Source organism: Scyliorhinus canicula, chromosome 15 (assembly GCF_902713615.1).
Source record: "Scyliorhinus canicula chromosome 15, sScyCan1.1, whole genome shotgun sequence".
Lineage (NCBI taxonomy): Eukaryota > Metazoa > Chordata > Chondrichthyes > Carcharhiniformes > Scyliorhinidae > Scyliorhinus > Scyliorhinus canicula.
This window is the reverse complement of record NC_052160.1, coordinates 83,045,544-83,307,999: the sequence shown is the minus strand read 5'-3', so window position 1 is coordinate 83,307,999 and position 262,456 is coordinate 83,045,544. Positions and strand designations below refer to the sequence as shown.

Genomic DNA, 262,456 nt, shown 5'->3' with positions numbered 1-262,456 from the left:
GGGTTGGAGCTGTCAGCCGTCGTGACGTCAGCCAGAGGCCCAAACATCCTGGACCACTACTACACAAATATTAAACATGTGCCTGCCCACACTTTGGCAAATCTGACCACAAGGCTGTGCTCCTGCTCCCGGATTATAAGCAAAAACTGAAGCGGGAGAATCCGTCATAGAAAGTTGTGCATTGTTGGTCTGAGGAATCGGATGATCTCCTACTTAGAGTCAGCGGACTGGTCAGTTTTAAAAACTCTGCGACCAGCCTGAACAAGTACGCCACTACAGTAACTGACTTCATTAGTAAGTGTGTAGAAGACTGTGTGCCAAAGAATCAAATCCGTGTGTTTCCCAACCGGAAACCCTGGATGAACAGGGATATCCACTGCTTGCTGAAGTCTAGGTCTGAGACGTTCAAGTCAGCTGACCCTGACCGATAGAAGAAAGCCAGATATGATCGAAGGAAATCCATCAAAGATGCCAATAGACAGTACCGGATCAAGCTCGAGTCCCAGGCTAGCCACACAGACCCCCGCTGACTATTGCAAGGTCTGCAAGATATAACGTGCTACAAGATGAAAGCATGTAAAATCACCGGCTCCAATGCACCCCTCCCTGATTAGCTCAACGCATTCTATGCCCGCTTTGAACAAGAGGTCAGCGAGAGCAAGCCCTCCATCCCAGAAGCCTCGGATGAACTATATGAGATCACCACTGCAGCCGTCAGAGCAGCCTTCTCAAAGGTCAACCCACGGAAAGCCACTGGCCCGGATGGGGTACCCAGATGGGCACTTAGGTCTTGCGCAGATCAGCTGGCGGGGGTATTCGCAGACATCTTTAACCTCTCTTTACAACAATCTGAGCTCCCTGTCTGCTTCAAGAAGACGGCCATCATCCCCGAACCAAAGAAAAGCCAGGCAGCGCCTTAATGACTATCGCCCAGTGGGTCTGACATCCGTCATTATCAAGTGCTTCAAAGGTTAGTCATGGCACGAATCAACTCCAGCCTCCCGGATTGCCTTGATCCACTACAGTTCGCCTACCGCTGCAACAGGTCCACAGCAGACGCCATCTCCGTGGCCCTGCACTCTACCCTGGAACACCTGGATAATAAAGAGAGCCATGTCAGACTCCTATTTATCGACTACAGCTCAGTCTTCAACACTATTATTCCGACAAATCTCATCTCCAAACTCCGTGGTCTTGGCCTCGGCTCCTCCCTCTGCGACTGGATCCTGAACTTTCTAACCCACAGGCCACAATCAGTAAAGATAGGCAACAACACCTCCTCCACGATCATCCTCAACACTGGTGCCCCACAAGGCTGTGACTTCAGCCCCCTACTATACTCCTTATACACCTGTGACTGTGTGGCTAAATTCCCCTCCAACTCGATTCTCAAATTTGCTGATGACACCACCGTAGTGGGTCGGATTTCAAACAATGATGACACAGAGTACAGGAATGAGATAGAGAATCTGGTGAACTGCTGTAACGACAATAATCTCTCCCTCAATGTCAACAAAATGAAGGAGATTGTCATCGACTTCAGGAAACATAGTGGAGTACATGCCCCTGTCTACATCAATGGGAACGAAGTCAAAAGGGTCGGTTGCTTCAAGTTTTTACAGCATGTCCTGGTCCCCCCATGCTGGCAATATAGTTAAGAAAGCCTACCAACAATTCTACTTTCTCAGAAGGAAATTTGGCATGTCAGCTACAACTCTCACCAACTTGTACCGATGCACCATAGAAAGCTTTCTTTCTGGTTGTATCACAGCTTGGTATGGAGCCTCTGCCCAAGACTGCAGGAAACTACAAAAGGTCGTGAATGTAGCCCAGTCCATCATGCAAACCAGCCTCCCATCCGTTGACTCTGTCTATAATTCCCGCCGCCTCAGAAAGGCAGCCAGCATAATTAAGGACCCCACGCACCCCAGACATACTTTCTTCCACCTTCTGTCACGAAAAGGATACAAAAGTTTGAGGTCACGTACCAACCGACTCAGGAACAGCTTCTTCCCTGCTGCCATCAGACTTTTGAATGGACCTACCTCGTATTAAGTTGATCTACATCTCAGTTATGAGTGCAACATTATATTCTGCAGTCTCTCGTTCTTTCCCTATGTACGGTATGCATTGTTTGTACAGCATGCAAGGAACAACACTTTTCACTGTATACTGATACATGTGACAATAATAAATCAAATCAAATCAAAGGAGCAGGTCATCCGCATAAAGCGAAACCTGATGCTCCACCCCTGGCCCCCCCCCCCCCCCCCTCCCCCCCCCCCCCCCCCCCCCGCCGCCCGGACCAGACCTTTCCAGTAGCACATGGTTTAGCACAGGACTAAATCGCTGGCCTTGAAAGCAGACCAAGGCAGGCCAGCAGCAAGGTTCAATTCCCGTACCAACCTCCCGAGCAGGCGCCGGAATGTGGCGACTAGGGGCTTTTCGCAGTAACTTCATTTGAAGCCTACTTGTGGCAATAAGCAATTTTCATTTCATTTTCATTTTCAGTTCCTGGAAGTTCTGAATGCCATAGCCAATGGCTCTATGGCCAGAGCAAACAACAGCGAGGAGCAGGGACACCCTTGCCTTGTCCCTCGGTGTAGTTTAAAATAGCCCGACATCCGCCGATTCGTGCGCACGCTTGCTACTGGTGCCTGCTACAGCAATTGATGTGTTATCTGTGCTGGTCTAACATCGACAGCAACTGGATGCAGTAAAACGAGAAACAGGCTTCCGACACAGGAGATGGTCCAACACTGTTTTATTGAACCTGTTGATTGCTGTACATAATCTGCTGTGGGTTGACACTCTATTAACCTAACTGATAACCTCCTACTGGCTTGACCAGACTAGCTCTCTATCACATGGTGATGATGTTCATTGGCCTGTGCACTGTGACTATCTCCCTAGCCATGTCCTGTGAGAGAGGGAAAGCCTTAATGCCCTGTGGGCTTTATAGTGGTGGTGTCCTATCTGGTGATTGATTGTTCTGTGTTGTGTGTGTTCATTGGTTATCCTGTGTGTCAATCACTGCCTGTCTGCATCTCATGATATACATGAGTGGATATTATGACATCTCCCCCTTTTAAAATAAATTTTGGAACGCGGCTGTATAAGCATGCATAACTATGTACAAGTGGGGAATGAATGAACATATGTACATGGGAAGGTGTCTATCGTGCAGATACAGAGCAAACTGAACAAAATTTACAAGATTTAAGTCTATAGATTCAGTCTTTGTGATGGACGACGAATTCTTGTCGATTGCCACAGAGGTGGAGGGGGAGACGCCGGCACCTGGACAGGCGGGATGGCTGCCATCTCGGTGGCCTTGGGGACAGGTGGGATCGCTGCCAGATCGGTTGCCTCATGGTGCAAGATGTCCGGAGGAGGCATGATGACATGCGGAGAAGTGCGGTCGGGTGATGGGCAGGGAACTTTACGCAGCGCCCTCCTGTTGCGTTGTAAAATGGAGCCATCAGCCATTTGGACAACGAAAGACCTGGGAGCAGCCTGTCTGACAACAACAGCTGGGGCTGACCAACCTCCCTCAGGCAGCTGAACGCAAACAACATCGTCTGGAGCCAGCGCAGGTAGATCCGTGGCATGAGCATCATACGTGATCTTTTGCTGATCCCTGGATCGCTGCACCTTCTGCAGCACCATGAAGGGGTCAAGGTCTGGAACATGGATGGCTGGAACAGTCGCCCTCAGGTTGCGGTTCATGAGCAACTGCGCCGGAGACAAACCAGTCGACAGAGGGGTTGCCCTGTATGCCAATAGCGCCAAGTTGAAATCCGAGGCTGAGTCTGCAGCCTTGCACAGCAACCGCTTGACAACATGGACCCCTTTCTCGGCCATCCCGTTTGATTGCGGGTAATGGGGACTGGATGTGATATGACTAAAGTGGTAGGATCGTGCAAAGTCGGATCACTCTTGGCTGTAGAAACATGGACCGTTGTCACTCATTACCGTGAGTGGTATCCCATGCCTGGCAAACGTCTCTTTGCAGGCTTTGATGACGGACTTGGATGTGAGGTCCGACAGTTTCACCACTTCCGGGTAGCTGGAGAAGTAGTTGACCAGGAGAACGTAATCACGCCCATTGGCGCGAAAGAGGTCTATCCCCACCTTGGACCATGGAGAGGTCATGATCCCGTGCTGTTGCAGCGTTTCCTTGGGCTGAGCTGGTTGAAACTTCTGCCATGTTGTGCAGTTGAGGACTGTGCTGGCAATGTCCAGTAAACTGCCTGCCGAGCTCTGCGTCGACATTTCTCGACCCCCAGATGACCCTCATGGATCTGTCTGAGCACCATGTTTTGCATGCTTTGGAGAATGGCGATTCTATCTAGTTTAAGAAGGAATTTCTCAACAACCATCAGCTTGTCCTTAACATTGAAGAACTGGGGGCGCTGCCCCTTTTGCCAGCCATGGGCAAGGTGCTTCATCACGCGCTGCAGTAGGTGATCTTTGGCAGTTTCTTCGCGTATTTGTATAGCTCGTTCATCAGTGGCTGGGAGGTTTCCGGCACGCAGCTGCACCTGTGCTTCAATGTGGCGAATGAAGTCGCCCTGTTCACACGGCGTGGTGACGGATCGGGATAGAGCATCCGCGACGATCAGCTCCTTACCCGGTGTGTAGACAAGTCCGAAGTCATATCGGCGGAGACGAAGAAGAATTCGCTGCAGCTGAGCTATCATGTCATTTAAATCCTTTTGGATTATGTGGACTAAAGGCCTGTGATCTGTTTCCACCGTGAACTTTGGCAGACCCTATACGTAGTCATGAAACTTGACTGTTCCTGTTAGGAGACCCAAGAACTCCTTTTCGATCTGGGCATACCGTTGTTCGGTCGGAGTCATGGCCCTGGAGGCGTATGCCACTGGAGCCCAGGACGAGGAGTCATCTCGCTGGAGGAGCACCGCCCCAATGCCATCCTGGCTTGCGTCTGTGGATGTCTTGGTATCCTTGGTTGGGTCAAAGAATGCCAGTACTGGGGCTGTGGTGAGCTTTGCCTTCAGCTCAAGCCACTCCACTTGATGTGCGGAAAGCCACTGGAACACTGTCGACTTTTTTACGAGATGCCGGAGGGCTTTGGTGTGGGATGCAATGTTGGGAATGAATTTCCCGAGAAAATGCACCATCCCGAGGAAACGGGGGATCGCCTTTTTGTCCTCTGGGGTCTTCATGGCATTGATTGCCAGCACCTTGTCAGCGTCAGGTTGCACACCCTGCTGTGAAATATGGTCACCCAGAAACTTGATAGCGGACCTACCAAATGAGCATTTGGGCCTGTTGAGCTGGAGGCCGTTTTCATGAATCCTCTGGAAAACTTGTTTGAGGAGAGCGATGTGATCCTCGGGCATCGTGGACCAGATGATCCCGTCATCCACATAGACTCACTCCCGTGCCGGAAACCTCCCAGCCACTGATGAACGAGCTATACAAATACGCGAAGAAACTGCCAAAGATCACCTACTGCAGTGCGTGATGAAGCACCTTGCCCATGGCTGGCAAAAGGGGCAGCGCCCCCAGTTCTTCAATGTTAAGGACAAGCTGATGGTTGTTGAGAAATTCCTTCTTAAACTAGATAGAATCGCCATTCTCCAAAGCATGCAAAACATGGTGCTCAGACAGATCCATGAGGGTCATCTGGGGGTCGAGAAATGTCGACGCAGAGCTCGGCAGGCAGTTTACTGGACATTGCCAGCACAGTCCTCGATGCCCTCCATCATTTGCTCCATTATGCGATGAAATACTTCGGAAGCTGATATGATTCCAAAACGCATGCGGTTGTAGCAATAACTGCCGAACGGAGTGTTAAACGTGCACAGCTTCCGACTGGACTCGTCCAGCTGTGTCTGCCAGAACCCACGGGAGGCGTCCAGCTTGGTAAAGAATTTGGCATGAGCCACCTCACAGGTTAACTCTTCACGCTTTGGGATCGGGTAGTGCTCGCGCATGATGTTGCGATTCAGGAGTTTGGGATCAATGCAAATGCAGAGTTCACCAGAGGGCTTCTTGACGCAGACTTTGGAGCTGACCCAGTCTGTTGGTTTTGTGACCCTTGAGATGATACCCTGGTCTCGGAGCTCTCATAGCTGGTGGAATTCTACATAAGTTCTTGGAGATATTGAGCCCAGTGCTGGTGAGGACATTTAATGAGGCAAGGAAGAGGAGAGTCCTCACCACAACAATGTCGCAGACCTCGATCTCATTGATTCTGACGCGGGAGAAGAGCCCTGAGCAATGCGGGTCATGCAGGCCGATCTCCCAATTGAATGTGGATGCCAAACTGCTGACTAAGGTATTGGCCACAAGGATAGGGGGCTGTGTCCCGGGAGTGATAGGGGAAGATCAGACGGGGTTTGTAAAGGGAAGGCAATTCACTGCCAATGTTAGAAGGCTCTTAAACATCATCATGATGCCCTCAGAGTGGGGGGGGGGCGGTGGGGGGGGGGGGGGGGGGGGGATGGAGGTGATGGTTGCGATGGATGCGGAGAAGGCCTTTGATCGGGTGAAGTGGAATTATTTGTGGAAGGTGTTCGGAATGTTCGGGTTTGGTCAGGGCTTCATTGATTGGGTGTGAATGCTGTCATAATATCCACTCATGTATATCATGAGATGCAGACAGGCAGTGATTGACACACAGGATAACCAATGAACACATACGACACAGAACAACCAATCACCAGACAGGACACCACCACTAAAAAGCCCACAGGGCATTAAGGCTCTCCCTCTCTCACAGGACATGGCTAGGGAAATAGGCGCAGTGCACAGGCCAATGAACATCATCACCATGTGATAGAGAGCTAGTCTGGTCACGCCAGTAGGAGGTTATCAGTTAGGTTAATAGAGTGTCAACTCACAGCAGATTATGTACAGCAATCAACAGGTTCAATAAAACAGTGTTGGACCATCTCCTGTGTCGGAAGCCTGTTTCTCGTTTTACTGCATCCAGTTGCAGTCGATGTTAGACCAGCACAGATAACACATCATGGTACCAGAGAGCTATTAACTCCAACGAACCCACCTAGAGTGAATCTGCAAAGACCAGCACGCAGCCATCCAGCAGCATGGAAAAGATCCAACCTCCTCCGCAACTCCAGATCTCCGTCAACCTCGGCGCCAACTGGAAAGTCTTCAAACAGAAGTTCCCCCTGTGTACCGAGGCTTCGGAACACGAGGCAGTACTGGATGCCCGAAAGATCGCTCTGTTCCTGTCGACTGCGGGGGACCACGCCATCTACATCTATAACTCGATCATGTTTGCCGATGGCGAAGACAAGACGAAGTTCAAGACAGTTCTGCTGAAATTCGACAACCAGTGCGACATTGAGGTGAATGAGAGCTTTGAACGGTACATCTTCCAAAAGAGGCTTCAGGGTAAGGATGAACCTTTTCGGTCCTTCTTGACCCATCTCCGCATCCTAGCGCAGCCATGTCATTATGACTCGACGGCTGATTCCATGATCTGGGATCAGATCGTTTTCGGGGTCCAGTCCGACTCCCTGTGGGAGCAGCTCCTCAAAATCAAACAGTTGACCCTCTCCGTCGCTATCGAAACGTGCGTTGTCCATGAGCATGCCAGGAGTCGTTACTCCCGCATCAGGGCAGCAGAAAATGCAAAACTAGTCTCCCATGAGGAAGAAAGGGTGCAGGCCATCGCAAAAATGCAAGGTCTGAGCATCGAGTAGAGTGGCCGTTCCGCGCGCTTTTCCCGGGTCCCTACGCATGCACGCCACGACCGGGTGGACGACGAGGCCAAAGACCCCGATGCGCATGTGCGAACGTCGGCCGACCACACTGCGCATGCGCGATGGCGCACGGAACGCGCTGACATCAGCGTAATTACATGCCCAAATTGTGGCTCCGCCCATTTAAAGCTGCAATGTCCAGCCAAAGGAAGGCGACGTCTACAGTGTGGAAAGCCTGGGCACTACGTGGCCTTATGCAGGTCCGCACCTCCGACCAACAGCCAGCGATCCCAGCTGCACCGCAGACGTTCTGGATGGACTTGCTCACCCGCCCACGTACCCCCTCTTTTGCTAATAGTCCCACGTCCAACCTCAATAACGGGCGTTGCCCTCTCTCCATATTAGCTGGTAGATCCATCCAATGTGGGACATGATTCGACACCGCGATTGCTGTTTACTGGGTATCAACCACTCCCGGCAGTAGAGCCCTGCTCAGGATAAAAAAGTCGATCTGAGAATATACTTTATGGACATGGGGGAAAAAAGAAAACTCGTTCACTCTTGGCCATCCGAACCTCCATGGGTCTACTCCCCCCACCCGCTCCATAAACCCCTTTACTTCAGTCGCTATGGCTGGCACACTCCCTGTCCTAGATTTTGACCGGTCCAATCCTGGATCAATACACACACAGTCACATGCACACAGGCACACACACACCCACATGCAAACTCACACACAGACACACCCACACAGACAACTCACACACAGACACATGCAGTCACGCACACAGACACACCTACACTCACACACGCACACACAGGTATATACAAAGATCACTGACACAGATACACACATCACTATACAGACACACACACACTCACACAGGTACACACACACTCGCACAGGCACACAGACACATTCACACAGACACACTCTCACACAGAAACAGACACACTCCCCAAGATAGAATCACTCTTAGAAACACACACACCCACTCACCTAGACACGCACACATTCACACACAGACACACCCAAAGCACACTCAAACAGACATGCTCACGCACACACACTCACACAAGCACATGTAGACTCATACAGCCACACACAATCACAAATACAGACACACACAGAGAACCAATGCACACACACAGACACACTCACATAGACACACACACAGACATTGACACCCAACGCACACTCACACACACAGAAACCCAATGCACACTTACACAGGCACACTCACATAGACACACACACAGACACCCAGTGCACACTCACACACAGAAACCCAACACACTCACACAGACACACACATTCTCTTTTTTATATGTTTTTATTGAGTTTTTGGTATAGAAAACAAATATAAATATGAACAAACAATAGATGATGAGAAGAAGCAAAAAAAGAGAACAAAAAAAATGTAAAACTGAAACTATTTACACATAGATCAGCTTCAACTATTTACAGACATACATCGCAGTTTCCTTTCTTTTTTCTCTGTGCAGTATTTGTAGTAGCGATTGTGGTTCCCTGCGTTTTGCTTCTCACCGGTTTTCTCTTTGTTTTTTCCCTCTTTGGCTCAGGTTGTTGCACTTGCCCACTCCCCCCCCCCCTCCCAACACACACACACCCACACCCCATGTGTCTCACGTTTCTCTTGTTGGGCTTGGTTGAGTCCCATGTTTCCATTCCTTCTCCTGCCCCTTTCCTTGTTGTGTTGTGGCTACCCCCTCCTGTTCTTTGGCTTCCTTGATGTTGGCTACAAACAGGCCTTGGAACAGCCGAGTGAATAGCTCCCGCATTTTGTGGAAACCTTCCTCCAAGCCTTGGATGGCAAATTGAATTTTCTCCATTTGGAGAAATTACAATAGGTCGGACAGCCAGTCTGCAGCTTTGGGTGATGCTGCTGATCGCCAGCTGAGCAGGATTCTACGGCGGGCGATTAGGGAGGCAAGGGCAAGGGCGTCAGTGCTCCTCCCCATGAAGAGATCTGGCTGGTCTAATACCCCGAAGACTACCACTCTCGGGCAAAGCTCCACCCTCATCCTCACCACCTTGGACATTGCTTCGAAGAAGGCTGTCCAAAAACACAGCAAGTCTGGGGAAAAACCAGAACATGTGGGCATGGTTGGCCGGGCCTCCTTGGCATCTTTCACATCTGTTCTCCACCTCTGGGAAGAACATATTCATTCGGGTTCTGAATAAGTGGGCTCTGTGTCCCACATTTAACTGCATTAGGCTTAGCCTTGCGCAACAGGAGGTGGAGTTGACCGTGTGCATTGCTTTGGCCCAGAGTCCCCACCCTATTTCAAACCCCAAGTCCTCCTCCGACTTCTCTCTTGTCTCGTCCAGTTGGCTGTTGGCCCCCCTTAGCAGTTGCCTGTACATGTCACCACAATTCCCTTTCACTGGGATGTCCGCGTCCAGTAGGTCCTCTAGCATTGATTGTTGTGGTGGTCACGGGTACGTTCTCGTTTCCCTTCATGGGAAATTTTTGATCTGTAGGCACCTTAGTTTGTTGCCCCCCCCCCCCCCCCCCCCCCCCCCCGGTCAGCTGGAATCTTTCGAGCATTGTTACCCTGTTGTTGGTGTACAGGTCCCTAACTGTCAGCGTCCCCCCACCCTGTCTCCACCTTTTGAAGGTGGCGACCCTCGTCATCTGCATGAACCTGTGCTTGTCGCAGATGGGGGCCTTGTCGGACATTTCAGTTAGTCTGAAATGCTGTCGCAGTTGGCTCCACGATTGGACTGTTCCTACCACCACTGGGCTTGTTGAATATTTAATGGTGGGAATGGGAGCGCTGCCATGGCTAGGGCCCGGAGGGAGGTCCCCCTGCAGGAGCCCTCCTCCACAGACACCCACTCGGCTTCCGGTTCCTTTATCCACCCCTTTACTCTCTCTGCGGTCGCTGCCCAATGGTAACCGTGCAGGTTTGGGCGGGCTAGGCAACCCATGGTTCTTATTCTCTGCAGTACTCTCTTTGGGATCCTTGCATTCTTTCCGCCCGACACAAAGGGCGATCAGTTTGTCCAGTGAATTGGAAAAAGGCCTTGGGGTTGTAGATCGGGATTGATCTAAACAGGAAGAGATACATGGACACTATGTTCATTTTAATTATTTGCACCCTCCCCGCCCCGGAGAGTGAGAGTTTGTTCCATCTCTGCAGATCCTTTTTTACTTCCTCTGTCAGACTGGTCAGATTCCACTTGTGGATCCCTGTCCAGTCGTGAGCGATTTGGATTGGCAGGCAGCAGAATTTGTGTTGGGCCTGTTAGTAGCCCGAGAAGGCTCTAAACTCTTTCCAGAGTGCCTTGATTCCTTCCAAGCTGCTTCACAGGCCCAGGATGTAGAGGGGCAGGTCATCTGCACAGAGCGAGACTCTGTTCTCTGCCTCCTCTCCGGATCCCCTTCCAATTCATTGCCACTCCAGTGCGATTGCTAATGGTTCGATCTCTAGAGTGGACAGCAGTGGGGATAACGGCCATCTCTGCTTGTGCCTCTGTGCAGCTGGAAGTAGCTCAAGCTGGTGGTGGTGGTGGAACACACATTCTCACACACAGTCTCAGAGACACTCACACACACACACAGACACACTCAACACACACTCAGAGACACTCACACACCCAACACACACTCAGAGACACTCACACACCCAACACACAATCACAGAGACACATACACAGACACACACACACTCAGATACACTCACACACCCAACACACTCACAGAGACACATACACAGACACACACACACTCAGATACACTCACACACCCAACACACTCACAGAGACACACACACAGACACACACACACTCTCAGAGACACACACAGACACTCTCAGAGACACACACAGACACACACACACACTCTCAGAGACACACACAGACACACACACACACTCACAGAGACACACACACAGACACACACACACTCTCAGAGACACACACAGACACACACACACACTCTCAGAGACACACACAGACACACACACACACTCTCAGAGACACACACAGACACACACACACACTCTCAGAGACACTCACAGACACACACACACAGACACACCCAACACACAATCACACAGACACTCACACACCCAAAACACACTCAGACACTCACACACCCAACACACACTCACACAGACACACACAATACACACTCACAGAGACACTCACACAGACACACACACTCACAGAGACACACACAGACACACACACACACTCTCAGAGACACACACAGACACACACACACACTCTCAGAGACACTCTCAGAGACACTCACAGACACACCCAACACACAATCACACAGACACTCACACACCCAAAACACACTCAGACACTCACACACCCAACACACACTCACACAGACACACACAATACACACTCACAGAGACACTCACACAGACACACACACTCACAAAGACACACACAGACACTCACACAGACACACCCAACACACACTCACACAGACACTCACACAGCCACACACACAGACAAACCCAACACACACTCACAGAGACACTAACACAGACACTCACACAGACACACCCAACACAAACTCACAGAGACACTAACACAGACACACACACAGACACACCCAACACACACTCACAGAGACACTAACACAGACACACACACAGACACACCCAACACACACTCACAGAGACACTAACACAGACACACACACAGACACACCCAACACACACTCACAAAGATACTCACACAGACACACACACTCACACAGACACACACACACACTCAGAGACACACACACAGACACACACACAGACACACACACAGACACACACACTCAGAGACACACACACAGACACACACAGACACACACGCAGACACACACTCACAGCGACACTAACACAGACACACACACAGACACACCCAACACAAACTCACAGAGACACTAACACAGACACACACACAGACACACCCAACACACACTCACAGAGACACTAACACAGACACACACACAGACACACCCAACACACACTCACAAAGATACTCACACAGACACACACACTCAGACAGACACACACACAGACACACACACTCAGAGACACACACACAGACACACACACAGACACACACACAGACACACACACTCAGAGACACTAACACAGCCACACACACAGACACACCCAACACACACTTACAAAGACACTCACACAGACACACACACAGACACACCCAACACACACTCACACAGACGCACACACAGACACACACATAGACCCACCCAACACACACTCACAAAGACACTCACACAGACGCACACACACTCACACAGACACACACAAAGACACATCCAACACACACTCAGAGACACTAACACAGACACACACACAGACCCACCCAACACACACTCACAGAGACACTCGCACAGACACACATAGACCCACCCAACACACACTCACAAAGACACTCGCACAGACACACACATAGACCCACCCAACACACACTCACAAAGACACTCACAAAGACACTCACACAGACACACACACAGACACACCCAACACACACTTACAGAGACACTCACACAGACACACACATAGACCCACACAACACACACTCACAAAGACACTCACACAGACACACACACAGACACACCCAACACACACTCACAGAGACACTCACACAGACACACACATAGACCCACCCAACACACACTCACACAGACACACACAAAGACACACCCAGCACACACTCACACAGACACACACAGACACACCCAACACACACTCACACAGACACTCACACAGACACACACACAGACACACCCAACACACACTCACACAGACACTCACACATACACACACACAGACACACCCAACACACACTCACACAGACACACACAAAGACACACCCAACACACACTCACAGAGACACTCACACAGACACACCCAACATTGATGTACCATCAATAACCACGAGACGAGAATGGTGAAACTATTGAGCTTTATTGCACAAGATGTTGTGCCTCCTGCAGCTGGAACCAGAATGGGAGCAGCGCAGGAGAGCATACACTTTTATACAGCGCCTGCTGGGAGGAGACAACAGGCTGGGATTTACTGTGGTACCTGTAATACAGTGGTTGTACCGTAATATGCGTAGTGTGTTACAGTGGTATTTACCACAAACATACACTCACAGAGACACAGACACACACAAAGGCACACTCACAGAGACACTCACACAGACACACCAACACACACTCACAGAGACACTCACACAGACACACCAACACACACTCACAGAGACACTCACACAGACACACCAACACACACTCACAGAGACACACCAACACACACTCACATAGACACTGACACAGACACACACAAAGGCACACCCAACACACACTCACAGAGACACTCACACAGACACACCAACACACACTCACAGAGACACTCACACAGACACACCAACACACACTCACAGAGACACTCACACAGACACACCCAACTCACACTCATTTTTTTTAAATTTTCTTTTTTTTTAAATTTTTTTTTAGAATAGCCAATTAAGGGGCAATTTAGCGTGGCCAATCCACCTCGCCTGCACATCTTTGGGTTGTGGGGGCGAAACCCACGCAAACACGGGGAGAATGTGCAAACTCCACACGGACAGTGACCCAGAGCCGGGATCGAACCTGGGACCTCGGCGCCGTGAGGCAGCAGGGCTAACCCACTGCGCCACCGTGCTGCCCTCCCAACACACACTCACAGAGACACTCACACAGACACACCCAACACACTCACACAGACACACCCACAAGCACACTCTCACAGACACACACACACTCTCACACATACACAAGCACTCTCACAGACACACATACACAATCTCACACTGACACACATACACAATCTCACACAGACAATCACAGACATACACACTCTCACACAGACACACCCAATGCACACTCAGACATACACACGCACAGACACACCCAAAGCACACTCACGCAGACACATACACAGACATACTCAAACAGACATACATAGACACACACACACACACACAAACCCACAACACACAGGCACACTCTCACACAGACATGCACACAAATACATAAACACTCTCAAAACCACACACAGACACACCCACACGCACATTCACAGAGACATGCACATTTTCACACAGACACACCTGCATGCACATTCACACAGATGCACACTCAAACACACCCTCACACACACCCACACACACTCAAACACACAATTACACAGGCACACCCAACGCACACTCACGCAGACGCACACTCACACATTCTCACACCCACTCACTCACCCACACAGACACACACACACATGCTCTCACACACACACCCAACACACACTCACAGAGACACTCACACAGACACACAAACTTGCAGACACTTGCTGATGCTCACACAGACACACAAAGAGACATACACGCTCATACACACAGACACACTCTCCCAGACACTCACACTGACAGACACACGCACACAAACACATTCATACATGCACATACACACAGACACACTCTCCCAGACACTCACACTGACAGACACACGCCCACAAACACATTCATACATGCACATACACACAGACACACACTCACAGTCACACACCCGAAGACAGAAACACTTTCAAAACCAAACACAGACACGGGCCTCCATTTTCTCATTAACACATAACACATTTGGGGCGATTCTCCGAGCCCGGCGCCGGGCAGGAGAATCGCCGCAACCACACCACGATGCCAGCACACGATTCTCCGAGGTGCGGAGAATCGGCGCCATTTGCACCGGCGCATTTGGAGCGGCGTTGGCCGCAGGCCGCTGGAATCGGCGGGACCACCGATTCTCCGGCACAAATGGGCTGAGCGGCCACGCCGATACGAATGAGACCCGCCGTCGCCATTCACCCCTGGTCGCTGCCGGCGGGAACTCTGCGGGAACGGTCGGGGGGGCGGCCTGTGGGAGGAGGGCGAGGGGCTCCTTCACCGGGGGAGGGGAGGGGGGCCTCTGATGGGTTCTGGCCCGCGATCGTGGCCCACCGATCAGCGGGCCGGCCTCCCCCCCCCCCCCCCACCCCGGGCCTATTTCCTGGGCTGGCCGGCCCCTGAACACCGACCCCATGTTGGCCGGCATGAACCGCTCCAGCGCCACGCTGGCCCCCTGTGGGGGCCAGAATCGGTCATACCCGGGACTGGATCGGGCCGTTGTGAAACGCGACGGCGTTCATGACGGTGCAAACAGTTGGGCTCCATATTGGAGAATCGCCCCCATTATTTCTAATGTAATAACATTCTGCTATACACAAAAATTCGACTTATGTATATGCTTTCAGATACAACTGACTTATCTCTGAATCTTTTTGCTGTAGTTCTACCACTTACTTGAGAAAGATGGCATCAAACTTTAAACAGCCTGTTGAAGGCCTATAGTCAGGACTATCCAGAAGATTGGGATAAAGGAATTCCATTAGTATTTAGAGGTTCAAAGGGTTTCCTGGAAAAATTTGGGAAGCTCTGTTAGATGTTTGATATATGACCTAACTCCATGTACCTCCATTTTCCACATGAGTTTGCCCTCCTTACATTCAAAATGACTAAGGGGAATCTAATAGCCATGTTTAAGGCCATTACGGTAGCACAGTGGTTAGCACAGTGTTATTGAAAATATGGAAAGATGTGTCATTTGAAACATGGGAGTCTGGCAATATCCGGTCTGAGAGAAACATGAGAGGATACAGGGAAAGATCCCATGAAAGGTTAATAGCAGCTGCAAAGAGCAGGATTGTAAAATGCAGATTCTTTCTCTCAAGCAGGCTTAGTAAACACACAGGATTTTTGTATGAAGCTAAAAACAAAGGCTCACACCTTCATTGAAAGTAACTATCTTAGTAAGCATCTGGAAAAGCATGGATGAAGGTTTCAGTTGAATGAAGTGATGAATGTTTAAAACAGGCAGGTCTTTCAAGTTATAACCAAGTGGATTTTCAGCATTACGCTAAAAGCAATGTTTCACACCTTCATTGAAATTAACTATTTTAGTAAGCAGCTGGAAAGGAAAGGATGAGGTTCAGTTGAATTTGGTGAAAATTCAAGGTGTGAAATTCTACTAACACCAAGTAAATTAAAGGAAACTGAAGACTATCAGTCTACGAGAAACATAATTTAGAGCCAAAATCAAAGTCAAAGTTATGAGCTGGGGACACAATTGGAAAATAAAACTATAGAAATGACAGGAACCAAACCAAAATTCACACCTCTATTGAAACCAAAGCATTTATGAATATCACAAAGGAACTTTGAACATCACAAAGGACAACGTAATCAGATCTGAGGGTGGAGGCTATGTCCAAAATGAATACTGAGATGTATTAGAATGTTTTGATCAAAGATACTTTTTACAATCAAAGTGAAATAAGTTATTTTACAATAAGGTCATAAAAACGGAATAACTGTTAGAAAGAGAATATAAACCCAGAGACCAGAGCAGGAACTAGCAGAAGCAGAGCAGAACCAGAACTCAGGGATAAGGATGGAAGGAACAAGAGAAGCAAGCATATTCAGCTTAGTCAGCTCGGTCATGGGAAAGATAAGACAAGCAGCCGAGCTCAAACAGCTAATACATCTCAAGAAGACCAGACTTTAAAGAAGATTGATTGTCAAGGTGGGCCTGAAGGTCCCTTCAACCAACCAGCAGGATCCAGAAGCAAGATCTTTTTACCTTTCTGTAAATAAAGTGATTGCAGCTTTTAAAAGAAAAAATATAATAACAAAATAACTTAATTTAACCTGAAACAGTGGTTTATTCCTCAGTATACTTTACTTACTTAGCAATGCGGGACCCAGGATCGATGCTACTAAGTGGTAAGTAGATGAAATCTTCGGTGAAGGTCTGGGTTATACCGGGGGATAACTTGAAAATATAGTTTGACCTGAATAGCACCCACCGAAGCCTGCATCGGAGTCAGGGAGTGAGAATCCCTGTTCACCATTTAAACTCCAATGAGTACAGACCCAGAGTCCTCAACCGTTCCTCATACAACATTCCTCATAATCATCTTGAAAAGAACAAGTTGATTAGCGATAGTCAACACGGTTTTGTGAAGGGTAGGTCATGCCTCACAAACCTTATTGAGTTTTTTGAGAAGGTGACCAAACAGGTGGATCAGGGTAAAGCGGTTGATGTGGTGTATATGGATTTCAGTAAGGCGTTTGCTAAGGTTCCCCACGGTAGGCTATTGCAGAAAATAAGGAAGTATGGGATTGAAGGTGATTTCGCGGTTTGGATCAGTAATTGGCTAGCTGAAAGAAGACAGAGAGTGGTGGTTGATGGCAAATGTTCATCCTGGAGTTCAGTTACTAGTGGTGTACCGCAAGGATCTGTTTTGGGGCCACTGTTGTTTGTCATTTTTATAAATGACCTGGAAGAGGGTGTAGAAGGATGGGTTAGTAAATTTGCAGATGACACGAAGGTCAGTGGAGTTGTGGATAGTGCTGAAGGATGTTATAGGATACAGAGGGGCATAGATAAGCTGCAGAGCTGGGCTGAGAGGTGGCAGATGGAGTTTAATGCGGAAAAGTGTGAGGTGGTTCACTTTGGAAGGAGTCACAGGAATGCAGAATACTGGGCTAATGGCAAGATTCTTGGTAGTGTAGATGAACAGAGAGATCTCGGCATCCAGGTACATAAATCCCTGAAAGTTGCCACCCAGGTTAATAGGACTGTTAAGAAGGCATATGGTGTGCTAGCCTTTATCAGCAGGGGGATTGAGTTTCGGAGCCACAAGGTCATGCTGCAGCTGTACATAACTCTGGTGCAGCCGCACCTGGAGTACTGCGTGCAGTTCTGGTCACCACATTATAGGAAGGATGTGGAAGCTTTGGAAAGGGTTCAGAGGAGATTTACTAGGATGTTGCCTGGTATGGAGGGAAGGTCTTACGAGGAAAGGCTCAGGGACCTGAGGTTGTTTTCGTTAGAGAGGAGAAGGCTGAGAGGCGACTTAATAGAGACATATAAGATAGTCAGAGGGTTAGATAAGGTGGACAGTGAGAGTCTTTTTCCTCGGATGGTGATGACCAACATGAGGGGACATAGCTTTAAATTGAGGGGTGATAGATATAGGACAGATGTCAGAGGCAGTTTCTTTACTCAGAGAGTAGTAGGGGTGTGGAACACCCTGCCTGCAACAGTAGTAGACTCGCCAACTTTAAGGGCATTTAAGTGGTCACTGGATAGACATATGGATGAAAATGGAATAGTGTAGGTCAGATAGGCTTCAGATGGTTTCACAGGTCGGCGCAACACCGAGGGCTGAAGGGCCCGTACTGCGCTGTAGTGTTCTATGTTCTATGTTCTAACACGTTCTTCATTCCAGGGATCATTCTTGTGAACCTCCTCTGGACCTTTTCCAAGGACAGCACATCCTTCCTTAGATATGGGGCCCAAAACAACTCACAATACTCCAAATGTGGTCTGACCAGAGCCTTATACAGCCTCAGAAGTACATCCCTGGTCTTGTATTTTAGCCCTCTTGACATGAATGCTAACATTGCATTTGCCTTCCTAACTGCCGACTGAACCTGCATATTAACCTTAAGAGAATCATGAACAAGGACTCCCAAGTCCCTTTGTATTTCTGATTTCCTAAGCATTTCCCCATTTAGATAATAGTCTATGCCTAAATTCCTCCTTCCAAAGTGCATTCCCTCACACTTTTCCACATTGTATTCCATTTGCCACTTCTTTGCCCACTCTCCTAGCTTGTCCAAATCCTTCTGCAGCCCTCTTGCTTCCTCAATACTAACTGTCCCTCTACAGATCTTTGTATCATCTGCAAACTTAGCAACAGTGCCTTCAGTACCTTCTTCCAGATCATTAATGCATATTGTGAAATGTTGTGGTCCCAGAACAGACCCCTGAGGCACGCCACTAGTCACCGACTGCCATCCTGAAAAAGACCCCTTTATCCCCACTCTCTGCCTTCTGCCAGTCAGCCAATCCTCTATCCAAGTCAGGATCTTACCCTTAACACCATGGGCTCTTAACTTACAGTTTCCCATGCGGCACCTTGTCAAAGGCCTTCTGGAAATCTAAATAAATCACATCCACTGGTTCTCCTTTGTCTAACTTCCTTGTTATCTCCTCAAAGAACTCGAAAAGATTTTTCAGACATGACCTCCCTTTGATAAAGCCGTGCTGACCCAGTCCTATTTTCCCATGCACTTCCAAGTAGGGGCTGTTTAGCACACTGGGCTAAATCGCTGGCTTTGAAAGCAGACCAAGCAGGCCAGCAGCACGGTTCGATTCCCGTAACAGCCTCCCCGAACAGGCGGCGGAATGTGGCGACTAGGGGCTTTTCACAGTAACTTCATTGAAGTCTACTCATGACAAATAAGCGATTTTCATTTCATTTTCAAGTACTTCACGATCTCATCTTTAATAACCGACTCTAAAATCTTACCAATGACCGAAGTCAGGCTAATCAGCCTATAATTTCCCATCTTCTGCCTCCCTCCCTTCTTAAACAGGGATGCTACATTAGCCACTTTCCAGTCCTCTGGGACCTTTCTTGCCTCTAGTGATTCCTGAAAGATCATTACCAATGCCTCCACAATTTCCTCAGCTATCTATTTTAGGACCCTGGGGTGTAGTCCATCCGGTCCAGGTGACTTATCCACCTTCAGACCTTTCAGTTTCCCCAGAACCTTCTCCTTCGTGATGGCCACTGCACTCACCTTTGCTCCCTGGTTCTCCTGGAGTTCTGGCATCCCACTGGTGTCTTCCACCGTGAAGACTGATGCAAATTAACTGTTCAGTTCATCTGCCATTTCTTTGTTTCCTATTATTACTTCTCCAGCCATGTTTTCCAGTGGTCCAATGTCTATTTTTGCTTCACTCTTACCTTTTAAATATTGAAAGAAACTCTTCCTATCTTCTTTTATATTACCAGCTAACTTGGACTCATATTTCATCTTCTCTCCCCTTATTGCTTTTTTAGTTGTCCTCTGCTTGCTTTTAAATGATTCCCATTGCTCTGGCTTCCCACTAATCCTTGCCACTTTGTTCGCTTTTTCTTTAGCCTTTATGGTGTCCTTTACTTCCCTCGTCAACCATGGATGCCTTGTCCTCCCCTTAGCATGTTTCATCCTTGGGATGAATTTCTGCTGCGCCCTCCGAATAACCTGCAAAAACTCCTGCCATTGCTGTTCCACTGTCTTCCCTGCTAGTCTCCTTTTCCAATCAACTCTGGCCAGCTCTTCCCTCATGTCTTTGCAGTTACCCTTCATTAATTGTAATCCCATTACATCTGATTGCACCTTCTCCCTCTCGAACTGCAGGGTAAATTCTATCATATTGTGGTCACTGCTCCCAAAGGTTTCCTTCACCTTAAGTTCCCTAATCAAATCTGCCTCACTACACATCACCAAATCCAGAATTGCATGTTCCCCAGAATGCTCAATGCACAAGATGCTCCAAAAAAAAAATCTCTTAAACATTCCGCAAATTCCTTTTCTTGAGATCCACTACCAACCTGATTTTCCCAGTCCACGTGCATATTGAAATCCCCCATGATTATTGTAATATTGCCTCTTTTTACATGCCTTTTCTATCTCCTGATTTATTTTCTGCCCCACATCCTGACTACTGCTGTACATAACTCCCATCAGGGTCTTTTTACCTTTGCGATTCCTCAACTCTACCCACAGAGATTCTATGCCTTCTGATTCTATATCACTCCTTGCTATCGATTTAACTTCATTCCTTACTAACAATGCAACACCGTCCCCTTTCCCCATCTGCCTGTCCTTTCGATAGGACCTATATCCTTGGATATTTAGATTCCAGTCCTGATCCCCTTGCAGCCACGTCTCTGTGATGCCCACAACATCGTACCGGCCCATTTCAATGTGTGCAACAAGCTCATTTACCTTGTTCCGTATACTGCACACATTAAGGTGTAATACCCTCAGTCCTCTCACCCTCCATTGACCATCTCCCTTCTCATACTTGTCACCTATTTTGCTCTGCCTGAGGGTGATGTATTATTTTTGTTTTCTATTTCCCCTTCAGTTATGACACCTTCTAGGCTAATGCTCAGTTCCCACCCCCCTGCCACATGAGTTTAAATCCTCCCGAGTCACTCTAGCAAACCTCCCAGCCAGGATACTGGTGCCCCTCGAGTTTTGATGCAACCTGTGCTTCTTGTGCAGGTCGCACCTGCCCCTGAAGAGATCCCAATGTTCCAGAAATCTGAAACCCTCCCTCCTACACCACCAGTTTAGCCATGTGTTCAGCTGCACTATCCTCCTATTTCTAGCCTCACTGGCACATGGCACATGAAGTAATCCTGAGATTACAACCCTAGACGCCCTGCTTTTTAGCTTACTGCCTAACTTCCTGAACTCCTTCTGCAGGATCTCATCACTCATCCTGCTTATGCCATTAGTAACTATGTCTACTGCAACCTCTGGCTGTTCACCCGCCCCCTTCAGCTTGGGTCGCTGTCTGTGTGGAGTTTGCACATTCTCCCTGTGTCTGCGTGGGTTTTCTCCAGTTTCCTCCCACAGGCCAAAGATGTGCAGGTTAGGTGGATTGGTCACTCTAAATTGCCCTGAGTGCCCAAAAAGGTGGGGTGGGGTTACAGGAATAGGGTGGAGGTGTGGGCTTGGGCAGGGTGCTCTTTCCAAGGACTGGTGCAGACTTTGGGTGCCGAATGGCCTCCTTATGCACTGTAAATTCTATGATTCTATGAAAATGATGAAGCATTTTGACAGAATTAAAGAAGAGGAATCATTTGCTGTGGTTGGAGGATTGGTCAGCAAATTACCGATATAATTGACCAAAAAACCAGAGGGGAGGTGAGGTGAATTCATTTTTCACAGCGAGATGCTGCAACTGAAACGTGCCACCTGAAAATCCCTGGAGGGAGTTTCAAAAATAAATTTTAAAAGAGAGTTAGATAAAACCTTAGAAAGGCAAAATGTGCAGGGTTGTGGGGAAAGAGAAGATGGGGGAACGAATTGAGGAGATTTTTCAAAGAGCTAGCAGTGGTACAGTGAGCTGCAAGGCCGCCTTCAGTGTTGTAAGTTTCTATGAGAGTGAGGCCCCAGTGCAAACGCAATCCGTAACTTAAAGAAGAGGAAATGCCCAATATAAAGAGAGAAAAAATACCCGATGCACCAAAATAAATCTGATTTCAGTTCCTGAAAAAGGAAGAATGAACAAAGTGTTTTGGACCTCAATGCCAACATGTTTCTGAAGCTAATATTAGACTGGGAATCTGGGTGGACGACCTGTAGCTGTTTTTTGAGATTTGTGTTCCCTCACCTGGTCCTAGGTCAGCACATCTGGGTCCCAGACGTCAGCACGGATTGAAGATACTGCCCCTCGACATCATGTGGTGAGGTGTTAGTGGACTAATGACACTCTCTGCCGCTACCAGTTCAGCTTCTAGACATTGCTAAGCACAGGTTTCCATTACAACCACCTGTCCCCACCACATGGGCTCACTGTTCACTAATTAAACACAAATAGATCAGACAAATGGCTGCTTTGTGTCAAATTGGAACACATGGGCAAAAGAGGAAACTGCAGGGGAGAAGTGATTATCATGGGACTGAAATAGGAATTAACGATGGTTTATTTCTGAATTTGTGGGAACTTTCTCATGCACAGTTTCTTTGTACATACAGAACCCTCCTGAGCTGTGGTTCCCTGTGACATGTGTGGCAACCCTCCCCCAACACCACTCCCACCCCCACACCACTCTCACCCTCACCCCCACACCACCCTCACCCCAACTCTCACCCTCCAGTCCACCCTCACTCCACCCACCCCCAACGCAACACCACCCCCACACCACCCTCACCCTGCGCCACCCCCACACACACCACCCCACACCCCCACCCACACGTCCACCCCCCCCCCCCCCCACCCCCAGCCCACAATCTAATCATACATCTTGTCTCGTGCCTTGCAGGACCTGCTGATGATGAGGCGCGTCCATCTGACAACCCCCACCCCCAGCCAGTGCCTCAGCTGACACCCCCCCCCCCCCCCCCCCCCCCCCCCAGCAATGAGCCAAGCAGCAATGACAGCAGCTCGGACACCAGCACTCCTCCCGAGACTCAGGAGGCCCCTGGGGTCGGGTCGGAGGATGACACTGATTTTCCGTCGCAGCTGTCTCCTACACCCTCCACCATCCCAGAGACAGTCCCATGACTTGTGGAGATACAGTCACAGAGCCAGGGACTATATGAGGGGTTGTCGGTGGGCATCCAGCACCTGCAGGTGTAGTTGGAGGAGTCCAACCACATGCCGACCATGCGTGCCACCCAGGCCAACACCGCACGGGTGACGTTTGTGGTGGACGCATTGGGGCGACAGTTTTGGCTATGGATCAGCATGTCCAAGGCCTGGGGCATTCTGTGCAGGCCCTGGCCCAGGGCGGGTTGCCATCTCACAGGCAAACATATGCCAGAGCCACATGGGCATTGCAGCCGTGCTCCTGAGCGAGGCCCAGTCACAGCAGGCCATGGCTGGGAACATAAGTGGTATTTCCCAGGCACTGGCCAACGTGGCACACACACAGAGGGAGGTGGCACAGACACAGAGGGAGGTGGCACAGTCACAGATGGAGGTGGCACAGTCAATGGCTGATGTGACACAAACCCAGAAAGTGGTGGCACATTCTATGGGAAGTGGTGGCATAGTGGGATTGTCACTGGACTAGCAATCCAGAAACCCAGGATAATGTCTGCGGACCTGGGTTCAAATCCCACCATGGCAGGTGATGGATTTTAAACTCAATAAAAGATCTGGAATTAAAAAGTCTAATGATGACCATGAAACCATTGTGAATTGTCGTAAGAAAACATCTGGTTTAATAATGTCCTTTAGCGACAGAAATCTGACATCCTTACTTGTGACTCCAGACCCACAGCAAAGTGTTGACCGCAACTGCCTCCTCAAGGGTAATTAGGGATGGGTAATAAATGCTGCACAGCCTGCGATGCACACGTCCCATGAACGAATAGAAAAAAAAATGGGTGATGTGGCACAGTTCCAGACAGAGATGGTCCACTCCCTGTACTCAATGGCCGTGAGTGTGTGGAACCTAGTTGAGATCAGAGCAGTCCTCCAGGACTGGCAATGCCAGGTTGCAGGGGAGACTTAGGGGATAGCTCCACTCGCACCCCCCTCCCATGGAGTAGACTGGGGGCCACAGGGCACCCCGAGGGAGGAGGACGTGATGGGGCCCAGGCCGGTGACTGACCCCAGAAGACGCCCGGCAACGGGGACCCAGGTCTTAGTGTGGCAATCACAACAGGCCGCCTCCACTCCTGCTGTACCATCTGTGGAACCACCTACACATAGCGTTAGGGCCCGTAAGGACAGAAAGTTAGACACAGTTAAGTTGGCATGGGTGCAGGGCACGTATCTGTAAATAATTGTTCACATTAAACATCTGTAACCTTGTTTCAACCTGTCTCACCGTCTCAGTGCTCTATCAGATGGGTGTCAGGGATGGGGTGGTTTGGGCTGGCCAGAGGAGCGGCGGAGGGTAGGAATGGGCGGACATTGTGGTTGACCGAGGCACCTCCCCTCCCACCCCACCCCCCCCCCCCCAAACTCCCCTCCCCCCCCCCCCCATCCCCCACCCCTTTGTCCCCAGCACTGCCCAAGGAATCGGCGGAACTGTCTGATGGAATGGCCAGCTTGCATTTAGGGTTCTCCCAGGTGCATGGTGGAAAGTGCTACCGTGGGCAGGATACAAACATTGGCATATATTGCAGAGCACCAGGGCTCAACGCAGAGTGGGTTGTCATCATCCTCCATTCCATAGTTAAAACCCTGTGTCACTGCCAACCCAGGGCCCCCACCTCGTAGTGCTGCAGGTATGTATCACAGAGGTGGTTGCAGGTGGGGGGGATAGTGGCCAGGGAGGGGTGAATGAGGGGGGAGTGAGGGTGGCATGCAGTGCCCATGCCCCTGGCCAGTCCCCCCACCTAGTCCTGGAGACGATCAGAGCGTCCCATGCATGCAGGCCCTGACGCACATGTTGTGCGGCGTCCCCTGCTTGTCTGGGCCCCATGTCCTGGCAATCCTCGCCCTCCCCCGTATCCTTCTCATCGGACAAGGACTGGTGTTCCTGTTCCTCCTCCAGCAAGTCTCCCCTCTGCTGCAAGCTGTTGTGGAGGACACAGCAGGCCGCCAAGATGCAGGCGACCGACTCGACATCTTACTGGAGGGCCCCTCCAGAGCAGTGCAGGTACCTGAATCGCTTCTTCAGGAGGCCGAAGCACCGATCGATCACACTCCTGGTCGCTGTATGGGCATTGTTGTAGCGGGTCTCTGCATGGGTCTGTGGCCTCCGGATTGGTGAAACCAGCCACAATTGTAGTGGATAACTCCTGTCGCCCAGGAGCCAGCCTCCCAGCCGGGGCGGCAGGATGAAGGCGTCGTGCACACTACTTGGGTATCGGGCATAGAGGTGAATGATGCACAGCTGATGGTCACATATCACTTGCACGTTCATTGAGTGGAACCCTTTTCGGTTTGTGTAGAGCAGTCTGTTATCCGCAGGTGCTCGTAGAAGGACATACATCCCGTCAATCACCCCCTGAACCAAGGGCATCCTGTCGATGGTGGCGAACCCCGCTGCCCGGGAACCTGGTGGGCTCAGTCCACATTGAAATAGATGTATTGACATGCCTGGGCAGATAGGGCCTCTGTGACGGCACCTGTGCACCGAGGTCTGTGAGATCCGGGCAAGGTCCCCACTTGGCGCCAGGAAGGACACCGTGTCGGAAAAGTTTAGGGTGACTGTCACCTTGACGGCCATCGGGAGGTGGTGTCCTCTCCCAAAGGCTCGCGGTGCCAGGTGTGCCATCATTTGGCAGATATGTCGCACTGTCCCCCTGCTCAGCCGGAATCCACGAATGACAGGCGGTGCCGGTACACACAAGGCCTCATACGGCGCCTGCTTGTCACCTCCTCCTCCTCAGCCTGTTGGGCGCCTGACTCTCCATCCTCAGTGGCTGCCTCCTGTTCCTCTGGGGCAGGCTCCGCTGCTGCCCACTCCACTGCTGCAGCTGCCTCCTCGAGCAGCTCCAGCTCGTTCAGCCGCAGTGCATCTCCCGGGGCTGCAGCAATTAGGAGGTAGGCCACCATTGCTGGCTGAATCCCAATATCCATTGTCTGCAGAGGGTGAAAGGCCCACATGTTAGCATGGTGCGTACCCCCCGTACCCAACCAGGTTCAATGGGCTATATAGTGGTCCCTGTTGGCACTGTGGGCTCTGCCCCCCGCATGTCGCATCCCCACCCCCATCCTCACAACTCGGGCGCTGTTGGTGGCCGGCACTGTGGAGGCCTCTGGCCCTGGCACCTGTCCTTAATGCAAGGGGCACCATAGGCTGGCACTGCCCTTGCCAATATGCTCCATGGCCCCCGCCTGATGAAGGAGCTAGTGATTCCATTTAAATCTGCTGGACTTTAACCTGCTGTTGTAAGACTTCTTACTGCAGATATATCGCCATTCCCTCACTGTCGCTAGGTCAAAATTCTGGAAGTCCCTCCCTAACGGCACTGTGGGCGTTCCTACACCACATGGACTGCAGCGGTTCAAGAAGGCAGCTCACCATCACCTTCTCAAGGAAAATTAGGGATCAGTAATAAATACCGGTCTGGCCCACAGCACTCACGTCATGGCAGTGCCAAGAAGGAGTGCCAGGATGCCACCCTGCCCTGCCCACAACCACCTGGGAGCCTCAACTCTCCAGTGAGACCCCCCGAGGTGCCACCATGACTGGTTTATGACTTTGTGAACCAGTAGCAAACAGTTAAGGCCTCGCTGATGAGGCAGGTGAATCCCGGTAACCAGGTGAATGCTGCAAACACATATTTAAATGAGCCTAATCGCTCATTTAATATGCGCACCTGAATCTCACCCAGCAGGAGCGAGGTCCAGATCGCAGCGCCCCGTGAAATTCCATTGATTCTCACAGGATGTTTTCAGCGTCACATATCTCAGGAGAGGCCTCTCGTGGGATTCAACAGCCTCGACCTGACACCAATTCTGGCATGTACCTGGCACCGACCACGGCCGATTCTCCGCCCAATCGCATTTCCCGATTTTGGCATCGGTCAAAAGAGAATCCCACCCATTATGAAGAATGATGACACCAGTGTTGTATTAACACCAATCTGCTCAATTATGCCTGATTGTTGTGGAAGGTCAGGGGCCAAGTCTCATGGGGCGAGATTGGCTACAACAGATAAAGCTAAATCGGCTAGAAATTTTTAATATATCGGATGGTACTTTTCAAGAGATTCTGTGCAAGTACAAAGACGTTTTTCAAATGCACCTTGGCCGAATACAAAGAGTATTGGATAACATTTACATGAACCCTGAAACCACACTGAAATTTGTCAGTGCTTGGCCCGTCCCTTATGATCTAAACTGGAGAGCCAAGGCCGAATTGACACCCATAGAAAAATCAGAGATCATAAGGCCAGTGCAGTTCTCCAAATGCACAGCCCCTATTGTTCCTGTCTTAAAATCTGACCGCACCATTAGGATCTGCGTTGATTACAAACTCACCATAAACCGAATGGCTCAACTCGACGAGTATCTGATCCATCAGATAGAATATCTCTCTGCAAAGCTGGTGGTGGGCCTCACATATGCAAAGTTGACTTGAGGGAGGCATGCTAGCACAGTGGTTAGCACTGTTCCTTCACAGCGTCAGGGACCTGGGTTTGATTTCCGGCTTGGGTCACTGTGCGGAGTCTGCACATTCTCCCCGTGTCTGCGTGTGCTTTCTCCAGGTGCCCCGGTTTCCTCCCACAGTCCAAAGAAATAAAGTGATAATCTTAACAAGCGATTCTTCACCCTATGGGATAGGAGCAGTCCTATCCCACAAGATGGAGGATGACATTGACTGACCCATCGCTTTCACCTCCTGAACATTGACTGACATAGAGCTAAAGAATTCACAAATTGAAAAAGAGGGCCTGGCTGTGGTATACAGTGTTAAAAGTTCCATCAGTACATGTACTGATGTTTCACCATCATAACCGACCACAATCCATTATTGGGTTTACCCTTTGAGGACAAACCAATTCTACCCATTGTTTTGGCCAGGATGCACTGGGATCCTGGAGCTGTGAGGCAACTGTGCTAACCACTGCGCTACCGTGCTGCCCAACCCTAAGTGGTCACTACTAATGTTCCTTCAGCAGAGTCATAAACCAGGTTGCCGGTTGGTTCAGGACAGCCCCCTGATGCCACTCCAGAAGGAACTGGAGTGGGGGACTGCCCTGACACACCTGCTGACATTTTGAGGCAACCTCCTGCTGCTGACAACATTATCTCGCTGGTAGAAGAACCTGTCAGAAAACGGAGTCCTTCCACCAGACCTCAGAAATCACCTGATAGACCGAGCTTATGAGAGACTGTACATTACCACCAACCTTTTGTGGTCTGCCCTCGTTGTAAATAGTTACTTGTTTTACCATGATTTATATAATGTTGAGAGACTTGAGGGAGGAGGGATATGGTAGTGTGGCCAGTTTGAGGGGGTGATCGTTCGTGGGCCATGTGACCCGATCAGGGGCTATCATATGGGAAAGTGCAAACCATGACTAACAGAGAGAAAGCACGAGACCCTGAGAGTAGGGGCCTGGGGCAGTGTAGACCCAGGAGCCAAAGCATGTCTGTAGTTATATTTCATTACTGCCTCCAATAAAACTCTTGGGCGCGATTCTCCGCTGCCCACGACGGGTCGGAGAATAGTGGGAGGGCCTTCCCGACATTTTTCCTGCCCTCCCGCTATTCTCCCCCCCGCCCCCCCCCCCCCACGGCGGCCCCACGACACGAATCGCTGCTCGCCGTTTTTTACGGCGAACAGCGATTCTCCCCAGGCCGATGGGCCGAGTTCCCAGGCCTTCACGGCCGTTTTCACGAACGCAAACACACCTGCTCTCACCGTTCGTGAAAACGGCCGCAAAGTGCCATCCCGAACAACCATGGCACGTATTGGCACGGCCGCACCACGGCCGTGCCAAGGGTTGCATGGGCCTGCGATCGGTGGGCACCGATCGCGGGCAGCGGGTCCGATACCCGCGCACTCTTTGTTCCTCCGCCGCCCGCAAGGTCAGTCCGCGGGGCGGCTGAGGGGAATGACGTCCCGCGCATGCGCGGGTTTGATGCACATGCGTGATGACGTCATCCGCGCATGCGCGGGTTGGAGCCATCCAACCTGCGCATGCGCGGCTGACGTCATTGTGCGCGTCAGCCGCCGTGGCGCTTGGCGCGCGGGCTTAGCGACGTGCTAGCCCCGTCCGAGGGGGAGAATCGGGTCCCGGGAGGGGGCGCGGAGGCTGTCGTGAAACACGGCCAGTTTCACGGCAGCCTTTACGACCCTCCGCATTTGCGGAGAATCGCGCCGCTATTAAAGAAACCTCCTCGGTGATACCTGCACTATTACATTACCCCCCAATTTTCTACACCTATCTCCCTCACACACTCACCTCTCTCTCCCTCACGCACACACTCACTTCTCTCTCCCTCACACACACACTCACCTCTCTCACCCTCACCTCTCTCTTCCTCACACTCACACTCACCTCTCTCTCCCTCTCGCACACACTCACCTCTCTCACCCTCACCTCTCTCTCCCTCAAACACACACTCACCTCTCTCTCCCTCACGCACACACTCACTTCTCTCTCCCTCACACACACACTCACCTCTCTCACCCTCACCTCTCTCTCCCTCACGCACACACTCACTTCTCTCTCCCTCATGCTCACACTCACCTCTCTCACCCTCACCTCTCTCTCCCTCACACACACACTCACCTCTCTCACCCTCACCTCTCTCTCCCTCACACACACTCACTTCTCTCTCCCTCACACACACATTCACCTCTCTCGCTCTCACACACACACTCACTTCTCTCCCTCACGCACACACTCACTTCTCTCTCCCTCACACACACACTCACCTCTCTCATCCTCACCTCTCTCTCCCTCACGCACACACTCACTTCTCTCTCCCTCATGCTCACACTCACCTCTCTCACCCTCACTCTCTCTCACTCACACACACTCACCTCTCTCTCTCCCTCACACACACACCTCTGTCCCCCTCACACACACACTCACCTCTCTCCCTCACACACACTAACCTCTCTCTCCCTCACACACACTCACCTCTCTCCCTCACACACACTAACCTCGCTCTCCCTCACACACACACTCACCTCTCTCCCTCACACACACTAACCTCTCTCTCCCTCACACACACTCACCTCTCCCTCACACACTCACCTCTCTCTCCCTCACACACTCACCTCTCTCTCCCTCACACACTCACCTCTCTCTCCCTCATGCACACACTCACTTCTCTCCCTCACACACTCACATCTCTCTCCCTCACACACACTCACCACTCTCCCTCACACACTCACATCTCTCTCCCTCACACACACTCACCTCTCTCTCCCTCACACGCACTCATCTCTCTCTCCCTCACACACACTCACCTCTCCCTCACACACACACACACCTCTCTCCCTCACACACTCACCTCTCTCTCCCTCACACACACACTCACCTCTCTCCCTCACACACTCACCTCTCTCCCTCACACACCCACCTCTCTCTCCCTCACACGCACTCACCTCTCCCTCACACACACACACACCTCTCTCCCTCACACACTCACCTCTCTCCCTCACACAATCACCTCTCTCTCCCTCACACACCCACCTCTCTCCCCCTCACGCACACACTCACCTCTCTCACCCTCACCTCTCTCTCCCTCACGCACACACTCACCTCTCTCACCCTCACCTCTCTCTCCTTCTCGCACACACTCATCTCTCTCACCCTCACCTCTCTCTCCCTCACACACTCACCTCTCTCTCCCTTACACACACACTCACCTCTCCCTCACACACACACTAACCTCTACCTCACACACACACTCACCTCTCTTCCTCACACACTCACCTTTCTCTCCCTCACACACACTCACCTCTCTCTCCCTCACACACTCACTCACCTCTCTCCCTCACACACTCACCTCTCTCTCCCTCACACACTCCCCTCTCTCCCCCTCACACTCACCCTCACCTCTCTCTCCCTTACACACACTCACCTCACTCTCTCACGCACACACTCACCTCTCTCTCCCTCACACACCTCTCTCCCCCTCATGCTCACACTCACCTCTCTCACCCTCACCTATCTCTCCCTCACGCACACACTCACCTCTCTCACCCTCACCTCTCTCTCCCTCACGCACACACTCACCTCTCTCACCCTCACCTCTCTCTCCCTCACGCACACACTCACCTCTCTCTCTCCCTCACACACACACTCACCTCTCTCACCCTCACCTCTCTCTCCCTCACACACACTCACTTCTCTCTCCCTCACACACACTCAACTCTCCCTCACACACTCACCTCTCTCTCCCTCATGCACACACTCACCTCTCCCTCACACACACTGGCCTCTCTCTGCCTCACACACACACTCACCTCTCTCCCTCACCTCTCTCTCCCTCACACACACTCACCTCTCTCTCACGCACACACTCACCTCTCTCTCCCTCACACACCTCTCTCCCCCTCCTGCTCACACTCACCACTCTCACCCTCATCTATCTCTCCCTCACACACACACTCACCTCTCTCTCCCTCACGCACACACTCACCTTTCTCACCCTCACCTCTCTCTCCCTCACACACACACTCACCTCTCTCACACTCACCTCTCTCTCCCTCACACACACTCACTTCTCTCTCCCTCACACACACACTCTACTCTCCCTCACACACATGCACACCTCTCCCTCACACACTAACTCGCCTCTCTCTGCCTCACACACACACTCACCTCTCTCCCTCACACGCACTCACCTCTCTCTCCCTCACACACACACTCACCTCTCTCTCCCTCACGCACACACTCACCTCTCTCACCCTCACCTCTCTCTCCCTCACACACACTCACCTCTCTCTCTCCCTCAGACACACACTCACCTCGCTCTCCCTCACACACTCACCTCTCTCTCCCTCATGCACACACTCACCTCTCTCTCCCTCATGCACACACTCACCTCTCTCCCTCACAAATACACTCACATCTCACAACTTCACACACAAACACCGCACATATTTACCCAACTCTCTCACCCCTGCCTTATAGCATTGGTATCGCCTCAATTTTCAATTCTTATTGTTGTTTCAAATTCTGATCCTTTTTTTCAAACCGTCCCAATGATCAGGCCCCTCCCTATCTCTGTAATCTGTACAACCCTCTGAGATATAGGCTCTCTAATTCTGACCCCTTGAACATCCGCAATTTTAATTGTGTCATCACTGATGGCATTGCCTTGTTGGTCGTTCTGGGTGAGTGTGCTTAACACCCGCTTTGGCTCTGTTTCACGTTCTAAGCTCTGGAGTCGCCAGGTGCCGTAATTACACCGCCACAGGTTTCAAGGTGAAGTTCAAAGCAATAAAGCTGTACACCAATTAGTAAGTCCAAAACAATTAGAGTTTATTATAACACAATTATAATAACACTCATGCACACGCTAAAGATTAAACTTACTTCTACCACTAAACAACTAATACTTAGCTAGGAAGGAACTGCGAGGTCAGGGAACAAGGCCTTTGTTCTGTTCTGGTCTGCAGGCTTCGGATCACTATCAGTTGGCAAGGGTGTCAGTAATGCCGGTTTCAGGTAGCGGTCGTCGTTTAGGCACTTACTTGTTGGTGGCTGCTGCTCAACGGCTGGTGTAGAAGACAGGCGTCTGGAGGCTGGAGCTGGAGGCCGGAGACAGGAGACTGAACCATGTGTGGGACCTTTATTTTATAGGTCCCAGGGGGTCCGCGCCCCTTTGGGCGGACTCCCTTACTTGCTTGGAATCGATTGGGCCTCTTCCCAATCGATATGTTTTGAACCCCCCCAATCATAGGGCTGTTCCTTGGTTGCTGGGGCGGTTCTTAGGACTTATTGTCCTGGGCTTCTCTGGCGCCACTGGGTCTGGTCTCCTATTGAATGTATCGATTAATACTTAATTTGTGTCCATTGTATCTGGGACTTGCCTGGTATCACCTCATTAGTATGCTAACGGCTTCTCATTCACAGCGCTGCCTGGTCTCTGCAGCAGTCAGAAACCGGTTTCTGCAGTTGTCCCAATACACAATTGCTCTGCAAGCTGTTTGCTCTTTAACATATCCGTTTTCCCTGCATTCTTTGCAGTCTTCCATTTTGTGTTCGTTAGTGGCCCATCTCAGGTGGCTACAGCCTTCACGTCCCTGAGCCCTAATCCCAAAACTTCTCCTCCTTTCCACCTTACTTTCCTTCTTTAAGATGTCACTGACAACCGATCTTGGCCGAGCTTTGGGTCACCTGCCCTACGACCTCCTCATAAGTCTTGGTGTGTAACTCTGTTTTATTACACTCTTTTGATGCACCTTGGTATATTTTCTTGTAATATATTCCAAACATCAAGTTGAATGTAAAAAAATTATTTGAAATTGCTTTAAGATTTTATGGTGACATTTGAGAGGTGAAAATATTCTTTGGAAACTGTTTTCAATTAAAATGCTTGGAATTTTCCGTTGCGAGGTTTTAATGTACGATTAAATACCGTGGAGCTATTAGCGAATGACCCATGTTTCCATTCCAATGTTAGCTTTGTTATTTGTGGATATCATTTCACAGTAAATCTAATGGGCCTAATTTGCTACTTCCCAAAGGTGTAATGTAAATGATAGCCACAGACAGCAAAGTTATTCTTAGCCAGGCTACATGGGTCTCTCACTAATAGATTCATTGTGTATAGGCCCCTATAATTCAGAAGAAGTCCATTCTGCCCATCGAGTCTGCACCAGCACTCCAAAAGAGCACCCCACCTAGGCTCACTCCCCTCCCCTCTCCGGGGAACTCAACATAACCTGCACATCTTTGGACACAAAGGGGCAATTTATCATGGTCAATCCTGCAACAGTAGTAGACTCGCCAACTTTAAGGGCATTTAAGTGGTCACTGGATAGACATATGGATGAAAATGGAATAGTGTAGGTCAGATAGGCTTCAGATGGTTTCACAGGTCGGCGCAACATCGAGAGTCGAAGGGCCCGTACTGTGCTGTAATGTTCTATGTTCTATGTTCTAATCCACCTAACCAGCACACCTTTGGACGGTGGGAAAAAACTGAAGCACCTGGAGGCAACTCACACGGACACAGGGACAACGTGCAAACTCCACACAGTCACCCAAGGCCACAATTGAACCCGGGTCCCCGGCGAATGTGAGACAGCAGTGCTAACTGTTGTTGTTAAGAAAGACGCAAGTTATACTAGGCTAATCGTAATGTTGTCACAAAGAGAGGGAAACAGATCTGGTGTTCATCTGGTGGCACGGTAGCACAGTGGTTAGCACGGTGGTTTTACAGCCCCAGGGTCCCAGGTTCGATTCCTGGCTTGGGTCACTGTCTGTGCAGAGTCTGCAAGTTCTCCCCGTGCCTGCGTGGGTTTCCTCCGGATGCTCCGGTTTCCTCCCAAAAGACGTGTTGTTAGGTGAATTGTACATTCTGAATTCTTCCTCAGTGTACCCGAACATGCGTCGGAGTGTGGCGACTAGGGGTTTTCACAGTATCTTCATTACAGTGTTAATGTAAGCTTACTTGTGACAATAATAAAGATTATTATCTTTCCAAATTCATGTGATCTTTTCACAATTGGCAAGATGCAGGCCATTTAATGATTTCAGTTTTGATTCTGATGGGCAAATTCTGAACTGAAAGTTAATTCTACCCATCAACATGCATAAAATAAATCAAAATATATTGCTATTTAAACCACACTTGCCATTAATATCACCATCATCTACAACTAACTGAGGGGGAAAATCTCATCTGAAAGAGGATTTTACAATTTCCAAAGTTCGGGAATGAATTAATGGAATGTGTGATGGGAACGGGAGTTGGATGGAGGGCACAATGATCGATTTTAAAAAAACTGAGTGAGCAAATTCAGCTCAAATCTAATTTCAATTGTTAATGAAGAGCCACCATGGGCAGAATTTTAGATCAAGGAATACATTAAAACCCTCGCAATGGAAAACCCCAACACCTTCTGACTCTGTCCACATGTTGACTTGTTTCAGTGAAGTTATGTTTAACCAATGTACACAAAACGGATCAAATTGGACTGTGCGATGGGTTACGTTGATTGCAGTATTATGGGAAGTCTTACTCACCCTGCCCTCTCATTTCCTCTAACGGTCCGATGGTTGATGAGCAACAAAATTATCCATGAAACAGGAACCTGCTGTCACTGCCTTGCAAATGCATTGACGTGACTCGAGTGCGTTGTAACTTCCTGCCACCCTTCGTCCCGCTCAGGCAGATAAGAAAGGAAACTAACTACAAAGACCGAAAGCGAGAAGCAGTTGCTGAAAAATAAAGCTTCCTTCAGAGGGGAACAACGAAACGTTCAGCGAGCGGCCTGAGACTTCAGAAATCAGCAGGAGAGATCCGGGTGGAGCAGTCACTGACAAGGTATGGATCAGATTGTGTTTAACTACAGCACAGTGCCACGGCCCAGGCAATGGCTGAGATTCAGTGCAGCTGGCAAAGCAGAAGTCAGAACCTGTAAAGCTTGAAAAATGACTGCTACTGGTCTGTACTGCGAATCCGTTTCACTTTATCCAGGTCCAGTTCACACGAGTACCAGCCATTCCCCCAAATTTAATTCATTTTTCTTTGAATTGTTTGGAAGCGCAGGCACAGCTCAAGGGGCAGCTCTCTCACTCCTGAGTCCCACTCTCTGGGTTTAAGCGTGACTCCAGAGGCGTTCGAGAACAAAGTTAAGGCTGGCTGACCCATGCAGAATTGAGCGAGTGCTGTCTTTTGGCTGGAATTTTAAACCAGGCCCCTACCTCCAATCTACTTGCCACGGCACAATTTTGGAGAAGAGCAGTGGAGTTCCAGCTTTCTAATGTGGCCAATATTTACCCTTCAATTGACATCACTAGCACAGACTATCTGGTCATTCTCAATCTGCCGTGTGTACATTGACGGACCCACATTTGGGCAGCAGGGTAGCATGGTGGTTAGCATAAATGCTTCACAGCTCCAGGGTCCCAGGTTCGATTCCCGGCTGGGTCACTGTCTGTGTGGAGTCTGCACGTCCTCCCCGTGTATGCGTGGGTTTCCTCCGGGTGCTCTGGTTTCCTCCCACAGTCCAAAGATGTGCGGATTAGGTGGATTGGCCGTGATAAATTGCCCGTAGTGTCCTAATAAAAGTAAGGTTAAGGAGGGGGTTGTTGGGTTACGGGTATAGGGTGGATACGTGGGTTTGAGAAGGGTGATCATGGCTCGGCACAACATTGAGGGCCGAAGGGCCTGTTCTGTGCTGTACTGTTCTATGACAACTGGGAAAGTGCTTCATTCTTTCTTTTTAATTGATTTACGGGATGTGGGTGTTGCCGGCTGGGTCAGCATTTGTTGCCCATCCCTTATTGCCCTTCAACTGAGGTGGTTGCCAAGGGCAGTTAATAGTCAACCACATTACTGTGGCTCTGGAGTCACATGTCGGCCAAACCAGGTAAGGGCGGCGGATTTCCAACCCAAAAGGACATAAGTGAACCAGTTGTGTTTTAACAACATTCGATCCGAGCACCAAGACTAGCTTTCAGTTAGAATATTTCATTAATGAATTGAATTTAACTTCCACTAGTTGCCATGACAAGATTTGAACCCCTGATTTGAATCCTAAGCATTAACCTGTCTCTGCGACACACACTCACTCCCCTCCCCCTCCCAGTTATCACCACCAAACACCCCGCTACACTCCTGCACTCCCCGGCACTCCCCGGCACACCCTGCCCCGCCATGCCCTGCTGGACAGCAAGGTGCCCAGGGATGTCCTGGAGCTGAGAAAGGAGGTATATAATTACAAGTCTTTCTATTAAAAAGGACACATTTTGGAATCATACAAATAAAAGCAGAAGGTGGAAGTACACAGGAGATAAAGGTGGACTTTAACCTAAAGCCCCTTTAAACCTCTTGCCCCTGTCCACTCAACTACCACTATCCACTCTACTACCCCTGTCCACTCTACTATCCCTGTCCACTCTACTATCCCTGTCCACTCTACTACCCCTGTCCACTCTACTATCCCTGTCCACTCAAATACCGCTGTCCACTCTACAACCCCTGTCCACTCTACTACCCCTGTCCACCCAACTAACCCTGTCCACTCAACTACCCCGGTCCACCCAACTACCCCTGACCACTCAACTACTCCTGTCCACTCAAATACCCTTGTCCACCCAACTACCCCTATCCACTCAAATACCCCTGTCCACCCAACTACCCCTGTCCACTCAACTACCCCTATCCACTCAAATACCCCTGACCACTCAACTATCCCTGACCACTCAACTACCCCTGACCATTCAACTACCCCTGACCACTTAAATACCCCTGACCACTCAACTATCCCTGTCCACTCAAATACCCCTGTCCACTCAACTGCCCCTGTCCACTCAACTACCCCTGTCCAATCAACTACCCCTGTGCACTCTACGACCCCTGTCCACCCAAATACCCCTGACCACTCAAATACCCCTGACCACTTAAATACCCCTGTCAACTCAACTGACCCTGTCCACCCAACTACCCCTGTCCACTCAACTACCCCTGTCCACTCAACTACCCCGATCCACCCAACTACCCCTGACCACTCAACTACCCCTGACCATTCAACTACCCTTGTCCACTCAAATACCCCGACCACGCAACTACCCCTGTCCACCCAACTACCCCTATCCAGTCAAATACCCCTGTCCACTCAACTGACACTGTCCACCCAACTACCCCTGTCCACTCAAATACCCCTGTCCACTAAACTGACCCTGACCACCCAACTACCCCATCCACCCAACTTCCCCTGTCCACTCTATGACCCCTGACCACTCAACTACCCCTGTCCACTCTACTACCCCATACCACTCAACTACCCCTGACCACTCACTACCCCTGTCCACTAAACTATGCCTGCCCACTCAACTACCCTGACCACTCATTACCCCTGTCAACTCGACTAAGCCTGTCCACTCGACTACCCCATCCACTCAACTGCCCCTGTCTACTTGACTGACCCTGACCACTCAACTAGGTGTCCACCCAACCACCCCTGTCCACTCGACTGACCCTGTCCATTCAACTATCTCTGTCCACTCAACCACCCCTGTCCACTCAACTACCCCTCTTCACTCGACTGACTGTCCACTCAACTACCCCTCTTCACTCGACTGACCATGTCCACTCAACTACCCCTGACCACTCAACTACCCCTGTCCACTCAACTACCCCTGTCCACTCAAATACCCTTCTCCACTCAACTACCCCTGTCCACTCAAATACCCCTGTCCACTCAACTGCCCCTGTCCACTCAATTACCCCAGTCCACTCAACTGCCCCTGTCCACTCAATTACCCCAGTCCACTCAACTGCCCCTGTCCACTTGCCTGACCCTGTCCACCTGACTGACCCTGTCCACTCGACTTCCCCTGTCCACTCGATTGTCCCTGATCACTCGACTGCCCCGTCAACAAAAAAGAAAGCAAAGAGTGGGGATTAATGGGTGTTTCTCTGGTTGGCAATCAGTAGCTAGTGGTGTCCCTCAGGGATCAGTGTTGGCCTACAATTGTTCACAATGTACATAGATTATTTGGAGTTGGGGACCAAGGGCAATGTGTCCAAGTTTGCAGACGACACTAAGATGAGTGGTGAAGCAAAAAGTGCAGAGGATACTGGAAGTCTGCAGAGGGATTTGGATAGGTTAAGTGAATGGGTTAGGGTCTGGCAGATGGAATACAATGTTGACAAATGTGTGGTTATCCAATTTGGTAGGAATAACAGCAAACGGGATTATTATTTAAATGATAAAATATTAAAGCATGCCGCTGTGCAGAGAGACCTGGTAGTGCATGAGTCGCAAAAAGTTGGTTTATAGGTGCAACAGGTGATTAAGAAGACAAATGGTATTTTGTCCTTCATTGCTAGAGGGATGGAGTTTAAGACTAAGGAGGTTATGCTGCAATTGTATAAGGTGTTAGTGAGGCCATACCTGGAGTATTGTGTTCAGTTTTGGTCTCCTTACCTGTGAAAGGACGTACTGGTGCGGGAGGGTGTGCAGAGGAGATTCACTAGGTTAATCCCAGAGCTGAAGGGGTTGGATTATGAGGAGAGGTTGAGTAGACTGGGACTGTACTCGTTGGAATTTAGAAGGATGAGGGGGGATCTTATAGAAACTTATAAAATTATGAAGGGAATAGATAGGATAGATGCGGGCAGGTTGTTTCCACTGGCGGGTGAACGCAGAACTAGGGGGCATCGCCTCAAAATAAGGGGAAGTAGATTTAGGACTGAGTTTAGGAGGAACTTCTTCACCCAAAGTGTTGTGAATCTATGGAATTCATTGCCCAGCGAAGCAGTTGAGGCTCCTTCATTAAATGTTTTTAAGATAGAGATAGAGGGCGGAATTATCCGCTCCCCACGCGGCCTGGGAGAATCGCGGGAGGGCCTCCCGACATTTTTTACGCCCCCCCGGCACCCCGCGATTCTCCCCCCCCCCCCCTCTCAGAAAAATTTCAGCTCGCCGGATGGGCCGAGCGGCCGGCCCTTCACGCCCTTTTCACCACGGCAGCAACCACACCTGGTTGCTGCATTCGTGAAACGGGCGCCAGATGCCCGTTTGGGGCATCTAGGGGCCCGATTTGGACGGGAGCACTGCGACTGTGCTCCAGAGGGGACAGGCCCGCGATCGGTGCCCACCGATCGTCGGGCCAGCGTCCTAAACGGACGTACTCTTTCCTCTCCGCCGCCCGGCAAGATCAAGCCGCCACGTTTTGCCGGGCGGCGGTGGAGAAAGACGGCACCGCGCATGCGCGGATGACATCATGAAAAGCTCGTTCACGCGTCATTTCTGGTGGCCGAGGTCGCCGCCGGGAACGATGGGGGCCCGCTCCTAGCCCCGTGGGGGTGAATTAGGTGCGGGGAGCGGCACGAGGCCGTCATGAACCACGGCCGAGTTCACGACGGCCTCCGCGATTTTTGACCTTAGCGGAGTATACCGCCCAGAGAGTTTTTTGAAGAATTAAGGGATTAAGGGTTATGGTGTTCGGGCCGGAAAGTGGAGCTGAGTCCACAAAAAATCAGCCATGATCTCATTGAATGGCAGAGCAGGCTCGAGGGACAGGTTAGCCTACTCCTGCTCCTAGTTCTTATGTTCTTATGTTCACTCCTGCCCCTGTCCACACAACTTCCCCTGTCCACTGTTGCTCCTGACCACTCGACTGCTCCTGACCACTCGACTGACCCAGGCCACTTGACTGCCTCTGTCCACTCCTGCCCCTGTCCACTTTTACCCCTGTCCAGTCCTACCCCTGTCCACCCCTGCTCCTGTCCATCCCTGCCCCTGTCCACTCTTGCCTCTGTCCACCCCTGCCCCTCTCCACTTGGCCCTCTCCACTTGCCCCTCTCCACTCTTGTCCCTGTCCACTCCTGCCCCTATCCACTCCTACCCCTGTCCACTCCTACCCCTGTCCACTCCTACCCCTGTCCACTCCTGCCCCTGTCCACTCATGCCCCTGTCCACTCCTGTCCCTGTCCACTCTTGTCCCTGTCCACTCCTGTCCCTGTCCACTCCTACTCCTGTCCACTCCTGCCCCTGTCCACTCATGCCCCTGTCCACTCCTGTCCCTGTCCACTCCTGCCCCTATCCACTCCTACAGCTGTCCACTCCTACCCCTGTCCACTCCTGCCCCTGTCCACTCCTACCCCTGTCCACTCCTGTTCCTGTCCACTCCTACACCTGTCCACTCCTACCCCTGTCCACTCCTACCCCTGTCCACTCCTGCCCCTGTCCACTCCTACCCCTGTCCACTCCTGTCCCTGTCCACTCTTGTCCCTGTTCACTCCTGTCCCTGTCCACTCTTGTCCCTGTCCACTCCTGTCCCTGTCCACTCTTGTCCCTGTCCACTCCTGCCCCTTTCCACTCTTGCCCCTGCCCATCCTTGCTCCTGTCCATTCTTGCCCCTGTCTGTTTGTCTCCCTAACTGGTTTAGCTCACTGAGCTCAATCGCTGGCTTTTAAAGCAGACCAAGCAGGACAGCAGCACGGTTCGATTCCCGTACCAGCCTGCCCGGACAGGCGCCGGAATGTGGTGACTAGGGGGTTTTCACAGTAACTTCATTGAAGCCTACTCGTGACAATAAGCGATTTTCATTTCATTTCATAACTGCTTCGCATTAACTTTAGCAGCATGTAAAGTGGACAGAATGTTGAAATGAAAGTCCATCTGACCATATCAGGATTTTACTCAACAGGTTTGGAATCACATGGCAGAGCGTTCAGCCCATCACACTTGTGACAGCTTCGTGAAAATGTCTCCTCCTCTCCGCTCAGTTCCTGCTTTTCTGTCTTTTAACTACCGAGTGACCCACCCTCTATTTCCAGAACCTTGCGTTGATTCGCGTCCAGCCTGTGGCCCAAGCAGACATTTTTCCAACACTTTGAGGACTTGTAGGCATGGCTGCTGGATAGGATGGTGAAACTGAGGGCTTGGGAAGATTGCTGTGCCTGTAAACTTGTGTTTGTTGTGTCAGGAATGAGCCTGTGAAGGAATATTGGTGGTCAATGTTGTAACAACCTGCACAGAACACACGGGGCTGGGTTGATCGGTTTCCCCGTGTGGCATGAGGAGTATGGTGCTATTAACATGTGTATAAGGTTGGCCAGATAGGAACCGGCCAACAGAGAGAGAGGACCCAGTGAAGTCTAACCAGGCCCCTTTGTACGTAGTTACATATTATAAATAACTCGTCTGATTCCCTTTGCCTTTATTAAACTGGCGACAAAGATAGACTGGAACTGTCGACGTGCTACTCTGCCACCTACGCCATCTCTCCTAGACTTTGCTTTGCCTGCGACTAAGGTACAGCGTTGAGCCTTCACTATACCTTTGTTTGGTCGGTTGGATGTTTTTGACCCTAAGCTGAGTCTTGGAATCAGTATGCGGAACGTTTGCGATACTTTTTCCATGCCAACCACATAACCGTAAATGAGTGGCACACTGTAATCCTATTGATGGTCTGCGGTGCGCACCCATTCGGCATAATTAGGGGCCTCATGATTCCGGCAATGCCGGATACGATAGCATTTGACCAGCTCATCAAGTTGGTGTGAACTCATTTCAACCTGACACCGTCCATCATTGTGCAACGGTGCAGATTCAATCTGGCAGAAAGGTCGGAAGGGGAGTCAGTTGCCGAATATGTCTCCCAGTTGTGGAAAATCACTGAGTAATGCAAATTACTGGTTTAGCTCACTGAGCTAAATCGCTGGCTTTTAAAGCAGACCAAGCAGGCCAGCAGCACGGTTCGATTCCCGTACCAGCCTCCCCGGACAGGCGCCGGAATGTGGCGACTAGGGGCTTTTCACAGTAACTTCATTGAAGCCTACTCGTGACAATAAGCGATTTTCATTTCATTTCATTTTCAAATTTGGGTCTGTGTTGGTGGATTTGCTCTGTGACCGCTTGGTTTGTAGTATTAACAATCTCGACGTACAAAAAAGGCTTCTGTGTGAAGCTTCCTGAACATTCCAGCAGGCTTTGTAGATTTCTCTGTCACAGGAAAGTACCGCCCAGGGCGTACAGGAATTTCAGGGAATTGAGGTGAATGTTGTCCGACGCCGACCCCTCTCACTGCCTTTCAGCGACTAAAACAGACTGTCGCAATGTAGTGTGTCCAAGGTCTCCCGGTCCTCGGCTGCGGCAAATACCCTCTCCGGATTTGGGAGGGGTTGACTCCACCCCCTGTGAGAAGTCTGGACGTCGGAGTCACCGATGCAGTCAGCAGGACAATGCTATGACAGCCCGGAATTAGGCAGGCGTCGGCCCCATGCTCAGGCCCTATATTCGGACGACCCTGAAGAAGCGGAAGACAGGTGGGACATGCAGCTGCACTGTGTGGCTATGCTGGCAGGGCCCCTATTCGCATCCCTGTACGGGTCAACGGGCACTTCATTCAAATGGAGTTAGACACAGTGCTGTGGTCTCGGTGATGCTGCATCACATGTTCGACCAGATCCGACACGGGGTGAGTAGACTGTCGTTTGCTGATTCAGCTGTCCGCCTCACTCTATATACTGGGGGGGGGGGGTTAGTCTATTGGGGGCTCCACGCTCACCCCTGTGATCTAAGGACGTCAATCTTTGAGCCTTCCCCTCATTGTGTTGCAGGGAGATGGCTCCCAACCTGCTAGGCTGGGATAGGGTGCACCATTTGCAGCTTGAGTTGCAATGTGTCCTGAAGGTGAAAAAGGTGTATATACGGTGCTACGGAAAGTCCCTGGCGTTTTCGGTCCCGGCCATGGGAAAGGGAGACTGTTGGGAAATTCTAAGTGGATCCGCAGGCCTCGCCTCGTTTTCTTCATGCTCGCCCAGTCGCTTCGGCGGCCGTTGGTAAGGCAGAGGCTGAGCTGCAGCGATTGGACAGCCTCGGTACAATTCAGCTGGTTCATTTCACCGACTGGGCGGTGGTTCCGGTGATGAAACCGGATCAGACTGTCCGCCTTTGCGGCAATTACAAATTAACTGTCAATACGGCTTCAAGTTTGGACCAATGCCCGTTCCCTCGAATTGAAGATCTCTACGCCACGCTGGCAGATGGCTCGACATTCACCCAGTTAGATATGAACAATGCTTATTTACAGCTTAAACTGCACAGAGCCTTGAGAAACTACATTACTCATGAGGGTTTATATGAATACACCCAACTCCCGTTCGGCGTTTCATGGCATCTACTGTGTTTCAGTGCATCATGGAAGATATATTACGAGGTCTCTCCCGTGTTGCCGTCTATCTTGATGTTGTGTTGATTGTGGAGGCTGAGCACCAGAAGAGCTTGAAGCAGCGCTGCAGCGATTTACAGATTCTGCGTCCGCCTGCGTAAAGCGATGTGCACCTTCAATGTGAAGGAGGGGATGTATTTATGGTACCTGGTTGACCAGGATGTTAGCACAGTGGACTAAACAGCTGGCTTGTAATGCAGAACAATGCCAGCAGCGCAGGTTCTATTCCGTTACCGGCCTCCCCGAACAGGCGCAGGAATGTGGCGATTAGGGGCTTTTCACAGTAACTTCATTGAAGCCTACTTGTGACAATAAGCAATTATTATTATTACACCCAGTCACCAACAAAATACAGGCAATCAAGATGACCCTTGCACCGCATTACACAATGGAGCTTCACTCATTCTTGGGCCTGATCAAGTATTAAGACCGTTTATACCAAATTTGGCAACATTCCTGGCCGCCCTTCATTTTCTCTTGCAGAAACGCCAGCCGTGGGTTTGGGACGATGAACAGGAGGCTGCTTTCTGCTTGATGAAGCAGACATTGGTTTCGTACAGAGTACTGACTCATTTCAACGCAGCTAAGTCCCTGTACCTGATGTGCGATGCATCACCGTACGACATCAACGGCGCCCTTTCCCACCGCATGGGTGACAGCCACAACCGCCCGATAACTTTTGCCTCCAGGACATTGACAGCCGCAGAGTGTAACTATGCGCATATCAAGAACGAGGGTCTGACGGTCATGTTTGGAGTCAAACGGTTTCATCATTACATTTATGCCACCATTTTTTCAAAATTTCGGAGCCACTGCTTGGCCTGTTTCACGAAGATACGGCAGTGGCGCCAATTGCATTGGCCCAGATCCAGAGGTGGTTCTGCTTTTGACTACGTACCAGTATTCTTTCAAACATCGGCAAGCACATCGATAGCAAATGCAGACATGTTGAGACATTGCCCCTTGCCCATGGTGCCGGTGGATCTGCCCACGGCCGACAAAATTGTCGCGGTCCGAAGCTTCATGGGCACTCTGCCCTTGATGGCTGCTGGCATCCCAGAATGGATGCAGTGCTGGCTAAGGTGCGACATTTGCTTTGACTGGTGTACCACGGCGACAGTTTCCAAAGCCCTTCTCTACCAAAATGTCAGTGCTGACTGTTGAGGACGGTGTCCTCCTGTGGGGCATGAGACTTGGCGAAAGGCCAACCATTAGTTCTGAAAGACCTCCGTGCTGCACATCTGGAAAATGCTGGCCAGGAGTTATGTCTGGTGGCCAGGCATCAATGCCGACTTTGGGCTGGTGGCCCAGCGCTGCTCTGTTTGTCAAGCCTATCAGAAGCTTCTGGCAGCAGTGCTTCTGCAGCCATGGGTCTGGGCATGGGTTCATGCGGATTTCAATGTCCCGTTTTTAGGCTCCATGTGTCTCAACATGTCGATACATACTTGACGTAGCTTAGCCGCGCACGGATTACCGGAGGTGCACATTACGGAAAATGGGGCCTTGTTTACTGGTGAGGAGTTTGCTGCCTTCTGGAAGGCTCATGGCAGCTGCCATGTTTGTACCGCTTCTTATCATTTGGTGTCAAATGGATTGGTGGAACGCGCCTTACAGATGGTAAAGCAGAATTTGAATAAACAAAACACAGGTTTGACGGATACCAGGCTGGCATGCTTTCTCTTCTCCTCATTCTGGAACGGGGGTAGCCCCGGGCAAAATGTTGATGGGTGGCCAACTCCAGACTCGGTTGGGGTTGTTGCTCCCTAACGTCTGTGCAAAAGTGCGCAGCACACAAGATTTCCAAGGGCATCGCCCAAATAGGTGTTGTCTTCTACTACACTTTGCACCTGATCAGGCGGTCAATTTGGTGAAGGTCCTAGTTGGTTTTCAGAGGTCGCTGTTCATCAAACCGGTCCCTTTTTATACCACGGCCAATTTCGAGGTCAGCTCATGAAGCGTCACCTAGATCACCCTCGGCCTAACAGTCTTCCGCTCCGGCGGCTCCTCGGAGGAACTCCACTCCGGTCCTACTGGTTATTCTAGTTCCACAGACCTATACATTCAACTATGTCATCTTCTTTTTGTGATCCCAAAATGCCTGGGGCGGGATTCTCCGGGCCGGAGAATCCCCGCAACTGACCCACGCCCCGCAGGCAGCACGCGATTCTCCACGGAGCCGTCGTCGCGTTTGGTGCGGCGTGGTTGTGGGCCACTGTAGGCGGCCGGGCCTCCAATTCTCCGGCCCGGAATGGCCGAGCAGCCGCTCTGAAAAGGCAGAGTCCCGCCGGCGCCGTCCATACCTGGTCGCAGCCGGTGGGAACTCTGCGCGCAGGATCGGGGGTCAGCCTGTGGGGAGGGGAGGGAGGCTCCGACCCCGGGGTGTGCCCTCCGATGGGGCCTGGCCCGCGATCGGGGCCCACCGATTGACGGGCCGGCCTCTCACTCCCCGGGCCTATTTTCTTACCCGCCAGCCTCTGAACTCCAACGCCATGTTGCGTCGGGTCCGGCACGTTGAGGGAGGCCACCACAGATGTTCGGGTTGGCGCCAGCACCACTACTCATGTCCTCGTTGATGCCGGCGCCACTGCGCATGCGCAGGTTGGAGCGACGCACAGTTCATGCCGGGATGGGAGGCTGGAGCGGCGTGAACCGCTCCAGCACTGTACTGGCCCCTTGTAGGGGCCAGAATCGGAACTCCCAGTGGCCCGTTCATGCCGTTGTGAAAGGTGACGGCGTTTCCAACAGTGTGGACACTCTGCCGCCGAATGGGAGAATCTCGCCCCCTGTGTCTGATCGCCTGATTCCGATATGGAGACACAGAGTCTCGGGTCTCAGACCCAGACGTTGCCGTTCACCGCATTTGGAGGGTTCTCCACCCAGACGGTCCCGCCGTAAATATTGTTCTCCATCTCACCGCCATAAACAATGTGCTGAAGCCAAAGCGTCTGGGCCATCCACCGCTCGCCGAGGCTGCACGGATTTCCTCTCATCCTTTCCTTGTCATCAGTGTTTTTAACTTCTTCTTTGTTTACTCCTTGTCTTCATCCTCCCCATCATACCCTTTGGGGACTTCAGACTTTGGGGTGGGGCCCACGGGCCATACGTTCCTTGGTTGATTGTTTGGCTTGAGGAGTATGAGCTCCCCTCGAACTACGTGGATGATACCATGTTGTATATAAGATCAGGCAGATAAACACAGAGAGAGGGAACCTGGTGAGGTTCAAATGGGCCCTTGGTAAAAAGTCCATGGGCGGAATTCTCCGCTCCCAGGAAAAATCGGGAGGACCGTTGTGAACTCGGCCGAGTTTCACGATGGCCTCGGAGGCCACTCCTCGCCCCCTATTCTCCCCTCCCTGCAGGGCTAGGAGTGGCGCTCCGTAAATCGCGGCCGCGGGGGCATCGGCCGAGAATGACGCGGCCGGCGCGCCTAATGACGTCAGCCGCGCATACGCAGGTTGGCTGGCTCCAACCCGCGCATGCGCGGCTGACGTCAGGACGCTGACACCTCGAACCCGCGCATGCGCTGTAGACGTCTTTCCCCTCAGCCGCCCCGCAAGACGTGGCGGATTGATCTTGTGGGGCGGCGGTGGGCACCTATCGCGGGCCTGTCCCCTCCCGAGCACAGTCGTGGTGCCCAGAGCCCTGTACTCTCCCCACAAGCCCCAAACGGGCATATCTCGCCGTTTCCACGACGACAGCGACCAGGTGTGGTTGCCGCCGCCGGGAAACGGTCACGAACGGCAGGCCGCTCGGCCCATTCTGGCCGGGGGGGGGGGGGTAGAATCGTGGGGGGCGCCACGCAATTTTGTCGGGGGGCCCTCCTGCAATTCTCCCATGCCGCGTGCGGAGCGGAGAATCGCGCCCACAATACAAACAAACTTCTTCACGTTACTCATCTGACCCCCTTCGCCTTTATTAAAAGGGTAATTCCAATGTTGGGTGAATTTGACAGCTTTGCGAAGCTTAATTTAACAGAAGGCAGATGTGTGAAAAGTAACCAAATACATTTGAACGTTATATACTGGAAAGGGGAAGATAGCGGGTCTGTGGGGGGAGGGCCCATCACTAGTAGTTTCTGAGAGCTGGTACAAACAATGTGGGCTGAAGGGCGTCTTTTGTTTCCAATTTCGATAAATATTGCAGTTCCTCATTCCTTATTACTAACTGGAAGTCTAAATCTGGTTAAACGTGTACATTGATTAGAAATGGTCAGATTTTTCCAGTCAGAGCACTCAGTAAGGTAGGTGGGCACAGCATTGCCCTCACTCACTGTGTTAAATGTTCATCTGATATTAAAGAGTAAGCCTAAAAAAAACAAAAGGAAGAGTTTTTCATTGCATTGAGGTTGTAACAAATGTTTCCAATGTGCTCTGTTGGCAAATCCACAGCAAATCTCATTACTGCCTCCACAATACAGACTACAGCAAATCTCATCACTGCCTCCACAATACAAACTACAGCAAATCTCATCACTGTCTCCACAATACAAACTACAGCAAATCTCATCACTGTCTCCACAATACAGACTACAGCAAATCTCAACACTGATTCCACAATACAAACTACAGCAAATCTCATCACTGCCTCCACAATACAGACTACAGCAAATCTCTTCACTGTCTCCACAATACAGACTACAGCAAATCTCATCACTGTCTGAAAATACAAACTACAGCAAATCTCATCACTGTCTCCACAATACAAACTACAGCAAATCTCATCACTGTCTCCACAATACAAACTACAGCAAATCTCATCACTGCCTCCACAATACAGACTACAGCAAATCTCTTCACTGTTTCCACAATACAGACTACAGCAAATCTCTTCACTGTTTCCACAATACAGACTACAGCAAATCTCATCACTGTCTGAAAATACAAACTACAGCAAATCTCATCACTGTCTCCACAATACAATCTACAGCAAATCTCATCACTGTCTCCACAATACAGACTACAGCAAATCTCATCACTGTCTCCACAATACAGACTACAGCTGATCGCATCACTGTCTGAAAATACATCTACAGCAAATGTCATTCGGTCAGCGTGGGTTTCCTCTGGGTGCTCCAGTTTCCTCACACAGTCCAAAGACGTGCAGGTAAGGTGGATTGGCCATGATAAACTGGCCTTCGTTACCAAAAAGGTTAGAAAGGGTTATTGGGTTATGGGGATAGGGTGGAAGTGAGGGCTTAAGTGGGTCGGTGCAGACTCGATGGGACGAATGGCCACCTTCTGCACTGTATGTTCAATGTTCTATGACAGTGTTCTGCATTCCAATGCAGTAAGACGCTGTGCTACGCTCCAATGCAGTATGACACTGTGCTGCAGTCCAATGCAGGATGACACTGTGCTACACTCCAATGCAGTATGACACTGTGCTGCAGTCCAATGCAGAATGACACTGTGCTGCAGTCCACTGCAGTATGACACTGTGCTGCAGTCCAATGCAGTATGACACGTGCTACACTCCAATGCATTATGACACTGTGGTACACTCCAATGCAGGATGACACTGTGCTACACTCCAATGCAATACGACCTTATGCTACACTCCAATGCAGTATGACACTGTGCTGCAGTCCAATGCAGTGTGACACATGCTACACTCCAATGCAGTATGACACTATGCTACACTCCAATGCAGTAAGACACGTGCTACAATCCAATGCAGGACACACTGTACTGCACTCCATTGCAGTATGACACTGTGCTATACTCCAATGCAGTATGACACTATGCTACACTCCAATGCAGTATGACACTGTTCTACACTCCAATGCAGTATGACACTGTGCTACATTCCAATGCAGGATGACACTGTGCTACACTCCAATGCAGTATGATGATGTGCTACACTCCAATGCAGGATGACACTGTGCTGCACTCCAATGCAGTATGCCACTGTGCTACACTCCAATGCAGTATGACACTATGCTACACTCCAATGCAGTAAGACACGTGCTACAATCCAATGCAGGACACACTGTACTGCACTCCATTGCAGTATGACACTGTGCTACACTCCAATCCAGCATGACACTGTGCTACACTCCAATGCAGTATGACACTGTGCTACATTCCAATGCAGTATGACACTGTGCTACATTCCAATGCAGGATGACACTGTGCTACACTCCAATGCAGGATGACACTGTGATATACTCCAATGCAGTAGAACACTGTGCTGCACTCCAATGCAGTATGCCACTGTGCTACACTCCAATGCAGTATGACACTGTGCTACACTCCAATGCAGTATGACACTGTGCTACACTCCAATGCAGTATGACACTGTGCTGCAGTCCAATGCAGTATGCCACTGTGCTACACTCCAATGCAGTAAGATACTGTGCTACATTTCAAGGCAGTATGACCCTGTGCTACATTCCAATGCAGTATGACACTGTGTTGCACTCCAATGCAGTATGACACTGCTGCACTCCAATGCAGTCTGACATTGTGCTACACTCCAATGCAGTAAGATACTGTGCTACACTCCAATGCAGGGTGACACTGTGCTACATTTCAAGGCAGTATGACACCGTGCTACACTCCAATGCAGTATGACACTGTGCTACACTCCAATGCAGTATGACACTGTGGTACACTCCAATCCAGTAAGACGCTGTGGTACACTCCAATGCAGTAAGACACAATGCTACACCTCAATGCAGTACGACACTGATCTACCCTCCAATGCAGTAAAATACTGTGCTGCACTCCAATATGGTATGTCACTGCACTATATTCCAATGCAGTATGACACTGTGCTACACTCCAATGCTGCATTTCACTGCACTATAGTCCAATGCAGTATGACACTGTGCTACACTCCAATGCAGTGTGACACTGTGCTGCACTCCAATGCAATACGATACTGTGCTACACTCCAATGCAGTATGGCACTGTGCTACATTCCAATGCAGTATGACACTGTGCTACACTCCAATGCAGTATGACACTGTGATACACTCCAATGCAGTAAGACACTGTGCTGCACTCCAATGCAGTAAGACACTGTGCTACATTCCAATGCAGTATGACACTGTGATACACTCCAATGCAGTATGACACTGTGCTACACTCCAATGCAGTATGACACTGTGATACACTCCAATGCAGTAAGACACTGTGCTGCACTCCAATGCAGTAAGACACTGTGCTACATTCCAATGCAGGATGACACTGTGCTACATTCCAATACAGTAAGATACTGTGCTACACTCCAATGCAGTATGACACTGTGCTACACTCCAATGCAGTATGATACGTGCTATACTCCAATGCGGCATGGCACTGCACTATACTCCAATGCAGTATGACACTGTGCGACACTCCAATGCTGCATGGCACTGCACTACAGTCCAATGCAGTATGACACTGTGCTACACCCCAATGCAGTATGACACTGTGCTACACTCCAATGCAGTATGATACGTGCTATACTCCAATGCGGCATGGCACTGCACTATACTCCAATGCAGTATGACACTGTGCGACACTCCAATGCTGCATGGCACTGCACTACAGTCCAATGCAGTATGACACTGTGGTACACCCCAATGCAGGATGACACTGTGCTACACTCCAAAGCTGACCAACACTGTGCTTCACTCCTCTCCAGTATGACACAGCCTATTTCAAATCAGCTGTCATTTCAAACCCCGATTGCTCGCTCTGATTGATGTAAAAGTTTTTCGTGCTCGACCCATGTCCTTGTTTCATTCTCAAAGTATTCACACTTTTATTTACTCTCCACATAGCCGTGCTTCAATCCCAAGTTAATCCCATGGGCAATGCTCTTCCCATATCCCTGTGTCAATCCAAAGTAATGACACTGTGATGCACTCTTTCCTTATCCCTGTGTCAATCCAGAATAATCCCACTGTGCTGTGCTCTTCCCATATCCCTGTCTCAATCCAGAATAACCCCACTGTGCTGTGCTCTTCCAATATCCCTGTCTCAATCCAGAATAATCCCCCTGTGCTGTGCTCTTCCCATATCCCTGTGTCAATCCGGAATGATTCCATGGGCTGTGCGCTCTCCATATTCCAGTGTCAATCCAGAATAATCCCGCTGTGCTGTGCTCTTCCCATATCCCTGTGTCAATCCGGACTAATCCCACTGTGCTATGCTCTTCCCATATCCCTGTGTCAATCCGGAATAATCCCACTGTGCTGTGCTCTTCCCATATCGGTGTGTAAATCCAGAAAATTCCCACTGTGCTGTGCTCTTCCCATACCCATGTGTCAATCTGGACTAATCCCACTGTGCTGTGCTCTTCCCATATCCCTGTGTCAATCCAGAATAATCCCACTGTGCTGTGCTCTTCCCATATCCCTGTCTCAATCCAGAATAATCCCACTGTGCTGTGCTCTTCCAATATCCCTGTCTCAATCCAGAATAATCCCCCTGTGCTGTGCTCTTCCCATATCCCTGTGTCAATCCGGAATAATTCCATGGGCTGTGCGCTCTCCATATCCCAGTGTCAATCCAGAATAATCCCGCTGTGCTGTGCTCTTCCCATATCCCTGTGTCAATCCGGACTAATCCCACTGTGCTATGCTCTTCCCATATCCCTGTGTCAATCCGGAATAATCCCACTGTGCTGTGCTCTTCCCATATCGGTGTGTAAATCCAGAACATTCCCACTGTGCTGTGCTCTTCCCATACCCATGTGTCAATCTGGACTAATCCCACTGTGCTGTGCTCTTCCCATATCCCTGTGTCATTCCAGAATAATCCCGATGTGCTGTGCGCTCCCCATATCCCTGTGTCATTCCAGAATAATCCCACTGTGCTGTGTTCTTCCCTTATCCCTGTGTAAATCCAGAAAATTCCCACTGTGCTGTGCGTTCTCCATATCCCTGTGTCATTCCAGAATAATCCAACTGTGCTGTGCACTTCCCATATCCCCGTGTCAATCCGTAATAATCCCACTGTGCTGTGCTCTTCCCATATAACTGTGCCAATCTGGAATATTCCCACTGTGCTGTGCGACCCCATATCCCAGTTTGAATCCAGAATAATCCCACTGTGCTGTGCTCTTCCCATATCCCTGTGTCAATCCAGAATAATCCCAGTGTGCTGAGCTCTTCCCATATCCCAGTGTCATTCCAGAATAATCCCACGGTGCTGTGCCCGCCCCATATCCCTGTGTCAATCCGGAATAATCCCACTGTGCTGTGCTCTTCCCATATCCCTGTGTCAATCCGGAATAATCCCACTGTGCTGTGCGCTCCCCATATCCCTGTGTCAATCCAGAATAATCCCGCTGTGCTGTGCTCTTCCCATATCCCTGTGTAAATCAGGAATAATCCCACTGTGCTGTGCGCTCCCGGTATCCCTGTGTCAATCCAGAATAATCCCACTGCGCCGTGCTCTTCCCAAATCCCTGTGTCAATCCAGAATAATCCTGCTGTACTGTGCTCTTCCCATATCACTGTGTCAATCCAGAATAATCCCACTGTGCTGTGCTCTTCCCATATCACTGTGTCAATCCGGAATAATCTCACTGTGCTGTGCTCTTCCCCTTTCACTGTATCAACCCGGAATAATCCCACTGTGTTGCGCCCTTCCCATATCCCTGTGTCAATCCAGAATAATCTCACTGAGCCGTGCTCTTCCCATATCCCTGTGTTAATCCGGAATAATCCCACTGTGTTGCGCCCTTCCCATATCCCTGTGTCAATCCAGAATAATCCCACTGCGCCGTGCTCTTCCCATATCCCTGTGTCAATCCAGAATAATCCCAGTGTGCTGTGCTCTTCCCATATCCCAGTGTCAATCCAGAATAATCCCACTGTGCTGTCCTCTTCCCATATCCCTGTGTCAATCCGGAATAATCCCACTGTGCTATGCTCTTCCCATATACCCTGTGTAAATCCAGAAAAATCCCACTGTGCTGTGCTCTTCCCATATCACTGTGTCAATCCGGAATAATCCCACTGTGATGTGCTCTTCCCATATCCCTGTGACATTCCAGAATAATCCCAGTGTGCTGTGCGTTCTCCATGCCCCTGTGTCAATCCGGAATAATCCCACTGTGCTGTGTTCTTCCCATGTACCTGTGTCAATCTGGAATAATCCTACGGTGCTGTGCTCTTCCCATATCCCTGTGTCAATCCAGAATAATCCCAATGTGCTGTGCGCTCGCCATATCCCTGTGTCATTCCAGAATAATCCCACTGTGCGGTGCTCTTCCCATATCCCTATGTTAATCCAGAATAATCCCATTGTGCTGTGCCCTTCCATATCCCTGTGTCATTCCAGAATAATCCCGCTATGCTGTGCGCTACCCATATCCCTGTGTCAATCCAGAATAATCCCAGTGTTCTGAGCTCTTCCCATATCCCAGTGTCATTCCAGAATAATCCCATTGTGCTGTGCCCTTCCCATATCACTGTGTCAATCCGGAATAATCCCACTGTGCTGTGCTCTTCCCATATTCCTGTGACAATCCAGAATAATCCCAATGTGCTGTGCGCTCGCCATATCCCTGTGTCATTCCAGAATAATCCCACTGTGCTGTGTTCTTCCCATGTCCCTGTGTCAATCCGGAATAATCCCACTGTGCCGTGCTCTTCCCATATCCCTGTGTCAATCCGGAATAATCCCACTGTGCTGTGCTCTTCCCAAATCCCTGTGTCAATCTAGAATTATCCCACTGTGCTGTGCTCTTCCCATATCCCTGTGTCTATCCAGAATAATCCCAATGTGCCGTGCGCTCGCCATATCCCTGTGTCATTCCAGAATAATCCCACTGTGCTGTGCTCTTCCCATATCCCTGTGTCAATCCAGAATAATCCCAATGTGCTGTGCGCTCGCCATATCCCTGTTTCATTCCAGAATAATCACACTGTGCGGTGCTCTTCCCATACCCCTGTGTCAATCCAGAATAATCCCATTGTGCTGTGCCCTTCCATATCCCTGTGTCATTCCAGAAAAATCCCACTGTGCTGTGCTCTTCCCATATCCCCGTGTCAATCCGTAATAATCCCACTGTGCTGTGCTCTTCCCATATCACTTTGTCAATCCGGAATAATCCCACTGTGCTGTGCGACCCCATATCCCAGTTTGAATCCAGAAGAATCCCACTGTGCTGTGCTCTTCCCATATCCCTGTGTCAATCCAGAATAATCCCAGTGTGCTGAGCTCTTCCCATATCCCAGTGTCATTCCAGAATAATCCCATTGTGTTGTGCCCTTCCCATATCCCTGTGTCAATCCAGAATAATCCCAGTGTGCTGTTCGTTCTCCATACCCCTGTGTCAATCCGGAATAAACCCACTGTGCTGTGCTCTTCCCATATCCCTGTGTCAATCCGGAATAATCACACTGTGCTGTGCTCTTCCCATATCCCTGTGTTAATCCAGAATAATCCCACTGTGCTGTGCTCTTCCCATATCCCTGCGTAAATCCAGAATAATCCCGCTGTTCTGTGCTCTTCCCATATCCCTGTGTCAATCCAGAATAATCCCACTGTGCTGTGCTCTTCCCATAACTCTGTGTCAATCCAGAATAATCCCACTGTGCTGTGCGCTCGCCATATCCCTGTGTCATTCCAGAATAATCCGACTGTGCGGTGCTCTTCCCATATCCTTCTGTCATTCCAGAATAATCCCACTGTGCTGTGCTCTTCCCAAATCCCTGTGTAAATCCAGAATACTCCCGCTGTGCTGTGCTCTTCCCATATACCTGTGTCAATCCAGAATAATCCCACTGTGCTGTGCTCTTCCCATATCCCTGTGTCTATCCAGAATAATCCCAATGTGCCGTGCGCTCACCATATCCCTGTGTCATTCCGGAATAATCCCACTGTGCTGTCCTCTTCCCATATCCCTGCGTAAATCCAGAATAATCCCGCTGTTCTGTGTTCTTCCCATATCCCTGTGACAATCCAGAATAATCCCACTGTGCTGTGCTCTTCCCAAATCCCTGTGTAAATCCAGAATACTCCCGCTGTGCTGTGCTCTTCCCATATCCCTGTGTCAATCCGGAATGATTCCATGGGCTGTGCGCTCTCCATATCCCAGTGTCAATCCAGAATAATCCCGCTGTGCTGTGCTCTTCCCATATCCCTGTGTCAATCCGGACTAATCCCACTGTGCTATGCTCTTCCCATATCCCTGTGTCAATCCGGAATAATCCCACTGTGCTGTGCTCTTCCCATATCGGTGTGTAAATCCAGAAAATTCCCACTGTGCTGTGCTCTTCCCATACCCATGTGTCAATCTGGACTAATCCCACTGTGCTGTGCTCTTCCCATATCCCTGTGTCAATCCAGAATAATCCCACTGTGCTGTGCTCTTCCCATATCCCTGTCTCAATCCAGAATAATCCCACTGTGCTGTGCTCTTCCAATATCCCTGTCTCAATCCAGAATAATCCCCCTGTGCTGTGCTCTTCCCATATCCCTGTGTCAATCCGGAATAATTCCATGGGCTGTGCGCTCTCCATATCCCAGTGTCAATCCAGAATAATCCCGCTGTGCTGTGCTCTTCCCATATCCCTGTGTCAATCCGGACTAATCCCACTGTGCTATGCTCTTCCCATATCCCTGTGTCAATCCGGAATAATCCCACTGTGCTGTGCTCTTCCCATATCGGTGTGTAAATCCAGAACATTCCCACTGTGCTGTGCTCTTCCCATACCCATGTGTCAATCTGGACTAATCCCACTGTGCTGTGCTCTTCCCATATCCCTGTGTCATTCCAGAATAATCCCGCTGTGCTGTGCGCTCCCCATATCCCTGTGTCATTCCAGAATAATCCCACTGTGCTGTGTTCTTCCCTTATCCCTGTGTAAATCCAGAAAATTCCCACTGTGCTGTGCGTTCTCCATATCCCTGTGTCATTCCAGAATAATCCAACTGTGCTGTGCACTTCCCATATCCCCGTGTCAATCCGTAATAATCCCACTGTGCTGTGCTCTTCCCATATAACTGTGCCAATCTGGAATATTCCCACTGTGCTGTGCGACCCCATATCCCAGTTTGAATCCAGAATAATCCCACTGTGCTGTGCTCTTCCCATATCCCTGTGTCAATCCAGAATAATCCCAGTGTGCTGAGCTCTTCCCATATCCCAGTGTCATTCCAGAATAATCCCACGGTGCTGTGCCCGCCCCATATCCCTGTGTCAATCCGGAATAATCCCACTGTGCTGTGCTCTTCCCATATCCCTGTGTCAATCCGGAATAATCCCACTGTGCTGTGCGCTCCCCATATCCCTGTGTCAATCCAGAATAATCCCGCTGTGCTGTGCTCTTCCCATATCCCTGTGTAAATCAGGAATAATCCCACTGTGCTGTGCGCTCCCGGTATCCCTGTGTCAATCCAGAATAATCCCACTGCGCCGTGCTCTTCCCAAATCCCTGTGTCAATCCAGAATAATCCTGCTGTACTGTGCTCTTCCCATATCACTGTGTCAATCCAGAATAATCCCACTGTGCTGTGCTCTTCCCATATCACTGTGTCAATCCGGAATAATCTCACTGTGCTGTGCTCTTCCCCTTTCACTGTATCAACCCGGAATAATCCCACTGTGTTGCGCCCTTCCCATATCCCTGTGTCAATCCAGAATAATCTCACTGAGCCGTGCTCTTCCCATATCCCTGTGTTAATCCGGAATAATCCCACTGTGTTGCGCCCTTCCCATATCCCTGTGTCAATCCAGAATAATCCCACTGCGCCGTGCTCTTCCCATATCCCTGTGTCAATCCAGAATAATCCCAGTGTGCTGTGCTCTTCCCATATCCCAGTGTCAATCCAGAATAATCCCACTGTGCTGTCCTCTTCCCATATCCCTGTGTCAATCCGGAATAATCCCACTGTGCTATGCTCTTCCCATATACCCTGTGTAAATCCAGAAAAATCCCACTGTGCTGTGCTCTTCCCATATCACTGTGTCAATCCGGAATAATCCCACTGTGATGTGCTCTTCCCATATCCCTGTGACATTCCAGAATAATCCCAGTGTGCTGTGCGTTCTCCATACCCCTGTGTCAATCCGGAATAATCCCACTGTGCTGTGTTCTTCCCATGTACCTGTGTCAATCTGGAATAATCCTACGGTGCTGTGCTCTTCCCATATCCCTGTGTCAATCCAGAATAATCCCAATGTGCTGTGCGCTCGCCATATCCCTGTGTCATTCCAGAATAATCCCACTGTGCGGTGCTCTTCCCATATCCCTGTGTTAATCCAGAATAATCCCATTGTGCTGTGCCCTTCCATATCCCTGTGTCATTCCAGAATAATCCCGCTATGCTGTGCGCTACCCATATCCCTGTGTCAATCCAGAATAATCCCAGTGTTCTGAGCTCTTCCCATATCCCAGTGTCATTCCAGAATAATCCCATTGTGCTGTGCCCTTCCCATATCACTGTGTCAATCCGGAATAATCCCACTGTGCTGTGCTCTTCCCATATTCCTGTGACAATCCAGAATAATCCCAATGTGCTGTGCGCTCGCCATATCCCTGTGTCATTCCAGAATAATCCCACTGTGCTGTGTTCTTCCCATGTCCCTGTGTCAATCCGGAATAATCCCACTGTGCCGTGCTCTTCCCATATCCCTGTGTCAATCCGGAATAATCCCACTGTGCTGTGCTCTTCCCAAATCCCTGTGTAAATCCAGAATACTCCCGCTGTGCTGTGCTCTTCCCATATACCTGTGTCAATCCAGAATAATCCCACTGTGCTGTGCTCTTCCCAAATCCCTGTGTAAATCCAGAATACTCCCGCTGTGCTGTGCTCTTCCCATATACCTGTGTCAATCCAGAATAATCCCACTGTGCTGTGCTCTTCCCATATCCCTGTGTCTATCCAGAATAATCCCAATGTGCCGTGCGCTCGCCATATCCCTGTGTCATTCCAGAATAATCCCACTGTGCTGTGCTCTTCCCATATCCCTGTGTCAATCCAGAATAATCCCAATGTGCTGTGCGCTCGCCATATCCCTGTTTCATTCCAGAATAATCACACTGTGCGGTGCTCTTCCCATATCCCTGTGTCAATCCAGAATAATCCCATTGTGCTGTGCCCTTCCATATCCCTGTGTCATTCCAGAAAAATCCCACTGTGCTGTGCTCTTCCCATATCCCCGTGTCAATCCGTAATAATCCCACTGTGCTGTGCTCTTCCCATATCACTTTGTCAATCCGGAATAATCCCACTGTGCTGTGCGACCCCATATCCCAGTTTGAATCCAGAAGAATCCCACTGTGCTGTGCTCTTCCCATATCCCTGTGTCAATCCAGAATAATCCCAGTGTGCTGAGCTCTTCCCATATCCCAGTGTCATTCCAGAATAATCCCATTGTGTTGTGCCCTTCCCATATCCCTGTGTCAATCCAGAATAATCCCAGTGTGCTGTTCGTTCTCCATAACCCTGTGTCAATCCGGAATAAACCCACTGTGCTGTGCTCTTCCCATATCCCTGTGTCAATCCGGAATAATCACACTGTGCTGTGCTCTTCCCATATCCCTGTGTTAATCCAGAATAATCCCACTGTGCTGTGCTCTTCCCATATCCCTGCGTAAATCCAGAATAATCCCGCTGTTCTGTGCTCTTCCCATATCCCTGTGTCAATCCAGAATAATCCCACTGTGCTGTGCTCTTCCCATAACTCTGTGTCAATCCAGAATAATCCCACTGTGCTGTGCGCTCGCCATATCCCTGTGTCATTCCAGAATAATCCGACTGTGCGGTGCTCTTCCCATATCCTTCTGTCATTCCAGAATAATCCCACTGTGCTGTGCTCTTCCCAAATCCCTGTGTAAATCCAGAATACTCCCGCTGTGCTGTGCTCTTCCCATATACCTGTGTCAATCCAGAATAATCCCACTGTGCTGTGCTCTTCCCATATCCCTGTGTCTATCCAGAATAATCCCAATGTGCCGTGCGCTCGCCATATCCCTGTGTCATTCCGGAATAATCCCACTGTGCTGTCCTCTTCCCATATCCCTGCGTAAATCCAGAATAATCCCGCTGTTCTGTGCTCTTCCCATATCCCTGTGACAATCCAGAATAATCCCACTGTGCTGTGCTCTTCCCAAATCCCTGTGTAAATCCAGAATACTCCCGCTGTGCTGTGCTCTTCCCATATACCTGTGTCAATCCAGAATAATCCCACTGTGCTGTGCTCTTCCCATATCCCTGTGTCTATCCAGAATAATCCCAATGTGCCGTGCGCTCGCCATATCCCTGTGTCATTTCAGAATTATCCCACTGTGCTGTGCTCTTCCCATATCCCTGTGTCAATCCAGAATAATCCCAATGTGCTGTGCGCTCGCCATATCCCTGTGTCATTCCAGAATAATCACACTGTGCGGTGCTCTTCCCATATCCCTGTGTCAATCCAGAATAATCCCATTGTGCTGTGCCCTTCCATATCCCTGTGTCATTCCAGAAAACTCCCACTGTGCTGTGCTCTTCCCATATCCCCGTGTCAATCCGTAATAATCCCACTGTGCTGTGCTCTTCCCATATCACTTTGTCAATCCGGAATAATCCCACTGTCCTGTGCGACCCCATATCCCAGTGTCATTCCAGAATAATCCCATTGTGTTGTGCCCTTCCCATATCCCTGTGTCAATCCAGAATAATCCCAGTGTGCTGTTCGTTCTCCATACCCCTGTGTCAATCCGGAATAAACCCACTGTGCTGTGCTCTTCCCATATCCCTGTGTCAATCCGGAATAATCACACTGTGCTGTGCTCTTCCCATATCCCTGTGTTAATCCAGAATAATCCCACTGTGCTGTGCTCTTCCCATATCCCTGCGTAAATCCAGAATAATCCCGCTGTTCTGTGCTCTTCCCATATCCCTGTGTCAATCCAGAATAATACCACTGTGCTGTGCTCTTCCCATAACTCTGTGTCAATCCAGAATAATCCCACTGTGCTGTGCGCTCGCCATATCCCTGTGTCATTCCAGAATAATCCGACTGTTCGGTGCTCTTCCCATATCCTTCTGTCATTCCAGAATAATCCCATTGTGCTGTGCCCTTCCCATATCCCTGTGTCATTCCAGAATAATCCCACTGTGCTGTGCTTTTCCCATATCCCTGTGTCATTGCAGAATAATCCCACTGTGCTGTGCTCTTCCCATATCCCTGTGTCAATCCAGAATAATCCTACTGTGCTGTGCTCTTCCCATATCCCTGTGTCATTCCAGAATAATCCCACTGTGCTGTGCTCTTCCCATAACCCTGTGTCAATCCGGAATAATACCACTGTGCTGTGCACTTCCCGTATCCCTGTGTCAATCCAGAATAATCCCACTCTGCTGTGCTCTTCCCATATCCCTGTGGCATCCGGAATAATCCCACTGTGCTGTTCTCTTCCCATATCCCTGTGTAAATCAAGAATAATCCCGCTGTGCTGTGCTCTTCCCATATCCCTGTGTCAATCCAGAATAATACCACTGTGCGGTGCTCTTCCCATATCCCTGTATCAATCCGGAATAATCCCACTGTGTTGCGCCCTTCCCATATCCCTGTGTCAATCCGGAATAATCCCAGTGTGCTGTGCTCTTCCCATATCCCTGTGTTAATCCAGAATAATCCCAGTGTGCTGTGCATTCTCCATATCCCTGCGTCAATCTGGAATAATCCCACTGTGCAGTGCTCTTCCCATATCCCTGTGTCAATCCGGAATAATCCCACTGTGCTGTGCGACCCCATATCCCAGTTTGAATCCAGAAGAATCCCACTGTGCTGTGCTCTTCCCATATCCCTGTGTCAATCCAGAATAATCCCAGTGTGCTGAGCTCTTCCCATATCCCAGTGTCATTCCAGAATAATCCCATTGTGTTGTGCCCTTCCCATATCCCTGTGTCAATCCAGAATAATCCCAGTGTGCTGTTCGTTCTCCATAACCCTGTGTCAATCCGGAATAAACCCACTGTGCTGTGCTCTTCCCATATCCCTGTGTCAATCCGGAATAATCACACTGTGCTGTGCTCTTCCCATATCCCTGTGTTAATCCAGAATAATCCCACTGTGCTGTGCTCTTCCCATATCCCTGCGTAAATCCAGAATAATCCCGCTGTTCTGTGCTCTTCCCATATCCCTGTGTCAATCCAGAATAATCCCACTGTGCTGTGCTCTTCCCATAACTCTGTGTCAATCCAGAATAATCCCACTGTGCTGTGCGCTCGCCATATCCCTGTGTCATTCCAGAATAATCCGACTGTGCGGTGCTCTTCCCATATCCTTCTGTCATTCCAGAATAATCCCACTGTGCTGTGCTCTTCCCAAATCCCTGTGTAAATCCAGAATACTCCCGCTGTGCTGTGCTCTTCCCATATACCTGTGTCAATCCAGAATAATCCCACTGTGCTGTGCTCTTCCCATATCCCTGTGTCTATCCAGAATAATCCCAATGTGCCGTGCGCTCGCCATATCCCTGTGTCATTCCGGAATAATCCCACTGTGCTGTCCTCTTCCCATATCCCTGCGTAAATCCAGAATAATCCCGCTGTTCTGTGCTCTTCCCATATCCCTGTGACAATCCAGAATAATCCCACTGTGCTGTGCTCTTCCCAAATCCCTGTGTAAATCCAGAATACTCCCGCTGTGCTGTGCTCTTCCCATATACCTGTGTCAATCCAGAATAATCCCACTGTGCTGTGCTCTTCCCATATCCCTGTGTCTATCCAGAATAATCCCAATGTGCCGTGCGCTCGCCATATCCCTGTGTCATTTCAGAATAATCCCACTGTGCTGTGCTCTTCCCATATCCCTGTGTCAATCCAGAATAATCCCAATGTGCTGTGCGCTCGCCATATCCCTGTGTCATTCCAGAATAATCACACTGTGCGGTGCTCTTCCCATATCCCTGTGTCAATCCAGAATAATCCCATTGTGCTGTGCCCTTCCATATCCCTGTGTCATTCCAGAAAACTCCCACTGTGCTGTGCTCTTCCCATATCCCCGTGTCAATCCGTAATAATCCCACTGTGCTGTGCTCTTCCCATATCACTTTGTCAATCCGGAATAATCCCACTGTCCTGTGCGACCCCATATCCCAGTTTGAATCCAGAAGAATCCCACTGTGCTGTGCTCTTCCCATATCCCTGTGTCAATCCAGAATAATCCCAGTGTGCTGAGCTCTTCCCATATCCCAGTGTCATTCCAGAATAATCCCATTGTGTTGTGCCCTTCCCATATCCCTGTGTCAATCCAGAATAATCCCAGTGTGCTGTTCGTTCTCCATACCCCTGTGTCAATCCGGAATAAACCCACTGTGCTGTGCTCTTCCCATATCCCTGTGTCAATCCGGAATAATCACACTGTGCTGTGCTCTTCCCATATCCCTGTGTTAATCCAGAATAATCCCACTGTGCTGTGCTCTTCCCATATCCCTGCGTAAATCCAGAATAATCCCGCTGTTCTGTGCTCTTCCCATATCCCTGTGTCAATCCAGAATAATACCACTGTGCTGTGCTCTTCCCATAACTCTGTGTCAATCCAGAATAATCCCACTGTGCTGTGCGCTCGCCATATCCCTGTGTCATTCCAGAATAATCCGACTGTTCGGTGCTCTTCCCATATCCTTCTGTCATTCCAGAATAATCCCATTGTGCTGTGCCCTTCCCATATCCCTGTGTCATTCCAGAATAATCCCACTGTGCTGTGCTTTTCCCATATCCCTGTGTCATTGCAGAATAATCCCACTGTGCTGAGCTCTTCCCATATCCCTGTGTCAATCCAGAATAATCCTACTGTGCTGTGCTCTTCCCATATCCCTGTGTCATTCCAGAATAATCCCACTGTGCTGTGCTCTTCCCATAACCCTGTGTCAATCCGGAATAATACCACTGTGCTGTGCACTTCCCGTATCCCTGTGTCAATCCAGAATAATCCCACTCTGCTGTGCTCTTCCCATATCCCTGTGGCATCCGGAATAATCCCACTGTGCTGTTCTCTTCCCATATCCCTGTGTAAATCAAGAATAATCCCGCTGTGCTGTGCTCTTCCCATATCCCTGTGTCAATCCAGAATAATACCACTGTGCGGTGCTCTTCCCATATCCCTGTATCAATCCGGAATAATCCCACTGTGTTGCGCCCTTCCCATATCCCTGTGTCAATCCGGAATAATCCCAGTGTGCTGTGCTCTTCCCATATCCCTGTGTTAATCCAGAATAATCCCAGTGTGCTGTGCATTCTCCATATCCCTGCGTCAATCTGGAATAATCCCACTGTGCAGTGCTCTTCCCATATCCCTGTGTCAATCCAGAATAATCCCGCTGTGCTGTGCTCTTCCCATATCCCTGTGTCATTCCAGGATAATCCCACTGTGCTGTGCTCTTCCCATATCCCTGTGTCAATCCGGAATAATCCCACTGTCTGTGCTCTTCCCATATCCCTGTGTCAATCAAGAATAATCCTGGTGTGCTGTGCTTTTCCCATATCCCTGTGTAAATCCAGAATTATCCTGCTGTGCTGTGCTTTTCCCATATCCCTGTGTAAATCCAGAATAATCCCACTGTGCTGTGCTCTTCCCATATCCCTGTGTCATTCCAGAATAATCCCGCTATGATGTACTCTTCCCATATATCCTGTGTAAATCCAGAACAATCCCACTGTGCTGTGCTCTTTCCATATCCCTGTGTCAATCCGGAATAATCCCACTGTGCTGTGCTCTTCCCACATCCCTGTATCAACCCGGAATAATGCCACTGTGTTGCGCCCTTCCCATATCCCTGTGTCATTCCAGAATAATCCCACTGTGCTGTGCTTTTCCCATATCCCTGTGTCATTCCAGAATAATCCCACTGTGCTGTGCTCTTCCCATATCCCTGTGTCAATCCAGAATAATCCTACTGTGCTGTGCTCTTCCCATATCCCTGTGTCATTCCAGAATAATCCCACTGTGCTGTGCTCTTCCCATATCCCTGTGTCAATCCGGAATAATACCACTGTGCTGTGCACTTCCCATATCCCTGTGTCAATCCAGAATAATCCCACTGTGCTGTGCTCTTCCCATATCCCTGTGTCATCCGGAATAATCCCACTGTGCTGTTTTCTTCCCATATCACTGTGTAAATCCAGAATAATCCCGCTGTGCTGTGCTCTTCCCATATCCTTGTGTCAATCCAGAATAATACCACTGTGCCGTGCTCTTCCCATATCCCTGTATCAATCTGGAATAATCCCACTGTGTTGCGCCCTTCCCATATCCCTGTGTCAATCCGGAATAATCCCACTGTGCTGTCCTCTTCCCATATCCCTGCGTAAATCCAGAATAATCCCGCTGTTCTGTGCTCTTCCCATATCCCTGTGACAATCCAGAATAATCCCACTGTGCTGTGCTCTTCCCATAACTCTGTGTCAATCCAGAATAATCCCACTGTGCTGTGCGCTCGCCATATCCCTGTGTCATTCCAGAATAATCCCACTGTGCGGTGCTCTTCCCATATCCCTGTGTCATTCCAGAATAATCCCATTGTGCTGTGCCCTTCCCATATCCCTGTGTCATTCCAGAATAATCCCACTGTGCTGTGCTTTTCCCATATCCCTGTGTCATTCCAGAATAATCCCACTGTGCTGTGCCCTTCCCATATCCCTGTGTCAATCCAGAATAATCCTAATGTGCTGTGCTCTTCCCATATCCCTGTGTCAATCCAGAATAATACCACTGTGCGGTGCTCTTCCCATATCCCTGTATCAATCCGGAATAATCCCACTGTGTTGCGCCCTTCCCATATCCCTGTTTCAATCCGGAATAACCCCAGTGTGCAGTGCTCTTCCCATATCCCTGTGTCAATTCAGAATAATCCCACTGTGCTGTGCTCTTCCCATATCCCTGTGTAAATCCAGAATAATCCCGCTGTGCTGTGCACTTCACATATCCCTGTGTCAATCCAGAATAATCCCACTGTGCTGTGCTCTTCCCATATCCCTGTGTCAATCCAGAATAATCCCAATGTGCTGTGCGCTCACCATATCCCTGCGTCATTCCAGAATAATCCCACTGTACTGTGCTCTTCCCATATCCCTGTGTCAATCCAGAATAATCCCAATGTGCTGTGCGCTCGCCATATCCCTGTGTCATTCCAGAATAATCCCACTGTGCGGTGCTCTTCCCATATCCCTGTGTCAATCCAGAATAATCCCATTGTGCTGTGCCCTTCCATATCCCTGTGTCATTCCAGAATAATCCCGCTGTGCTGTACGCTACCCATATCCCTGTGTCATTCCAGAATAATCCCACTGTGCTGAGTTCTTCCCATATCCCTGTGTAAATCCAGAACATTCCCACTGTGCTGTGCACTCTCCATATCCCTGTGTCATTCCGGAATAATCCCACTGTGCTGTGCGACCCCATATCCCAGTTTGAATCCAGAATAATCCCACTGTCCTGTGCTCTTCCCATATCCCTGTGTCAATCCAGAATAATCCCAGTGTGCTGAGCTCTTCCCATATCCCAGTGTCATTCCAGAATAATCCCATTGTGCTGTGCCCTTCCCATATCCCTGTGTCAATCCGGAATAATCTCACTGTGCAGTGCTCTTCCCATATCCCTCTGTCAATCCGGAATAATCGGACTCTGCTGTGCGCTCCCCATATCCCTGTGTCAATCCAGAATAATCCCGCTGTGCTGTGCTCTTCCCATATCCCTGTGTAAATCCAGAATAATCCCACTGTGTTGAGCTCTTCCCATATCCCAGTGTCATTCCAGAATAATCCCATTGTGCTGTGCCCTTCCCATATCCCTGTGTCAATCCGGAATAATCCCACTGTGCTGTGCTCTTCCCATATCCCTGTGTCAATCCGGAATAATCCCACTCTGCTGTGCGCTCCTGGTATCACTGTGTCAATCCAGAATAATCCCACTGCGCCAGGCTCTTTCCATATCCCTGTGTCAATCCAGAATAATCCCAGTGGTCTGTTCTCTTCCCATATCCCAGTGTCAATCCAGAATAATCCCACTGTGCTGTCCTCTTCCCATATCCCCATGTCAATCCGGAATAATCCCACTGTGCTGTGCTCTTCCCATATCCCTGTATCAACCCGGAATAATCCCACTGTGTTGCGCCCTTCCCATATCCCTGTGTCAATCCAGAATAATCCCAGTGTGCTGTTCGTTCTCCATACCCATGTGTCAATCCGGAATAATCCCACTGTGCTGTGCTCTTCCCATATCCCTGTGTCAATCCGGAATAATCCCACTGTGCTGTGCTCTTCCCATATCCCTGTGTTAATCCGGAATAATCCCACTGTGCTGTGCTCTTCCCATATCCCTGCGTAAATCCAGAATAATCCCGCTGTTCTGTGCTCTTCCCATATCCCTGTGTCAATCCAGAATAATCCCACTGTGCTGTGCTCTTCCCATAAATCTGTGTCAATCCAGAATAATCCCACTGTGCTGTGCGCTCGCCATATCCCTGTGTCATTCCAGAATAATCCCACTGTGCGGTGCTCTTCCCATATCCCTGTGTCATTCCAGAATAATCCCATTGTGCTGTGCCCTTCCCATATCCCTGTGTCATTCCAGAATAATCCCACTGTGCTGTGCTTTTCCCATATCCCTGTGTCATTCCAGAATAATCCCACTGTGCTGTGCACTTCCCATATCCCTGTGTCAATCCTGAATAATCCCAGTGTGCTGTGCTCTTCAATTATCCCTCTGTCAATCCAGAATAATCCCAGTGTGCTGTGCATTCTCCATATCCCTGCGTCAATCTGGAATAATCCCACTGTGCAGTGCTCTTCCCATATCCCTGTGTCAATCCAGAATAATCCCGCTGTGCTGTGCTCTTCCCATATCCCTGTGTCATTCCAGAATAATCCCACTGTGCTGTGCTCTTCCCATATCCCTGTGTCAATCCGGAATAATCCCACTGTCTGTGCTCTTCCCATATCCCTGTGTAAATCCAGAATAATCCCCCTGTGCTGTGCTTTTCCCATATCCCTGTGTCAATCCAGAATAATCCCACTGTGCTGTGCTCTTCCCATATCCCTGTGTCATTCCAGAATAATCCCACTGTGCTATGCGCTCTCCATATCCCTGTGTCAATCCAGAATAATCCCACTGTGCTGTGCTCTTCCCATATCCATGTGTCAATCCAGAATAATCCCGCTGTGCTGTGCTCTTCCCATATCCCTGTGTCAATCTAGAATTATCCCACTGTGCTGTGCTCTTCCCATATCCCTGTGTCAATCCAGAATAATCCCACTGTGCTGTGCCCTTCCCATATCCCTGTGTCAATCCAGAATAATCCCTCTGTGCTGTGCTCTTCCCATATCCCTGTGTCAATCCAGAATAATCCCACTGTGCTGTGCTCTTCCCATATCCCTATGTCAATCCAGAATAATCCTACTGTGCTGTGTGCCTCCCATATCCCTGTGTCAATCCAGAATAATCCCACTGTGCTGTGCCCTTCCCATATCCCTGTGTCAATCCAGAATAATCCCACTGTGCTGTGCTCTTCCCATATCCCTATGTCAATCCAGAATAATCCTACTGTGCTGTGCTCTTCCCATATCCCTGTGTAAATCCAGAAAAATCCCAGTGTGCTGAGCTCTTCCCATATCCTTGTGTCAATCCTGAATAATCCTACTGTGCTGTATGATCCCCATATCCCTGTGTCAATCCTGAATAATCCTACTGTGCTGTGCTCTTCCCATATCCCTATGTCAATCCAGAATAATCCTACTGTGCTGTGTGCCTCCCAATCTAATCTCACTGTGCTCTCCCTGTGTCAATCCCAAACTAATCTCTATTTGTCTGATTTCTTTCTGTAACTCTGTATTCGCCTCTGATTCTAATATTTAGAAACTGTTTTCACATAAAGGTGCAATTATCTCAACTGTTGTGACAAATCAGCAATGTTCCAACAACACTGCGTTAAATATCCCTCCTAACCTCACTTTGTGATCTTTTTAAATCGATGATGTGTGTTTCTGACTGACCAGTCAGAGGACTTTCTGGTGATTTACTGGTTACTCATGGGGGCACCAAATCTTTAAACTTTGAAATGTTCCGAATACAAAGGGTTGATGTCTTCTCATAATTAACCACTAGATGGAGCTAGATGCAGAACTATATAAAGCACTGGCTCACAGACTTCTAGGAGAAGGCTGGGAAGGAGAGCATTAGGAGCAGTGAGAGAGATCAGAGTACAGTTAGAGATATGTTTCACAAATTTGCATGCCATCCTTGCGCAGGAACCATGCTAATCTTCTCTGTATCATTCCAATTTTAGTGTATGTGCTGCCGAAGCAAGCGCAATACAGTTATAGATAGAGTGTTGAGACTGGTGTTAGTTGAGTGTAGATTGTAGATTACTAGATTATTGTTTGCTATAGTAGTAAGTGGTCGCACTTTAATAAGTAGTGTAAATAAATGTTAGCTTTGTTATTGAACTTAGCTTCTGTGGTCTTTGTGAACACGACAACATCCATCCTGAGAACAGGAATCACAAAGAACACCACAGCTGGCACCTGTGCTGAGAATGAGATCTAAAATGTTTGCACTCTTTTCAGAGTGTCTTGTACAGGATGACATCTCTCTCATTGAGTGTACAGGTATTTTCAATATATCTTCATTGGCAAAGCCTGTACTTGTTGCTCACCCTGAACTGCCTTTGAACTGCGTGGTTGGCCAGGCCACTTCGAGGGTGGTAAAGAGTCAACCTCATTGCTGTGGGTCTGAAGTTTCCTGTAGTCCAGACCAGCTATGCACAGCAGATTTCCTCCCCTCCAGGAGTTGGAGTGAACCGGATTGATTTTTACAAAACGTTTGCTCCTGTTGTCACGGCAAGACTATTTTTTTATTCTAGATATGAATTTAAATTCTACATATTGTCATGGTTGGTTGGATTTATGATGGGATAATTAGCCTGAGGTTGGGATCTAATTACGTTACCACCGCACCACAACCTCTGCCGAGTGATTGTAACCAACATGCAGTGCACTGACATAACAATGATAATCAGCGTGCCATGCTCATTTAAAGCTATCACTGCCATTTTCAACTGTTCACCCCAGCCAATAGCCTGTCTTAAGCTTGAATTAGATTCTAACACCGACATTAAAACATCAGACGGCAGCTGTAAAGCACCACGTGTCATCCTGAGATTATGAACAGTGCTATTGAAATACAGGCCTCTCTTTCAGTCACTGTGCTGTTCTCCTTTCACACAGCTGAACATGACATTGAAACTGAATGGAGGGCGCCAACATCCCAGGAAATGGTGCCTGGGTGATGGGTGCCTGGGGTGTAGGGTGCCTGGGGTGTAGGGTGCCTGGGGTGTAGGGTGCCTGGGGTGATGGGTGCCTGGGGTGATGGGTGCCTGGGGTGATGGGTGCCTGGGGTGATGGGTGCCTGGGGTGATGGGTGCCTGGGGTGATGGGTGCCTGGGGCGATGGGTGCCTGGGGCGATGCGTGCCTGGGGCGATGGGTGCCTGGGGCGATGGGTGCCTTGGGTGATGGGTGCCTGGGGTGATGGGCTGTCTGGGGTGTCGGGTGCCTGGGGTGATGGGTGCCTGGGGCGATGGGTGCCTGGGGCGATGGGTGCCTGGGGCGATGGGTGCCTGGGGTGATGGGTGCCTGGGGTGATGGGTGCCTTGGGCGATGGGTGCCTGGGGTGATGGGCTGTCTGGGGTGTAGGGTGCCTGGGGTGATGGGTGCCTGGGGCGATGGGTGCCTGGGGCGATGGGTGCCTGGGGTGATGGGCTGCCTGGGGTGATGGGCTGTCTGGGGTGTAGGGTGCCTGGGGTGATGGGCTGTCTGGGGTGATGGGCTGTCTGGATGGGGTTTCCTTTCTCATTCTGTGGAATACAAAAATGCCACCCAGAGGGAGGAAGAGAAAGAGATAGATATAGACACAGCCAGAGGTCAGATCCATCTCCACTAATCTCTTTTCATCTTGTTTTTGTGATGTAAGTGTCCATGACAAGGCAGTATTTATTACTTATTCCAAATTACCCAACATCTTTGACAAATAGTTATCCAGACTCGAAACGTTAGCTCCATATTCTCTCTACCGATGCTGTCGAACCTGCTGGGACTGTAGTAATCCACGGGAGGCAGGAGTTCCGTCACCACACCAATATTTATTTACAATAACGATATTACAGGAGCAGCTACAAACAGTGCTGCTAGCAGTCCAGTCAAGATGATGCGCGGCCTTAATGACGGTCGTTAAGGCCGCGACGCCGTGATTCCCGGGGTCCCGCTCCTAGCCCCGATGGGGGGGGGGGGGGGGGCAATCGGGTCCCGGGAACAGGCGTGAAGGCTGCCGTGAAACACGGCCAGTTTCACGGCAGCCTTTACGACTCTCCGCATTTGCAGAGAATCTCGCCCAACTGCGTCTATGGTAGGGTGTCCAAAAAATTTAGAGTCATTACTGTCTCCACTACTTTCGGTATTTGCGACGGAGTGTCCGGGAGGGGAAGTCTGCTCAAAGCATCTGCATTTGCTACTCGCGTTCCCGGTCTGTGCTCCAGAACGTATCTATACGCCGCCAGTAGCAATGCCCAGCGTTGGATTCTTGCTGATGCAATCGGGGGTATTGACTTGTCTTCTTTTACTAACCCTAATAACGGCTTATGGTATGTCACTATGGTGAATTTCCGCCCGTACAGATGCTGGTGAAATTTTTTTACTGCCAATATCACCGCCAGTCCTTCCTTCTCGATTTGAGTGTACTTCCTCTCAGCCATCGCCAAGGTCCTCAAAGCATAGGCTATTGGCAGTTCTTCCCCATTCCTTCCTCTATGGGCTAAGACGGCTCCTACCCCATAGGGGGATGCATCACAAGTGACCACCAACTCCTTCCTTGGGTCATAATGCTCTAGGACAGTTTTGGATGACAGCTGTTCCTTAATGTCCCTAAATGCTCGGTTTTGGCGGGCGGACCATTTCCATTCTTGCCCCTTTTTTAGTAGCTGGTGGAGGGGTTCTAGGATGGACGCCCTATTTTCAATAAATTTTCCATAATAGGTTACCAACCCTCGAAATGATCGTAACTCCTGACCGTAGTGGGAGCTGGGGCTTCTTTTATTGCCCTTACTCTGTCTTCTAATGGGTGTAAGCCTGACTCCTCTACTTTATATCCCAGGTACGTCACTTGTGGGGCCAGAAAAACACATTTTTACCTTTTTAGCCGTACGCCTGCCTTTGCGAAACGCTGGTCTGATAATGTCGTCGCGCCGTAACCTTTCTATTTCGTCATCTACTTTCTTCCTTAATGCAAAAGGTACCGGCCTGGCCTTACAAAATTTTGGAAGGGCTTCTGGGTCCATGTGCAAAGTTGCTTTGGCGCCTATGATTTCCCCCAAACCTTCCTGGAAGACCTCCGGGTATTTTTGGAGTACTCCACTCAACTGCCCGCTTCCACTCTGGAAAATTTTCATCCAATCTAATTTTAGGTCTTTCAGCCAGTTTCGTCCAATTAAGCTCGGTCCGGAGCCCACTACTATTGTCAACGGTAATCTGAGCAATTGTTTCTAATATTCCACGGGTACATGAGTCGTGCCTAGAACTTCCAGGGGTTCCCCCGTGTAGGTTTTAAGTTTCGTCAATGTTTTTGTTAGGGTTAGTGACTGGAGTCCATCTTCGATTTTTCTAAATTCTGCCACTCCCATTACTGATGCGGCCGCACCCGTGTCTATTTCCATTATTGTCGGCCGCCCATTCACCCGTGGGGTAATCTTAATGGGTTCTGCTTTCTTCGTTGCAATATTAACGATATTACAGGAGCAGCTACAAACAGTGTAGGGGCTGGTTTAGCTCACAAGGCTAAATCGCTGGCTTTTAAAGCAGACCAAGCAGGCCAGCAGCACGGTTCGATTCCCGTACCAGCCTCCCCGGACAGGTGCCAGAATGTGGCGACTAGGGGCTTTTCACAGTAACTTCATTGAAGCCTACTCGTGACAATAAGCGATTTTCATTCCATTTCAGTGCTGCTAGCAGTCCAGTCAACTTAAAACTGGCTCACAAAGCCTACACAGGTGCTTATATGGGCCCCCTCAATGAGCTATCATTGAGGGAGCTCATACTCCAATTGGCCAACCAATAAAGCCAATTGGAGTTCATTACAGAGACTATCCAGCATTTTCTGTACTTGTTTCAGGTTCCAGCATCCGCAGGAATTTGCTTTTACCCAACTGTGTGGCTGGTTCAGTCACATGAAGTGGAAATGAAGCATACAAAACATAGATCGGGGACTAGAACCACGTGGAGATTCAGATTGGGTCAGGACATTCCTTAAAGGACATTAGTGAATTAATTTATATAACCTGACACCTTTTCTACCATGACTGGTATTTAGTTCCAATTGTTAAAATGTTTATTTTATTCTGCCACAGGATGTGGTCTTCGCTGGCTAGGCCAGCATTTGTTGCCCATCCCTAATTGCCCAATCAAAGGTTACTGCAGAAAATACAAGCTCAAGGAATAGGGCGCTCTGGTATCTTCCCACAGTCCAAAGATGCGCAGGTGAGGTGGATTGGCCATGCTAAATTGCCCTTAGTGTCCTAAAAAAGGTGAGGTAGGGTTACTGGGCTATGGGGATTGCCGATATATTCCCAAGTTAGGATGGTGAATGGCTTGGAGATATGCCTCCAGGTGGTGGTGTTCCCAGGTATTCCCCTTGTTCTTCTCAATGGTAGTGGGTCATGGGTGTAGAAGGTGCTGCCGAACTAACCTCCGTGAGTCCCTACAGTGCATCTTGTAGATGGTCCACACTGTTGCTACTGTGAATTGGTGGTGGAGCGATTGTATGTTTGTGGAAGGGGTGCCAAACAAGTGGGCTGCTTTGTCCTGGATGGTGCTGAGCTTCTTGAGTGTTGGTTGAGCTGCGCTCATCCAGGCAAATGGAGACTATTCCATCACAATCCTGACCTGTGCCTTTTTGATAGTGCACAGGCTTTGGGGAGTCAGGAGGTGAGTTACTCACTGCAGCACTCCCAGCCTTTGACCTGCTCTTGTAGCCTATGGCTGGTCCAGTCCAGTTTCAGGTCAATGGTAATGCTCAGAATATGGATACTGGAGGATTCAGCAATGGTAATGTCATTGAATGTAAAGGGGAGATAATTAGATTTTCTCTTGTTGGAGATGGACATGGCCTGGCACTTGTGTGGCACATCTGTTTAATTACCATTTATCAGTCCAAGCCTGCATATTGTCCAGGTCTTGCTGCATTTGGACAAGGGACTGCTTCAGTATCTGAGGAGTCACAAATGTTGCTCAACATCAGCAAACATCCCCACTACTGACCTTATGATGGTGGGAAGGTCATCAATGAAGCAGCTGAAGATGGTTGGGCCTAGGACACTACCCTGAGAAACTCCAGCAGTGATGTCCTGTGATTGAGTTAATTGACCTCAAACAACCATTACTTTGTGCTGGCAGTGACTCCAACCAGTATAGAGTTTCCCCCTTCCATCATTTTACAGATGATCGAAGGTGGACTGTTGGGGCGGTAATTGGCCGGCTTGGATTAGTCCTGCGTTTTGTGTACATCGGAACATAGAAAATAAATGCAGGAGGAGGCCACTCGGCCATTTGAGCCAGCTCCGTCATTCATTAAGATCGTGGCTGATCATCAACTTCATATATTTCCCCCCATATCCCTTGATATCTTCAGCCCCAAGAGCCATATCTAATTCCTTTCGGAAATTACACAGCGTTTTGGTCTCAACTACTTTCTGTGATAACAAATTCCACAGATTCACCACTCTCTGGTGAAGAAATTTTTCCACATCTCAGTCCTAAAAGGCTTACCCCTTATCCTCAAACTCTGACCCCTGGTTCTGGACTCCCCACCATTGGGAACATTCTTTCTGAATCTACCTGTCTAATTCTGTTAGAATTTTGTAAGTTTCTATGAGATCCCATCTCACTGTTCTGAACTCCAATGAATAGAATCCTAATTGACTTGGTCTCTCCTTATATGACAGTCCCGCCATCCCAGGAATCAGCCTGGTAAACCTCCGCTGCACTCCCTCCATAGCAAGAACATCCTTCCTCAGATAAGGATACCAAAACTGCACATAATATTCTAAGTGTGGCCTCATCAATACCCATTCAATTGCAGTAAAACATCTCCATTGCTATACTCAAATCCTCTCGCTATGAAGGCCAACACACCATTTGCCTTCTTTACCTGTTGTACCTGCGTGCTTATTTTCAGCGACTGATACAGAATTAGCAAACGTGACACCACTGTTTAAAAAAGGAGGTAGGCAGAGAGCGGGAAATTATAGGCCAGTGAGCTTATCTTCGGTAGTAGGGAAGATGCTGGAATCTATCATCAAGGAAGAAATAGTGAGGCATCTGGATAGAAATTGTCCCATTGGGCAGACCCAGCATGGGTTCATAAAGGGCAGGTCATGCCTAACTAATTTAGTGGAATTTTTTGAGGACATTACCAGTGCAGTAGATAACGGGGAGCCAATGGATGTGGTATATCTGGATTTCCAGAAAGCCTTTGACAAGGTGCCACACAAAAGGTTGCTGCATAAGATAAAGATGCATGGCATTAAGGGTAATGTAGTAGCATGGATCGAGGATTGGTTAATTAATAGAAAGCAAAGAGTGGGGATTAATGGGTGTTTCTCTGGTTGGCAATCAGTAGCTAGTGGTGTCCCTCAGGGATCCGTGTTGGTCCCACAATTGTTCACAATTTACATAGATGATTTGGAGTTGGGGACCTAGGGCAATGTGTCCAAGTTTGCAAATGACACTAAGATGAGTGGTAAAGCGAAAAGTGCAGAGGATACTGGAAGTCTGCAGAGGGATTTGGATAGGTTAAGTGAATGGGCTAGGGTCTGGCAGATGGAATACAATGTTGACAAATGTGTGGTTATCCATTTTGGTAGGAATAACAGCAAACGGGATTATTATTTAAATGATAAAATATTAAAGTAATGGTGCTGTGCAGAGAGACCTGGGTGTGCTAGTGCATGAGTCACAGGAAGTTGGTTTACAGGTGCAACAGGTGATTAATAAGGCAAATGGAATTTTGTCCTTCATTGCTAGAGGGATGGAGTTTAAGACTAGGGAGGTTATGCTGCAATTGTACAAAGTGTGAGTGAGGCCACACCTGGAGTATTGTGTTCAGTTTTGGTCTCCTTACTTGAGAAAGGACTTACTGGCACTGGAGGGTGTGCAGAGGAGATTCACTAGGTTAATCCCAGAGCTGAAGGGGTTGGATTACGAGGAGAGGTTGAGTAGACTGGGACTGTACTCGTTGGAATTTAGAAGGATGAGGGGAGATCTTATAGAAACATATAAAATTATGAAGGGAATAGATAGGATAGATGCGGGCAGGTTATTTCCACTGGCAGGTGAAAGCAGAACTAGGGGGCATAGCCTCAAAATAAGGGGAAGTAGATTTAGGGCTGAGTTTAGGAGGAACTTCTTCACTCAAAGGGTTGTGAATCTATGGAATTCCTTGCCCAGTGAAGCAGTTGAGGCTCCTTCATTAAATGTTTTTAAGGTAAAGATAGATAGTTTTTTGAAGAATAAAGCGATTAAGGGTTATGGTGTTCAGGTGTGAAAGTGGAGCTGAGTCCACAAAAGATCAGCCATGATCTAATTGAATGGTGGAGCAGGCTCGAGGGGCCAGATGGCCTACTCCTGCTCCTAGTTCTTATTTATGTTCTTATGCATGAGGACACCAACGTCTCGCTGAGAATCCACCTCTCTCAATTTACACCTGTAATGACTTAGACCAGGCCTTTGAGATTGGGCAATTAAATACAAGTTCCCTGATTGGTCCACTAATCAAGAAACCTCTTCTTCGCATATATCAGGGAGTGTCAGATCTCATGCACTCCCAGCATAGATAGAAAGCCGAATGGTCAGACTGCTGTTGGTTTTGTTAATAAAAGGGATTCTGGTGAAGGGACTTCTGCCTCTGTGGACTTATTACAACACACATTCAAATAATTATCTGCCTTCCTATTTTTGCTACCGAAGTGGATAGCCTCACATTTCCCTATGTTATACTGCATCTGCCATGCATGTGCCCACTCACTCAGCCTGTCCAAATCCCGCTGAAACAGCTCTGCATCCTCCTCACAGCTCACCCTCCCACCCAACTTTGTATCATCTGCAAATTTGGAGATAATACATTTAGTTTTCTCGTCCAAATCATTAGAGATAGAGAAATACAGCACTGAACAGGCCCTTCGGTCCACGATGCTGTGCCGAACTTTTGTCCTAGGTTAATCATAGAATTTTGGATACTAAGGGCAATTTATCATGGCCAATCCACCCAACCTGCACATCTTTGGTTTAATATATAATGTGAACAGGGTCCCAGCACAGATCCCTGTGGTAACCCACTAGTCACTGCCTGCCAATAGAAAAAGATCCATTTATTCCAACTTCTGCTTGTTTATTGCTAATCAGCTTTCCATCCATCTCACATGACATGCCTGGGTTGGGGAGAGTGAAAGCTGACCTGGCGAGGTGGGATGGTCTCCCTCTGTCACTGGCGGGTCGGTTGCAGGCAGTTAAAATTAATGTGTTGCCGCGATTTCTGTTTATTTTTCAATGCCTACCGATTTTCCTGCCAAAGGCTTTTTTCAGGGAGATTGAGGGGAGGATTACCTTGTTTATATGGGGAGGGAAGTTGGCCAGAGTGAGGAAGGTGCTGCTACAGAGGGGAAGGCAGGCAGGGGGTTTGGGTCTTTAAAGCCTGATGTACTACTACTGGGCAGCGAATGTGGAGAAGGTGCGGGGCTGGGTCAGAGGGGTTGATATTCCCAGTGGGTCAGAATGGAGGAGAGTTTGTGCAGGGGGTCAGGACTGAAAGCACTAGCAACAGCGCCGCTCCTGATAGCTCTGGGGAAATACTCGGGGGGTCCGGTAATAATAGCTTCATTGAAAATCTGGAGGCAGTTTTGCCAACACTTCGGGTTGGGGGCAGGGTCAAGGGAAATACCGATTCAGGGGAACCACAGATTTGAGCCAGGGAGGTGGGATGGAAGTTTTCGGAAATGGGAAGAGAAGGGGATTAAGACGCTAAAACATTTGTTTCTTAGGGGTTGGTTTGCAGGATTGAGGGAGCTGGAAGCAAAGTATGGGCTGGAGCAGGGAGAAATGTTTAGATACATGCAGGTTTGAGATTTTGCCAGGAAAGAGATACAGAGCTTCCCGGAGGAACCGGCCTCCACATTGCTGGAGGAGGTGCTGACGACAAGGGGACTGGAGAAGGGGGTAGTGTCAGCGGTGTACGGAGCTATTTTGGAAGAGGATAAGGCACCACTGGAAGGGATCAAAGCAAAGTGGGAGGAAGAGTTGGGGGAGGTTATAGAGGAGGGGGTCTGGTGTGAGGTGCTCCGGGGAGTAAATGCCTCCACCTGATGTACGAGGTTGGAGCTGATACAGTTGAAGGTGGTATACAAAGCGCACCTCACGAGGGCGAGGATGAGCCGTTTCTTTGAGGGGGTAGAAGATGTGTGCGAGCAATGCTGGTGGGGGGGGGGGGGGGGGGGGGGGGGGGCTAATCACGTTGATATGTTTTGGTCCTGTCCAAAGCTTGGGAGTACTGGAAGGAGGATTTTAGGGTAATCTCCAAGGTGGTGCATGTGAAACTGGACCCGGGCCCCCGGGAGGCCATATTCGGGGTGTCGGACCAGCCGGGGCTGGAAACGGATGTGGAGGCAGATATCATAGCCTTCACCTCGTTGATCGCCCGAAGGCGGATCCTGCTGGGATGGAGAGCGGCCTCCCCACCCTGTGCCCTGGCGTGGCGGAGGGTCCTGTTGGAATTCTTGACTCTTGAGAAGGTTAAGTTTGAACCGAGGGGAAGGACGCAGGGGTTCTACAAGTCATGGGCATTATTCATTATGCACTTTCAAGAACTGGATAACATTGAACAATAGTTGGGGGGGGGGGGGGGATGGGTGGGAGGGTTGGGGGGGAGGGGGGCTGTGTGTATTAAGGGTGACTATGGGTAATTCCTGATTCCTTTTTGTCATTTGTTTATGTAAACATGCGGGCTGATGTTTGTGGGTTGGTGGGAGGATGGGATTGTTGTTATTGTTATGGGGATTGACATATTTGTTGCTGATTATTGTTTATTGTTGGTGGGCGTAAATTCAGGAGAAAATGTGAAAAAGGAGGAGAATAAAAATATTTTTAAAAAAAAAGACATACCTGTGTAATTTTCCACATTGCTGGGTAGATGCCAGCGTTATAGCTGTACTGAAACAGCTTGTCCATGGGTGCTCTTTCATAGTGCTGGTGCATACTTGATGGGCTGAATTACTTCCTTCTGCGCTGTAGGGATTTTATGGAGATGAACATGGCACTTTGGAATGTAGATGATTACAAATACTTCAGCCTTCTGTTTAGCACTGATGTGCTGTTTTGTATATATGGGGTTGTTGTTGTGTTGCTGCATCGTCACTTTAAGAGTCTAGTCACGTATATAGTTCTTGACGTCGTTGGTTGCCTTGCGTGCTTTGCCTTAATCTAGGTCAAGCCTTTGTGCAGTTAACAGCTATTCAATAAAGCTACTTTGTTATTTACATTCAACCCCACGAGCTATAACTTCACGTTCTTTTCATCCAGAACGCAGGATGGAAAGAAAATGTTGGGCTTCCCCCATCATTGAGGGTGAGGATATTTGTGGCGCCTCCTCCTCCAGTGAGTTCTTTAATTGTCCAGCATGATTCATGTACAGGACTGCAGAGCTTAGATCTGATCCACTGGTTGTGGGATCACTTAGCTCTGTCCGTTGCATGCTGCTAATGGTGTTTGTCATGCACGTAGTCCTGTGTGTATCTTCACCACGATGGCAGCTCAATTTTAGGTATGCCTGACGTTGCTCCTGGCATATACTCCTGCACTATTCACTGAACTGAGTTTTGTTAATATTTGCAAACTGTGAGGGCTCGATTCAATTCAAGAATGAGCATCAGGATTAAGGTTAGGATTAGCGTTACAGTTGCAATTAAGATAGAAACATAGAAAATAGGAGCAGGGGTTGGCCATTTGGCCCATCAAGCCTGCTCCATCATTTAATATGATCATGGCTGATCCTCTATCTCAACACCGTACTCCTGTTCTTTCCCCATATCCCTTGACACCATTAGATTCTATAACTATCAATTTCCTTCTTAAATATATTCAGTGTCTTGACCTCCACAGTCTTCGGGATAGAGAATTCCACAGGTTCACCATCCTCTGAGTGAAAAGGTTTCTCCACTTCTCGGTCCTAAATGGCTTACCCAGTATCCTGAAACTGTGACCCCTTGTTCTAGACCCCCAGCCGTAGGATACAATATCTCTACACCCAGTCGGTCCAGCCCTGTCAGAATTTTATGTTTCAATGAAATCCCCTCTCATTCTTCTTAATCCAGTGAACATAGACCCAGTTGAACCAATATCTCCTCATATGCCAATCCTGCCATCCCAGGAATCAGTCTGGTGAACCTTCACTGCACTCCCTCTATTGGCAAGTGTATCCTTTCTGAGATAAAGAGACCAAGACTGTACACAATTTGGTGGTCTCACCAAGGCCCTCTACAGCTGCAGTAAGACATCCTCATTCCTATACTCAATTCCTCTTGAGGCCTTCCTCTTCAAGGCCAATGTACCATTTGCTGTACGTGCAAGCGTGCTTGCAGTGACTGATGCACTAGGACACCCAGATCCCTTTGAACATCAACATTTCTCAATCTATCACCATTTAAATAATACACTGCCGTACTGTTTCGCCATCAGATAACTTCACATTTATCCACGTTATACTGTGTCTGCCACCATTTGCCCACTCACTCAACTTGTCTAAATTGTCTTGGAAGCCTCTTTACATCCTCCTCACCACTCACATTCCCACCTAGTTTTATGTCATCAACAAATTTATAAATATTGCATTTGGTTCCCTCATCCAAATCATTGATGTATATTGTGATTAGCTGGGTCTAAACACTGCGATACCCCACTAGTCACTGCCTGCCACTCTGAAAGAGACCCATTTATTCCTACTCTCTGTTTCCTGTCTGCAAACCAATTCTTAATCCATGCCACTATACTACCCCAAATCCCATGTGCTTTAATTTTGCACACTAACGTCTTATTTGGGACTTTCTGAAAAACAAAATACACCACATCCACTGGTTCTTCCTTATCTATTCTAATAGTTACATCCCCAAAACTCTAGCAGGTTTGTCAAACATGATTTCCCTTTCACAAATCCTTTGTCTAATTCTGTTCATAATCAGGCTCAGGATCCTTAGCGTTCAATTTAGAGATAAGTTTAAGATCAGCGTCTGTTAATGGTCTGGCTTAGGGCAAGGGTTTGGCTTTTATTCAGGGTTTTAATATTTTGATGATGGTTGGATCGAGGAATAGTGATTATGTTTAAGTTTTGGGTTAGGAATGGGGTTTATTTATGTTTTGGATTTGGATTAGGAATAGGGTTCAATTATGGTTTGGGTTTGGAATAACGTTTTTCTACATTTAGGCAGTTTGCAACTACCTTTTTCTCAAACTTGCTGTTGCCCCTTCCTTTCGTTCTCCATGTGTCTCAGCTTCTCACAATTTATTGCTCAAACACAACTGGCATTTTCAGCTCTTTAATAAACTTGGATTATTGCAAAATGACGTTAGATTTGTGAGATTTTAATGGGCAGTTTCCCTAAAATATTGGAATACTCAGGGATGGATTCTCCTACCCTGACCCCCGTAAGAACGCCACTTCGATCAATGAAAAACGCCATTAACCTCGGGCAGGATTCTCCGGTCGCCGGGCGGACGTGGTCGGAGAAACCTGCCCTCAATCTGAGTTCAGATCACACAGCTGTGCTGATGAAATACTTTCTTCAAGGTTACTCTTGCACAACAAAGTTTCTAAACACTTACTTCCAGATTGCCACAGCTTTGATGTTCTATTCTATTTTATCTTCTATATGTTTCTATAGATAGAACCCTTGGGGTTAAAGGGATCAAGGGACATGGGGGGAAGGCGGGATTAGGGTACTGAACTTGATGATCAGACATGATCATAATGAATGGTGGAGCTACCTCGAAGGGCAGAATGGCCTCCTCCTGCTTCTATTTTCTATGTATTTCCATGAAGCCAATTGGTCAGTTTTGTGTCAAATAAAGTGAGGGGGTATAATGTTGAAATTGAATACTTACCCATGTCAAGCACTCCCAGCTATGGGATCGGCTGGTTACAGAGTAATGTGCTTCTTTGTACGACGTGGTTCACTGGGGATTCCCCCCTAAGCCATTCCATGCTAATGTCCCCATTTGGTGAAATCTCCCTCAGAAACTCCTCTACTTCACTCTCAACTGTTTCTTCACTTCTGGGAAATTATAATCGGCTGTTTCAGTGCTAACGGATTCTGAGATAACTTAATCAAAAATCCCCTTTTACATCATCCGACCGTTTGAAATGTCACAGTCATTTCATACTCATTACTCAATGGTAAATTCCATACACCATAAGGGCAAGCCCAGGCAGCATTGTCACCCTAAACCTATTGCTCCAGATGCGAGCCTATCGATAAAAGGCGGCCTTCAAATTCTAACCACAAACTGACAAGCAACACCAATGACTTGTTTGGCAGATGTGACCCGATAGCCAATAGACAATGGCTGTAAACAAAAGTTAAACGCGATGGATAATTTGTAGTAGTACATTTGCAGGATTACAGCAAATGATGCAAGCGAGGCCCCCACCCCCCACTCCGAACCCAGATAATTATACGGAGATCATCTCCCTGTGGATTGACTCATAAACTCATCGTCCACACATCACTGTCCCACTGCCTGTGTTCTGAGCTCAAAAATGAACTCCAAATCTAACAAGTGTCCGTGTCCAAAGATTAAGTGGAGTTACGTGGATGGGGTGGGGAAGTGAGCCGAGGGAGGATGTTCTTTCGGAGATTCGGTACAGACTTGATGAACCGAATGGTTTCCTCCTGTGTTGTAGGAATTCTATGGTTCGAAGCATTACAGCAACCTGCAGTCTCACCCCAAATGTGTTTTCAGGAACTGAGCGTTCTTCTCTGATATCCTCTGGGAGGTATTGTGTGCATGGTGAAGTCTGAACTTGGGGTTAGGGAGGAGGGACACTGCTACTCTGTACAGAGTACTCTCGCTGGATCCTTAACTTTTGCTTGCGTTGAATTCAGTACCTCATTGTATGTTATTTTCAGGCAGGAAGTAGACACAGGATGTGGGTTCATACTTAGAACAGTGGTGACTGTTCGCACAAGTGCACCATTCTGTTGCTGTTGGGTGTGACAATGAGAAATATGGAGGCTGAGACTAATATGGAGGCTGTGGTTAACATTTGCTTGTCCCATCAGTATTAATACACCCAGTTTCCTTTACACCTTTCTTGATTAATGCTGTATGTTTAGTAGGTTTCACAAGAAGTTTCTGAGCATTATTTGGTTGAACATTTTTAAGTGTTTATTGAGAACGCATGACTGTGCATATATATATATATTTATATATAGGCTATATAGCTATAGCTATGAGCTAACGCCATGCTTGCACACAGGTCACTGTCCAGTCCACAACTGACCGTAGTCTCAGGTCACGTGTCTCTTTATTTCACTCTGTGCATGATACTGTTTTCCAGCCCCACGTTAACCTTAGCTACACCAAATATTTTTACACTATAACTCCCCCCAAGTTTTTAACTAAATGTATATACATTGCAATCGTGCAACTTCTTCCCCCCCCCCCCTCCTCCTCAAGTCTCTGACTTTATCAATTCAGACAGTCTGGAGGCTTGGCAATTCTTCCAGTTCTTGTTCTGGTCACATTCGGAAGAGGGGTTGATTTGGGCAATCTTTGTTGATTACGAGTTTGGGTTTTAGTCTGTGTTTCTGGCACTTGGTATCTTCTTCTAATAGGCTGTTCCCGAGACTTGAACTTCCCTTCTTCAACTCCCCATCCACTCCGCTTAGGGATCACTAGCTTGACCCACTCTTTCCAGAGAGTGTTCATTCACAGTACGAACCCGGTTTTCTTTTCCGCAGGGTCCGCTGTGACCTTTGTGGGAGCTGAAGGAGTCTCTCCCTGTCGTTTGGATCTTCCTCTACACTGGGCTCACTGTATAGCTTGGCACCTTGTGACACTGTGTTCTTCCGCACGTCTCCGTGCCTCACTGAGGTGTGCTCATGAGTTCCTTATTCCAGAATTATCCTGGGGCTTGGAGGCGGCAGTATTTGCGCCATGGCGTTTACAGGTAGCGTGACAGAAACTATTTGACCCTGGGGTTAGGGCTCATTCTGCTGGTCATTTTCCTGTGTCTTTTACTCCATGTACAGTGGTGATTATCTGAATGGTTGACTGGTCTGACTAGAGAGGATCTTCCGCCTGCCAAGAAATTGAACAAAACGGCTCCATAAGGAGTGAGGACAATCCAGAACTGAAGTCCCAGTGCAGAATTTTTTCACCGTTGAGCCTCTCTGGAATTTGCAGTTCCGTGTAGTTGATGACAGAGGTTTGCTTGATGTTTTGAGACGGTTAAGGGCAACAAGGGCATCTCTGCTCAAGGGAAGAAAAGATTGGTTTTGGGTTAGGTGCATGACTTTGAATATCTGCTTGTTGCCATACCTTAGTGGTTCTAGGATCATGCCTATGACTAGAAGTTGGGTTTGTCAGGCTGGTGGATGAGTGTGCCTGTCATTCATAGCCAGATGGATCTCAGCCACTGCTCCTTACCTGAGGGGCCTATAACAACGGTTCATGTATCCAATTTGAAGTTGGTGAGGTAATCAATTACTGGGATGTCCACATTCCAAGAAGATAATCCAGGATCCTTGGCCTCACCCTTAGGTTACCAACAGGTCTGGTACCTCAATCTCACAGATTACCTTGGGGATCCTCCACCCATCTGGGTATTTGCATAGCTTTCTGAAGTGTCCCAGGCGATTGCAGTTGAAACAGTGCCCTGAGATAGCTATGATGTGGAGATGCCAGCGTTGGACTGGGGTGAGCACAGTAAGAAGTTTTAAAACACCAGGTTAAAGTCCAACAGGTTTGTTTCAAATCACTAGCTTTCGGAGCACTGCTCCTTCCTCAGGTGAAATTTCACTTCGATTTTCACCTGAGGAAGGAGCAGTGCTCCGAAAGCTAGTGTTTGAAACAAACCTGTTGGATTTAACCTGGTGTTGTAAGACTTCTTACTGAGACAGCTAGAGCAACACGGTAGCATGGTGGTTAGCATAAATGCTTCACAGCTCCAGGGTCCCAGGTTCGATTCCCGGCTGGGTCACTGTCTGTGCGGAGTCCGCACATCCTCCCCGTGTGTGCGTGGGTTTCCTCCGGGTGCTCCGGTTTCCTCCCACAGTCCAAAGATGTGCTGGTTAGGTGGATTTGCCATGCTAAATTGCCCGTAGTGTCCTAAAAAGTAAAGGTTGAGGGGGTTGTTGGGTAACGGGTATAGGGTGGATACGTGGGTTTGAGTAGGGTGATCATTGTTCGGCACAACATTGAGGGCCGAAGGGCCTGTTCTGTGCTGTACTGTTCTATGATTCTATGATATTGCGCTCGCCTGTGAGAGCATACATAATGATAATAGTAATCTTTATTATTGTTACAAGTAGGCTTACATTAAAAATTCAATGAAGTTACTGTGAAAAGCCCCTGGTTGCCACATTCTGGCACCTGTTCGGGTACACAGAGGGAGAATTCAGAATGTCCAAATGACCTAACAGCACATCTTTTGGGACTTGTGGGAGGAAACTGGAGCACCAGGAGGAAACCCACGCAGACGCAGGGAGAACGTGTAGACTCCACACAGACAGTGACCCAGTATTTGAACCTGGGACCCTGGTGCTGTGAAGCAACAGTGCTAACCACTGTGCTACCGTGTTTCTGTTGTGACAATGTTATCAACGTAAAAATAATCTGCATCAACCAGCAAAATAAATTCACTGCTTCTACTGTGTCTGTCACTGTCCATCATAGTGCACCTCCAATAGTAAATGAAAGAGAGATTTTCACTTGCATACCACCTGTCACTAGCAGAGGACTGCTAAAGCATTTTACAGCCACTGAAGTACTTTTGGAGTTTTGTTGTAATGTAGTTAATTTGCACACAGCAACCTTCCACAGATGGCAGTGAGAAGGATTTAAATTTTTTTTGTGATATTGATTGAAGGATAAATATTAGCCAGGGCACAGCTCCACAGTGCTGACATGGTCACCCACCCTCTTGTGGTTGGTTTGGGTATTGTCTTCCTTAACCAGGAGCCTAACTGCACCTTTGTTGTTTTACTATATGGATAGTTGGGATTGCTCTGTATCATGGCTTGCTTTCACCATGTAAAATGGATCAGTGTTGTTGGGGGATTTCAGACTGTCTGATTGGATGGCCTTTTTTAGAGTCACACCTTTCTTGGTGGCTGAAAGGACTTCGTCAGTGTAGAGATCTACCATGCGGATCCAGTGAAGTCTTGCAACACTAAAACGCAGTAGAAATTGGAGTTAAACTTCTCGGATGCAAATAAGAATCTTTTATTGCCTCAACTTGATTACAATTGAGAGAAACTTAAATCTATTCTCAATAAAGTCCGGCTAGCAAAACGACTTAAAGAGAGGTAAATGATAAGCAATTTAACTTTCAAAATAATACAGAAATGGTTTCTTGCTTACGGCAAGAAACTTCAAAAGTTAGAGTGCGAAAGTGAAAATATGAAAATAGAGATAGCGAATAGTTAGATCAAAGTATAGAGTGATCCTGGAATAAAATGGCAGTGCGGACCCTCATGTTTAAGGAGATTGTTATCAGTCATCTGTCTACACCTCTATGTCGTCCTAATTGGTTTGGGTGAGAATCAAATACATTTGATTTGGTGGGTAACTGTCACTCCTTAATGTGCATCATAAGTTCTGAATGTTTCATGTCTGAATATTTGTGTATGCTATGGAATGCGATTTTGAGCTGTTATCAAGACTGGTTTTTACTGGTATTCTGCTGACTTTACTTTATCCATATTCTGAACAATGGTATCTTCATATTGCTATGATGCTTATTTCGACCTTGATTACTGGTACAACTCATTTCTTAATATGAAACTAACTGTGAAATCTGTTCATCAGAACAATAGTTTGTTCATATTGGCAGCAAAAATGTTGTTTTTATCTCCAATTAGTTTGTGGATGTGTCAGGCTTTGTACCTCTGTTAAAGTGTGTTTTGTCATGACCAAAGGTCATGAATACTGAAATCCTTATTTTAAAATGGGTATTAAAAACTGAGCTTTAATATTTACATTAAAATAGCCTTTTACCTATCAGAAAATAGTTGATTTCCTTCCGTCAGCAACATGGACAACAACTCAATCCCCTATGAGCTCTGAGTTATATTACTATAGTGTCAGCCTCCAGACAACCTGTATAATTTGATAATAAACGGGTCAACCAGTTCTCCAGGCTGTTGGACATGCTTATTGAAATTTGTTCTCTCAAAAACGTTATTGCCTTTTAGAGTAAAATGCTTATCGAATGATTTTAGATATTTCTCAAATTTATCTTAGGACTCGCTTATCCCTTGCCTCACAAGAGTATCATTGGCTATCGAACCAACTGAATAAAGTAGTGTATTTGCTTATTCAGCCTCTATAATTTTATCTCATCCTGAAGCTATCTGTATCTTCAGAATCTTTTCCACCAAAGTTGCCAATTTTGCCTTTGGGTCATTCCATAGGGAGATGTGGATTTGGTTTCTATGGTTCTCTTAAAGTTCAGGTGTGTACAGCTTTAAATACTCTGTGGGTTTTAACGATGGTGCCGCAGGTTAGGGTTTTTCAAAGGGACTTCCCGAACCTGTCTCAGTTTGGTGGGCTCTCAATGATGGCGGCCCTGACTGCGTTAGATAGATAGAGAAATACAGCACAGAACAGGCCCTTTGGCCCACGATGATGCGCCGAACTTTTGTCCTAGGTTAATCATAGAATTTTGGACAATTTTTCATGGCCAATCCACCCAACCTGCACATCTTTGGACTGTGGGAGGAAACCGGAGTACCCGGAGGAAACCCACGCACACACGTGGAGGATGTACAGACTCCACACAGACAGTGACCCAAGTCGAAATCGAACTTGGGACCCTGGAGCTGTGAAGCAATTGTGCTATCCACAATGCTACCGTGCTGCCCTTAAGAAGTTAACCTACACTCCATTATTCTACCCTAATCCATGTACCTATCCAATAGCCGCTTGAAGGTCCCTAACGTTTCCGCCTCAACTACTTCCACAGGCAGTGCATTCCATGCCTCCACTACTCTCTGGGTAAAGAACCTACCTCTGACATCCCCTCTATATCTTCCACCATTTATCTTAAATTTATGTCCCCTTGTAATGGTGTGTTCCACCCGGGGAAAAAGTCTCTGGCTGTCTACTCTATCTATTCCCCTAATCATCTTATAAACCTCTATCAAGTCGCCCCTCATCCTTCTCCGTTCTAATGAGAAAAGGCCTAGCACCCTCAACCTTTCCTCGTATGACCTACTCTCCATTCCAGGCAACATCCTGGTAAATCTCCTTTGCGCCTTTTCCAAAGCTTCCACATCCTTCCTAAAATGAGGCGACCAGAACTGCACACAGTACTCCAAATGTGGCTTGACCAAGGTTTTGTACAGCTGCATCATCACCTCACGGCTCTTAAATTCAATCCCTCTGCTAAGGACGCTAGCACACCATAGGCCTTCTTCACAGCTCTATCCACTTGAGTGGCAACTTTCAAAGATCTATGAACATAGACCCCAAGATCTCTCTGCTCCTCCACATTGCCAAGAACCCTACCGTTAACCCTGTATTCCGCATTCATATTTGTCCTTCCAAAATGGACAATCTCACACTTGTCAGGGTTAAACTCCATCTGCCACTTCTCAGCCCAGCTCTGCATTGTCTTTAGTTTTTGAGCAGAGATTTACTCAGTCGACAATTGTGGGCTTTCCTTGCGAAGTCGAAGGATTTCTGAGAATTTTACAACTGATTCCAGCTTTGTCTGGAATTTTAAACCTTCTGCTTCTTTTCTTTCTCCTGACAATAAGCTTGGACGCCAGTTGGAATGGTGCATATTCTGAGCTTTGCCACGGTGATTTTGGAAAGAGACTTTCTAACTTGGATCTGGCTCAGAACGTATTTCTTTTTCTCACCCCTGCTGGGTCCTTTAACCCTGCACCCTGTGGATATTCATAAAAGATCCTCCACAAGATCTTGTGGAGTCCTCAGCTCCTCGGGTGAATTTTTTCTCCTGTCTTTATGCTTCCAATTCTGCAATTGAACTTCTTTCAGGCGATCATTTACTGGCGGCAGGATTATCTGGTCCCACCGCTGCCAATTTTAAAACATTTGTTCATGGTATGTGGGCGTTGCTGTCTGGGCCAGCATTTAATCCATCCCTGAGGGCACTTAATAATCAACCACATTGTTGTGGAACTGGAGTCACAAGTAGGCCAGAACAGGTAAGAATGATAGATTTCCTTACCTAAAGGACATTAGTGAACCACATGGATTTTTACGATCATGGACAATGGTTTCATGATCACCTTTTGGATTTTCAGAAGGCCTTTGACAAGGTGCCGTATAGGAGGCTGCTAATTAAGGTAAGAGTCCATAGTGTTAGGGGTAAGGTACTGGCATGGATAGAGGATCAGAGAGTGGGGATAGAGGGGTCCTTTTCAGGATGACAGCCGGTTACTATTGGTGTGCCTCAGGGGTCAGTGTTGGGACCACAACTATTCACATTATGCAATAATGATCTGGAACAAGGAACTGAGGGCATTGTTGCTGAGTTTGCAGATGACACAATGATATGGGGCGCGATTCTCCGCAAATGCGGAGAGTCGTAAAGGCTGCCGTGAAACTGGCCGTGTTTCACGGCAGCCTCCGCGCCCCCTCCCGGGACCCAATTCACCCCCCCCGGTCGGGGCTAGCATCGCGGCCCTGGGAAGAACGGCAGCACGGGCTTAGCGAACGTTCGCTAAGCCTGGCCGCCAAGACTCACGGCGGCTGATGCGCACGATGACGTCAGCCGCGCATGCGCGGGTTGGACGACTCCAACCCGCGCATGCGCGGATGACGTCATCGCGCATATGCGTCATGCCCCTCAGCCGCCCCGCGGACTGATCCTGCGGGGCAGCGGAGGGACAAAGAGTGCGCGTGAATCGGACCCGCTGCCCGCGATCGGTGCCCACCGATCGCGTGCCCATGCCACCCTTGGCACGGCCGTGGTGCGGCCGTGCCAATCGGTGGCATGGTTGTGCAGAACGGCACTTTGCGGCCATTTTCACGAACTGTGGTAGCAGGTGTGTTTAATTTCGTGAAAACGGCCGTAAAGGCCTGGGAAATCGGCCCATCGGATAGGGAAGAATTGCTGCTCGCCGTAAAAAAACGGTGAGCAGCGATTTGTGTTGTGGGGCGGCCGTGGGGTTGGGGGGGGGGGGGAGAACAGCGGGAGCTCGGGAAAAATGTCGGGAAGGCCCTCCCGCTATTCTCCGACCCGTCGTGGGGGGCGGAGAATTGCGCCCATGTAGAGGGACAGTTAGTGTTGAAGAAGCAGGGATGCTGCAGAAGGACTTGGACAGGCTGGGAGAGTGGACAAAGAAGTGGCAGATCATAGAATTTACAGTGCAGAAGGAGGCCATTCGGCCCATCGAGTCTGCACCAGCTCCTGGAAAGAGCACCCTACCCGAGGTCAACACCTCCACCCTATCCCCATAACCCAGTAACCCCACCCAACACTAAGGGCAATTTTGGACTGAAAGGGCAATTTATCATGTCCAATCCACCTAACTTGCACATCTTTGGACTGTGGGAGGAAACCGGAGCACCCGGAGGAAACCCACGCACACACGGGGAGGATGTGCAGACTCCGCACAGACAGTGACCCAAGCCGGAATCGAACCTGGGACCCTAGAGCTGTGAAGCGATTGTGCTATCCACAATGCAACCGTGCTGCCCTAGATGGAATATAAAGTGGAAAAGTGTGAGGTTATGAAAAAATGAAAATCGCTTATTGTCACAAGTAGGCTTCAAATTAAGTTACTGTGAAAAGCCCCTAGTCGCCACCTTCCGGCACCTGTTCAGGGAGGCTGTTATGGGAATTGAACTGTGCTGCTGGCTTGCCTTGGTCTGCTTTGAAAGCCAACTATTTAACCCAGTGTGCTAAACCAGCCCTGATGCACTTTGGTAGGAAGAATAGAGGCACAGACTTTTAATTAAATGAGGAAAGGCTTCAGAAATCAGAAGCACAAAGGGACTGAAGAGCCCTTGTTCACGATTCTCTTCAGGTTAACGTGCAGGTTCAGTTGGCAGTTAGAATAGCAAATATAATGTCAGCATTCATTTAGATAGAGCGGGCTTGAATACAAGAGCAGGGATGTACATCTGTGCCTGTCGTAAGGCTCTGGTTAGACCAGAGCAGTTTTACCGCCTGTATGTAATGAAGGATGTGCTGGCCTTGGAGGGTCCAGAGGAGGTTCACAAGAATGATCCCGGGAATGAAGGTCTTGTCATTTGAGGAGCTGTTGAGGACTCTGGGTCTGTACTCAATGGAGTTTAGAAGGATGAGAGGAGGTCTTATTGAAACTTCAGAATACTGAGAGGTGTAGATCAAATGGACACAGAGAAGATATTTCCACTAGCAACAGAGACTAGAACCCGAGGACACAGCCTCAGGATGAAGGGATGATCCTTTAAAACTCAGATGAGGACGGTGGTGAGTCTGTGGAACACTTTCCCGCAGAAGGCGGTGGAGGCCAAATCACTGAGTGTCTTTAAGACAGAGATAGATAGGTTCTTGATTAATCTGGGATTACGAGGAGAAGACAAGAGATTGAGGATGAGAAACATATAGAACATAGAACATAGAACAGTACAGCACAGAACAGGCCCTTCGGCCCATTGCCGAGCAATGATCACCCTACTCAAACCCATGTATCCACCCTATACCCGTAACCCAACAACTCCCCCCCCTCAACCTTACTATTAGGACACTACGGGCAATTTAGCATGGCCAATCCACCTAACCCGCACATCTTTGGACTGTGGGAGGAAACCGGAGCACCCGGAGGAAACCCACGCACACACGGGGAGGATGTGCAGACTCCACACAGACAGTGACCCAGCCGAGAATCAAACCTGGGACCCTGGAGCTGTGAAGCATTTATGCTAACCACCATGCTACCGTGCTGCCCCTGATCGGCCATATCAGCCATGATCGGCCAAATTGTCTAATTCTGCTCCTATATCTTATGGTATTATGACCTGGAGTCACATATGGGCCAGAACAAGTAAGGATAACAGCTTTCCTTCAATGAACCAGATGGGTTTTTACGACACTAGTTTCATGGTCATCATGGGACCTTTAATTCCAGATTTATATTGAATTCAAATTTCGCCGTGATGGGATTTGAACCTAGATCCTCAGTTCATTGGATCACTGGATCTTTGGATCACTAGTCTAGCAACAATACCACTACACCACTTTAGGCATAACCCATATTCTGCCAGATATCCTTAAATTGCTTAAAGGATGGTACTTGAATTTCTACTGTGCTTTATAGCCAAAGATCTTCTTATTTTGAGATGTAGGGCTTGATTCTGTGACATTAGAGCCGGGTATTCCCTGGCGACGGAAGGCACGCGGGCCATTCGATAGCAGCGATATTCTCTGTTCCCACCGCTGTCAATGGGAATTCCCATTGAAGCCACGCCATGCTGCCTGGGGGTGGGCTGCTGGCAGGATCAGAGAATGCCTGCCTGTGAACAGTACTTACAGATGGAATGCAGTTCTGCACCAGTGACCCAGGGTGAGGGAGGGGCCAGTGACTGATGATAGACATTTGGGGGGGGGGGGGCGGGTGCAGGGGTGCAATTGGCAAACAAGGACCGGACAGGGTGGAAGTCAGGGTGGATTCTGATTCTCGTGTCCTGACAAATAGAGTCAACAAAGGCAGAGTGAAGGGTCCCCAGGACCCTGGCAATGGCAGTGTGAGGTTTATAGAGGACACAGCTCGAAAAGCAATGAAGATAGAGGTGAGTCAATGAGCAAGTGTTTCAGAGGCAGTGGGCGTGAAGGGGGGTGAAGATGGGAAATGTTACAGAGGTTATCCAATCAGCGATATGTTAGTGTGGGATTGCAAACTCAGATCAGCGGCAAACAAAAGCCTGAATGTATTAACCCTCCTATGGGGGAAGGATAACATTGGAGATTCTAATGTAAACTGAAGAAAACAACCTGCCATCAGTTCCAGCTGATCCACAGATTAATATTGGACAGGCAGTCAAGTTACAAAGGAAGAGTCATGGGGCGAGTTTCTTCAGCCGCGCCCGCCCGGCGATTGGGGATTCCGGTCCGAGGACAACCTTTACATGGGTTCCGTCCCGTCCATGTGGATCTTACCGTGGGTGCAGCCCAAGAATCCAGCCTATGGAACAAAGGGTTGTGTTGAAGGAGCTTTATTTCAATAATTCTCACGATATGGGTATTGTTGGAAAGGTTGGCATTTATTGTCTGCTCCCGTTTACTAGGCAAGGATCTTATACTGATTTTGATACAACTGAGTGATTTTCTGGGCTGTTTCAAGGGGCAGTTAAGACCACACCAGCGTTGGTCAGGAGTCCCATCAAAGGCAAACCAGGTAAGGGTGAGGGATTTCCTTCAGTGCACCGTTTATTATGACAATCGGCAAGTTTCATGGTGACCATCTTCCTGCCCATAAAGGACATCAGTGAACCAAATACATTTCTAACCCGACAGATGCATGGCCACTAATACCAGCTACATGCCAGCTTTGTCGGACAGGATGGTGTTTGATGGACAGGCCTGTGTTTGATGAACTGATCTGTGTTTGGCAAATAGGGCTGTGTTTGTCAGACTGGGTTGTGTTTGTAAGACTGGGTTGTGTTTGGTGGATGGAATTGTGTTTGATGGACTGGGCTTTGTTTGATGAATTGGGCTGTTTTTGATAGACTGGGCTGTGTTTGCCAGACAGGGCTATGTTTGATGGACTGGGTTGTGTTAGTCAGACTGGGTTGTATTTGGCAGAATGGGCTGTGTTTGATGGACTGGGATGTGTTTAGCATACTGGGCTGTGTTTGAAGAGCCAGGCTCTGTTTGATGGATGGGGTTGTGTTTGATGAATTGGGCTGTTTTTGGCAGATAGGGATGTGTTTGATGGACTGGGTTGTGTTTGATGGACTGGGTTGTTTTTAATGGACTGGGTTGTTTTTTATGGACTGGGTTGTGTTTGGTGGACTGGGTTGTGTTTGATGGACTGGGTTGTGTTTGGTGGACTGGGTTGTGTTTGATGGACTGGGTTGTGTTTGGTGGACTGGGTTGTGTTTGGTGGACTGGGTTGTGTTTGGTGGACTGGGTTGTGTTTGGTGGACTGGGTTGTGTTTGATGGACTGGGTTGTGTTTGGTGGACTGGGTTCTGTTTGATGGACTGGGTTGTGTTTGATGGACTGGATTGTGTTTGGTGGAGTGGGTTGTGTTTGATCGACTAGGATGTTTTGATGGGCTGGGCTGTTTTTGATGGACTGGGCTGTGCTTGGCAGAATGGCCTGTGTTTAGCAGACAGGGCTGTATTTGACAGACTGGGCTGTGTTGTTGGATTGGTCTTTGTTCATCGGATGGAGCTGTGCTTATAGGACCAAGCTGTTCTGATAGACCCAGGCTGTGTTTATAAGACTGGGTTGTGTTTGTGTTTATAGGACTGAGCTGTGACTAAAGGACTGGACTGTGCTTACAAGACTTGGCTGTGTTTATAAGACCGAGCTGCGTTTACAGGAATTAGCAGTGTTTATAGACTGTGTTGTATTTTTAGGAGGGTGTTGTGTTATAGGACTGAGTTCAGTTTATAAGACCCAACTTTGTTTATGTGACTGCACTGTGTTTTCAGGACAGAGCTGTATGTATAGGGCCTGACTCTGTTTGCAGGATTGGCTGCTTATAAGACCAGGCTGTGTTCATAGGAACAAACTGTCTTTATAACTCGGGCTTTGTTTTTGGATCTGGGCCGTGTTTACATAATTGAGCTGTCTTTACAGATCCTGGCTCTGTTTATAGGACCAAACTCTGATTATAGGACTGGGCTGTGTTTATAGGAAGAGGCTGTGTTTATAGGACTGAGTTATGTTTATAAGACTGGGCTGTGTTTTGAGAACTGAGCTGTGAATATAGGACCAGGCAGTTCATAGGACTGGGTTGTGTTTTTAGGAGGGAGTTGTTTTTCTAGAACTGGCTGTGTTCATAGGACCGAGCTGTGTTTATAGGACCGAGCTGTGTTTATAGGACCGAGCTGTGTTTATAGGACCGAGCTGTGTTTATAGGTCAAAGCTGTGTTTATAGGACCAGGCTGTTTTACAGGACCTATCTGTGTTTTTAAGACCAGGCTGTATTTATAGGACCAAGCCATGTATATAGGGCGGAGCTGTGCTTATAAGACTAGGCTGTGTTTATACGACTGAATTTTGTTTTGGGACCAGTCTCTGTTTATAGGACTGGGCTAAGTTTATAGGATGGGTTGTGCGTTTAAAAGAGAACTGCGTTTATAGGACTGGGCTGTGTTTATAGGACTGAGCTGTGTTTATAGGACTGGGCTGTGTTTATTGGGCCAGGCTGTGTTTATAGGACCAGACTGTGAGTAAAGGACCAGGCTGTCTCCAAAGGAGTGAGCTTTGTTTATATGACCAGGCTGTGTTCAAAGGACTGGATTGTGTTTCAGAAGGGATCTATGTTTATAGGACCGGGGTGTGTTTTTTGGGGGAGGCTGTGTTTATCGGACTTGGTTGTGTTTAAAGGACCAAGCTGTGTTTACAATACCGGTCTGTGTTTACAGCATCAGGCTTTGTTTACAAGACCGGTCTGTGTTTATAGGACCCAGCTGTGTTTAAAGGGTTGAGCGGTGTCTAAAGGGCAGAGCTGTGTTGATAAGACTGGACTTTGTTTATAGGACTGTGCTGTGTTCATAGGACTTGGCTCTATTTACAGGACCAAGCTGTGTTTATGTGACCAGGTTGTTTTTACAGGACAGAGCTATGATAACAGCATTGGGCTGTTTTATAGGACTAAGCTGTTTTTACACGGTAAAGTTTTGTTTTCAGCACCAAGCTGGGTTTACAGGATTGAGATGTGTTTACAGGACCGGGCTGTGTTTACAGGACCTGCTGTGTTTATCGGACCCGCTGTGTTTATCAGACCCGCTGTGTTTGCAGCACTGAGCTGTGTTTGCAGCACTGAGCTGTGTTTACAGGACTGAGCTGTGTTTACAGGACTGAGCTGTGTTTACAGGACCGAGCTGTGTTTACAGGACCGAGCTGTGTTTACAGGACCGAGCTGTGTTTACAGGACCGAGCTGTGTTTACAGGACCGAGCTGTGTTTACAGGACCGAGCTGTGTTTACAGGACCGAGCTGTGTTTACAGGAAGGAGCTGTGTTTACAGGACCGAGCTATGTTTACAGGACCGAGCTGTGTTTACAGGACTAAGCTCTGTGTACTGGATCAGGCTGTGTTTACAGGATTGGGATGTGTTTACGGGACTGGGCTGTGTTTACGGACTGGGCTGTGTTTACGGGACTGGGCTGTGTTTACAGGACTGGGCTGTGTTTACGGGACTGGGCTGTGTTTACGGGACTGGGCTGTGTTTATAGGACTGGCCTGTGTCTAAATCTATAGACTGTGCAGATATGTAGTAACACTTGTCCTTTCTATTGTAGGTGCGAAGTTTAGAATGGCACAGGAATGTTTGAAGATTCTGAAATGTATGCTGTTTGTGTTCAACTTAATATTTTGGGTAAGTGCAGAATCCTGGGAGAAAAGTCTCCAGAGGAAAGTACAAATGCACTAATGTCATTGTTTAAAAACCTCCTGAAATGGGGGCGGCATTCTCCCAGCCCGAGGCCAGGCCAGAGAATCCCCGCAACCGGGCCACGCCGCCCCGATGCCGGCACATGATTCTCCGCTCCACGGAGAATCGGTGCCATTGGCGTTGGCGTGTTTTGCGCTGCACCGGTTGCGGGCCACTGGACGTGGCCGGGCTTCCGACTCTCGGCCCTGGATGGGCTGAGCAGTCGCTGTCAAAAGGCAGAGTCCTGCCGGCGCCGCCCACACCTGGTCGCAGCCAGCGGGAACTCTGCGCGCAGGGTCGGGGGGGGCTGCCTGTGGGGGGTGAAGGAGGGCTCCGACCCCGGGGGAGGGGGGGGGGCTCCGATGGGGCCTGGCCCGCAATCGGGGCCCCACCGATCGGCGGGCTGGCCTCTCGTCCCCGGGCCTATTTTCTTCCGCGCGAGCCCTTGAACTCCCGCGCCATGTTGCATCGGGACCGGCACGTTGAGCGAGGCCACCGCACATGCGCAGGTCTGGCACCACTGCGCATGCGCGGATCCCGCAGCGTACAGTTCGAGCCGGGATGGGAGGCTGGAGTGGCATTAACCGCTCCAGCGCCATGCTGGCCCCTGTAGGGACCAAAATTGGTACTCCCAGCGGACCGTTCACGCCGTTGTGAAATGCGACGGCATTTCCGATGGCGTGGGCACTCTGCTGCTGAATGGGAGAATCCCGCCCAGGAGCAGTAGTAAACCAAACAGTCCATTGAAGCTGCTCCGCCATTCAATAATCTTCAACCTCAACTCCCTATTCCCACTTGCTCCCAATTTCTTGATTCCAGAATCACAAGCTTTCGGAGCACTGCTCCTTTCTCAGGTGACCTGGACTTTAACCTGGTGTTGTAAGACTTCTTACTGTGCTCACCCCAGTCCAACGCTGGTCTCCACATCATGGCTCCTTGATTCCCACAGAGACTGAAAACCCTTTTCCAACCTGGAATGTATTCGCCCCTCTGCGCTGAGAATTCCGGAGATTGACTCCCTTCTCATCTGAGTCCTTCTATCGAAACTGTCCCTGTGTTCTAGATCCCCCAGTGAGGGAGTAGCAACCCGTCAGTGTCCATCCTCGAAAGCCCCTTCAGAATAATGTACGTTTTGAAGTTTGTCTCCTATGTTGTTTGTGTTTTGCACTGTGTCGCAGTCAGAATCCATCCTATTTACCACACAACTTCATTGCAGTGTTAATGTGAGCCTACTTGTGACAATAAAGATTATTATTACATCCTGCATTGTCGAGTGAGTGAGCACTCTCACTGTTACCAATGTACCGTACTCTATGGTACAGGCCCCATAATATAAGATGATAATTGTTGTCTGACTTTTCTCCGTCAGGCTGATCCCAGTTGTGACTCTGAACTTGAGGTTATCCTTATCCAGTATGTGCTGACAAATGCTCGTCTATTACCACTCAGTATGGCACTCGCCATGTGCTGCATAGGGTGATGCAAACTTGTATATCAGTCATGGCCTTTGCTGAATTAACCTGTGGTTGTTTTTCATTAAGTTAGATGGAGTGCCTGAATAACAAACTGCACATGCTGTATCCACATGCTCAAGTCTCTTTTTCAAGCAATTGAGATTTCTCTGTTTTGGCAACTCAAAACCGGGCATCTTGAGGCACTATGGGCCAACACCAGGAGCAGAATTGTTCTCAACCACTATCTGTAATGTCATGGCCCGGCATATCCCCACTACCCATTACCAACATGTCATGGGTTCAACCCAGGTTTAATGACGAGTGCAGGAGGGCATGCTAGGAGCAGCAGCAGGCATACCGAAACATGAGGTGTCAACCTGGTGCAGTTACAACACAGGACACACTGCAACAAAAGAACCTAAGAGACAGAGCTAAGCAATTCCACATCCAATGGATCAGATCTAAATTCTGCAGTCTGCCACGCCTAATCATGAATGATGATGGACATGAGGTGGTGGCGCCTACCAGGGGAGTGGAAACAGAGACAATCAATGGTTTCAAAGAGGAAATTTGAAAGGCTCCTGAGGGAATTACATATGCAGGCTTACAGACATGGAGCAAGGGCCAGGGATTCTACATGGGCTCGATGGGCAATGATGTGGGCATAAAGATGGAAAATTATAGGCCAATTAGCCTAACCTCGGTTGTTGGTAAAATTCTAGAATCGATCGTTAAGGATGAGATTTCTAAATTCTTGGAAGAGCAGGGTCGGATTAGAACAAGTCAACATGGATTTAGTAAGGGGAGGTCGTGCCTGACGAACCTGTTAGAATTCTTTGAGGAGGTGACAAGTAGGTTAGACCAGGGAAACCCAGTGGATGTGGTCTATCTGGATTTCCAAAAGGCCTTTGATAAGGTGCCACACAGGAGGCTGCTGACTAAGGTGAGGGCCCATGGTGTTCGAGGTGAGCTACTGGCATGGGTTGAGGATTGGCTGTCTGACAGAAGGCAGAGAGTTGGGATAAAAGGTTCTTTTTCGGAATGGCAGCCGGTGACCAGCGGTGTCCCACAGGGTTCAGTGTTGGGGCCGCAGCTGTTCACCATATATATTAATGATCTGGATGAAGGGACTGGGGGCATTCTAGCAAAGTTTGCCGATGATACGAAGTTAGGTGGTCAGGCAGGTAGTGCTGAGGAAGTGGGGAGGCTGCAGAAGGATCTAGACAGTTTGGGAGAGTGGTGCAGGAAATGGCTGATGCAATTCAACATGAGAAAATGTGAGGTCTTGCACTTTGGAAAAAAGAATCCAAGCATAGACTACTTTCTAAACGGTGAGAAAATTCATAATGCCAAAGTACAAAGGGATCTGGGAGTGCTAGTCGAGGATTCCCTAAAGGTAAACATGCAGGTTGAATCTGTGATTAAGAAAGCGAATGCAATGTTGTCATTTATCTCAAGAGGGTTGGAATATAAAAGCAGCAATGTGCTACTGAGCCTTTATAAGGCTCTGGTTAGGCCCCATTTGGAGTACTGTGTCCAGTTTTGGGCCCCACATCTCAGGAAGGACATACTGGCACTGGAGCGTGTCCAGCGGAGATTCACACGGATGATCCCTGGAATGGCGGGTCTAACATATGATGAACGGCTGAGGATCCTGGGATTGTATTCATTGGAGTTTAGAAGGTTAAGGGGAGATCTAATAGAAACTTACAAGATAATACATGGCTTAGAAAGGGTGGACGCAAAGAAACTGTTTCCGTTAGGCGAGGAGACGAGGACCCGTGGGCACAGCCTTAGAATTAGAGGGGGTAAATTCAGAACAGAAATGCGGAGACATTTCTTCAGCCAGAGAGTGGTGGGCCTGTGGAATTCATTGCCGCGGAGTGCAGTGGAGGCCGGGACGCTAAATGGCTTCAAGGCAGAGATAGATAAATTCTTGATGTCGCGAGGAATTAAGGGCTACGGGGAGAATGCTGGTAGGTGGAGTTGAAATGCCCATCAGCCATGATTGAATGGCGGAGTGGGCTCGATGGGCCGAATGGCCTTACTTCCACTCCTATGTCTTATGGTCTTATGGTCTTATGGATTCTATGCCTTTCCTGGTGACTCACCTCTGTTAGGTTAGTCCTGACTCTCCATAGAACCATATTTTTGCTATAGTGCAGAAGGAGGCCATTCAGCCCATTGAATCCGCACTGAGCCTCTGAAAGAGCACCCTACCTAGACCCACTCTCCCTGCTCTGTCCCCATAACCCCATCTAACCTGCACATGTCTGGGAACGAAGGGGCAATTTAGCACCGCCAATCCACCTAACCTGCACATCGTTTGCACTGTGGAGCACCTGGAGGAAACCCACACAGACATGGGGAGAACGTGCAAACTCCAAAGAGTCACCTGAGGCCGGAATCAAACCCGGGTCCCTGGCACTGTGAGGCATCAGTGCTAACCACTGTGCCACCGTGCCGCCCAGAGTACTGCAGCCGCGACAGCAGACTCACATATGCAAATGAGATAACATGTTGCGGTCAGCTCTTCATGCACAGACGTACAGGTTGCTCCAACTGCAAGGCAGAGGAACATTGCCTGGGGTGGTTGGGGTGATGGAATAATAATCTTTATTAGTGTCACAAGACGGCTTATATTAGCACTGCAATGAAGTTACTGTGAAAATCCCCTGGACGCCACATTCTGGCGCCCGTTCGGGTACACAGAGGGAGAATTCAGAATGTCCAAATTACCTAACAGCACCTCTTTCGGGACTTGTGGGAGGAAACTGGAGCACCCGGAGGAAACCCACGCAGACACGGGAGAATGTGCAGACACCACACAGACAGTGACCCAAGCGGGAACCGAACCCGGGTCCCTAACGCTATGAAGCATCAGTGCTACCCACTGTGCTACCGTGCCATCCAAGGAGAACTGCTTCTCAGCCCCTTGGAACAGAAGGTTTATTTGAGGTCATTGATTGTGTATAACTTTGTAACTGTTTGAGGAGGGGCTGTGTGGGGTCTTGCTGTGTCAACATGTCCATTTATTTCAGATCTGTGGATGTGTTATCCTGGGATTGGGGATCTACCTGCTGACGTTAAATAACTATGGAGCTTTGCTCTCCAGCCTGCCGTCTCTCTCCATAGCCAATGTCCTGATTGTCGTGGGAACGGTCACCATGGTGGTGGCCTTTCTGGGCTGCATGGGAGCTATCAAAGAAAACAAGTGCCTGTTGCTGTCGGTAAGTTCCGCCTGTACCTACAGTCTAGATAAATCACTGAACCAGTGTGGGGGTCGGGGGGTGGGGACAGTGGGGGGGAAGGGAACAAATGGTGGTCTCCAACATTGATTTTAAAACTCTCCTCTTTATTTCTTTATTTATTAAACACTAACGACAGTAAAAATACCCACTTGGTCAGATCAGCACTGAGGTAAATATTTTGAAACAGAAAGCTGAGAAGCAATGCATACACCGTTCACAGTCTCCTGGCATCCCAAGTGCTTGACGTTTTGGACTGGAGTTACTGTTACAACATAGGAAACGCAGCTACCAATTTGTGCACAGCAAGATCCCACAACAGCACCATGATAATGAAATGACCCAGTGTTGTGTTTTTCGTGATTTTTCTTTCCTTTTTTTTTTGCTTTTTAAAAATAAATTTAGAGTACCCAATTATTTTTTTTTCCAATTAAGGGGTCAATCCACCTAGCCTGCACATCTTTGGGTTGTGGGGTTAAACCCAGGCAGACACGGGGAGAATATGCAAACTCCACACGGACAGTGACCCAGGACCGGGATTCGAACCCGGGTCCTCAGCGCCGCAGTCCCAGTGCGCCACGTGCTGGCTCTGGTTTTTCTTTCTGAGGGATAATCGAGGCTGATGCACAACTGAGGGAGAAATGCAGGTTCAGAGTATGCTTAAAGCAAGGTTATGTCTGCTCTCACAGCAGGCAGTCCCAGGTCCCAAAGCAGCATGGGAAGAACAGTCAGGGTCTCTCCCCAATCTCCCAGCCCATGCAAATCCTCCAACCAGCATCACTAAACAAGATCATCCGAGCATTTGTCTCATTGCTGTCTGTGGGGTCTTGCTGTGTGGTAATTGGCAGTCTTGTTCCCTTCAGCAGCGCCTTCGCTTTTAGGGCAGCATGGTAGCATGGTGGTTAGCATCAATGCTTCACAGCTCCAGGGTCCCAGGTTCGATTCCCGGCTGGGTCACTGTCTGTGTGGAGTCTGCACGTCCTCCCCGTGTGTGCGTGGGTTTCCTCCGGGTGCTCCGGTTTCCTCTCGCAGTCCAAAGATGTGCGGGTTAGGTGGATTGGCCATGCTAAATTGCCCATAGTGTCCTAATAGCAAGGTTAAGGGGGGGAGTTGTTGGGTTACGGGTAAAAGGGTGGATACGTGGATTTAGGTAGGGTGATCATTGCTCGGCACAACATCGAGGGCCGAAGGGCCTGTTCTGTGCTGTACTGGTCTATGTTCTATGTTCTAAATGCTGCATTGACCATCCTCAAATCCAGAAAGCTGCTGCATGAATGAAGTTATTTTTATTCCTTCTGATTTGAAGGGAATCTCCTTTCTCTCTCTCTCTCTCTCTCTCTCTGGCATTGCCCACTAAGTCTAACGTCGGAGGGCAATATTTCTGCTGGCACCAGCAGACAGCTGGCAACACACCCGAGTGACTATTCTCTGTCTCAGAGCCCAACTAATCAGGACCAGGAACGTGTTGAGAGATGGGGTCTGAGTGATTTGACAATCTCACTGCATGGCTACTCTCAGTTTATGGGCTATCGAAGCATTGCACAGAGGGTGAATAGATATTAGAGCATAAGAAAACATCTCCAAATTCTCACACCTGCTCCTTGCACACTCTACCCGATCATAGACTTGAATCAACATTTAACTTCCTGAACCTATATATAAATATTGCAAAAAATTAGCAACTTCGAAACTCGAGAATGGTTAGCTGTCCTCACATCCCCTTCGCTCAGTTTTGACCTACTATCTGTCAACATTAACTGTCTTTGCCACAACCTCAGATAGATGGTGACCATCCAGGTCAACTTATTCCACAACCCATTCATTGTTTGCTCAATTATTCCACATTGCTCGCACGTCTTCCTCCTAACTTGTTTATTTTTGTTTAATGCCCTCCAAGGTTTCATCTATTGATAATGGGAACAATTTATCTTTGTCAGTATTTGTGTATGCCGTGAGTGTGTATGCCGTGGGTGTGTATGCCGTGGGTGTGTATGCTGTGTATATTGTGTGTGTGGAGGGGAGAGTGGTGACTTTGTGCTTGTACGTGTGAAGGAGAGAATAAGTGGTGTGTGTGTGTGTGTGGGTGAGGGAGAGAGTGGTGTGTTTGGGAGGGTCTGGGAGAGAATGGTGTGTTTGTATGTGTGGGAGAGAGTAGTGTGGGAGAGTGGGGTGTGTGGGAGAGTGGGGTGTGTGGCTGGTGGTTAGCATAAATGCTTCACAGCTCCAGGGTCCCAGGTTCGGTTCCCGGCTGGGTCACTGTCTGTGCGGAGTCTGCACGTCCTCCCCGTGTGTGCATGGGTTTCCTCCGGGCGCTCCGGTTTCCTCCCACAGTCCAAAGATGTACGGGTTAGGTGGATTGGCCATGCTAAATTGCCCGTATTGTCCTAAAAAGTAAGGTTAAGGGGGGGGTTGTTGGGTTATGGGTATAGGGTAGATACGTGGGTTTGAGTAGGGTGATCATTGCTCGGCACAACATCGAGGGCCGAAGGGCCTGTTCTGTGCTGTACTGTTCTATGTTCTATGTTCTATGGTGTGTGTGGGAGAGAGTGGTCTGTGTGTGGGAGAGAATGGTCTGTGTGTGGGTGTGTGGGAGAGAGTGGTGTGGGAGAGAGTGGCGTGGGTATGTGGGAGAGAGTGGTGTGGGTGAGAGTGGTTTGGGTGTGTGGGAGAGAGTGGTGTGGGTGAGAGTGGTGTAGGTGTGTGGGTGAGAGTGGTGGGTGTGTGGGAGACAGTGGTGTAGGTGTGTGGGTGAGAGTGGTGTGTGTGTGGGTGTGTGGGAGAGAGTGGTGTGTGTGTGGGTGTGTGGGAGAGAGTGGTGTGTGTGTGGGTATGTGGGAGAGAGTGGTGGGTGTGTGGGAGTGTGATGTGTGGGTGTGTGGGTGAGAGTGGTGTGGGTGTGTGGGTGAAAGTGGTGTGTGTGTGGGTGTGTGGGAGAGAATGGTGTGGGTGTGTGGGTGTATGGGTGAGAGTGGTGTAGGTGTGTGGGTGAGAGTGGTGTGTGTGTGTGGGTGAGAGTGGTGTGTGTGGGAGAGAGTGGTGTGGGTGTGTGGGAGAGAGTGGTGTGTGTGGGCATGTGGGAGAGAGTGGTGGGTGTGTGGGAGTGTGATGTGTATGTGTGTGGGTGTGTGGGAGAGAATGGTGTGGGAGTGTGGGTGTATGGGTGAGAGTGGTGTAGGTGAGAGTGGTGTGGGTGTATGGGTGAGAGTGGTGGGTGTGGGAGAGTGGGGTGTGTGGCTGGTGGTTAGCATAAATGCTTCACAGCTCCAGGGTCCCAGGTTCGGTTCCCGGCTGGGTCACTGTCTGTGCGGAGTCTGCACGTCCTCCCCGTGTGTGCATGGGTTTCCTCCTGGCGCTCCGGTTTCCTCCCACAGTCCAAAGATGTACGGGTTAGGTGGATTGGCCATGCTAAATTGCCCGTATTGTCCTAAAAAGTAAGGTTAAGGGGGGGGTTGTTGGGTTATGGGTATAGGGTAGATACGTGGGTTTGAGTAGGGTGATCATTGCTCGGCACAACATCGAGGGCCGAAGGGCCTGTTCTGTGCTGTACTGTTCTATGTTCTATGTTCTATGGTGTGTGTGGGAGAGAGTGGTCTGTGTGTGGGAGAGAATGGTCTGTGTGTGGGTGTGTGGGAGAGAGTGGTGTGGGAGAGAGTGGCGTGGGTATGTGGGAGAGAGTGGTGTGGGTGAGAGTGGTTTGGGTGTGTGGGAGAGAGTGGTGTGGGTGAGAGTGGTGTAGGTGTGTGGGTGAGAGTGGTGGGTGTGTGGGAGACAGTGGTGTAGGTGTGTGGGTGAGAGTGGTGTGTGTGTGGGTGTGTGGGAGAGAGTGGTGTGTGTGTGGGTGTGTGGGAGAGAGTGGTGTGTGTGTGGGTATGTGGGAGAGAGTGGTGGGTGTGTGGGAGTGTGATGTGTGGGTGTCTGGGTGAGAGTGGTGTGGGTGTGTGGGTGAAAGTGGTGTGTGTGTGGGTGTGTGGGAGAGAATGGTGTGGGTGTGTGGGTGTATGGGTGAGAGTGGTGTAGGTGTGTGGGTGAGAGTGGTGTGTGTGTGTGGGTGAGAGTGGTGTGTGTGGGAGAGAGTGGTGTGGGTGTGTGGGAGAGAGTGGTGTGTGTGGGCATGTGGGAGAGAGTGGTGGGTGTGTGGGAGTGTGATGTGTATGTGTGTGGGTGTGTGGGAGAGAATGGTGTGGGAGTGTGGGTGTATGGGTGAGAGTGGTGTAGGTGAGAGTGGTGTGGGTGTATGGGTGAGAGTGGTGGGTGTGTGGGAGAGAGTGGTGTAGGTGTGTGGGAGAGAGTGGCGTAGGTGTGTGGGAGAGAGTGGTGTAGGTGTGTGGGTGAGAGTGGTGTGTGTGGGAGAGGGTGGTGTGGGTGTGTGGGAGAGTGGTGTGGGTGAGAGTGGTGTGGGTGTGTGGGAGAGAGTGGTGTGTGTGTGGGTGTGTGGGAGAGAGTGGTGGGTGTGTGGGAGTGTGATGTGTGGATGTGTGGGTGAGAGTGGTGTGGGTGTGTGGGAGAGAGTGGTGTGGGTGAGAGTGGTGTGGGTGTGTGGGAGAGAGTGGTGTGTGTGTGGGTGTGTGGGAGAGAGTGGTGTGTGTGTGGGTGTGTGGGAGAGAGTGGTGGGTGTGTGGGAGAGAGTGGTGTGTGTGGGTGTGTGGGAGAGAGTGGTGGGTGTGTGGGAGTGTGATGTGTATGTGTGTGGGTGTATGGATGAGAGTGGTGTGGGTGTGTGGGAGAGAGTGGTGGGTGTGTGGGAGTGTGATGTGTATGTGTGTGGGTGTGTGGGAGAGAGTGTGGTTTCTGTGTGGGTGTTAAGTGAGAGAGTGATGTGTGTGGGTGTTGTGTGGCTGTGTGGGAGAGAGTGGTGCGTGTGTGTTGTAAAACAAAGAAAAGTACAGCACAGGAACAGGCCCTACGGCCCTCCAACCCTGTGCCGACCATGCTGCCCGACTAAACTACAATCTTCTACACTTCCTGGGTCCGTATCCCTCTATTCCCATCCTATTCATGTATTTATCAAGATGCCCCTTAAATGTCACTATTGTCCCTGCTTCCACCACCTCCTCCGGCAGCGAGTTCCAGGCACCCACTACCTTCTGTGTAAAAAAACTTGCCTCGTACATCTACTCTAAACCTTGACCCTCGCACCTTAAACCTATGCCCCCTAGTAATTGACCCCTTTACCCTGGGGAAAAGCCTCTGACTATCCACTCTATCTATGCCCCTCATAATTTTGTAGACCTCTATCAGGTCGCCCCTCAACCTCCGTCGTTCCAGTGAGAACAAACCGAGTTTATTCAACCGCTCCTCATAGCTAATGCCTACCATACCAGGCAACATCCTGGTAAATCTCTTCTGCGCCCTCTCTAAATCCTCCACATCCTTCTGGTAGTGTGTTCTGTGGGAGGGAGGTGCGCGCACGAGTGTGTGATGAGTCAGAGGTGTTTTGGGAGTTTATTCCTGTTGCTCACGGCTCTATTTATCTTTCCTTTATCTCTAGTTTTTCACCCTGCTCCTCCTGATCCTCTTAATTGAAGTCACAGCCGCCATCATTCTCTTCTTCTATGAAAAACAGGTACGTTTGGTAATATCAAAATTTTTAAAACCCAGATTGAAGTTTGAATCAACATATGGGGATATTTAACTTCAGCAGTGTGCAGTGATCTGACAAATCGAATACTCATCCATTGTAGAAATCCCAGGTGGAGGCTCTGATGGTGTTCAGAACGGGCAGAGGATTGGTCTCTGATCGGTTACACACAGGCATTGATTGTTCAACTTACCAACAATTGAGTCACATCAGTTATCACTTCAGTCATTATTAAGCTCGATTTTCATCCTGTTCTGAGTCAGGGCTCATTGTGCAGTTAGGGTCTTAACCGGTTATGTTTCTGTGACCCGCAAGATGTTGGTGATGGAGGGAACCACGACAGTCATGATATTGAATGTTGAGGGAAAATGTTTAGATGGTTGAAGAAGGTCATTACCTGCCAGGCCCGAATGTTGGGTTCCTCCCAGTACAGTATTTATTATTACTATACCAGACCAGACCCCAACTGCTATCTTTATTTCCACTCAAGCAACAAAAACCCATCTCAGCTCTCAATCCCCTTCTAAATACAGTTAGCAGTCAGAAATACCTGTTTCAGTGATGTTCTTTGAGAATGTTTTAAGAGATGGACCTGAATCCTGTCAAAACAATTCAGGGTCTCTAGCTGATGTCTTCAGAAAGTGTCTTCATTGTTTGACTTCCAGGAACTAACTGAACCGTCTCTGCTTCTCTGCTAAGATGCCTGATACTCTAGCTGCTCCTATTATTTACATCATCTTATTAACCAAACACAAAGGTCTCTAATTAAACACTCCTCTTAATCTAAACAAAACTGCATTATCCCAAGCTTTTATGATGCTTTAATTTCACCTCTGGCTTCGAAAACCTTCATTTAAATTTGATACAGATGGAAAATGGTGAGAGGGAGGTGTTGAAGGAAGTTGTTGTGGCAAACTGTATCAAAGGTCAGAGTCCGGTTGAGAAGGAGAGGGAGAGGTCACACAGGATGTTCTTTGTGACTTTGATAAGAGCCCGTTTGGAGGGAGTCAAATAGGGAGTTCCAGAAAATAGGTGACAACATGTTCCAGAAGATTGGAGAGGAACGGGAGATTGGCGAGGGGATGGTAGTTTGTAGGGACAGACTGATCAGCAATTGGTTTTATTATAAGAAGATGGATGATGCTGTTAGATTTGGAGAACAGAGTGACCAAATCATAAACGTGCCCCCCCCCCCCCCCCCCACCCCACCCGGAGGGGACACTGGCTGCACAATAGTCTAGTGGGGATAGGATTGAGTGAGCAGGAGAGCAGTGGTATGGACAAGATGAACTCAGAGGGTCCATCAGAGGAAATAGTAGAGTCACTAGTGCAATGTAAGCTGTAAGTTCAGGGCTATGGCAGGGAGGAAGCTTCAGAGTAAGATTGGCCACGTGAGTGAGAGGAAGGGAGGGATGTTGCAGAGCCACATGAATGGATGGTTCCAATCTTGGTGACAAAGAAATTCAAGTGCTCCTCATATTTGTCATTGGAAATGAGGAGCAGGGGGTCACAAGAATATGGAGAGAGCGAGGAATGTGGAGGGGTCAGGGGAGTGTGGAGAGTGAGGGGGTTGGGAACCAATGCAAGGAGTTTGAGGAGGGGGAAATACGAACAACAACAAAAGACAGAGAGGGGAATAAGATAGGCAGAGAAACCTACAAGAGCCAGAATCAAACAGAACCACAGTAAAAAATAATGGGAACAGGCCATGTTTGGGGCAGCATGGGGACACAGTGGTTAGCACTGTTGCTTCACAGCTCCAAGGTCCCAATTTCGATTCCCGACTTGGGCCACTGTCTGTGCAGAGTCTGCACATTCTCCCCGTGTCTGCGTGGGTTTCCTCCGGGTGCTCCGGTTTCCTCCCACAGTCCAAAGATGTGCAGGTTAGGTGGATTGGCCATGATAAAATTGCCCTTAGCATCCAAAAAAAGGTTAGGTGGGGTTACAGGGATAGGGTGGAGGTATGGGCTTAGGTAGGGTGCTCTTTCCAAGGACTGATGCAGACTCGGTGGGCTGAATGGCCTCCTTCTGCACTGTAAATTCCATAAAAAAGTAATGTTAAAAAGATATTAAGGCTTTGTGTCTTTAATATGCAGAGCATTCGCAATAAAGTGGATGAATTAATCACACAAATAGATATAAACGGGTATGATATAGTCACGATTACAGAGACATGGCTGTAGGGTGACCACGGATCAAAACTGAACGTCCAGGGATATTTAGTATTTAGGAAGGACAGATTAAAGGAGAAGGTAGTGGAGTTGCATTACTGGTTAAAGAGGAAAGTAACGCAATAGTAAGGAAGGATAATAATAATCTTTATTGTAACAAGTAGGCATACATTAACACAGTAACGATGTTACTGTGCATATTAGCCAAGATGATGTGTAATTTGTATGGATCGAGCTAAGAAACACCAAGGGGCAAAAAATATTAGTGGGGGTTGTGTATAGACCCCCAAACTTGGGAATGGCCAGCGGGATTCTCCGACTTTTCCGATGGGGCGAATTCCGCCCCGCCGCCTCAATGGTGGCTGCCGTATTCTCCAGCGCCGGTTTTTGGGCAGGGGTGGGGTTCACGCCACGCCAGTCGGGGGCTGTTGGTAGTGGCCCCCCCGGCAATTCTCCGGGCCCCAATGGGTCGAGCGGCCGGCTGTTTTTGGCCAGTCCCGCCGGCGTGGATCAGGCATGGTCCCACACGGCGGGACCTGTCAGGTAAGTCGGCTCGGGCGGTCTTCGGGGGAGGGGGTGCGGGGGGGGGGATCCTACCCCGGGAGGGGAGCCCCCCACGGTGGCTTGGCCCACGATTAGGGCCCACCGATCTGCGGGCGGGCCTGTTCCGTGGGGGCACTCCTTCCTTCCGTGCCGGCTCCTGTAGGGCTCCACCTTGGCCGGCGCAGAGAAGAGAATCCCCTGCGCATGCGCCAGAATATGCCGGCCGGTCTGCGCATGCGCAAGATCACTCCAGCCCTTCGGTTCATGCACGAACTCGCGCAGTCCCTCCGGTGCCGGTTGGAGCAGCGCCAACTCCTCCGGTGTCCACCTAGCCTCCGGAAGTGCGGAGTGGTTGGCGCCGGTTCTCCCGCCGGTGTGGGGACCTAGTCTCCAGAAAGAAGAATCCCGCCTGGCATTAAACAGAAAATTAGAGATGCATGCGACAAAGGAACATCTGTAATTCTGGGTGATTTTAATATGTATATAGATTGAGCAAATCAAATTAGCCACAGTACCGTAGAAGAGGAATTCCCGGAGTGTATAGAGGGTGGTTTTCTGAACCAATACAGTGAAGAACCAACTGGAGAACAGGCCATCCGAGACTGGGTACTGCATAATGAGAATAGGATCATTGGCAATCTGGCCGTGCGAGACCCCTTGGGGATGAGCAACCATAATATGATGGAATTTTTCATCAATATGCAGAGTGAAGTAGTAGATTCTGAGACGAGCGTCCTGAATCTATCTAAAGAAAGCTATGATGCTATGAGGCACGAGTTGGCTATGATGCATTGTGGAACATTACTTAAAGGGATGACAGTGGATAGGCAATGGCAAACATTTAAAGAGTGCATGGGTGAACTGCAGCAATTGTTTGTTCCTGTCTGGCGCTAATGTAAACCAGGATAAGTAGATGGGTCAGAAGGGGAAAGAAAAGAGGTGTGAGAGTTGCATTACTGATTAGAGAGCAGATCACAGCCGTGTTGCGGGAGGACACATTGGAGGGATCTTATAGTGAGGCATTATGGAGCTCAGGAATAAGAAGGGTGAAATCACAATGGTGGGACTGTACTACAGACCTCCCAATAGCCCAAAGGAGACAGAGGAGCAGTTGTGCAGTCAGATACTGAAAAGGTGTGAAAAAAACAGGATAGTTGTGATAGGCGACTTTAACTGCCCCCATAATGACTGGAATCCCTTACAGCCAGAGGCTCAGATGGAGAGCAATTTGTCAGATGTGTCCAAGAGGGAAAGCCAACCAGGGAGGGGGCCATGCTAGACTTGGTATTGGGGAATGAGCTAAGCCAGGTGACTGATGTTTCAGTGATGGAGCATATTGGGCTTAGTGACCATAATTCCACAAGATTCCGAGTAGTCATTGATAAAGTCAAGAGTTGGCCTGGGGTGAGGGTACTTAATTGCGCGAGGGCCAATTACATCCAAATTAGACAGGAACTGGGGAATGTGGATTGGGAGCGACTATTTGAGGGCAAATCCACATCTGTCATAGAACATACAGTGCAGAAGGAGGCCATTTGGCCCATCGAGTCTGCACCGACCCACTTAAGCATTCACTTCCACCCTATCCCCGTAACCCAATCACCCCTCCTAACCTTTTTGGTCACTAAGGGCAATTTATCATGGCCAATCCATCTAACCTGCACGTCTTTGGATTGTGGGAGGAAACCGGAGCACCCGGATGAAACCCACGCAGACACGGTGAGAACGTACAGACTCCGCACAGACAGTGACCCAGCAGGGAATCGAACCTGGGAACCTGGTGCTGTGAAGCCACAGTGCCATCCGCTTGTGCTACCGTGCTATCCCGTGGGAGGCTTTTAGAGGCATGTTGATTGTAGTGCAGGACAGGCATGTCCCCACAAAAATGAAGGATAGAAATGGCAGGATTCGGGAACCATGGATGACAAGGGAAATTGTAAGCTTAGTCAAAAGGAAAGTAGGAAGCATACAATAGGTCTAGGTATCTGAAAATTGACAAAGCCTTTGAGGAGTGCAGTGAAAATAGGAAGGAACTTAAAAGTGGAATTAGGAGGGCTAAAAGGGGCCATGAAATGTCTTTAGCAAACATGGTCAAGGAGAATCCCAAAGCTTTTTATGCATATATTAGGAGCAAGAGAGTAGCAAGAGAAAGAGTAGGCCCACTCAGTGACAATGGAGGGAAGTTATGGGTTGAACCACAGGAAGTGGGTGAAATCCTTAATGAGTACTTTGTATCGGTATTCACCAAGGAGAGGGACATGACGGATGTTGAGGTCAGCAATAGGTGTGTGAACGCTCTTGAGAATGTCAATACATCAAAGGAGGAATTGTTGAGCATCCTAAATCGCATTAAGGTAGACAAGTCCACGGGCTGGAATGTTCCTATCTCAGGTTACCACGGGGGGCAAGGTGAGAAATAGCTGGAGCCTTAATAGATATCTTCACATCCTCTTTGACCACAGGCAAGGTTCAAGAGGACTGGAGAATAGCCAATGTTATTCCCTTGTTTAAGAAAGGAAGTAGGGACAATCCAGCAAATTATAGGCTGGTAAACCTGACACAGTGGTGGGGAAGCTTTTGGAAAAGATACTGAGGGACAGAGTATATGGAAATTCGGAGGAAAATGGACTAGTTATTGATAGGCATCATGGTTTTGTTAAGGGAAGATCATGTCTTACCAATCTACTGGAATCTTCCCCGAATGCAGGGAGCTTGGGATAATTAAAACCAACATATCAACTATCTCACTGGGCCCTTTTAAGACTCTAGGATGAGGTCCATTGGATGCAATGACTGGCCTGCGACAGACCCAACAATTTACTCAGCTTCGCTTTTCTGGTTATTATAATTTTCCTGAGTTCCTCCCTCCCTTCCATTCCTATTCCTGTGATGTCACACGTGTCCTCTACAGGGAAGATATGTAAAATACTGAATCAATTCTAATATCTTTATTATGTCCTTATTTTCCATCATCACTTCTCCAGCCTCACTTTTTATTGGACCAACACTCTTTGTGAACTTTTTTATTTTAAAAATATCCACAGAAACTCTTAATATTGCGATGAAATTAGGTATTTCATATCTATCGTGCTATATGTAGATGGTGTAGTAAGGGTTAAATGCCTCATTTAGTATGTGAGTGACTGCTGCAGTAGTGTGTTTAAAAAAGGTTTTGGAGCTGGGGTGCAATTAAGGAACAACAAAAAGTTTTTGCTAATAGAGTTTTGTTTGGATAAAGCGGGTTCCCTGTGGCGTTAATTAGATTTCAATTTGGTAAGCTGATATAATTAATGGAAGGAGCTGAGGAATCAGGCGGTTGCAGAAAAATAGTTTTAGTTGAGTTTTAGATTAAGCTGTGAGCAGAAGTCAAGGGCACGATTCTCCGCTCCCCATGCCGGGTGGGAGAATCGTGGGAGGGCCGGGCGAATCACGCCACGCTGCCCTGGCACCCCCTGCGATCCTCCCACCCCCCCAAAATGGCGTGTTGCGTTTTGCGACAGGCCGCTCGGAGAATCGCTGCTCGCCGTTTCTAACGGCGACCGGCGATTCTCCGGCCTGGAGGGGCCGAGCGGCCTGCTGAACCTGACCGGTTCACGCCGGTGCCAACCACACCTGGTCGCTGCCGGCGTGAACAGTGTGCAACCGCTGTGTGTGGGGCCTGTGGGGGGTGGAGAGAGGATCGAGCACCACGGGCGTGCTCAGGAGGTGTCTGGCCTGCGATCGGTGCCCACCGATCGTCGGGTCGGCATCTCTAAAAGATGCACTCTTTTCCCTCCGCCGCCCCGCAAGATCAAGCCGCCATGTCTTGCGGGGCAGCGGAGGGGAAGACGGCAACCACGCATGCGCGGGTTGGCGCCGGCCAACCTACGCAAGTGCGGCTGACGTCACTTAGGTGCCGCCGGCCGCGTCATTCCCGGTGCGCCGCTTTGACGCAAGCATCAAGGCCCAGCGCGCGAAATGCACGCGCCGCCACTCCTAGCCCCCTGGACGGGGGGGGGGGGGGTGGGGGGGGGGGGGAGAATAGGGGGTGAGGAACGGCCTCCGACGCCAGAGTGAAACACTCCGGGTTTCACTCCGGCGTCGGCTGTTTGTCTCCCTTTGGGAGTATCTGCTCTCTCTGCAGTTCAGTTAAAGATATGTCTGTTGCTATGACACCCTGGGCTAGTGAGTGTCAATTCCAGTTCCACATTCCCTGGAGTCACAACACGAATCATAGAATCATAGAATTTACAGTGCAGAAGGAGGCTGATCGGCCCATCGAGTCTGTACCGGCTCTTGGAAAGATCACCCTGCTAAGGCCATGCCTCCACCCTATTACTGTAACCCAGTAATCCCACCTAACCTTTTTGGACACTAAAGGCAATTTAGCATGGCCAATCCACTGAACCTGCACATCTTTAGACGGTGGGAGGAAACCGGAGCAACCGGAGAAAACCCACGCACACACAGGTAGAACGTGCAGACTCCACACAGGCAGTGACCCAAATCAATTAAACAATAACTCCTATAAAAATACCCAAAGTCTTTGGCCCTTGGCTGCCCAATAAATACAGTCACCAGGTTTGTAAGTTGAAACACAATTACTGTTTATTTACAACACGAATAATGGTGAAACATGCAGCAGATGTAGTTGGTTAAATATTAATAAGTACCTGACTCCTACTTTAACTTGCCTACCCAACCTCTACAAACACACACAAGGCAGACAAACACAGAGGGGTGGAAAAGATGCAAAAACGTAAATGAAAGAGAAAAAAGTCTTTGCTTCGGGTGATGGTCTCTTGCAGGCTTTCGACACAGCGAGCTTGTAAATCCTAGTCCTTGTTTTGCAGCCTGTACACACGACTTTCCTGGTGAGACAGATTCCCTGTTTGTGGTCAGGAATCTAACACCCAAGGCTCATAGAGAAAGGGAGTTTGCTGGATCTTTTTTGAGAGGCTAAGCAGCAGTTTTCTGGAGATGATTTATCTGGTTGTTTTACCTCCGTACTGCTAGAATCAAAAGTGAAACAAAAATAGAACTTTGTGGCTCTACAAAAATATTCCAGAGAGATAATATCCAATCACGGTAACACAGTAGTTAGCACTGTTGCGTCACAGCACCAGGGTCTCGGGTTCGATTCCCACTTGGGTCACTGTCTGTGCAGAGTTTGCACGTTCTCCCCATGTTGCGTGGGTCTCCTCCGGATGCTTCAGCTTCCTCCCAGAAGTCCCAAAAGACATGCTTGTTAGGTGAATTGGACATTCTGAATTCTCCCTCACTGTACCCGAACAGGCACCGGAGTGTGGCGACGAGGGGATTTTCACAGTAACTTGAGTTGCAGTGTTAATGCAAGCCTACTTGTGAAACTAATTAAGATTATTATTACTCTTACCAGGCACAGCACAGCCTTTTGGGCCAATTCATTGAGCACCAGTCAAATCAATCAAATTGACTCCAGCCAAACTCTGTCCTTGGTGATGGCCCCCAATTTAAATCACCGCAGCCTTCTGGATCCTTCCGTTTGAATTAAAGGCACAGGCTACTTTCTTCTGCCTGAAATAAAATAGCAAGCTACCTTAAAGACACATGTCCATGAATCATCCATGGATTAAAAATGTAATCACAAAAATAAAAGAAAGGGGGAAATGAGGGAAGAGGTAGGGAATAAACATGAAGGACCCTTACACTGTCAACAGATGAATAGTTTCTTTCCAAGCAGTTCAAAGTTGTGTGATTGGAAGGTGAGTTGAAACAAATTGAGAAGTAGCTTCTCAAGAAATACAACCAGAGTTTCTGTGTGGTTCTGACCAGATTCATGTCTTTTATTTAAAACAGTGTCAAATTATATCTCCATTCTCAAAATAGAATATTGAGGATTTCTATACTGCAGGTATTCTTGAGGGCTAACTGTATTTGAAAGTAGATTGAGAGCTGAGATGGCTTTTTGTTGTTTGATTGGGAATAAAGGTAGCAGTTAAGGGTTATTGTGTCACTGTATTGATTACCATTGTTCAGTGCCTTAGCCACTGTTGAGGTCTGATTTGGGATAATACTATCTGTCTTTATATTTCTAGCTAGCTTTCTTTTGCACTCTAATTTTTCTCTCCTTGTTATCTTTTAGCCTCTTTTTATGTGGAGCGGAATTCTCCGCTCCCCTAGCTGCGTGTTTCTTGTCGGTGTGTCGTTCGCTAGCAGCAGGATTCTCTCTTCCCTCCGCTTGTCAATCGGATTTCCTATTGGTGCCACACCACGCCACCGGAAAACCCAGTGGTTTGGGGGGCCGGGGGGGGGGGGGGGGGGGGGGGGAGAGCTGAGAAAACCTGCACCTTTGAGATGGAGGTAAAATTTTCTGAGGCTGGGAAGCTATTTGACGCAGAGGCTGAGTGGGGAAAGTAGTGAAGGCAGCTTTCTGCTAAAGAACAGGAATTTTAATTGAGAATTCAAGGGTGGGACAAGGTGAGAGGTTTCAATGAGGAGTAAGTGCCAGGGGAGTAGGGGACAACCCAAGGTGAGATTTGGTTAGAAGAGTCACACCACCACCATGACGGATTGGATAGGGTGAGTGGTTAAATGTGTGACCAGGCAGGGAGGCTTTTTTTAGGTGAGAACTCTCTTCACCCCTCAGCCAGGAATCTGTTGAGTTCATAACATCAATACAATAATTCACAAAATGTTCAGGGATTGCAATAGGTTTGTTCATGAGTGACTGAGTACTCTGCAGGGAGATGCAGAGAGGTTGGTTTTGGGGTGAGTGCTGATCCACTGGCAAAGTCCACAGGATCTGCAGCGGGAAGAGTGATGTGGACAGGGAGGAGATGGGCAAGATCATGCTCTCTCTCTCTCCCCCCCCCCCCCCCCTGCCCATCTGTGCCAGCACACTAGAGGTGAGAGACTGGAGGATGGGGCAGTTGACGTTGGTACTTGGGCAGCACTGAGTGCCTTGTTGTTCCCATGAGAGAATGCTGATAGGGGCAGAGGGTGTAGGACTGTCTCTGATTGAATCAGAGCTGGAATGTGGGCCAACAATGTGGAAGGGTAATGAATTGTTGGAGGGAGATTTGGTGGAAGAGAATCCCTGAGAGGGGAGAAATTAAGAGACAAAGCGACAGGAGAGAAGGGTCTAGGAGGAAAATATGTGCAGGTTAGGTGGATTGGCCATGCTAAAATTGCCCCTTATTGTCCAGGGATGTGCAGGTTTGGTGCGTTTAATAATACTAATTGTTATCAGTGTCACAAACATTAACACTGCAATGAAGTTACTGTGAAAATTCACAGCGGGAGAATTCAGAATGTCCAATTCACCTAACAAACACATCTTTTGGCACTTGTGGGAGGAAACCGGAGCACCCGGAGGAAACCCACGCAGACACGGGGAGAACATGCAGACTCCGCACAGACAGTTCCCCAAGTTGGAAATCGAACCCGGGTCCCTGGCACTGTGAAGCAACAGTGCTAACCACTGGACTACCACCACGAGGATCAGGCAGGGGAGTGGGCCTGGGTAGGGAGCTGTTTCAGAGGCACTGTGCAGACCCGATGAGCTGAATGGCCTCCTTCTACACTGTACGAATTCTATGCACTGTGAAGAGCTTGGGGCAGGAGCAGCAGCCAAAGTATACATGGGGAGTTACACAGGCTGGGAACCTAAGGTAATTAAGTTAAATCTTGGTCGTGTACAGAAACAGAGAAGGACCAAAAGGAGAAGTCCAGAACCCTGTAGCAGCTTAAAGTCGAGCTAAATAGGCGGAGTCTGTGTGGAGCTCTGCTGGACTGGTGTGGCAGGTGAGTGATATCCAGTAGTTATTTGAAGGGTAAAGTATCAGAGAACAGTAAACTGTAATTTCTCAGATGAAGTGCCTGGCAACGTATAGCGGGGTGATTGTTCCTGGTGAATGACAGAATCAAGGAAGCAGTCGCTGGTCTTGTAGGTGGGACGTGATGATAGGGAAGGATGTTCCTTTCATCTGATGGTGTTACTGTTTCCATTCTACAGGTAACCAACTACATCAAAAGTGACATGAAACAGGCTTTGAAACATCAGAACGACACTGGAATTATGGAAGCTTGGAACAGAATCCAGACGCAGGTAAATTTCAGCTGCCATGAATCCAGGCAATATTCTCAACAACGAAGCCTGTGGCCCTGCTGTACACTCAGTGATAGTTCTGTATTTTCTGTGTGAACACAGATGATTTAGTTTGAGATTTCAATCATTTTTTTCTGTCATTACAATGAATTCAATGCCAGTTTGCTGATGCTTGTAGGCTGGGTTTATAAGACTGGTGTCTCTACTTGAGAATCATAAGATTGTATTTGTAGATGCCTCTCTGTTCCCAACACTGATCACCAAACACTATTCCTACGATAATAAAGAATACTAGCCCTGGGCATTCAGCCAGTGTCGAGGCTGCACTCATTGCCCTGCCCACGAAGATTTTGACTCCTGCACATTTTTATACACCCTTTCAGCCGGGACTTCCAATCCCAGCTGGAAAATCTATGTGTCAGCGCAGACATCCTTGCTGACCAGCATGCGAGAGACGTATGAAGAGTGTACAATGTTTGCTGCCTTATTCAGGTAAAATTTGTGGGTGAGTGGTTCTATGTAAGTGGTTAATGTGGTCAGGGGTCAATCGCATTGGGAGCTAGTCGGGTCAGGGGTGAATGGGCTCAGGGGGTTAGTCACGCCGGATGTTAATGGGGTCGGAGGTAAATGGGGTTGGGGATTAGTCGGGTCAGGGGTTATCATGTCATTGTTAATGGGATGGGTTAATGGGGGCAGGGGTCAACAGGGTCATGATTTAGTCAGGTCGAGGTTAAAGGTGTCGGGCCATACATAGTTTACATAGATCATACAGTGCAGAAGGAGGCCACTCGGCCCATCGAGTCTGCACCGACCCACTTACGCCCTCACTTCCACCCTATCCCAGTAACTCCATCCTAACCTTTTTTTTGGTCACTAAGGGCAATTTATCATGGCCAATCCACCTAACCCGCACGTCTTTGGACAGTGGGAGGAAACCGGAGCACTCAGAGGAAATCCACGCAGACTCGGGGAGAACGTGCAGATTCCGCACAGACAGTGACCCAGCAGGGAATCGAACCTGGGACTCCGGCGCTGTGAAGCCACAGTGCTAATCGCTTGTGCTACCGTTCTGCCCGAATAATAATAATAATCACATATTGTCACAAGTATGCTTCAATGAAGTTACTGTGAAAAGCCCCTAGTCGCCACATTCCGGCGTCTGTTCGGGGAGGCTTGTACGGGAATTGAACCCGTGCTGCTGCCTTGTTCTACATTAAAAGCCAGCTATTTAGCCCATTGTGCTAAACCACCCCCAAAAATGGGGTGAAGATGGAGGAGCGAGTTCACAGTCTGAAGCTGGTGAACTCAATGTTAAGTCCAGAAGACTGAATAATAATAATAATAATAATCATTATTAACATTGTCGGTGAACAGTTAGTCGGGTAAGGGGTTAGACAGGTCAGGGTTAATGGGATTGGGCATTAATAGGATCGGGGTTAATAGTGTCATGACTTAGTCAGGTGGAGATTAAAGGTGTCAGGTTGGGAGTTAGTCGGGTAAGGGGTTGGGTGGGTCAGGATTAATGGGATTGGTGGGATTAATGGGTCGGGGTTTATTGGATCAGGGTTAGTCGCTTTATTCCCAGGGTGGAAAAGTCAATTACCAGGGGTCATAGGTTTAAGGTGCAAGGGGGAAAGTTTGGAGGAGATGTGCGAGGCAGGTTTTTATACAGAGGGTGATGAGTGCCAGGAATGCACTGCCAAGGAAGGTGGGGAGTCAGATATGATAGTGGTGTTTAAGAGGCATCTTGATGAATACATGAATCGGTTGGGAATAGAGGGATACAGACGACGGAAGAGCAGAAGGTTTTAGTTTAAACAGGCATCATGATCGGTGCAGGCTTGGAGGGCCAAAGGGCCTGGCCTGTGCTGTGCTGTTCTTTGTACTTTTTGTTCTTTGGGACGGTGATTTTTGATATAGGGGGTGAATGGTGTCGGGGTGAATGGTGTCGGGGTGAATGGTGTCGGGGTGAATGGTGTCGGGGTGAATGGTGTCAGGGTTAATGATGTCGGGGTGAATGGTGTCGGGATTGAATGGTGTCGGGGTTAATGGTGTCGGGGGTGAATGGTGTCGGGGGTTAATGGTGTCGGGGATGAATGGTGTCAGGGTTAATGGTGTCGGGGGTGAATGGTGTCAGGGTTAATGGTGTCGGGGTGAATGGTGTCGGGGATGAATGGTGTTGGGGATGAATGGTGTCAGGGTTAATGGTGTCGGGTGTGAATGGTGTCGGGGATGAATGGTGTTGGGGTGAATGGTGTCGGGGGTGAATGGTGTCGGGGGTTAATGGTGTCGGGGTGAATGGTGTCGGGGTGAATGTTGTCGGGGGTGAATGGTGTCGGGGGTTAATGGTGTCGGGGGTTAATGGTGTCGGGGGTGAGTGGTGTCGGGGGTGAATGGTGTCGGGGGTGAATGGTGTCGGGGATGAATGGTGTCAGGGTTAATGGTGTCGGGGTGAATGGTGTCGGGGGTTAATGGTGTCGGTGATGAATGGTGTCAGGGCTAATGGTTTCGGGGATGAATGGTGTCAGGGTTAATGGTGTCGGGGTGAATGGTGTCGGGGGTTAATGGTGTCGAGGGTGAATGGTGTCAGGGTTAATGGTGTCGGGGATGAATGGTGTCAGGGTTAATGGTGTCGGGGGTGAATGGTGTCGGGGGTGAATGTTGTCGGGGGTGAATGGTGTCGGGGTGAATGGTGTCGGGGGGTGAATGGTGTCGGGGTGAATGGTGTCGGGGTGAATGGTGCAGGGGTGAATGGTGTCGGGGGGGTGAATGGTGTCAGGGTGAATGGTGTTGGGGGTTAATGGTGTCGGGGGTGAATGGTGTCGGGGTGAATGGTGTCGGGATGAATGGTGTCGGGGTGAATGGTGTCGGGGTGAATGGTGTCGAGGGTGAATTGTGTTGGGGTGAATAGTGTCCGGGGGTGAATGGTGTCGGGGGTGAATGGTGTCGGGGGTGAATGGTGTCGGGGGTGAATGGTGTCGGGGTGAATGGTGTCGGGGTGAATGGTGTCGAGGGTTAATGGTGTCGGGGGTGAATGGTGTCGGGGTGAATGGTGTCGGGGTGAATGGTGTCGGGGTGAATGGTGTCGAGGGTTAATGGTGTCGGGGGTGAATGGTGTCGGGGGTGAATGGTGTCGGGGGTGAATGGTGTCGGGAGTGAATGGTGTCGGGGGTGAATGGTGTCGGGGGTGAATGGTGTCGGGGGTGAATGGTGTCGGGGGTGAATGGTGTCGGGGGTGAATGGTGTCGGGGGTGAATGGTGTCGGGGGTGAATGGTGTCGAGGCTGAATTCTGTCTGGGTGAATGGTGTCGCGGTGAATGGTGTTGGGGTGAATGGTGTCGAGGGTGAATGGTGTTGGGGTGAATGGTGTTGGGGTGAATGGTGTCGAGGGTGAATGGTGTTGGGGTGAATAGTGTCCGGGGGTGAATGGTGTCGGGGGTGAATGGTGTCGGGGGTTAATGGTGTCGGGGGTTAATGGTGTCGGGGGTTAATGGTGTCGGGGTGAATGGTGTCGAGGTGAATGGTGTCGGGGTGAATGGTGTCGAGGGTGAATGGTGTTGGGGTGAACAGTGTCCGGGGGTGAATGGTGTCGGGGGTGAATGGTGTCGGGGGTGAATGGTGTCGGGGGTGAATGGTGTCGGGGTGAATGGTGTCAGGGTTAATGGTGTCGGGGTGAATGGTGTCGGGATTGAATGGTGTCGGGGGTGAATGGTGTCGGGGGTGAATGGTGTCGGGGATGAATGGTGTCAGGGTTAATGGTGTCGGGGATGAATGGTGTCAGGGTTAATGGTGTCGGGGATGAATGGTGTCAGGGTTAATGGTTTCGGGGATGAATGGTGTCAGGGTGAATGGTGTCGGGGTGAATGGTGTCAGGGTTAATGGTGTCGGGGGTGAATGGTGTCGGGGATGAATGGTGTCGGGGGTGAATGGTGTCGGGGTGAATGGTGTCGGGGTGAATGGTGTCGGGGTGAATGGTGTCGGGGGTGAATGGTGGCGGGGGTTCATGGTGTCGGGGGTTAATGGTGTCGGGGGTGAGTGGTGTCGGGGGTGATTGGTGTCGGGGGTGAATGGTGTCGGGGATGAATGGTGTCAGGGTTAATGGTGTCGGGGTGAATGGTGTCGGCGGTTAATGGTGTCGGTGATGAATGGTGTCAGGGCTAATGGTGTCGGGGATGAATGGTGTCAGGGTTAATGGTGTCGGGGTGAATGGTGTCGGGGGTTAATGGTGTCGAGGGTGAATGGTGTCAGGGTTAATGGTGTCGGGGATGAATGGTGTCAGGGTTAATGGTGTCGGGGTGAATGGTGTCAGGGGTGAATGGTGTCGGGGTGAATGGTGTCAGGGTGAATGGTGTTGGGGGTTAATGGTGTCGGGGGTGAATGGTGTCGGGGTGAATGGTGTTGGGGTGAATGGTGTCGGGGTGAATGGTGTCGAGGGTTAATGGTGTCGGGGTGAATGGTGTCGAGGGTGATAGGTGTTGGGGTGAATAGTGTCCGGGGGTGAATGGTGTCGGGGGTGAATGGTGTCGGGGTGAATGGTGTCGGGGTGAATGGTGTCGGGGGGGTGAATGGTGTCAGGGTGAATGGTGTTGGGGGTGAATGGTGTCGGGGTGAATGGTGTCGGGGTGAATGGTGTCGGGGTGAATAGTGTCGGGGGTTAATGGTATCGGGAGTGAATGGTGTCGGGGGTGAATGGTGTCGGGGTGAATGGTGTCGGGGGTGAATGGTGTCGGGGTGAATGGTGTCGGGGGTGAATGGTGTCGGGGTTAATGGTGTCGGGGTGAATGGTGTCGGGGGTGAATGGTGTCGGGGGTGAATGGTGTCGGGGTGAATGGTGTCGGGGGTGAATGGTGTCGGGGGTGAATGGTGTCGGGGTGAATGGTGTCGGGCGTGAATGGTGTCGGGGGTGAATGGTGTCGGGGGTGAATGATGTCGGGGTGAATGGTGTCGGGGGTGAATGGTGTCGGGGGTGAATGGTGTCTGGGGTGAATGGTGTCGGGGGTGAATGGTGTCGGGGTGAATGGTGTCGGGGTGAATGGTGTCGGGGTGAATGGTGTCGGGGTGAATGGTGTCGGGGGTGAATGGTGTCGAGGGTTAATGGGGTAATGGCGTTCGTGGCATCGAGGGATATTAGGATTGGGTGTAAGTCGGGTCAGGGATGAACCAGGTTGAAAGGTGATGGTGGGATTGAGTTTTGAGTCGGGCGATTGTTGTGAAGGGGCCAGTTGTGGTTATCAGTTCCACTCGATTATCAGTCACTGAGTTACATCAGAGATTGAACTGTGTAACAATTCCAGGGTAATCTCCAGGTAAGTGGAAGGTAAGTGGCACAAATCTGTGACACTGAGATCAGTGTAAAAGACATCGGCAAATTACTGTGAGCAGAGTGAACCAGTCAATCAGCAACTTAAAACTTTCCAGGCAGCAACAGCCTCTGTGGGTGTGGCAGATCCTCCGCAGGATCCTGAGGTGCATCACAGACTTCAGTCCAAATTTTAATGCTCTGGATCTCAGAAAATTGGGCCCATGGAGTGATGCATACTCCTGTGTCAAAAATTATAATAATAGTAAGTCATTAGCAAAAGACATTTTGAAATGATTTAATGTGGGAGTATTTGCTCTGATATGTGCTGCCCAGAGACGATGTCGACAGTTCAGAGACGTTTGAAGCACACTGAGTGGAATTCTCTGATAATGGGGTTATGTCCCCACGACAAAACGGGCGCGAATCACTCTGGACTTTCGTGGAGAACGTCCAGAGGGATTCTACATTTTAAAGGGGGTTAGCAAAGGCCCCGGAGTGCTCCTCGCAGCTCCAGCTGCCGTAACGGGGCCCTGCACTTCCGGCTGCGGCTTGGTGCATGCGCATGGCGGCCGCATGCAGCAGCGGCCCCGTGCAACATGGCGGACCCACACAGCGGACAGGCCCCGACAATATAGGCCCCCCCAGATCATGCGCGCCCACTGATCGGTGACCCCCGATCATGAGCCTGGCCATCCTGGAGGCCCCCCGAGCTCCCGCCGGGTGGAACCATGAGTGAACCACGTTGGCAGGAACTCGGCCAGTTGTCGGCGGACAATCGCCACGGGGGCCTCTTTCAGTGGTCCCTGACTGACGGCGTGTCGACCGGGTGTGCGCGACTGCCGGCGATTCTCTGGTCCCCAGAGAATCGTGGGAAGATGTCGGACCCGATCGCGGGTCTGACGCCCTATTCTCCGCCCCTTCGCTGAGCGCAATTTTGGCGCTGAGGCTCGGAGAATCCTGCCTCCTGTTTCTTTACAGATAGCCAATGCTTCGTGGGTATTGGTCCTGAACAATAGTCAGTTTGAGAGTTAGACTTAGAACAGTACAGCACAGAACAGGCCCTTCGGCCCTCGATATTGTGCCGAGCAATGATCACCCTACTCAAACCCACGTATCCACCCTATATCCGTAACCCAACAACCCCCCCTTAACCTTACTTTTTAGGACACTAAGGGGCAATTTAGCACGGCCAATCCACCTAACCCGCACATCTTTGGACTGTGGGAGGAAACAGGAGCACCCGGAGGAAACCCACGCATACACGGGGAGGACGTACATTCTCTCCCCCAGAGAGCAATGGAGGCTTGAGTATATTCACGGCTGAGTTAGACAGATTTCTGACCCACAGTGGAGTCAAAGGTCATGAGGGGTCAGTCAGGAAAGTGGGTTTAAGGCCATAATGAGAACAGCTGGGATCTTATTGAATGGTGGAGCAGGCTTGACGTGTCTAATTGCCTACTCGTACTCTTATTTCCTATGACCACTGTCTCTGAGGTGGGTGGAGTTAATGTTAGTCTTTTTGTCTGTAGACAATAATATATCATCTCAAAAACCAATGGACAAATTTCAATAAAACCTGGTACACAGATAGGGTCTGGTCCAAGGAAGAACTGGTGAAGATCAAGAGATAGATCCTGGATTTTTTTTTAAGAGGATCGCTTAACATTTGCAGATTGTGTTAGGATGGCATGGGTTATTTTCTTTAGAATGTTGTTGATTGTTTTAGAATGTTCTCGGCCGCCTTGGCTACTGTGGTGAAATTTGTCATACCTGACAACATGTGAGCAGCATTTTCAGAGCAGGTTCTTGGATATGGATTGCTCTGGAACTTCTTTGGTGAGAGGGAAGTTTTTAATAAAAATAATTTCATTTTGTCAGTATCGTGCTTACAGAGCATCAACCAGGCAGGGAAAATCCTGGAAGAGGTGCACAATTGTAATAATGTTGAGTTAACAAAGCGTGGCAGAGGTATACCCTCTACTTAGTGCCCAGATCACTTATGTTCTTTTAAATCCCACACATCAAGAAAGTTTGAATAAAAATGAGACATGTGAAATGGTGAGTAGATTCTAGGAGGCATGATAAAACTTTAATTTGTCTTGCAAAGGTTCACAAAATAAACTATCAAATTGTCTGATGATTTAGACTGAAGGATGGGGCTCTACGTGTGTTGCCACAGAGAGTTGTGTGGTAAATATGAACTTGTAAAAAGAGAGTACAGAAAGGTCAAACTTGCCCATTGCTGTGTATCCAATTCAGATCTGGAGCATCTTGTGCTTCCCCTGACATCCAGTCACGCAATGTCCGAGAACTGGCAAAAAAACCCACCAGATGCAAAGCAGAATAGTTTAGGGAAATCCTTCTGGGAAATTTCTCAAAAGGTGATGAGGCAAATGCGAGGATTCATAGAACCATAGCATGCCTACAGTGCAGAGGGAGGCCATTCGGACCATCGAGTCTGCACTGACCCTCTAAGAGACCACCCCACCTTGGCCCACTCCCCCTCCCCCAACATATCCCCATAACCCCACCTAACCTACACATCCTTGGACACTAAGGGGAAATTTAGCATGGCCAATCCACCTAACCTGCACATCTTTGGGCTGTGGGAGGAAACCGGAGCACCCAGAGAAAACCCACACAGACACGGGGAGAACGTGCAGACTCCACACAGACAGTGACCCAAGACCGGAATTGAACCCGGGCCCCTGGCGCTGTGAGACAGAAGTGCTAACTACTGTGCCGCCCCTGGCAGTAACTGATATTACTAATCACAGATAACTTGTAAGAGATTAACTATTTTGTGACAGCTCATCGTCCAAACTGCACATTTAGACAATCTGAGGTCAGCATCTCCCTCTGCAAATGAATTTCCTGACATCTACCTTAACTCTCCTTTCTAGTGCCATATCCTCTCGATCCATCTCCATAAACTATGAACTTGAACAGAATTTGTTCTCTTCATTTTAAGGATCTCAGTAATATCCTTTACACTCCTGTGAAAAATCTCCTTTTCTCAGAGCCTTTCTGTTCTGAATTGCGCTAAGACCTGGTATCCATCTGGTTGTCTCCCCTTTGGGCCTTCTCCAAGGGCCTCAATTATTGCTGCATATGAGGAAACCAGAAATTTGACATATTGTTTTGGATGAGAAGGGTAGCAAGAACAATAAAAGGAATCAGTTATCTATTTAGCTGCCCTAGCTATACTTTCTGACGTGTTTGATTTCCCTGTGACCTCACTAGGCAAGGGCCATGGGCCCTCAGTATTCCTTGCACTATGACCCAGGCTGTGTATCTTTCAAAGAGGCAATTCTGGATAGTTAACACAAACCATTCACCCATACCCAGCTTTATTCATATCAAAATCAGCCTGCAGTTTAATTTTGCAAAATTCAAACTCCTGTGTGCATTAGCGAACTTGGAGTTATCTTTTTTATTGGTTTATCTAGATTTTCTTTTAATCATTTACGTGATGTGGATGACACTGGATCGGCCAGCATTTATTGCCCATCCCTAACTGCCCTTCAGAAGGTGGTGGTGAGCCGCCGCCTTGAACCGCTGCAGTCCATGTGGTGTAGGTACACCCACAGTGCTATTAGGGAAGGAGTTCCAAGACTTTGACCCAGCGACAGTGAAGGAATGGCGATATATTTCCAAATCAGGATGGTGAATGACTTGGAGGGGAACTTCCAGGTGGTGGGGTTCCCAGGTATTTGCTGCTCTTGTGCTTCTAGATGGTAGTGGTCATGGGTTTGGAAGGTGCTGTCTAATGAACCTTGGTGAGTTCTTGCAGTGCATCTTGTAGATGGTACACTCAGCTGTCACTGTTGGTTGGTGGTGGAGGAATTGTATGTTTATGGAAAGGCTGCCAATCACGCGGGCTGCTTTGTCCTGTATGATGGTGAGCTTCTTGAGTGTTGATGGAGTTTCACTCATCTAGGCAAGTGGAGAGTATTCCATCACACTCCTGACTTGTGCCTTATAGATGGTGGATCATTGATAAAGATCAGAACTCCGTTCAAGGTTCCATAAGACCTCATGTTGCCAACCCTCCGGGATTGTCCTGAAGTCTCCAGGAACTGAAGACTGTTGTGATCCATCAAGAGACCAATGGATGTAAAAAAATAATAAATTTCCCAGGGACTGACAGAAAAAGAAATTGCAGGACAGGATTTCGCATTTTAAGACTTTTACAGTAACAAACTAAAATCAACTTAGATCAAAAACTACTTAACAGGCATCGAATATACCAACTTAAGGAAAAGATTATTATTGTATTTTAAATCTTAATTATTGTCACAAGTAGGCTTACATTAACTGCAATGAAGCTATTATGAAGATCCCCTAGTCGCCACATTCAGGCACCAATGGGACAATTCAGAATGTCCAATTCACCTAACAAGCACGTCTTTTGGGACTTGTGGGAGAAACCGGAGCAACCGGAGGAAACCCACGCAGACACGGAGAGAACGTTCGGACTCCACACAGACAGTGACCCAAGCTGGGAATCGAACCTGGGACCCTGGTGGTGTGAAGCAACTGTGCTCCACTGTGTTACCGTGCCGCACGATAATTCATTAACTCAATCCAAATGCATTATACAATAGTTTATTTATGCATTCCACATTCTGCAGGATGGAGAGAAATTCAATAGTCTCAAAGCATTCCCAGCTTCTGTCCAGCTCATTGCTTCCTGCCACACCAGGTCAAATCTTCCAGTGCACTTCATGAATTGTTCCACTCAGACGGGATGATTCAGAATAGGCTTCTGCCAGGAAAGCCCATCTAAGCGACTCCTTGTTTCTTAAATCTCTAAAATTCCTGTCTGTCCTGTTTCCTTCCGCAAGAACAGAAAACCAGCTTTTACAAGCATTCTGCTTTGTTTTTTAACACATGAGCAATTCACCTTGCTCTTCACAGCAGTAAATCCTTTGTGCCTCTCTGTCTCTGTGTCTTTATAATAACTGCTCTTTCTGCCAAGGTGAGGAACTCACCTCTTGATTTTCAATAGGTTTTGGTTACAGATCACATGGTCGTCTCCAGGTAATGGTATGGTCATCAACCCCCTTCATCCATTTCACCTGAAATTAAATGAGACACTTTAAAACATAATAAAGTTCAGTATTTGTAAAAAGATTAATTAGCCTTCTAGGTGCTGCTGTGCAAATCCATCAGACCATTTTCTTTGAACATTTTGATTATTTGGGAAAGGTTGGGAATGGGAGAAAATGTCTGATTTTACGGGTCTTGCAATGAAACATCCTGGAATATATTCAACCGGACTTTGCAACTCTAACCAGACTGCATTGAGATCCTCTAGCATGAATAATCATATTCTGCCCCTACATTTTTAACAGTCCAGTTTAACCCTGACTGTAAATCCCACAGAATGCAGCTTCACTGAAACACAGAGTGAGAGTGTATTTCCCAGATGCGCAGAAGCTTGAGGAGGTAATTGGGGAGGGGGGGGGGGGGGGGGGGGGGGGGGGGGGGGGGGTAGTTAAAGAGAGAATTAGCCTGTTGGTTGAAGACCCACATTAACTACTTTTTGGAAAGCCTAAAGAACCACAAGCCAATTAGGCTGTTAAGAAGCCAGCAGCGGGTCATTTCCTGGGATCAGAATGATCCAAGTCAGAGGTACATAATTGGTTGGAAGGGGTTGACAGGGCAGAGGTCAAGGTGGTGGGGGTGCGGGGAGCGTGGCAGCAAGAGAAAGGGGTATCTTTCAACATGCTCGTCTTCTCCATTTCCAATGCCGGGTTCCTCGATCAGACACTGAATTCCGTTGAAGGAGGGGTTTTCCCTCAAGTCGCAGCGGAAGTGCAGGAAAGGTCATGTGGACGTTCACGTCCAATATTTAACCAGACCACCATCTGTGTCGCTTCCTCATTGTGGGGAAAATGCAACACAGCTGACGGCTCAAAGTGTGCACTAATATTATGGAGTCGTCAGAAAACCTGCAAGGACTGTCACAAAAACTCAACTGGTTTCAAATGTAGGGAAGAAAACATAAGAACATAAGAACTAGAAGCAGAAGTAGGCCATCTGGCCCCTCGAGCCTGCTCCGCCATTCAATGAGATCATGGCTGATCTTTTGTGGACTCGGCTCCACTTTCCGGCCCGAACACCATAACCCTTAATCCCTTTATTCTTCAAAAAACTATCTATCTTTATCTTAAAAACGTTTAATGAAGGAGTCTCTACTGCTTCACTGGGCAAGGAATTCCATATATTCACAACCCTTTGGGTGAAGAAGTTCCTCCTAAACTCAGTCCTAAATCTACTTCCCCTTATTTTGAGGCTATGACCCCTAGTTCTGCTTTCCCGCCAGTGGAAACAACCTGCCCGCATCTATCCTATCTATTCCCTTCATAATTTTATATGTTTCTATAAGATCCCCCCTCATCCTTCTAAATTCCAACGAGTACAGTCCCAGTCTACTCAACTTCACCTCGTAATCCAACTGCTTCAGATCTGGGATTAACCTAGTGAATCTCCTCTGCCCACCTTCCAGTGCCAGTACGTCCTTTCTCAAGTAAGGAGACCAAAACTGAACACAATATTCCAGGTGTGGCCTCACTAACACCTTATAAAATTGCAGCATAACCTCCCTAGTCTTAAACTCCATCCCTCTAGCAATGAAGGACAAAATTCCATTTGCCTTCTTAATCACCTGTTGCAGCTGCAACTTCTTGCAACTCATGCTACTATCACATCCCAGGTCTCTCTGCACAGCGGCATGCTTTAATATTTTATCATTTAAATAATAATCCTGTTTGCTGTTATTCCTACCAAAATGGATAACCTCACATTTGTCAACATTGTATTCCATCTGCCAGACCCTAGTCCATTCACTTAACCTATCCAAATCCCTCTGCAGACTTCCAGTATCCTCTGCACTTTTCGCTTTACCACTCATCTTAGTGACATCTGCAAACTTGGACACATTGCCCTTGGTCCCCAACTCCAAATCATCAATGTAAATTGTGAACAATTGTGGGCCCAACACGGATCCCTGAGGGACACCACTAGCTACTGATTGCCAACCAGAGAAACACCCATTTATCCCAACTCTTTGCTTTCTATTAATTAACCAATCCTCTATCCACTACTTTACCCTTAATGCCATGCATCTTTATCTTATGCAGCAACCTTTTGTGTGGCACCTTGTCAAAGGCTTTCTGGAAATCCAGATATACCACATCCATGTCATCCTTTCCCGATCTGGTCTACCTCTGGTTCCAGTACCACACAAACGTCATTGCTTCTTATCTGCTGCTCTCTAACCAAGTCACCCAGTTCAATGAAACATCTGCAAACGACGGTTCACCAAGCGATTCCCAGAGATTGCGAAGCCTCCTGGAGCTCCAGAACAAAATTCAAGGAACACCAAAACCAATAGCGTGATTTATCCATTGTCTCTCAGCACATGTTAGTTCTAAAAGTACTGGCGACGGGATTAAAAAGATGATTTGACACACAGGCATGTATTATCTATTTAAGAGTAATTCAGAGTCTGTTTTTCTTCCCATTGGCCAAGGGAAGCAGTGCACCATGGGTGCCCAAATGAAGAGAGCATCGAGATGGGGCATAAGGCGACATGTGATGAAACCTCCAGATTACATCCAATCAGATTTCACAAACTAACGAATTAAAGTTAACATTGTGGAAAAGCCATATCTCAAGAAATAATATTTAGAAAATGCGGGCCTGTTATTTAGTAATCGCCTATGTCACATGGCGTGTGATACAAAAGCAAAATACTGCAGATGCTGGAAATCTGAAAAAGAAACCAGATAGGTTCTAAGTACTCACAATGTTAGGCTGTGGGCGAGAGAAGCGTCAATGACGTGAAATGTTAACTCTGTTTCTCTCTTACTTTTATGAATTTATTGTTCATTATAAGAGGATAACTTTATTCTTTCCTTGTCTCCTCTTAGCTGCACTGTTGTGGTGTATCGAACGACACCGACTGGGGAGATGCTGTGCCAAATACCTGCTGCCCACCAGATGTAAATCCCTGTACATCCAAGCACTATTTCACAAAGGTTGGACAACAGCCCTAAATTGTATGTGTGTGTGTGTGTATGATACGTGTGTGGGTGTGTGAGTGTGAGTGTGGGTGCGTGAGTGTGCATGTCTGAGTGTACGTGTGACACGTGTACGTTTGTGTTTAAGTGTGGACGTGAGCATGTGAGAGTGTGTGAATGTGCATGGGTGTGTGTGCATGCGTGTGTGTGGACGTGTGTGTGGGTGTGCATGGACGCGTGTGTGTGTGAGTGTGTGGGTGCGCGTGTGGGTGCGTGAGTCTGGGTGCGTGAGTCTGGGTGTGAGTGGGTTTGAGTGTGCATGTATGAGCATGCATGTGTGTAAGTGTGAGTGCGTGTGAGAGGATGTGTGTGTGAGCATGCATGTATGAGTGTGGGTGTGGTGTGAGTGAGTGCATGAGCGTGGTGTGAGCGTGTGTGTTTGAGTGAGTGAATGTGAGTGTGGGTGTGTGAGTTTGCATCTGTGACTATGTGTGTGTGTATGTGTAAGTGTGGGGGGTGGGTGAGCATGTGAGTCCATCTGCATGTGAGCGGAGTGTGTGTGCATCTGTGAGTGTGTGCATGTGTGTGCGTGCATGGGTCAGTGTGAGTATGTGAATACGTGAGAGTTTTAGTATATGTTTGCAATGTGTTAATGTATGGCTACATGTGCCTGTGTATGTGTCTGGAATGTCTGTGTGTGAGTGCTTGTGTGTGTGTATATTTGTGTGCATGTGTGCTTCTGTGTGTGAGCTTGGGTTTGTGTGTGTGTGTTTGGCTGTGTTTGCATGTGTTTGTGCTGTGTGTTTCTTTGTGTGTGCATGTGTTTGCATGTCTGTATTTGTGCTGTGTATGTGTGTGCGCTTCTGTGTCTGTGCCTGTGTGTGCATGCACATATCTGCTTGTGTGTGCATAAGTTTCTGAATATGTATCTGTGTACTTCTTTGTGTTTGTGTGTATTTATGTATGTGCGTGGATGTGCATATATGCGTCTGTATGTGTATGTGCTGATCTTTCTGTGTGCGTTTGTCTGTGTTTCTGTGTATGTATCTGTGTGTATGTGCATGCTTCTGTCTATATATCTGTGTACATGTATTTGGGTGTGTCTGTGTATGTGGCTCTGCAGTTGCTCCCAATACGCTGCTAAGTCAGCTGTGCATTATGGGTGTTCTCACTGTCTCAGGGTTTAGCTCTGTGTGTGCTCTGGGTGTTCTCACTGTCTCAGTGTCTGCTCTGTGTGAGCTCTGGGTGTTCCCACTGTCTCAGGGTTTAGCTCTGTGTGAGCTCTGGGTGTTCCCACTATCTCAGGGCTTAGCTCTGTGTGAGCTCTGGGTGTTCCCACTGTCTCAGGGTTTAGCTCTGTGTGTGCTCTGGGTGTTCCCACTGTCTCAGTGTCTGCTCTGTGTGATCTCTGGGTGTTCCCACTGTCTCAGGGTCTGCTCTGTGGGAGCTCTGGGTGTTCTCACTGTCTCATTGTCTGCTCTGTGTGAGCTCTGGATGTTCCCACTGTCTCAGGGTCTGCTCTGTGTGAGCTCTGGGTGTTCTCACTGTCTCAGGGTTTAGCTCTGTGTGAGCTCTGGGTGTTCTCACTGTCTCAGTGTCTGCTCTGTGTGAGCTCTGGGTGTTCCCACTGTCTCAGGGTTTAGCTCTGTGTGTGCCCTGGGTGTTCCCACTGTCTCAGTGTCTGCTCTGTGTGAGCTCTGGGTGTTCCCACTGTCTCAGGGCCAGCTCTGTGTGAGCTCTGGGTGTTCCCACTGTCTCAGGGTTTAGCTCTGTGTGAGCTCTGGGTATTCTCACTGTCTCAGTGTTTAGCTCTGTGTGAGCTCTGGGTGTTCTCACTGTCTCAGGGTTTAGCTCTGTGTGAGCTCTGGGTGTTCTCACTGTCTCAGGGTTTAGCTCTGTGTGAGCTCTGGGTGTTCTCACTGTCTCGGAGTCAGCGCTCTGTGAGCTCTGGGCGTTCCCACTATCTCAGGGTTTAGCTCTGTGTGAGCTCTGGATGTTCTCACTGTCTCAGTGTCTGCTCTGTGTGAGCTCTGGGTGTTCTCACTGTCTCAGGGTCTGCTCTGTGTGAGCTCTGGGTGTTCTCACTGTCTCAGGGTTTAGCTCTGTGTGAGCTCTGGGTGTTCTCACTGTCTCAGGGTGTAGCTCTGTGTGAGCTCTGGGTGTTCTCACTGTCTCAGGGTCAGCTCTGTGTGAGCTCTGGGTGTTCTCACTGTCTCAGGGTCAGCTCTGTGTGAGCTCTGGGTGTTCTCACTGTCTCAGGGTTTAGCTCTGTGTGAGCTCTCGGTGTTCCCATTGTCTCAGGGTTTAGCTCTCTGTGTGCTCTGGGTGTTCTCACTGTCTCGGTGTCTGCTCTGTGTGAGCTCTGGGTGTTCTCACTGTCTCAGGGTCTGCTCTGTGTGAGCTCTGGGTGTTCCCACTGTCTCAGGGTTTAGCTCTGTGTGAGCTCTCGGTGTTCTCACTGTCTCAGGGTTTAGCTCTGTGTGAGCTCTGCGTGTTCTCACTGTCTCAGGGTTTAGCTCTGTGTGAGCTCTGGGTGTTCTCACTGTCTCAGGGTTTAGCTCTGTGTGAGCTCTGGGTGTTTTCACTGTCTCAGGGTTTAGCTCTGTCTGCTCTGGGTGTTCTCACTGTCTCGGGTCAGCTCTGTGTGAGCTCTGGGTGTTCCCATTGTCTCAGTGTCTGCTCTGTGTGAGCTCTGGGTGTTCCCACTGTCTCAGGGTCTGCTCTGTGTGAGCTCTGGGTGTTCTCACTGTCTCAGGGTTTAGCTCTGTGTGAGCTCTGGGTGTTCTCACTGTCTCAGTGTCTGCTCTGTGTGAGCTCTGGGTGTTCTCACTGTCTCAGGGTTTAGCTCTGTGTGAGCTCTGGGTGTTCCCACTGTCTCAGGGTTTAGCTCTGTGAGCTCTGGGTTTTCCCACTCTCAGTGTCTGCTCTTTATGAGCTCTGGGTGTTCTCACTGTCTCGGGGTTTAGCTCTGTGTGAGCTCTGGGTGTTCTCACTGTCTCAGGGTTTAGCTCTGTGTGAGCTCTCGGTGTTCCCACTGTCTCAGGGTTTAGCTCTGTGAGCTCTGGGGTTTCCCACTGTTTCAGTGTCTGCTCTGTGTGAGCTCTGGGTGTTCTCACTGTCTCAGGGTTTAGCTCTGTGTGCTCTGGGTTTTCCCACTGTCTCAGGGTCTGCTCTGTGTGAGCTCTGGGTGTTCTCACTGTCTCAGTGTCTGCTCTGTGTGAGCTCTGGGTGTTCTCACTATCTCAGGGTTTAGCTCTGTGTGAGCTCTGGGTGTTCCCATTGTCTCAGTGTCTGCTCTGTGTGAGCTCTGGGTGTTCTCACTGTCTCAGTGTCTGCTCTGTGTGAGCTCTGGGTGTTCTCACTATCTCAGGGTTTAGCTCTGTGTGAGCTCTGGGTGTTCCCACTGTCTCAGGGCCAGCTCTCTGTGTGAGCTCTCGGTGTTCCCATTGTCTCAGTGTCTGCTCTGTGTGAGATCTGGGTGTTCTCACTGTCTCAGTGTCTGCTCTGTGTGAGCTCTGGGTGTTCTCACTGTCTCAGGGTTTAGCTCTGTGTGAGCTCTGGGTGTTCCCATTGTCTCAGTGTCTGCTCTGTGTGAGCTCTGGGTGTTCTCACTGTCTCAGTGTCTGCTCTGTGTGAGCTCTGGGTGTTCTCACTATCTCAGGGTTTAGCTCTGTGTGAGCTCTGGGTGTTCCCACTGTCTCAGGGCCAGCTCTCTGTGTGAGCTCTCGGTGTTCCCATTGTCTCAGTGTCTGCTCTGTGTGAGATCTGGGTGTTCTCACTGTCTCAGTGTCTGCTCTGTGTGAGCTCTGGGTGTTCTCACTGTCTCAGGGTTTAGCTCTGTGTGAGCTCTGGGTGTTCCCACTGTCTCAGGGTTTAGCTCTGTGTGAGCGCTGGGTGTTCTCACTGTCTCAGTGTCTGCTCTGTGTGAGCTCTGGGTGTTCTCACTGTCTCAGGGTCAAATACATGTGTGCTCCCTTTCTCTATTGAGGAGCAAGTTCTGATATTTCTGTCTGTGTCTTTTGCAGGGTTGCTTTGGCCAGGTCCAAATGTGGTTTGAGTCCAACTTTTTGCTTCTTGGAATTGCCGTCATCTGTGTGTCAATTATCCAGGTAAGCACTGCGTGTAAATCCATCTCCCATTGCTGGACATAATCGCTTCACCGTCACTTTGGCAGTGCCAGCCCTGGTGCCAAGTTAAAGGAAGGCCAAATACTAATTAGCATTCATGTAGCATCTAAATCTTCCCAAAACTCTTCCTGGCTTCGCATGTTGAGATCTGAATACTCCACTGAGTAAAATAAATCATTTCAGCTAACCCCTAATATTTGTGCTGCCTAGTTATCCCATTCTCCTTCTCAAAACTCCACCCAGCTTTGAGCAATCTGAGTGATATTGGAGCTGACGTAGATAGCCGTGAGAACAGGTTGAAGAAATTTGGCTTGAAGTCCCTTGAGGTTAGAAAGTGAAGGGTGGCTTAACTGTGAAGAGTAGTCCAAAGCTAATGTTCTGAGTAAAGGTGATAATAAGTGTGAAGACCGAGCTGGCTGAAGGGAACTTGGAAATTAGGTTAAAGGGTAGGACAGGTAGAGATGCAGTGAGAGACATTTGATATTTTATAACACTCAGCAAAGATAATTTTCAGTGAGAAAGGACGACTCGGAGAAGGCTGCATCACCTGTGACTATCTAAGGAAGTTAAAGATGGTATCAAATTGAAAGATAAAATGCACACTGCTGTGAAGATTAGCAGCATATCAGAAGACTGGACAGAATATTAAAACTAGCAAAGAATGACTAAAACGTTTTGAGGGTGAATTTACACGAGTGAAAGCTATCTAGAAATATACAGACTGTAAGAGTTTCTAAAGGAAAAGAGGAACTAAAGTGAACATTGGTCCTCTGGAGAGTGAGAATGGGGAATTAATAATGGCAGTAAGAAAATGGTGGACACATTGAACAGACATGTGGGATTCTCCGTCGGTGTGATCCTCTGCTTCACTGGCAGAGCCCTGCACTCATGCCAGTGGATTTCTCATTGGCATGGAGATGGCCAAATGGGAAAGCCCATTGGCTGGCTGCTGGGGCGGAGGATCTGGCTGCCGGTGGGGCACGCCGCACCAGAAAACGGGACTGGCGGGTCGGAGAATCCTGCCCTTTTTGTCTGTCTTCACTGTGGAAGACACAAATAACATTCCAGAAATAATTGCAAATCAAGAGGTGAAAGGGAGCAACTTGAAACAATTAAAGTTACCATGGAAAGAGTATTGAGAAAACTATTAGGGCTAGAAACTAGCAAATGCCCATGGCCTGATGGGCTTCATCCTCGAACCTTAAGAGAAGTGGCCGCTGAGGAGTAGATGCATTGATTTTAATTTTCCCAAATTCTCTAGATTCTAGAAAAGTCCCATCAGATTGGAAACTAGTGAATGTAACTCGATAAAGGAGGCAGACAGAAGGCAGGAAACTACGGGCCAGTTAACCGAACAGCTGTCACGGGGAAAACGCTGGAATCTAGAATTAAGGGGAATCTAGAATTGGAATCTCCCAAAACGAGACTATGTCCCCACGCCGGCATAAAAATGGTGGAGTTTTACTCCCGAAATTCCTTGAAAAAAGTTAAATGGATTCTTAGCCCTGCAGGGGGCTGGCAGGGACCCGGAGTGAATCTCGCAGCTTTTGCTGCAGATACGGGCCCCCGCACTTCCAGGTCAGAGGCCGCGCATGCGCACGGCGGCGACCTCCAGTGGCTGTGCCGTGCTCCATGACGGACTCGAACCGCGGAGCCATACCAAAGAAAACGACCTCTCGACCGGCCGTGTGCCCAAGCCTCAACCCCTGCACATTAAAGCCCGGCCCCTTATCAGGCCCCCCCCTGGTTTCCGATCCGCCCACCACCGACCAGGGCAGCTATAGGCTGAGTCCGCAGCCGCCACACGAGCATCCCGACAGGCAATAGGTGCTTAGTTCCATGCCGTCGGGAACTCGCCCGGTCAGGAGCGGAGGATTGATGATCGGGCCTCTGGCAATGGGCCTCCGACGGCACGGCGTACTCCACAGTGATGCCCATTTTCGGTGCCCGGAGAATCGCCGGACTGGCGTTGTGCCTGATTACGGCGTCAAACTGGATTCTGCGCCCCAGCGCTGGCTGCGATTACAGCGTCGGGCTGCGGAGAATCCAGGCTAAGGAGTTTATAATCGGGAACATAGAAAATCTCAAGGCAATGAGGCAGAGTCAAGATGGTTTTGTGAAAGGGAAATTGTGTTTAAGCAATTCATACCACTTATTTGAGGAAGTAACAAGCAACCTGCAGATGTTGTGTGATTGGATTTACAAGAGGCATTTGATAAGTTACCACATCAACGGTCACTGCACAAAATAAGAGTTCATTGTGTAGAAAATAACACATTGGCATGGGAAGTGGATTGATTAGCTAGCAGCAAGCAGAGAGTTATAGGTCATTTATAATGTGACCAGAGAATAGAAAATGTTAACATTTACCATTTTTCTGCCTTCAGGTACTTGGCATGTCATTTGCTATGACCATGTATTGCCAAATCTGTAATAACTACAAATCCTATGACAATTGAGCTGATGCGGTATCTCCCAGAGAGGAAAGTCCATCTTTCTGCGATCTGCGATCATAGGCTCTGCTCTTCTGAAGACTGCAACTTTGCTTGTTTCCTGCTGCCGTCCAATACCAGATGTTACAAATTTCAACTGTGCGAACTGGGTCCTCCTTAGTGACCAATGCATCTCTGGTACATCTACAGCACCTCTCAATCATCCCTTTGGACTTTGTTAGCAGCTCTGCAAGCAATCACATCAAACTGGCTACCTTGTCTTCTGCTGTCTGTTTTGTTGAGGAAGTTTGGAGCTTAATAATTCCCCATTTGACTATCTGCCAGAGTAACGGGCAGGCCCTCTGCCTTGGCAGGCAACAACGGGAAGTTCAACAATGATATATGGAATAGACAGGATGTACAGCATAGAACAAGCCATTCAGCCCAATTTCAGGCCACTATTTATGCTCCACATGAGCTTTCTCCCAGCCTTTTCTATCCCATTCTATCAGTAGATTCTCCCTGTCCCTCTGCCTCACAGACTCATCCATATTCCTGTTAAATGCATCCAAGCTAACCACTCTTTCTGGTAGTAAGTTCCAAATTCTAAATACGCTAACTGGTAAAGACGTTTCCCTTTTGGATTAGAACATAGAGAACATAGAACATAGAACAGTAGAGCACAGAACAGGCCCTTCGGCCCTCGATGTTGTGCCGAGCAATGATCACCCTACTCAAACCTACGTATCCACCCTATACCCGTAACCCAACAACCCCCCCCCTTAACCTTACTTTTTAGGACACTACGGGCAATTTAGCATGGCCAATCCACCTAACCCGCACATCTTTGGACTGTGGGACGAAACCGGAGCACCCGGAGGAAACCCACGCACACACGGGGAGGACGTGCAGACTCCGCACAGACAGTGACCCAGCCGGGAATCGAACCTGGGACCCTGGAGCCGTGAAGCATTTATGCTAACCACCATGCTACCGTGCTGCCCTGATTAATTAGGCTTTGACTTATGGCTCCTATTCTGGGCTTGACCACAAGTAGACACGTCTTCCCTGTGCCCACCTGATCAAATGCCCCATCATCTTAAAACCCCAATCTTCTCTTTTCTTGAGGGAAGAATCGCAGCCCATATATTCCTCCCTGGGAGTTATAACCTCTCAGCTCTGATATCATCCCAATATATCTTTTTTTCCACCTTTTCCAGTGCCATAATATCCTATTGATAATATAGAGACCAGAAATGTATATAACATTTGAGATATGATCTAACCATGGTTTTAGACCAGCTTAATATTATTTCTCTGCTTTTCAATTCTACCTCAGTTGAAAGGGCCTCAGTGTTTGAGTTGCATATTTTTGGCTTTATTAACCTGCGTCGTGAGTTTTATTGATTTTTGAAGTCCCTTCCTTTTCTTCTCTGAACCATTTAGACTTTCACTTTCTTCAGTGAAGAAGCTCATTCTTCTTAACAAAATGGACTATTTTGTGCTCATGAATTTGAATTGCCAACCCCTTCTGGCGGTTTATCTCCCGGAGCCAGTCACTGCCATTCGGGCTTTGCTGGCGGGAACTCCAGCCTGTGGACCAGACACAGTCAGTGTGGAGGGTTATATCTGCAGGAGGTCTCCACACACATTCTCGCCGTGATCAGCTCCAAAATGGAAATAATATTTTTGGGCAGGACAGACACAGATCTGGTAAAATGCTGAGCGGCTCTACTGGTGTCACTAATTGGTGACCCCATTTGTCAATGATTCCAACAGTATCTGAAGGAGCTTGTAGGCCTTTTTATCAATCATTCAAGCTCACTTCAACTCAGTTATTGATTTTGAAAAAAAGGCTCTCATTGCACGTTCAAATGCAATGAAAAGCTGCTTTCCCAATAATGTAACGAGCGGTGAAGGGACACCAGCCAATCACCAACCAGAGTTACTAACTAGGGGATGAACCTCTAATGCTGGTTTTTCCCATAGTAGTGCATTTTGGCTATCAATGTGCAGGATTTCCCAGCCCCGCATTCCGCTGGGATCGTCTGGTCCCACCAGAAGTCAGTGGATTTTCGGATGGGCCGCCGAGTCTCCCAAGGTTGGTCACACCACAACAGGGCTGGAAAATCCCAGGGGAAACAAGGCAGAAAGTATAAAAGATGTTGGCCCGTAATTCTCCGGCCGTCCAGATTCTGTTTTCCCACTGGCACGCAGCCCCGCTGTAGGAAATCCCATTGACAAGTGGCGGGAAGGTCGAATCCCACCGACAGCGGGAAAAACACTGCTGAGAAACACGCGACTAGGAAAACGAAGACTACCACCTGTTATCCAATCCTTTGGAGAATAGGCAATCATGTCTTGAAATGTCTGTTCCTACTTTCTTTGCTCATATTCAACGGCTTTCCCGAAGGCAGTTCCTCACTGCTACAAATAATGACACCACTATTCCCGGCCTGAATGGGGATGATTAGATCATTTACACGCCAATCATACAAATACTGCTCGAAATTACTCTGATTGTTTTTTGCACATATTTGCTTTTTTGTAATTATCATCAATGCAATTTGTTGAAGGTATCATCCTGCTTTTATCAATATAATTTGCTGCATTTTCAGACACAAGGGGCTGGATTCTCCACCAAAGGGATGCTCTGTTTTGCCAGCAGCCCGGGGGTTTCCCGACGGCGTGTGGCAGCCCCACAATGGGAAACCCCATTGACCAGCTGGCGTAACGGAGAATCCCACCAACATGGTGAAACAGAACTGTGGCGCAGCGGAGCAGAGAATCCAGCCCACATTTCTTGGTATTCTATTGAGGTTATTTTCAATTACACTCTGTAGACTGTTTGCTGTAGTACATTTATTAAACTACAGGCCCTCAATGCTGAGTAAATAAATTCTGTTTACTGTAAAAATAGACTGGTGTTAACCCTGATCTAAGTCCAACCTTACCTCCTTCAAAGGTGTCTCGGAGTACAGGACATTCTGGAGGGGGAGGGTGAACAGCCAGTGGTCGTGGTACACATCAGTACAAATGACATAGGTAAAAAAAAGGGATGAGGTCCTAAAAGCAGAATACAGGGAGCTAGGAAGGAAGTTAAGAAATTGGACCTCAAAGGTCGTGATCTCAGGATTACTACTGGTGCCACGTGCTAGACAGAGTCAAAATGACAGGATATATAGGATGAATCATGGCTGAAGACATGGTGTCAGGGGGAGGGTTTCAGATTCCTGGGGCATTGGGGGAGGTGGCATCTGTACAAACTGGATGGGTTACACCTGGGCAGGACTGGAACTGATGTCCTTGGGGGGTAATTTGCTAGAGCGGTTGGGGAGGGTTTAAACTAATATGGGAGGGGGGTGGGAACCTACGCAAGGCGCCAGAGAAAGAGGGAGCAAGGACAAAAGCAAAAGGTAGAAAAGTGAATAAGAAAAGTGATAGGTGGAGAAACCAAGGGCAAAATTCAAACAGGGCAGTAGAGAAAAATATTGGGAGCAAGACAAGTATTGTGAAAAAGACAAACTTAAAGGCTCTGTGCCTTAATGCACGGAGCATTTGCAATAAAGTGGATGAACTAATCGCGCAGATATAAATGGGTACGGTATAATTGGGATTATGGAGACATGGCTGCAGGGTGAACAGGGATGGGAACTGAATGTCCCAGGGTTCTCAGTATTTAGGAAGGACAGGCATAAAAGATGGTGGCGTGGCACTGCTGGTTAAAGAGGAAAGTAACACAACAGTGAGAAAAGATATTGGGCGCGATTCTCCGCTGCCCACGACGGGTCGGAGAATAGCAGGAGGGCCTTCCCGACAATTTTCACGGCCTCCCGCTATACTCCCCCCCCCCGGCCGCCCCCCGACACGAATCGCTGCTCGCCGTTTTTTACGGCGAACAGCGATTCTCCGCAGGCCGATGAGCCGAATACCGCGGAGTTTATGACCGTTTTCACGGCCACGATCACACCTGCTTTCAGCGTTCGTGAAAACGGACGCAAAGTGCCCGTCCCGGACAACCATGGCACCGATTGGCACGGCTGCACCACGGCCGTGCCAAGAGTGGCATGGGCCTGCGATCGGTGGGCACCAATCACGGGCAGCGGGTCCGATACCCGCGCACTATTTGTTCTTCTGCCTCCCCGCAGGATCAGTCCGTGGGGCGGCTGAGGGGCATGACGGACCGCGCATGCACGAGTTTGACGCGTCTGCGTGATGACGTCATCTGCGCATGCGCGGGTTGGAGCTGTCCAACCCGCGCATGCGCGGCTGACGTTATCGTGCGCATCAGCCGCCGTGACTCTTGGCGGGCGGAGTTAGCGACGCTCGCTAACTCTGCGTCGCCGTGATTCCCCCGGCCCCGATACTAGCCCCGCCCGGGGGGGAGAATCGCGTCCCGGGACGGAGCTCCGAGGCTGGTGTGAAACACGGCCAGTTTCATGCCAGCCTTCACGGCACGCCGGATTTGCGGAGAATTGCGCCCATTAGCTCTGACAATGTGGACTCTGTATGGGTAGAGTTGAGAAATACCAAGGAACAAAAAACATTAGTGGGTGTCAAACACAGACGCCCAAACTGCACTGGTGAGGTTGGGAATGGCATTAAACAAGAAATTAGATATGCATGTAATAAGGGAATATCGGTGATCATGGGTGATTTTAATCTTCACATAGATTGGGCAAATCAAATTAGCCACAGTGCCGTAGAGGAGGAATTTCTGGAGTGTATCCGAGATGGTTTTCTTGACTAATATGTGGAGGAACCAACCAGAGAGCAGGCCATCTTAGACTGGGTACTGTGTAATGAGAAGGGAATCATTACCAATCTGCCTGTGTGAGATCCCTTGGGGATGAGCGACCATAACATGATAGAATTTTTAAATCAAGATGGAGAGTGAAGTAGTTGATTCGAAGACTAGGGTGCTGAATCTTAACAAAGGGAACTATGAGGATATGAGGTGTGAATTGGCCTTGATAGATTGGGGAGAGTTACTTAAAGGGATGACCGGGGATAGACAATGGCAAACATTCAAAGAATGCATGGAGGAACAACAGCAACTGTTCATTACTGTCTGGCACAAAAGCAAAGGGGATAAGAGGGCCAATCCATGGCTTACAAAGGAAATTAGAAATAGTATCTGATAAAAGAAGAAGCCATACAGATTAGCCAAGAAAAATTGTAGGTCTGAGGATTGGGAGCAGTTTAGAATTCAGCAAAGAAGGACGAAGGGATTGATTAAAAAGGGGAAAATACGGTACAAAAGGAAGCTTGCAGGGAACCTAAAGACTGACACTAAGATTTTCAACAGATATGTGAAGAGAAAGAGATTGGTAAAGAGAAATGTATGCCCACTACAGACAGAAACAGGGGAATGTATAATAAGGGACAAAGAAATGGCTGAGCAATTGAATACATACTTTGGTTCTGTCTTCACAAATGAGGACACAAATCAGATCCCAGAAATGTTGGAGAATGAAAGGTTTAGTGAGATGGAAGAACTGAGGAAGATCAACATTAGTAGGGAAATGGTGCTGGGAAAACTGATGAGATTGAAGGCGGATAAATGCCCAGGGCCTGAGAATCTGCATCCCAGAGTGCTTAAGGAGGTGGCTCTGGAAATAGTGGATGCACTGGTGGTCATCTTCTGGGATTCTATAGACACTGGAACTGGCCCTGCAGATTGGAGGGTAGCTAATGCCACTCCAATATTCAAACAGGGAAGTAGAGAGAAAGCAGGGAATTATAGACCAGTAAGCCCCATCGGTAGTGGGGGAAATGCTTGAATCCATTATCAAGGACTTTATGGCGGAACATTTAGAAAGCAGTGGCAGGATAAGTCAGAGTCAGCATGGATTTATGAAGGGAAAATCATGCTTGACAAATCTGTTGGAATTCTTTGAAGCGGTAACCAGTACAGTCGACAAGGGGGAGCCAGTTGATGTGGTATATTTGAACTTTCAGAAGGCGTTTGACAAAGTCCCGCATAAGAGATTATTGTGCAAAATTAAAGCGCATGGGATTGGGGGAAATGTATTGAGGTGGATAGAAAACTGGTTGGCAGAGAGGAAACAAAGAGTAGGGATTAATGGGCCCTTTTCAAATTGGTAGGCAATAATCAGTGGGGTACCACAGGGATCGGTGCTGGGACCCCAGCTATTCATAATATAAATGATTTGGATGAGGGAACAAAATGTAGCATCCCAAAGTTTGCAGATGATACCAAATTAGGTGGGAAGGTGAATTGTGACAAGGATGCAATTGTGACGGGTAGCACGATAGCACAAGCGGGCAGCACGGTAGCACAAGTGATTAGCACTGTGGCTTCACAGTGCCAGGGTCCCAGGTTCGATTCCCTGCTGGGTCACTGTCTGTGCGGAGTCTGCCCGTTCTCCCCGTGTCTGCATGGGTTTCCTCCGGGTGCTCCGGTTTCCTCCCACAGTCCAAAGATGTGCAGATTATGTGGATAAATTGCCCTTAGTGAGCAAAAAAGGTTAGGAGGGGTGAGTGGGTTACCGGGATAGGATGGGTGAGATCTTAAGTGGGTTGGTGCAGACTCGATGGGCCAAATGGCCTCCTTCTGCACTATATGTTCTACGTTCTATGTTCCTACAGCAAGATCTGGACAGATTGGGCGAGTGGGCAAACTAATGGCAGATGCAGCATAATTTGAATAAGTGAGGTTATTCATTTTGGAAGCAAAAACAGGAAGGCAGATTACTACCTGAATGGTTGTAAATTGGAAGAGGGGAGTCTGCAGCGGGACATAGGTGTCCTTGTGCACCAATCACTGAAGGTAAGCATGCAGGTGCAGCAGGCGGAAAAGAAGGCTAATGGTATGTTGGCCTTCATTGCAAGAGGTTTCGAGTATAGAAGCAGGGATGTGTTGCTGCAATTGTACAGGGCCTTGGTGAGGCCACACTTGGAGTATTGTGTGCAGTTTTGGTCTCCTTCTCTGAGGAAGGATGTTCTTGCTTTCGAGGGAGTGCAACGAAGGTTTACCAGACTGATACCAGGGATGGCGGACTGTCATATGAGGAGAGATTCACTAGATTCGGATTGTTCTCGCTGAAGTTCAGAAGAATGAGGGAGGGTCTCCTAGAGACTTATAAAATTCTAACAGGACGAGACAGGGTAGATGCAGGGAAGATGTTACCAATGATGGGTGTGTCCAGAACCAGCGGTCACAGCCTGAGGATTCAGGGTAAACCATTTTGGACAGAGATAAGGAGACATTTCATTACACAAATAATGGTGAGCCTGTGGAATTCATTACCACAGGAAGTAGTTGATGCTAAAACTTTGAATATATTCAAGAGGCAGCTGGATATCGCACTTGGGGAGAATGGGATAAAAGGATATGGGGAGAAAGCAGGATTAGGCTATTGAGTTGGATGATCAGCCATGATCATGATGAATGGCAGAGCAGGCTCGAAGGGCCTTAAGGCCTTCCCCTGCTCCTATCTTCTATGTATCTATGTATGTAACTCCCCGGTGGACACTGTTTGACAGTCAGATCATGAGATTGTCGGTATTGCTAATTGGACCACAAGCTCCTCACAATTTCAGTAAAATACTTTTCTGCACCAGTAAATAAACAGACCAACGATAACGAAGGTGAAGATTTTACCAGGATGGTGGCACATGGACTCGGATCTTGAAGTGGACCAGCCAAGGAACTGGTGAATGTGAAATACGATCAGATGAAATTTCTGCTCGCCACGACTGTCAGAAATTGCCAGTTGCAATTTTTTTCAAAAGTAGTTTAACCACAAAGCTGCTCGAAGGTCCTGCCTGCTCCCAGCAACTGTCACTTTTTGCTGAAGAAACCGTTAGCTCAAGGTTAAACTGGAAGTTGCTGAAAGCTGAACCTGATAGCAGAGCATAGGAACAGGAGTAGGCCATTCAGCCCCTCAAGCCTGTCGCACCATTCAATGAGATCATGGTTGATCTATGAATGAACTCCATCTGTGACCTGCCTTTGACCCATATCCCTTAATGTTTTTGCTTAACAAATATCTATCTATCTCAAATTTAAAATTAACAACTGATCCAGCTTCAACTGCTGGTTGTGGTAGAGAATACCAAATTTTTGAATGAAGACGTTCTTCCTAACATCTCTCCTGAATGGTCTAACCCTAATTTTTAGACTATGCCCCCTAGTTTTAGAATTGTCAAACAGTGGAAATAGTTTATTATTATCTATCCTGACTTTTCCTGTTCATGTCTTGAGTGCTTCGATCAGATCACCGCTTAGCCTTCTAAATTCTAGCCAAAACGGGTCTAATTTGAATAATCTCTCCTCATAACTCAACCCCTGTACTCCAGGTATCATTTTTGTAAATCTATGTTGCTCTCCCTCCAAGGCCAAAATATCCTTCCAAAGGTGTGGTGCCCAGAGCTGATCACAGTACTCCAAATGGGGTCTAACCAGAGTTTTCTAAAGCTGAAGCATAACTTCTGTATCTTCATACTTCAATTCTCTAGATTATAAAGGTCTTTTAAATTATTTTCTGCACTTGTTCGTGGCATTTTCAGGACCTGCACCTGAACCCCAAAATATCTTTGAACATCCACTGTACCTAACCTCTTTCCATTCAGATGGTTAACTTCACACTTGCTTACATTAAATTCCATCTGCCACAATTTTGCCTATTCACCTAATTTGTCAATATCTCCTTGCAATGTTATTGGATTGGATTGGATTTGGATTGGATTTGTTTATTGTCACGTGTACCGAGGTACAGTGAAAAGTATTTTTCTGCAAGCAGCTCAACAGATCATTCAGTACATGGAAGAAAAGGGAATTAAACAAAATTCAAGAAAATACATGAGAATAAATAATAGGGCAACACAAGATACACAATGTAACTACATAAGCATTGGCATCGGTTGAAGTATACAGGGTGCAGTGTTAATGAGGTCAGTCAATAAGAGGGTCATTTAGGAGTCTGGTGACAGTGGGGAAGAAGCTGTTTTTGAGTCTGTTCGTGCGTGTTCTCAGACTTCTGAATCTCCTGCCCGAGGGAAGAAGTTGGAAAAGTGAGTAAGCTGGGTGGGAGGGATCCTTGATTATGCTGCCCGCTTTCCCCCGGCAGCGGGAGGTGTAGATGGAATCAATGGATGGGAGGCAGGTTCATGTGATGGACTGGGCGGTATTCACGAGTCTCTGAAGTTCCTTGCGGTCCTGGGCCGAGCAGTTGCCATACCAGGCTGCGATGCAGCCCGATAGGATGCTTTCTATAGTGCGTTTGTAAAAGTTGGTAAGGGTTAATGTGGACATGCTGAATTTCCTTAGTTTCCTGAGGAAGTATAGGCGCTGTTGTGCTTTTATGGTGATAGCGTCGACGTGAGTGGACCAGGATAGATTTTTGGTGATGTTATGCTATCATCTGGACTGTGTACAATGCCACCTAATTTTGTATCATCCACAAATTGGATATATGACTTCCTATGCCATCATCCAAGTTATTCATGAACAGCAGAGGGCAGCAGAGCAGAGCTACTGATCAGCTGTTCTGGGGAAATTTGCATACGTGCAGTGCGGTCAGCCTAATTTGAAGGTGTACCTGCGAAGGAGACCTGAGGAGTTTGAGTGAAGGCAGGCATCCAGCAGAGGGCAGCAGAGCAGAGCTACTGATCATCTGTTCTGGGAAAATTTGCATACGTGCAGTGCGGTCAGCCTAATTTGAAGGTGTACCTGTGAAGGAGACCCGAGGAGTTTGAGTGAAGGCAAGCATCCAGCAGAGGGCAGCAGAGCAGAGCTACTGATCAGCTGTTCTGGGGAAATTTGCATACATGCAGTGCGATCAGCCTAATTTGAAGGTGTACCTGCGAAGGAGACCCGAGGAGTTTGAGTGAAGGCTAGCATCCAGCAGAAGCAGCAGAGCAGAGCTACTGATCAGCTGTTCTGGGGAAATTTGCATACGTGCAGTGCGGTCAGCCTAATTTGAAGGTGGTTTGTGGAGGGGCTGTTGTCAAGTGACAGTTAAACCCGAAACACTTCATGAGTGTTTCCCACCCTACCTCCTCCTTCCCCCCCCACCCCCATGGTCATTGGGAAGCGGGAGCAGGGGCCTGTCGTGAAGGTGAGTGAGTGCCTTTAAATTTGCTTACCTTTCAGCGGGAGCAGGGTTTGAGGGAATATCAGGTAAGCTCTTCCTTTCTTTTTCTTGTTTTTTTAAAAATCCTGGCATTGAAGGTGATGTCAGGGAAGGCAGTACAATGCTCCTCCTGCAGAATGTTTGAGGTGAGGGACACCGTCAGTGTCCCTGATGATTTCATCTGTGGGAAGTGCACCCAACTCCAGCTCCTCAAAAACCGTGTTAGGGAACTGGAGCTTGAGCAGTATGAACTTCGGATCATTCGGGAGGCAGAGGGGGTCATAGATACAAGCTACAGGGAGGTAGTTACGCCAAAGAATAAAGATAGATGGGTGACGGTGAGAGGGGCTGGGGGTAAGCAGTCAGTACAGGGATCCCCTGTGGTCGTTCCCCTTAGTAACAAGTATACCGTTTTGGATACTTGTGGGGGGGACGACTTACCAGGGGTAAGCCATGGGGTACGGGCCTCTGGCATGGAGTCTGTCCCTGTTTCTCAGAAGGGAAGGGGGGAAAGGAGTAGAACATTAGTAATTGGGGACTCAATAGTCAGGGGCACAGATAGGAGATTTTGTGGGAGCGAGAGAGACTCACTTTTGGTATGTTGCCTCCCAGGTGCAAGGGTACGTGATGTCTCGGATTGTGTTTTACGGGTCCTTAAGGGGGAGGGGGAGCAGCCCCAAGTCGTAGTCCACATTGGCACTAACGACATAGGTAGGGAAGGGGACAAGGATGTCAGGCAGGCCTTTAGGGAGCTAGGATGGAAGCTCAGAGCGAGAACAAACAGAGTTGTTATCTCTGGGTTGTTGCCCGTGCCACGTGATAGTGAGACAAGGAATAGGGAGAGAGAGCAATTAAACACATGACTACAGGGATGGTGCAGGCGGGAGGGATTCAGATTTCTGGATAACTGGGGCTCTTTCTGGGGAAGGTGGGACCTCTATAGACAGGATGGTCTACATCTGAACCTGAGGGGCACCAATATCCTGGGGGGGGAGATTGGTTAGTGCTCTTTGGGAGGGTTTAAACTAATTCAGCAGCGGCATGGGAACCTGGATTGTAGTTTTGGGGTACGGGAGATTGAGAGTATAGAGGTCAGGAGCACAGATTTGACTTTGCAGGAGGGTGCCAGTGTTCAGGTAGGTGGTTTGAAGTGTGTCTACTTTAATGCCAGGAATATACAAAATAAGGTAGGGGAACTGGCAGCATGGGTTGGTACCTGGGACTTCGATGTTGTGGCCATTTCAGAGACATGGATAGAGCAGGGACAGGAATGGTTGTTGCAGGTTCCGGGGTTTAGGTGTTTTAGTAAGCTCAGAGAAGGGGGCAAAAGAGGGGGAGGTGCGGCGCTGCTAGTCAAGGACAGTATTACGGTGGCGGAAAAGATGCTAGATGGGGACTCTTCTTCCGAGGTAGTATGGGCTGAGATTAGAAACAGGAAAGGAGAGGTCACCCTGTTGGGAGTTTTCTATAGGCCAGGTGGTATTAGGTAATAGTTCTAGGGATGTAGAGGAAAGGATGGCGAAGATGATTCTGGAAAAGAGCAAAAGTAACAGGGTAGTTGTTATGGGAGACTTTAACTTTCCAAATATTGACTGGAAAAGATATAGTTCGAGTACATTAGATGGGTCGTTCTTTGTACAATGTGTGCAGGAGGGTTTCCTGACACAATATGTTGACAGGCCAACAAGAGGCGAGGCCACATTGGATTTGGTTTTGGGTAATGAACCAGGCCAGGTGTTAGATCTGGAGGTAGGTGAGCACTTTGGAGACAGTGACCACAATTCGGTGACCTTTACGTTAGTGATGGAAAGGGATAAGTATACCCCGCAGGGCAAGAGTTATAGCTGGGGGAAGGGCAATTATGATGCCATTAGACATGAACATAGAACATAGAACAGTACAGCACAGAACAGGCCCTTCGGCCCTCGATGTTGTGCCGAGCAATGATCACCCTACTTAAACCCACGTAACCCGTATACCCGTAACCCAACAATCCCCCCATTAACCTTACACTACGGGCAATTTAGCATGGCCAATCCACCTAACCCGCACATCTTTGGACTGTGGGAGGAAACCGGAGCACCCGGAGGAAACCCACGCACACACGGGGAGGACGTGCAGACTCCACACAGACAGTGACCCAGCCGGGAATCGAACCTGGGACCCTGGAGCTGTGAAGCATTGATGCTAACCACCATGCTACCGTGAGGCCCCTTTGACTTAGGATGTGTAGGTTGGAGAAGTAGGCTGCAAGGGTTGGGCACACTGGATATGTGGAGCTTGTTCAAGGAACAGCTATTGCGTGTTCTTGATAAGTACGTACCAGTCAGGCAGGGAGGAAGGGGTAGAGTGAGGGAACCGTGGTTTACCAAAGAATTGGAATCTCTTGTTAAGAGGAAGAAGGACGCCTATGTGAAGATGAGGCGTGAAGTTTCAGTTGGGGCGCTTGATAGTTACAAGGAAGCGAGGAAGGATCTAAAGAGAGAGCTAAGACGAGCAAGGAGGGGACATGAGAAGTCTTTGGCAGGTAGGATCAAGGAAAACCCAAAAGCTTTCTATTGGTATGTCAGGAATAAAAGAATGACTAGGGTAAGAGTAGAGCCAGTCAAGGACAGTGGTGGGAAGTTGTGTGTGGAGGCTGAGGAGATAAGCGAGATATTAAATGAATACTTTTTGTCAGTATTCACTCAGGAAAAAGATAATGTTGTGGAGGAGAATGCTGAGACCCAGGCTATTAGAATAGATGGCATTGAGGTGCGTAGGGAAGAAGTGTTGGCAATTCTGGACAAGGTGAAAATAGATAAGTCCCCGTGGCCTGATGGGATTTACCCTTGGATTCTCTGGGAAGCCAGGGAAGAGATTGCTGAGCCTTTGGCTTTGATTTTTATGTCATCATTGGCTACAGGAATAGTGCCAGAGGACTGGAGGATAGCAAATGTGGTCCCTTTGTTCAAGAAGGGGAGTAAAGATAACCCCGGTAACTATAGGCCGGTGAGTCTCATGTCTGTTGTGGGTAAAGTCTTGGAGAGGATTATAAAAGATACGATTTATAATCATCTAGATAGGAATAATATGATTAGGGATATTCAGCATGGTTTTGTGAAGGGTAGGTCATGCCTCACAAGCCTTATCGAGTTCTTTGAGAAGGTGACTGAACAGGTAGACGGGGTAGAGCAGTTGATGTGGTGTATATGGATTTCTGTAAAGCGTTTGATAAGGTTCTCCACGGTCGTCTATTGCAGAAAATACGGAGGCTAGGGATTGAGGGTGATTTAGAGATGTGGATCAGAAATTGGCTAGTTGAAAGAAGACAGAGGGTGGTGGTTGATGGCAAATGTTCAGAATGGAGTTCAGTTACGAGTGGCGTACCACAAGGATCTGTTCTGGGGCCGTTGCTGTTTGTCATTTTTATAAATGACCTAGAGGAGGGCACAGAAGGTTGGGTGAGTAAATTTGCAGACGACACTAAAGTCGGTGGAGTTGTAGACAGTGTGGAAGGATGTTGCAGGTTACAGAGGGACATAGATAAGCTGCAGAGCTGGGCTGAGAGGTGGCAAATGGAGTTTAATGTAGAGAAGTGTGAGGTGATTCACTTTGGAAAGAATAACAGGAATGCGGAATATTTGGCTAATGGTAAAATTCTTGGTAGTGTGGATGAGCAGAGGGATCTCGGTGTCCATGTACATAGATCCCTGAAAGTTGCCACCCAGGTTGATAGGGTTGTGAAGAAGGCCTATGGTGTGTTGGCCTTTATTGGTAGAGGGATTGAGTTCCGGAGCCATGAGGTCATGTTGCAGCTGTACAAAACCCTGGTACGGCCGCATTTGGAGTATTGCATACAGTTCTGGTCGCCTCATTATAGGAAGGACGTGGAAGCTTTGGAACGGGTGCAGAGGAGATTTACCAGTATGTTGCCTGGTATGGAGGGAAAATCTTATGAGGAAAGGCTGATGGACTTGAGGTTGTTTTCGTTAGAGAGAAGAAGGTTAAAAGGTGATTTAATAGAGGCATATAAAATGATCAGAGGGTTAGATAGGGTGGACAGTGAGAGCCTTCTCCCATGGATGGAGGTGGCTAGCACGAGGGGACATAGCCTTAAATTGAGGGGTAATAGATATAGGACCGAGGTCAGAGGTAGGTTTTTTTACGCAAAGAGTGGTGAGGCCGTGGAATGCCCTACCTGCAACAGTAGTGAACTCGCCAACATTGAGGGCATTTAAAAGTTTATTGGATAAGCATATAGATGATAATGGCATAGTGTAGGTTAGATGGCCTTTAGTTTTTGACTTCCCATGTCGGTGCAACAGCATGGGCCGAAGGGCCTGTACTGCGCTGTATCGTTCTATGTTCTATGTAGTGTGAATAATTGAGGCCCCAACACAAATTCCTGTGATACACCACTAGTCACCCCCTGTAAGTTAGAGTAATTACCCATTATCCCCGCTCTGTCGTCTGTCACTCAACCAGTTTCCTAACCATCTCAATAATTTGCCCTCAACTTGTTGGGCTTCCATCTTAGTTAACAGTCTCTTTTGTGGGACTTTATCACATGCCTTCTGGAAGTCCATTTAAATAACATCCATAGGCATTTATTTATCTGTCCACTACCTTAGTCACCTCCTCAAAAACTTCAAGAAGATTAGATAGACATGACCTTCCCTCCACAAATCCATGCTGGCTTTCCCTAGTCAACCAAAATGTTTCAAGGTGCTCAGTTATGCCATCCCTGATTATAGACTCCAGCAATTTCCCCACCACAGACGTTAGGCCAACTGGTCTGGTCCCTGCTTTCCCCCTTTCACATTTCTCAAAAAGTGGAGTGATGTGCAATTTTCCAATCAAGAGGGGCTACTCATGAATCCAGGGACCTCTGAAAGTTTATAGTCAGGGCATCTACTATGTGCTCCCCTACCTCCTGTAACACCCTCGGATGGAAACAGTTAGTGATGTGTTGGGCAGGCTGGGTCGATGTGGACTGCACTTGACGCAGACCTCCAACACTTGATAAGATGCAACACGATTTTATTTAACGTCTTAACTACTATACATGTTCAACTGTGGATTGACACTGTGCTGACTTGACTGGAGACCTGATGCTAGCCTGACCAGACTTACTGGCTACCGCATGAAAAATGAAAAATGAAATGAAAATCGCTTATTGTCACGAGTAGGCTTCAATGAAGTTACTGTGAAAAGCCCCTAGTCGCCACATTCCGGCGCTTGTCCGGGGAGGCTGGTACGGGAATCGAACCGTGCTGCTGGCCTGCTTGGTCTGCTTTAAAAGCCAGCGATTTACCTGAGTGAGCTAAACCAGCATGGTGTTTGCACTGGCTAATGCTCACAAACTCTGACTGTCTCAGTGGCTGGGTCCAGAGAGAGCGAGAAACCTGATGCCCTCTGGCTTTATAGTGGTAGTGTCCTGTCTGGTGATTGGCTGCTCTGTTCTGTGTGCTCACTGGTCATCCTGTGTGTCATTCGCTGCCTGTCTGCACTCCATTATATACATAGATGTTTTTTATGACATCTCCCCTCCCTTTTTTCATCATCAAGTTCCATACCCTGATCCCGCCATATCCCTTGATCCCTTTAGCCCCAAGAACTATGGGCTGGATTCTCCATTATTGGGACTATGTCCCCACTATGGCGTCAAAACAGTGGGGTTTCACACCAGAAAAACTGGCATCAAAGGGACGCAAAGTCATAGCCTTGCAGGGGACTAGCAGGGACCCGGAGTAGATCTTGCAGCTTTTGCTGCAGCTATTGGCCCCCGCACGTCCGGGTCGGAGGTCGCATATGCGCACGACGGCGGCCTCCAGCGGCCACACCATTCTCCATGGATGATTCGGGCTGCGGAGCTAGACCCATAAAACAGACTCCCGATCGGCTGCGCACCTGAACCTCAACCCCGCACAAACACTCCCTGGTCGCCTATAAGGCCCCCACCCCCCCCGGCCTCCGATCCATCCGGCCCTGACCAGGGCGGTCACAGACTGAGTCCGCAGCCGCCACGCGAGTATCCTGACCGGCTGCAGCACATTGGTTCCATACCGTCGGGACCTCGGCCGGTTGGGGGTGAAGCGGGCCTCTGGCATGGCCCCAGGTAGTCCCAGGCAGGGCCCGCAGAATCAGTGAACCGGCGCTGGTCCCGATTTCTTGCAGGGAAATTAATTCTCCGTCCCCGCGCCGGCTGCGATTTCGGCACGAGGGTGGGGAGAATCCAGCCCTATACCAAATTCCTTCTTGAAATTATGTTTTGGCCTCAACTACTTTTAGTGGCAGCGAATTCCACAGATTCACCACTCTCTGGGTGAAGAAAGTTCTCCTCACCTCAGTCCTAAAAGGTTCACCCCTTATCCTCAAACTGTGACCCCCCTAGTTCTGGGCTCCCCCACAATCAGGAACATTCTTTCTGAATCTACCCTGTCTAACGCTGTTAGAATTTTCTAAGTTTCCATGAAAGCCCCTCTCACTCTTCTGAACTCCAATGAATATAATCCAAACTGACTTGGTCTCTCCTCGAATGGCAGTCCCGCCATCCCAGGAATCAGTCTGGTAAACCTTCACTGCGCTGTCTCCATAGCAAGAAAATCCATCCTCAGATAAGGGTGCCTAAATTGTTCACAGATATGGCCTCACCAGTGCCCTATACAATTACAGTAAAACATCTCTATTCGTAAACTCATATCCTCTCATAATGAAGGCCAATATACCATTGGCCTTCTTTACTGCCTGCTGTACCTGTCACTTTCAGAGACTGATGCACAAGGACACCAAGGTCTCGCTGAGTATCCACCTCTCTCAGTTTATTCTCATTCAAATAATTATTTTTAATATATTTTTGTTATAAATTTGGAGTACCCAATTCATTTTTTCCAATTAAGGGGCAATTTAGCATGGCCAATCCACCTATCCTGCACATCGTTTGGGTTGTGGGGGCAAAACACAAGCAAGCATGAGGAGAATGTGAAAACTCCTCACGGACAGTGACCCAAAGCCGGGATCGAACCTGGGACCACGGCGTCGTGAGGCAGCAGTGCTAACTGCGCCACCGTGCTGCCCATGACTCCCAATCAAATAGTAATCTTCTTTCCTATTTTTTCTACTGAAGCGAATAGCCTTACATTTCCCCACATTATACTGCATCTGCCATGCATATGTCCACTCACTCAGCCTGTCCAAATCCTGTTGAAGCATCTCTGCATCTTCCTCACAGCTCACCCTCCCACTGAACTTTGTATCATCTGCAAATTTGGAGATAATCCATTTAGTTCCCTCCCCACAGGCTTCCTGGAGAGAGCGCTCAGAGCAGCGTTCTGGAAACAGTTACCTGGATCTTTTCTCCATGCTGCCAGCATCAAAACTGAAACCTTGGGACTCTGAAAAGCATACCAGTGGGATAAGATCCAATCACCATCAGTTTCCGGGCAAGCACAGCATTTTGGGCCAATTCATTAGCCACCGGCCAATCAATCAAACTGAGTCCTGCCCATCTCTCGCACTGGGGCCTAAAAGTCTGCAGCTCCAGTTTAAGGCAGCAAGTGATCTCTCCTTAAACCTCTGGAATATTTTTCTTGACACAGTCTGCTTGCCTTAAAGAAACATGTCCATTAATCATCCATGGATCAAAATAAGAGTTGGGGAAATCAGGGGAATAAACAGGGAGGATCCTTCATCAGCTCTTCAGCCCTGGTGTGTTTACCATTCGGATCCTCCACTTGGAATTCTGATATGCCACCCTGGGAAAATGCACAGTCAATTCCAGCTCTACTTGCCCCAAAGTCACAACACAAACAAATTAAACAGTACTTCTCATAAAGATCAGAAATCTTTGGCCCCTGGCTGCCCAAAATTACAGTCTCCAGGTTTGTAGGTTGAAACACAATTACTGTTTATTTATAATTAGACCAAATATGAAATATGCAATGAAAACAGTTGGTTCATAGAATTTACAGTGCAGAAGGAGGCCATTCGGCCTACCGAGTCTGCACCGGCCCTTGCAAAGAGCACCCCACTTAAGCCCATGCTTCCACTCTATCCCTGTAACCCCACCTAACCTTTTTGGACACTAAGAGAAATTTATCATGGCCAGTCCACCTAACCTGCACATCCTTAGCATGTGGGAGGAAACTCGAGCACCCGGAGGAAACCCACGCAGACATGGGGAGAACATGCAGACTCCGCACATACAGTGACCCAGCGGGGAATCGGACCTGGGATGCTGGAGTTGTGAGCAACTGTGCTAACCAATGTGCTACCGTGCTTCCCCCAATGTCCTTTAACATATGACCCTCCCTCAACTGACCCTCTACCCATACACACGAGACAGATAAACACAGATGGAAAGGGAAAGGCTAAAAGTAATAAGGTTTAAGATCAAAAGAAAGGAGCCCTTGCTTCAGATGATGAGTTCTTCTGTGCACTCTCTTCAGTATGAGTGTGGTTTAAAGTCTCTGGTAGACAGAATGTAATTATCATCTTTGAAGTTCAGCAGTATATCCCTAATCACAGCTTTTATAGGAGAGGCCTCTGGCCAACCTTTTCTGGAGAGAGAGTTATCCGATTCTGATCTCTGCTTCATCTCAGCCTCTTTTCTGCAGCGAGAGAGTTATCAGATTCTGTATTCTGCTTGCAAAGCCAGTTTGCAGAGAAAGGCTTAACAGATTCTCACAGTAGCTTTTTGTTGAGAATTAACTGGATATTCCTGGAGTGAGTTGGTTAGATTCCTCCATCCAGCCTGCAGAATCGAAAGTGAAATGGAGAAAAAAACAGCCTTGTGACACCGGAATGCACAGCAGTTTGACCCAATCCAATCACCACCTGCCATCGGGCAGAGCACCGACCCTTTTGGCCAATTCGTTGGCCATCAGCCAAATCAGTTAAATCAAAACATCACTGACCTCTCCTGCTGTATCCAGCCTCTCCTTGAATTTAAAGACACAGACCATTGCTTCTGCTTGAGTCAAAGATAGACGCTGCATTAAAGTCATAGGTCCATTACTCATCCATGGATCAAAACTGTAACAGCAAAATAAAACAAAAGGGAAAATAAGGGAATAAACAGGAAACAAACAGGAGGTTCCTTTAAAATCCTGTCAGATTGTTCATTTTAGTTATTTCGATGAATTTCCAGATTCTTACTCACTCTTTGTTCCCTGCTCGACTGATGGTCTTGCTGTGTCCAAGATGGACCTGAAAGCAGACTCTGGCACCCATCACTGGGCAGATTGGGGACTTGGAATTGCAGCCACTGGTTAACATGTAGAGTAACAAACAGTGCGACCAACATCATCACAGTGCCAACATGATGTCATCCTGTGTCGTAGATGATGAATTGCGTGACATCATAATCTGCTGAGCCTGCACAGTCTGAGGACCACTGTGTTCCCAGTCAGTACAAAAGATGCTTTGCGTTCTTTTGGGGCCGAGATATGCCAGAGAATCTTCCAAAATGTTCGGAAGTGCTTGATGACTGGGAGAAATGTGGTAAGGACAAAGAACAGCCTATCCCAAGACGACTATTTAGCATTGACGCATTGAATGGAAGTTAACTAAGCTAATGAGGGTGGATGTAATAGAAGGAAAATGGTGATAGAGGGAGATGAAGAGGGTTGGGATGCCCATGGAGAGTAGAAATGTTAGCAATGATTGGCTTATTTCCATGCTGTGGACTTGCTGTAACCAATCTGTTTTCCTCTTTAAAGGATATTCAGGTGGTCAGAGGACTCCCATAACGAAAAGGAGCCCAATGATTCGACCTGTGGAGATCCTCATGATTGGACCTATATTCCTGCGCCAAGAGTGGTTAAAAAGCCCACCAGCTCTGAGCTACAGAACCCTGTGGAAGTAGTAACACCAGATGTCCTGAGTGAGGAGGAAGTAAGGAGAACCTTGAAGGCCTGGGTGAGAAGAAGGCTACGCTATAAAAATGAATTGGTTCGAAAGATGGAGATTACGGAAATCAGGCCATCAATAATATTTTACTATGTTCTGGACACCTTCGTTGAACAAAGGGCTTTGAAGTTCTCCTACCAGGAAAACCCAGTCATGGGAACTGCACTCCCACCCAACAGAAAATTGAAAGCCTGGGAGGTGCAATGCTTTCCTGTCAAGTACTTTCAAGATGAAATCAAGTATTTCCACATGCCCAACAGTGACAAGAAAGGGATATGTAACAGCTGCTATGGGCGAGGCCTCGTCCTTTGTGCGAGATGCTGGGGCTCGGGTGAAATTGACTGCCGGAAGGTATCTTCTCCCGAGAGGAGTGGGATGATGAGCCTGTGCCCAGAGTGCACGGGGAACAACACAGCTGACTGCGAGAAATGTTCAGCCATCGGCCACATTCCGTGCCTCCGGTGCAGTGGCAAGGGCAGGGTTTGGTACTTCACCAACCTGAAGGTGGAGTATCTGACCCACCACAGATACAAGCTGATCGCTGACGAAGACTTCCCCACTTCGGCGGTGCAAAAGGCCCATGGGCTGGTCATACACGAGCACACTGCCGAGTTACTCACACCCATCAGCACCTGCAGGGAGGAGGAGGTCAACCTGGCATCTCAGCACCTGGTGGAGGAGTCACACTTTGCCTGGCCCGATTCGCGAATTCTCCGGCAGAAGCACAAACTGATGGCTATCCCAGTCACTAAGGTCTTCTTTAACTGGGAAGACCTGAGCGGCCGCTTCTGGATCTATGGCACCAAGCGGCAGGTTTATTTCAAGAACTACCCTCTGAAGAAAACTTGCTGGCCTTAAACGTGGGGGATCAACAAACCAAGGCTTCTTACATGGCTCTCCCATATGCAAAGGACAATGAGACTGGCAAATAAAAAGGAAATGCAAAGGGGTCACCATGTACATGTGTTTTCGATGTGGTCTACTTTCTGATAGTAAAGGAGAGATTGGAATTTGGAATGGATCAGGTTGAGGGTGCCCACATTATAGCTCACCTTACATTCTGGTTGCCTTCTTTGAATGTTATTGGCTCAGAGCTTTGGGAAAGGGATCCTCAGGCAGGGGATGATGAAGACCCTGGCAGTGTGTCTGTATTGGCAAGGGATCCTCGATGTGCACCAGGATTTGCAGGTGATCCCCAGAAATGTGACCTTCTTCACAGGAGATCCCGGGACAATGTGAGGATTATTAATGATATCCGGAAGTGTGTCTGAATCTGATCTGTCTGTGTGCTGCAAACTGAATCAATCCAGTTAGGAGATTGTTCAGCCCAGGCCTGCAGATGTGCAGAAGATTAGACAGATTTGAATGAGAGTGTATTTTGTTATGTTTGGAGTTTGTTTATCTAGAACACAGAACAGGGATCGAAAGTGCTCCATGAAATTCCACTTGGAAAGTACGTAGACAAAGCATGGTCAGCATTAGAGGGTGGTTTGAGTTCATGGGGCAAGATAGATCAGAAACAAAATTGTACTGAAGCTGCTTTCATACATATGATATTTTGTATTCTATTTTGTATTTTGTACGTGTGTGTCTCACAAATAATACCAATCCTTGCAGAAAGAATCCCGGTGCATTGCCAAGGCAACATCTTCCTTTAGTGAAAGGATGAGCTGATGTTATCACATGCTGGTATGGCTAGCAGCACAACAAAGAGTGGCTACCCCAATGGCAATTGGCTAGATTTTGCCATGGTAATGGTGGTGAGACTATCAGCAGTCCACCATTGCCAAAACTGGCGGCAACACAGGAGTCTGCACACATCCAGTCACGTGGAAACCTGTATGAATCAGTCAGTGATTTTGCACTTCTCCAGGAGGGTGTGCTGTTGAAGCAACTCCCAATCCAGATTACAATCTATGGGAAATCAATTGAATTGACAGGAACTAGTACACTTACATTATTAGTCTCAAACAATTTATATTCATATATCACATTCAGCAAAGTAAACCATTTCAAGGCGCTTACAAAAACCCTTGACAAGGTCACATCTTGTTGAATGAGCCTAACACTGCTAAATAGCCACTCCCTGCCCAGACAGCTCATTTGATGTTTGCTGAATGCCAAATCTTCCTATAACGAGTAAAATCCATATCATTCTGAAAATGTACTTTTTAAAGTATCTTTACTTGGTTTCTATTTTAATCTAATAATCATCATTTATTTTGACAGCTGAGAATTTGTTCAAGGTTTTAATGGCACAATGGGCAATGTACCTACCCCTGGCCCAGAAGTCCACTTCAGAACTTGACGGCCACAGGATTGTTCATAATGCGGCCAAAGAGTTAGATGATCAGCTTGTAAATGCTTCCAATTCGCCTGATGGCAGCAGGTGAGAGTGGGAGAGTCTCCTGCATTGGCCAGTCATCCTACTGAAGCCAACTGCAGTACTTCACCAAGCTTAACCATAGAGCAATCCAATGGGAGTCCATGGTCACCGACACCCTCTTCGGCCATGGAACCCGAAGGAGGATCTGAGAATTTAAATTTAAAATGGAGGGTCAAGTGGAAGTGGTTTTAAGCTCGTGGCCTGAGGTGGCTGTCAGTGTGATTGGCTGTCCTCCAGCTTGCTGACATCATTGCTGCTATCCCACTTTCTCCAGATTGAACCATGAACGTGGGTAGAGTAGGATGGGGGAGGGGTATAAGCCCAACAGAGAGATTGCCTGGTCTTTGTGAGCAGCTTTCTCCGAGGGTAGAGATAAGAACCATTTGCTTTGTCATTGACTGCAACATTCAGCCCAATAAACTGTGCTTCTGATTCTCATACAGGTGTGGTTTTTTTGCCATTAACAAGCTTCATGACAGTGGCTGTGTTGGTTTTCTATGTATCTCAAATAACATGTAAAGAAAGTGGACCTGTCCGAAAATTACCAACACCCCACCCCAGCTCCTATCCTCCACGACCTGCTTGGGTTCTATTTTTCTATTCTTTGAACATGATCTGAAGTTAAAGGAGACCTGCGTCTAATATTATCCTGTCTAATATTCAACCTTGGCCTGTGCTTAAGCTTGTGCATTTAACCGCACCCACATTTTTAGCCATTTACTCAGTTTCTCAGCCTTTGTTTCTGTGAAACAGGTTTGGTTCATGGCACAGTAATTAGACTAATGTTTATCCCCACCCTAAATTACCCCTTGATCTGTTCTCCATATCATTGAATCATAGAATCCCTACAATGCAGAAGGAGGCAATTCGGGCCCATCAATTCTGCACCGATTCTCTGAAAGAGTACCCCAACTAGGCCCACTCCCTCACCGCATCCCCGTAACCTCATCTAACCTTTGGGCACGAAGGGACAATTTCGCACGGCCAATTCACCTAACCTGCACAGCTTTGGACTGTGAGAGGCAACAAGAGCACCCAGAGGAAACCCACACAGATACGGGGAGAAAGTGCAAACTCCACATAGACAGTCATCCAAGTCTGGAATGAACCAAGGTCCCTGGCGCTTTGAGGCAGTAGTGTTAACAATTATGCCACTGTGCCCATATGTAGGAAAGATAAAGCACTCCCTCGCCCTCGCATTTACTCTCACAAAAAGTGCTTAAAAAACAAGATCGACTTTTTAAATCATCTTAAAATCAGAGAGTGATGCTATTGATGGGGGAGGGTGAATCACATGTGAGAATGGTTATCATGAAGCTGGAGGCACAACAGCCACAGGGACTGAGGAACACAGCAAAGGCACGACCCCATTGTTAGCAGAAGAGGACGGATTCTTCTAGGGGTGCTCTCCTCCTGCTGCAGAGGTCACCTGACAGACATCACTCCCAGAAAACATTGCAGGGCATCCATTGCCAGCTGCTGACCTCACAATGCCACACATACATGAAGTGAATCACAATGAGGCCACAGCAACACCCCACAGATCATTGTGTTAGCTCCTTGAAACCTACTCCTCGATAGTTTTGAAGCAGCATTTACCCAACCGCTCCCGATAGTTCCAGCCTGATCTGCTTCTTTTTCCAGTAAGAATGTTTCAATCTATTCTTGTTTATATGACCGGGTTAAATGTGATGCTGTTGCTTTTTTCTCTCCTGCTTTCTACTACAGTGAATTTGGTATTCATTCAAGTGGCAGAGTGAATGATGGGGAATAGGCAAGGTGTCGTTCAGGCACAGGAGATTCCAGGTTGAGGTGGGGTGGGGGAGAACATGGTAATGTTACAGATTAATGTTCCCTCTATACATGTCCCAGAAAGCACTCCTAACATTTGACCACAACATCCTTCTCCGTTGTCCAGTTAATGGGACTGTACTCACCTTGTCAAATTCCTTTAATCTAAAAATCTTCTCTTCCACTTCTGCACGAATACTCTGGAACTCCACGGAATCTATCCTTATTACCCCTACCTATTTCTCAGCTACATGCTGGCCTTCGCCAACATCATCCAAAAACAGTTTTGGATTTTTCGTTCAAAGCCCAGGACTGGATACAGTAAGAAGTCTTACAACACCAGGTTAAAGTCCAACAGGTTTGTTTCAAACACGAACTTTCGGAGCGCAGCTCTTTCCTCAGGTGAATGGCGAGGTATGTTCCAGAAACATTTATATAGACAAAGTCAGAGATGCTGGACAATGCTTGGAATGCGAGCATTTGCAGGTAATCAAATCATTACAGATCCAGGGAGAGGGATAATCACAGGTTAAAGAGGTGTGAATTGTCTCAAGCCAGAACAGTTGGTGGGATTTTGCAAGTCCAGGCCAGATGGTGGGGGGTGGATGTAATGCGACATGAATCCAAGATCCCTGTTGAGGCCGCACTCATGCGTGTGGAACTTAGCTACAAGTTTTTGCTCGGCAATTCTGCGTTGTCGCGTGTCCTGAAGACCGCCTTGGAGAACGCTTACCCGGAGATCAGAGGCTGAATGCCCTTGACTGCTGAAGTGTTCCCCGACTGGAAGGGAACATTCCTGCCTGGTGATTGTCGCACGATGCCCGTTCATTCGTTGTCGCAGTGTCTGCATGGTCTCGCCAATGTACCACGCTTCAGGACATCCTTTCCTGCAGCGTAAGAGGTAGACTACATTGGTCGAGTCGCACGAGTATGTGCCGCGTACCTGGTGGGTGGTGTTTCCACGTGTAATGGTGGTATCCAAGTCGATGATCTGGCATGTCTTGCAGAGATTGCCCTGGCAGGGTTGTGTGGTGTCGTGGTCGCTGTTCTGAAGGCTGGGTAATTTGCTGCAAACAATGGTTTGTTTGAGGTTGCGCGGTTGTTTGAAGGCCAGTAGTGGGGGTGTGGGGATGACCTTGGCAAGATGTTCATCTTCATTGATGATGTGTTGAAGGCTGCGAAGAAGATGTCGTAGTTTCTCCGCCCCAGGAAAGTACTGGACGACGAAGGGTACTCTGTCAGTGGTGTCCCGTGTTTGTCTTCTGAGGAGGTCGGTGCGGTTTTTTTGCTGTGGCGCGTTGGAACTGTCGATCGATGAGTCGAGCGCCATATCCCGTTCGTACGACAGCATCTTTCAGCATCTGTAGGTGTCTGTTACTCTCCTCCTCGTCTGAGCAGATCCTGTGTATATGGAGGGCTTGTCCATAGGGGATGGCTTCTTTAATGTGTTTCGGGTGAAAGCTGGAGAAGTGGAGCATCGTAAGGTTGTCTGTGGGCTTGCGGTAAAGCAAAGTGCTAAGGTGACCGTCCTTGATGGAGATGAGTGTGTCCAAGAATGCAACAGAATTTGGAGAATAGTCCATGGTGAGTCTGATGGTGGGATGGAATTCTTACTGTGCACACCCCAGTCCAACACCGGCATCTCCACATCAGGACTAGATGAGCAGAGATTTCTTCCAATTAAATAATGGGAAGACTGAAGTCATCGAGATCCAAACTCCATTCCTTAGACATCGCCTCCCTCTCACTCTCCTTGACAATTGTCTGCGTCTGAGCCAGACACTTTAGATTTGGGTTTATTGTCACATGTACTTAGGTACAGTGAAAAGTATTGTTCTGTGCACAGTCCAGACAGATCGTTCCATAAATGAAAAAACATAGGACCTCCAATTGGTACACATATGAATACATAGACATAAACATCGGATGAAGTATACAGAGTGTAGTACTACTCAGTTGAGAAGATTTGCAGAGAGATCAGTTCAGTCCATAACAGGATCATTCAGGAGTCTGGTAACAGTGGGGAAGAAGCTGTTTTTCAATATGTTTGGTGCGTTCTCTCAGACTTTTGTATCTCCTGCCCGTAGGAAGAGGTTGGAAAAGAAAATAACCCAGGTGGGAGGGGTCTTTGATTATGCTGCCCACTTTTCCAAGACAGTGGGAGGTGTAGTGTGACGGGTTTAGGTACTCCAGATCTGAAAGCACTATCTAATAAACCTATTATTAAGTTAAGCCACCAAAAGAGGGAAATCTGTTTCTCTCCTAAGACTCAGAATGGCTCTCACGAGGGGAGGTTACCTTTCTGTGGCTCAAACAGCCAAACAAGCTTTCAGTTACTTTCTCATGGAAGAAGTTCAGACACGTCACTCATAACTAAAATCCCTACCTCTGCTGGTCATGGATCCTTGTCATTTAAGACTTCCTAAATGAGTTTCTAGGATCTAAAACTTATTGAGGGTATGAATACACAGATTAATTTCTTATAATAGTATTTTTATTATAAAATGCTCTCAATTTAACATACTGAATTGCAGAGTTAAAAATATAAATTGATTAACAGTGCTTAGTTATCTGTTAAGGATATAAAACAGTTAACAGTCCTTTGTTATCTGCTAAGAAACTAACTTCTCTTAAGAGAAGGCTATTTCTAAACATGGAAAATCCTAAAATATCTCATATCAATTTCTAATACATTTCTAAGAAGTTTAATGGAAACATGCTTACAAAAAACACTTGGGCCGGGATTCTCCCCTACCCGGCGGGGTGAGGGGTCCCGGAGTGTTGGAGTGGTTCCCGCTCTGCCAGCTGCCGTGAACTGCCTTTGGCACCACGCCAGCCGGGGCCGAAAGGACTTCGCCAGCTGGTGTGATTCCGCGCATGTGCCGGAGCGTCAGCGGCTGCTGACGTCACCCCGGCGCATGCGCAGGGGAGGGGGTCACTTCCGCCTCGGTGAAGAGGGCGGAATCACTCCAGACTTTCTAGAAAAAAGTCTCGGAGTGATGCCTCCCCGTGGGCCAGGCCACCGTAGGGGCACCCCTCCGGGGTCAGATCGCCCCACGCCACCCCCAGGACCCCGGCGCACGCCCACACCACCAATCCTGCCGGAGTCCTGGGGGGTGTTGCCGGCGGGAGAGACTTGTCAGTGGCGGGACTTCGGCACATTGCGGGCTCGAGAATCGATGCGGGGGGCCCGCCGACCGGCGTGGCGCGATTCCTGCCCCCGCCGAATCTCGGGTGGCGAAGAATTCGGGACACGGCGGGGGCGGGATTGACGCTGGCGCCGGGCGATTCTCCGATATGGCGAGGGGTCGGAGAATCCCGCCCCCGGTCTTTGTTTGACAAGGCAAGCTGCAGAACAGAACTTTGATCCACTCCAGCAGAAGAGAGTGAGATACCAGTTCTGCGAAAATGCCCCTCCTTCTATACATAATTTCTCCTATTTAGTGAAGGGCTTTCTTGTTACCTTGGGCGGGATTCTCCAATAATGGGGCTATGACCCCATGCCCACAAGAAAACGGGGAGGCATCACTCCGAGACTTTTTTCTAGAAAGTCTGGGGTGATTCTCCGTTTATGAGGGGGCTTGCAGGGCCTGGAGTAGGTTACTTAGCTCCGGCTGCCAATATGGGGCCCTGCACTTCTGGCCGCGGGTCCACGCATGCGCGCAGCGGCCGCCTGCGGTGCGGCCCCACGCGACTTGCCAGACCCACATAGTGGGCCGGTGCCGATGAAGTGGGCAAGCGGGCCTGCCCATCGTGGAGGCCCCCCCGGTGAAGGATGCACCAGCCCCTCACCAGGACGGCCACCGCAGCCGGGACTCCGAACTGCTGCCGGGTGGAACCATACGTGAACTACACCGGCGGGAACTCGGCCAGTTGTCCGTGGAGAATTGCCGCGAGGGCCTCTTTCAATGGCCCCCGATGGGTGCCGCGTCGACCGCATGCACACGACTGGCGGCGATTCTCTGGTCGGCGGTGAATCGAGGGAAGACGTTGCATGTCCGACGCCCCATTCTCCGCCCCTGCGCTGGGCATGAAGCGGAGTTTCGGAGAATCCCGGCCCTTATCTCTTGATGTTGGCCAATTTCCTATAGCCAAGTGGTCAGGTTTGATGTTTATCAACAATATGTATTTAATGATCTCAGTGTCTGCTTGAATGTCAGGTGTCTAAGATATATGGTTGGACAAGGAGTTGTTTGAAACATATTTCTATTTCAGTCTATTTTCAATGTGCCAAGTTTCTTAGATATATAGATGTTAAGATAGACACTATTCCGAATGGTGCTATCTTAAGTGTCAAAAGTTATATAGCTAAGGAAGAAGTTTGTTAATTTATTTTGGTTGCTATCTCAGATTGCTCTTCCCCTGGTCTAGCTTTTGGTTATATTTGCAGCAAGGTAATTTAAAGAATTTACAGGCTGTCAATTCAAGGATCTTCCTTATCCCACATTTGTCTGGAATGCCTGAATAATCCTAGGGGTCAGCTGAAGTATCTTGCAGCAAATGGTGATTTTGGAAAGACCTTTCACTGAAGTGGTTTTATTCTACTTTGAATTAAAATACTTGATCTATTAATTTCAGCTGCTTATATTTGTCCTTATTCTAAACCGAATTCTGTGGAGAGCATGATCTCCATCACAGTAGACAGAGTCAAGGGATGGGAGGCAAGTGCGTGTGATTAAGTGGGCTGTGTTCATGACTCTCTGAAGTTTCTTACAGTCTTGGGCCAAGCAGTTGCCACACCAGGGGCGGAGCTCACCGACCCCCCGCAGGGTCGCGGAATCCCGCCTCCGCCGTGGCCAGAATTCTCCGGCACCCGGGAATCGTCGGGGGCGGAAATCGTGCCCCGCCAGTTGGCGGGCCCCCCGCGGTGATTCTCCGGCCTGTGATGGGCCAAAGTCCCGCTGCTGTCAGGCTTCTCTCGCCGACGTGGTTTAAATCACCATTATGCCGGCGGGAGCAGGTGGCGCGAGCGGGCCCCGGGGTCCTGGGGGGGCCACGGGGCGATCTGACCCTGGTGGGTGCCCCCACGGTGGCCTGGCCTGCGATCGGGGCCCACCGATCGTCGGGTGGGCCTGTGTCATGGGGGCACTCTTTTTCTTCCGCCACCGCCATGGCCTCCACCATGGCGGAGGTGGAAGAGACCCCCTCCACCGCGCATGCACCGGTGGTGACGTCAGCGACCGCTGACACTCCGGCGCATGCACGGACTCACGCCGACCGGCAAAGGCCTTTCAGCCAGCCCCCACGCCGGCCGGCGCGGCGCCAAAGGCCGTTGGCGCCAGTTGGCCGAGCGGGAGCCACTCCGGCGCGGGCCTAGCCCCTAAAGGTGAGGAGAATTCTGCACCTTTGGGGAGGCCTGACGCCGGAGTGGTTGGTGCCACTCTGCTACGCCGGGACCTCCCGCCCTGATCTGGGAGAATCCTGCCCCAGGTTGTGATACAGCCAGATAGGATACTTTCTGTGGTGCATCTGTAAAAATTGGTAAGAATCAATGTGGACATGCCAAATTTCCTCATTTTCCTGAGGAAGTATAGGTGTTGTCGTGCTTTCTTGATCATTGCAGCGATGTAAGTGAACCCGGATAGATTGCTGGTGATGTGCGCACCTAGGAATTTGAAATTATCAACCATTTCCACCTCGGCACCATTGATGCTGACTCGGGTGTGTAGGATACTTTGATTCCTGAAGTCAATGACCAGCTCCTTGGTTTTGTCGACACTGAGGGAGAGATTGTTGTCGTTACACCACTCCATTAGGTTCCCTATCTTCCTCCCTCCTGTATTCTGATTCATTGTTGTTCGAGTTCTGACTCACTACGGTCATGTCAACAGCATACTTGTTGATGGAGTTGGAGCCAATTTTGCTACGCAGTCGTGTATGTACAGGGAGTATAGTAGGATGCTAAGTACGCGGCCTTGCGGGGTCCCGGTATTGAGGATTGTCATGAAGAAGGTGTTGTTATTTATTCTTATTGATTGTAGTCGGTCTATGGGTCAGAAAGTCGAGGATCCAATGGCAGAGGGAGGAGCCAAGTCCTAGATTTTGGAGTTTTGATACAAGCTTGGCTGGGATTATGGTGTTGAAGGCGGAGCTGTAGTCAATAAATAGGAGTCTGATGTAGGAGTCTCAGGAGTTTCAATCTCAGTTCACACCAAGGTGAGCTTCTGACAATGGATCCATGCCCTTGTTCATGTGGTGTTCTTTGTGTGGTTTATTTAGGATGGATTGCGTAGTGTTCCACAAAGACCACAGTCTAGCTTTTACTTCAGCAAAGCTATGATTTTATTTACACTACTAAACTGGGTTTAGAATACAATGATCAATATCATCTAACTACACTCACCTCCTGCTAATCTCACTCATTAGCATAACTTTAATCTCACCTTCTCACACTAACTGCTCTGATAACCTTTCTCGAGCTGTCTCCGGCTTACTCCTCCCATAAGGTCTAGCATCACTGCTTCTCTAGTAGTATCTGCAATTCCCTCCAGTGGCTATTCATGGTACTACATTAACCCTTGTAATGCTGATACAGAGATACATACATAGAAGATAGGAGCAGGAGGAGGCCTTTTGGCCCTTCAAGCCTACTCCGCCATTCATCACGATCATGGCTGATCATCCAACTCAATAGCTTAATCCTGCTTTATCCCCATAGCCTTTGATCCCATTCTCCCCAAGTGGTATATCAAGCCGCCTCTTGAATATATTCAAAGTTTCCGCATCAACTACTTCCTGTGGTAATGAAATCACAGGCTCACCACTCATTGTGTCAAGAAATAAGAACAAAGAAGAACAAAGAAAAATTACAGCACAGGAACAGGCCCTTCGGCCCTCCAAGCCTGTGCCAATCCAGATCCTCTATCTAAAACTGTCGCCTATTTTCTAAGGATCTGTATTCCTCTGCTCACTGCCCATTCATGTATCTGTCTAGATACATCTTAAATGACACTATTGTGCCTGCCTCTACCACCTCCGCCGGCAATGCGTTCCAGGCACCCACCACTCTCTGTGTAAAGAACGTTCCACGCATATCTCCCTTAAACTTTTCCCCTCTCACCTTGAACTCGTGACCCCTAGTAACTGAGTCCCCCATTCTGGGAAAAAGCTTCTTGCTATCCACCCTGTCTATACATCTCATGATTTGTAGACCTCAATGAGGTTCCCCCCTCAATAAGGTTCCCCCCTCAACCTCCGTCTTTCTAATGAAAATAATCCTAATCTACTCAACCTCTCTTCATAGCTAGTGCCCTCCATACCAGGCAACATCCTGGTCAACCTCCTCTGCACCTTCTCCAAAGCATCCACATCTTTTTGGTAATGTGGTGACCAGAACTGTATGCAGTATTCCAAATGTGGCCAAACCAAAGTCTTATGCAACTGTAGCATGACCTGCCAACTCTTGTACTCAATACCCCTTCCGATGAAGGAAAGCATGCCGTATGCCTTCTTGACCACTCTATCGACCTGCGCAGCCACGTTCAGGGCACAATGGACCTGAACACCCAGATTTCTCTGCACATCAATTTTCCCAGGGCTTTTTTATTTACCGTATAGTTCACTCTTGAATTGGATCTTCCAAAATGCATCACCTCACATTTGCCCGGATTGAACTCCATCTGCCATTTCTCCGCCCAACTCTCCAATCTATCTATATTCTGCTGTATTCTCTGACAGTCCCCTCCACGATCAGCTACTCCACCAATCTTAGTGTCATCTGCAAACTTGCTAATCAGACCAACTATACCTTCCTCCAGATCATTTATGTATATCACAAACAACAATGGTCCCAGCACGGATCCCTGTGGAACACCACTGGTCACAGTTCTCCATTTTGAGAATCGCCCTTCCGATACTACTCTCTGTCTCCTGTTGCCCAGCCAGTTCTTTATCCATCTAGATAGTACACCCTGGACCCCATGAGACTTCACTTTCTCCATCAGCCTACCATGGGGAACCTTATCAAATGCCTTACTGAAGTCCATGTATATGACATCTACAGCCCTTCCCTCATCAATCAACTTTGTCACTTCCTCAAAGAATTCTATTAAGTTAGTAAGACATGACCTTCCCTGCACAAAGCCATGTTTCCTATCACTGATAAGCCCATTTTCTTCCAAATGGGAATAGATCCTATCCCTCAGTATCTTCTCCAGCAGCTTCCCTACCACTGATGTCAGGCTCACCGGTCTATAATTATCTGAATTATCCTTGCTACCCTTCTTAAACAAAGGGACAACATTAGCAATTCTCCAGTCCTCCGGGACCTCACCCGTGTTGAAGGATGCTGCAAACATATCTGTTAAGGCCCCAGCTATTTCCTCTCTCACTTCCCTCAGTAACCTGGGATAGATCCCATCCGGACCTGGGGACTTGTCCACCTTAATGCCTTTTAGATTATCAACACATCCTCCCTCCTTATGCCGACTTGACCTAGAGTAATCAAATATCTACCCCAAACATCCATCATGTCCCTCTCCTCGGTGAATACCGATGCAAAGTACTCATTAAGAATCTCACCTATTTTCTCTGACTCCACGCATAACTTTCCTCCTTTGTCCTTGAGTGGGCCAACCCTTTCTCTAGTTACCCTCTTGCTCCTTATATATGAATAAAAGGCTTTGGGATTTTCCTTAACCCTGCTTGCTAAAGATATTTCATGACCCCTTATAGCCCTCTTGATTCCTCATTTCAGATTGGTCCTACATTTCCGATATTCTTCCAAAGCTTCATCTGTCTTCAGTCGCCTAGACCTTATGTATGCTTCCTTTTTCCTCTTAGCTAGTCTCGCAATTTCACCTGTCAGCCATGGTTCCCTAATCTTGCCATTTCTATCCCTCATTTTCACAGGGACATGTCTGTCCTGCACTCCAATCAACCTCTCTTTAAAAGCCTCTCACATTCAAATGTGGATTTACCTTCAAACAGCTGCTCCCAATCCACATTCCCCAGCTCCTGCCAAATTTTGACATAGTTGGCCTTCCCCCAATTTAGCACTCTTCCTTTCGGACCACTCTCGTCTTTGTCCATGAGTATTCTAAAACTTATGGAATTGTGATCACTATTCCCAAAGTAATCCTGAAACTTCAACCACCTGGCGGGCTCATTCCCCAACACCAGGTCCGGTATGGCCCCTTCCCAAGTTAGACTATTTACATATTACTATAGAAAATCCTCTTGGATGCTCTATACAAATTCTGCTCCATCTAGACCTCTGACATTAAGTGTATCCCAGTCACTGTTGGGAAAATAAAAATCTCCTATCACCAAGACCTTGTTGCTCCTACAACTTTCCATAATCTGTTTACCTATTTGTACCTCTATCTCACGCTCACTTTTGGGAGGTCTGTAGTACAGCCCCAACATTGTTACCGCACCCTTCCTATTTCTGAGCTCTGCCCATATCGCCTCACTGTTCGAGTCCTCCATAGTGCCCTCCTTCAGCACAGCTGTGATATCCTCTCTGACCAGTAATGCAACTCCTCCACCCCTTTTACCTCCCTCTCTGTCCCGCCTGAAGAATCGATATGTTGGGATATTTAGTTGCCAATCATGCCCTTCCCTCAACCAAGTCTCAGTAATAGCAATAACATCATACTCCCAGGTACTAATCCAAGCCCTAAGTTCATCTGCCTTACCTACTACACCTCTTGCATTACAACAAATGCACCTAAGACCACCAGTCCCTTTGCGTTCATCATCTGCTCCCTGCCTACTCTTCCCCTTAGTCACGCTGACTTCATGATCTAGTTCCTTACAGGCTTTAGTTACTACCTCTTTCCTGTCCACTAACCTCCTCATTTGGTTCCCACCCCCCTGCCACATTAGTTTAAACCCTCCCCAACAGCGCTAGCAACAGCACCTCCAAGGACATTGGTTCCAGTCCGGCCCAGGTGTAGACCGTCCAATTGCATCCAATTTGTAGTAGTCCCACCTCCCCCAGAACCAGTCCCAATGTCCCAAAAATCTGAACCACTCCCTCCTGCACCATCTCTCAAGCCACGCATTCAACCTGACTATTCTTTCATTTCTACTCTGACTACCACGTGGCACTGGTAGCAATCCTGAGATTACTAACTCTGAGGTCCGACTTTTTAACTTGGCTCCTAACTCCCTAAGTTCTGCTTGTCGGACCTCATCCCATTTTTTACCTACATCATTGGTGCCGATTTGCACCATGACAATTGGCTGTTCACCCTCCCCCTTCAGAATGTTCTGCAGCCGATCTGAGACATCCCTGACCCGTGCACCTGGGAGGCAACATACCGTTCGGGAGTCTTGTTTTCTACCACAGATCCGCCTATCTACTCCCCTTACAATTGAATCCCCTATAACTATAGCCCTTCCACTCTTTTCTCCGCCCTTCTGTACAGCAGAGCCAGCCACGGTGCTATGAACCTGTCTACTGCTGCCTTCCCCTGGTGAACCATCTCCCCCAACAGTATCCAAAACGGTATACCTGTTTTGGAGGGAGATGACTGCAGGGGACACCTGCACTGCCTTCCTAGTCTTTCTCTGCCTTTTGGTCACCCATTTTCTTTCTCCCTCAGCAATCCTAATCTGTGGTGTGACCAATTCACTAAACGTGCTATCCACGACCTCCTCAACATCGTGGATGCTCCAAATTGAGTCCATCCGCAGCTCCAGAGCCATCATGCGGTCTAACAAGAGCTACAGCTGGACACACTTCCCGCTCGTGAAGGAGCCAGAGACATCAGCCACGTCCCTGAGCTCCCACATTGAGCAAATGGAGCATAACACGGGTCTGAGATCTCCTGCCATTTTTAATCTTAAACTTAACTTAGTCCAACTATAATATCAAATAATAGATAAAGGAAAATAAAAAATATTGTTATCAATCACACGATAAAAAAAATAGAAATGGAAAAACCTTACCTTATCAACACACCTCAGGGAAAAGAAAAACTACTTACCAGTCACCAGCCAATCATTTACCTGCTGGCTGTGACATTATGGTTCAACTTCTGTCTACTTCTACTTGCCCTCAAGTCTCCCTCTTGACAACAGCTCCTCCACAAACCACCTTCTGGACACAGTGACCGAAATGCACTGATGCAAATTTTCCCCGCAACAGCTAATTAGCAGCCCCACTCTGCTGCCCTCTGCTGGATGCTTGCCTTCACTTGAACATGGAGGGTGTCTTGCTCAGGTACACCTTCTGGATACAGTGACCGCAATGCACTGATGCAGATTTTCGTGGCAACAGCCAACCAACAGCTCTGCTCTGCTGCCCTCTGCTGGATGTCTCCTTATCTCTGTCCGAAATAGTTTACCCTGAATCCTCAGGCTGTGACCCCTGGTTCTGTACACACCCATCATTGGTAACAACTTCCCTGCACCTACCCTGTCTAGTCCTGTTATGATAATACCACAGTTCAGACTGTAGATCTCGGGGAACCATGTGATGTGGACACCGGAATTGCAGCTTCTCCATGGGGTCTTGGTGCCTCTCTTTTTATTATCCTTCTTTTCTCCTGTTTGCATGGCACAAACCTGTCTAAACCGGGAGTTAACATTTAGGAATATGTCACTGGAAGATTTTTGGAAAAATGTTGGACAAAAAATGCCAAGGAATTCTAAGGAATCCAGAGATAAAAGGGAGCGGTCGGATGCATCAGGGTTGGAGCCGCTTTTTCAAGAGAGCGACTTGATCTTCAAGTGGTTTCTTGACCCAACACTTTCTCAGGCAATGAAAATGATGACTGTGGTCGTTATCAGAGTAATAGATGACAGATTTGACCTGTCGCAGAACTTGAGTGCTCTTGAGACCGAGCTGCAGAATACTAACAAAAGGCTCGATGAAACAGGAAAGCATCCTGAACATCAAAAATGTTGCTTCCTGGGGCAGTGAGTTAGCACTGCGGCCTCACAGCGCTGAGGTCCTAGGTTCGATCCCGGTTCTGTGTCACTGTCCATAAGACATAGGAGAAGAATTAGGCCACGTGGCCCATCGAGTCTGCTCCGCCATTCAATCATGGCTGATATTTTCTCATCCCCATTCTCCTGCCTTCTCCCCATAACCCCTGATCCCCTTATTAATCAAGAACCTATCTATCTCTGTCTTAAAGACACAGTGAATTGGCCTCCACAGTCTTCTGCGGCAAAGAGTTCCACAGATTCACCACCCTCTGGTTGAAAAAATTCCTCCTCATCTCTGTTTTAAAGGATCGTCCCTTTAGTCTGAGATAGTGTCCTCTGGTTCTATTTTTTCCTACAAATGGAAACATCCTCTCCACGTCACTCTATCCAGGCCTTGCAGTACCTTGTACGTTTCAATAAGATCCCCTCTCATCCTTCTGAACTCCAACGAGTACAGGCCCAGAGTCCTCAAACATTCCTCATACGATAAGTTCTTCATTCCAGGGATCATTCTTGTGAACCTCCTCTGGACCCTTTCCAAGGCCAGCACATCCTCCCTTAGATATGGGGCCCAAAACTGCTCACAATACTCCAGATCAGAGCCTTATTTAGCCTCAGAAGTACATCCCTGGTTTTGTATAGAGTGGAGTCCGTGTGGAGTTTGCACATTCTCCCCGTGTTGCCTGGGTTTCACCCCCACAACCCAAAGATGTGCAAGCTAGGTGGATTGACGACGCTAAATTGCCCCATAATTGGAAAAAAATGAATTGGGTACCCTAAATTTAAAAAACAAAATGTTGCTTCCTCAGCTGAATCTCGCATTCAATCCATGGAAAATCAGCTGTGTTGTTTGTCAGAAATCCTGGAAGATTTGGAGAACCGAGACCGGAGAAAGAATATCCGGGTCATTGGTCTGCCTGAAGGGGTGGAGGGTAAGGCTTCTGTTATGTTATTTGAGAGCTGGCTACCACATTTCCTCAGGCTGGATGTGAAGGTTGGGTGTTTCAATTGGAAAGGGCTCACCATATCCCTTGTGGCCTAGGGACACTTAATGTCCCAGGCCCCAAATCATTCACTTTCACAACTACAAAGACCACCAGAAAGGAGGATGGTGAGACGTGGTGGGACCTGGCTCCATGAGATGACTTCTCAGTGGCGAAACAGCTGAACGAACTGATGATGTTAGAATACAGCTCAAGGCAGCTGGGGTGAATTACACCCTGCTTTATCCTATGACTCTGAGAGTGATATCCGACAACTCTGTAAAGTCTTTCAACAATCTGACTAGTGTCCTGGCCTTTGTTATATCAATAGAAGGCAAGGACCTGGACTGTCAGTCTGCAGCTCTTTGAAATTTAACATTTGGACTTTCTCCGAAATATTGTTCTTTTGTCTGATTTTATTGGGAGGTGTTTGAGCGCTATATTGAATGTCTTATCCAAGCCTTAAGAATCTCAGGAACTTTTATTCATGGTAGATGTGCCGCTTGTTAATTATCCATCGTCTTTTTCTAATCCGTGACTTAATGATGGCAATACTGGTTTGTTTGGTAGCCTCTCTTCAAGCATGACAGAACCCAGTGGCACCATTGCCGGGAGGTGGAAGGTTTGGTCTTCATGGGTGGGTTCAAAAGGCGGGAGGAACATTTAGCTCTCATTCTCTTTTTGGCTTTTTTTCTCCTCTTTGTTGAGGAGTTTGTCTCCTAATGGTAATGATAGTATTGAAATACAACTAATGTGTTGTGATTTTTTGTATTTTTGTTCTGTTGGCATTTGTATGTTGTTAACTAAATCCTGTACTGATATAGACAGGTCTCTTATCAGAGAAAATAATGTTATAAGGACGTTTTGATGCCTTTGATGTAACTTGAGATGGGAAAGGTGTGTTTTGGCACATGCCCGAATATGGCTTGAAAATACTATCTTATATTTCTTCTGATGGATTGTGCAATGGCGGTCACTAATTTTAACTTATGTTCCTGGAATGTACGGGTATTCATCATCCTATCAGAAAGAAAAAGCTCCAGGACACAATCTAACGGCCTCGTTGCTCCCGACTCGGGACGTGATGAGTGATGTGTTGGGTACTCTGGATCTGTGGAGACTGCGTTTACCTCAGCAGTAACACATACAGGCTACCAACACTTGAAATAGTACAACACTATTTTATTAAGCTAGGAACTGTTAAACATTCTTTCACTGTGGGTCGACACTATGTTAGATTAAACTGAAGAACTAGCCCCTCTCCTAACCAGTCTATACTATCAGTACATGGTAAAGAACTGTGCTACAAGCTGTGAGCTCTGTTCTTCTTAGAGGCTGCATCCCGAATGAGCGGGAAAACTAGTGCCCTCTGGCTTTATAGTGACAGTGCCCTAACTGGTGATTGGCTGCTGTGTTGTGTGTGTTGATTGGTCTTACAGTCTGTCAATCAGTGTGTGTCTGCACCATGATATACTGATGTGTATATTATGACATCCGCCCTTTTATAAAAAAATGTGTGGTTGTGGTAATAAATAATGTGTGGTGAGAATGTTCCTAACTACGTGTGGAGTGTGAAGGCATATTTCCAAGACGATGGACATAAAAACTAAGCTATTTACATGGGAAGGTGTCTAGTGCAATGAACAGTATGCAACAAAATAGTAACTAGAGCAACATTATGTACAAACCAGTGAGTCGATTAAACAAAGCAACAAAACAATTCAGAGAGTCCATGAATTCAAAAAGTTCATAAATTTAGTCTCTGAGATGGCCGATGAATTCTGGTTGACCACCTCAAGGGTGGGTCAAGAGCCACCAGTTCAGGAACGGGCTGGACTGTGGCAGAGTGACAGGGAGCTCTGCAAAGTCCATGGCGGGGTTGTCATGATGGTGAGGCAGGACCTGAAGATCATGTGGCGAGCGCGGGATGAGACGCAGCGCTCGCCGATTGCGTCGCAGAAGAGAGCCATCCGGTAGATGAACCAGGAACGAACGGGAGGGGCCACTTGTTGGAGGACGACAGCGGTGGCAGACCAGCCACCATCTGGAAGATGGATGCGGACATTGTCATCGGGAGCCAGAGCAGGGAGATCAGTAGCACGGGAGTCATAGGCCGCTTTGTGCTGGGCACGAGACAGCTGCATCCGGCGAAGGATGGTCCAGGTCCGGGACATGGATGGACGGTACCAGTTGAGCTGGCGACATGCCAGTGGACAAGGGGGCGGAGCGGTAGGCAAGCAAGGCAAGGTAAAAATCAGAACCAGCATCCGCTGCCTTGCATAGGAGCCGTTTGACGATATGTACTCCCTTCTCTGCTTTGCAGTTGGATTGGGGGGACAGGGGACTGGACGTGACATGTGCAAAGTTGTACTGTCTGGCAAAGTTGGACCACTCTTGACTGGCGAAGCAGGGGCCTTTGTTGGACATGACCGTGAGCGGGATGCCGTGTCGATCAAAGGTTTCCTTACATGCACGAGTGACTGCAGCTGAGGTGAGGTCCTGCAACCTTCCCACCTCCGGGTAATTCGAGAAGTAATCCGTGATGAGTACATAGTCTCGGCCAAGTGCATGGAACACTATGGAACACTTCTGATGCAGAGATGATCCCAAATGGCATCCTGTTGTAGCAATATCTTCCAAAGGGGGTATTAAATGTGCAGAGTTTCCTGCTGGATTCGTTGAGCTGGATCTGCCAGAACCCCTTTGAGGCGTCTAGCTTGGTAAAAAACTTGGCGCGAGCCATCTCACAGGTGAGTTCTTCGCGCTTTGGAATGGGACAGTGCTCTCTCATAATATTGCGGTTGAGGTCCTTGGGATCAATGCATATTCTCAGTTCGCCGGAAGGTTTTTTCACGCAGACCATGGAGCTGACCCAGTCGGTCGGTTCCGTGACTCTGGAAATCACTCCTTGGTCCTGGAGGTCTTGGAGCTGCTGCTTGAGGCGGTTCTTAAGGGGTGCTGGGACCCTGCAAGGTGCGTGCACCACAGGCGTGGCATTCAGTTTCAATAAGATCTTGTAGGCGTATGGGAGCGTGCCCATGCCCTCAAAAACATCATGGTATCGGTTAATAATGGCGTTGAGCTGCACCCTAAAATCAGTGTTCTGAGAGGCATATGCGTCAGCAGGAGACAGGGAGCAAACCCTTTGGACAAGGTTCAACAGCTTGGATGCTTGCGCACCAAGCAGGGAGGCTTTGGAGGATCCCACTATTTCAAAGGGAAGGATGGCTTTAAGTGACCTGTGTGCCACTTCAAGTTGGCATGAGCCACTGGCAGCAATGGCATTGCCATTATAATCTAACAGCTGGCAGGCTGATGGCAGGATGGTTGACATGGAGGCTTTCGAGGTCAGACCGCGCAATAAGATTGGCAGAGGCGCCGGTGTCCAGGCGGAATCGGATTCGGGATCTGTTGACCATGAGGGTGGCACACCACACGCCGTCCGGATCAATGCTGTATACCGGTAGAGGCTGGACTTTTTGCTTTGGGGGCACTCTGTGTTTGGGTGTGGGCAGGTCCTTATTGCCTTGTTTTCAAACAGCAGTAGGGGAGTAGCAAATTTGGTCAACAAAAATGTTCCCTTCGAGGTGGAGAATTGTGTAAAGTACAAGGGGGTAGATATGTGATTGTTAAGGGTCTTGGACATGGAGAATCTGCCTCAATAATGATTGTGTATGGCCTGTCGAATTACTCCCACAGAATAGAGATGGACTTCTGAAGGGAAATTAACTGATCCAGAGCGCAAAATCTCGTTGAAATCGTAGAGTTTTGGGAAGCACGGTAGCATTGTGGATAGCACAATTGTTTCACAGCTCCAGGGTCCCAGGTTTGATTCTGGTTTGGGTCACTATCTGTGCGGAGTCTGCACATCCTCCCCGTGTGTGCGTGGGTTTCCCCGGGTGCTCCGGTTTCCTCCCACAGTCCAAAGATGTGCAGGTTAGGTGGATTGGCCATGATAAATTGCCCATAGTTTCCAAAATTGCCCTTAGTGTTGGATGGGATTACTGGGTTATGAGGATAGGGTGGAGGTGTTGACCTTGGGTAGGGTACTCTTTCCAAGAGCTGGTGCAGACTCGATGGGCCGAATGGCCTCTTTCTGCACGGTAAATTCTATGATAAATTTACAGTACAGAAGGATGCCATTTGGCCCATCAAGTCTACACCGGCCTTTGGAAAGAGCACCCTACCTAAACCCACACCTCCACCCTATCCCCATAACCCAGTAACCCCACCTAATCTTTTTGGACACTCAGGACAATTTATCATGGTAAATCCACCTAACCTGCACATCTTTGGACTGTGGGAGGAAACCGGAGTACCCGGAGGAAACGCACGCAGGCACGGGGAGAACGTGCAGACTCGCCACAGACAGTGACCCAACAGGGTATTGAACCTGGGACTCTGGAGCTGTGAAGAAACTGTGCTAACCACTCTGCTACCGTGCTACCCTCGCAAGGCGTGATTGGCCGGGTAAATCTTGTGAGAGTTGGACGTGGTGGCCATAGATCGTACCCTTGGTTTCCTCCTGCTCCATCGAGAGTATAATGATCTCTGATCATGCTCTTCCTAGAGTTTTTACTTGAGGCCTTGTCCCCTCGATCTAGGTCATGCCATTTTGATGCCGAACTGCTTCGGGGTAAGGCCTATACAACATATTGTAAGAAGGAGTTTGAACATTTTAATTCAAATAATTCCCCTTCAGATATGACCATCTCTATTCTGTGGGCTACCCACAAGGTTTATTACTTACAGTCAACAAAAAGTGGAGGAGAATGCTGGAAAACCAGTGCCAGTTGGAAGTGAGATTGGCTGAGGTGGAGGAGGAACAGAAGGGGAATCCTAGCAGACAGCTAGTTGAGGGAGGTTATTGCAGCTCGGGTGGCCCTTGATTTCTTGCTGACTCAGGGGTCTGAGAGGAGTCTAATGTTCGTAAAGAAAAAATTGAATGAGTTTCGGAATAAGGCAAGTGAATACTATGGGTTGGTTTCTCCGTTTCAGCGGCTAAGTGACAGCGGAGCATGTGTGGTGTTTTACGACTGAGAGATAGACGCAAACCCCAGACCGATTCCGGCATCAGTGAGAGGCTAGCACTGGCACCGACTGAAACACTTCCCATGTAGAATACGGCTGGATCCCGGGCCGCGCATGCGCATGGCTGGCGACCTGCAGCGCTCGTGCGTACAACTTTGCGCCGGCCGTGCGCAGACCCAACCTGCAATCCGCGACCCCACAGCCCATCCACTGACCCCCACCGCCACTCTGGGACTATCCCTTCTTGCCTATAACCTAGTGGGAGTAATAGGTTAATGAAAACTGAAGATATTAAGAAGGCAGAGAGGGATTTTTATTCTGAATTACATAAAAGGTGATGTGCTAACACGTATGGAGTAATTCCTATCTTCCCTCGAGCTTTGGGAGATCAAAGATTGACCCTCGCCAGGTATCAAATGATACCACCACAGGGTTTTACCGGATATCAATCAAAGGACTACACAACCAGTTCAAGTTCAAAGATGGTCTATTTACACACAAGGATTACTTCGACATGCAACACAAAGCACTCCAAGTTAAACTACACATAACAACTACAATAACCTATACTTAACTTTAGAACAACCGGTCCTATGCAGATGGACAAGGCCTTTGTCCGGATCTTGAGTGGCTGGGTGGAAGAAGTGGCTCTGTTTCTGCTGGGCTCATCCATCTGGTAGCGATTGTTGGCCTTGAACCTGTCTGTCTGGTCGTTATGCTGCACTTGGGTTGGCATAGGCCGGATCCAAGAGAGACCGAGCACATGGCTGTGTCTCTTCTTATCGCCTCTGGGATTTTGCGCTCTTTGGGGCGGTCCTTAACTGGGACCCAATAATTTGACAGGCTTCGATCACTGCCTTCGATTTTGGCCAATAAAGGGGCGGGAGCCTTGATGGTTGGGGGTGTCCTTAGCGGTCATTGACCTTGGCTGTTTGGGCTCCCTGAGTAAAGGGAGTGGCGCCGATTAGTCTGTATCTGTCTCGGTTTCTTGAGTACAGTCCTATTGTTCTGGGGAAATGGGCCATCAGAATGCAAACGAGCAGGGGTTTTGATCGAGTCTAGCTATCTGGGTTGTGTGGTAAACCACATTGTATTGTCTTGTACTGTTACATGCCTGGGCTTGTCCCTGCTGGGTCCGAACCACTGTAGTATATAATATGTGTATTGTGGTAAACTGCCATATGTAATGTGGTAAACTACTGCTTGCTGGCTCCGCCTCCCCTAGGGCTCGGTATAAAGGTGGCTGGTCTCTGCCGCTGCCTCAGTTCGGGATCCGGGGCCAGGAGGCTTTCTGTTTAGTTTATTAAAGCCTCAGTTACGTTCATCACTCGTCATCTGTTCATTGATGGCATATCAATTTAATAAACTAAACCTCTAACATGAATTCATCACTCAAGCCTGATCTCTAGGAGCTGAACCCACAGGCAGCCGATGCCACTGCAACATTCGAGCACTGGCTAAGCTGCTTCAAAGCGTACCTCGGATCCTCTACCATATACTTCAACAACCTCCAAAAGCAGCAGATCCTCAGTGGACGGGTGAGCCCGCAAGTCTTCTCATCAGGGACGTCCCCTCGTATACGGAGGCAATAATGCTGCTGAAGGGACACTATGTAAAGTCCGTAAATGAGGTATATGCTAGACACCTTCTTGCCACAAGATGACAATGCCCTGGGGAATCACTAGCAGAATTCCTGCATGCCTTGCGGGTACTCTGCCGGAACTGTGATTGCCAGGCGGTATCGGCTATCCAACATGCGGAGTTGTTGATCAGGGATGCTTATGTCACAGGCATGAAATCAAACTGCATCACCCAGCGATTGCTAGAAGTGGGTACACTCGGCCTCCCAGAGACATGGCAGCTCTCAAACCCGCTAGAGGTGGCCTTCCAGAACATGTAGGCCTACACCTCCGACCACGCAGCACACTCGTGGACCTTGTGGGCGCCGCCATCACCCGACTCGAGTGCGGTGCAAGCCTGTGTCGGGCAGCAGCCTGCCAACGCCGGAAGCCCAAAGTGCTACTTTTGCGGCCAGGATAAGCATCGCACACAACGCTGCCCTGCACGGAACGCAACTTGCAACGGGTGTAGGAGGAAGGGCCACTTTGCGAAAGCCTGCCAGGCCCGATCTCTCCCGAAAACTCAGAGGCCCAGCAGCGCTGCCTGCTGCCTGTCGGAGCCGCCCCCAACTGCCGCGCCACCCGCCATGTGCGACCCATGTGCACCGCCATCTTCACCACCATCTTCGATTTCACCCTCCAAGTGCGACCCATGGGGCCACCATCTTTGACACCATCTTGCAACCCACCCGCCACATGCGACCCATGGAGGCCGTCATCTTTGACGCCATCCCCGATGCCACCCGCCACGCGCGACTCATGGAGGCCGCCACCTTGGGACCACTCCGCAGCCTCCCGGGAGCCCTGCTCACCCGGTCGTACGTTGGCCGCCACTACCTCCGACCGGCCTACCCATCACCTTCCGAAGCTCGCCTCCATCACGCTCGACCAGTCCCGGTCTCATCACCTCACAAAATCTACGATGACCGTCCGGATCAACGGGCACGAGACGGCCTGCGTTTTCGACTCTGGGAGCACAGACAACTTCATGCACCCAGATACGGTAAGACGCTGCTCCCTCCCAATTTTACCCACGACCCAGAAAATCTCCCTGGTTTCCGGATCACATTCAGTAGAAATCCGGTGGTACTGTGTCACGACCCTTACTGTACAAAGCGTGGAGTACTCCACCGTGCGAAGGAATCGACGGGCACTGCACAAAGTTGCCTGCCCGCAACCACTTTCTCCTCCATTTCCATACTTTGAATTGCCACCTCCTGATACCTCGCACCATGAGGCTACCAGTCAGGCTTCCATCCAGCCTGTCTAGGCGCCATCGTCCCCTCCGCCACCTCTCCGGCGGTCGACCAGGATCAGATGCAAGCCTCAGAGACTGAACTTGTGAATGTTTGTTTTGTTTGCTCTCTTCTGTTGTCCCCCGTGTCATGTGAGATGTCATGATATGCAAACATGCAGCTAATGAACATGTAGAACAGGACACGACCAATGAGCAGTCAGGACACTCAGGGGTGGTATCTCACTATAAAAGAGATGAGGCCCTCACACCCCACCTCTTTCCACAGACCAACATCTACAGAGTGAGACAGGGTGTATCCTCAGCATCACACCCCAGCACGTGGCTTAGAGCAAGGCTGGTTCAGTTAGACTGAGTTACTACATTTAGATTAGCAGAGAGTCAAACTCATTGAGAACTGTGTTAATAGTTCAATAAAACACATTGAACTCACTTCAAAGTCTGGAGCATCTTTTACTCAAAACTGCATCAAGTGGCAGCTTGTGTTATTCCAAATTACATAACACAACAATTCCTGGAGTGATCATCTTGTTTATTTGGTACAAAAAGAAGCCACATCTATGGTTCACCAAGCTGCAGTTCCCAGGTTCCAAGGAGGACCTGAGGCACCCGAATATTAGACTGCACTGATTAGCCTCTCATCTTAGGTTTATAAGGAACTGGGTTAGAAAGGACCCCACATCCATTTTGCTCAATATGACGCAAACCAGTAATAATAATAATCTTTATTGTCACAAGTAGGCTTACATTAACACTGCAATGAAGTTACTGTGAAAAGCCCAGTGGACTTTCCCTTTCCAGGTATTGTTATTTGATGGGGACTTTGGGCCGGATCCTGCTAGGTATGAAAATCCTATTATTATTAATACTCTTAGCGCATGGAGGATGGTCCATCAACTAGAAAGAGATCCAAACCGACTTCCACTCTCTCCCATCCAGGGCAGTCTGGTCTTCCCACCATGGACAATGGATTTGATACTTGGTACTTGAAGAGATAAAGGCATATGTAGGCTGAGAAATATGTTCAGTGGTTCTTTCCTTGTCATCCTTTGAGCAGCTATACCAACAATTTGACATTCCAAGGCATTTTCTTTTTGAATATCTGCAACTAAGAGGCAACTTTCTTTCTTGACTCTTCTAATTCTCCAGTGGAGAAAAATCCTGGAGTTGGATTCTCAGCACCCTGACGCCGAAATCGTGTCCTGTGCCGGGGCGCAGAATCCAGTTTCATGCATGGAATCGGGACCGGCGTCGGTTCCTCGATTCTCCGGCCCCCGAAAAGCGGCATACTCGGGGAGTATGCCGCACTGCGTATCCACCAGCTGCAGCCATTGCTTGAGGCCCGCCCCGCTATTCTCCGCCCCCGGCCGGCCGAAGTCCCAATAGCGTATTTCTAACATGGTCCCAGCCATTTGCGAAAATTGCAAGGCGGCTGCAGACTAAGTCCAGGTCTGGCCCGCAGCCAATTGGGGGCACTATTTCCGCATTCCAGGTCCGCGGTTTGAGTCCACCATGGAGCACCGCGCAGCTGCTGGAGGTCGCCGCCGCGCGCACGTGCGGCCTCTGACCCGGAAGTGCAGGGGGCAGTATCTGCAGCTGGAGCTGCGAGGTCCACGATGGCTCCCTGCTAGCTCGCTGCAGGGCTGTGAATCTGTGGCCTTTTGATGCCAGGTTTTCTGGCGTAAAATACCACAGTTTTCATGACGGTGTGGGGACAGTCCCTGAAACAGAGAATCCAGCCCCTGATTTCTGCAGAGCCTAAACACCTAATTAGCAAGTTTTATGATACCCTGTGTTCTAGATCCTATGCAAGCACATTGGGTACCTTGCAGTCTTGTCAAAAAGACTTGACAAGTAATATTGATGGGGAGACATGGGGTAGTATATGAGATTGAAATTTCAGTATGCAACAGGATGAAGGAGCCTAAGTTCAAAATATTACATCACTTGTATACAACACCGAGTCTGCTAAATCCCAGATGTGCCTAAATTGCTACATAGTCGGGGGTGATTCTATTCATTGCTTATGGACCTGTGTGAAGATTTAATCCTATTGGTTTAATGTAGTTAAGGAGCATGAGAGGAGATTTGACAGGGCTTTAGAATTGATGCTTTGTTCCGATTTCTGGGTCTTCTAGAAAGGAGAATTGTTGATGTTAATGATATGAGGCAGTATAAAATCCCAATTTTTGTAGTTCGTAAAAGTCCTGAGGCGGAATTCTCTTATAATGGGGCTACGTCCCCACATCCTGAAGAAAGTCTAGAGTGATTCTCCGTTTTGAAGGGGGCTAGCAGGGCCCCGGAGTAGTCCATGCAGCTCCGCCTCTGCTTTGTCTGACCTGCTCCTGCAAGGCTTCCCATGAGCAAGTCATGATCTCGCTATATGTTTGGGTGTGCATCCTGTTATGTTATCCTATCATGTTTATGTGGCCTTATTCTCTTTTGCTCATATCGTTTGATTGATTCAATGTAAAAATGGAGGCACTAGATCTTAGGTTCCATTGTCCTGAATCTATCCATAGAAGAACCATAGAATCCCTACAGTGTGGGGAAGGAGGCCATTTGGCCTATCGAGTCCACACCGATCCTCTGAAAGAGAACCCTCCCTCGGCCTACACCCCTGCCCTATCCCCATAAGTAATTGCTTGTTGTTACATTTTCAGAAATACTTGTTCTGTACTGTACCAGTTGTGCTTGAAGATTTTGTTGTGTTACTTGTAAAAGTTTATAAAACGCAAATAAAAATCTATATTTTTAAAAAGACTGTCGATCTGTGGCATCACTTAAATTTTCTGCCCTCTCATTTCATCAGTTGGGTTGTGATGAAGGATAATGGACTGGAAATGTTAACTCTTTTCTCTCTCCACAGATGCTGCCAAACCTGTTGAGTATTTCCAGTAGTTGCTGTTTTCATTTCAGGTTTCCAACCGTCCCAGTTTCTGCCTTGACATTGGCTCCTGATTACACACGGTCTCCATTTCAAAATTCTCATCATTGTTTTCCAATCCTTTGCAGTTCCCCATCTCCGTAATCTCCTCCAGCTCCATAAACCTCCGGGATATTTGTGCTCCTTTAGTCCTGGTCACTTTGCATTCCCAATTTTTAATTCCAAAAATTTACTTTATTCAGAACATTTTCAATGTGCATCCCAAGAGATATCAAATTGGATATTACAAGAAGTGCAATAGAATTCACCTTTTCTCCATTCCACATGTTACAGTTTGAAGTTGCCACAATGCAATTTCAATATTCTTGAAATTTAGAATTGTGATGAATTTCAGATATATTGTATTATATCTATTTGGTGCAATAAATGTTAAAAACCTGGGTTAGTCTGTGTATGACTGCTGCAGTCATGTTTTTAAAAATCCTGGTTTGAAAGGCAGCAGGCTTTTTGGCTACGGAGGAGCAATTAAAGCATCATAAATGGGCAGCACGGTAGCATTGTGGATAGCACAATCGCTTAACAGCTCCAGGGTCCCAGGTTCGATTCTGACCTGGGTCACTGTCTGTGCGGAGTCAGCACATCCTCATCGTGTGTGCGTGGGTTTCCTCTGGGTGCTCCGGTTTCCTCCCACAGTCCAAAGATGTGCGGGTTAGGTGGATTGGCCATGATAAATTGCCCTTAGTGTCCAAAATTGCCCTTCGTGTTGGGTGGGGTTACTGGGTTATGGGGATAGGGTGGAGGTGTTAACCTTGAGTAGGGTGCTCTTTCCAGGAGCCGGTGCAGACTCAATGGGCCGAATGGCCTCCTTCTGCACTGTAAATTCTATGAAATGTTGAGCTCATGGAATTCTGTTTGTATGAAGAGGGTTCCCTGGAGAGTAGCTAAGTAGAGACATATGCGGCAGGATTCTCCACTGTCAAAATTCGCTGTTGCGCCGACAGCACACCCACAACCTTGATGGCATGGGGCTGTCCGCAATGGGAAATCCCATTGGCCGGCAGGCGGGACGAGAATCTCGCTGCCAATGAGGGTGCGCCACACCGTAAAACTGGTACGGCGAGACAGAGAATCCCACTCATTGTGCTTGTTAAGGTGATGTGGTTAATGGGTGGAGCCAGGGTCTGAAGCTGTCAGTTGAGTTTTCAGTTTTGAGTTTGAGTTCGGTTTAGACTGGGGATGTGAACAGACAAGCAGCATTTTGCCAAATACTGAGAAGTTAAATAATAGTTTGACACAGGCAAAAATCTGCCAGCTGGTTACTGAAGGATCTCTCTCTCTCAAAGCAGTTTATCCAAGGCATCTCTATAAAGCAAATATTCCTGGATCTGCTAATTGTATTTAAAAGTGTAATTTGACCAGAGATGGGTTTTGCTTGAATGGAGATAAAAAATATAGTAGTGAGGGCCATTTTATTTCATTGTTAAGCATTGTTTAATGGGTAATTATAAGCTATTTTCTTGTATGTGGTTAAAGATATTTTAATTCTGCATTAGTAATAGAGTTTGTTTTAATACATCACATCCCTATTTGTACGTGTAGTCAGCCCTGGAATGAAGAATCCTTTCCTCACAGCCTTTCAAATTAAATAAAATATAGGGGGTTCTGTCCAGCATCCGAGCAACTATTGGGATCTGGTCCATGATTGTGATACAATATACATCCTATGTCAGACATAGAGCCTGAGGGGTTTTACCAGTTACCAGCCCCTCGAAGCAATATGGCTGATTGTGTTCTGAGATGGCTGCCCCAAGTTTGAGTTATGGTCTTATGGAGTGCTGTGGCCATTGCCTCTGCATCAACCAGCAGCAAAGTGATTGCAGTTACTGCTGAACCCACTGCTCCTGCTCAATAGTTCATTGATCTCTCATAAGCCACCTGAACTCCCAAATCTCTCTGTGCATCAATTTTCCCCAGGACTCTTTTATTGACTGTATAGTCCGCTCTTGAATTGGATCTTCCAAAATGCATCACCTCACATTTGCCTAGATTGAACTCCATCTGCTATTTCTCTGCCCAACTCTCCAATCTATCTATATTTTGCTGTATTCTCTGACAGTCCCCCTCACTATCTACAACTCCACTAATCTTAGTATCATCTGCAAACTTGCTAATCAGACCACCTATACCTTCCTCCAGGTCATTTATGTATATCACAAACAACAGTGGTCCGAGCACGGATCCCTGTGGAACACCACTAGTCACCTTTCTCCATTTTGCGACACTCCCTTCCACCACTACTCTCTGTCTCCTGTTTCCCAGCCAGTTCTTTAACAATCTAGCTAGTACACCCTGAACCCCTTACGACTTCGCTTTTCCCATCAACCTGCCATGGGAAACTTTATCAAACACCTTACTAAAGTCCATGTAGGTGACATCTACAGCCCTTCCTCCATTAATTAACTTTGTCACTTCCTCAAAGAATTCTATTAGGTTTGTAAGACATGACCTTCCCTGCACAAAACCATGCTGTCTATCACTGATAAGTCTATTTTCTTCCAAATGTGAATAGATCCTATCCCTCAGTATCTTCTACAACAGTTTGCCTACCACTGACGTCAAGCTCACAGGTCTATAATTCCCTGGATTATCCCTTATACCCTTCTTAAACAAAGGGACAACATTAGCAATTCTCCAGTCTTCCGGGACCTCATCCGTGCTCAAGGATATAGATAGATAGAACAGTACAGCACAGAACAGGCCCTTCGGCCCTCGATGTTGTGCCGAGCAATGATCACCCTACTCAAACTCACGTATCCACCCTATACCCGTAACCCAACAACTCCTCCTTAACCTTACTTTTTAGGACACTACGGGCAATTTTAGCATGGCCAATCCACCTAACCCGCACATCTTTGGACTGTGGGAGGAAACCGGAGCACCCGGAGGAAACCCACGCACACACGGGGAGGACGTGCAGACTCCACACAGACAGTGACCCAAGCCGGAATCGAACCTGGAACCCTGGAGCTGTGAAGCATTTATGCTAACCACTATGCTACCGTGCTGCCCTTAATGTTGCAAAGATATCTGTTAAGGCCCCAGCTATTCCGTCCCTCGCTTCCCTCAGTAACCTGGGATAGATCCCATCCGGACCTGGGGACTTGTCCACCTTAATGCTTTTTAGAATACCCAAAATTTCCCCCTTCCTTATGCCGACTTGACATAGAGTATTTAAAGATTCATCCCCAGCCTCAACATCTGTCATGTCCCTCTCCTTGGTGAATACCGATGCAAAGTACTCATTAAGAATCTCACCCATTTCCTCTGACTCCATGCATAAATTCCCTCTTTTGTCTTTGAGTGGGCCAATCCTTTCTCCAGTTACACTCTTGCTCCTTATATACAAATAAAAGGCTTTGGGATTTTCCTTAACCCTATTAGCCAAAGATATTTCATGACCCCTTTTAGCCCTCTTTATTGCGCATTTGAGATTTGTCCTACTTTCCCGATATTCCTCCAAAGCTTCATCAGTTTTAAGTCGCCTAGATCATATGTATGCTTCCTTTTTCATCTTAGCTAGTCTCACAATTCCACCCGCCATCCATGGTTCCCTAACCTTGCCATTTCTATCCCTCATTTTCACAGGGACATGTCTGTCCTGCACTCTAATCAACCTTTCCTTAAAAAACTCCCACATTTCAAATGTGGATTTACCCTTAAACAGCTGCTCCCAATCCACATTACCTAGCTCCTGCCGAATTTTGTTATACTTGGCCTTTCCCCAATTTAGCAATCTTCCTTTAGGACCACTCTTGTCTTTGTCCATGAATATCCTAAAACTTACGGAATCGCTATTTCCAAAGTTATCACCGACTGAAACATCAACCACCTGGCCAGGATCATTCCCCAATACCAGGTCCAGTATGGCCCCTTCCCGAATTGGACTATTTACATACTGCTCTAAAAAACTGTCCTGGATGCTCTTTACAAATTCTGCTCCATCTAGCCTCCAACACTACATGAGTCCCATTCAATGTTGGGGAAGTTAAAATCTCCCATCACGATCACCCTATTGCTCCGACGTTTTTCTGTAATCTGTCTACATATTTGTATCTCTATTTCATGCTCGCTTTTGGGAGGCCTGTAGTAAAGTCCCAACAATGTTACTGCACCCTTCCTATTTCTTATCTCTACCCATATTGCCTCAGAGCTCGAATCCTCCATAGTGCCCTCCTTAATCACAGCTGTGATATCATCCCTGACCAGTAACGCAACTCCTCCACCCCTTTTACCTCCCTCTCTGCCCCTTCTTAAGCATCTATACCCTGGGATATTTAGTTGCCAATCTTGCCCTTCCCTCAACCAAGTCTCAGTAATACCGCTAACATCATATTTCCAGGTACTAATCCAAGCCCGAAGTTAATCTGCCTTACCTGCTACACTTCTCGCATTAAAACAAATGCACCTCAGACCACCTGTCCCTTTGCGTTCATCATCTCTTCCCTGTCTACACTTCCCCTTAGTCACAATGGGTTTATTATCTAGTACCTTACTGGCTTTAGTTGCTGCCTCTTTACTGACCTCTAATTTCCTAATCTGGTTCCCATCCCCCTGCTACATTAGTTTAAAACCTCCCCAACAGTGTTAGCAAAAGCACCCCTAGGACATTGGTTCCAGTCCTGCCCAGGTGTAGACCATCCGATTTGTAATGGTCCCACCACCCCAGAACCGATTCCAATGTCCCAAAAATCTGAACCCCTCCCTCCTGCACCATCTCTCAAGCTACGTATTCATTCTGACTATTCTTGAATTTCTACTCTGACTGTCTCGTGGCACTGGTAGCAATCCTGAGATTACTACCTTTGAGGTCCTACTTTTTAACTTATCTCCTAACTCCCTAAATTCTGATTGTAGGACCTCATCCCATTTTTTACCTATATCATTGGTGCCTATATGCACCATGACAACTGGCTGTTCACCCTCCACCTTCAGTATGTCCTGCAGCTGATCTGAGACATCCCTGACCTGTGCACCCAGGAGGCAACATACGATTCGGGAGTCTCAATTTTGACCACAGAAACGCCTGTCTACTCCCCTTACGATTGAATCCCCTATGACTATAAGCCAGTCTTTTTCCCGCCCTTATGTGCAGCAGAGCCAGCCACGTGCCATGAACCTGGCTCCTACTGCCTTCCCCTGGTGAGTCATCTCCCCCAACAGTATCCAAAACGGTATACCTGTTTTGGATGGAGATGACTGCAGGGGACACCTGCACTGCCTTCCTGCTCTTTCTCTGTGTTTTGGTCACCCATTCCCTGTCTCCCTCACCAATCCTAATCTGTGGTGTGACCAACTCACTGAACGTGCTATCCACAACCTCCTCAGCATCGCAGATGCTCCAGAGTCAGTCCATCCGCAGCTCCAGAGCTCTAGACCATGCAGCCTAACAGGATCTGCAGCTGGACACACTTCCTGCACATGAAGGAGTCAGGGTCATCGGCCACGGCCCTGAACTCCCACATTGAGCATGAGGAGCATAACATGGGCCTGGGATCTCCTGCCATTTTTACACTTTACTGTAACTAATTACAAATATAATATCAAATAATGAATAAATGAAAGGAATAAAGATTTTACTTACCAATCAAAATACTTACCAACACACGAAGAGTTAAATTTCACCCAGCTACTGCTAATTGGAGCACTTTCCTTACCAGACAATCAGGTCACTTTGCTGTGATGTCTCTCTTCAAATTTATCCCAAAGACCCTGTGGCCGCTGTATAATCTGCGAAGCAGCAAGTTTTAATACTCACCGCTCGATTCTGTACCTCCGCCCACTCCCAACAGCTGAATTCCCGCCGAAAAGACTCGAATCCGCGAAGCACCTAGTTTAAATACTCACCACTAAACTCTGTAGCTCCGCCCACTCCAACAGCTGAATTCCCGCCAAAAAATCTTACCAATGGTGAGATTCATTTCTGTATTTAAAATCAGGACGCAGTCATCAAACCCCCTCCCCCACCCACACCCAGGCACCACCCTGCAGGCCAGTAATCAGGCTGCTCACACAAGGAGGACGGCAACAGTAGATCCCACAGGAGAGCACGTGAAAGGGGCAAGAAGAGCACCAGCTGGCACGTGTAGAGACAGCCACCGGTTCCCTTGACAGTCAGTGTCTGTCAATCAGTGTCCATCAGTGTCTGTCAGTCATTGTCTGTCAGTCAGTGTCCATCAGTGTCTGTCAGTCAGTGTCTGTCAGTCAGTGTCTGTCAGTCAGTGTCGGTCAGTGAGTGTCTGTCAGTCAGTGTCTGTCAGTCAGTGTCGGTCAGTCAGTGTCTGTCAGTCAGTGTAGGTCAGTCAGTGTCAGTCAGTCAGTGTCGGTCAGTCAGTGTCGGTCAGTCAGTGTCTGTCAGTCAGTGTAGGTCAGTCAGTCTCAGTCAGTCAGTGTCGGTCAGTCAGTGTCTGTCAGTCAGTGTAGGTCAGTCAGTCTCAGTCAGTCAGTGTCGGTCAGTCAGTGTCTGTCAGTCAGTGTCTGTCACGCTGTGTCTGTCAGTCAGTGTCTGTCAGTCAGTGTAGGTCAGTCAGTGTCTGTCAGTCAGTGTCTGTCATGCTGTGTCTGTCAGTCAGTGTCTGTCAGTCAGAGTCTGTCAGTCAGTGTCTGTCAGTCAGTGTCTGTCAGTCAGTGTCTGTCAGTCAGTGTCGGTCAGTCAGTGTCTGTCACGCTGTGTCTGTCAGTCAGTGTCTGTCATGCAGTGTCTGTCAGTCAGTGTCTGTCAGTCAGTGTCTGTCACGCAGTGTCGGTCAGTCAGTGTCTGTCAGTCAGTGTCTGTCACGCAGTGTCTGTCAGTCAGTGTCTGTCAGTCAGTGTCTGTCACGCAGTGTCCGTCAGTCAGTGTCTGTCAGTCAGTGTCTGTCATGCAGTGTCTGTCAGTCAGTGTCTGTCAGTCAGTGTCTGTCACGCAGTGTCCGTCAGTCAGTGTCTGTCAGTCAGTGTCGGTCAGTCAGTGTCTGTCACGCTGTGTCTGTCAGTCAGTGTCTGTCATGCAGTGTCTGTCAGTCAGTGTCTGTCAGTCAGTGTCTGTCACGCAGTGTCGGTCAGTCAGTGTCTGTCAGTCAGTGTCTGTCAGTCAGTGTCTGTCACGCAGTGTCCGTCAGTCAGTGTCTGTCAGTCAGTGTCTGTCATGCAGTGTCGGTCAGTCAGTGTCTGTCAGTCAGTGTCTGTCACGCAGTGTCTGTCAGTCAGTGTCTGTCACGCAGTGTCCGTCAGTCAGTGTCTGTCAGTCAGTGTCTCTGCCAGATCCAATGGGCAGAATGGCCTTATTTCTGCTCCTCCGTGTTATGCTCAGAGCTCAGATTCCTTCTGGAACTGTCTCAGGCTTCTTAACTCTCAAGCTCTACCTACAGCGTTAAGCAATCAAATTAAGATTGCAATGAACAGTTAGCAGGCTAGAATAATCAAACATACGGTTAACAAAACATTGCACTAAACGAGCTGTGTGAAATGCCTGACAGCCAGTTGGTGACGATGGAGATCAGTCTTTCCTCAGTTTAGATTTATTCACAAAGTGAACCATTACAAATGTTTAGTTACTGGCCTGGATTACAGCATCCTCCTTTCTTTTTAAAGATACTTTTACCCCTTCCAAAGAAGCAGAACTATTTATAATACATGTTCATGTTTAGTTACCATCCCACAAGTGTATAGGAGTGATGAAGCTATAAGTGGCTAAAGAGCAAGGGTTATCTGCTGGTACATCCAGATTTTGTAATGGTAACCTTGTCTGGAGGTTTACTTTATTGCTAAAATATAAACATATGAATTAGGTGCAGGAAGAAGCCACTTCTGCTGCCGACAGCGCTGAGGGGCTGAGTTTGATCCCGACCCCGGGTCACTGTCTGTGTGGAGTTTGCACATTCTCCCATGTTTGCGTGGGTTTCACCCACAATATAAAGATGTGCAGTGTAGGTGGATTGGCCACACTAAATTGCCCCTTAATTGGAAAAAAATAATTGGGTACTCTAAATTTATTTTAAAAAAGGAGTAGGCCACTGTGCCCCTCGAGCCTGCTACGCCATTTAATAAAATCATGGTGAATCTGATTGTAAACTCAACCCCACATTCCTGCCATGTCTTGTTAATCAAGAATCTATCAAGCTCTGCCTTAAAAATATTCAAAGATTCTGATTCCACTGCAATTTGAGGAAGAGAGTTCCAGAGACTCTTGACCCTCTGAATCATAAAATCATAGAAAAGTTACAGCACAGAAGGAGGCCATTCAGCCAATCTTGTCCATACCAGCCCGAGGACACCCAGGTGCCCATTCTAATTGCACCTTCCTGCACCCGGTCCATAGCCCTGTGTCTTGCAGCACTTAATGTGCAGATCCAGGTACTTTTTTAAAGCGTTTAGGGTCTCTGCCTCCACCACCAAATTTAGGCAGCAAATTCCAGACGCCTGCCATCCTCTGAGTAAAACATTTCATGTCCCCTCTACACCTTCTGCCCCTTATCTTGAATCCATTTCCCCATGTTCTAGAATTCACCACGAAGGGAATCAATTTTATTCTGTCCACTCTATCACATAGTCTCATAATTTTTTACACCTCAATTAAATTACCTCTCAGCTTTCTTTATTCCAAGGAAAATAACCCCACCCTATCCAATCTCTCCTCGTAGCTACACTTTTCCAGCCCTGGCAACATTCTTGTAAACCTCCTCTGCACTCTCTCCAGAGCAATTCCATCCTTCCTGTAATGTGGTGACCAGAATTGCACAGTACTCCAGATGTGGCTTCAACAGTTTTTTTAAACAATTCCAACGTTATATCCTTATTTTGATATCATAGAATCTCTACAGTGCAGAAGGAGGCCATTCAGCCCATCAAGTCTGCACCGACCCTTTGAAAGAGCACCCTACCCAGGCCCACTGCCCCGCCCAATCACTCTAATCCCACCTAACCTGCACATCCTGGGACACTAAGGGGCACATTTTTTTTCATGGCAAATCCACCTAATCTGCCCATTTTTGGACTGTGGGAGGAAACCGGAGCACCCGGACGAAACCCATATAGACATGGCGAGAAAGCGTTCCATACAGTCATCCACGGTTGGAATTGAACCCGGGTGCCTGGCACTGTGAGACATTGGTGCTAACGAATGTGCCTCCGTGCCACCCACTTTATATTCTATACCTCTGACAATGAAGGAGAGCATTCCTTATGCTTTCTTTTAAACCTTATCTACTTGAACTGCTGATTTTAGGGACCTGTGTATTTGTACGCCGGGATCTTTCTTTTCATCTATCACTCTTCGTGTGTTCCCATTGATTGTGTACTCCCTATAACTGTTTGACCTCCCTAAATGCATGACCTCACACTTCTCTGTGCTAAATTCCATCTGCCACTTTATTGCCCACTCCATCAATCCATCTATATAATTTTGGAGATTATAGCTATCCTCTACAATGTCCACCACTCAAAAATGTTTCTCCTCATCTCTGTCTTAAATGACTCAATTTTTAAACAGTGCCCCCTAATTCTGGATTCTCCCACAAGAGAAAACATCCTTCCACATCCAACCTGTCAAGACCCTTCAGGATCTTATATGTTTCAATCAAATGACCTCTTACTCTTCTCAAATCCAGCAGATACAAGTCCAACCTGTCCAACCTTTCCTCATTAGACAACCCACTCATTCCTGGTGTTAGTCTGATAAACATTCTCTGAACTACTAATGCATTACAATGCGACCAACAATGAGACCAATAAGATCAATAATGTTCACAGTGTTATCCTTGTTATCCTTGTTACCTTGGCTGGTTGCCGCATACCAACTGTGGGATCCTGAATGCAAAATATTCCCAACTGTAAACTTGCCAATTCTGTGCCTGCATTTCTATTATGCACGTTGGTCACCTATTTTTGTCATTTTAAAAGTTGCTCTCTAGTTCCTGAGCAAGTAGAATGGCTAAGAGTAGGTAAATTGGTATTGTGATGTCACAAGGGGCCAGGTACTGGAAGGGCAGTGTTTCTGTTACTCATTCCTCCACTTTCTAGATTGCGTCCATTCCTCACTCAACATGACCATCAAGTACAGCCAGTCACAGGGGCCGGGTACTGGAGGGGTGGTGTTTCAGATACCCGTTCCTCCACTTTCTAGATCGTGTCCATTCCTCACTCAATATGGCCATCGAGTACAGCCAAGCCCTATACAAGATGGCCACTGGCAACCGCAGAAGGAACTGGCAACCTTCAACCCGCATATGCATCCACATCAATCTTGGAGATGAGGTCCAGCTACAAACCCTTAGTTAGACTGTATAGGTGGATCACTGAGCAACAGTAAAGGGCAAAAGTCTTCAGGTGAATGTGAGAAGGACCTCGAATTCTTGTGTGATTTACTTGTCGTTGTGTAGCACATTGTGTGTTGCGACAGGTACAGGACACCTAACCCATTTTGGAACCTGCCTACAAACTGTATGAGAACCTGCCTCAGTAGCTTGAGCCCTTTTTCCATTTGCACGCCCATTAACATGGCTACGTGCCTTCACATGTGCTAATCAATAAATTGTGCACTGATTTGACTTGGTCTTCTAGTCGCTTATGTTATGTCTCTAAACTCCACCTATATCGTCGCCAGACCCCTTGTAACATCACAGTTGGTGAACAATGCGGGCATATGTTGTGGGTTGGAAACAGAGACCAAAGAGACATAGACACTCTTATCCAGAAGCTTGCCCAGGCAATGCTGACTCAACAGGAGGCAACCCAGGTGCAACAAGAAGTAACTCAGACACAAGCCACCACTAAACAGTTGTTGTTGGAAGAGCAAAGATGGGGTCACGAGCAGTTCCGGACAAAACTCCAGAGACTCAACACAATGCTCTACAATCAATCTCCACTAACTCCGTCTGGGATGTCAGGGGACACCGGACTACAGAAAATGGCAGACATGGCTGATGTGGAGGCAGACTTGTAGATCTTTGAGTGGATGCTAACCAGATGGCCTCGCCTAATAAACAGTGAGCTGGCATTCTTCTTGGCTGCTCCACCTCTGGCTGTGGAAGCACAGAGGCTCAGAGGCCGACGATGATTTAGTGAAGGCTGCCGTTGAAGATCACGACTGGCTCAAAACCGAAATTCTGGCACATGGGTTACCACAGCTGTGAGGGCTCAACATATTCATCCTTGGGCCTACCTTTCTGACTGAGCTCTGAGCTCCAATCTGACAGAGCTCCTCACTCCCAGATGTTTGACTGCATTCATCTGGCTCACAAATAGCTCCAGCCTGAGACCTTGAACTCAGCCTAGATGGTGGAGTGGGTGGTGCTAGAATATTTCCTGAGAAGTCTTCCCAGTGACGTGAAACAGACAGCAAACCAGGTAACCCCCAGACAGTGGACAGTGGACCAAGCAGAGAACTTGACAGAACAACATCTGACTACTGAAGTAATGAAGGTAGGGAAATCATAGGGAATGACCTAGGAAGGCACTCAAACTAATCTTCCCTAAACTCAGAGCGAGGACCGAGATACCCTGAAAGGCTACAGTTACAGAAGTAGAATCCCGTTGATGTTATGTCTGTTGAAAAATGGGCCTCTTACTTGGCAATTCCCATAGCAGAGAGAGAAGGTTATAGCAGACGAGGACCAGATGGGCTGCAACATAATATCTGCATACAGCCAGACTGAGATGGGGAACCGAGAGCCCAGGAGATCCAGGTGAAATATCAGAACGTGGATAAATTACTGGACCCGAGCAGCATGGTCACCCCAACAATGGTTTCCCGAGATAGAATCTGTCTTCCTGGAATGGAAACTATCCGGGTAACCTGTGTCCACACTGATACCAGAGTTACCCTATTGTTTTATCCAGTTCCACACCCCCAGAGGAAGTTATCAGGCTGAGGTGAGAGTCGTTGAGCTTCTCCCATGTCCAATGCAGGTGGGCCAAGATGGTGTACTGTTCCAGGAGTAATGGGAGAAAAAGGGGTCCCAAACTGTGCACTTGGGAGGGATAGAGGAACCCCTGGAAACTGGGGCAAGTGAAGAGGAGGAAGGAGATGATCTACCAGAGATTGAACTACCAGAACTGGAGGTAAGGGAAACGCAGGGTGAATTTGGGATGACCCAGTTGGAGGATCCAAATCTTAACCAGGCCTGGGCACAATTACAAATGATTGATGGGGAACGGGATGAACCAACCACACCTCTAACCCTCCCTTATTTTGCAGTAAAGGACCAGCTGCTATGAAGAATTGAGAAATAGAGGTGGAGCAGGTGTTGGTACCCCAGCCTTACAAAAACACCATGCTGAACCTCACCTATTTACTAGGGGGACACCTGGGAGTACAGAAGACTAAGGAGCGACTGTTGACCCAGTTTTACTGGCCAGGATGACGCAGGAGTGTGGATCAGCTTTGCAGAAGTTTCAGAAACCACTTCCGTCCCAGCCAGATTTCCAGAGCCCACTCATGCCATTCCCCATTATAGACACCCCTTTCAAACGCATTGAGATAGATCTAGTAGGGCCCCTAATCATGTCAGCCAAGAGTTGCCAATACATCTCAGTGAGAGTCGCTTATGATATGAGGTATCCTGAAGGCAGCCACAACCAACCACTACAACCAAAAATAAAGCACATGAACCTGTCTCTTTTTTTGTCCCAGGTCGACCAATGGCAATTCTAACTGACCAGGGGACGCCATTCATGTCTCGAATCATGAGAGAAGTGTCGCCTCGTCAATATCCAGCAAGTGACGATCTCCATATATCATCCAAATAATCCACAGACAGATGGTCGAATGGAAAGATTTAATAAAACCTTGAAACATGTGTTAAAAAAAATCATGGAATAGGACAGGAGAAATTGGGATCAGCTAATACCATTTTTATTATCTGCTACAGGTGAAGTTTCTCAGGCTTCTACATGTTTCTCGCCATTTGAGCTTCTGTATTGCAGAAGACGGTGAGACCGACTGGACATCACAAAAGAGTCCTGAGAGGATCAGCCATGTCCTCATCGCACGGTCATCAAACACGTGGATCAAATGGGAACACTGATAAGCAATCCTCCTGATAGTGAAAGAACACATGGAGAAAGCACAGGTGGCCCAGACCAGGGCTGACAACAGAGGTGCTGTACCCCGGGAGTTCCAGGTGGGAAATCATGTTCTGGTCCTGATGCTGACAATAGAGTGCACATTCCTTGTGAGCTGGAAGCCACCCTATGAAGCTCTTGAAAAGGAAGGTCTGCTTACCTACCATATAAGACAACCAGATCCCAGAAAACCAGTGCAGATTTACCATGTAAATTTACTGAAAAAATGGAATGAAAGGGAAGCCTTACTAGTTCCCTGAATCCTGATCCAGTGGAGGAGGACTGGGTGACAGAAGTACCACTGGGGCAGTTGACCACACACAACAGAAACAAGAGGAGTGTGACTTCTTGTCGCAAAATTAAGATCTGTTCTCCAGTCTCCCAGGAAGAACGGCGTTAGTACAACACAAAATCGTGTGCCAGCCCAGACAGAAGGTGACCTTATCGAATACTCAAAGCCTGACAAAAGGTAATCAGATAGGAAGTCCAGGCAAGTTTGGAGATGGGAATTATTGAAGAATCTCAGAGTGAGTGGGCCAGTCCGTTACTCCTCGAACCAAAACCTAGGGGATCTATTTGGCTTTGCAGTGATTTTCATAAACTCAATGCCATCTCCCTCTTTGTTGTATACCCCATGACCCAGGTCAATGAACCCATTGAGCGACTGGGTACCTTTAGGTTCATCAGCACCCTGAATTTAACAAAATGAGATTGGCAGATGCCCCTGACAAAAGAGGCCAGGAAGAAAACTGCCGTTGCGACCCTGATGGCCTATACCAATACTGCATGCTGCCCTTTGGCTTGCACGGAGTTCCTGCCACTTTCCAAAGACTGATGGACCAGGCCCTATGTACCCATCGCCAGTTTGCTGTCACATACTTGGATGATTTGGTCATTCACAGCGCAACATAGGCGGAACACGTGCGGCACTGATGGCTGGTGGTTGATGCCCTACGGGATGCAGGAGTCACTGCCAATCCCAAGAAATAATATCTGGGGTAAGTGAGACAAATCACTTAGGATATTCCTTTGGGAGAGGGTTAATTATGCCACAGGAGAAAAACATTGGAAGCTGTAAGGACTGCCCATACCACTCATAAGAAAACACACCTGGGCATTTCTTGATTTGGCCGGTTGTTACCGACAATTCATCCTCAGCATTCTTCCCACGGCCGCCTCTTTGCCGGATTTAACCAGAGCCAAATTTCCGGAGACAGAGACAGTTGGAAAAGTATTTTCAGGCCTTAAAGGTGTGCTGTGCACTCATCCTGTACTTTGCTGTTCCAATTTCAACAAATGAATGAAACTACAAATGAACACATTGGAGACAGGTTTGGGGCCGGTATTGTCACTGCAGTTTAATGGAAATGAATATTCACTTCTACAAATTAGACAAAAATTGTTAACTGTGGAAAAACATTATTCCACTATTGAAAATGAAGCTTTGACCATTAAGTGGACACTTGAGTCGCTGAAATGCTACTTGATTTGGAGATGTTTTCCTCTTTTTACAGACCACGCAACCCTGACCTTGGTTTCCAGAATCACCCGATAATACTTCAATCTATAGCCGTTCCAGTTTGATGTGTCCACCACCCAGGTATCAAGCAGGGTAATGCTATGCCCTCTCAACAATGCGAGCCAGGTTTGCACACCCTTCCCCTGGGTGCCTGCTTCTGTCCGGGAGGGGAGGGTATGTGATGTCACAAGGGGCCGGGTACTGGAGTTGCAGTACTTCTGATATTCGTTCCTCCACTTTCTAGATCAGGTCCATTCCTCACTTAACATGGCCGTCGAGTACAGCCAGGCCCCACACAAGGTGGCCGCCGGCATTCCCAGAAGGAACTGGCGACCTTCAACCCGGACATGCAAGCAGATCAATCTTGGAGTTGAGGTTCAGCTGCAAACCCTTAGATAGACTGTATAAGTAGATCATCGAGCAATAGTGAAAGGCGGATAGTAAGAGTAAAAGCCTTCAGGTGGAAGTGAGGAGGGCATTGAATTCCTGTGTGAATTACTTGCTGTGTGCTTTGTGGGTTTCGACCAGTACCGGATAATGAACCCACTTCAGAACCTGACTACGGACTGTATGAGAACCTGCCTCCGTAACCTGAGCCCTTTTTCTGATTATACGACCATGAACTTGGCTATGTGCCTTCAAGTGCGTTAATCAAATAATTGTTTATTGTTCTGGCTTTGTCTTCTGAAGGTTTATGTTGTATATCTAAACTCCACCTACAGTATCACACCTGCAGAATTACAGTATTCTCTGGTCTGCCAAACGGCCTCTGTCAGTGGTGGTGTAGTTTTGAAAAGTACCGCTCTCAGATGTACAAATTACAGCATGTTGATCTTGCTCAGTGTATCTTCGTTTAAGAATTAGGGATTTCATTGTGAGAATCATTCATTCATCTGGACCATTAGATCTCAGGTAATGAGGAGAAGAAGTAGTGTGATTATATTCCATTTCTCATTCATAACCTGAAATGGCTCAATAAATTTCAGACCTTTAGCCATAATCTCTCTAGGCATACAAAATAAACTGATAACAGCACTTAGAGAGTGTGTGACAGTTGCACTTGATGCTTTGTATAGTTGTCAATTCATGAGGTGCTTGGTAAAAAAGTTGACAATGATAACAAAGTCAGTGCCATGGATATGAAAGAGGACTGATACACTTCTGGACCAAGGCTGGGTGGAAACTTCATGTGGAATTAATAGCACTTTTTTGCTGACTTAGATCAAGCTCTTGACATGCCTTATGCTTTTTAATGATGACACCATGTCATTGCTCATACCCGGCCAATAGACTGTCTCGTGAGTTTTCTTGTGCAAGCTATGCCCATGTGTGAGTGATGAAGTTGTTGAAGGATATCAGGCTGCAAAGATTCTGGTCTGATGACCTGCTTGCCTTTAAAAGTGACTCCTGGAAGATGCCTAGCTCATCCCGCTGAGGCCAAAATGGTCTCACATGTTCCTGGAATTGCTGAATCGAATCAGACCGCCCTTCATTGATGATTTTCCACAGTTTCTGTAGGAACCTTTCACCATTTGTTCTTGCAACTGACGACATTTGCATTGCGCAAAAGAACAAGATCAATTTGGAGAACATCTTCAAATTCAATGTCAATGAAGTCAACTTTTAGATCCAAGGATGAATTTTCTGTTTTTGCCAGGTTAGGCAATCTGCTAAGTGTATGCGATGTGATCATTAAGTTACCTGGCCTGTACCTAATCTCTCAGTCGTAACTTTGAATCTTCATCGAGAGATGTTGCAACCTTGGCTGTTTCACTAAATCATCTCCAGTGGCCTGTGTTTGGTCTCTACCACAGATCCTTGGTCAAATAGAGAGGTATGAAATCCATGATTCCAAATACTAACGTTAATGTTTCCCATTTGATGCTGGAGTAGTTTGATGGCATTAGATCAGTATGGTCGCACAATATGTGAGGGGAGACTTTGGCCTGAATGAGACAGAGAGCAAGTGAGCATCACAGAATCACAAAATCCTACAGTGCAGAAGAGGCCCTTCAGCCCATTGAGTCTGCACTGATGAATGAAAGGCCCTGACCTGCCCACCTAATCCCACGTGCCAGCACTTGGCCCATAACCTTCAATGTTATGACATGTCAAGTGCTCATCCACGTACTTTTTAAAGGATGTGAGGCATTCCGCCTCTACCACCCTCCCAGGCAGTTCATTCCAGACCATCACCACTCTCTGGTTAAAAAGGTTTTTTCTCAAATCCCTCCTTAACTTCCCACTGCTCACTTTGAACGTGTGTCCCCTCATAACTGACCCTTCAACTAAGAGGAACAGCTGCTCCCTATCTATCCTGTCCATGCCCCTCATAATCTTGTACACCTCAATCAGGTCTCTGCTCCAGAGAAAACAACACAAGCTTATCCAACCACTCTTTATAAATTAAGTTTTCCATCTCAGGCAACATTCTGCTGAATCTTCTCCGCACCCTCTCCAGTGCAATTACATCTTTCCTATAATGTGGTGACCAGAATTGCACACAGTACTCCAGCTGTGGCCTCACCAAAGTATATTTAGGAATTTGATACAAAGTGGGAACTCAGTGCATCGGGGGGGAAAGAGGTGCTTTCGGGTAAGAGTTAGTGTAGAGTGCTGGGAGTTTGATAATTAAGAGCGTTAAAGGAGGAAGGGAAAGAGGTGCTCATTTGCTTTTAGCTTTCTAACTTTTTCATCCTCCAGGAAGTGGCCTTAAATAAAAATTAGCACAGAGCCAATCAGATTAGAGAGATGAATGTGTAGCTCAAAGACTGGTGTGGGAGAAATGGGTTCCAGTTTGTGGGGTACTGGCATCAGCACTGAGGAAAGTGGGATCTGTACCGTTGGGATGGTCTGCACCTGAACCGTGTTGGGACCTGTACTCTTGCAAACTGTATAACTAGGACAGAAGAGAAAGTTTAAAACTATGAAATGGGGGAAAGGGATCAAATTTGGGAAGATGAGGTAAATCAAACAGTAGAGATGATGCAAGAGAAATGTATCAATACGGAAAATGAAAAAGAGACCGTGACAGGGAGGGATTCAGAGCACAAATCTAACAGCATCAACAGCTGAGGCTAGAGGTTATAAAAATAATGAAAGGATAAAACTAAAATCTCTGTGTCTGAAATCATGTAGCATTCAAATCAGGGGAACTGAGAGCACACATAGAAATAAATAAGAACTGCCATTATGGAGACATGGCAGCAGGAGGATTTGGATTGGGAGCTGAATATTAAAGGGTGCAGGATATTTAGGAAGGACAGGAAGTGAGGAAAAGGTGGAGAAGTGGCTCTGTTAGTTAATGATGGACAATAGTGAGGGAGGGCCTAAGTTCAGAAAAACAGGATGTGAAAACAGTTTGGTCAGAAATGAAAAACGGTGAAGGCAAAAAGTCATTTGTGGGAGCTGTGTACAGGCCCCCGAATAATCACCATGTGGTAGGGTGGAGCAGAAAGGAAAAATAATGAGAGTTTGCGTCATGTGAGAGTGCCTTTAAGAAATGGATGTTTAAGCAATGTACCTTTAAGAAATGTAGTGATGTTAGAGTGTGGGTAGAGCTGGGCTTTTAGCTCAGCCATTTTGAAGTTTTTAGTTTCAGTTTTGAGAGAGCAACTGAAAAGTGTCTGGCTGGTTTGCTGAGAGCTACATGAAGGAAAAGAGCTGGTCTGGTGATTTCTTCAAATCCAAAGACTATAAATATATTGAATGTAACCTTTTGTGTTCCTATTTTTGAAGGGTTGAAGTCTTTTGGAGGTTTAAAAGAACAGTTTGCAGGATTGGTAGTGTTGTATTATTTTTGGGGTTATCTTTGAAGGGCTGTTAAGAGATCCGATGTTTATTTTAAAAGGTTAAGTTGAGCTCATGGAATAAACATAGTTTTGTTTTAAAAACCACATGTCCATAATTGTAATGCCATACCTAGGGAACAAGCCGTGTGCTTCAAAAGCAACAATCCAATAAAGGATTCTATGATATATTTTGGGGTTCTGAAAACACCTCTCCCATAACAATTGTCAGAAAGGTACAGATATAATCATGGGATATTTTAATTTACATATAGATGGGAAAACTCAAAAGGGGAAAGGTAGCACATTAGCATAGTGGTTAGCACTGTTGCTTCACGGTTCCAGGGTCCCAGGTTTGGTTCCCTGCTGGATCACTGTCTGTGCAGAGTCTGCACGTTCTCCCATGTTTGCGCGGGTTTCCTCTGGGTGCTCCGGTTTCCTCCCACAGTCCAAAGAAATGCGAGTATGGAGGATTGGCCATGATAAATTGACATTAGTGTCCAAAACGTTTAGGAGTGGTTATTGGGTTTGGGGGATAAGGTGCAAGTGAGGGCTTAGGTGGGTCGGTGCAGACCCGATGGGCCGAATGGCCACCTTCTGCACTGTATGTTCTATGTTCTATATAACCGAGCTAAGGAGTTAATGTTTTCAAGATAGCTTCTTAGAGCAGCATGTTCTGGAGCCATCCAAAGAGCAGGCCATAATACTATAAGACATAGGAGCAGAATTAGGCCACTCGGCCCATCGAGTCTGCCCCACCATTCAATCATGGCTGATATTTTCTCATCCCCATTCTCCTGCCTCTCCCCATAACCCCTAAATGCCTTATTAATCAAGAACCTATCTATCTCTGTCTTAAAGACACTTAGTAATTAGGCCTCCACAGCCTTCTGCGGCAAGAGTTCCACAGATTCACCACCCTGTGGCTGTAGAAACTCCTCCTCACCTCAGTCTTAAAGGATCGTCCCTTTAGTCTGAGATGGTGCCCTCTGGTTATCGTTCCTCTTACAAGTGGAAACATTCTCTCCATGTCCATTCTATCCAGGCCTCGCATATCCTGTAAGTTTCAATCAGATCCCCATGCATCCTTCTAAACTCTGACCAGTACAGACCCATCGTGATCGGGGCTGACCGATCGGCGGGCCGGCCTTTCTGCACCGGTCCCTGCAGCACTACGCCATATTGCGTCGGGGCCGTTGCGGAGAAGGGAGCCACCGCACATGCGCACAATCGCGCTGGTCCCACTGCACATGCACAGACCCGAGGCGCCCATCTGATGCCCGGATTGGCATCTGGAGCGCCGTGAGTTGCTCCAGTGCCATGCTGGCCCCCTGTAGGGGTCAGAATCACTGCTCCTGATGGCATGTTGACGCCATCGAGAAACGCAATGCCGTTTACGATGGCTCAACACTTAGTTTCAGGATCAGAGAATCCCGCCCCCTGTGTCGGGCCGGTTAATGATATGATAAAGGCTGTTACTGTAGAATTTGCATGCCCATGTCAGCGAGTGGCGTGGACCGCATTCACACCGCTATCAAGGCGTGTGAGCATGGCGTCTGTTGGACGCCCGGTGCCGACCTCGATTTTTGGCTAACATGCAATTCTCTGTCCAATCGCAATTCGCGATTCTGGAATCACTGGATGGAGAATCCCGCCCAGTATCAAACTTAAAGAAAAACACGTAATTGTACAAAGGCAAGTGACAGGTCAGAATATTGGACAGAACATAAGAAGCAGCAAAAGATGACAAATAATTTAATAAGGAGGAAAATTAGAGTACGAGAGAAAGCGGGCCAGAAATACAAAAACAGATTGTCAGAGTTTTTAGAAATCATTTAAAAAGAAAAGAGTTAACGGAGATAGCGCCGGTTCTATAGAAAGTGAGTCTGGAGAATTGATAATGGTAAACAAGGAGATGGCAGATGAATTAACAGGTATTTTTATCGGTCTTCACTATAAAGGATACAAGTAACGTCCCAGAAGCAGCTAGACACCAGGAAATTGAAGGGAGGGAGGAACTCAGAAAAAAGTATCAGAGAAGTGATACTGAGTAAATAGTTGGAGCTGTCTGTCGGATGATAAGTGCCTAAGTCCTGATGGACTTCATCCTAGGTTCTTAAAAGGAGTGGCTAGTGGGACAGTTAATGCATTGGTTTTAATTTTCCCAAACCTCCTGAATTCAGAAAAAGGTAACTCCATTATTCAAAAAGGGAGGGAGACATATAGCAGGGAACAACATGGATGGAGATTGACTAGCTAACAGGAATCAGTTGGTATAATGGATTTTTTTTCTGGCAGGATGTAACGAATGCCACAGGGATCAGTGCTGGGACCTCAACTATTTACAATTTATATAAATGACTTGGATGAAGGGATTGAGGAATAATTGCCCAATTTTCTGATGACAGAAAGATAGGTAGGAAAGTAAGTTGTGCAGAGCACAGAGGAGTCTACAAAATGATATGCATATCTGGCGGGGTTTTCTGTGTAAACCACCCCATGTTTTGCAGTGGTTGAGGATGCCTGCCATTGGCTGATGGCGGGACCATCTAATCCCACCATTGTCAAAGGAGTTTCCCATTGAATGCACCCCTCTCTGCCTGGAGACCCATGGCACCATTGCACCATCGACGGGGCCAGAATATAGTGCCGGTGTTAAAGCTCAGTAAATACTGCAGATGCTGGAAATCTGAAATAAAAAAGAAAATGCTGGAAAACCTCAGCAGGTCTGGCAGCAACTGTGGAGAGATGACCATATGACCCTTCCACAGAACTGGAACAAAATAATATCGATAGGTTAAATGAGGAGTTGAGGAATGAAAGAAAGTTAGTTTCGGCAAGAAGATTGTATTGGAGGATAATTCCCCGGGACCTGACATTTTGCATCCCAGAGTGTTGAAAGAGGTTGCTTTGGAGATATTAGATGCAATCATAGAATCATAGAATTTACAGTGCAGAAGGAGGCATTCGGCCCATCGAGTCTGCACCGGCCCTTGGAAATAGCACCCCACTTAAGCCCACACCTAAGGGCAATTTAGCATGGCCAATCCACCTAACTTGCACATCTTTGGACTGTGGGAGGAAACTGGAGCACCCGGAGGAAACCCACGCACACACGGGGAGGATGTGCAGACTCCGCACAGACAGTGATCCAAGCCGGGAATCGAACCTGGGAACCTGGAGCTGTGAAGCAACAGTGCTAATCACTGTGCTACCGTGCTGCCCCACTGTGCTACCGTGCTGCCCCACTGTGCTACCATACTGCCCCTCTGAGCTACTGTGCTGCCCCACTGCATTAGTGATCATCTTCTGAATTCTATAGATTCTGAAGATTGGAAGGTCGTAAATGTCACCCCACTATTTAAAAAGTGAGGGATAGAGAAAACAGGGAACTACAGACCTGTTAGCCTGACATCCATAATAGGGAAAATGCTAGAAGCTATTATAAAGGATGGGATAAATGGACATTTGGATTATCGTGATCTAATTGGGTATAGTCAACATGGATTAACGAATGGGAACTCATGATTGATGAACTTGTTGGAATTTGTTGAGGATGTTACTACAAAATTGATAAAGGAGTGTTGATGGACAAAGTATATTTGTATTTTGATAATCTCTCCCACAGAAGGTTGATCAGCAAACTAAAAGCACATGGGATGGGGGCAATATACTGGCATGGATTAAAGATTGGCTAACAGGCAGAAAACAGAGTAGGAATAAACAAATAATTCTTGTGATGGTAGACTGTGGCTAGTGGGGTACTGTAAGTATCCTAACAGGGTGCCACGGTAGCACATTGGTTCACACTGCAGACTCACACTGTCAGGGATCCGGGTTCAATTCCGCCCTTGGCTAATTGGCTGTGTGGTGTTTACACATTCTCCCCGTGCCTGTGTGAGTTCCCTGCAGATGTTCTGGTTTCCTTCCACAGTCCACAGATATGGCCCTTAGGTGGATTGGCCATGCTAAATTTTGTGGCAAAAAATGTGCAGGTGAAGCACAACAGCGCCTATACTTCCTCAGGAAACAAAGGAAATTTGCCATGCCCACATTAACTCTTATTAACTTTTACAGATCTTGAAAGCATCCTATCTGGCTGCATCACAGCCTGGTATGGCAACTGCTCGGCCCAAGACCGCAAGAAACTTCAGAGAGTCGTGAACACAGCCCAGTCCATCACACGAACCTGCCTCCCATCCATTGACTCCATCTGCACCTCCCGCTGCCCGGGGAAAGCGGGCAGCATAATCAAAGACACCCCCCCCAACCCGGCTTACTCACTCTTCCAACTTCTTTCATCGGGCAGGAGATACAAAAATCTGAGAATACACATGAACAGACTCAAACACAGCTTCTTCCCCGCTGTTACCAGACTCCTAAATGACCCTCTTATGGACTGACCTCATTAACACTACACTCCTGTAGGCTTCACCCGATGCCGGTGTTTATGTAGTTACATTGTGCACTTTGTGTTGCCCTATTCTGTATTTTCTTTTATTTCCTTTTCTTTTCATGATCTGTTGAGCTGCTCGCAGAAAAATACTTTTCACTGTACCTCGGTACACATGACAATAAATAAAAATCCAATCCAAAATGGGGAGGTGGGTTATGGGGTTATGGGGTTAGTATAGGGGAAAGGGCTTCGGTAGGGTGGTCTTTCAGAGGGTCGGTGCAGACTTGATGGGCCGAATAGTCACCTTCTGCACTCTAGGAATTTTATGATTCTATGATCCTTACATGGGCCGCAGCTGCTCACAATATATATCAATGATTTGGATGTGGGGACCAAATGTGATATTTCCACGTTTATGGATGATAAAAAGCTAGGCGGGAATGTGTGCTGTGAGGAAAAGCGGCTACAAGAGGATATGGACAGATTTAGTGAGTGGGCAAGAACATGGCAGTTGGAATATTGAGATACCCTCAATTACAACTCGAGAGAGATGATTGGTAATACAAAGGCTTTAATTAGCAGAGAACCAGACAGCTACCGAGAAGTGTGCTCACTGCACACTGCCCACTGAACATTACCTTATATATGGCTCCCTGGGGGGTGGAGCCGGAGGTGGAGTCCCCTAGGGTTCCAAAACCCGGTCTTAAAGGGATCATTACATTAAAGGTGCAGTAATCATTCATCACAAATATAATGTGTAAAAATGTGTGGTAATCCACTTTGGTCGAAGGAAAAGATGTCCGGTGTATTTCCTAAATGGTAAGAAATTAGAAAGTATACAAAGGGTGTTCTTGTGCAAATGTCACTGAAGGCCAACAAGCAGGTGCAGTAAGCTATTAAGAAGGCTAATGTAATGTTTACCTTTATCACAAGAGGATTTGAGTACAGAAGTGGTGAGGTGCTGCTTCAATTGTATTGGAGGTTAGTTAGACTGCACCTGGAGTACTGTGTTCAGGTTTTGTCCCCTTACCTCAGAAAGGACATTATTGCCACAGAGGAGTGCAATGAAGGTTCACCAGACTTGTTCCAGGGATGGTGGTACTATTTTGTGAAGAGAGATTGGGAAAACTGAACCTGTATTCTCTAGAGTTTCGAAGAATGAGAGGTGAAATCATTGAAACCTACAAAATACTTAAAGGAATAGACAGGGTATATGCAGGTAAGATGGTGCCCTTGGTTGGTGTGATGAATGGGCAATGTGCCTTTAAGGCCGATGCATGTAATGCCCCTTTAAGACCGGGTTTGGAACCCTGGGGGGCTCCGCCTCTGGCTCCACCTCCCAGTGTTCCGGACATCAGGTAACGTCCTGTGAGCGGTGCTCAGTGAGCACTCATCTCTCTGGCTGGTGAAGTCCTCTGTTTATTAAAGCCTTCGTTTACGAGTACACTCTCTTGTGTTTTTATTGAGGGTACATCAATTTAATAAACAGATTATGAAAAGATGGCTAGCGGTCTCAAACCAGAAAAGCTCGACCTGGATGCGCATACGCTGGAAGCCAAAGAAATTTTTGAACACTGGCTCTGGTGTTTTGAGGCCTACCTGGACTCCGCGTCGGTCCCCGCCACCAAGCCTCGCAAGCTGCGCCTACTCCACGCCAGGGTGAGCCACCGAATCTCCGGCCTGATCGAGAAGGCGGCCGACTACAGCGCCGCGATCGAGATTCTGAGGAAACCCGTCAATGAGGTACATGCAAGGCATCTGCTTTCTACTCGCCGGCAGCGCTCAGGGGAATCGCTGGACGAGTACTTGGAAAAGCTCACCATGCTCGCTAGAAACTGTAATCATCAAGATGTGACCGCGGAGGTCCACATGAACCTACACATCCGTGATGCCGATGAGTTTGGAATACGTTCGAACTATATTAGGCAGCGACTCCAGGAAAACGGGGCGAAAGATCTGCAGAAAACGGTAACGCTCGCCACCTCTCTGGAGGTGGCCTACCAGAACCTCAGCACGTACCCTGCGGACCCTGTGAGCCCCTCTCGGCCGTCCCTGGACTCGGCAACGCGCGGCGACCAGCCCAGACTGGGGTCACACCGACGTGCTTTTTCTGTGGGCAGGGCCAGCACCCACGCCAACACTGTCCTGCCCGTTCCACGACCTATAGCAACTGCGGAAAGAAGGGACATTTCACGAGGGTTTGCCTGACCAGGCCCAAGGCCAAGAAACAAAAAACTTAACAGGCCCAACAATCGAGCTCACAGGCCTACAGCCCCTCAATGCGGCTGCACGCCAGCCGGACACACCCCTTTATGACGCATCATCGGCCTCATGCCAGTCATGGGGGCGGCCACCTTCTAAACCCGACATGTGCGATCGACGGGGGCGGCCATGTTGTGACTCCAACTCGACAGAAGACTCTGACTACCCACAGCTGGGAGCAATCACCCTCGACCAGTCGCAGCCAAAGCACCTGCGGAACTCCATGATGCTCATCCAGATCAATGGGCGCGACACTCCCTGCCTCTTCGACTCCGGGAGCATGGAGAGTTTTGTGCACCCAGAAATGGTAAGGCGCTGCTCCCTGCGCACCTATCCTGCATCCCAAACCATCGCCCTCGCCTCTGGGTCCCATTCGATCCAAATCAAGAGGTACTGTATTGCGAATCTCGCGATCCAGGGCGCCGGGTACGCCCGTTTCAAGATGTACATCCTCCCTCACCTCTGCGCCCCCTGCTCCTCAGCCTGGATTTCCAATGTAGCCACCGAAGCCTGACCCTGAAGTTCGGCAGACCTTTGCCCCCCCCTCACGGTATGCAGCCTCGCAGCACTGAAAGTTGCACACCCCTCACTATTCGCGAACCTCACCCCCGACTGTAAGCCCGTCGCCACAAGGAGCCGGTGTTACAGTGCCTAAGATATGACTTTCATCAAGTCAGAGGTCCAGCATTTACTGAAAGAGGCAGTGTAGCCACCTGGGTTGGCCACTTCCTCACACAAAATGGAAGAACGCAAAGGTTACAGGGAAAAATGGACAGTTGCAAAGAGACAAGCAGTTTGCAGAATCCCCTGTGTATTCTGGTTGCTAAAGAAACCAGACAGCATTGTAACTAACAAGCTGCACATATTAAGTGAGCGATTCCCGGTGATTCCCAGGCACAATGGACACAACAGTTAACTGCAATCGCTACATTCTATAGAAGGTCAGACTTCTCGGCGCCAAAGGGAGTCTGAAACAATAAGCCCCAAGGACCGCCCAGCGATCAAGGAACAGCCCCGTTATTGGGTAAATTCAAATCAATCGATTGGGAAGAGACCCAATCGATTGCAAGTTTATAGAGGGTCCGCCCAGAAAGGCGCAAAGACCCTGGGACCTATAAAAGTCAGGTCCCAGGACTGATTCTTTCTTCTTGACCAGCCAGCCCTCCCAGCAGAACACCTTTGCAGCAGAAGACATTGAGAAGGAGAGGCCTGGTCAGCAGCCGCCATCAAGTAAGTGTCATACAACGCACGCTATGAGAGTAGACACTCCTGACCCCTTTAGTCCACACCAACTGGAAGCCTGCGGATCCAGGACAAAGCAAGAGGCCATTGTTCCCTGATCCGGCAGTTCCCTTATTCCAGATAAGTATTGGCCTGTTAGTGGTCGGAATAGTTTAGTCTTAGTGTTATATGCATGAGTAGTATATAACTGCTATAATAAACGTGTCTTGTTTTGAACTTACTAACTGGTGTATTGAGTCATTGATCTGAACTTGAACTTGAATCTTGTGGCGGTATCATAAGGATTCCTGGCGACTCTAGAGCTAAGGAATAAAACAGAGCCAATTGAGTGTAAAGCACACTCACCCAGAACGAGGAACAGCGGTCACCGAGGCTAGCAACAGCCCCTGGATGGCACAAGTGGTGGTAGTCCGGTCCGGGGAAAAGAAACGGATGGTCGTGGATTACAGCCAGACCATAAACCGCTTCACACAGCTCGATGCTTTGAAGCAGCTGGCCGGCTTTTCCACTTCCTTAGAGACCCCTTCAGCGTTACTAATGGGGTCTCCGTCTTCCAGAGGACGATGGACCAAATGGTGGACAAGTACGCGCTGGTGACTAGCCATCCTCGGCTACGTCATGGAAAACGGGGTCCCAGGGCCCGAGCCCGACCCCATGCGCCCCCTCAAGGAACTCCCTCTTCCCCATAGTCTCAAGGCCTCAAACGGTGCTTGGGGCTTTTCTCCTATTACACCCAGTGGGTCCCCAAATACGCAGACAAAGCCCGCCCACTCATAAAGACCACAATTTTTCCCTTCATAGCTGAGGCCCAGTCGGCCTTCAGCCGTATCAAGGCCGACATCATCAAGGGACGTCCTCTGAGGATGGGACCATCTAGTCCAATCAGGAGTGGAGTTGGGAATTCACTGGGACATGTTGGGACTTGTCCCAGCAGTTGGACCCTGGAGCTAAGTATGGGAAGTCCATTTTAAGCACTCTGTAAATCATTGTTTATAGCTGTAGAAAATCATTGTGCGATGTCACATACTCTCAGAGAATGTCCCTTAAAGGGGCTGGCTACTACAGCCCACCCCTTTAAGTCCCTGTTTACACGTGGGAATAACTAAATTACACAATTGCCACAACAGAAATGATCATGAACACTTTTACACTAGTCCATAATAAATCAGCCTGTCCGGTGACTCCTTTCTCATAGTTCCAGTGACTGAGGTTCTTTGATTGAGATAGGTACTGTCGGCCTTATTTCACAAGGACTCGCTTCTTGTACCAATGTTTCAGCTTCCTCTGATTCCACTGACGTCTGGGGTAACGCTCTGGCCTGTTACTCACTGATCCGACAGTTCACTCTTTGGACAACCTGCAATGCTTCCTGCTGACACAATTGAATCAGGTTGTTATACTGACTCTTGGGAAGGCTCTCACCCTCTCAAATGGTCCTTTAAAACCTTGTCCTGTACTTTAGTCTTATCAGACACCGGCCCTGTTCTGGCCACAACTCCTGGAACCCAATTTGGTCCGTTACCAAAATTTTTCACAAACACTTGATCCTCTAACTCGAATACTCTTGCAATTTTGAACAAATCGTGCTTCATCTGCTGGTTCCTCTGGCTTCTTTCCACTCTCCCTGTTAAATTTGGGAATACCAGGCTGAACCTGGTCATCAACCGATGACCCATCAGCGGCTCAGCTGGAGAGACTTCAGTAGTCGTATGTGGATGATCCTGTATGACAGCAGGAACCTATTCAACTTGGTGTTTAAAGATGCTAATGGTTGCTTCTTCAAGACAGCTTTGAACGCCTGTGCTGCTCTCTTAGCCAGTCCATTGGCCAAAGGATGGCATGGCATTATTCTGATTTGTTTCATTCTGTTAAAAGTCATAAACCTCTGAAACTTCGGTTTCAAAGGCATCGGTAAAAGCTATTTCATTGTCTGAAATGAGGACTTCTGGTACCCGTAGATTGCAAAACGCTGGTGCAGCTCCTTAACTGTGACGTAAGCAGTTCTGAATCTCATATCAAATGCCTCCATCCATTTAGAATGGGCATCCACAAATAACAAAAACATCCTGTCCACAAACGGTTCCATCTAGTCGCTTTTCATGGTCAATCCGGCCATTCCCATGGACGTATTGGAGCTGCGATAGGTAACTTCTGCTCAAATTGGCATTGATCGCAGTGCTTTACCATTCATTCAATTGTAGCACCAGGCCATCACATGCAGTCTCTCACTAGCATCTTAATTTTAGACATGCCCAAATAGACACTATGTAGGTCTTCCAGCAATAATTTTCTTCCTAACCCGGGGACAACCACTCTCAATTCCCAGAGGAAAATGCCATCCTCACAGCTGAACCCATCTTCCCTGATCTCGTAATGCATCATTTCCTCTGAAATTATGAGGGGCATAGACAGAGTGGATCGTCAGAGGCTTTGCCCCAGGGTAAAGGGTTCAATTACTAGGGGGCATAGGTTTAAGGTGCGAGGGGCAAGGTTTAGAGGAGATGTACGAGGCAAGATTTTTACACAGGGTAGTGGCTGCCTGGAACTCGCTGCTGGAGGAGGTGGTGGAAGCAGGGACGATAGTGATGTTTAAGGGGCATCTTGACAAATACATGAAATGGATGAGAATAGAGGGATACGAACCCAGGAAGTGTAGAAGATTTTAATTTAGACGGGCAGCATGGTCGGCACAGGCTTGGAGGGCCAAAGGGCCTGTTCCTGTGCTGTACTTTTCTTTGTTCTTTGCTTGTTCTTTTGTTGTAGGGAAAAATCCCTTGTGCCAGTGCATTCAAGAGGATGAGTCTCAAGGCAAGGTTCAAAGTGTTTTTACTGTACTGTACAAGTTCTGAAGTCCTTCAGGGAGACCAACGCAGCCAGCTCCTAACAATGGCTTGACCACGGTGATCTCTCCGATATGCAGACGAGGTTCAATATTTATAGAGAGTACAAGCATTTGCAAGATTTTGGCGGGCTTTTGCCGTTTTACATTTGAATAGTACAGATAAATAGTACAGATACATGGTTTCCCGGGCTTCCTGACTCTGACGTCAATGTCTCGTTATCTGCTTGGTTTTAATAGGTGTTCCCTTGACTTACAATGGGGTCCCATTATCTCTATGCTGTACCTTAATTAGGTGTTGAGTGTGGTTCCTGGGTTAACCTGGGAATCTATTGTGTCAGCCTCCTGTTTGATAGGATTTGTGTATGTATGTAAAACTAATCTAATCAATATATTTAATCCTTGGGTTTCTTTTGCCTACCTGGGTCATTTTAGTTTTACAACATTTCATTTTATGACATTTCATTTTATAAGTCTTAGTTTTAATCAAAATATATATATATATTTGCCCCACTGTCAGGGTCTTGAATCGCAGATATCCCGATCTTCTGGCCATGGTGCCGCTTTAAGATGCAGCTTCGTGCTGTTGCTAGGCAGATTATAGATTCTCCATTTTGTTCGAAAAAGGTTTCTCAGCTGTGCAAAAATGGGATTCAAATGAATGCCCATCCCTTTACATCATAAATGGTGCCAATCAGTCCAATATATGAAGAATGCTTTGATGATGTAAATATTAATAAAAATCCAATATAGCCTTAAAAAATGTCCTACTTCACTTTGAAACTCTCTCGCTCTGCCATCCAAACAATATCATCTATTTCACCTTCGACAACAATGGCTCTCTTTGTCCAGAATGAATCTGTTGAACCGACACTGGCAAAGTGTCTAGAAAATTCATGGCCATTCTCATCTCTTCCAGTCGTGTGGGAGGCTCACTTGTCTCTGGTGAAAGAATATGACTCAGGCATCCAAAATTGGCTATTTGCATCCCAGGATGATGTTCGATGGTGGACTTGTAAGCTGACAAAAACAACGCACAACACTGTATCCAGGCCAATGCTATTAGTGGAATCGCCTTGTCTTCCTTGAATAAACCCAACAATGGTGTGTGGTCTGTCACTAAAATGAAATGTCTTCTGGACAGTTATTGGTGGAACACTTTGAGGTCTCAATTGACAGCTCAGCCCTCTCTCTTGTTTTGTGAATAGTTTTTCTCCACGTCTGTAAGGTTTCTCGATGCATATCCCACACGTCTCTCTGACGTATTACCCATTCTGTGGGATAAAACTGCCCAACTCCATATGGGGATGCATCAATTGTGAGTATCATCCTCTTGGTGGGATCAAAGTCCACCAGCAAACACAATAACTGCAAAAACTGCTTGACCTAGTTAAATGCCTCTTTTAGTGTTGCTTTCCAGACACATCTCTGGCGTTTCTTTAATAATACATGTATTATTGGAATGGGAACTGATGCAGGAAGTCGGAGGGAAGTGAAACGGGGCCAGAAACAAAAAGCAGTAAGGGAGAAAGTGTAAGGCAGAGAAGCCATAGTCAAAAATCAAAAAGGGCCACAGTACAGCGTACAGTTACTGAGGAGAGTGTGAAAAGGGAGGTGGCCAAGGCAGGATTGAGGGTGTGGCACCTAAATGCGCGCAGTATACAGAACAAGGTAAATGAGCTTGTTGCGCACATTGAAATTGGCTGGTACGATGTTATGGGCATCACAGAGACGTGGCTGCAATGGGATCAGGGCTGGGATCTAAATATCCAAGGATATATGTCCTATCGTAAGGACAGGCAGATGGGCAAAGGGGGCGGGGTTCCATTGTTAGTGAGGAATGAAGTTAAATCGATAGCAAGGAGCGATATAGGGTCAGAAGGCATAGAATCTCTGAAAAATGAAAATGAAAATCGCTTATTGTCACAAGTAGGCTTCAAATGAAGTTATTGTGAAAATCCCCTAGTCACCACATTCCAGCGCCTGTTCGGGGAGGCTGGTACGGGAAGTGCTCTGGGTAGAGTTGAGGAATCACAAAGGAAAAAAGACCCTGAGGGAAGTTATGTGCAGGTCCCCTAGCAGTAGTCAGGATGTGGGGCAGAAAATGAATCAGGAGATAGAAAAGGCAAGTAAAAAAGGCAATATTACAATAATCATGGGGAACTTCAATATGCAGGTGGACTGGAAAAATCAGGTTGGTAGTGGATCCCAGAAAAGGAATTTGTGGAATGTAGGGCAGCACGGTAGCACAAGTGATTAGCACTGTGGCTTCATAGCGCCAGGGTCCCAGGTTCGATTCCCTGCTGGATCACTGTCTGTGCGGAGTCTGCACATTCTCCCCGGGTCTGCGTGGGTTTCCTCCGGGTGCTCCGGTTTCCTCCCACAGTCCAAAGACGTGCAGGTTAGGTGGATTGGCCACAATAAATTGCCAAATTAGTGGCCAAATATAAGTTAGGAGGGGTTGTTGGGTTACGGGCATCGGGTGGAAGTAAGGGCTTAAGTGGGTCGGTGCAGACTTGATGGGCCGAATGGCCTCCTTCTGCACTGTATGTTCTATGTTCTGTGTTTTATGTCTAAGAGATGGGTTTTGGAGCAGATTGTGACAGAGCCTACTAGGATAGAGGCAATTTTGGATTTGGTGATGTGTAACGAGGCAGACTTGATTAGGGAACTGAAGGTGAAGGAACCCTGAGGGAGCAGTGACCACAAAATAATAGAATTTACTCTGCAGTTTGAAAGGGAGAAGTTGCAATCAGATGCAAAGAACTACAAAGACATAAGGGAGGAGCTGGCCAGAGTTGATTGGAAAAGGAGCCTAGCAGGAAAGACACTGGAACAGCAAAGTCATGGGTTTTTGAAGGTTGAAACATAGATAGAGCATAGAACAGTACAGCACAGAACAGGCCCTTCGGCCCTCGATGTTATGCCGAGCTTTGTCCGAAACCAAGATCAAGCTATCCCACTCCCTGTCATTCTGGTGTGCTCCATGTGCCTATCCAATAACCACTTGAAAGTTCCTAAAGTGTCCGACTCCACTATCACAGCAGGCAGTCCATTCCACACCCTAACCACTCTCTGAGTAAAGAACCTACCTCGGACATCCCTCCTATATCTCCCACCCTGAACCTTATAGTTATGGCCCCTTGTAACAGCTGCATCCACCCGAGGAAATAGTCTCTGAACGTCCACTCTATCTATCCCCCTCATCAGCTTATAAACCTCTATTAAGTCGCCCCTCATTCTCCTCCGCTCCAAAGAGAAAAGCCCTAGCTCCAGTTTTGGGCCCCATAGCTAAGGAAGGATGTGCTGGCCGTGGACAGGGTCCAGAGGAGGTTCACAAGAATGATCCCTGGAATGATGAACTTGTCGTATGAGGAACAGTTGAGGTCTCTGGGTCTGTACTCATTGGAGTACAGACGGATTAGGGGGATGTCATTGAAACCTACAGGATACTGCGAGGCCTGGATAGAGTGGACGTGGAGAGGATGTTTCCACTTGTAGGAAAAACTAGAACCAGAGGACACCATCTTAGACTAAAGGGATGACCCTTTAAAACAGAGATGAGGAGGAATTTCTTCAGCCAGAGAGTGGTGAATCTGTGGGACTCTTTGCCGCAGAAGGCTGTGGAGGCCAAATCACCGAGTGTCTTTAAGACAGAGATAGATAGGTTCTTGATTAATAAGGGGATCAGGGGTTATGGGGAGAAGGCAGGAGAATGGGGATGAGAAAATATCAGCGATGATTGAATGGCGAAGCAGACTCGATGGGCCGAGTGGCCTAATTCTGCTTCTATGTCTTCTGGTCTCTTAGAGAGCAGTATGTCAGCAGCGAAAGGTGTTGCTAAGTGCAAAGGTAGAGGAGCAAGCAAATAGAGCCAGAAGGCTGAACCTGTGTATCGTTGGTTTGCCTGAGGGTATGGAAGACACAAGTGCCATGAGATACATCTCAAGAATGCTGGCGGGGCTGGTGGTGGAGGGGATACTGGACAAGGTTCCAGAGGTGGATAAGGCGCACAGGTTCTAAGGCAGAAGCCGAGAGTGAGGGAGGCGCCATGGCTGGTGATTGTGAGGCTCCACAAGTTTGTGGAAAAGGAGAAGATCCTGCAGTGGGCCAGAGAGAATTGGAACTGCGAATGGGAGGGTACCAGGGTCCGAATCTCTTTTGACATTGGAGCGGACTAGGCAAAAAGAAGCATCGGGTTTAACAAGGCCAAAGCGGTTTTATACCATAGGCAGATCTGGTTTAGGGTACTGTACCCAACAAGACTGTGGGTAATTTTTGAATGCTGGGAGTACTATTTCAAAACCTCAGGGGAGGCCAATAACTTCATTGGAGACCATAAACTGAATGTTGATGGGAGACAGAGGAGCTGGAACAACAGAATTTGGAAGAAGCAGGTATTGTGGGGAGAGTGGAGAAGTGGAGAGTGGGGGTTCTTCTCGGGTGGGGTGATTTTGTTACTGCCATTGTTTCATAAGGGGCAATAAGTTTGTAAGGGGACTACTGACCCTCCCCCCCTCCCCCCCACTCCTGCCGTTTGTGGTGTTTTTCTTTTTTGGAGGAAGTGGGCCCAGTTTAGGGTGAAATTAAAGGAGACATAATTGGAAGGGGAGGATGGCGGACAGTCGAGAGGAATTGAGGCGTGAGCCTCCGGCAAGGTTTGTAATATGGAACGAACGGAGGCTGACGGGCTGTTGAATAGGCCCCGGGTCTTCATGCACTTGAGGAGCTTGAAGGCATGGGTGGTCTTTCTGCAGGAGACACAACTTCAGGTGAAGGACCAGGTTAGGTTGAGAAAGGGATGGGTGGGTCAGGTATTTCACTCGGGGTTTGGTATAAAGTCACAGGGGGTGGCCAACCTGCTGAACAAAAGGACGGGGTTTCTAGGTGCCAAGGATGTGCAGGATCCGGGGGGAGGTGCATGATAGTGAGGCGGGTGGTGGAGTGGCTGCCGGTGGCACAAGTGAATGCTTGTGCACCGAATTGGGATTATGTGGGTAACGTGTGAAGGGGTTTCTAGGAGTGATTCCAGATCTGGGCACGCATCCGTTGATTATGGGGGGTGACTTAAATTGCAGCAACCGAGGATGGGCAGATCGAGCCTTAAGTCAATGGGAAGGTCGAAGATGGCTACGGAGCTGGGAGGGTTTATGGAAAGGATGGGAATTGTGGATCTGTGGAGGTTTAGGAACCCGGGTGAGAGGGAGTGCTCCTTCTTCTCGGTATACTCCAGCATTTATGTTTTTTGTAGTGAGCTGAGCGGTGTTGGTGGGTGCAGAGTATGAGGGAACCATAAACTTAGACCATGGGCCGCACTGGCTGGAGGTTAGACTTTGCTCAAGACAGGACCAGAGGCCAGGATGGAGATTAAACTTGGGGCTTCTAGCGGACAAGGGGGTTCTGTGAGAAGGTGCAGTCGGTGATAGATACTATGTTGTGTTGAGGCAGAATGGGGAGGTATCATGGCCACTTTTTGGGAGTTGTTGAAGGCGGAGGTTCGGCGGGAGGTTCTCTCGTTCAAGGCACACAGACGTTGGGGAAGGAGAGAGGCATATGGACTGTTGTTGGATGAAATACTTGGGGTGGCCTAGAGATATTCGTGTGCCCCCAGCAAGGAGGGGTTAGCGGAGAGAAAGAAGTTACGGGGCAGTTCAATAGGCTGACGATGGGGGGACGCGAGGGCAGTGCAGTATGAATATGGAGAGAAGGCGAGCTGTATGCTAGCCCATCCGGACCAGAGGCAAGCCATATCTAGGGAAATCCTGAGAGTACATCAGGGAAGGGGAAGGTAGTTTCAGAGCCGGGAAGATTAATGTGGCGTTCAGGGGTACTATGAGAAGTTGTATAGAATCGAACAGGGTGGTGAGGAAGGGGACATGGGCAGTTTTTGGACGAGCTGGAATTCCCATGGCTGGATGGGGAGAGGAGGCAGACGCTGGGGAAGCCTTTCTTGTTGAAAGAGATGCTGGATAGCATTAAAGGGATGAAGTTGGGGAAGATCCAACGGTTACCCGGCAGGGTTCTATAAGGAGTTTGCGACGGAGCTGGCACCACGTCTTTTGGGGATATTTAGTGAGACACTGGAGAAGAGAAGGAGGAGCTGCCGGAGACACTGACCCAGGGGTTGATCATGCTAGTCCCGAAGAATGGGAAAGACCCATTGGAATATGGGTCGTACAGGCCCATATCATTATTAAACACAGAGGTGACAGTGTTGGCTAGGTTAGTGGCAGGGAGGATGGAAGGATGTGTTCCTGCGGTGGTTGCAGAGGATCAATCAGGTTTTGTGAAGGGCAGGCAACTTTCCAGTAACATTCGGCAGTTACTAAATGTGATCATGACCCCCATCGCAGAGACGCGTACTGGAGGTAGTGCTGTCGACATGAACACGGAGAAGGCTTTCAACTGGGTGGTGTGGAGGTACCTGTTTGACGTTTTTGGAAAGTTTGGGTTTGGGCTGAAGTTTGTGGCGTGAGTGCATCTGCTGTACGTGGCCCCAGTGGTGAGTGGACAGATAAACTAGATGAGTTCACGGAGCTTCAGACTGTACAGGGGAACGAGACATGGGTGCCCTCTGTCAGCACTGTTGTTCGCGCTGGCGATAGAGCCCTTGGCGATAACCCTCAGGGGGTCAGTAGAGTGGCAGGGGATTGTGAGGGGGAGTAGGGAACACGGGTGTCGCTGTATGCAGATGACCTGCTGCTGTTCGTATTGGGCCCATTGGAGAGTATGGGGAGAATTATGAACATACTAGAGAGGTTCGGGGTCTTCTTGGGCTATAAGCTGAATGTCAGAGTGAGGTAATTCCGGTGAATGCAGCGGGTCGGGGAGCCAATTTGGGGTTGTTGCCATTTAGGGAAGCCGGAGATAGGTTTAGGTATCTGGGAGTGCAGGTGATGGGGGAGTGGATGATACATAAATGGAACCTAACAAAAGTTGGTGGGACAGGGTGGGAGGACATCCGTCAGACCCGGTGGAGCGACCCAGGCCGCAATATTTAGGCACTTTTAAAAATACATTCCCAATGTGAAAAAATGCCGTGCCTGTGGCACTAAGTGTCTGATTATACCATCCTGGGGGGCGGGGGGGGGGGGGCATCTGTGTAGTTCTATCATGTTGGGGGGGAGCATTGCACTTACAATAAAGCCAGGAGGATTGCAGTGAAGAAGTCAGCTCCCCTCTCCACGGAAGGGGCCCTTCACCGTCTGCTTGACACCATGGAGGAGAGAAGGGGAACAATCTACACTGAGGCAGCAGGAGAGCCTCTAGCCAAACCCCGCCTGGAGACGGTGGCAGCACTGGACAGTGGGCCTGCAACAGGAAAGTAAGGAGCCAATGCACATTCACTCAAATGACCAACACAGGTGAGCTCTGTGTATCCCAGGCATGTACTAATACCATCTTCCTTTCCTTGCAGGAACGTCAGCCAATCAGTCTGGCCCGTCCACCAGCAGTATGACCACTGCCCATCCTTGACACATCCTGGGAGGAGATATGAGAGGAGGACATCAAAGATACGATACGGCTATCACCCGCACTGCTCACCAGTGCACAGAGACACAACTCAGTGACCGATCTTAGCAGGCAGGTTTCTAGGCCATTATCTGGTGAGCACCACACTGGTGGAGGCAGGAATGTCCCAGGGATCGGACAGTTGCAGGTCTGCTGGATCCCAGGGCTCACCTGTGACCCAGCTAGATGCCGTGCCTCTAGACACTCTCATCCCTCTGCTACATGAGATGCAAAGGCAGAGCTGGGATACCAGGAGGAGACATCAGCGACTCTCCTGCAACTGCAAGGCCGAATGGAGGAGCCCCAAAGCTTTCTGCCGCAAGAAATGTTGCCGGCCATGCATGGTGCACAGGCCAAGAGTTCATAGGTGGCATCCACAGTGGAAAGACTGAGCCTCAAGATCAGATCCATGGTGGGAGAGCTCTGAAGAATGGCTCAGTCCCTGAGGGTCATGGCTGAAGGGTTCAACGACATGGACCAAGTAATGGCTGGCATCCAGGACTGGCAGCGCCAGATGATGTTGAGGCTTCTGAAGCTCACTCCAGCTGCCCCTCCATTCCATTCATTATCTCAGGGTCCCACGAGTATCTGGAGGGAGGAGGACCCACTGGAGCACAGTCCGGAGATTTCCACCCAGAAGACCTCGGGAGTGACCAGTCAATCTTAATCCCCCCTTTCTGAGACTGGTACAACTCAGCTGCAACAGGCAGAACAAGGTGACACGGTAACACCAGTGCCACATAAAAGTAGACCAGGGCCCTCTGGAATCGTCCCTCCAGAGGATGCCCAACATGTGGAAGACAGCAGACTCCATGGGCCAAGTGGCCTACTTCTGCTCCCACATCTTCTGGATCCAATTGACTCTTGATTCCATGCCATCAGGCTTTGAGCCCTGGAACCTGAGGATTCATCCCAGTCCTTGCTTTTGAGATGAAGGAGAGCTGACATTGCTATCTCTTGATGGCCAATTAATGTCAGAAGCATGAGTCTCAGGATTGTGACAGGGCACAATTGCTTTCTCCTTCAGGGAGAGGCAGTGCTAATAGGTACCTTTCTTAGTCATATTGCACCAAGGAATCAGATAAGAGTAGGGAAATTTACAACAAATTAAAGGCTTTGTGTCTCAATGCATGAAGCATTGGGAACAGAATTAATGTGTTAACAGGGCAAATAGAGACAAAGGGGTTGGATTTGGTGGTGATTACTGAAATATCATTACAAGGAGACCAGATCTGGGAGTTAAATACCCAAGGGTACTCAGTATTTCAGAAGGATAGACAAAAACGAAAAGGAGTTGGTGTAGCTTTGCGAGTAAAGGAAGGGATCAGTGCTGTAGTGAGAAATGATATAGGCACCGGAGATCAAGATGTGAAATCAGTCTGGGTAAAAATAAGAAATAGCAAAGGGACGAAGTCCCTGGTGGGAGTAATCTATACTCATTAGTTCCACATTAGGGCACAGTATAAACCAGGAAATATTGGAAACTTGCTAGAAAGGTACGACAGTTATCATGGGTGTTTTCTATATGCATATAGACTGGACTAATCAAATTGGCAAGCGTAGCTTCAAAGGAAAGTTCAAAAATGTGTTAGGGATTGTTTCTTGGGGCAATATGTTGTTGATCCAAACAGGGAGCAGACTTTTCTGGATTTGGTATTGTGCAAGAGGAGGGATTAATTAATGACCTCATTGTTAAGATCCTCCAGGGAAGAGTGATCATAGCATGATGGAATTTCAAATTCAGTCTGAGTCCCACGCTAGTGCTATGGAGTTAAACAAAGGTAATTGCATCGGCATAATGACAGATTTGGCCCTAGTGGGCTGGGCAGGAAGACAATAAAATAGGACAGTTGATCAGCAGTGCCAGTTGTTTCAGGAAATATTCAATTCCTCCCAACTAAAATATATTCCAGAGAGGAAGAAACATTGTAAGAGGGGGGGGGGGAAAACAGTCATGGCTGAGCAAGAAAGTTAAAGATAACATAAAGACAAACACAAAGGCATACCATATTGCAAAGGCCAGTGGCGGGCTGGAAGAGAGGAAAACTTTTAAAGATCAACAAAGGGTTACTAAAAAGGTATTGAAAAAGACAAAGGTAAATAATGAAAGAAAACAAGCTAAAAAATAAAAAAGAATCGCAAAAGCTTCTTTAAGTATTTGAAAGGGAAGAGAGTAGCTAAAGTGAATGTTGGGTCCTTTGGAGGATGTGACCAGAGAGTTAATAGTAGGAACATAGAGATGGTGATTATGCTAAATCAATATTTTGCCTCAGTTTTCATGGTGGAGGACACTAGTACCATCCCAATAATGACAGGTAATTCAGAGGTAAAAGAAAGGGAGGAACATGGAACAATCGTCATCAGTAGTGAAAAAGTACGAAATAACCTATTTGTAATTGAAGACAGACAAGTCCCCAGGGCCTGATGGCCTACATCCTAGGGTCTTCAAGGAAATGGCAGTGGAGATTGTGGATCCATTGGTTATAATATTCCAAAATTCCCTGGATGCAGAAAAGATTCCAATGGAATGGAAAAATTCTAATATAACACCCTTAATTCAAAAGGGGAAGGGGACAGGAAGTTGTAAACTATAGACCAGTTTGTTTAACATCTGACATTGAGAAATTGTTAGAATCCATTATAAAGGAAGTAATAAGAGGACATTTGGAAAATCAGAACGCAATCCATCAGAGCCAGCATGGTTTTATGAAGGGTAAATCACGTTTGACTGATTTGCTAGAATTCTTCGAAGATGTAACAAGCTGAGTGGATGATGGGGATTTTGTGGATGTAGTATATCTGGACTTTGAGAAGGCAATTAATAAGGTGCCATACAAAAGGTTAATACACAAAGCACGGTAGCCCTGTGGATAGCACAATTGCTTCACAGCTCCAGGGTCCCAGGTTCGATTCCGGCTTGGGTCACTGTCTGTGTCGAGTCTGCACATCCTCCCCATGTGTGCGTGGGTTTCCTCCGGGTGCTCCGGTTTCCTCCCACAGTCCAAAGATGTGCAGGTTAGGTGGATTGATAAATTGCCCTTAGTGTCCAAAATTGCCCTTAGCGTTGGGTGGGGTTACTGGGTTATGGGGATAAGGTGGAAGTGTTGACCTTGGGTAGGGTGCTCTTTCCAAGAGCCGGTGCAGACTCGATGGGCCGAATAGCCTCCTTCTGCACTGTAAATTCTATGATATCTATGATTAGGGTAATTTATTAGCTTGGATAGAAGACTGACTACCAAGAAGAAGGGAGAGTCTGGATAAATGGGTCCCCTTACATTAGAAGGCATGCAGTGGCACTGATGGCAATACAGAGAAGGTTCACTGGATTGATTCCAGAGATGAGGGGTTTGTGATATGAAGAGGGATTGAACAGTTTAGGCCTGTACTCTCTCGAATTTTCAAGAATGAGCGGAGATCTAATTGAGGTGTAGAAGATGATAAAAGGCATTGCTTCCTCTTGTGGGGCAATTCAGAACGAAAGGTCATGGTTTGAGGAAAAGGAGTAGCAGATTTAAAACAGAGATGAAGAGAAATGATTTCTCACAAAGAGTTGTGAAATTGTGGAATTTACTACTCCAGATGCTGGCACAATGCATAAATTTGAGGAAATAGACATATTTTTAATTGTTTAGGTTGAGGACCCCCATTGGGCATCGTGGTCCTCTCTCTTTCAGGGTCTCATCCATTAGGCCTGCCCAGCCCATTAGGCCTGGCTCCATGGCTCTCCTCTCCCCCCAACTGACCCCATGTGCTCAGTTGCCCCTCCCCAGACTCCCATGCCACATACTGCATACTCATACAGCCAAGACCACTGACACCAACTGCCACCCCTACCCTACCCCACCCTGCAGGTAGAGAGAGGCTTATCCCCCAAAAGCTAGCTTCCTCTTTCTCCCACCCCTTGCCATCCCCCCACTGAACACACTCCTCCCACCCCGGGGCTGTCCAGACATCTCTGTTCCCTCGGCCTCCTTGGTGCGGTGGTACTCACCTCCTTCCTCCCTCTCGGAGGCCACAGCGCCTGGTTCCCATAGATAAAGATTAGTAGTGATTCGTATTGATGTGGCATCAAGCCTGGTGGGTGGGAAGATTCAATGAGGGCTAAAGATGTGACTTTAACCCCGCTAAGTAGATGTGAATGGATTCAAAATCATGTCAATCAGGTATACTTCCTGGGTATGAAACCGAACGTGTAATCGGGGAGGTCCGTGAAAATTGCACTCCGGAATCTCACCGGCTCAAATCCCGCTTCTCAAACTAAAGAGCTGGTCATTGACTTCAGAAAGCAAAGTACTGTACACATCCCTGTCAGCATCAACGGGGTGGAGATGGTTAGCAGTTTCAAATTCCTAGGAGCACACATCTCCAAACATCTGTCCTGATCCACCCACATCAACGCTACCACCAAGAAAGCACAACAGCACCTATACTTCTCAGGAATCTAAGGAAATTCGGTATGTCCACGTTAACTCTGACCAACTTTTACAGATGCACCAGAGAAAGCAATTGCTCGGCCCAAGACCATAAGAAACTTCAGAGAGTCGTTAACACAGCCCAGTCCATCCATTGATTCTATCTACAGCTCCCGCTGCCTGGGAAAAGCGGGCAGCATAATCAAAGACCCCTCCCACCCGGCTTACTCACTCTTTCAACTTTTTCCATCGGGCAGGAGATACAAAGGTCTGAGAACACACACTAAGAGACTCAAGAACACCTCCTTCCCCGCTGTTACCAGACTCCTAAACGACCCTCTTATGGACTGGCCTCACTAACATTACATCCCTGTATGCTTCACCGGATCCCAGTGTTATGTAGTTACATTGTGTACCATTATATATTTTCTTTTATTTCCTTTTTTTGTCATGTATTTAATGATCTGTTGAGCTGTTCGCAGAAAAATACTTTTCACTGTACCTTGATTCATGTGACAATAAACAAAAATCCAATCCAATCCAATTTAGCGCCCATGATGTGATTTGTGTCTGTGGCTAATTGGCCTGAAAAATCGCATCCAATTTTTCTGTCAATTCCACTCTCTGTCCATTGGCCTTTCTGTCAATCATCAAATTATCGAATGATCATAACACAGAAGATGATCATTCAGCCATCTGCTCATGCACTTGCTTTAGTGTTTATTTTATGTTGCCTCTTCTTGTTCTTTATCATCTGCATTAAATTTCTTCTTGTCTGCCAATTCCACCAGCCTGTTTGTGCCTTCTTGAAGCCTATCACTATCCTCACAGTTCACAATACTTGTTTTGAAATTGTGCCCCGCACACCCAAGTCAAGGTCATCAACATAGATCAAGAAAAGCAGCGGTTGTCTTTGTTGGCAAACGCACTATATACCTGCCTGCCTACTGCCAGTCTGAAAATCAGCCACTTCCCTCTGTCTGGAAATTCAAGTGCGCCATATCAACGGCATTACGCTCTCAAAGCTCTCTGTTACTTCATCGAAAAACTCAAGCAATGTGGTTGAGCATGATATCGGGCGAGATCTTCCAATCCTGCCGTCAGCACACCCCCGCGATGGATTTCCTGGTGACATGGGCTGGATTCAAGGGAAATCCCATCGACAGCGGTGGGACTAGAAGATCCTGCCGCTAGCCAACAACAGGCTGTCTCCTGCGGCCAAGAAACACAGCACAGGGAGACCAGAGAATCGAAGAATCTCGCCTGAGGTGGCCTTGCTAAATCCATGCAGGCTTTCCATAACTCATCCACATTTGTCCAAGTGACAATTCAAATTATTGTTTCTAAACCACCAAGGTTGAACTGACTGGCTTGCCCACCTTGTGGAAATGTATCTTGATCTATCTCTTCTTTAAAGGCAGACCATTGTTTAATTATAGGTTTGCCTGCCAATCAGTTCAATGCCTTAGACAGAAACTATTGAGCAATGATTCAGAAACTGAGTCTGTCCAAGGGAAGTCCAGATGGCAACAGATGCACTATGAAGAAATGTCAGCTTAAGGAGCCGAAATGGAAGATTTGAATTTCATTGAAGAGGTGGAGGTGTATACATCACTCATTACTAAATACCTACTGGCTACTGCAAAGAGGATACAGAACATAAAACAAATCCTACTCGGGGTGGGGCACCGATGCTCTGCACAGCGGGGGGCTAGCAGTCCCGCCACTAAAACTACCGGCGTTCCCGACATAAATGGCTGGAGAATTGCCAAGTCCGTGGCCGCGCATGCGCACGGTGACGACCTGCAGCGGTCGAGCCGTACAACATGGCGCCGGCCACATGTGGACCCGGCTGGCCAAATGGTGTTCCCCTGGACCGTCCCTCGCCACCCTCGGGCCACCCCCCACTAGTTCCCCCTAGCCCTCTCCAAAGATCACACGTGACCCGCGCGGTCGTGAACTCGGCACATGGGGGGCAGCGAGGGAGGGCCTCAAAGCGCCGCACTGATGCCGTCACAATGGTGTGCGGCACACACCTCAATGATTTGGAGGGGGCGGAGCATCCGAAAGAAGGTGCTGACCCGGTCTGGTTGTAAAAGGGGATTCTCCACCAGATCGCCAAATACGATTTTGGCATCGGGCAACGGAGAATGCCGCCCGAGAGGTGGCAGAACAGGTAGATAGAGTGGTGAAGAGGGTATACAGAATATTTGCCTTCATTAGCCTCTTACCACCTGTCCACCTACCCTGCACATCTTTGGGTTGTGGGGGTGAAACCCACGCAAACACGGGGAGAATGTGCAAACTCCACACGGACAGTGACCCAGAGCCGGGATCGAACCTGGGACCTCGGTGCCATGAGGCAGCAGTGCTATCCATTGTGCCACCGTGATGCTCCTCAGATGGAATATTTTGTGCAATTCTGGTAGCCGCACCATCGGAATGAAGTGGATGTTGCTTGGGATGGAAATTTTCAGCTATGAGGAGAGACTGGAGAGGCTGGGTTTGTTTTTCCTGGAGCAGAGGAGGGATCTGATGGAGGTATTCAGAATTACAAGGAGCATAGGTAGGGTAGTTCGTAAGAATATTTTCCCAATGGCAGAGGTGTCGAAGACAAGAACAAAGAACAAGAACAAAGAAAATTACAGCACAAGAACAGGCCCTTCGGCCCTCCCAGCCTGCGCCGATCCAGATCCTTTATCTAAACTGTCGCCTATTTTCCAAGGATCTACTTCCCTCTGTTCCCCGCCCGTTCATATGTCTGTCCAGATTCATCTTAAATGATGCTATCGTACCTGCCTCTACTACCTCCGCTGGCAAAGCGTTCCAGGCACCCACCACCCTCTGCGTAAAAAACTTTCCACGCACATCTCCCTTAAACTTTCCCCCTCTCACCTTGAAATCGTGACCCCTTGTAATTGACACCCCCACTCTTGGAAAAAGCTTGTTGCTATCCACCCTGTCCATACCTCTCATAATTTTGTAGACCTCAATCAGGTCCCCCCTCAACTTCCGTCTTTCCAACAAAAACAATCCTAATCTACTCAACCTTTCTTCATAGCTAGCACCCTCCATACCAGGCAACATCCTGGTGAACCTCCTCTGCTCCCTCTCTAAAACATCCACATCCTTCTGGTAATGTGGCGACCAGAACTGCACGCAGTATTCCAAATGTGGCCAAACCAAAGTCCTACACAACTGTAACATGAACTGCCGACTCTTGTACTCAATACCCCGTCCGATGAAGGCAAGCATGCTGTATGCCTTCTTGACCACTCTATCGAACTGCTTTGCCACCTTCAGGATACAATGGACCTGAACTCCCAGATCTCTCTGTACATCAATTTTCCCCAGGACTCTTCCATTGACCATATAGTCCGCTCTTGAATTAGATCTTCCAAACTTGAATTAAATCTTCCAAAAAAGAGGGCAGAGGTTTAGAACATACAGTGCAGAAGGAGGCCATTCGGCCCATCGAGTCTGCACCGACTCACTTACGCCCTTACTTCCACCCTATCCCCATAACCCAATAACCCCTCCTAAACTTTTTTGGTCACTAAGGGCAATTTATCATGGTCAATCCACCTAACCTGCACATCTTTGGACTGTGGGAGGAAACCGGAGCACCCGGAGGAAACCTATGCAGACACGGGGAGAATGTGCAGACTCCACACAGACAGTGACCCAGCGGGGAATCGAACCTGGAACCTTGGTGCTCTGAAGCCACAGTGCTAATCACTTGTGCTGGGTGAGGAGTAAGTGGTTTAGAGGGACCTGAGGAAACATTTTACCACCCAGAGGGGGGATATGGAAGGCTCTGACTACGTGCTGCCATGTGCCACAGTGGGTAGATTTGTGAGTGGACTGAGGGGGGCCCAGCGCCCCCAGTGGAGGTTGAATGTGGGGTTGTTGGCGATGAAGAGGTGTGCAAGTGGGTGAGGGCTGCCACCCGGTGGTACGTGGAGCTAAATGATACAGTGGAGGTCATGGCTGTCACGCTCTGGGAGGCGCTCAAAGCAGTGGTTAGGGGACCAATTCGGGCGCATCGGGAGAAGGCAGAGAGGGCAGAGATGGCAAGGATGGTAGATGACATCCTGAGGATGGACAGAAGGTATTCGGAGACCCCAGAGGCAGAGCTGTTGACGGAGAGGCAGAGGCTCTCGATGGAGTTTGGGTTAGTGTCCATGGGGAAGGCAGTGGGGCAGTTTCGGAGGGCCACAGGTGCAGTATAATGAATACGGTAAGAATGCGAGTAGGATGCCGGTCCACGAGCAGAGGCAGCAAGAGGTGGAGAGGGAGATTGGCAGAGTACAGGACAAGATGGACAGGGTGGTGTTGGATCGGAAGAGGGTGAACAGTGTATTTGAGGCATTTTGCAGGCGATTATTTGAGACGAAGCCCCCGGCCGGGGGGGGGAGGGAATGCGGCGGTTCCTGGACAGGTTGGAGGATCCCAAGTTGGAGGAGGAGTTGGTGCAGGGATTGGGGCCCAAACGGGTTGAAGGAGGTGATGGAGGTGATAGAGAGCATGGGGCGATGCAGGCAGGGAAGACCCTGGGCCTGGACGGGTTTATAAAAGGTTTGGAGGGGTCCTGGGTCCACTGCTGGTGAGGGCGTATATCAAGGCTAGGGAGGGGGGAACCATCCCCCCCCCCTCCCCCCCCCCCCCCCACACTATCACAGGCATCCATCTCCCTGATATTGAAAAAAGACAAGGATCCGGAGCAGTGTGCGTCGTACCGCCCGATATCATTATTGACGGCAAGTTGTTGCTGAAGGCATTGGCTTTACGAATCGAGTACTGCGTCCCGGGGGGGATAAGTAAGGACAAACTGGTTTCATAAAAGGGGCAGTTGTCGGCGAATGTGAGGGGCTACTCAACGTAATCATATTGCCTTCGGAGGGGCAGGAGAGGGAGGTGCTGGTGACGATGGATACGAGGAAGGCATTCGACCAGGTGGAGTGGGAATATCTGTGGGAGGTGCTGGGGTGGTTTGGGTTTGGGCAGTGATTTGTGGACTGGGTCCGGTTGCTATACAAGGCACCGGTCGCAAGTGTGCAGATGAACCAAGTGAGTTTGGGATATTTTGGGTTGGACCGGGGGACAAGTAAGGCTTGCCCGCTCTCGCCATTACTCTTTGCTTTGGCGTTGAGCCGCTGGCAATGTTGCTTAGAGCGTTGAGAGCTTGGAGAGGGATTCTGCATGGGGGGGCGGGAGGGGGGGGGAGGGGGGGGGGGTGCCGAGCTCAGGGTCTTGCAGTACACGGACGGCCTGCTGCTATACATTTTGTTGCCATTCGGCCGTATTGGGGGCATTATGGGGATTCTGAAGGAATTTGGCAGGTTCTCTATGTACAAGTTGAATATGGAAAGAGCTAGATGTTCCTGATTGAGACTAGAGGGCAGGAGAGGAGATTAGAGGAGCTGCCGTTCAAGGGAGTGGCAGGCAGGGATTGAGCGCTTTGGTGATCTGTTTATTGGGGGCAGATGCGCCGGAGGACCTGGAGGAAGAATACGAGTTGCCCAGGGGGAATGGTTTTAGGTACTTGCAGTTCTGGGATTTTGTGAGGAGAGGTGTGCTGTCCTTTCTGAGGCTGCCGTCCCTGGGGTTGCAGGATAAGGTGCTGTGGAAGGAGGAGATAGGTGAGGGGAAGGTGTCCAAAGTCTACAAGAAGTTGATGGACTGGGAGGGGGCCCTGGTGGAAGATTTAAAGTGGAAGTGGAAGGAGGAGCTGGGAGGTGGAGGCCGGATGTGGGTTGAGGCCCTATGGATGGTGAATACGTCCTCGTCACGTGCGAGGCTAAACCTCATTCAGCCTAAGGTAATTTATGGGGCACATGCAACGGTAGTGCGGATGAGTAGGTTTTTTGAGAAGGTGGATAATAGATGTGGGCGGTACATGGGGAGGCACGCAAATCGCACCCACATGTTTTGGGCATGTCCAGCTGAAGGGGTTCTGACAGGGGTTTGTGGATGTAATGTCCGAGGTGCTGGGGATGAAGGTCGCCTCGAGTCCAGAGGTAGCGATATTTGGGGTGTCGGAAGACCCGGGAGTCCAGGAGGCGAGAGAGGCCGATGTCTTGGCCTTTGCCTCCCTGTTAGCCCGGAGACAGATCTTGCTCGGGTTGAGGGACTCGGAGCCGCCGGAAGCAGGATTGTGGGTGAGCGACCTGGCGGAATTCCTGAGGCTGGAGAAGGTTAAGTTGGTTCTGAGGGAGTCGGTTGATCCACTCGGATGTGGAAGCCGTTTATTGATTTCTTTAAGGAGGATTGAGGGGTCACAAGAGGGTGGGAGGGCGGGTAAGGGGGTTAAAATCGGAAAGGCAGGGTTGGATAAGAGGGTGATATTGGGGGAGCGGTGGGGTGGGTGTTAGTTATTTATTATGTTGTATGATTCTTCTTCTGCATTTGTTTGTTATATGAAAATGCCTTGAATAAAATATTTCAAAAAAAAGAAAGGGTAACTAGAAATCCTGACTTTCAAGAAATACTGCTGGAATAAAGATATTAATGGGGAGGGGTTTCCCGCACAACCCGTCGCCTGTTTTGTGATAGTGGAGGAGACCCACCATTGGCTGGCAGCAGGACCATCCAGTCCCACTGTTGTCAACGGGGTTTTCCATTGTATGCACTCCCTGCTGCCAGTAAACCTATGATGGAGGTACGCCATTGGTGGGACAGGAAGATCCCATTGGCATGAATGGCTGGATAGTCCCGGCCATTAGTTTGATTGCAAATGTTTTTGTGACTCTCTCTGCTGCTATAATCTAAAGGACAAAATTCAAAAGGGTGGTGGTGGTGCAGGAGCAGAGGAACCTGTTGTTATTTTTACACAAATCATCGGACTTGACAGGGAAGGTTGAGAAATCAGTTACTAAAACACCCATTACCTCACGGTGCCGAGGTACCAGGTTCGATCCCGGCCCTGGGTCACTGTCCGTGTGGAGTTTGCAGATTCTCCCCATGTTTGATGGATCTCACCCCCACAACCTTCCACCAGGGGCATGGGAACCTGGATTGTAGTTTTGGGGTGCGAGAGATTGAGAGTAGAGAGGTCAGGAGCACAGATTTGACTTCGCAGGAAGGCGGCAGTGTTCAGGTAGGTGGTTTGAAGTGTGTCTATTTCAATGCCAGGAGTATACGAAATAAGGTAGGGGAACTGGCAGCATGGGTTGGTACCTGGGACTTCGATGTTGTGGCCATTTCAGAGACATGGATAGAGCAAGGACAGGAATGGTTGTTGCAGGTTCCGGGGTTTAGGTGCTTTAGTAAAGTCAGAGAAGGGGGCAAAAGAGGGGGAGGTGTGGCGCTGCTAGTCAAGGACAGTATTACGGTGGCAGAAAGGGTGCAAGATGGGGACTCTTCTTCCGAGGTAGTATGGGCTGAGGTTAGAAACAGGAAAGGAGAGGTCACCCTGCTGGGAGTTTTCTATAGGCCACCTAATAGTTCTAGAGATGTAGAGGAAAGGATGGCGAAGATGATTCTGGAAAAGAGCGAAAGTAACAGGGTAGTTGTTATGGGAGACTTTAACTTTCCTAATATTGACTGGAAAAGATATAGTTCGAGTACATTGGATGGGTCGTTCTTTGTACAATGTGTGCAGGAGGGTTTTCTGACACAATATGTTGACAGGCCAACAAGAGGTGAGGCCACTTTGGATTTGGTTTTGGGTAATGAACCAGGCCAGGTGTTAGATCTGGAGGTAAGTGAACACTTTGGAGACAGTGACCACAATTCGGTGACTTTTACATTAGTGATGGAAAGGGATAAGTATACCCCGCAGGGCAAGAGTTATAGCTGGGGGAAGGGCAATTATGATGCCATTAGACATGACTTAGGATGTGTAGGTTGGAGAAGTAGGCTGCAAGGGTTGGGCACACTGGATATGTGGAGCTTGTTCAAGGAACAGCTATTGCGTGTTCTTGATCAGTACGTACCAGTCAGACAGGGAGGAAAGGGTAGAGCGAGGGAACCGTGGTTTACCAAAGAAGTGGAATCTCTTGTTAAGAGGAAAAAGGAGGCCTATGTGAAGATGAGGCGTGAAGTTTCAGTTGGGGCGCTTGATAGTTACAGGGAAGCGAGGAAGGATCTAAAGAGAGAGCTAAGACGAGCAAGGAGGGGACATGAGAAGTCTTTGGCAGGTAGGATCAAGGAAAACCCAAAAGCTTTCTATAGGTATGTCAGGAATAAAAGAATGACTAGGGTAAGAGTAGGGCCAGTCAAGGACAGTGGTGGGAAGTTGTGTGTGGAGGCTGAGGAGATAAGCGAGATACTAAATGAATACTTTTTGTCAGTATTCACTCAGGAAAAAGATAATATTGTGGAGGAGAATGCTGAGACCCAGGCTATTAGAATAGATGGCATTGAGGTGAGTAGGGAAGAAGTGTTGGCAATCCTGGACAAGGTGAAAATAGATAAGTCCCCGGGGCCTGATGGGATTTATCCTAGGATTCTCTGGGAAGCCAGGGAAGAGATTGCTGAGCCTTTGGCTTTGATTTTTAGGTCATCATTGGCTACAGGAATAGTGCCAGAGGACTGGAGGATAGCAAATGTGGTCCCTTTGTTCAAGAAGGGGAGTAGAGATAACCCCGGTAACTATAGGCCGGTGAGCCTAACATCTGTGGTGGGTAAAGTCTTGGAGAGGATTATAAAAGATACGATTTATAATCATCTAGATAGGAATAATATGATTAGGGATAGTCAGCATGGTTTTGTGAAGGGTAGGTCATGCCTCACAAACCTTATCGAGTTCTTTGAGAAGGTGACTGAACAGGTGGACGAGGGTAAAGCAGTTGATGTGGTGTATATGGATTTCAGTAAAGCGTTTGATAAGGTTCCCCACGGTCGGCTATTGCAGAAAATACGGAGGCTGGGGATTGAGGGTGATTTAGAGATGTGGATCAGAAATTGGCTAGTTGAAAGAAGACAGAGAGTGGTGGTTGATGGGAAATGTTCAGAATGGAGTTCAGTTACGAGTGGCGTACCACAAGGATCTGTTCTGGGGCCGTTGCTGTTTGTCATTTTTATAAATGACCTAGAGGAGGGAGCAGAAGGATGGGTAAGTAAATTTGCAGACGACACTAAAGTCGGTGGAGTTGTAGACAGTGCGGAAGGATGTTGCAGGTTACAGAGGGACATAGATAAGCTGCAGAGCTGGGCTGAGAGGTGGCAAATGGAGTTTAATGTGGAGAAGTGTGAGGTGATTCACTTTGGAAAGAATAACAGGAATGCGGAATATTTGGCTAATGGTAAAATTCTTGGTAGTGTGGATGAGCAGAGGGATCTCGGTGTCCATGTACATAGATCCCTGAAAGTTGCCACCCAGGTTGATAGGGTTGTGAAGAAGGCCTATGGTGTGATGGCCTTTATTGGTAGAGGGATTGAGTTCCGGAGCCATGAGGTCATGTTGCAGTTGTACAAAACTCTAGTACGGCCGCATTTGGAGTATTGCGTACAGTTCTGGTCGCCCCATTATAGGAAGGACGTAGAAGCTTTGGAACGGGTGCAGAGGAGATTTACCAGGATGTTGCCTGGTATGGAGGGAAAATCTTATGAGGAAAGGCTGATGGACTTGAGGTTGTTTTCGTTAGAGAGAAGAAGGTTAAGAGGTGACCTAATAGAGGCATACAAAATGATCAGAGGGTTAGATAGGGTGGACAGCGAGAGCCTTCTCCCGCGGATGGAGGTGGCTATCACGAGGGGACATAGCCTTAAATTGAAGGGTAATAGATATAGGACAGAGGTCAGAGGTGGGTTTTTTACGCAAAGAGTGGTGAGGCCGTGGAATGCCCTACCTGCAACAGTAGTGAACTCGCCAACATTGAGGGCATTTAAAAGTTTATTGGATAAGCATATGGATGATAAGGGCATAGTGTAGGTTAGATGGCCTTTAGTTTTTTTTCCATGTTGGTGCAACATTGAGGGCCGAAGGGCCTGTACTGCGCTGTATCGTTCTATGTTCTATGTTCTATGTTCTAACCCAAAGATGTGCAGGGTAGGTGGATTGGCCACACTAAGTTGGCCCTTAATTGGGAAAAATGAATTGGGTACTCAAAATTTATTTCAAAAAGTAAAAATATCCATGACCTTGAGTTTTATAAATAGAAGCTTAGAATACAAAAGCAAGGAATTTATGATGAAGCTTCATAAAACTTATTTTCAGCATGTCAAGCTGTAGCTAAAAGCCTTCCCTCTGATGTGTTGGAACCCTTTGATGTCTCTCCCAGTCAAGTTCAAAGATCTGGCAGATGAAGGTGAAAGTCAGAGTTGCACCTGGTGCTAGGAAGCACTTCAAAACAAAGACGCAGCCTCTTAAAAGAAACTGTGGTCAGAAAAAACATCTGCTCAAAGAGGAAGCACTACAGAGTTAATGGACTGTGAAAAGTTATAAAAACAAACAAAGCACACCCTCCTTTGGAATAGCCTGTAGCTTTCAATCAAGAGGCTTGTAAAAAGTAATGGGCCATGAAATGGAATGTAAACCATGCAGTCCAATGCTTTTAGGCTTTTCAAGATGCCAAGGGACTTGAAAAAGCTAAAGTAGAATGAAATTGGCTGTGTGAAAAGCACTTCAAAGATCTGCAACACATCAGAAGAAATAAGTTCTCCCTCATCTGGCAGATCTTCAAACTTAAAATACTGGCAGAGACATCAAGGCATTGCAAGACATCAGAGAGAAGACATTTAGCTACACCTTGACATGCTGACAGACAGTTTCACGATTTTCAAAGCTACAGAGAGAAGACCTGGAAGACCATCCCAGGAAAGACCTCTGAACTGAGTCCCCCCATCGGAACCCGAGGCTCCCCTCCCCCCACCCCCTCAGAATCCCTGGCACCTGGTCTCTGCTTGTCACACCCAGGAGTGTTTGGCGCCTGTAGGACTTCGAGCTGGGAGCTTGGGAGACCGGCATATCCGGCTTCAAATCCAGTAATTATAAATAAATGTAGATCAGCTGTAATCAGGGCAAGAAACTGATCGGGCCAGGCGCAGCAGGCTGGGAGACTCGCAATGGGTTTGATGTCTGACAAGAATCCCAATTTGGTTGTTTTGCCTGATTCAACGGGCCATCGTGAATCCCGGCTGGGGCTAGTGGTCCTGGAGTATTGTCCCCAGTGTCTCTGTTAGTCAATCATTCTGCCAGCCAGGGTCTCTGTCAATCAGCAGCTCTTTTACTGTCTCTGTCAACGTCACATCAGTCAGTCCCTCTTTCATTCTGACACCATCAATCATTCTCTCTCAGTCAGTCTCTCTGACATTCTGACACCATCAGTCATTCTCTCTCACTCAGTCTCTCTGACATTCTGACACCATCAATCATTCTCTCTCACTCAGTCTCTCTGACATTCTGACACCATCAATCATTCTCTCTCACTCAGTCTCTCTGACATTCTGACACCATCAATCATTCTCTCTCACTCAGTCTCTCTGACATTCTGACACCATCAATCATTCTCTCTCTCACTCAGTTTTTCTGACAGTTGTTGGCTCTCTTCGACTATTGATTCCTGTCACGCCAATCAGTAGGTGGAAGGATTTTGAGTAAAATATGGATAGATTAATTCAATTAAATGGCTCATGACTGAGGCCCCAAATTAGAACGTGCTGTTTAAAATTTTCAAAATGGAAGGGTGGTTCCAATGGTATGGAATCTGCTCTTTAGTTTTTGCCTATTCTCAGTCTAACTGTCTTGTGTTCTATTCCCCCTATAGGACTGGCCAGGTCAAGGTATGGGAGATCAGAAATGTGAGCCAGGACGGAGTCACGGTTAGTAATTCCAGCATCAATTTATGGAAGGAATTGTTTTTTAAATGATTGTTTCATGGGATGTGTGCTAGGCCAGCATGTACTGTCCATCTCTAACTGCCCCTGCAAAGGTGGGGGTGGGCTGCCTTCCACGATTTTGACCCAGCAACAGCGAAGGAATGGCCGATATATTTCCAAGTCGGGGTGGTGAGTGACTCGGAGGGGAAGTTCCAGATGGTGGTGTTCCCAGGTGTCTGCTGCCCTTGTCCTTCTAGATGGTGGGTTGTCGTAGGTTCAGAAAGTTCTGTCAAAGATGAAAAATGTTGGATCAAAAATATGCAAGACCTCACTCTGTACATCAAAATCATTGCTGCAGACGGGACGTTTTCAATTTCAGGCAACCAGTTGCAGAATCAAAGGCCAGAATTTTCACTGTAGCCGGGGCCCTGCCCCCGGCTGAGTGGTCGGCCTGCCTCCATAGGACCAGGAAGCCATAACCAGCTCTAATGGTCGTCACGTTGTCATGATGTCCATCACCATTTGGGAGAATGTCCTGCTTCTCAGAGCTGTCAGACACTCAGAGAGCCCCTGGGGGAAGTAGTTTGGGGAGGCAGTGGCGTCATGGTATTGTCATTGAACTAATAAGCCAGATTCGAATCCCGCCATGGCAGATGGTGAAATTTGAATTCGATAAAATAATCTCAAATTAAAAGTCTAAAGATGACCATGAAATCATTGTAGATTGTAAAACCCATCTGGTTTATTAATGCCCTTTAGGGAAGGAAATCTGTCGTCCATATCTGGTCTGACCTACATGAGACTCCAGACCCACAGCAATGTGGTTGACTCTTAAATGCCCTCAGGGGTGGGCATATATATAAATGCTGGTCCAGCCAGCGATGCCCACATCCCATGAACAAATTTTTTAAAAGGTCACTGTTGGAATTGCAGCCCCCCCCCCCCCCCCATGAGGAGCCGTGCAGGAGAGGAGGCCAGGCCGCAAGAAAAGTGGGGTTGTTTCACTGGGCCAGCCAGGAAGGCCCCAGTGAGGGAAATACACAGGGAGGGGGGTGGCACCTGGTCAAGAGGCTGAGGATGGTGGACAAGCCGAGGCAGCACTTGCCATTGTGTGGGTCTCTGTTGATCACAAGGCAACCAATCGGTGGGAACTCTGTCCCCTCTCCCACCACCCTTAACCCCCTAGCCAGGCCACACGGATTCATCTGGCAGCCTTGCAATATTGTGTGGATACCCTCACAGCTGGTGAAATGGTGTTGCTAGTAAGCTCTTAAGTGGCCATTAATGGGCACGTGGCACCAACCCTGTCACTGGTAAAAAATACCAGCAGGAGTGGGGAAGACGATGGATATGGGTGTGGGATGGGAGAGGGGATGTACTGGTGTGGGGTGGGGAAGGGAACAGTGGGACAGTAGTGAATGATAGATCACATCTTTAGCCGTCTCTATGTTGATCCTCACTTGCATAAATCCTGGTTTTAGTTAGGATCAGATGAGTATTGGTGCCAAATGCTGAAATTTGACACTAAATAAATCACAAATGATGACCATCAAGTTTTATATTATTGATTGTAGTTCCCTTCATTTCTCAGCATTGGCTCCAACAAATAACAGTGGAGATCAATGAAAGACTCAAAAATGAAATGAAACTGTGAGTACTTTGGGATACATGTTGATCCAAAGCCTATCAGAGCCCTTCATCAAATACCCTTAACACATTGGCTAATGGTATTTTTCTCTGATTTTCAGACCGATAAGATGGGAAACAATAAGTCAAGTGTCTCTAATGTACTGCACAAAGCCTCCCAGAGTGTGATCGTCATTCAGTCACCCTTAGTAAGTGGCACATTTCATCCAGTAGATCCACCCATTCCCTTCCCTCCTGATACATTGGAGTTACACCATGGAATCAGGCCCTTCAGCCCATCTAACCTAAATCAGTGTTTCCCCTCCACATTCTCTGTAATTACCTGCTTTGATTTATTTTTGTTTGGGCTATCATCTAATCTTTATTGTTGACATAGCTTCTGTCTCGGTCACCAACCCCAGAACTCTGCAGAGTCTCACAGATCTGTGTATGAAGTGTCTACCCTAAACCTTTTAATCTTCTATCTAACCTGTCCCATCCCTTCATACTCACCTCAGGAAAGATCTTGACCTCAAGTGTGCAATATAGATTCACTGGAATGTTACCAAGGCTAAAATGGTTAAATTATGTCAAGAGGTTGCATCTATTTGCTTTGCATCCCCCTCATTAAAGAAGGTAACCATAAGGCCATAAGACATAGGAGCAGAATTAGGCCACTCGGCCCATTGAGTCTGCTCCGCCATTCAATCATGGCTGATATTTTCTCATCCCCATTCTCCTGCCTTCTCCCCATAACTCCTGATCCCTTTATTAATCAAAAACCTATCTATCTCTGTCTTAAAGACATTCAATGATTTGGCCTCCACAGCCTCCTGTGGTAAAGAGTTCCACAGATTCACCACCCTCTAGCTGAAGAAATTCCTCCTCATCTCGGTTTTAAAGGATTGTCCCTTCAGTCTGAGATGGTGTCCTCTGGTTCTAGTTTTTCCTATAAGTGGAAACAACCTCTCCACGTCCACTCTATCCAGGCCTCGCAGTATCCTGTAGGTTTCAATAACATCCCCCCTCATCCTTCTAAACTCCAACAAGTACAGACCCAGCGTCCTCAACCATTCCTCATACGACAAGTTCTTAATTCCAGGGATCATTCTTGTGAACCTCCTCTGGACCCTTTCCAAGGCCAACACATCCTTCCTTAGATTCAAACCCAAAACTGCTCACAATACTCCAAATGGGGTCTGACCAGAGCCTTATACAGCCTCAGAAGTACATCCCATGCCTTGTATTCTAGCCCTCTTGACATGAATGCTAACATTGCATTTGCCTTTTTAACTGCCGACTGAAACTGCACATTAACCTTAAGAGAATCGTGAACAAGGACTCCCAAGTCCCTTTGTGCTTCTGATTTCCTAAGCATTTCCCCATTTCGTAAATAGTCTATGCCTAAATTCCTCCTTCCAAAGTGCATAACCTCACACTTTTCCACATTGTATTTCATTCGGCAAGTCATTGCTCACTCTCCTAGCTTGTCCAAATCCTTCTGCAACCGTCGTGCTTCCTCAATACTACCTGTCCCTCTACAGATCTTTGTATCATCTGCAAACTTAGCAACAGTGCCTTCAGTACCTTCTTCCAGATCATTAATGTATATTGTAAAATGTTGTGGTCCCAGCACAGACCCCTGAGGCACATCACTAGCCACCAGCTGCCATCCTGAAAAAGACTCCTTTTTCCCTACTCTCTGCCTTCTGCTGGTCAGCCAATCCTCTATCCAAGTCAGGATCTTACCCTGAACACCTTAATGGGATGATCTAATCGAGATATTTATGATGAGGGTTTGATAGGCTTTCACGACAGAAACAGCTTCCTCTGGTGAGAGAGAGTTAAGGAAGCACAGCCAGGCTGTTCAGGAAGAAAATCAGAAAGCTGTTTTTCCCAATTTAATGGTCACAGAGGAGTCCGGCAAGAAAGTTTGACAAAAAGGTTTATTGACAAAATAAACCATGTACAAGCACAATTCAAGTCCTAGGTGGGACAGCACACAACAGCACAGTTCCTACGTGGGCCAGCTTTCATGTCCCAAGGCCAATGGCCCGCTGATGGGTCTCCACCCCTCAGCAGGGAAGCTCGGACTTCACGAGGCTCACAGTCCCCGTGGCTCTCGTGGGGTTTATAACACCATCACAAAGTGTGGAACTCTGGTACTCTCTCCCCAACAGACTGTGACTTTCTAACTGCAGGGGCCTCACGGTAGCATGGTGGTTAGCATCAATGCTTCACAGCTCCAGGGTCCCAGGTTCGATTCCCGGCTGGGTCACTGTCTGTGTGGAGTCTGCACGTCCTCCCCGTGTGTGCGTGGGTTTCCTCCGGGTGCTCCGGTTTCCTCCCACAGTCCAAAGATGTGCGGGTTAGGTGGATTGGCTATGCTAAATTGCCCGTAGTGTAAGGTTAATGGGGGGGATTGTTGGGTTACGGGTATACGGGTTACGTGGGTTTAAGTGGGGTGATCATTGCTCGGCACAACATCGAGGGCCGAAGGGCCTGTTCTGTGCTGTACTGTTCTATGTTCTATGTTCTAATTGGAGCTTTGAAGACTGAGACTGCTAACGTTTTGGTGGGAAGGGTATGGAGGGATTATGGGACTCACAGAGTTAATGCGCTGTGAGCTAATTGCATGGTGGGATAGGTTCGAGGGCAGAATGGTATCCTCCAGCTCCCATGTTTCCCAATTCCCAAGCGACGTCTTGCAAATGATGGAAGGGGTCTTTAGGTTGAACACAGAGAGACTATTTCCTCTGGTCGGAGAATTCAGGCCAAATTCAGACCTTAAAATTAGAAGTAAAATCAGGAAACACTTTTTTCACATAAAATGCAGTAGAAATCTCAAATTCTCCCCCTTAATATTTTGGGGGCACGACTGGAGATTTTTAGGATTGATATTTGGTAGGTGAAGGTATTGAGGGAAATGGAGAAAATGGGCGGGATTCTCCGTTGCCCGACGCCAAAATTGGGAACAGCGATCGGGTCAATAATGGCTCCAGGTGCCAAAATCATGGCAAGCGCCGGTTTGACCCCCCTTCCAAATCGGCATTATCGGGATGCGTGCTGAATGTCGCAACCCCGTTGGTATGTCATTAGCGGGCCCACCCGCGATACTCTGCCGAGTTCCCGATGGTGAGAACATGCAGACTCCACACAGACAGTGACCCAAGCCAGGAATAGAACCTGGGACCCTGGAGCTGTGAAGCAGCAGTGCTACCCACTGTGCTACCGTGCTGCCCTCATCTCCCTGGATGTGAAGCATTTAAATGTTCAGAAAAGATTTAACTAATTGTTGTACCTTCTGGAGGTGGAGGACTGTCTCACAGTACAGAAGGTGATTATACATTAATTTATTGGACCTAAAACTTCGAACCATCTGAGTGAATTCTTTGCATGAACCTTCAATTCCAGAATGCTTTTCTGGTTATCAGCTAAGATCTTGTGCAGCATTTTATTGATCACCTCATCATTTCTTTCCTCGAGGCCATTGCTGAAAAGGTTTTCAGCAGTGGTATTCACAACCGTCATGTTCATACCTTCACACATTTCTCTAACTTTGGCATTGGCGAAATACCCTTCACTGTCATTCAAAACATTTGTGCCGGGCTTCTCCATTCTGGAGCTTACGAGCTCCCATCAACGAAGAACCGGGTGTGGTCTCCACTGAGGCTTGAAGTGGGGCCCAGGAGAGTCTTTCTCCTTAACCATGTAAATTTATGCATGGTGGAGAGCTCGCTGTATTCCATCGGACACCTAGGGGCGGGATTCTCTGACCCCACGCAGGGTCGGAGAATCGGCGGGCAGCGGCGTTATTTCCGCTCCCGCAGGGTTTTGAAATCTCCCACCGGCCAAAAACCGGCGTTGTGCAAATCCCACCGGCAGCCTCTGAAAACAGCTGGCGCTGGCGGGATTTCAATTTTTTTTCACTTACCTCAAATCTCCGGCCCGGATGGGCCGAAGTCCCGCCGACGTGGCCACGGGTCACGTCGGCGCAAATCAAAGTTGCTTTAAAACGGCGTCAACCATTGATGATGGTTGACGCCGTTCAGTGTCGGGGGGTGGGTTGCGGCATCGGGGGGGGGGGTTGGGTTGCGGCATGGGGGGGGGGTTGGGTTGCGGCATGGGGGGGGTTGGGTTGCGGCATGGGGGGGTGGGTTGCGGCATCGGGGGGGTTGCGGCATCGGGGGGTGGGTTGCGGCATCGGGGGGGTTGCGGCATCGGGGGGGGGCATCGGGGGGGTGAGTTGCGGCATCCGGGGGGGTTGCGGCATCGGGGGGGGCATCGGGGGGGGGTTTGGGGGCAGCGGCGGGCAGAGAGGGGGGGCTACGGATGCCCTGGGCCAACGCACCGTCGCCCCCCCCCCCTCTGTACGCCGCTGCCCCCTACCCCAACCACCACCCCCCCCTCACCACCCCTACCTCCCTCCAACGCCCCTACCCCCCTCCCCACCACCCCTACTCCCCTCCAACGCCGCCCCCCCATCTCTCGCAACGCCGCAACCCCCCACCCTCAACGCCGCAACCCCCCCTCATCGCCGCAACCCCCCCCCCCCTCAACGCCGGAAACCACAGCCCGTCCCCCTCCCTCTGAAGGCCGGTACCCACACACCCCCCCCTCTCTCCTCCTCTCCCCCTTCCTTCCTCCTCCCCCCCTTCTTCCTCCTCCCCCCCTTCCTTCCTCCGTCCCCCCTCCTTCCTCCTCCCCCCTTCCTTCCTCCGTTAGTGGGGGGGGGGGTGCGGCGTTAGTGGGGGGTGGGGGGGTGCGGCGTTGGAGTGGGGTAGGGGTGTTGAAGGGGGTAGGGGTGGTGAGGGGAGGGGGTTGGGGTAGGGGCAGCTGCGTGCAGAAGGGGGGCGACGGTGCGTTGGCCCCGGGCATCAGCCGCCCCCCTCTCTGCACGCCGCTGCCCCTACCCCAACCCCCCCTCACCACCCCTACCCCCTTCACCACCCCTACCCCCCTCCAAAGCCGCACCCCCCCCCCCCCCCACTAACGGAGGAAGGAAGGGGGGGAGAGGAAGGAAGGGGGGGAGGAAGGAAGGGGGGGGGAGGAAGGAAGGGGGGGGAGGAAGGAAGGAAGGGGGGGAGGAAGGAAGGGGGGGGAGGAAGGAAGGGGGGGAGGAAGGAAGGGGGGAGGAAGGAAGGGGGGGAGGAAGGAAGGGGGGGAGGAAGGAAGGGGGGGAGGAAGGAAGGGGGGGGAGCAAGGAAGGGGGGAGGAAGGAAGGGGGGAGGAAGGAAGGGGGGGAGGAAGGAAGGGGGGGGAGGAAGGAAGGGGGGGAGGAAGGAAGGGGGGGAGGAAGGAAGGGGGGAGGAAGGAAGGGGGGGAGGAAGGAAGGGGGGGAGGAAGGAAGGGGGGGAGGAAGGAAGGGGGGGAGGAAGGAAGGGGGGAGGAAGGAAGGGGGGAGGAAGGAAGGGGGGGAGGAAGGAAGGGGGGGAGGAAGGAAGGGGGGGAGGAAGGAAGGGGGGAGGAAGGAAGGGGGAGGAAGGAAGGGGGGAGGAAGAAAGGGGGGGAGGAAGGAAGGGGGGGAGGAAGGAAGGGGGGAGGAAGGAAGGGGGGGAGGAAGGAAGGGGGGAGGAAGGAAGGGGGGAGGAAGGAAGGGGGGGAAGGAGAGGGGGGGAGGAGGAGAGAGGGGGGTGTGGGTACCGGCCTTCAGAGGGAGGGGGACGGGGTGTGGGTACCGGCGTTGAGGGGGGGGACCCGGCGTTGAGGGGGGGGGGACCCGGCGTTGAGGGGGGGGGGAGACCCGGCGTTGAGGGGGGGGGGGGAGACCCGGCGTTGAGGGGGGGGGAGACCCGGCGTTGAGGGGGGGGGGACCCGGCGTTGAGGGGGGGGACCCGGCGTTGAGGGGGGGGGGGGAGACCCGGCGTTGAGGGGGGGGGGGACCCGGCGTTGGGGGGGGGGGGAACCCGGCGTTGGGGGGGGGGGGAACCCGGCGTTGGGGGGGGGGACCCGGCGTTGAGGGGGGGGGACCCGGCGTTGAGGGGGGGGGGTTGCGGCGTTGCGAGAGATGGGGGGCGGCGTTGGAGGGGGGTAGGTGTGGTGGGGAGGGAGGTAGGGGTGGTGGGGAGGGAGGTAGGGGTGGTGCGGAGGGAGGTAGGGGTGGTGGGGAGGGAGGTAGGGGTGGTGGGGAGGGAGGTGGGAGTGGTGGGGAGGGAGGTAGGGGTGGTGAGGGGGGGGTTGGGGTAGGGGGCAGCGGCGTACAGAGGGGGGGCGACGGTGCGTTGGCCCCGGGCATCCGTCGCCCCCCCTCTCTGCCCGCCGCTGCCCCCAAACCCCCCCCCCCCAAATGTCGGAACCCCCCCCCCCCCCCCAAATGCCGGGTCTGTCTCTCTCCTCCTCCTCCTCCAAAAAATGCCGGGTCTCACCACTTCCGCAGCTGGTGAAACTGACCCGTATCGCGTCAGTCAGCTGCTGGCCCCTCCGGGAACGGAGATTGCCAGCTTAAAAGAAGGCCCCGACGCCGGAGTGATTAACACCGATTTTTCTCGCCGGAAACCCGCGTTACGACGGGCAACGGAGAATCCCGCCCCTAGTATCAAGCCGCTATTTTGAGTTGGCGGCCTAATTACAAGGTCCAGCGGCAGGCTCCCTCTCCCAAAACAATGCAAATCCTGCCTCACCCTCACTGACAAGTGGGGGCATCCACCCTCACCATGGGAAACATGGGTCAGCCCTCCCCCCAACATCAAGCATGGATGAGGGTGACTTGACCCCTCCCCACCGGTCCCCAAAACTATCCCTCCCAGTCCCCCATCAGTCCCCCATAAAATTCCCCCATCAGACTCCCATCAGTCACCCCCATCAGTCCCCCCATCAGTAACCCCCATCAGATTCCCATCAGATTCCCATCAGACCCCCATCAGTAACCCCCATCAGACCTCACCATCAGATCCCGTATCAGTTAACCCCATTAGTCACCATGATAAGTCACCCCCCCATCAGTCATCCCAATCAGACTCCACCATCAGATCCCCTATTAGTCAACCACGTCAGTCCCCCCACATAAGTCACCCCCATCAACCACCCCCATCAGATTCCCATCAGACCCCCATCAGTAACCCCCATCAGACCTCACCATCAGATCCGCTATCAGTGAACCCCATTCGTCACCACGATAAGTCACCCCCATCAGACCCCCATCAGTCATCCCAATCAGACTCCACCATCAGATGCCCTATTAGTCAATCACATCAGTCCCCCTCCATAAGTCACCCCCATCAGACACTCCATAGTCACCTCCATCAGTCACTCCATCAGTCTCCCGCATCGGAGACCCCCACCAGAGACCTCCATCAGAGAACTTCATCAGAGACCTCCATCACAGAAACCCACTGACCCCCATCAGTCACCCCATCAGTCATCCCCATCGGAGACCCCCACCATTAGACCCCCATCAGTCAACCCCAACAGTCAACCCCATCAGTCACCCCATCAGTTAGCACCGACAGCCCCACATCAGTTACCCCAATCAGATCCCCATCAGAGATCCCCAACAGAGACCCCCAATCAATCATTCCAATCAGAACCCACCATGATATCCCCAATCAATCTTCACAGCATTGTACACCATTTCTTATTATTTTAAACCATCTTTAACTACCTCAGTTCACTATGAATTTTTTTTTACTTCCCGTGGATTTTATTTTTCCCTCAAAAGAGGTTTATATGTAAAAAGACTAAATTTGGCTGCCAGGTTTCCAAACTATAGAATGAAATTATATTTGCCTTTGTCCCCCATCTTTAAACCTATGGCATTCACCTCCCTAAAGTCAGGTGCCAATGGATATCTTACCATCGGATGTGATTTTCATCCTCTGATATTTTTTACAGATTCTACATTTCTTATGACTCTCTTCCATTGAGTGTAAAAATTGGCATTGCTGCAGGTGGATAGAACCTTAGTTAGACCACACTTGGAATATAGGGCGGGATTCTCCGCCAGCGTGATTCTCCATTATGCCGGTGCTCGAGGGTTTCCCGATGGCGTGGGGCTCCCCACAATGGGAAACCCCATTGGCGGCCAGCCGGTCGGGGCAGAAATGTGGCGCTGTGGGGCGGTGTGTTCAATTCTGTTCGCCACACTACTAGAAGGATGTGGAGGCTTTGGAGAAGGTACAGAAGAGGTTTACCAGGATGTTGCCTGGTCTGGAGAGTATTAGAACATAGAACATAGAAAAATACAACACAAAACAGGCCCTTCGGCTCACGATGTTGTGCCGAACCTTTGTCCTAGATTAAGAACAAATTATTCTACACCCCATCATTCTACCGCAATCCATGTACCTATCCAATAGCTGCTTGAAGGTCCCCAATGTTTCCGACTCAACTACTTCCACAGGCAGTGCATTCCATGCCCCCACTACTCTCTGGGTAATGAACCTACCTCTGATATCCCCCCTATATCTTCCACCATTTATCTTAAATTTATGTCCCTTTGTAACGAATTGTTCCACCCGGGGAAAAAGTCTCTGACTGTCTACTCTATCTATTCCCCTGATCTAGCACCTAGCACCTTCAACCTTTCCTCGTAAGATCTACTCTCCATTCCAGGCAACATCCTGGTAAATCCCCTTTGCACCTTTTTCAAAGCTTCCACATCCTTCCTAAAATGAGGCGACCAGAACTGCACACAGTACTCCAAATGTGGCCTGACCAAGGTTTTGTACAGCTGCATCATCACCTCACGGCTCTTAAATTCAATCCCTCTGCTAATGAACACTAGCACACCATAGGCCTTCTTCACAGCTCTATCCACTTGAGTGGCAACTTTCAAAGATCTATGAACATAGACCCCAAGATCTCTCTGCTTCTCCACATTGCCAAGAACCCTACCGTTAACCCTGTATTCCGCATTCATATTTGTCCTTCCAAAATGGACAACCTCACACTTTTCAGGATTAAACGCCATCTGCCACTTCTCAGCCCAGCTCTGCATCCTATCTATGCCTCTTTGCAGCCGACAACAGCCCTCCTTAATATCCGCAACTCCACCAATCTTCGTATAGTCTGAAAATTTACTGACCCACCCTTCAACTCCCTCATCCAAGTCATTAAGGAAAATCACAAACAGCAGAGGACCCAGAACTGATCCCAGCGGTACGCCACTGGTAACTGGGCTCCAGGCTGAATATTTGCCATCCGCCACCACTCTCTGACTTCTATTGGTTAGCCAGTTCGTTATCCATCAGGCCAAATTTCCCACTATCCCATGCCTCCTTACTTTCTGCACAAGCCTACCATGGGGAACCTTATCCTTACTAAAATCCATGTATTCGACATCCACTGCTTTACCTTCATCCACGTGCTTGGTCACCTCCTCAAAGAATTCAATAAGATTTGTGAGGCAAGACATAGCCCTCACAAATCCGTGCTGACTCCCTAATCAAGCAGTGCCTTTCCAGATGCTCAGAAATCCTGTCCCTCTGTGCCCTTTCCATTATTTTGCCTACTACCAAAGTAAGACTAACTGGCCTGTAATTCCCAGGGTTATCCCTATTCCCTTTTTTGAACAAGGGCACGACATTCACCACTCTCCAATCCCCTGGTACCACCCCTGTTGACAATGAGGACGAAAAGATCATTGCCAACGGCTCTGCAATTTTATCTCTTGCTTCCCATAGAATCCTTGGATATATCCCGTCAGGCCTGGAGGACTTGTCTATCCTCAAGTTTTTCAAAATGCCCAACACATCTTCCTTCCTAACAAGTATCTCCTTGAGCTGACCAGTCTGTTTCACACTATCCTGATAGAAGTCCACAAAATTATGAGGGGCATGGACAGAGTGGATAGTCAGAAGCTTTTTCCCAGGGTGGGAGAGTCAATTACTAGGGGACATAGGTTTAAGGTGCGAGGGGCAAAGTTTAGAGGAGATGTGCGAGGGAAGTTTTTTATGCAGAGGGTAGTAGTTGCCTGGAACTCTTTGCCGGAAGAGGTGGTGGAAGTAGGTACGATAGTGACGTTTAAGGAGCATCTTGACAAATACATGAATAGGCCGGGAATAGATGGATATGGACCACGGAAGTGTAAATGGTTTTAGGTTAGATAAGCAACATGGACGGCACAGGCTTGGAGGGCTGAAGGGCCTGTTCCTGTGCTGCACTTTTCTTTGTTCTTTGTCCTTTGTTCTTTGTTTTATTAGCCCCATATAAGCTTCACCAACCACACCTGCACCTTTTAGCAGATTTTTAAATCTTTGACAAATGAAGTGAGCAAATTGTTGACGTAACTTTAAGTGCATTTGCTTTTTTTCCCTTTGGTTCTCATTGGCTGCTGCCATGCATATTTGTTGAACACTCTTATAAGAAACATCAGAGTCGAAATATTCTGGTCGTTCCCGCCAGCAGGATCTTCCGGCCCCACCATCAGTGACTCCTCCCACCCCGCCACATGTTCCCAAGGCTATGAACAACAAGAAAACCCATTGACAGCAGCAGGACTGGAAGATCCTGCCATCAGTCAATAGCGGGCTGCCTCCACCACTGCTAATCATGCCATGGGAGACATGGAAAACACGCTCTAGGTTTAGTAAAGGGGATATTGACAGGGAAAACTGGAAATCCGGCAACTTTCAGCAAATAATTGCTTTATCACACTTCATGACAAGTTTGACTTGTGTCTTTTCAAGGGAGTTTGCTCAACAGAATAGGTATATCACTTGTGACAATATATAAAATGGTTTGCTCCAGCTATTTTGTGTGGAAATAAACCTTCTTTAGTGACCTCAATGTATTATCATCGCCAAACCTAAAGCACAAAATACTTTTATATCCAGATAGTTGTTTGGTAGCACAGAACTTGAGTATTTAATTAAAAAGTGACATGTTGAAGCTTTTCATTTTGCACTCATCTGGACCTTTTGCAATAAATTGACATTCTTGCGAAGTGTCCTGATATGTGCGAGAAGAAAATCCCCAACATATCTTGTTTCAGCAATGCTTTTATATCCTGTAAGCTTACTTAGTGAATCAAGTAAGGTTTTAACCTATCTGTTTTGCATACGGTTGAAGTGCTAGTGCTATCTAACACTGCATAGTTAAACTGGTCCACAACTAATACATTCATCACAAGACTAAAACTCCTTCTGACCAGTACAGCTAAACCACTGACTTTTAAAGCAGACCAAGCAGGCCAGCAGCACAGTTCGATTCCCGTATCAGCCTCCCCGGACAGGCGCCGGAATGTGGCGACTAGGGGCTTTTCACAGTAACTTCATTGAAGCCTACTCGTGACAATAAGCGATTTTCATTTCATTTTCATTTTCATTTCATCTGTCTGGACTCATCATTATAGTACTCTTCTTTCTCAAGTTTCTCTGCCTTATGTGGCATTTCTAAGTCCCTGCCTCTCTACTTTATGAAGTTCATTACATAATAATCCTTGGAACCACACTTGAAACATTTTGTATGCTTTGAGAATTCAAAGCATGCTCTCAAAGTCTGCTTTGAGAATTCTGGCATTCATTCGACTGTTATTGCTGTTTCAAATCTGTTTTCTTCTACAATAGCCGGATCTGTTAAATGTTCTTTCATCCTTATTCTGTCTGTCTGTGGTCCCTCCATCAAATAGGAATTTTGTGTCCAGTGGATTTTCTTTTATGATATGTGGCAAGCATTGAATTATTTTTGTCCCTGTGGAATGTCCTATTTGTTCCATGAAGGCTGAAGAAAACGATTGATTCTTGAGAACTTTCAAAAAGAAGACATCTGATCCAACTCCATCTCCAAGAACCAAAGAGCAGTTGGAAGTAGGAAACTGCCTTTTTGAATAACCTTTCTACAATTCAGGATTATAAACACTTTTGCTGATCCCAGGATGACAAAAATTGAATTTTGTCAGTCTTTTATACAATCAATGCAAGTACATGATATATTATTCCATGCAATGATCATCCATTTTCAGAAATATATTGAAATCTGACCATGCCTCATCAGCATCTAACAGATTATCTTCCTTATAAATTTCATTTGTAAGGGATAATAGAGGGTCAAAATCTTAATCACCATCAAACTAATGGGCATCCAACTCACAAAATATTTTGCTTCTGTTTTACTTCTGGTAGGAAGCAACAATGTCAAGGTCATACCTCTTTGGTCAGGATGTGACCCATGCCCACATATCCACCTAATTTTTCCACTTTTCATATGATTCGGACATTGGAAATATTGGAGAGTAGTTGTACTCAAACAATTTACTTTTGCTTTCATCCATTTGGCAAAATTGGCTACTAGGATTATTGTTTTCTGCCTGTTTTTTTTTTCTTGACTTCCAACCTTCGCCTTTGCACCAACATTCTCTGCTACCATGTTATATTCCAGAAAGCCAGTTGGTGAAGGATAGAAGTGGAGCCAATCTTTACAGCCCTTTATGTTTATTCACAGAGTTGCACATTGCATACTCCCGGACATACTCTCTTCCACCTTCTTCTGTTCGGAAAAAGATACAAAAGTTTGAGGTCACGCACCAACCGACTCAAGAACAGCTTCTTCCCTACTGCCATCAGACTTTTGAATGTACCTACCTCGTATTAAGTTGATATTTTATCTACTCCCTAGTTATGACTAACATTAATTCTGTAGTCTCTCTTTCCTTTCCTATGTACGGTATGCATTGTCTCAATACCATGCAAGAAACAATACTTTTCACTGTGTATTAACACATGTGACAATAGTAAATCAAATCAAATCAAATCAAATGCAAGCATACACCTCCTAACCCAGCAACCACAATGTGGTGATGTGCCTGTGTATAATTTTGTACATTGTTAGTAATGCGCCCTCCGACCAGCTGGTGGCATCAGACATCCGTCACGTGACATGGTATACCTACCAGTTGGTAGTAATACATACAATAGGATAGTCACCCTTGGAGTAGCTCCAGGAGAGTTCACTGAATTCATTTAGTAACTTTGTCTAAATAGTAATCTGTTAGTTATCTTTCCATGAGCTTGCTAATAAATCATCTTTCTAGTTTCACAACTAGATGTTCTGTGTACATCATTACAACAGTGGGATCACAGAACACAGCACACAGTTTTAGTCTGTGCCAGTTTATTGGCCTACAAAGTGAATTCTCATTTATTGCCAATCACCCACATACGATTAAATACAATTAATAGACAGCTGACAGTATATATGCCTATACAGATGTGTGTACATAAATGTGCATTTGTGGGTGTGTTTGTGTGTGATTGTGCACATGTCATAGCTCATGCCATCTGTTGATTGCTGACAAAATAAGGGCTTGCACTGTCTCCCCCTTCCTCATTGTCTGGTGATTTTCTTCCATTCTGATCTGAGGTCATTGGAAACCACTGGCGGGATTCTCCTTTCGCGAGTCCCCACACCAGCGGGAAAACCGACGTGAACCACTCTGACGTCAACAGCCCCTGAAAGTGTGGAATTCTCTGGTGGATGCTGGAGGGGTTGGCTTCGCGCCAGCCAGCGGCGAAGGGACTGCGCGGGTTCGTGCATGTGCCGAAGGGCCGGCGTGATCTTGCGCATGCGCGGAACTGCCAGCGTAGTTCCACACATGCGCAGACTGCCCGGCGTATTCTGGTGCATGCGCAGTGGGTTTCCTTTTCCGCGCCGGCCATGGCAGAGCTCTACAGGGGCCGGCGCGGAAGGAAGTAGTGCCCTCATGGCACAGGCCCGCACGCAGATTGGTGGGCCCCTATCACGGACCAGGCCACCGTGAGCCCCCCCCCCCCCCGGGTCGCCACGGATCCCCCCGTGCCCCCCTCCCTCCCGAGGACCGCCCCAGCCGACGTACCTGCCAGGTCCTGCTGTTTGAGACCACGTCTAACCTATGCCAGTGGGACTGGCCAAAAACAGACAGCCGCTCGGCCCATCGGGGCCCGGAGAATTGGCTCTGGGGGTACGTTGCCAACGGCCCCCGACCAGCGTGGCTGAACCCCGCCCGAAAAATGGCGCCGGAGAATACGGCAGCGAGCGTTGTGGTGTTGGGGCAGGATTTGCTCCACCCCCGGGGATTCTTCGACTCGGCCGGGGGGGGGGGGGGGGGGGGTGTCGGAGAATCCTGCTGCACGTTTTTGATTTTTGAAGTGTCTACATGACTTTTAGAAAACTATAATTTGCAATTTGTTTGTACCTCCAGGAATTGACTAGCGATCTTGTTGAACCCATTTCTGATACTCTTCCATCATCAACAAGCCCACCTGAAGCAAGCTGTGGAGATCATGAGGTGCCAAAAACATCTTTCTTAAATGCAGAGGGATTCAAAAGTATATTGGGAATAGGGCCATTAACTGAACTCGCAGAACCGGGCAAAGTCCAAGCAGAACCAGAGAAAGTCGCCACAGAGCCAGAGAAAGTCAACGCAGAGCCAGAGAAATTCAACGCAGAACCAGAGAAAATCCCCGCAGAACCAGTAAAATACCCTCAAGGGCTGGTGAAGTTCCCCACAGAGTTAGTGAACTTCCCTGCAGAGCCGCTGAAAGTCCACACAGCCCCAGACAAAGTTCCCACAGAATCAGTGAAAGACCCCACAGAGCTAGTGAAACTCCCCACCGAACCAGTGAAAGTCCCTGTAGATCCAGAGAAAGTCCCTGCGGAGCCAACGAATTTCCTTGCAGAACCAGTGAAAGTACTCGCGGGATCATCAAAAATCCCAGCAGAAGCAGTGGAAGTCCCTGCAGAACCAGTGAAAGTCCCTGCAGAGCCAGTGAACATACCCGCAGAACCAGTGGAAGTCCCTGCAGAACCAGTGAAAGTCCCTGCAGAGCCAGTGAACATACCCGCAGAACCAGTGGAAGTCCCTGCAGAACCAGTGAAAGTCCCTGCAGAGCTAGTGAACATACCCGCAGAACCAGTGGAAGTCCCCGCAGAACCAGTGAAAGTCTCTGCAGAGCCAGTGAGCGTATCCGCAGAACCAGTGGAAGTCCCTGCAGAACCAGTGGAAGTCCCTGCAGAGCCAGTGAAAGTTCCTGCAGAGCCAGTGAACCTATCCGCAGAACAAGTGGAAGTCCCTGCCGAGCCAGTGAAAGACCCTGCAGAACTAGTGAACATACCCACAGAGCCAGTGGAAGTACCCGCAGAACCAGCGAAAGTCCCTGCAGAACCAATGAAAGTCCCTTCACAACCAGCGAACGACCGTGCAGAACCAGTAGAAGTCCCTGCAGAACCAGCAGAAGTCCCTGCAGAACCAGCGAATGTCCCTGCAGAACCAGCAGAAGTCCCTGCAGAACCAGCAGAAGTCCCTGCAGAACCAGCGGAAGTCACTGCAGAACCAGCAGAAGTCCCTGCAGAACCAGCAAATGTCCGTGCAGAACCAGCAGAAGTCCCTGTAGAACCAGCGAATGTCCCTGCAGATCCAGCAGAAGTCCCTGCGGAACCAGCAAATGTCCCTGCAGAACCAGCAGAAGTCACTGCAGAACCAGCAAACGTCCCTGCAGAACCAGCGAATGTCCCTGCGGAACCAGCAGAAGTCCCTGCAGAACCAGCAGAAGTCCCTGCAGAACCAACGAACGTCCGTGCAGAACCAGCAGAAGTCCCTGCAGAACCAGTGAAAGTCCCTGCAGTACCAGCGGAGGTCACTGCAGAACCAGCAGAAGTCCCTGCAGAACCAGCAGAAGTCCCTGCAGAACCAGCAAACGTCCCTGCAGAACCAACGAAAGTACCCACAGAATCAGTGAAAGTCCTTGCAGAACCAGTGAAAGTCCCTGCAGAACCAACGAAAGTACCCACCAAATCCGTGAAAGTCCTTGCAGAATCAGTGAGAGTCCCTGCAGAACCAACGGAAGTACCCACAGAATCAGTGAAAGTCCTTGCAGAATCAGTGAGAGTCTCTGCAGAACCAACGGAAGTACCCACAGAATCAGTGAAAGTCCTTGCAGAATCAGTGAGAGTCTCTGCAGAACCAACGGAAGTACCCACAGAATCAGTGAAAGTCCTTGCAGAATCAGTGAGAGTCTCTGCAGAACCAACGGAAGTACCCACAGAATCAGTGAAAGTCCTTGCAGAACCAGTGAAAGTCCCAGAAGAGCAAGCAAAATTCCATGCAGAGCCAGTGAAGGTTCCCGCAGCCCCAGACAAAGTGCCTATAGCCCCAGACAAAGTCCCCACAACCCCGGACAAAGTTCCCACAGCACCAGTGAAGATCTCTGCAGAGTCAGTGGAGGTCCCCACAGCACCAGACGAAGCTCCCACAGCACCAATGAGGATCCCCGCAGAAGGAGGTCTGATCCCCTCTGACCAAAATGTGGGTGCTACATCCAAAACAGTGAGTATAACAACAACTCACTCACTCTCACAAGCAACCAACTCAAGCTCAGTCCCTCAATCAACATCTAAAAATTCCCTGAGCTGGGAATCAGCTGTTTATTCCTCCTCTACAGCTACAGGGACCATGTCCCGCAAGTTGTCAGTACTGGAGCCTGTGGTCTCGGCACCAAACCTTCTGACTCCCAGCATAACCTTACCTTGGCAAGAAACAGAAGATTTCAGAGAGCCGCTTGTCTGGGTCCCTGAGGCGATGGCACCACGCCATCCTGGGGCAGCAAAGAACCTAGCAATCTCCAGCTCCGCTCCCCTCCTCATAAACCCTGATCCACGACCCAGTGCCGAGCAGATGGATCAAACTCTGTACAATATTCTATTCCGCACTCCAATGGCTGTGCCAGATGGGATGCTGGCTAGCATACCTGAGGAAGATCATGAGTACTGGGGCGTGCTCTACTTCCTCGGCCTGGAGGCAGCCCGAGATTTGATAAGGAAACGGAAGGATGATGAAGACAAGAAACGCAAGAAGATAAGATCAGTTTTATAGCCATACTGAGAGTGGAACATTTACCAAATTTAACCCACTTACACTATGGGTTGACACATATCGCAGGGAGTTTACCAGTCCAAAGGAGGAACACAGTGTCATCAATAGCTTGGACATGGCTGGGTGATGTTTGAACCCCATTTCCCAGGAGATCTTTGCCTGTTTGCAGAAGAATTCCTGGTCTTAGACTTTGTGTTGTTCAGAACGCCATGTCTCTCACATTCTCTCTGCATTTTGACAGCCTTGAGTCATGTACATTAAAGTGTACAAAAGGAATGATGTATTACTTATGTAGACTCTGTCTCAAAATTCTCCCGTGTTTAAAAAGGATCCTCTCTTGAAATGTTTGTCCAATAACAGGTGGTTTTTGTGCGTCTGTCATGCTATCTTTTATTTTGAAATAAACAATAAAAGCTCCAATTAATAACGAGAGTGAGCTTTTTGGGATTGGTTGGTAAACCCTGTCACTGTTGAAGACTTTGCTTCTCTTTTGTGCAAATGTCAGTGAATGGATTGGAATTGCTGGCAGGTCAATGACGGGCATTGAGGAAATGTGGGACCAATCAATCATTGGATATTGGTTAAGATCAGCCTCCCAAACTAACTAAGGGTGTCAGGGAAGAGTAACCTTCTTTCTAGCCTGGCACTATTTCATGTCTGCATCCCAGAGTTACATTGTGAAAAGCTGTAGCAAAGCTTTACTATTTCCCTGGGTCACATATCATGCTCACACAATATACCACCAAGTTCTTTGGGATAAGTCCTCTGTGAGTTACTGCACTCTACTGCAACAACAGATCCCAAGGTAAAAGAATACTGTGCCAATGCAGTACAATGTTCCCACTAACACTTTCTCCAGCTCAGAAAAAGAATCATGTTGGATCGAAACATTAACTTTGTTTCTCCCTCCACAGATATGTCCAGATCCGTTGAGTTTTTCCAGCATTTTCTGTTTTTAATTCCCTCTAACTTCTGTTTGTTGGCCACAGCTGGCTTGTTGCACTGCGCTGTCACTTTAAGACTGGCACATGACCCCTTAATATACAACAGAATCGCATTGCATCCATAGAATCCCGCATAGTGCAGAAGGAGGCCATTTGGCCCATCAGCCTGCGCCAACCCTTCAGAAAGAGCACCCTACCAAAACACACACCCTCACTCTATCCCCACAACCCCACCTAACCTGTACATCTATCGCCACCAAGGAGCAATTTTGCATGGCCAATCCACCTAACCTTCACCTAACCTGCACATCTTTTGGACTGTGGAAGGAAACTGGAGCACCCGGAGGAAACCCACGCAGGCATGGGAATAATGTGCAAACTCCACACAGTCACCTAAGGCCAGAATCAAACCCTGATCCCTGGCGCTATGAGGCAGCAGTGCAAATCACTGTGCCACCGTACTGCCCTATTCACATGTCTATGAGAATGTTGCAGTTTAGAGGTAACATTGGTTCAAGAGGCTAAAGGACACTGTGTTGGAGCTCTTTTGGAGCCTCACTACTTAGGACACTGTGTTGGAAACAGCAGCTAATAATAATAATAATACTGTTTTTCTAATCGCAATTTATTTTATGAGTTTGTCTCTTTATTTGCGCATACTTCATAAAAAATGAAGGAGCAGCCCCCACAGTTCTTTCTTCAATGAACATTTCATTCCTCTTCTACTGGTTATTTTCCATGGAGGATTCACACTGCACAGTTCAAAATGCAGCAGGAAGTTCCCTGTGTGCTCTTTACCAGTAACAGCAGAAACTAATGCTCTTGTCCTCAGTATGAGATCTGATCATGCACAACTTGATTGCACTTCAAATGTAATTAATTTCAAATGCTTTGAGACTTTCATTAGAAATGATAAGGAGTTGTATAAATGGAAATCTTCTCTGGGTTGAGTAGAACTGATGTCTTGTTTGTAATTCTGTGTAAACTCTCCTGCGTTTTAGTGGTTAATACTGTTGCCTCACAGAATCAGGGACCCCGGTTCAATTCCAGTCCTAGGTGCCTGTCTGTGCGGAGTCTGCACGTTCTTCCCGTGTCTGTGTGGGTCATTGGCAAATAGGGTTAAGGAAAATCCCAAGGCTTTTTACACGTATATAAAAAGCAAGAGGGTAGCCAGCGACAGGGTTGGCCCACTGAAGGACAGGGGAGGGAATCTATGTGTGGAGCCAGAGGAAATGGGCGAGGTACTAAATGAATACTTTGCATCAGTATTCACCAAAGAGAAGGAATTGGTGGATGTTGAGTCTGGAGAAAGGTGTGTAGGTAGCCTGGGTCACATTGAGATCCAAAAAGATGAGGTGTTGGGCATCTTGAAAAATATTAAGGTGGATAAGTCCCCAGGGCCAGATGGGATCTACCCCAGAATACTGAAGGAGGCTAGAGAGGAAATTGCTGAGGCCTTGACATAAATCTTTGGATCCTCACTGTCTTCAGGTGATGTCCCGGAGGACTGGAGAATAGCCAATGTTGTTCCTTTGTTTAAGAAGGGTAGCAAGGGTAATCCAGGGAACTACAGGCCGGTGAGCCTTATGTCCTTGAACTGAGTGGCTTCTTAGGCTATTTCAGAGGGCAGTTATGAGTCAACCACAAGTAGGCCAGATCAGGTAAGGACGGCAGATTTCTTTCCCGTAACACATTAGTGAACCAGATGGGTTTTTACGACAATTGATGACAGTATCATAATCACCATTACTGAGACTATTTTCAATTCAAGATTTATTAATTGCATTTAAATTCCACCAGCTGTGGTGGAATTTGAACCCATGTAATTTGAACTCGTGCAATAGTCTGAGTCTCTGGATTATTAGTCTAGTACCATTGCCACTATGCCACCATTCCTAAAAGGACAAAGGCAGCAGACACATGGAAACAACACTAACCAGGTTCCTCTCCAAGCCGCATACCATCCTGACTTGGAAATATATCACTCACGGTGGATCAGCATCCTGGAACTCCCTTCCTACAACACTGTGGGAGCACCCACAAGGGCAATTAGGGATGGGCAACAAATGCTGGCCTTGCCAGCAACACCCACATCCCATGAAAGAATAAAGAAAAGCAGGTGAAGGGCTTTCAAATCAATCTGCTTTCACCTCTCAGATGTTAGCATACTTTGTTGATAAAACTTCCCAACTTCTTTTTGAATTTGTTCTTGGGACACGAGCAACATGGTACCATCGACAACAGGATATTTCAAATTGCGGGTTACGCCTGTGGGTGGGTCATGGGTAGGTGTCGGGAGGGTCACAGAACAATCGGTCGTGACATTCCCGCGGTGATCCCAATCACAGTAGAAACGCCCGATGTCCACCACCTTTAACAATGAGAATGGCCATTGCTGCTGCCTTTTAAATGAAAATAAGTTAGGCTTTGTAGTCTTCCAGCCAGAAGCGGCATCAGAGAGAAGGTTAGTGTTAGGATTACGTGTTCTGTATGTACACTTGACATCAAACACCTTGTATGTGCTTTTGTGGCCAAATAGTGGGGTTGCTTCCATTTTCCAGCTGCTGACAAGAGGACTGTGCAGATGGATCATTTTCTTCAAAGTAAGAGACAGCCAGAGATGTAAGTAGGTCGTGTATCTACTGGAAATGATCTCACAAGTGACTCTGCTGGAGGGAGCTTCTAAGGAGAGTGCAGGGCAGGACAGAGCAGTGCTAGTGTTAAAGTGCTAGTGTCCGAGAAGTTTAACTCCAACTTCTACTGAGTTTTAGTGTCATAAGACTTCACTAATTCCACATGGTAGATCTCTTCAATTGTCCATCTCTAGTTGCCCTCGTGGCAGTGGTGGTGGGCTTCCTGAACTATGAACAATCCTTGGAGTGAAGGCTTTTTTACAGTGCTATTCAAAAGGGCATTCCTGAACGTTTGACCTGGCGATGATCGATAATGATGGTATGGTAACACAGGGTGTGTAATTTGGATGGGAACTTGATGATGGTGATCTCATGTGGCGGCTACCCTATTCGTTGTAGTGTTATGAGAATGACTCTTTAAGAAATGTTCATCTCCTCAAGTTACTGCAGTGATGTCAGAGTGTGGGTGGAGCTGACCTCTGGCTCTGCCTTTTAGTTTCACTTTGAGAAAAGCTTGGGTGTGTCTGTGTTTTTTGGTTTCATTTTAGTTTTGGAGCTGCAGCCAGCCAAAGAAGGTGTACAGTTGTTCTCTCTGCCATGTAAAGACTATGGGCGGGTATTCCCCTACCCGGCGTGACGGGGGTCCCGGCGTAGGGGAGTGGCGCCAACCACTCCGGGGTCGGGCCTCGCCAAAGGTGGGGAATTCGCAGCATCTTTGGGGGCTAGCCCCGCGCCGGAGCGGTTGGCACCAGAAGACTGGCGCAAAACACCGGCGCCAGCGGCCTTTCAGGCCCGCCGCCCAGCAGCGGGGCTGGCCGAAAGGCTTTCGCAGGTCGGCGCATGCGCCGGCAGTGATGTCAGCGGCCAGCTGCCGCTGATGTTACCACTGGTGCATGCGCGATGTGGGTTTCTCTTCCGCTTCCGCCATGGCGGAGGCCATGGCAGCGGCGGAGGAGAAAGAGTGCACCCAGGGCACTGGCCCGGAGTCTGAGTGGGGGGCCCCGATCGCGGGCCTGGCCACCATGGGGGCACCCCCTGTGTTCCAATCGTCCCGCGCCCCCCCCCCAGGACCCCGGGGGCCCGGTTGCGGCGCCGATCCCGCCGCCACCAGAGGTGTTTCAAACCTCGGTGGCAGGAGAGGCCTCCCAGCGGCGGGACTTCGTCCCATCCGGGCCGGAGAATTGCCGCAGGGGCCTCGCCGATCGGAGTGGCGTGATTCCCGCCCCCGCCAATTCCCGGGTGGCGGAGAATCTCTGCCACGGCGGGGGCGGGATTTTCGGCGGCCCCAGGTGATTCTCCGACCCTGCTGGGGGTCGTAGAATTTTGCCCTATATCTTGATCATTTGGTGAATTCAGAGTGATAACTGTTCTCAGTAGTTTGCTTCTGTTAAAAGGTTTTTTTATGACT

The 262,456-nt window shown here is 48.4% G+C and overlaps 3 protein-coding genes and 1 non-coding gene across 9 annotated transcripts; 3 read left to right on the top strand and 1 right to left on the bottom strand.

Annotated features, from left to right (window-relative positions):
- Nucleotides 1-36,107: 36,107 nt before the first annotated feature.
- Nucleotides 36,108-139,095, top strand: LOC119978474 (leukocyte surface antigen CD53-like). Of its 3 annotated transcripts, none has more exons than XM_038820134.1 (8): nt 36,108-36,286; nt 97,325-97,401; nt 101,951-102,139; nt 107,646-107,720; nt 118,425-118,517; nt 131,760-131,867; nt 135,875-135,958; nt 138,364-139,095. In XM_038820134.1, exons 2-8 carry the CDS (start codon nt 97,339-97,341, stop codon nt 138,433-138,435), a joined length of 684 nt encoding a protein of 227 aa, XP_038676062.1. In that variant the 5' UTR covers nt 36,108-36,286; nt 97,325-97,338; the 3' UTR covers nt 138,436-139,095. The 3 variants fall into 3 exon arrangements, with proteins under 3 accessions (XP_038676062.1, XP_038676063.1, XP_038676064.1); XM_038820135.1 differs by lacking the exon at nt 36,108-36,286 and adding an exon at nt 43,501-43,896; XM_038820136.1 differs by lacking the exon at nt 36,108-36,286 and adding an exon at nt 93,531-93,639.
- Nucleotides 69,786-69,892, bottom strand: LOC119979150. Its single transcript, XR_005463656.1, has one exon. It is a non-coding gene; the product is annotated as a U6 spliceosomal RNA (small nuclear RNA).
- An 18,779-nt stretch (nt 139,096-157,874) lies between the features above and the next one.
- Nucleotides 157,875-159,359, top strand: LOC119978473 (protein SSUH2 homolog). The gene is made up of 2 exons (XM_038820133.1): nt 157,875-157,991; nt 158,210-159,359. The coding sequence occupies exons 1-2, from the start codon at nt 157,987-157,989 to the stop codon at nt 159,255-159,257; spliced, it is 1,053 nt and encodes a 350-aa protein (XP_038676061.1). The 5' UTR covers nt 157,875-157,986; the 3' UTR covers nt 159,258-159,359.
- Nucleotides 159,360-162,320: 2,961 nt separating this feature from the next.
- On the top strand, nt 162,321-257,903 carry LOC119978406 (zonadhesin-like). 4 transcript variants are annotated; one of them, XM_038820033.1, is made up of 5 exons: nt 162,321-162,428; nt 239,011-239,065; nt 240,811-240,897; nt 254,802-255,332; nt 255,396-257,903. In XM_038820033.1, the coding sequence occupies exons 3-5, from the start codon at nt 240,820-240,822 to the stop codon at nt 257,469-257,471; spliced, it is 2,685 nt and encodes an 894-aa protein (XP_038675961.1). In that variant the 5' UTR covers nt 162,321-162,428; nt 239,011-239,065; nt 240,811-240,819; the 3' UTR covers nt 257,472-257,903. The 4 variants fall into 4 exon arrangements, with proteins under 4 accessions (XP_038675961.1, XP_038675962.1, XP_038675959.1 ...); XM_038820034.1 differs by having other exon boundaries at nt 254,802-256,319; nt 256,446-257,903; XM_038820031.1 differs by having other exon boundaries at nt 162,322-162,428; nt 254,802-257,903.
- Nucleotides 257,904-262,456: the final 4,553 nt, after the last annotated feature.

What these genes read in the sequence shown, in the direction of transcription:
- LOC119978474 (XM_038820134.1), top strand. Translation starts at nt 97,339, where the DNA reads ATGGCACAGGAATGTTTGAAGATTCTGAAATGTATGCTGTTTGTGTTC. An exon ending in TCTTCTTCTATGAAAAACAG is followed by an intron (nt 107,721 to 118,424) that starts GTACGTTTGGTA and finishes TCCATTCTACAG; the next exon opens with GTAACCAACTACATCAAAAG. An exon ending in GGAACAGAATCCAGACGCAG is followed by an intron (nt 118,518 to 131,759) that starts GTAAATTTCAGC and finishes GTCTCCTCTTAG; the next exon opens with CTGCACTGTTGTGGTGTATC.
- LOC119978406 (XM_038820031.1), top strand. Translation starts at nt 240,820, where the DNA reads ATGGGAAACAATAAGTCAAGTGTCTCTAATGTACTGCACAAAGCCTCC. An exon ending in TCGTCATTCAGTCACCCTTA is followed by an intron (nt 240,898 to 254,801) that starts GTAAGTGGCACA and finishes TTGTACCTCCAG; the next exon opens with GAATTGACTAGCGATCTTGT.